The sequence below is a fragment of the Alligator mississippiensis genome, chromosome 8, assembly GCF_030867095.1.
Source record: "Alligator mississippiensis isolate rAllMis1 chromosome 8, rAllMis1, whole genome shotgun sequence".
Lineage (NCBI taxonomy): Eukaryota > Metazoa > Chordata > Crocodylia > Alligatoridae > Alligator > Alligator mississippiensis.
The window spans coordinates 4,384,191-4,646,563 of NC_081831.1; the positions used below are offsets into that span (position 1 = coordinate 4,384,191).

Below are 262,373 nucleotides of genomic sequence, written 5' to 3' on the forward strand. Positions count from 1 at the left end.
CCGTGCAATTCATAGATTCATAGACATCAGGGCTGGAAGGGACCTCGGAAGATCATCGAGTCCAGCCCCTGCCCAAAGGGCAGGAAGTCAGCTGGGGTCACAGGATCCCAGCAAGATAAGCATCCAATGGATGTGGCCTGATGATCGCCCAGCTGCCATTTTGCAGGAAGACTGTGACATGCTGCCTTATTTAAAAAATGAGATTGCTAAATGCAAATCCAAGACTACTCCCCATCCAAACTGCTCCCTGTTCCTTAATTCAGAGTGAATGTTAGTCTAATTACCTGCAGTTCAAATCTTCTTGTCCGTGCCACCATGATACAGCCACCGTAAGAAGACTGGAGGTGGACAGATCTAAACATGTGAGAGAGATCATAGCTAATTCTTTCCAAATAGGCACAACTCATTTAGCTATAAATGGGACAGACCTCGGCGTTAGAATTTAAAGCAATTATGCTTAATTACATATAAGGCAGGGGAAAACTGCAAAAGTATGTTTAGTGGATCAGGCTTCTCTGAAACGGCCTAACCACAACCTCCCCCAGCTACTGATGCTGATGACACACCGTAGACAAGCAAAGCGGTGGAGGAAGCACAGCCCTGCAGAGAAGAAACATTTTAGAAAGACGAAGCTCCTATAAATGAGCCCGCGAGACCTTGCTGCAAACAGCAGCCATTTCATTGACCTAGCAAGTCATTCAGAGTTTCATAACATTTAAGCAGGCTCTGTGGATCAGTCACTGAAGATGGCTGGTAGTTTTGTTGTGTGGTCCTAAAAACCTGCGTCTAAAGGAGAACTGAGAAATTTCTGAAAGCTGGGTAGGTCCGCGAACAAGAAGTACAAGTGGGAAAAAAAGCCAAAATTAGCCATTTCAATGTACTGCCCTCCTGCACAACCCTGGATCCAGAAAGGAGAAAGAGACAGCTTTGTATCTCATGGTCCCCAGCCCTGTGGAGCTGAAAGGCAGGGAAACTTTCCCCCTTAGCAGTGCAGAGCCACATACATAGATCTGGAGTCCTGCGTCCAGTTTTGGGGCCCCCACTACAGAAAAGATATAGACAGATTGGAGGGCAATTAAATGGTTTGGGGGCTGGGGCACAGGACTTGTGAGGACAGGCTAAGGGAACTGGGTTTATTCAGTCTGCAGAAGAGAAGACTGAGAGGGGATTGAATAGCAGCCTTCAACTCCCCGTAGCGGGGTTGCAAAGAGGATGGAGCTGGGCTGTCCTCAGCGATGGTGGATGGCAGAACAAGGAGCAACGGGCTCCAGTTGCAGCACAGGAAGCTGAGGTTGGATGTTAGGAAAAACTTTCTCACGAGCAGGGTAATAAAGCAGTGGACTAGGTTACTCAGAGAGGTGGTGACATCTCCATACTTGGAGGTTTCTGAGACCTGACTACACAAAGCCTTGACTGGGATGATGGAGTTGGGTCTGGTCCTGCTTTGAGCAAGGTGTTGGACTAGATGTGACCTCCTAAGCTCCCTTCAACCTTTATTTTCTATGATCCTATATGCATTTATAGGACAGACATGCACCGAGCTCCACCTGGGCCAGCTGGAATCAGAAGAAGTGAACCCCACTACACTGCAAATGTTTGCATCTCCAGGCAAGCTCTGGCATTACAGCCATGCAAGGCAGACTGCTCTGCAAAGTCAAGCAGAAGACCGTGGGACTGCATGCATGTCGGTCAGGGAAAGATTAAGAGGGAGTCGGTTGCTGAAGGGACCAGAGAGCTCTCCACCGAAATAATTCTCAGAAGTGCTGCACTTCAGAAAATGATTGGAATTTATCACTTATTGTTCGTGCACTATTTTTTCCCTGTGTTTGAAGGTTACCTTGACTATTACGTACCGGCTCTGGAAGCCAGAAAAGATTGTTGAATCAGCAGGGGATTTCTAACCGGAGAAGTACGGTTAGTTAATAAAAACAGGCAATTTACACAATTTGCAGAAACAGCTGGGGCTTATCGGGATGCCAATTAAACTGGTTCCCAGACCAATTTTCATAAAAAGATTAGACATTTATATGAATATGAAAAGCTTCTGCAGTTACACTAGCTAGGACACCAATTACAAGGCCCCAAAGCCTCCCGCTTCAGAGCACCGTTGAAGACCCCGAGGTCACGAAGCAATGTTCCCTGCGTGTGCTATTGCACAAGCCCTTTCAGATGCTCTTATCTACACAGGTGAAATGGAGGCAGGTGTGTGAAATCAAGGGTAGCTATAAAGCATCCCCAGCAAAATGCAGTGTGATAGAGTGAGAGGTCATCAGGGAAGCGTGGAGATATGGAATGACATGGGATCCAGATGTAATAATGCCTGAGCATGAATTAACAGCAATAATTCATTGCACATTGACTTTCACCACAGGACCCACCGTCCCAGATTCAAACCCAGTGTCTTCCAAAAGTAGGTTGAAAATTACTGTAATTTGAATTCTCTCCTGTGTGGATGTGCTTAGCTTTACTGAAACTACCACATGGAAATTCAATGAATGCCTTTGCCTGAAATACATCACTGAAATTTCAGTAAATTGTATACCTGGGAAGACCTATTTCTGTTGCAGCAGCTCATGTTGAACTTGCCGTTATTTCTCTGCTTACCTCCAGAGCTGATCTCACTAACGCAGGAAACTTGACTTCTGGGCCCAAAGATTGCAAGTGCCGTGACTTGAGAATAGGGATGCAGCGAGGGTGGAGAACTTTTCAAAACGCTCGGGGATCACTGGTGAAGCTCCCCCGTCCTGCGGCATCCTTAAGGCTTGAAAGGACTATTTGGTCAATGCACAATGAATTATTGCACTTAACCAGCCAAGACCTTAATCTCCTGTGCACCAGAAAGCTCACAAGCAAACTGCTGAGATATCTGAACCTGGAATGATGACAAACTTACTTGACTTTGCATTTACACATTCAGTTCCCCCTGAGATACGTGAGAGGGAAACAAATAAAGTATCTGGGACCTCCAAAAAAGGCTTGGAGTTGAAAGCTCATATGGTTTTTTGTTGGGTCCTGTTGCCTCGGGAATTATCTCTGTTACTTGCAAAATATTTTTGCTGCTTTTCTTGTATCTGTCATGCCATCCTGTCTGCTCGCTGCTCCCCCTTTTCCAGAGAGGGAGGGAGGGAATGATGCAAGAACAGCCTTGAAAGTAAAGCCTGCAAACGAGCACGGGATCCATTCACCACTTGACCACAGATTCCCATTGAGACCTTGTGTAAGTCCTCTAGCGTCTCTGTGTTTCCGTTCCCATCTGAATAGCAGGGATGATAATACCCACTCCCCGTCCTTCCAGAAGTGATGAAAGCTTCAGCTGGCATCAGAGAAAAGCAGATGCAGTTCAGGAACTGGAATTTAGGAGCCCTGGGCTTGATTTCCAGCTGCGCCACACACTTCCTTTGGGATTTTGGGCAAGTCACTCGGGGACAGAGGCAACGAACGTCTGTATTTGTTCCGGTCCCAAATCCCAGCACTGTATATTTTGTCCGACTGTTGAATGAACATAACCTAACGGGCTTGTCGTAGAGAATGAGCGCCCAAATCTCTGCCCTCCCAGGTGGGTGCCCGAGCCGCTTGGATACAGAAAGCCACACGGTTTTCTCTGTGGCTCGACGGATCGTGAACTCTGCTCTGCAAGCTGGCCCAGCTTTGAACCTGGAGGAGAGCGACCCATGCCTAGAAAAGCCTGTAGCCAGGTGGGTCGGGCACTGCCCAACATGAGGGAGGTGCACGTGAATCCCCCCGGATCAAACCTGGGCCTCCCCATCCCGCATTCGTGCTCTGTACGAAGGAAGACCTGCCTTCTGGACCCTTTTGGACTGAGAAGAGATGCACATTGATTGCTCAGCACCGTCGAGGTACCGTGCCTTTTGGCCCGAGCTCTGGGGTCAGAAACGAAGGCGCTCTGGAGCGTGGGCACTTCCAGGGCCAGGGAGCAGCTAAGAGAGGTCACTTAGGAGCACAGGTTTGCAGTTAGACACCTAAAGCACCCGAGTCTCTTTTTGGATCCGTCTTTTCCAGCGTCCCAGCCGAAGCAATACAACTTCCCTCTCTCAGGCTTTCCTGCCTTGCCTAATTGACATTGCCAGGACTCGCTCTGGCTGCAGGTTTGTACAGCACCGAGCAAAATAAAGCCCTGAGCTTAGCTGGGCCCTCGGAGTGCTTTTGCAATACAGACAATAAGCAAGGCAGCTCCGCAGGAGCAGGTCGGCGCAGGGCAAAGCGCAGGCTGCCTGGCCGTGCGCAAGCTCCTTGCCATTTCACTGCCGTAAAACAACCCCGAGTGAATCATGTCACGAGAGGAGGCTCCTGAACAGCAGAAGCCACATCCGTTTGCCGACGTACTTAGCTTTGTTTTGTTTCATTTTATCTCCAGCTGGACGGTGACCTCGTTGCAACCACAAAACCAGAGCTCTCCCCAGGAAAGCAGAGAGAAGGCGGCACGGCACGTAAGCCATAGCCCTGCTTTTTCCCTGCCCTGAAGAGCGGGGGTTTCTTCTCCTGCCCTGCTGATGTGCCTCTGGCTCAGCCCTCAGGGGGATATAGGCTGTTCAACACACTTGCTTTCAGCAGAAAACTAAAAGAAATCACCACTGTCATGTATAGGAGCTGGTAATAATCGCTGCAAGGCTGGTGTTCGTTCCAGACCTGTCCGAAAGGTCGGTGGCCATTCACAGTAAACCTGGCCGTGGCATATATTTGTGTTGCCTGGTGTGCTTTACTTTCCAGGGGACCTTTTGGACCTTAGCTGTTCATTAGTCCTGCAGTCCAACCCAGCGCTAGGCTTTAAACTACTTTTTCCTTCCATGCGTCAAGGAAGCTTGTTACTCCTCTCTGCCGCAGCCTGAAACTCAGTGCAGCTGTGAGAGGTTCGCACGCTTTAGCTTGCCATGCTCTTGCTCCATGGAAACAAATGAATAATTATTTCCTTCAGCTGAAACTTGGTTTCCATTGTACACCGCATCCACTGACCCCTGTGCTCGCACCTCGCTGCCAAACATAGATTAATAGTTCATAAATAAGTCCACAGAGGGCTTGGTAGAATAGCAGCTGAATGTATTAAGGACCAGGGACTACTCCGTCTGTGTCTCATTGCAAATAAGATGAGGCCACCCTGATTTTGTCTGGTTCCCATCCACCCACCTCGGCCGTGCGTTGGGATATCAAGTTTACCAACATTATATAAACCCAGTATCCTCTTCTGTACAGCGGCACCTCTTCATGGGTTTTGTCTCAGCTGCTCTTACCATGATGACTTCCACAATCCGAACTAGAAGAATCAACCCATTGATAGTCATGGACAGTGATATGGGGAGGGATGAGGTTTTGTTTTCGACTCAAAGGTCCTCTCTCAGCTAAACATCTCGAGAAGCATGGATGATTTCTTTAGGGGTGGGGACTTCAACCCCTACAAAAGCTAGAACCATATTTCTTCTTAAATCGTCCCCTCCTCACTTGAGCTGAAACCATGCTTGTTCCTAAGGATTTTAGGAAATGATAAAGCACACACCTCCCAAACTAATACCATGGGGGGAAAGATCCCACTGCTGAAAGGCGGAGGGCTCACAGTCAGTTGGTACAATAATATCTTTGCTGTACCTCTTGACCTGTTGCTTTGCGTCCGGGTGATGCTATGAACAATCGGCAGCCTTTACCTGTCCTTTCGCTCAGTGGGTGTGTTACTGCAGGTGTTGACACATAAGCCATTTGGCTTCAGATGAGATTTATGCTCCTAGCAATCCGGCTATCACAGATGGACCAGCTCAGACATCCCCCGCAGGCTAGTTACTGACAGCTCTGCTTGCCAAAGGAAGAAAAAGCAACTCAACATCCAGCAAAGGGAAAAAACAGACTGCAAAGCTGATGGGGAAAGGTCTGCAGGCTGTTTTTGAAGGAACATAGCGAGAGGTAAGAGATTTTGATTGCACAGATAGGACTGGTCTACATGAGGACACGGGCTGGGATATTTATTGCCGAAGAAACTATGCTGCAATCTGCTCCCTTTGGGGACATGCTGTTCACTCTGATTCTGGGACAGAGCGTCCACACGGAGAGCGCTGCTGGAGCAGCTCCTGTGAAACCCTGCACACGTGTTAAGGGTGGCTCAGTTTCCCCACGTAGATGGTCAAGTCAATTAAGCCCGCAGAGGAGCTTGTTGCTGTTATCAGTTTTCCAAATGAGGTTGAGGTGACCCTGTCTTTCCGGTGACCAGGGCTGCTCAGCAGAGAGAGAGCATGAGACGGAGAGTGTGCATGAGAGCTAAGGTGTCGGCAAAGAACAAATCAAAGGTTTTGAAATCGTGGAGAAGTGGAGCATGAAATGGGATTTAGCAAACATTTCCAAGGGAAAGGTGGGGAGGGGGCATTTAATCTAGCATGAGAAGTCTTGCTTATGCCCCCACTGATCTAGAGCTGTAACAGGTATTGATCTTCTCATCGGAGACCTGGGAGTCGGTGCCTGGATTCTCTCTTTCTGCCATTGACAGAAGTCAAGGCAGTCTTTCATTTTCTCTAAATAGTCTTTGTTCTTTTAGGCAAGTGCTTCTGGTCTCCAAGTAGAAAACCCAGTTCTGGCTCTCAGCATTATTATTAAGGAAATGATTGACACACAAGTTGCTCTTAGAAGATGCAAAGCACTGCAGATTCACAGTGATTTTCCATATGAGCTTCAAAAGTGTAGACGTACGCTTTGCAAAGGTATTGAGATGCCTGACTCTTGATTCAATGGGAGGTAGGTACCAAAAGACCCCTCAGTATCTGCCTTTCATTGTCAAGTCTTTATGTCGGTGATATTTCCTGTTTCTTTTTACTAGACTGTCCCATAATGACATAAAAATATAATTAAGTCCAGTTTCTTTTACTTTACAACAGTCATTAATTTTTTAATTAAGTCTTTAAGCAATTAGCAGTTAATCTTGTTAATGATTCTAAACCCTTCCACTTGCATCCAAAAATAATTGTGCTTAGCAAGGGTGGAAGAATATATATATATATATATATATATATATATATATATATATATATGTGTGTGTGTGTGTGTGTGTGTAATATAAATATATATATGAATATAGCTCATATTTTTCTAATCATGAAACAGATGTTCCACTGGGACCTCTAAATAGTTAACCACCGATAAAAGTACTTTAACAAACTAAATGCCGCTTCAGGAATTCACATGCCCAAGCCAACACCATCCAGGAGCTTCCATTATTTAACATTTAAGAACTCAAATAATACATTTCTCTTCCTCCTTGACAAGTGCAGCGCTAACAAAAGATTAATGTTTCTTGCTATCTTGTTAATCAGGTTTTTATAAATGACGTACGTGCTGAACCAGTCTCCAGTAAGCTAAGGAATTTAACTTTAGCGGTGAATGTTGTTTTCCAATCCAAACCAAATAATCCAAGTTAAACAGATCTCCCCGTCCCTATCGCAGGGGTGTGTACACAGCAGACAGAGAACAATAAGTTCTAGCCCCAGCTGTGAGTATTTGATCATCATCCTCATTTAAAACCCTTGATAGTCATAGTCTAAAATGACACATCAACTCATTAGTGGTTTCTCTTATAATACCAGGGCCCAGATGCCTGTCATGTAAAGTCTAAGGGCTCTGCTATTGCTGATGGAAATCACGACAAGTGGGTTGATATTAAGCACACAAACTCACCTAACATTTGGAATGAAAGACTGGGTGCATCGATGGATCGAGCAAATAATAGACCATGCTTCCTCCAACAAGGGGAATGAACAACTTCATGGACTTTTGTCCAGTCTTCCCGTGATTCAAGTGTTGGGCGTGGATTTCAGACGTGGTCGGTCAGTCGTGCGCTTCACGCTGCCTGCAGACTCTGCAAAAACTCAGTGAAATCAAGCTGACTGGTTTTTGAGCTCAGTCTGGAAGAACCAGGTCATTAGATAGCTAAGCCTACAGCAAATATGGACACAGGTACATTATGGAAATGTTTTGAGCAGTGGTTTTTAACCATTTTTTACCTGAAACACCCCTTGACAGAGCAAGGCACCCCTTGATAGACTTGAGACTTCTTAGTTTTTACTCTTTCATGACTACAGGGGGGCAAAAAAACAGCAATTTTCTGTTGCAAAGAACTCAGAGGCTAGGGACAGGAAGTTACACATAAACTGGTTTAAGTGATCAGAAACCGGTTTAAAAGTGTAACGGAACAGAAGGGCAGTGCACAGAAACCAGCTTCAAAATGGCTGAAAATGGTTTAAGATAAACCTGGTTGAATGTCATATCAGAAGTACCTGATTTAGGTCAAACTGGTTTATAAAACTTCTGTCCCAGACCCCTTCCTGGTTCAAGTTAAATCAGAGTCCCCTAGCATCCCAGCATGCTTTGCAGCCCTGGGCTGAGCTGTGCTGCCTGCTCCAGAGAGCAGGGCTGGCCCTGCCCCTCTGCTCCCTAGCTGGAGCAGTGAGGGGTGGTTCACTGTTCCCCCCGGCAAACCCTGGCTGGGATCTGGGGCCAGGGAGAGGGGTTAAACTCATCTTCCCCCAAGCACAGAGCTGCCCTGCCCTGCCCTGCCCTGCTGGCTTACTCAGTGCTGGCTGCAACTGTGGACTACAAATCCCAGAGGAACCTGGAAACAGGAAGAGGAAGTGATGAGCAACCCTGCAGAGTCCTGCTGCTATGATTGTGGACTGCAAATCCGAGAGACCTCAGGGGCAGCAGGAAGAGGAAATGAACACACAGCCCATGCTGGCTACATGCCAGAGAGCCATGTTCTAGCGCCCCTCAGCCTCTTGCTTGAGCCACTGCAGGCATTTGGCTGCATTTCCTGAATCACAAGAGAAAGTCTGTTCACTTGCTTATTGGTTCAAACTTTGCAGCTTAGATTAACCTGCAAAGACTGAATTAGTTCAGCCTCGGGCTTTTTGACTGTCTATACTTACCCAGAAAGACCATGGCAGGGTGGAATATTTTTGACACTATGGACTCCTGTGTGACAACTGGGTTTATCGTGTGAATCCTGTTTGCAAACCGTACAGTGCCGGCATTGTGCAGCAGCACCCTTGAAAGAATCTTAAGGTATCCCAATGTCCCACCGCACCCCTGTTTGAGAATCACTGGGCTAGATCCAAACCTGAATGCTCATGACTGGATCCCCCTGGGCTCCCAGAGATGATGTGCCACACATTACTGCTAAGAATCTTCCTTTTGTTTTCCATGCAAGCCACCTACATCCACCGGAGAAAGAGGCAGACTGCACCAGGGCAACCTTGCTCCTTGGAGCCTTGCAAAGAAACCTCAGTCAACCCTAAAGGGCCTGCTGAATCTATAAGAGCAGGCATAAAGATGGGATAGCTGACAGCAGGTCAGAGCCAGCTGGGGAAGGTTGGAGCCAGCTTTGGGGCAGGGCAAGGCCAAGAGGCAAGTGAGTAGGTCCTAAATAAAGGGACTGGAAGGAAATCCAGGGAAATGAAAGCTTTGTGCCTCTCCCAAACTGGAGCCAGGATCTGGGCTTTCCTTCCAGGTTGTGGACACATGCACTTGGAGCCCTTTCAAGAGGGGACGGTCTCAAAAGTGTGTACAAGCTGCAAATGATTGAAATGTCATCCAATGTTACCTCCTGAAAGAGCTCCAAGCGCTCCTGTGTCCATACTTTACCATGCCACCCTGCCTTGCCTCCTGCCTCACCTTGCTATACAGCTGATTGTCTTAAGGCCTAATCTCCAGGGTTGCTGCTGTTATTGTTATTATTTAACATAGGGTTTTTTTCATTTAAATACTTTTTCAAATGTATTTTGAATGTAGTGACTATGAAAAGTGTTAGATAGACAGGACCAGAGAGTATCTGCTGTTTCTCCAACAAGATGAGTGCTGCATGAACAATAAAGAAGGCTAACATGGCAGAAGAGATAGCACCGAATGGGACTTGAATGGGCATAAGTAGATCTAGTCTCAGCCCTGCTGTTGTCCTCCATGGCTTTGTGCCTCGGTTTCCCCATTTATGAAATGATAATAAAGACCCATGTAGGTTTGTAAAGCCTTTGAAATCTATGGGTAGAAATTGCTGTTAGAGCTCGGTGGTACCCATATTGCATGTATAGTATAGTATATATATGTGTGTGTGTGTGTGTGTGTGTGTGTAGTGCCCATATTTTGACAAAATATGCAGATATGCCCCTGCTGTCTCTGGGCTAAGAGCATAGTTTTGTCTTCATGGGCTAGTAAATCTCTTGCCTCTACCCTGAGACAGCCAGTGAGAGCAACCAATTGGGTTGGACATCGATGCTTATGTGGAAAGCCGTGTGAGTTGCTCTTGTCCCCTAGGAGCCACGTTGAGAACAGCATGGGATTTCAAGCCATGCGACTGATTCATTTGAAAAGCTGCCATGTCGTTTGTGTTATTTTGGATGCACCATCTTTGCATGTGTTTGTACAGCACCTAGCACAGGACAGGCCTTGTCCATGACTCGGGCTCCTAGGCTTTATTGCAATACAGTTAATAACAACGAATGATCTTTTCTCATGCGCACATGCTGCGGTGTGTTTTATGTAAATGCCATCTTTGCTACAGCACAGCATCCCTTACTAAAGCTTTGCAGAGACCCTCAGTTTTGCGTGTGAACTACAATGTGCATGGATTAGTGAGCTTCTACCGCAATCGGGTCCCACTGGGAAAGGATGGTTGATAAAGGTAGTGGGATCAATATCTATCCCACAGCATAATTTTTCAAGGTTGTTGGCTGGATGAAATAGTTGTCAGAATTCACTTTCTGATTAAGGAGCAACCAAATGACAGGGCTTGCCATGGGGGCAGGAGGCCAATGAGGTATTTTAAAAGAGGCGTGAGCTGCTATTTTCTTTATAAATTGCCATTTTGATGTGCTGGTACATTTTGTTTTCCCTTTGAAGGTTAGTTTCATTATAAAGATTTTACTGCTTGTTTCAGCAAAAGCTGGTGTGCAGCCAATGATGTAAAAAAAAAAAATGGGCTGTAGATATATCAATTTGTACGAAACTTGGTTGGATGCAAAGACCAGCTCTGCTCAAATGAGTCGAATGCCTTTTTAAAATATTGCTTAACTGCAAGAGGAGAAAGCTCCTGCCCAGGCGCAGTCTAGCTTGCTTAACCCGCAGGAAAAGCCTGGATGAAGTCTCCCTGCGAGACACCCCCTCCCCTAACCTATGTCAGGTCATTTGAACCTACAAAATGTGTGCCCACAATTTTGTATGCCCAGAAAGGATGCCTGGCTTGCTGTCCTTTCTCCTGTCACTCCGGCTGCATTCAAAGCCCCGGCACGAGTCCTGAGCGAGCGGCTGAGCCCAAACCAGACGGGTTTCGTGTGTTGCTGCAGTCTTTTAGCACACAGCCCCGTCTGCAGCCTTGGCTCGTGCTTGCCTGTTCCCACGCCACATTCCCGCTCCAGTTGGAGGGAGGGTCGGCAGGGTCCAGAAATGAAATCAGCAGCTCCTTCCCTCAGAGGGGAAGCATGCAGGGCTCCTCTTCCTGGAAGATTTTAACCTCTCCTCTTCAAACTCGGTTACCGTGGCTCAGGAGCCCAGGATCTGAACGAGAGAGGGAGAATGCAATCTGCTTAGCGCGCAGCCTCGGGTTGTCAGAGCTCCAAGACCATACAAACAGGGTCACTTTTTAATCGAACCAGATGTCCAGCCTAGGCCTTCTGCGCGTTTCCCTGTGGAAACATTGCTGATGAGTCAGGTTCAAATCCCAAACAAAAATCCCCTTGTTCCAAGTCCACGCGGCGGCCCGTGGGCACAGTTGGGTTGCAAAGATCCAGCGGAGAGGCTGAAGCATGCTTGGACGTTTGCCCACGGCAGGGCGGGTCACGCTCGCAGCTGCTCCTCGTTTAGAGTCCCATTGGCTGAGATACGAAGAATCCTCCCTGATTTGCCCCCTCCGAGGGAAAAATCCCAGTGCAATGAGCCCTTGGTCAGTGCTTTCTCATGAGCTTCTCCGCCAAGCAGTGTCAGTGCTAGGGAACAGGCTTGGGATGCCCAGCCAAAATCCAGTTGTAGCTGCCAGGTGAGCACTGAGCCACCACGGTCCACAACATGGACCACCTGGAGCATCTTCTGCTGCACTCATCAGAGGGGACTTCAGCCTCCATGGCACTCCTTGCTCCCTCTGATGGGACTGCCCAGTCCTGCCAGTTTGTGACATAAAAAAGAAATTTTTTTTGCAAAAATCTATTTGGTCTAATAAAAGATATCGCCTCTACCACGAGTTCTGGTTCCTTTTGCCTCTAGACCATAGTTTCTCAACCTGTGGTACGCATACCCCTGGGGGTATGCGAGTCATAGGCAGCGGGTATGTGGGTACCCCAACACTCGCTCTCTCTCGCCCTCTTTTCCTTTTAAAACTATGGCAAAAAATTTGGTGCACTGCACATTACACGGCACTTTAAATTCCCCAGTAATAATTTGGTGTTCAGCTCTCCTAGCTTTGGCCAACATCACCTCTAGCCCAGGTACATACTTGAGTTGTGCACCCCTGGTGTACAAAGTGGCAACCCTACTCACACCAGATCAGACATCTGTCATAGCATGGGCTTATATATATAGCCCTTCTTCCAACATATGGCACACATTAAGCTGTAAATATAAAATCCCCTGGAAAATTGAGTGTTGGGGTACTTATTAACATTTTCAGAAGTTAGGGGGTACTTGCTACTTAAAAGGTTGAGAAACACTGCTCGCGACCAATACGGCTACCGCCCAGATACCTGCCAGTTCGCGACATAGACGTCAGTTGTGAAGACACCCCTTCATTTTGGCCGTATGCAGTTTTTATACCTCTAAGTATGGGGCTAGGCTTGGTTTTTATCAATAGGGTGATCTGATCCAACCCTAAGGATTTTCCTTTCCATAGCTGTAATGGCACAAGCACATTTATACGGGTTTAACTAAATTGAACCAAATTACTGGACAACTGGAAATCCATGACTTCCAGCCATTTTCAGCCTCAGATGACTGGCAATAGAGCCCACAGTTTGTCCTAGTTCCCCTAATGCTTGGGGTTTGTAGAGCCTGGCTCAGGCTTTAATATTACGATTCTCAGATAATGCAGAACGATGTCCCTCTCCGTACAGGTTAAATATAGCCCACCGTAAGGTCATCTGTGAACAGCGGAAGAATGGGCAGTTCATTTCTCCTAGAGTGCACTTGCCTCCTCCAGCTTTCCAAAAATTGTCACAATATCAAAGTGCGAATCACAAGATCTAGGACTCTTGCAAATCAAAGGAGGAGCAAAGAAATCACGCGAGGGACAGGTGATCGGGAAGCGTGCATATTTATGAATTCTCCACTTCGGAGACACAGCTCTGAACACAGGCAGTCCCATCACTCTTCCTTCCCCGGCTCTGTCAGTTCGTAACTAGACCTTTGAATATTCAGCTCGGATCAGTGTAAATCATCTGTACCTGCAGGGTTAAAGTATCTAAATAAATACATTATTCCAGGCAAATTTCTCTTTGCTCAAGGTGATTGCACAGAGCAAACAAAATGAATCGCTATGTATGTATGTATGTGTGTGTATGTGTATGTATGTATGTGTGTATGTATGTGTGTGTATATATATATATATATATATATATATATATATATATGTGTGTGTGTGTGTGTGTGTGTGTGTGTGTTAATATATATAACCTTAAGTGATAAAAATTATCCTTGCCCTCCCATCTAACCCCAAAATATTAACAGCCACCTACAAGTAGAGAACCCAGATCATTAGTAGTACTATGGCAATAACCCCAAATGTTTTTCTCTGTTAGTAAAAGAGATGCTTTGTTATATTCTCAGCACGGTGGCGTGTGACTCATTGATGGTGCTCTTCTCTCCCACAACTGTCTCCTAAAATAGTCTTTCAAAGAAGGAAGAAATTGAAGAAGTTGGCGGAAGTTCTGTATGAGACAGACGGGGTATTTTTAGCCCAATTCTGTTCCCACTTTAAACAATAGCTGAATTCCTCTTGTTCAACAAGGAAAGGGCCTTTAATGTTCATGGAGGATTGTCAGCCCTTAAAAATGAACAAGAGGCATTGCCTAACATCAGTCTGTTCTGCCCCAAAATGCCTTTAGTTTGACCTGTAGCTAGAGTAGTAAAGTCTCTGGTGCCCTTCCAGTCTCTGGACTGATTCTGCCACTATAGCATCAGGTAGTGCTCGTGGTGGTGGGGTTTGTAACGTGGATATTCATCCATGAAGGACTGAAGTGAAATCCACTGACTCCTGCCACCAGTGGAGCAAATTCCTTCCCTTGCAAAGCTGGCCCAGGGTGGGCAGACTCTTCCTTTACCGGTGGTATTTATTCAGTGCAGAGCAGCACTTACATTAGCGATGTTCAACAGGAAATCTTGGCCCTGGTCTGCACATCAGGCCTGCCAGATGTTTCTGCAGTTGCAGTTGGAATACCCCACAATGCTTGCAGTAGCATGGATGGGAAATATGCAGTTTAATCCTTTACTACAGGAAACCAGGGAGAGTCCTTGTGTCAGAGAAGGGGGCCTGGTTGTCCCAGGATCGAATTCAAGAGGTGAGGCAACCTCCTAAAACAGCAGAGCCTCAAAGCACAGCTGCAAGGCCTCCTGTCCGCCTGAGAGGCTTCTGGTTTAGCTGTGCTGACAAAGTCTCCTTGTGCGCAGGCATCTTAGCCTGGCAGAGGGACTTTGTGTTGCTAGAGCTCTGCTAGTGCCAGGGTTTGGCCAGAGCGCTATTGCTGGCAGAAATCACGTCCTTTATGGATGGAGCTACTTCAGCAAAACTTTCAAGTGGAGCTCGCTGTCTGCTCGGTCTTGCTTCAGCCCCCTATAAACATTGCAATGGAAAAAACTTAGGAGTTGGGGTGGGGTAGGGATTCAGTTCTCCAAAAAAAGCAGAATGAAAAAGCACTGTTCCTCGTGGGAGGGTAGCAGGGAATTAGCACCATTTTACACCGCTCGGTGCTTTCCGTGGTAAAAGAGGCCATGCCTCTTGTCCTCTGCATTGTTGTACAGTCCCAACCCCATGTAACGGGGTACGCGGCAGACTGCACGTATAGTATATGCCTTAAGCATGGGGCTTTGGATTGGAGAGTTAGAAAGCGGCATCACAGTGATACACCGGCTCCTAGACAAGCCCTGCCCGCTACCCCGCTTCCCCGCTTGGTGGGAAACGTGCTTCCCTCCCCATCGTCCACCCCTGGAGGAGGCAGCACGAGCATCTGAGCTTTCCCCCCAAGGAGGGAAAGAAACAAGAGTGACCATTGACCAAAGCGTTAAAAAAGGAGCGGCAGACACATCTGTGCTAAATCTGGTTTTCCCCCACTTGCCAAATACCTTGGTTGGATGCAATTGTGCAGTATCTAACGTCACATGTGGAAACGGAGCCAGCAGCTTTATTTCCTGAACTCCAGTTACAGTCTGAAAGGTCACAGATGGCAGAGGAGTCCCACCCAGCACAGGAGGCAGCTATTTGGGGTCCCCTGACCCCGAGCTAAGACCCAGTCATCTGTGCTCGGCTAGGACGCTCCGGGGACCCGCACCCTTCCTTCTGTTGGCTCCGTGAAACCATGTCAGCAATATGAGGGGAGGGGCAGGAAGACTTTTGACAGCACATTAAACCTTGGCTGCAGACTGCTGCGAATGAGAAAAGCCAGAAGAGCAGCCAAAGAAATCGTCGTCATCGCTTCGGAGAGAGTGAATAATTGGAAACGTCACCGCGTTGCATCCCAGGAATGCTGAAGGACAAGCTGCTCTTTCCCAGCTGGGTTTGAAACTGCTGCTTTCACCTCTATTGCACGGTCCTTGCAGCTTTCTCCTGCTGTATCGAGGGTGGGAGACTCGTACACTTCTGTGAAAACAGCAGGATATCTCGTCAGCAGGCCTATTGCTTATTCTCTGCCAGGGGCTTTCTGCACAACTCAAGTGCCCCTGCCTCCCTGAGATGCAAAGCATAATAGGCCTGAATCTGATCCCAGGAAAATCAGCCTAAAACTCTCATTGACATCAATGGAGACAGGATGGGACTTGGTGCTTTAAAGCTGGAAGGCTCCGTGGAAACACTAAGCATCGTTCTTAGGATCTGCTGACTCTTTCCTTTACCTGAGCAGGCCCCCGGGGTTTCATCAGCATCTCACTTTGTCCACACACACCACTGCACTGGGAGGTGTTGCTAACATGCTTGGAAAGCAAAGGGAGCTCAAGGGGCAAGGGGGTCCTGGCACTGTAAGTGCAGCTTATGCAAAAGGGGAGCGCAGGGAGGATGCTGATGTTACTCATTCACTTTATAGTCTCAGATTTAGGAGCTTTGTCCATCTCCAGATTAGCACTCAAGCATGCTAAAGAAGCGCAGACAGGGTTCCTTGGGTGAATTTGATATCTTTTATTAGACCAACCCAAATAGTTGGAGAATAGTTATTAAGCAAGCTTTCGGGTTCAAAAACACGGCTACAACCTACACCCGTGCAACTAAAGAAGCGCGGCACTTGTGTCCAGTAAACAGCTTAGCCCACGAGGAAGGAGTTAAGTGATGAATGGCTTTGTCTCCTCCATTTTGCACTTGCTCCGATCTGCAATAAGAACTTTTTTGCACGCTAGCACATCCCCCGGGCATATTTGGAGTCAAGTTTATCACTGAAGTGAAGGGCAGATGCTCCAAGCTCTCCAAGCTTCACATGATCCCTCACCACCCCCATCTGTGGGGCAGTGAAGTCAAAGCCATCCCAAAGAGGTGAGGTTTTGTGCAGGAAAATGATCCAGGGGCTGGTTGTGCAGCATCTACCCCCTCAGACCGGAGACTGGATACCAAGCATGAGCCCCGATCAGGATATTTGTGCCGTGTATAGCTCGTTGGTCGTGGAGGTGTGCACTGCTCAGATAGATTACGATCGTGAAACAGCAAACGCAGAACTTTACTTCTCAATTTCACACATGTATTTTCATTGTAAAGCTGATGTGCCCACCTTGGAATTGAATCCCAGTTATTAATGATGCGGGCAGATAGGAGAGGCATAGTTATGTTCTCTCTCTCCTTTCTACAAACACAACAATCTACCGATCAGACTGTAATTTTTGTACCATTTAAAAGAAGAATAGAAGGAAAATGAATGGTGTATTTGGTGAATGTATTCCAGAAGCGTTTGCATTTTTGGCAGATATGAGCTATCTCTAAGGAAGATGATTTTTAAACCAATAGTGCATAAAAGAATAAAAATGACATATTTATATCTCCCACATATTTTGTCACATATCCGTGAAAACAAAAGGAACATTTTTTTTTTTCTTTTTTACTAACAGGATGTTACAAATGACTCACTGTTTGCTAGAATACCAAGCAAGGCCTTCTCCATTCAAGATGTTCTTTATAATGTATTTAAAGGGGTTAAAGCTGTTTAATGATATGCTTAGAAAATCATCCAGATCTAGATGTTTCCCCACTTCAATTCTTTGGAGCAGGGCAGCCCTACTCACTCCAGAAATGATGAAAAAGGCCAGTTCATTTGCGGTGTTTCCAAACGATGATCTGAATTAAAATAAATTGATCGGTTCCCCCTTTTGGAAGGCATCCAGCTATTCTGGCCTGCCAATATGAGCACCTTTAACTAGCAGGAGGGAAGATCAAATTTAACGTGGATTTAAGAGGACCTAAGAACGTGGGTAAAGGTAAGCATATGCTTAAGCACTTCCATAAAAGTATGCTTTCCTGTCTCGGGGCCTCGCTGCAAAAACATGCCATGCTGGGAGCTCTGCTTTGCAAGCATTCGAATGACTTAAGCCAATCCCCTGTTGTTTTTAGATCATTTTGACTCTAGCATGTAATGCCGACTGTGGAGATAGACAAGTTATGGGAAAGGGCGGATTCTACTTCCATGAAAACCAATGACAAAATTACCTCTGACTTTAACGGGAGGGGGACTGAAGTGAAGTCAGATGGAGTTGTGACTATGTGTATTCTGTGGGATGTGGCCCCGGCTGTTGGATATAAGTCTGGGGAAATGTTTATAGGAAAACGTGAACACAATGTTACCGTCATAAATACACTCTCCTGTAAATATTTGGGCATATGTAGGTAACTTTAAGTGCATAAATGGTTTCCAGTGAAGTGAAAGGGAATATACATATGCCTAAGAGTTTGGGGATAGGAGTTAACGGATAAGGATGGGTACAGCGCCAACGACAAACTTGGGGAAAACGAGCTGGAAAGGCACCCGCGGTTGTGCGTTGCACCGCAGAAGCAACATCTCAATAGAGCCCAGGTACGTGGGGAAAGAGCACCGGGCTCCAGGAAATTCACTTGGGACTTTGCTTCCCCCTGAACTGTGAGCTGCTGAGACACTCTGGTGATGGGGGCACCAAAAAGCTAGATAAAGTCTGTTGTCGTTATTTCCCATTCATCAGCTAAAAAAATGCATACGCAGGTAGATGCTAAAAGAATTGGACTTTATCATACCAGGAAAATAATGCTGAACAAAAGGATTTGGTTGCAAATTCAAGGGAAAGCTGGTATTCCGGGTGCGTTGTAGAAATGTTCTGAACAATCGCATGAATTAGTCGTTTTGCATGCCGGTGCAATGTCTATGTGGCAGAGGAGGCTTTGAGAAAGACAGCACTGTGCCGGTTGGCTCCAGATTAATAGGGACTGAGGGAGACTTTTAATTCATTTTTAATTGGTCTAATTAAGAAATATGATTTTCCAACACTCGGGATAAAAAAGGTGCAGCCCCAGATAATGCTCTTCTGATGCAATTGTTTAGAATTAGTGTTGCGAAAGAAGAAAGGTTTATAACAGCCCCACAGAGAGATTAGCAATGCTGCAACAGCTCTGACTGCATTAAAAGCAGTAACTCCAGTATTGAAGGGAGGGTTTGTAAAAAAGTTACTTTTTAGCTTAAAATGAGTCAATGAGTGCCTTTGAGATGCCCTAAATCCCTGGGCCACAGCTGGCTGCTAGCAATGCATTTGGGTTTGCTGGATTCCAGATTATATTAGACTCAGTTGGTTAATCCCTGCTTTCAAGACACCACATTGCTAGTCACAGATGATTACAGTGGGTTTACTGGGAAATCAGGCTGGGGTAATAAGGAACTGGCAGCGGTCTGGCCTGGAGGGTGCTAAACATCTCTAACTCCTCTTGAAGCTGGCAGGTCATCGTGTCCAGAGTAAACTGATTAGCCAGTGATGCTCAGACAGATTTGCATACAACAAAGTGCACGTATGAACCTTTTAAGCTACTGTTTGCTGTCACGGTCACGCTCTTCTAAGCATTTTCTTGCTCCCTGGGGAGCTGGAGAAGGCTCTGCAATTTACCCCGTCACCATTGACTGCCCTCATGCTTGGCATGGAGGGACGAGCGGTCCCTCTAGACCCTCTTTACTCTTGCCAGATTTCCTCCTGGTTGATATAGCGAGGACCTGCTCCAAAGCTCACTGAAGTCCATGGGCATGTGTCAGCTTTGTTGCAGACTCTGCATCATCAACTCTGAAAGCAGATCCCTGTCAATCAGTCTCTGCGGATAGCAGCCCGGCAAGGAACACGTGGCCTAGGCAGCCACGGGAGATGACTTTATTTACGAAGTAGATGAAAAGCCTTCAATTCTGGCTCTCCGTACCTAAGGTCAGACACGGTTCAGATTATAAATAAGACCAATTTTAATTATTATAGTCCCAAGAGGGCACAAAACTGTTGCAGAGCCAAGCACAGCTGTTAACCTCTGAGTAAGAGCCAGGACCCTAGCAGATCACACTCAGGTTGCTTTAACATGGCCCTTAGTAGCGGGTCCTGCTTTGGTTCTCTCTCATTAGCACAGACAATCCTTTTGCCTTTATAGTCAGCCATACTGGGTGCCCCTGATTTTCAATATTGTTCAAAAAGTGTGCAGAGTTCCCTAAAGAAAACTCGATTTTAGTGGGGAAAGGAGGAGGCCTGATGAGAAGACACTTAAAAACAAATTATCCTCAACTCTTTAGGTCGTGAATGGAAATGGAGCAGAGACAAATGATCTGAAAAGAGCAAGGGAGAAGAAATGGAAGGGTGTTGTGTGGAGTCGACATGTCACTTGTGCCGGCTTCGTGAAGAAAGACCTCTGTGCTCTGCCGAAGACGGAGGGTTGTGCCCCGGCCACAGATGAAAGACAGATGTGCCTAGTGAGTGTATGAATGGTTTTCCTCTGATGGATTAGTTAGAAAGATAGTGTCAGAATAAATCGAGGCATACGCCTTTAGTGCAAAACCTTCCCAGGTTAGGAAGGAAAACATTGAACCGAGTTCCTCCATGACCTGCCCGTGCAGCTCAGATGGAGGTATAGAAGTGCATTTTCATTGCATCCTCGGTAGGTGAGGTGGACTCAGATCATTCTTACAGTGATGTAAACCCAAAGTAAATGCTAAAGGCAGTGGCATTACACCAGCACCAGAGATCAGCATTTGCCCATTGCTCTGCTGAGTGCTTCTCAGCACACCCCGGAGTGGGATTGTTCACCATCCCCCTGCACGGGGCCCGCTTCCCATCCTCCCACAAAGGGTTGGACCCCCTCTGCCAGGCCAGGGCTGTGCGCATGAGGAAGGCAGTCTAAATCCAACCGATTGCAAAGCCTAGATTCAGAGCTGTGGTAAAATCCTTTCAAACAGTCCCACTTCTGTCTTGGGAACTGCGCCAGTCAGCCGTCACCATCCTCCTACCACGCTCTAGCACAGGGCTTCTTACACGGGGGCCCTGCTGCATAGTACATATATGACACAATCATGCAATAAATGTAGGCTGGGCACTTATGCAAAGTCAAGCTTGCCCATTAACGGGTGAATCGCGCAATAAATGTAGATGGCCACACATGCAAAATCAGGCTTGCCCGTTAAGTGGTGAGTTGCATAATAAATGTAGGTGGTCACATGCGCAAAATCAGACTTGCCCATTAAGTGGCGAATTGTGTAATCAATGTAGACTGAATGCACATGCAAAGTCCATTTTGCCCATTCACTGGAGAACCGCAGGATAAGTGCGGATGGCCCCCTGTGCAAAAAGTAAAAGTGACTCCCCGGCAATTAGAGCCGCGGAGCTACAAAGTTAGCACTGGGAAATGCACCACAACTTTGTCACTGGTTTCTCCACTCCAGCTTTTATTTGAAGGTAGAGCAGGGCCCCGAGTGCCCCCAGCTCCTTGCAAGATCGGGAGGGGACACAAACACACACATACACATGCGTAACATATATGGTGCAACACACGTGGTCACACATTTATACACACATGCACATGTTACATGTATGGTGCAAAACACGTTACATTTATACACAGTGAGCACATTACATGTATGGTGCAACACATGCACACACTTGTTACATTTATACACATGAGCACGCATGTTGCATGTATGGTGCAAAACATACACCACATTACACTGGAACATGTTACATGTATGGCACAAAATACATGCTTTCCATTTATCCACACGTGTGCACACATAACATGCATAGTGCAAAACACACATTGCTATTATACACATGTTACATGTATGGTGCAAAACACACGGTTTATCTTTATACACACATGTGCATGCACATGTTACATGTATAGTGCAGCACACATGTACACATGTTACATGCATGGTGCAAAACACATGCCACACATTACATTGACACACACGTTACATATGTAGAGCAAAATACACACGTTACATTTATACACAGATGTACACACATGTTACAGAGTGCAAAACATACACATTACATGTATGGCACAACACACGCACACCCATTACATGTATAGCACTAAACGCACATGCCTTACCTTTATACACACATGCGCGCACACATTACATATATGGTGCAACACACAGATTACAGGTATGACACAAACCACACACGCCTTCCCTTTATACACACACGTGCATGCACACATTACATGTATAGTGCAACATACACACATTACATGTATGGCACCAAACACATGCCACACACACTACATCGACACACACGTTCCATATGTAGAGCAAAATACACACGTTACATTGATACACACAAGTTACATAGTGCCAAACATACACCTTACACGTATGGCACAATACACCCCCCCTTCCCTTGATACACACATGCGCATGCACACACTGCATGTATGGCACAACACCCCCCCCTTCCCTTGATACACACATGCACATGCACACACTGCATGTATGGCACAACACCCCCCCCTTCCCTTGATACACACATGCACATGCACACACTGCATGTATGGCACAACACCCCCCCCTTCCCTTGATACACACATGCACACATTGCATGTATGGCACAACACCCCCCCCTTCCCTTGATACACACATGCACACATTGCATGTCTGGCACAACACCCCCCCTTCCCTTGATACACACATGCACATGCACACACTGCATGTATGGCACAACACCCCCCCCTTCCCTTGATACACACATGCACACATTGCATGTCTGGCACAACACCCCCCCCCCTTCCCTTGATACACACATGCACACATTGCATGTCTGGCACAACACCCCCCCTTCCCTTGATACACACATGCACATGCACACACTGCATGTATGGCACAACACCCCCCCCTTCCCTTGATACACACATGCACACATTGCATGTCTGGCACAACACCCCCCCTTCCCTTGATACACACATGCACATGCACACACTGCATGTATGGCACAACACCCCCCCCTTCCCTTGATACACACATGCACACATTGCATGTATGGCACAACACCCCCCCCCCTTCCCTTGATACACACATGCACATGCACACATTGCATGTCTGGCACAACACCCACGCACATGCACGTTACATTTACACACACACACACGTTACCTATGCAGCGCGCACACCCTTTCCATTAAGCCCCACGCGCGTTGCATGCCCGCCCCGCTGCGTGTCTAGCGCACCTCGACTGGCGCTGGGTGGAGGCGCGTTACACTTATGGCGCGGCCGGGAGGGCGGGGCGGGGCGGGGCGGGCGGTCCCGGTCCCGCTCCCGCTCCCGCCCCCGCCCCCGCGGAGCCGCACCTGCCCCGGGCTGGGGGACAGACGTGCGTGCGGCGGAGCGCGGCTCCCGCGGGCCGGCCGGCCATGCCGTGCGCCCGCCGCGACCGCCTGCCGCTGCTGCTGCTGCTGGGCGCGCTGCTGGCCGCCGACCTGCGCTTCCACCTCTGGCCCCAGGTGCGGCGGCGCCTGGCGCCCCCCGAGCCGCGCTGCGCCTGCGGCCGCGCCCCGCACCCGGCCCCGCAGCCCGGCCCCGGCCCCGGCGCCGGCTCCAAGCTGCGGCGCCTCCTGGCGCACCCGCTCTACCGCGCCCCGGAGCCCGGCCCCAGCGAGCCGCTGCTGGGTGGCCGCGACACGCTGCGCTACTACCGCAGGAAGGTGGCCCGCTGGAACAGGTGCGTCCGTCCACCCACCTCCCCGCCCAGGGGTGCGGGCACGGGGCTGGGAGAAGTTCAGTCCTGGCCCCGCTCCCTCCCGGAGGCAGCACCCCGTCTCGCGAGCGGGAGCAGGTGGCACGCGGGCAGCATCCCTGCTTTCCAGGTCGAGCCTCCGACTTCGGTCCCCGATGTCGGGAACAGGCAGAGGGGCGAGTCCCCAACCCCCGTTGCCTGTCCTGGGATTCAGTTTCGACACCAAAACGCCTGGTTTGGAGGGGGTCGGGATCTTGCAGATGGGACGTGTGTTTCGGGGCTCCCCTGGCCCGAAACCCACCTCCCAAACTTCCCGCAGAAGGTCGCAAGGGAGCCGGGAAGACCGAGCCCGTCCCTCCCCCTCGGCTCTCTCCCATCAGCAGATTCATTTATTCGCGGTCGCCAAAGTGCCTGTTTATGCCCGAAACAAAAGTGTTCTGGATGGGATTCAGGCTAGCGCTGTGAATCGCCTTTTATTTCCCTCGGACCGAGAACACGAGGAGCGGACAGCAGGTAGCTTTGCAGACAATGAGTAGAAGTAACCGAAACTTTAAAAGGAAGAAAGAGCAGACGGCTAACCCAAAAAACAAAGTGAGAGAGGGGGTCTGCGCGCCAAGTGGCGCCGGGAGCGTTCCCTTTGCAAAGGCAGCGCTTGTGCTGGATGAGCTGCTTACCGGCAGCCTGCGTCGTTTTGGTCCCCTAGAAAAGTCAAGTAGAAAGTGTTAAAATCGTGCCCCTCTCTCTATTTTGAGCACGCTCCCTAAATAGTGCAGTTTGCATGCCACCCAAAACCAAAAAAAATGAATAAGAAATGATGTTGGACCCAGTGAGCAGATCAATGCAAGCTTGTGACCCTGCCCTGGTTCGGCGCTATAAACTGTCCGTGTGCCGGTGAAACGTGTCCTTTATGTGAAGGGCCTGATCCTGCTTTGCCCTGGAGGCAGCACTGGCCCTTGTGCTGACTTCGGGAGCAGGCTCTGAGCACGCGGCGGTGGCAATAGGGTCAGCACATCTATTCGTGCCACCGCGCTCCCAGCTCCGAGCAGAGAGGTGCTTCCTCTCGCCCGTCAGAGCCATGGTTTGAACAGCGTCTGGTGAAAATAGCAGCGTGCTACACGCGCTTGACCGAAGAGACACCAAAACGAATCCGCCCTTGAGCTGAATCCTCGTTCTGGGCAGAGGAGCCCGTGTGCTTCTGCCTGGGGATCTCAAAGCACGTTTAGCTCCCAGCATCGCACACCTTTTTCGTGGTCACCCTGTTCGGTTTCCAAAGTGGGGTCCGTGAGCGAGCAGGGGCCTCGCCGCCGCGGCCACTCGGGTCTTGCTCTCCTCCGACCTGCCTCCTGTGTCCAGCTCGGCTCTTCCCAGCTCGCGCTGACCGCGTGGCTGCATGGCTGCACCTCTGCAAGACATCAGCACCGTTCTCCAAATGCAGGAGGTGCTGCCTTTGCTGCAGTGGGAGCAAAGCCTCGATGGGACCAGCGAAAAGAGAACGGGTTTGAGCAGCTGAGAAAAGTATTGAAATAAACCAGAACAAATTAGGGAGCGTTCTCCTCCCCACCAGCCCCTGCATCTTATTCTCGGAGAACCATCCTTTAATGATCCTTCCCGCTCCAACTTTTCTGCTGCCCGCAGTCGTTTTTGCTTTTTTTTTTTCCTAGACGGCCGGAAACCGCTTCCTTCCACCTACCTACTTGCCGTCCTGGCACAAAAGTTTGGCCCCGTGTCCCTTGCTGGAAAAGAATCGCTGCAGAGCATCTGGGCAGGCTTTCAAAAGTGACAGTTGTGAGGAAAGGCAGGAGCAGTGAATTGGCAGGAGCCAGACCTGCGCGGCGTGCAGGGGAGCGTCGACTAGCTGCGAGAGGAGGAAGAAGGGACATAAGCAGGAGGGAGCTGGGGGACAAGAAACGAGTAGGAAGGGGAGCAAGATCGGGGAACTGGGGCAAGCATGAGACATGGCGATCTGGAGATCTCCACTGAGCCAGTTGGATCCTTTAGCCGGTAGCTACCTAGTTGTGGGGTGGAGAGAGTTCCCCAAGGATTATTGTTTGCATCCAATTCCTTCTCCGAAATAGCCGCTATCGGCTCTGCATTAGCCCCAAGGAAGGCTTTTACGCCTAAGTAGGTTGCACGAGGAACGCTCGGTGGATTACTCTCACAAAACCAGCAAGCGGTTCGATTTAATTGGAGATTAGATTTGGAAAACCATTTTTTTTTTAAATAGGTCAATGGGAGTCGTGTGCAATTTGGCCCGATATCCATCACAGAGCATACAGCGTGCCGAGTGGCCCCTGAGCTTTATTAACGGCTGGGGAAACGGGTGGATTTTAGCTCCTGCGCAGTCTCTCACCTGATCTGACCTCTTGGGTAGGTGCTGCATGTGCGGGGTGGATATTTGCACTGCCAATGTGCCCCGAAGCTGGGGCGTGATCCCAAATGCCCACACTGCCGCACGTACAGATGCTCAGAATAGACGAGCAGCTCGGGGAGTTTCTTCTGCCCTGTTATTTCCAAGTCTACGAGCAACCTTCGGTGAAGACGCTTGGGTTGCAGGGTAAGAGATTTCTAAATGCCGAAGAGATTCCCATGTCCGAGTCCAGTTTTTGAGAACGATTTAGCCCTTGGACATCCACTTCTGAGAGGAGCCTTTTGCCCAACAGGAAGATGCGTTTGTCTCATTTGTGATGGATCAGGATATCAGTGACTTGAGAACAGCGGTTTGCATTAACAGTCCAGAACGCGTCGTCTCCCAAGCCGGCCTTGCTGTGTGCAGCGCAGCTCTGTCACGCTGGGTCTGTCTTGCTCTTTAATTGAAGCCAAAGCTGATTAGTGTGTTTCGAGGGAGAGAAAAAGCTGATGGAAACAAAGTTTCGTGGAAAACTGTTGGTATCTGTGATTTGCAACCATCTCTGTTTTCGTCTGGCTGTAAGACCGGACATTGGGGTTGACTCTGAAGTAATCTTCTGCGTGATAGATGTCCCATTGCATTGCATTCCTCTGTTACAGGGATGAGACCCATCTAATCAATCACCTGCATGGATATAGGGAATAAAATATTTCAGATGAGACAGGAGAAAGGTCCCTGCAAGGCAGCGCGGTCCGTCCTATCTTGTACCGGTAGAGAGACGACTGCGGCATTCAGGGAAAGGTGTTTTGCATCGTTCCCTCTTTGTTCAGATCTATCCGAATAACGCAGCAGCGGCTACGACGGCTGTGTTGTAAATCGGGATCCCCTGCTGTAGGGTGTCATCAGCCGGAGCAGATTCAGAGCTGGCATCTCCCTTGTGCCATGCCACTGCCTGCAACTTGTTGCGGCCATTGGCATCTTGTGTGCCATGCAGTTGGGCAGGGTTGCGAAGTCAGCATGGACCGGGATCCTCTAAGGGAAGTTCTCGTGTGAACCTCATGCCGCGGCAGTGTCTCGGGCAGTAGCGGGATGCTCTCGGTCCTTCTCAGGCCTCTCTGGGCAGTGATCTCACGACCAGCTCACAACGGGCTTCCTTCAGGCAGCGATGCCTGGTGAGCGTGAGCACTGGGGGTGTTGCACAGGGGAATCTGAGCTGCAGAAACCAGCATTAAGCTCTAGCATTGACTTGGCTCCCTCCCTTTCGCAGCTTCGTACTCTGTCTTCCAGGCATTGTATAATCTCAGCCATAGCTCCCGTTTCCACCTACGCTCATCCCAGTCACATCTCTCTCCTGATTTTTAGACTACCCCTCACCAGGCTCGGCTTCAAATCTGCTTCCATGCTGCACCCAACTCTGTCAGCCGGCTCCCCAAATCCTGTCTCCCAAACACCCTCTGTCTTCAAACCCTGACCTTCCAGAAAGCCCTCGTATCCAGATCCCCATCACTAAACCGTTGTCCCGTGTCTCATACCGCAGGTAGTGCATAGGTCTTATTTTAAGGATAGTGTCAAGCACGACACTCTTCTAATGATCCCTAAGTCCATTAAGGCCCATTAAGCCAGGTGGGGCTGCGTGGGCAGTGGAAGCAACCGAAGAGCACACTTTTCTAAGTTTGCCATCAAGTTCCTGAACCCCTGATAAAATTTTAAGAGAGTTGGAGTTCATCGCTCTTGTTCATTGATGATAAGGCGCTTGTGAACCAACATGAACAACTTGAACATCAAACACGCAAGCGGTTCTCTACAGACATTTTTTTTCCCACCGCAGTTTAGGACCAGCTGCCAGCATCCGCGATTTCACTCTCCTTGCTTGAATATCCACAACCTCCTGGATGCCGTCTTTCACAGCAACACGCTCCACAATTTGACTTTGACTTGAGTTGAAATTCAAACAAGGCCTGCGAACGGAGACTGTGCCCTCATAGAGCACAAGTATGTCTTTATAACTGTAAATTTTGGGGGGGGAAAAACTATCTTTTCTGCTGGTGACAGATGCAGGCAATGTTAATAGACTCCTCAGTGCAATCGATATGCTTGGAAACAAGGATGAAAGCTCGTTTTCTCACAGAAACTCCAATGTGGCTTTTGGGCATGTTCCAAGTTTCAGCCGCTGCCAAGAGCTTGAAGTTCATTGCAAAGACCCGGGGCGTTTCTGCCGGGAGAGGTCTCTTCCCCAGCCTGCGCATCTTCTACGGCTTTGCTTAAAACAGAGCGTTTCTCTTGTCATTCTTTGTGGGGCATCTTGAAAGTTTTAGAAATAGCATGCAAAACACGGACCAGATCAAGTGCCTATCTGACAGTATCCAAAACCCTTATGAGTCTTTGCTGGATTAATTAACAGTTCATCTCTGGCCTTGTATTCAAGCAGCCTCTTTTTTGCTTCATATTCGAAGTCGTTTTTCCTGCAGTTTCCAGTTAATCAGCCGCTTGCAGTCAAGATACTTGTACATCCCTTATCAGGATGATAATGGACAAGGAAATCCTTGGGGGTTTTCGCTGATGCATAGTTTGTTTGATATCTGTTTCAACTTCCGCACGCATTTTGCTTGCAATTTGGACTTCGTAAAGGAGGAGGTGCCAAAGTCTTCCACTGCACGAGAATTTCTACTGCAGGTTTCTCGTGAGCTTGGCAACTCAACATCTCTTCGAGTTTTGGTTCCTGTGAGTATTTTTAGGTTTGAATCATTGACAATGAAAACTAAACTCCCCAGCTCGGTAGCCACGTGCATGCATCGCAGCAATTTGGATTTCTCGGCTTGTTTCGCTGAAGGCTTTTGGAAACGTGTTGGTGCATGAATCCCTGGTGCAAAAAAATGCAACCGCTTTGAACCACATGAAAAATGCCGCCGTTCTAGTGCGACAGCTCTTGCTTGCAGGACTCAAAGGACGTGTGTCGCCTGGGCCAAAAAGGGCTCTCCTGTTAAGGTCCCTGCTAAACATTTCCTTTCATATGTGCCCCCTTATTGTGGCCTTGACCTGAAAATCCCTGAGTGTAATTCCTACTCAACTGTCCAAAAATAGTTTCTGCAATTCCAGCCCCAGACAGATCTCTCACCTGATATAATCCGGTGACATGATTTTCGATCATCACGCTGCCCGCTCCCACCTGTAGTGCTGCTTCTTCAGGAGCAAATATAACAGTCTGCTTTTGTTCAGGCATGTCTTGTGCGTAGCAGAATATGTGGTGGCTTGCAAGGTGCAAAGGATTTCCTTCTTGATCACGTTCCCAAGGATGTGAATACCTTAATTCTGAATATTTTTGCCTACTGATGATCTTTCATGGTCATTTAGGAGAGCCTTCCTTTCATTGCAAGGTGGCATTACACCCAAACTTTCAAAAAGTTCCCATTGAGGGAGGAGCAGACCTTCCCCTGACCCTTGAACAGGAACATTTTCTGCTCCTCGGCAGCGTGATCTTCCACATCAGCTCTTCAGCAAAATTAGTTTGGTGCTGGTTTCTTTATCAGCCCTCTGATGTTGCTTCAGTTTAATTTCTGAGCCTGTCCCCATCTGATAGCTCTTCTATGATCTGTCAGGTTTTCGTGCTTTGCTAGAATACTTGACATGTTTCTCCCTCCCCTCTGAAGCATTCCTTACTATTTTAGGGGAAAGCCAAACCTCTGAGGTTAAACAGCTTGCAGCAGAATCGGTTGAAGCGGATTGCAGAAGCCGAGCTCTGTACCTTCCCCGCTCTCCAATTCAAAGCTTAGTGTGAAAAAATGGAAAGCTGAAAATGTTCTTCCATTACCACCCAGTGGAAAATCCTTCTAATTCCTGTGCCCTGGCCTAGCGTCCACATGCAATCAAGGCTTGATTTCCAGCCCTTTTGGCAGGACATTTCAGAGCATCAATGCCCAGTTTCTTCCTCTTGTGGGTCTCCCAATTTTCCTTGAAGTTACTTCTGCTCACAAGCATATGAGCTGCCTGACCGAGGGCAACATTTTTTCTTGTTCTCTTCATTCAGCTCAGAGGAAACGAAGCGTTCTTCCTCACGCGGGCTGTTTGCAGAGGGAGGAACCGGTGACAATCTGGGCTAGATGAGCGCTCATGACTAGGAGGGTCCAATGCATCCGTCGGGAGCAAAGCAGTTGATTGCAGAATGCTTAAAAACACTTGACTTCGTTTTGCATGGTGGGGTCGTCTCCCTGCTGCCACGCGTCGCTCCAGAAAGCTGTCATTTTCTCTTACTGGTTTCTGCTTCCCCCGCACTGGCTGTTGACACCATCACTGAAGACCACAACCTGTCCATGAGTACAAACTAGGTGAGGAACTTCGAAACACCCGAGTACAACCTGAGTCCTCATCAGTATGGCCCCTATCTCCTGGTGTAACCCATGTGTCACTTAGGAGAAAAGGGGGCGATACCATTTTCTCGGTCTTGCGGATGTGCCGCACGTTCTCTTTTATTGTCCCCGGTTACTTTATAGGACAACTAACTCATTTTTCATCATAAAGTGCTGCTGAAGAGATTTTGGAGGAAACCTGTTGTTTTAGCAGCCGGCCAGGAATGGTGAAGGTTAGCCGACGTCCTTTGTTAACGCCCGGGCGAGGGTTGTTCTCTTGCAGACCTGAAATGCAAAGCATTCCCAGTGGTTTTAGCGAGTACGTGGGGTTCAGCACGGTAAAACTGATTATGTGGAAAAGGGGAGTGAGATTTTTCTGTGCATCCTGCTCCGCTTACATCTGCTCAGCAGAGATGTTTGTTCCCCTTGTGCGTGTAGGGGTTGCTCAGTCACAATCTCTCTTCATTGATCTGCATGCGATCCGCCTTCACGTGTTTGCACGTCCTTTGCCGTTACGTCCTTCAATTCAGCTAAGTGAGTGCATTGTTGGTATATATAGACCGCTCCCATCCGTATCCTGGTCCCAATTCTCTGCTTCGTTATTTGAACATTGCATTGAAAACAGCCTTGCGTTGCTTTGCATAGAAACGTAGACCCATTTCTTCCAGTTTTGCACAATCTGAACTCCTTCATTCCTGAGAAACAGGAGTTTAGCTTCCCTGAAGGGAGTGCACTTGCTTTGGATTTCCATTTGTATCGTGTGTTAGCAGAATACATGGGATCCCTGCCGCGGTAGGGAGGACTGGAAGCTTGCTACGTTCAGATGAGGGCAGAAATGCGTGAAAAACTCAAAGAGCAGTTGCTGGGGCTGTTGGGTGTAAACCAGAGCAATTTTTTAGAAGACAGGAAAGAAAATGGGCAATAGACGGTCGACACCGGGGCACTTGTGTGATGATGAGAAGACCTGGAATCGAGTCCCCGCTCCGCTGTTGTTCTTCTGCGTGACTTGAGCAAGTCACTTTGTCCCTGTTTCCACCTTTATATGAGGGGTAATACCGGTAGCAATTCCCTACCACAGAAGGTTATTGTGAGGATAAGGTTATTAAATGACAGTGGACTGCTTAGGTATCAACCATATAATTGCTTATGAGGGGTAATTAGGTATCAACCATATCATTACGGTGGACAGGAGAGAGTCTTGAGCTAGCGGCATTAACCGGGGTCCAGTCTAGGAAACTGCAGCGTACTAGTAAGGCCTCGTTATCCCCCAGTGCCAAACTGCATAGGACGCATCTTAGATGCATGGCTTGCAACGTGATTGTAAGGTGCTCCAGGATCACCATGATGAGCCTGGTCAAGCCTGAATAAAACAGAGCAGCGTTTCTCAAACGGGAGCTCGCCGTGACTTCTGGAGAGCGGTGTAGGAGGGCATAATGGGAAATACGAGGAAGAAAAAGGGAAACTATAAAGCGAGGGAAAGGACTGATGAAGAAAATAAGGAATGATTTTATAGTGTCGTTTGGGATGCTAGCAAGGTGACAGCGTGGCCATTGTGACTTACAGCATTATGTTCTTATTGTGTGTAATCGGGAGTTTTAGGGGCTCACAAATTTGGTATGGGACCCCAACAGTCGGAGAAGTGCTGGAATGGGAAACCAGCCTGGCACAACCTCTGACCCGACACGGGGTAGAGGAGGACGGCCCCGCAGGCACGGCGGTCGCTGGGACACGTCCTGACAAGGTAAAGTGCCAGTAGAGACTGTTTGGAGGACCTGGGCTTTTCTCCCGCTGACCTTGGACAAGTTCCTTGGCCTTTTCTATTCAAAAGGGGCCTGAGGTTTGAGTACCTGTTTCTTATTGCCTGGTTTGAGCCACCCCCAGGCTGACGTGCAACGGTGCTCGGCACCTCCAGACTCCCTGGAGGTGAACGTGAGAAGCACCTAGGATGGCTCCACTTCCACCATTTTCATTTGAGCGTAGGACTCGCACCTTGAAAAATAATCTGCAATATTACAGCTCTTTAAAAAGCAAACGAACAAAACAACTAGTGGCTGCCGGGATCAGTGTTTTCCTTTTAGCATCCTTGCATGGTTGAGTCATGTGCCTGAGCAAACCGGGAGCTCAAGGCGATGAGATTGTTGTGCTTAATCACAGAAAAAGCTGGTGAAATACAATTGAAGGTAACTAAGTGAAAGAATTTAAGCGTTGTTATCAGGTTCTGCCAAAGTTCCTGCAAATAGAATTTGCTTTGGAAATAATCTTAGCCGCGACCATAACTTGTTCTGCGAGCATCCCAACAATAGCGGTAGGCTACAAGTTAGGCGCTGCACATGAATATCAATTTAGCTGTAACGGCAGGGCCGTGCTGATAGATGTCGGGTCTATATATGACCTACATAAAATCTGCATATGTTCCAGAGCAATTTGAATCTCCGTTATGCTCAGCAGAGAGTTTACATTTTTCAAAGCCAGGCAATGCACGGGGAATGCATGAGAACTGTGCAGCGAAGATGGATGCTCCTGGAGCAAGTGCATGGTGGGAGTTTTGAACAAAGTCGGATCACGTAGCTTATTTGATGACATCCTACATCACCAGCAAAGGCCCGTAACGCTAAATGCCAAGTGCCGATAGCAACACTGGCATTACTCTGCTCCAGTCTAACCTGAGGGACTGCCCTGGCTGTCTGCTAATAAGTCCATTGCTACCCGCTTCACTCGGTTGCTTTTTCAGATTTTTTGGCGAAGAAAACATTGTCGTTTGCTTTTTGTCCTGATATTTATTTATTACCCAGCCAGCAGCGGATCTAGGCAGTCATTTGCCCTTGTTTGACTTAGCTTTGCATCTTATTCTTTTGGGGGAGAGCATATTGATTATTCCTCAGTCGCTTTGAAATAAAATATATGGTTCTCGTAAACAGAGGAAGCATTCTGGGAGCACAATCAGGCTGAATTAACTCGCAGCCATCTCGCTCCTTGGGTGCTAAATAGCAAGTGGAATATATCATGGGGAGGCAGAGCCCAAGGCTTGTCTGGGAAGGGCTTCTTTAGCTTTTTTCGGATCCACGTTGGCTCTGTGCATCAATTATGCAGTATGACTAAGGTAGAGAATTTTATCCATTTAGCTTCGGCCCCTGATAGGAACTTGGCTGAGCACAAGAATCGATCAAGCGCCGGGCCTAACTCAAGCAGATGGTGCTACAAGCATGATCCACGGAAGAGAGATTTTTGTATGTCTGTATGTGGTTTATGGAAATGGGCTCATCTGTTTGTGCCTAAGGATAGGTGGCATTGCCTCTAAGTCAGTGGGCTCGGCAAGGTCTCCAGCATACGCTGTAAACAGCCTCCAACAAGCGGGCAGTGCTTGTTGGAGGGCTACAGCCGCACTGCGGCAGTGCTGGTACAATTGAGACCCCCCACAGCCTTTCCTGCGGTGACCCCGTGACAGTCGGAGGAGTGTAGGGAAGGCATGAGATCTAAAGCTGTCCGTACCATCACAAAGCGGCTTGCAGAGCAACAGCGCAACTCCCCTGTAGCCTTTCTTGCCCTGACACATTAGGGGTTGAAGGTGCTTCCTCCACCTTTATTCAGCTCTTCTAGAGGGCAGGATCGAGGACCCTGAGGACTGTTGGCATGTCCACATAGCAAGTACGGTGTATGAACAGCGGGACTGCAAAATTGGGCCGAGGGGTGCCCCTTTCCCAGGATGTAGGGCAGGAAAGAGCCCTAATTCAGCCTCTAAGAGCACACGGTCCTTGGCTGTCCGGCTGATGCAGTGTGTGAAGGATCAGGCTAGCTAGGCACTGGGGCAGGAAGGTCCTCACACCCAGCTAACAGAGCTGCCCTTTGCTTTGTAAGTGGAAATTTTCCCTACGGGAGAGCAACTCAGCTCTTCCATTTTAACCTGGTGCCAGGTGCCCAGATCGATAGGATGCATTGATGAACGCATCAATATTACGAATGTCCCCGGTGGTGAGGCTGAGCGGGAGCAAATTTCAATAGGTTAGACACGCTGGGGACTTGCTGCCAATCCACCAAGTGCTGTTGGTGGCAGAGGACTTCTTCCCCAGCCCCAGGGGAAGGCTTCTGGGATTAAATGTCAGCACTCCGTGCAGGTCCCATCCGATCGCCTGCAGCGTGTGCAGAACGAAACCCATCTTGTTCATTTGCCTGGCACTTCAATTATGAATCAGGGGTTGATTACAGGATGTGAAGCCAGCTGGAGAGACTCATGGGGATGCAGGAAGGAAAAATCAAAAGGAGGATCCATTCCTCTTCAAATATAAAAGCCCTTTACGGCTCCAGAGCTTATTTTAATCCCCTAGTGAGCCTCTTCCCCTGCCACAGCCTCCAGCCTGTAACCTCTTTAGCACCGTGGGGATGGAGCATTTATTGTGCAAGCAGCTAATCATGATGTGTCACCCGGCACTTGTCTACGCCACATCCTGGGGAGGACGAGATTGAACGTACTACATCTGCGCCTTGTTCACCCAAATCTGCTGGCACCCGTCAAAGCTGGAAGCTTGCTTCATGGATGAACTGTCGAGTCTGTGGCGTGCCAGTGGACTTGGGAACACGGGGCATGGGAGGCATGCGGTCGGCCCCGTCTAGTCAGCCTGCCACCAATGCAGCGAAGACAAGCTCCCTCCAGTAGCGCTCAGGATGCCCTAGTCAGACTGAGTCCTATGGACCCAGGCACTATAAAAACAAAGAGGGTCCGGTTCCCTGCTGCACTGCCTTCTGCAAACCAAGTGCATGCCCTGACCATTCGGCCCTCCCGTCGGTGGTGTGCATCATGCACGCGCTTTGCACAGAGGTGAGTGCCCGCAGATGGTGCTGAGCAGGGGATCATCAGGCCCGTGGTAACTTGGCTGCTTTAAAGTCCTTGCCACCCACCAGCAGTGCTCACACGAGCCTGTGCTGGAGCCGGGCTGTGACCAGCGTAGAAAGTGACTTGCACCAATCCAGCGAATCTCCATTAAATGAGGGCACGGGCGCAGGTCACCTCTGAGGCCGGCATGCCACATCTGCAGCAGGTCCTGGCGGCGGTGCGGCTGTGTTGGATGGAGCCGCGATGTGAATGAACCATCTGAAAGACACAAGTCCCGAGCCAACTGCAGTCTCACAGAGAGCTGCAGCTCCCTCGGTGGGACCGTGCACCCACCAAAGGGGACTCTTTTGGCTTTATTCCCCAGTGTGATTTAATCGCCGGCAAGATGAAGAGGGTGGGTGGAAACACCGAGCATGCATGCCTGGGTTTATTTATAGTGAGCTATAAATAGCCCGGCGTTTTATGATTATACCTTTCCGTGGCTTTCTTTATTAAAAGTAAAATACTGCAGGGACCAGGAGCTTCAAACCAAGGATCTGGGGAAAATAGAGGCAGCTGAATCCCATCTTGAAACTGCCGGGTAGGTTGAACTGTGTGTCCTCAACCACATGCACTCACGGCCGCTGAAAAGCACTTACCTCTCAGCTGAGAGGGAGGCAGCCCGGGTGCAGAAGAGGAGACGTTTGGGGGATCTGTGCACACACGCTTATTTTGTCCAAAGGGACTGTTCGTGTGCACAGTTGTATTTGTAAAGGGGCCATCCACATTAGAGTGCATGGGGCTGTATTCTCCGGGAGAGATGGGTCAGGCCTGCCTTTGTGCACTCAAAGCTCAAGCCACTATATTAACCATGTGTCAGCATCTTCTTTCTTTATCCTCCTACTCTCATAAGTGTCTGCTGCTCCTCCCTTAGCTGATCCTTGAGCAAAGGGAACTAGTTGGATGCTTCTTCCTCTGGAAGGAGAACAAGCTGCCACCGGGGCTCTGTCTGTCTGGGGCAGGGAGCAGCGTTAAGGTGAATTGACTGAAAATGTGATGTATATGCACGTGAATATGTGCAAGCATGAGACTGCGGGTTTTCCTGTTTAGGAGTAAAACAGCCTTAGATCACTGTGTTTTCCCTGCAGAGGAGGTGCTCTACGGCCACCTCCATAGGTGCGTCCGCCTGGGAGTGTCATGCATTGCAACCGATGTGCACCGGCACCCTCCACCGTTGACTCCCCTTTAACTTTCGGAGTGTGCCTACACCACAGGCTGCTACTTCAAGCAGTTCATGCAAGAATGGCTCATCTTTTTCCATTTCCTAAGTTTCTGTCACTGGTTCACTGAAGTCTGCCCATCAGAGCCAGACCTGACTGTGTCTCTCTGTCGGTGCCTCAACTTCACTGCAACCCCAGAAACTGAGGTTGTGTGACGCAAGAGTCCCATCCAGTCCGTTGAGCGTTCAAATCAACAAATAAAAAGCCCTGCCATGCAGTTAAGGCATTTTAGTTTGTCAGTGCAGTCTCTCTGGCCAGTACGTATGCTAGTGCTACAGTTGCGCCCATCATGTCTATGGGACTCTAACAGCTAAATGCCAGCAGGTCAGATCATGCACACGGTAAACCGAGCATGGTCACAGTCGGGTTGTTGCTGCATCACCCTGACCCCCAGGAAGCTGATGTTCATGCATTACATAGTTTAGCAAACTCATGACCAGCAAGACATTTTGCTTTTGTGTCCAGGTTGAACCCAGTGGCCATTTCGAACCTTGGGGTTTGAAGGAAACACTAATCCTCATGTTCTGCCTACCTGCCCCAAGAACCTCCAAAGCATAGGAGCTAGGACACGGGCTGTGGCATGGGAGCTAGGACATGGGCTGTGGCATGGGAGCTAGGACACGTGGCTGCAGCATAAGAGCTAGGACACGTGCCTGCGGCATGGGACCTAGGATGTGTGGCTATGGCATGGGAGCTAGGACATGTGACTGTGGCATGGGAGCTAGGAAATGTGGCTGTGGCATGGGACCTAGGATGTGTGGCTATGGCATGGGAGCTAGGACATGTGACTGTGGCATGGGAGCTAGGAAATGTGGCTGTGGCATGGGACCTAGGATGTGTGGCTGTGGCATGGGAGCTAGGACACGTGACTGCGGCATGGGGGCTAGGAAATGTGGCCACGGCATAGGAGCTAGGACACGTGGCTGAGTGGCTTGTGTGTTAGAAAGCATGGCACCTTCTAGCTAACGTCTTGCCTACTAGATACAAAGAAGTTGGTGGGCCCGCTTTCACTGGATGTAAAGCAGAGAGCCCCTGTGGAGATCAGAGGTGCTCCAAGGGAGGTGAGACTTCCCTGCGTGTTAAAGCCGGTGATGCTGGACCAGGTCTTGGTGCCCGGCACAGTTCTTCCAGGGCAGAAGTTTCTGTGAAAATCACCTGCTCGCACTGAAAAGTCAGCTATTCAGGCAGTTGTGAACTGCAGCAGCATCATTTTTCTCATGGAAACCATGGCTCTGAGGACGTGAGATGCCCCCATCGGGCTAGTAGATGTTGACTCTGGACTCTAATAGTGGCAACTAGCAGCCAACTGAAAAAATGCACGCAGTGTAAAGTGAGCTAGAATAAGTTTCTACCAGAGCAAGCGGTGGGTGACTCGACTGGCTCGGTTATTCAGTTTTCTGTGCAACTCAGTTAAAAGCCCTCCGTGTTTTAAACAAGTTTGAAACTGCTGCAGAATTTTGAATCTCCACCAGATGCCCCAGGCCTCGATCAGCACGGGCAAGAAAATGCAAGACAGCACAAACCACCAACACAGAGCTGGATCCTGCTCCGGGGCATACCCAGGACACGAGTGGCAGGATGGGAAAGGAGAGGTACTTAGCTGTGTTCGTGCAAGGTGAGGCAGAACGTAGGCTAGATTTGCACCTTGTAGACTAACTAAATGAGATAAATATAGACGAGAGCGTACGTTTGCATGAACGCGAGCTGCCATCAAACGGGGGAAGGCCGGAGGATCGGTATTGCCGAGGACGCCCCGCAGCCCTGCTCAGCTCTGCTGACAAAGGAGGGTCCGGGTACTAGTATTTGATGTCACAAGGTCCTGATGTGAAGGGCTTGCACTGAGGTTTTCCTCAGATGAAGATTTCTCCCATTCAGGGGCTGAAACCCTATGAAAAATCAGTGGTGGTACATGGGAGAGAAGGCTTGATTTGTAATTAATATCAGGGGACTTTTCCCCAGAGAGTTTGGGGCTCAGCCAGGACCTGGTGCTTTCTGTCTACTCTTAACTGACCGAAGTGGAGCCTGTGCTGCCTCCTGTCCCCTACGTCCTGGTCTGGCGTCATGGAAGATGCAGCCTGCTCCATTGCAAAAATCAGCTTGTGCTGACGCCTGAATGTCTCCATCGCCCATTAAAAAAGTCTGGACTCATTCTCATCTTGAACCACAAATTCACCCTGGTGCTGAGATTTAAAAGCCGTGCCCCTGCAAACAGCCAAAACATCCAGCCTAGTGTAGGGTCCCCACACCCAGATGAGCTACATGGGACCACGGTGGCAAGCGGCAGTGGATAACAAAGGCAGCCAGAAGCCACATTCGCACGTCCCTCATCGCGAGGTAGCCAGGGTGGATTTGGCCCCCGAGGGACCTGGGTTGCTGGAAGTCGAGTTGCACTGCGATGTGCTGCCCCTCCGCGGAGCAGGACGGGCTGCTGGGGTCGCTTTCCAAGTGCTCTTCAGTAATGCAATTAGCTTCCCCTAATCCCAAAGTGCCTCTCCCTCCCTCCTTACAACAGCTCTAAATCAGCAGATTGGCCCCGGTAATGGCTTGTCCTATTCGGGTTGGCGGGGGCACAGCTAAAGACAGGCCTGATGGGCCAAGACATGACTGTGCAGGAGCAGGGTTTCGCCAAGTGCACCGCTCCCCTCCCAGGCAGCCTCGCCGGCCCCTGCAGCGACGCGGAGCTTGCTGGGGCTGGAGCGGTTCCCGCGGCTGTTGGAGCACGTCTCATTTGGGCTTCTCTGTTTCAACACACAAGCCAATGGGGTCTGTTGCATCTGATTCCAGCTGCCTGCAAAGTTACCGTCTGGCCACAGGCACGGTGTCTGGGTCCCTCCCATTTGGCCCGATGCAAGGCAGCTGCATCTAGGAGGAGCGAGTGTTTCTCCACACTGCACAGGCCACGGCCAGGCTTCTCATTTCCTCCTCTGGAGATCAGCTGAGGGCAGCGGAGCGGTCCTGACTTAGGCTGGCGCAAGAGGCAGCTCTGGCGCTCTCACCGCGCGGCACTGCCCAGACTTTCTGGAGCAGGAGCCCAATTTCTTCCAGGGGAGACTGGGAGCGTGTTATCCTGGAGGAAACTCTTCCAGACCCGACACTGCCGAAACCTCTGCACATAGGATGAGCAGGATGCTGTAAAATGAAATGAATAGCCCCCGGGTAATCTTTCCCATGCACAAGCACGTATTCATCTCTATCTTTTGGCCTCTTCCCCAGATTCTGCAGTGCCAGGACGGACTGAATCGCATGCACTCCATCTTACTAGTATTCAATTTACTCAGGAGAGGACTTTTATTAATAATCCTTGGCTGATATATGGAGTGTTTCAAGTGAGGGACCTAAAGGACTTCGCTGACCTTAAGGAATTAAGCTTGGTGATGCTCCAGCAGGCAGGAATCATTATCCTTATTTCACAGCTGGGGAAACTGAGGAACAAGTTGCTATTCAAGGGTAGGGCCAGAAGCTGAGATGCTCGGATGCTGGCTGAGAGCGGTACCCTCGGGCGGGAGAGATGAGACGGCTTTGCAGAGTCACGCAGAGGTAGAAGCCGGGTCTGGATAGGTTTGAGCTTCCTTTTCAAAACACGGGAAAGCTAAAGAAAGGTTCGCAGCACCATTACCCAGAAACAAGGCAACAGTTTCCAGGGCTTCCTTCCTCCTGCAGCCCCCGTGTGACTGTTTCCAGTGATGAGAGAAATGACACCCTGACGAGCCAGCTCCGAGGGAGAGTTTGCTGACCACTTGGAGGGGTTTTTCCAGGTTTGGGGGTTTTTTTTTTCCCCTGACCTACTTTTCCCCTTTTCTCCTCACTTGTTTGCCTAGTGAATGCTAGCTTTCCTCCTCCTCATTTTATGGCCTGGCAGAGTTTCCAGCAAACATAAGGGATGCTCATTTTTCTGCAAGAATGGAGAAAAGCAGCATTTCAGAGCGTGGCACAGAGTAGCTCTCTGGAGCTGTCAGCCTTGGTTTCTGGACAAGCTGACCCGGGTCGAAGAGACCTGGCGTCGGCAAGCTGTCACCTGCCTCCTGGGCTGATGAGTAGCATAGGCAGCGATCTGTGTTTGGCATGGGGAAAGGACCGGGGAGGAGGGACTCTCCCAAAGTAAGCTGCACTTTGTTTCTCGATGATGACCCATGCAAGCAACGCGGCCCAGCACGGCTCTCTAGGGATCTGACATCAGGGCCCCTCGCCCGCATCCTGCATCCGCAGTGCAGCAGAAAGGAAACGGAAGAGGTTTCCAGCTGCTCAGGACATGGTGCTTCGTGCTTGCAAGCAAACCTCCGGCAAAGCTCAGCCTGGAAGAGGGTCTCAGCAATACGGGGATGACAATTGGCACACCGTTCTGACCCTGCACATAGGCCGGAGCTGCCTGGTCCCAGGGTTTGGTTCATCATGTAACCAGCAGCCCGAGAGCCATTGCCCTACTCCTGCTAAATGGGTGTGTAAACTGAAAGCGTGCGAGAGAAGGATGTGGTGTGAATATCCAGAGAGCTACAGCTGAGCTAACAAAAGGGTCTTTGCAGAGCCAGCCTGCCCCTCCTCTGACATCTCCCGAGAGAGGCGTCGTTTCCCCGTCCCGTGCGTAGCCCAACAGCGCTTCTCGAAGCCTCGTTAAGTGTGCTGCGAGTTACTGTGCACGTCGTCATAAGATCTGGAGATCGTATCCCTCCTTTGTGGTCACGCAGGCAAACATTTGACATAGCGCTGTCATTTGGAAAAGCTCAGACTCGGGGATGGCAAGGAACAGGGAGATGAAATGCTATTTTCTCTTCAGACGGCACTTTCCGAAGAGCGCGTGTCTCTAGCAAGAGGCGCACGTCTCCGCTTTGTGACTGCAGCCGCCGGCGGATGGGCTTCAGCTGCCGGGTGGGAAGATCCTGTCTCCAGTTCTTCCGATGGGTCCACACCCTCCTTGCACGCTCCCCGCGGGCTTGCCTCCGTCCTGTGTGTTTGGCCCCTGGGAACTCACCTTCTGAAAGCCCGGCTGTTTAGCACCTCCCCGTCCTTTTTTGGCATGTACTCAGCCCAGGGTCACTTAACATCCGGGGAAGCGACACCCAGGCCTGTGTGCTGGGGAGTGTGTGCAAGCATTTTGGATGGTGCAGGTCTGAGCTCCCCCCTGCCCATAGGGTTAGGTTGGTTAAAGCAGGCTGATGATGATAGCCAAGGGCACGCATGGGGCGATGGGCTAGCATTGCATACAGCTGAATGAGTGGGTGTCCATGAGCCGGTGGGTAGCTGGGGTGGCCTTTGGCACAGGGCTAGAGTGGGGCTTGAACTCGGAGATCTCGGCAAGTGAGCATGGTCTGCAGAGAGCCTGCAGCAACGTGAGAGACTCCCACGGGCATGCCGGTCCCTGGTTGGAAAAGGAGGGGAGCGACAGAGCCCCCCGTGTGCGGGCGAGCGGCTGCTTCGGTGCAGAGGAGGTTTGCTGATGTCTGGAGTCCACGGGTGGGAAAGTTGTTTCGGGCAAAGCTCGGCACAGGGGACTCGCGGGTTCCCTCACAAACCCTGCCTGACTCAGCAGCTTGGAGTCTTGCCTTGACTTCGGGGTGGTTTTATTTATTTTGATTTTGATTTTAGTCACGACCACAAAGCAGAGCCAGGGAGGGGGAAGCGGGGCCGTGAAGGAGACGCGCAAAAACTCTGCGGAGAGAAACGTTCGTGCAAACCCGTGTGCCCAAACCACCTGGCATCACACGGCTCTGACTTCAGCAGGCGCCACCGAGCCTCGTCTTTCCAAACCTGGCTGAGGGCTATCCCTGCCCCTCCTGGCAGCGGGGACCCTTTTCCCATTGACTTTCTATTGCATACCACTCTCATTAAGGAGTGCCTCGCCGTTGTTAGTGGCTGTCGCCCCACAACACCCCTTATGGCAGGGAAGTCGCGTTACTCGGTTTCCCACCTGCCATTTGGATGCAGCTTCTCCGTATCCCGGGCTTTCCCATCTCTGGACGGGGTGGCAGGAGGGTTGCATTGTGCAGATGGCTGGGTAAGGGCAAAAGTCTTTGCACCATCTCCTCCTCACCCTGCTCTTCACCTCCGCTAGCAGCTTCATTCCCGAGCAGGTGAGCTCCTGGGCCCCACGAGCATCCGCCGCCTGGAGATTTGAGCAGCTGAGCAGATAACAGCCTTTTAATGGGAGACACTCTTATAGCAGCTTTGAGACTTCTGCTGTTATTGCATCCGCCGCCTTCCTTTTTGTGTGTGTTTTCCTCTCCGGAGAGTTGTCCGACGTCCTTGGTCACGAGCCCTCTGGATGCAGTGTCTGTCCGCCTGGGCCCTGATCCCGGATGGAGGTCCCTAGTGACTGCCACAGTATACGTAGTCGTAATGCAGTGATGGGTATGCGTTAGAAATAGCATTTGCACAGGGGATGTTAAGTGCCTTCTAAGCCTAGGTTGCTGTTTCTTTCCTGGGACTCCTGTCGTGTGGGTCTTGAGGTTGCGTCCTAACTTTTGGTGCAAAAAGGCCTGGGTTCAAATCCTGCCTAAGCCCTGAGGTCTGCGATTGCCAGGGGCTCCCGTAGCCCAGTGGCTCCCACATTTGCTGAGCTGTCGAAGGCTTGGTGGTTTCAAACTGTGCAGAAACATCCTATTCTTGTTCTTTTTGGCTGGCTCAAGGTAAGTTGGCCTAGTGGTGAAGGCAATGGCTGGTTCAGCTGTTGTGCCCCGTGTCAGTGGGGTTCAACTCCCATCCTCACTAGTGAGTTTTGGATCAGTCAAAATAGAGCGCCCCAAAGGAGGCTGGGGGGGGCTGGATGCAGGTAGGCTTGGAGCAGTTTCCAAAGGACGGCGGCTGCGGTGTTCCAGCTGTGACATGAGAATAATACAAAGGCAGCAAAACCGCTCCTGCTTTCACCCTGCTTCGTCCAGGGTTCAAGTGGGAGCCGTCTTGCTGCATTCGTGCGATTGCTGCTGCCTTCGGGCTTCGCCGTTAGGCAATCAAAGTGTAACCGCTGCAGCCGCTCTTTAGACGCGTTCCCCTTGTGAGACCAGATGCACACGTGTCCCTGCCCTCTGTTATTTGCTCTGCGGACCACTTTCTGGTGAGTTGGGAACAGTTCCCCCCTCCAGTCTCTCTGTGCCTCAGTTTCCCCACCTGCCCAATACTCCTTACCCACACCAGTAAGACCAGTTGATATCTCATGGAAAGCTGTGTCCGAGAGAAAGCTGCATGTTAACAGAATTTGGCCGAGTCTTTGGAAACCAGGCGATTCCCATCATGTGAATTTACCCTGCTTTTCAGGAGACACAAACTTTACCGCCAGGAGCTCAACCTCACGTCTCCTGCCGCCCTGCTGCAGCTGAAGATGGAGGCCAGTTGGCTCCAGTTCCACCTGGGCATCAACCGCTACGGGCTGTATTCACGATCCAGCCCTGCCATTAACCAGCTTCTCCGCGACATGCAGCATTTCAGCATGATCAGCGCCGGTAAGACTTTCTGTGCACTCCTGTGAGCTGAGGAGGAGGGCTGGCTGCTTGCTTGGCTCGCCGTGCAGCCGATCAAAGTTTATTTTAACTAGAAAAAGCCTTCGTTAAAAATGCCAAAACCCATCTCGGTTTTTCCATTAAACTTCCCAGGCCCTTTTGGCTATTTAAACACATCCAGTGCAGGACTGCCAGGGGGTACACTTCTAAGAAATAGGGACAACCTTGAAAGAGGCCGTCTGTTTTTAAAGCTCCAAAACGTACAGGTTTGTGCCGCAGCTAGGCTGTCGTGTCATCAGTGCTTTTGGAAATGGGACGGGCGATTCCCACGCATTTTTGGGCTCTTCTGCAACTGTAAACCACAGGCAGGTTTTGCTAGCAGGGTCTGCAAAGCCCTGGGGGGCAGGGACGGGCCTGGTGGAGGGTCCCCGAGAGGAAGGATGAGGAAAGGGGACACGTCAGTGAAGGAAAAGGAAGAGAAAGGAGCACGGAGGCAGCTGCAGGGGTTACCGCGTGGGTGAACTATTGCTTTCTTTATGATCCCATGGGAGTACGTGGCAAAGGAAGCAGACACGAGGCGTTTCTGCCCTTGGGTCCCTCTGAGCCACGTCTCCTCGGTCACGTCGGGCAGGGTGGGCTGCGACCGAGTCCGGATGGCTTTTCCTTCCTTTGCAGATTACAGCCAGGATGAGAAAGCTTTGCTGGGAGCCTGCGACTGCACCCAGAGTAAGTGTCTCGTTGGCCTTTGGCTCCTTGCGCTCGATCGCTCGGCAGACCTGACCCGGGGGGAGGGCGGAGGTCTCTCCGCATTTAGTGTGACTTGTTTTCCCTTTCTTTTGAACCCGTCTTATAAAAACCTCTGGCTTTGACTTTTCCTTGCCTGCCCCAGGAAACCCTTCTGCAGCCCCCCGGCTTGGGGCAAACCTCCGCAGGGTTAAAAAAACAAAAAGGCCGGGACGAAGGTTGCAAATCCAGACTGGGTCCATTGCAACTCGAGGCAGCCAAAGCCACTAACTCCCTGCCTGGGGGCCGAGAGCCATTTCTGGCATGTGGCCTGTGGCCACAGTTGGGACTGAGCCGGGTCCGTGCTTGCAGTCTCCATACCAGAAGCCCAGGGCTGGCACCTGGCTCCAGATGTCCTCAGTGTAATGAGAGTCTTTCCATCGATTTTAAGCAGGCATCGTGTGCTCGGAGCATGGTCCTTCCAGGTGGGAGCTGGGGCAGCTGTGCTGGGCAGGAGCTCATGCTTGTCTGTGCACAGGCTGCGTCTGCCCTGGGGAAAAGCAGGGAGCCCTCTTCTCTGCAGCTGCCCAAACCAGCCCCGTCTCTGCAAATCCTGGGCAGATGAGAGCTGCAGAAAACCCCCTGTACATTGCAACGGGTGCAGAAGCTGCACGACTGTAGTCCATGCACCCCTGCTCATTGCATGCCTTCTCAGGGCAGTATTATTTTGCACTGTGGCTCCACCGAGCATCTCTTGCACAGTGAGAAGGATGCTGCATACACCTGTTGAGCACGCTCTGTGCCCCCTGCCCACAACTGCGGGGTGTCGAAATGTATAGGACAGAGCCTGCATTGCCGTGAAGGCAGAGTCCTGGCAGCACCCCTGCATGCAGCATCTCAGGCATGTGTGCATGCACAGCTCAAACAAAAACCTCTGCTTCCCATTACTGGCCTAGAAAGGCGAGTTAGAGAAATCCAAGAGAGAAAAGTGCTTGGAAACTAGAAATCCTGCAGGGGAATAATCTTCCTGGCATAGAAGAGATGCAGAGTGAGAAAAATATTGATGTGTTAAGAAATGTAGGTGGGGAGACACAGCAGCAAAGGCACACTACAGCCGGCTGCAGGAAGATAGTTTATTAGACAGAGAGGCTAGATTTACTCATGTAGGCTTGAGAGATGGATTTCTTGCAGACAGCGAATGCAAAACGATATAAAGGCATATCGCATAAGCTCAGGGTTGATGGTTTCTGAATGTTTTATTTCCTTCCCTCTCCACCAAGTTGTGAAGCCCAGCGGCGTGCACCTGAAGCTGGTTCTCCGGTTCCAAGACTTCGGCAAGGCCATGTTCAAACCCATGAGGTAAGGCGAGGGGCTGTGGTACTTTGGCTTGCAAACTACCTGGGATCACTGTTTCCAAAACAGCCTCACCCAGCAATTAAGCAAGGTGACCTGCGCTGTAAGAAAAGAAAGAGACCTAGGGCTTCTTTGTCCAGCTGTGTGGTTCGGAGACTTTCCATAAATAAGAGCTGCCGGCCAGCAACCCGTCTTGCCAGCACGGTGGTGACCTGACCAGGAGAGGGTGAAACAATGGCATGTGGACAAGCTTTGCAGGTCGACGGAGGTTGTGGGAAGCACATCTTTTGTCTCCTTCACGCAGCAAACATTATCTAGACGGATCAAAGTCTTAATGATCCTGCACCAGAGATTTCAGCAATAGAGACAAAACTCATGGTTTAGCAAGCAGTTGTGAGCTCCACCTTACTGTATGGAGCTGAGACACGGGCAATGTACAGGAGACATGCCAAGTCATTAAAGAAATACCATCAATGCTGCCTGCAGAAGATCCTTTGAATCCAGTAGGAAGACAGACGCACTAACATGGGTGTCCTCGCACAAGCAAAAAGCACAAGCATCGAGGCGATGATCATCCAACATCAACTTTGCTGGGCCGGCCACATCATCCAGACGTCCAACTCCAGAGTCTTGAAGCAATTTTTATCCTCCCGGCTCAGTCAAGGCACGCGCCGAAGAGGGGGGTCTTCCCTTCAAGGACGTCCTCAAGGCCAACGTGACAACAATGCAGCACCGACATCTCACGGGAGACTATCACCTAGGACCAGCCCAAATGGAGGAAGAGTCTGCTGCAAGGATCTCGGTACTTGTTGCAAACCGAATCCAGGATCCAGAGCCAACACATGCCCGAGTTGCATCAGAGTCACTTGATCCTGGATCAGCCTCATCAGCCATCTTCGGGCCCACCATTAAGACATTCATGGAAGACAATCGTGCTGGACTACGAGGGATTGCCAAAGAAGAGACAAACCCAAGGCGTTTCTTCATGCGTCATTTGAATTCAGCACTTTGGAGCGAAGGAAATGTTAAATGCAAAGGACATGAGCTGGTCTTTCTCTCCACTGTGTATCAGTTGCTGAAGAATATCATTTTCTGGTGTTTCCCAATAGGATTTCTCTTTCACTTTAATTTGCTTTTCATTGACATCCCAAGCACATTTCTAAGAAATAGCTTGTCACTTTGCTACCTTTGGATAGCGGTCTGAAATGGCTTCTGCCTTTATTTATAACCCTTTTGGCCCTCTACATATATTTCCATTCGGATTGTTTTCTGCACGTTGCCTTGGTCTGGAATAGAGGCTTGTGCTACGACAAGTGCAACTCTTTGCTTGTCTTAAAAGGAGGGGATTCCTCTCTCCTTTCCCCCTAGTGCTTGGCTGTATTAATCCCAAGGGGTAAAATAAATAGGGCCCCAACGCGTTCAGCGATGGAAAGCAGTAAGGTTCGTCTCCAGGAGCTGTGGGGAGTTGGCTGGCGCACTGAATTTTTCACCTGCTTTCCCGTTCAGAGGACTGCCTAGCCCAGGGATATACTTCCACGTGTACAGTGCTGCTTCACATACTGACCAAACGGAGCTGGTAAGGATTCGGAGTTACTGGAAAACAAGCAGCTGGTTTCCACTGGACTACTGGCAAACCTCCTTTAGTTTAAGCTCGGCAGAGACCAGGGATCATCGGACGACGGAGACCTGGTCCTCTCTGCCCCTCGGGGAGGTGGTGTGGAGCGATGCACAACCAGGTTGGCTCCTGCGGTGGGCATTAATAAGGTCTCCAGGATGGTCCATTCAGGTCTGAATGCAAGCATAACCATTTAGAGGAGCCTGCCTCCTGTCTTTTCGAGGACGTGCATGCGAACTGCTCCTTCTAGCTGTTGCTTTAATAATCCATGGCCCTTTACCACTGCCTTTCAAGCAGCAGTCCTAGTTGGCGTGCTGCTAAGTGCAGCATTGTCATTAGCACCAGGGTTGCAGGGCACTGGGAGGCCTCTGCGGGTCTCCAAGACCTTTGGGAAGAGCCCCGACTGCCTCCTAATGAGCTCCCCTATCCCCCGTGTGCATCCTGTCTCAGTAACCCTCTCGCTTGCTTTCAGGCAGAAACGCGAGGAAGAGACTCCAGAAGACTTGTTCTACTTCGTTGACTTGCAGAGGCACAACGCGGAGATAGCCGCCTTCCACCTCGACAGGTACTCCTGCCCCGGCAGCACACAGGAGTAAAATGCTTTTTAGTTTCAGCTCGTAGCGCTTCAAGAGGCTAGGAAATGTCTCCTGCATAGAAAGGATGAGAAAACAAGGCAGGGCAGGATGCAGGGGAGAGACCTAGCTTCCAGCGCTCTGGTCCAGGTGGATGAGCCTCCCTCCTCCCGTTCAGCAAAGAGCTTGGCGAGGCCCTTCCTCCTTTGCAGTAGCTTGAACCCTTGGCTCTTTAAACACGATCCCTTCCCAGCGAGGCTGACCGTGATTTGGGAGCAGCGTTTGGCTGTGAAATCCTGAGCAGAACGGACCCTGTGGATGGGCTCTGCGCTGAATGCAACCTGCCTAAGGGACGTGGTTAGACTCTCCCTTAGGACTGGCTTGGGCAGGAGCAATTTGGCTCGTTTTGGGGGGTGAGGCCTGCCCTAGTCACGCTCGGTCAGACTGGCGCAGGGTTTCTCTGCTGGTGTAGCGAAGGCGCCGCAGCTTTGTGTGCGGACGTGCTCAGATGGTTTAAACCCGGCTTAAATGGGTTCAGCTCCTCTACGGTGCGCGTCCGCACTGCTGCGACTGCAGGTAGACCTGCCCAAGCCGGTGCTGAGCTCAGCAGCTCGTGTCCTGCTAGCATCTGGGCTCGGTGCAAGCAGCTGCCTGGGGCTTTGCCCAGCTCCTGGGGCAGGCTTTGCAGCTCTGGCTGAGCTCTGTATTGCTAGGCAGTAAACGGGGAAATCTGCACCCGCTGCAGTCACGACACGCCGCATCCGCCGGTTGACTAACCAGCAGGAAACTGAGCTGAGGTGTCCGCGCACCAGGCTGCCCCAGTCAGATCAACAAAGGCTTCCGGTTGATTTAAATTAAGCCAGCGCAACCTCCACATACAGACAAGCCCTCAGTGAAATGGGCTGCTACCCCGGGGAAGCTCGTCCCGCAGCAGGAAGCATTAGATAGACCTGTAGATTTAGATAAGGCATGGCATTCAGCAGCATGAAGTATAAAGTCTTGCAATTAGGAGGCAATAACAAGGGCATCGGCTGCAGGATGGGGTCACATAGACTGGAGACTGTGGGGGAAGAGCACGGGTTGCATGCATCGGTCTCAGGATGAGCATAAGCCTCCAGTGTGATGCAGCTGTGAAAAAGGGTAGTGCAATCCAAGCGTGTATTGCGTGGGGTAAATGCGGGAGAGCCAGGGGGGTTTGCATATGGCCGGGGAGACCCCCACGATCGAATGGCTACAACAAGGTGCTGAGCAGCCTAGCTCTTGGAGGAGGGAGTTTGGGATGCTCTTGCAAGCCAGAGAGCGGGAGCAAAGCATTCAAATCACATTAAGATTGAACGTGAGGTGGTGGCAGGGGGCCAGGTGGAAGGGGAGGCATCGCTGTTCAGCATTCGGCCTGCATGCCGCGTAGACGTGGGCATCTGCCGCTCCCAGGTTTGGACGCAGCCGTACCTCCTGCCGGGGAACAGGCTCTGCCAGCCCCAGGCTTCAAGGCTTTTGCTTGTCATGTGTAGGGCCAGGGAGGGATGCTTTCGTCTCATGCATGCAGCTGGCTTTGGGAATCTGCAGGTAACCGGGCGCCTGCAGAAGCTGGAGGTGGACTCGCGGGTCTGTGGTACCCCGCTTCCCATCCTTACACTCCTACTCTGGCCCCTTTCCCTGGCAGATGGTTACACAAGAAACGCCCATTGGGAAGGGCCAGCTTGTCTCCCTGCAGGCAGGCGTAGAGGTGCTGCTGTTTGCACACCCGCTTCTTCATTGCACGGGGCACATGCCCATGAAGAGGAAGGCTGGGTGGTGCAGGGGAGGGAGCCAGAGGTCTGTCTGTGCCTCTGGCATTGAATGGCCAGTGTGACCTTGGCTGCCTTATTCCACTTCTTTTCCATTTCGCTCCTCCGTGCCTCAGTTTCCCCATCTCTAAAGCAAGGCTCATGCCACCTGCTGCCCCCCTGAACCCTCTTGGAGAAGGGTAGCTGGAAAGTGCTAGAGAGGCGTAATGATTTCATGACGTGCTGCAGTAAGAGGCAGGCTGAAGCCAGTTTCAAGCTCAGGTCCCAGCCCCCAAGGGCAATTCCCAGCACCTTGCTCACAGCCGTACCCAGCCTGGCCCAGAGTGACTGACTCAGTGACCCGCAGCGGTTTTCTATGCTGGCATTCCTCCCTAAAACGCCTTTGGCCCCATGCTCTGCTTATCATGAGCAATATTTGTGAGCTGACTCACTGACGGGAAGGTAAATGCATGGGTGAAGGGGTGGGGGAGTGACCTCCTCTCCGCTTCCTGCTGCTCCGTGGTGTCCTACGAGGCTCAGGACTGCCCTGCGGGGTGGCGGTGCCACACAGGGCCACGGCGCAGAGGCCACGACAGGTGCCAGAGGTGCAGGAGCAGTGCCTGCAGGGAGTGCATCCATGTGCCATACCTGAGCTTTGGGGAGGGATTTCAGCTGTCTCCAAAACCTTGCACGGCCAAGCCCAGCACGGCCCACTTATGGCTGGGGGTGAAGAACTTATGGCAAGAGAAGAACCAGCTAAACGGAGCAGTGCTCGGCCACAAAACAAAAGGGAGGGGAATAGCAGCGTGCAAACCCTGCTCCCCCACGCCGTCGCACCTCTGGTCCAGGCCCCTTTGCCTGACGCGTTTCCTTCTGCTGCAGGATCCTGGATTTCCGGCGCGTGCCGCCCACCGTGGGCAGGCTGGTCAACGTCACCAAGGAGATCCTGGAGGTCACCAAGAACGAGATCCTGCAGAGCGTCTTCTTCGTCTCGCCAGGTAGGCGAGCCCCGTGTGCACGGAGCAAGGGGCTCGCGCTGCACGGGCGAGCTGAGCCGTGCACGTGGCAACACCTTGACCCACGGCGTGACTTGCAGGGTCCTGGCTCGCTCGCTCGCTCGCTGCAGGGGGGTAGTGAATGGCACAGGGGCAGAAAGGCTGACATTGTGCAGCCACCTGTAAAAGGGGACAGCCCTGGGGTACGGGCGGCCCTTGGGATGAGCTGTGCCCAGGGGCTGGTGATGCTGGGCACTGGCCATGTGTCCAGGGCAACCAAGCGCTGCGGCCACCCACCGGCCAAGTACGGGACGAGCAGAGGCAAGCCCGAGTTGTGCAACGTCTGCCCCCAACACCTGCAGGAGCAGCGGCAACCCCGGGCATGTAGCTGCACCCGCAGCGTGGCGGTGATGCTGGAGCTCTGTCACAGCTGCTGCTGCAAGCACGAGGGCTGGGGGCAGGGGCTGAGTGTGCCCAGCACAGCGTGTCACAGCATTACCAGGCCTGCACGTCCGTAGCTGCAAAAGCACCGGCTGCGGGGCTGCAGGTGATGCTCCATGAGCGGCCAGCAGTTCAGGCCGCCGAGCGGAGCTGCCCTGGCTGCGTTTCCCCCACCAAACCCCGTAATAAGCAGTCCGTTACAGTGGCTGCAGCTTGGTCCCCGGTCTCCCCACAGCCAGCAACGTGTGCTTCTTCGCCAAGTGCCCGTACATGTGCAAGACGGAGTATGCGGTGTGCGGGAACCCGCACCTCTTGGAGGGCTCCCTGTCAGCCTTCCTGCCCTCCCTCAACCTGGCGCCCCGGCTCTCCATCCCCAACCCCTGGATCCGCTCCTACTCGTTCGCTGGGAAAGAGGAGTAAGTGAGTGGGTAAAGGCTGCCCCGGCAGCCAGGGCACCGGGGAATGGGACAGGACCGTGGTGCAGTGCTGGGCTGGGCGGGAGCAGCATCGGGCATCACCTGTCCTCCGTCGCCTGCAGGTGGGAGGTGAACCCGCTGTACTGCAACACGGTGAAGGAGATCTACCCCTACAGCAGTGGCAGCCGGCTGCTCAACATCATCGACATGGCCGTCTTCGACTTCCTCACAGGTACGCCGCACCGCTGGCCTGGCACTGCCCTGCGGGACGCCCGCTACGGCTGGGACTCCAGACCTTTCCACGGCACTGCCAGCAGCGGGCACGGGTAACGGAGCCAGGCCTTTGGGACCTGCCCTGGCAGCACAGAGGGAGCCAGTCTTTGGCCATTAGTGGTGGAGCTGCCCTTTCCGCTCAGCCCACCCTCCTCCGTCTGCTTTGCACTCCCCAGCGCCTGCTTGCTGCATGGTTTTGCAGCTCTCCCGCCTCGTGGCCTTGCTCGGGGATTGACAGGGCAGGACCAGCCTTGGCTAAGCTGCCCCTGCTCATCTGTCTGCCCCTTAAGCAGCATGTTTTGCTGCTAATACTTTGAAGCCTAAGTTAAGGTCAAATCAGGTAGGCAAGAGGTAACATGGAGCTACTAGCCAGGCCTTTCTATGCATCTCTGTCTTCCACCAGGTCACTCCATCATCTGCTTGCCCTACCCCCGGACATGCCAGGGCCAGGAGTCAGGACCTTAGTCCCAGACCACTGAGGCCATCCAGCAAACCCCAGGCCTCAGTTTCTCCTGCCCCTTGTACACTCAGGCACCGGTGCAACGGCCAGACAGCTCTTCTGTGCTTCAGTCCAGTTGCACAGCACTTAGGGGGCTTGCAAGGAGGCAGGATTGAGACCTTGAATTCTCCTCCACCTCCGCTCCATTGAGCTCCCAGCACACTGCTCAAGCCCCCAGACCACAGGCTCGCTGCTTCCCTGGGGGTCTTCCAGCCCTCCCCTTCCAGCTGGTCCAGTCGGACATGAGTGAGAACAGGGGGGATGCATGGGGCCAGGAGGCAAAAAGCCCAGGCAAGGGGTGTGTGGCTCAGGGAAGGAGCTGCTACTTCAGCTAGAAAGAAGACCTGGGATCTAGCCTGGCCTCTGGCTTCTCAGCAGCATCCACCCTTTGCTATTGCTTGAGGGGCTGTGGAGCACCTGATCTGTGCATTCAGACACTTTGTAAAGTAGGGGTGGGTGCTAATGGGGCTCCTGCTCCCACCCCTTACGCTATTAGCGTCCCCTCCGCTCCCCACTTCCTAGTGGTTTCCGGTGGCACACGGCAAACTGCTTCCCTGGCAGTGCCACACAGTGCAGGGGCACACGTGAACGTCTCGCTGCTTTCCCCTCTGCCAGGGAACATGGACCGGCATCACTACGAGATGTTCACCAAGTTCGGGGACGACGGCTTCCTGCTGCACCTGGACAATGCCCGCGGGTAAGGCTGCGAGGTGGCAGAGGTGTTGGGGCTGCAGGTGTTGGGGCTGGTTCACAGGTAGGTCATCCATATGCAGCCCTCCCAAGCAGGGCAAGAGGCGGGGAGGGAGAGCTGGAGGTGGGGGGTGCCCAAGCTGCAGCAGGAGGCAGTCGTAGGTGGTGCTTTCACGAGCGACACCAGCGCTGGGTTTGTACCTACCTATTTTCCTCCGCTGGCTGGGCACAGGGGAGGGCCTGGCACCTCAGCCGTACCCTGGCACATGCTGTGAACTAGGAGGCCCCAGCCCCAGCCTGCTCCTGGCCTCTCTGCGCCCAGCCCTGGGCCCGGTCACTTCACCTTCTCTTTGTACCGCAGCTTCGGAAGACATTCCCACGACGAGCTCTCCATCCTGGCTCCTCTGGCCCAGTGCTGCGTGTAAGTATGCCGGCGAGCTCAACAGACAGGCTGCCGTAGGCTCCCTGCACGTCCACGTCCACGTCCGCTTGAGAGACGCGAGACGCATTGCCCTCATACACCGTGGTGCTGCAGGACCCCGACTTGCACTGCTCTGGGGTTACGCAGCAGGACGGCCTGCTCCCAGCACTGCCCCTTTCTTCAGGGCATCTGCACTCGCTTTGAAGTCTCTGCTGGACACCTAGGAGCGACACAGGGACGTGGCCAATGTGCAGTTCAGCATGCTCTCTCCCAGCCTTGCTCTGTCTCCCTGAACAGGTCTATTAGCTGGATTTTCAAGGTGCTCTTTGCACCTAAAACACTTAACTTCCAGGCACAGTGTTCCTGTAAATCCTGCCCAGGAAGTGCTGCTCTGTGAGCCTTAAATTAAGCCCCTCTCAGCCGCTGGCTAAAGTGCAATAGCCTGACAGGGCAGAGCCGACCCGTCTGCACAGGGCCAGCAGCCAGGGGCTGATTTGGTTCCTTTGCAAGAATCAGCCAGGGCAAGACGGGCTGCTTGTGGGGTAATGGTGCAAGAGCGGCTCTGGCCTTGCAAAGACGTCAGTCCAAGCCGCCGCGCAGGGGGATTGCGAGGGAAGGCATGCCCCGGGGCAGGGGGCCGAGACGTCTGTGGCCAGCAAGGCCTTTCTGATCAGCACCTGTGTCCGTCCCCCGCTTCCTAACAGTGCAAGTGCCCGTAGCCCCCCTAACCTCCACGCCCGTCTACACCAGCTGAGCACTGGACCCAGTCTCCCTACAGCAGGCATTTGCTGGCAGCTGCTCGAGCCTCTCCCAGGGCCCAATAAGGACCAATTCCCTGCACTGGGAAACCCTGGCTTATTTCCAGTCTGAACATTTCTAGCTGCAGCTGCCAGGCCCTGGCCTCTGTCACATCACATGCTACTTGGGCCAGGCAGCTGCAGTCTGGACAGATCGTGCCATGTAGAGAGGGGCCACCACCTCTGCCTGGCTCAGCCCCTCCTGTTCGCCATTAGGCTCCTTTGCCAACACTCGGCCGCCTTCCCTGGAGCGCTCTGCTGTTGTCCTAGCTCTGCACCACGGCAGAGATGTATTGCCAGGGGATCAGCACCTGACCCGGCTGCTTCTCTCCCCAGGATTAAGAGGACGACGCTGCTACGGCTGCAGCTGCTGGCGCTGCCCGAATACCAGCTCAGCGACGTCATGAGGGAGTCGCTCCTGCAGGACCGCCTGGCGCCCGTGCTGGCCGAGCCCCACCTCCTGGCTTTGGACCGGCGGCTGCAGTTGATCCTGCAGGCAGTGCGGACGTGCATAGATGCGCACGGAGAAGGCAGTGTCGTGGTCAATGACACACAGACGTGGGAGAGGCCCACAGCTGAGAGCACAGCACGGACCAGGTAGAGCTGAGACCGGGGGCAGGGGAAAGCCCCTGGGAGCCGGGTAGTGATACTTCTCCATAGACACAAGCCTGTTGGATTGAGAGGAGAGGCTCCGAGATGGACTCCCACGTTCACACCAGACCTTGGGGGCAACACTGCCCAGCTGCAGCTTGGGTGCTTGGGGTAAAACTTTTGCTAAGTCCACGTGTAGGCAAGAGCCTGACCTTGACCTGGATTCATTCCTCCACCTGCCGCCCTTCAGAGAGGCATTGGGGGCTCCATCTGCTCGGTAGCAGCTGGGCAGGCCTCTGCGGAAGAGCACGGGTATTGGTGGGCCTAGTCTCATCACTGAAGGACAAAACCAGGTCCCAGAGAGGCTTGAATAAAGAGCCGCTGAACAGGCAGCGTGTTTGGCAAGTCTGCTCTGTCAGCACCTGCGTGCGGTTGCATCAAAAACAGCCTTTAGTCCCCAGGGCCACATCTGTCGCTCTGTGACCCAGCTCATCCCGAGCCGAGCCCTGCCAGCACAGCGCATGGGCAGCCCGGCTCCTCCGTCGCCCCACACGGCATCCGTGGGTGGGAAGGGATTTGTGGTCAGGGCGATAAAGGAGGCAGGTGAGCACGGACCGTCAGGGCCCGAGGGCAGCCCTGCGAGCAACCAAGAACCCGGCTGCCAGCAAAGAGCACGGTCTCAGGCTGGCAGACATGGGAGCCACAGCTTGAAATACCAACACATGCCAGCGATTTTAAGCCACCCATGAGAACATGCAGGAAAGCAGCAGCATGTGTTGTTCCTGTTCCCTGCCCCACAGGCCCATTTCAAAAAAGGGTCTTAGGAATTGGAGAGCAAAGCACGTAGGAAGCCAGTTAGGCACAGCCTGGCAATCGGTTTGCTGGGCAAGCTTCCCCTCGCCTCCCAGGCGTTAGCACATTTTCATCACCGCGTCTCTTAATCAGCTTCTCCCCAGCAGCTTCCCATTGCTCTAAGCATGGAGCCAACCCTTCTCTTTGGCAGCCAAAGGAAAGCACGGGGGAACTTGGTGCCAGGTCTGACATTGCTTTCACCATTTCACTGCTGAAACCGAGGTCAGTGAGGATCAGGCTTTAGTTGATTTGTCCTATGGCAGCATTAGGAAATCCTCATTTTGCTACAAGCTCATTCTAACCCCATTCAAAAAAACAAACAAACCAGCTCGAGTGCGTTTGTTCAGTCTTCTGCCACCTTTCTGCCATGGGTCTGATTCTGAGAGCAGTAAGTCCTTGCAAACAGATGTGCATTTCAGCTGGAGCTTGTTCTAGTTCTCTCGCTAGCTGGAGTGCAGGTGTGCACGCTAATGCAGTCTCAGTGAGGAGGGGAGAGCAAGGCACCGACCCCTGGGGAGCTGTGATGGCCGAGGAAGTTTGAGCCACTTTGATTTTTAAAGGTGCTGTGTCTCTTGCTGACTAGCAGACACCAAAGAAAAGTGCCTACCTGGCTGGACTCTGGCTTCCACCGTGTCTCACCGCTCTGAGCTTGAGAGAGCAGGTTTTTAAGTGTAACAGGCTCAGGTCCCCACTTTCAAGCAGCATTGAGGAAAAACCGGGTTTCCACACCTCGTGCCAATTGTGGTGTAGCACAGAGTGGGAATAAATAAAAGGACATGATGGACCTTCAGCTCCCAGTGTGTGGCAGTTCTTTCAGTACACGCGCTCTTCTTGCAGGGCTGGAGCTCCCCCTCCTGGCAGCCTCTGCACCGCGAAGGAAAGAAGTCCCAGCCGGGCAGCGAAAAGGCTGGCTCTGGTGCTGGTGCACAGTCCGTGTGCTGGCACGAGCGCTCTGCCTCTGCAGGAGAGATCCCAACGAGCAGCGGTGCATCCACGCGGGCCCTAGGGCAGGCAAACTGGCATTAATGGGCAGCGATGCCAAGGCCTTGGGGGTGGTGGGGACAGGCCAAATCACCCTCCCGGGTAGCAGCTGCATTGCTTCCAGGTATAGAGGGTGGCCACCCGGAGCACAACCCATGTGAGGGCACTGCCAGCAGGAATGAGGCGAGAGGCCTCTCCCACGCTGTGCGATAAGCCCCGAACACATGCAGAAAGGGAATCGCCAGGGACACAGGTCTTCCACGCCCGTGTGCGCCCTTGTGCCTGCGGGGAGTCACCGGTCAGAGGGGAATTCTCATTTGTGGTCATAACGATGATATGAACTCATATTTCAAGAGAGACAAAAAAAACTAATCCCATAAGCTAGCTCAGCTCTACAACCCACCTTCAAAAGGCCAAGGCAAGACAGAGCACAAGGGGGGGGGAAAAAAAGAGACAGATTGCATTTAAGAATTTAAATCATTTTTATTGCTTTACCTGCCATTAGAACAATCTATAACAAAAGGAATAATATATTAGCACATACAGTAAGTCAGACTTATATTGTCAGGTAACAATACAAAAATGGTCCTCTGGTTGACTATAGCTTTCTAGGGCGGTAGACTTCATAAATTCGCTAAAGGTGGCCTAGCAAAAGGTTACTTCTAAAGCCCTGAATGTTAGCTAAGGCAAACTATGCCGATTGTGATTTCAAACATATCTGAATTGCACACAAAGGTAAAGCTATAACTGTGATTAATATTTAACTCGGACTTAGCTGGTTTATCTTAAAATCTTGTAGGTAAAACTACAAAAGGGAGTAAACAGCAAGCTAAAAAGATGCGGTCGTGAAACTTGATTAGAAAGCCTTCTAGAAAAACGGGCATTTTTGTGGCGCTCTAACTAGTTTACATTGGGGGGTTTTTTTGGTGCTTCAACAAGGATCAAATCAAGCTTCAGAGTAACTAAAAATACAAAGTAAAATAACCTGGATAGATTCAAAACTGAATAAAACAGTTTTGCAAAAAGGTAGCGTTTGCTTCCTCCCAAGGAGCACAGGTAGGAAATCCTCCACTTAGCAGCTGCTGGCCAGAGATGGTTCGCACAGCGCAAGCACTGTACAGCTAATCCTGCCGCGGGGACTTTGGGAACAATATACACACCTCCTAGAGCCTCGTGCAAAGACCTGATACCCTCAACTGTAGCCTGTGTCCGCCAAGCAGACACTTTAAATGGTCTATGAGCCTGGAAAGGAGTCTACCACGGCCGGTTCCTTCAGAAGGGGGTGGAAAAAAAATAATACTAATAAAAAGGAGGCATCGCTCATTAGAAACAGCTGCGTAACAAATGCAAAAACGCTTGCTGTCACTCCCCGATACAACTCTACTCTAGTTTTATATAAATTACAGTTTAAAGGAAACCTTAAGTCGCCTACATTATTGAACTGTGGAATTCAGTAGAAATGGTTGTGTAGTACTGGTGCACACCGAAGAATGTAACACAAAGCTGGTAAATACTGAAATACATTTAAGACTCCGCAACAGGTTGGACTGTCCAAAGGGGGGAGGGGGGTGGGAAAGGAGGGAGAGAGAATAAGAAAGATGTTGTAAGTCTGCTAGGCTAGGCAGGAGGAGAGAGAGGATGCAGCATGTGTGCTCAGAGTACACTTAAAATGAACGGTTAAAAAGTTTTAACTTCTAGTTGATTTAAAAATCTACCTACTTAAAAGAACGGTAGCAGGAAAACCGGGACATTCGCTTGTTCTGCCTGAACCAGGGCATCCCCGCTCAGCTGTGGGCCAGCTGCTCTCGGCTACGTACAAGCAAATCTCGTCTCCCTGCTACCAAGGAATTAACTGAGCAGCGACTCTTTTAAAGGACAGAATCAACTGTGGAGCATCTAGCAAGCAAGCATCAGAGAGCAAAACTAGGTGTATGCTGCCAATTCCCGCACCGCGCCCAGTGCGTGAACGCCGCAAATTTGGCATTCCTGTGGCTCTAGTCAAGGAACTAGAGACGGAAGTTCAGCATTGGCATTTAACCCGACGTTTGGCTCCTGAGGTTACAAGCAGGAACGACTGAGAAAAGCAAATCCGCAGCTGAAAACAGGAAAGGTTAAAAGATCGGCTGCGGCGTGAACCGGGGAATTCAGTAACATCTGCGAGAGTTGACCAGAACTAGAAACCTCGAAAGCTTTTTACGTGAAACTTGACAATACAGAACCAAGCAACCGTCAACTGGCAGACACGGGTACGACACTGCTAAGCTCCAACTGTGGCTTTTCCCAGCAGCCGATGCCAGGATTACAGTACCCAGGAAATTTAAAAATTGAAACTCAACTGTGTGAGGGGCAAAGTTCTCTTTCGAACAGAAATCCAGCAGGGCATGACCACAGCCTCACAGATCCTGACAGCTTGAGAAGGATCTTAACAAAAAAATCATTTCCACTGTTACCTCCTTACTCTATGGCAACTAGCTGGGACAGGAGACCTCTCCACTGCAAAGCAAGGCAGCAGCTGCCCGAGGTGGACACTACACATTGCACAGAGAGAAGCAGTAACAGCAAAGTCTCCGTAGAACTCGTTCTATTTATTTGCCAGGAGGGAGAGCACAGAACTCATGCTCCAAATTAAAAATGGGGCCAGGAAAAGCTTGGGGTCGGGGTATTTTTTTTGTTTAAACAGACAGGAAGCTGCAAATGCCAGTGGCCACGTGGCTCTGCACAGGGGTAGTCAAGCAGTCTGCATTTGTGAAGCGTGTGTTGGAGGGAGGGAGGGCTCAGACAGACAGCGATACAAAACTGTTGTACTGCTGGATGTTGCGCTTGAGAATATCCGAGCACGGACCCAGGACGCGTTCGAATCGGGGGCGGTCGAGCTTCACGCACTTCAATGGGCCACGGGCAACGACTGTGGCAGCACGAGGGCGGTTCATCAAGAGAGCTATTTCACCTGGATTGACACAAAAGGGAGCACGGGTGAGAGTCAGCTCCACGCGTCAAGGGAGTCAGGACCACGGCACGCAGTTGCGGGCTCCTAGCACTGGCCAGAAACAGGAACTCGGAACAGGCTTTTTTTTTAGTAAAAGTGGGAAAAAGCTGCGTTGACGGGACTCGAGGGAAAAAAAGGAGAACTGCGGAAAGGAACCAGGCGTGTTATTCAGCCAAGACTTGCACTCAAGCCTATGCAGGGAGACTGCACTCGGCCCAGCGTGCTGCGTCAGTCGAGCAGTGGTTCTCAGCCTCTTTGAACTAGGCCCCTCCATCACTTCTGTCAATTGAGCGGCACCCATTTCAAAAATGAACGCATGTATTACAGTGCTTACCCACCGCTCCACCGCCCAAACCCTTGGTAGAGAGATGAGGGACCGGCCAGGCAGGTGTCAGCTCTCTGGCTGAGAATCCCCGCAGCAGATGCATCAGCTTGCTGAAGTGGACCTGGCTGAATACACCGCTTTCCTAATGAACAAAAACCTAACCGATGCTTAAAACAGAGCAGGCGCACATTATGCACAGGCAGAGGAAAAGGCCATTTCAGCTACAGAGAAAGAGAAGGTCTGGAGGACTCAGTGTCACAGGCCAAGGAAGAGGAGCCCTCGGTTACAACCAAACCCCACAAACCACAGGTCCTCATATAAGACACAAAAGGTCCTTAATCAGGCATGGCTTGGGATTACGGGCAGGGCCCGCTTTCTTTAGAAGCTTATCGTTCAGCTACGCGAAAGGGCAGCTGCAAAACCAGAAGGTTCGTTCAGAACCCGTCTTGATTGCCGAGCATGGAGAAAATGGATGTGGTCAACGGGGAAACTGAATTTCCTCCCAAGTGGTCTGCACCTGTGTTGTAGCCACAGCGACTAAGCAGCTCCTAAAGGGTGCGTGCGTGCGGGGCTGGGGGGAAGACGGCATGGCTTTTTTCTCCATTCACTTTGTGACACCAAGATGTCCACCATCTTTTTAAATCAAAAAGTGCTCCTCGAGTCACAGGCTGGGCAAGAGGACCCTGTTCTCAGCTCACTTGCACTCTTCAGCCCTGCTGGAGGGTGATCGATTTGTCACAGTCCGGCAGAGCTGAAAGACTAAAGCGCACTTACTGCTTGCACGAGGCAGGACGGGGCAGGGAAAGAAGGCCCGATCACTGCGTCCTGCTCTGGGCTGGCGCCCGGGACACCTCTGTGCAGTCTCAGCAGATACTAACAACATGCACACACTGCACAGCATTTTTTTTTTTTTTAATTAAAACAAGAAAGCAACTTGGTTTAAAAAATTAAATCAGTGTCTCTTCAAAATGCAAACGAGTCTAGAGCAAAGAACACCTGATTACATCACTGCTCATAGACACTTTTTCCAACAGAACCTTAAAAAAGCCGAAATAAACGGAGACACTTTCCACAAGGGTTGGAGACACACACGAGCCCAATCGGTCTCAAGTGAAGTCTATTTGCTCACCTTTTCCATCCCACTATTTGTTATGTTATATCCTGCTACACTTTCCTTTGCTACCAGTGGATAGATAAGAATTTCCAGAACAAATCAATTTAACTAAGCCAACGCTACATGCAGTCGAGAGGCCAATGTAATGGGACAGGTTTGAGACCTTAGAACTGAGACCCTACCATCCTCCCACTGTGCACACACCACCGCCTCTTAAGAGCTGTACATGGCACTCAGAGCATCCCTGGGATAGGTACAAAATGAATAAAACTGCTATTTGCAGACTGGCAACTCAGCAGCACCACCACTGCTATCCCAACAGGCACGGAAGAAGCAGTACCCCGCCAGCCAAGCAGGGGAAGAAACAAGGGTAGCAGGGCAGCTAAACAGATGCAGCAACATAACTCACCAAAGTAATCCGAAGGTGCCAGTCTGCCCACTTCCACAAACTCCTCGTTTTCCGACCTACGCTGCAACACAGCAGCTGTGCCCTTGAACAGAAATCAGTGATCAGTAACTGGTGGTTTCCAGCATCATCAAAACATCTGAAATTCTTCAGAGAATCAACTTCTGCGAGTGCACTGCACAAGACGCATGTTACCATTAAAGGCCTCCGTTCTATGCGAGATGTACTTCTCTAGACCTTCATACCGAGGCAGCCGCCCTCCATTTCTTTCTTCTTTGAACCCCCCTGGGACGGCACTTACCTCTTTCACAGAACTCATCCTAGTTCCCAGTTTGCAATTCTATGCATGTCTCAACCTGAGTAGCGGGACATGCTTGACACTGAATGATACTGGTAGCAAGAAGCCATTACTAAACCCCTGCGCTACATTTCTACTCTTCTAGCTAGGCAGTGCTCGAGACTCCTGATCAGCAATGTTAGCAATGCTAAGAAAAGGGCTGATAAATCTTGCTATTTCTGACGTCATGAAGCTAGGGGATAATTCCTGGAGATACCAGCCCGATGAGAGACAGAGCACAGCACAGAACAGGACACAGCTAATCTGAAGGTGGTAAACACAAGCAGCCTTTCATTCCTATCAGATGAGGAGATGCACTCACAGGGGTCTGATCAGCTGGAGGGGCCTGAAACAGTGGCTTCACTCTTAGGAGCAGCAAAAGAAATGCTGGCCCCAATCACGACCAGATTTCCGATGGTGACTGGTCACCTGGACCCCCTCCCTGCCCTTCCCGCCACCCTCCAGGAGAATCGCACACAAGTCCTGGAGCCAGGGGTCAGTTTGCATAGAAGTCTGCTGCGCCCCAGCACCAGTCACTTCACTCACCTCTAAGATAATAAAGAACTCGTCACCGGGTTCTCCCTGCACCACAATCTTCTGTCCGTCCTCAAACTGCACCGGCTCCAGTGCATCAGCGACCGTGAGACGCTCCCACTTGTCCAGGGATTCTAAATGAAGGCAACAGCACTTTAACATCCTTCCCTTCCCCGGTCCCCACATGCAGAAACCGCTCTCTGGTGACAGACACCTGTCAGATCAACCCTTTATGACCAACCACCGTAGAAAGCAGCACACGCTCTGCAGGGTTCTGCACTGGGTCCTCAGACTGTCACCACGGAGGTTTCGTGGCTCCGTCTCGTTCCATGAAAGAGGAGTCAAACCTCTGCACTCACCCAGTATGGAGACTTTGCTGAGGAACTCCTCGTACATCTTTCTCTTCCTTAACGTACTTCCCTGTAAAAAAAAAGAAAAGCAGGTGAGTGCCAGGCACAGCTGTATTTTGTGCTTCACATTTCTGGTGGTTCAAGGAAAGATTCAAAACAGGTGCCAGGAGCGCACAAGCTCTGCTGGCAGGGCCAAGGTGCGAAGGGTGCAAGGCCCTTCAAATCTCACTGGCCTCAATGAGACAGGTGTGCGCAACACCTTTCATCACGCAGTCCAGCCAAGTGTTACGAGCTCTTTCTGGAAAACTTGGGGGCAGAACGAAAGGTTACACGCACATGTGCCTCGATCCACCTGGGACCAAGGTTTTGCTCGTTATTTATTTAGGTGCAGAACAAACGAGCAGGCTAAAACTGAAGGGCAGTGGGGTCAAAGCTTGGTAGGACAAGGGCTGTTACTGCAGAGCAGTTATCAGTGCATCTCTGCTCATTTACCGCTGCACGTGGAAGGCAGGAAACGTTGCATTTAGCAGGGCACTCAGAATGCCAGTCCTCCCCTGTGCCAGATCGGCCTAAGTGACGGCCAGATGACTGTCCAGGGCCCACAGAGACTCAGGGGGTACAAAGCAGAGACCAAGAGACCTGAATGAACTTGCATGATCGCTCAAGCAGTATCAAGCCCTGTGCTGGGTCCTGAACCAGCCACCCAAGCCACGCATTCAAAACAAGAACAAACAACTTGCCATGAGGATTCTCCGGTAGCTGTCTCTGTCGATGCCCCACAACTTCACGTTTGTCTTTGCTTTGACGGTTGCTGCTCGGGGCGTCCCATAGATCAGGGCAAGTTCTCCAAAGCTGCCCCCTTCCCCAACACTGGTTGCCCACTCATTGTTCACGTAAACCTGTGAAGCAAGGCGCTGCAGTGAGCCAGGGCGAAGGCCTGGGCAGAGACCAGGTGAAGTTCCCATCCCTCCACCCAGTGGTCAGAACACATGCTGAAGGGGGCCCTCAGGGAAACGCGCTCACTTAAAATGCTGGCCGGTGCTTCAGTGCCGTCCTTAGGATTTCAGCACCGCGGCAGGGCGGCACTGGCACCTGGGCACCAGCGTCAGAACTACCAGCTCACGCAGCTATTTTTACTGCATGCGCCTTCGTCCACCCAAGGACTCTCAACCCCAGTTTTACAGCTGGGGGAACAAGGAAGGCTCCAGGGTGTCATGGCTGAGACGAGGCCGGTTTAGTTGCGGCTCAGCCTCTCCCTGCTTCCTTCCTGGGCTCAGAAGGCAGGAACGCTGCTGCCAGCACCAACCCAACAGGACAGGAGCCCCTGCCAGGCTTTGCAAAAGGAGCCACGTGGATGAAGAGCAAAGAGCAGCTCTCGTGGCCCACCCCCGCCCCTCCCAGGGCAAGCCTGCCAGAAAGCCTTGTGCAACAGGGGGCAAAAAATAAACAGTCCCGCTGGCTTCCCCAGGAAGGCTCCACAGTGCCGCACTAACACCTCTGCTATGTCCCAGGGAAGGCTGCTTACATCCATTTCCCCTTGATCCACAACGTAGAAGTTGTCTCCTTCGTCACCTGGGGGGGAGACAGCGCATACAAGGGTCAGTGTCTCCACCACCCCATGTAAGGAGCCATGCAGGGCCTCACACTTTATTAAGTTCGCATGAGACCATCAAGCATTCATTTCTGCAATGCATCTATCAGCCCTTTACCCCAAGCCCATCAGGAGGGCCCTGGGTAGAGCTAAATGGCTTGCTCCCTGCTGGAGCTCCCACCCCCCATATCCAGGCCCGTTCTTTGTCCTTCCCATGCAAGATCACTCCTGCTGCTTGCTGGAAAAGAGCAGCATTTCTGAGGCTGACCCAGCCGCTCCACCCAGTACGTTCCTACACTGCACCCAGAGCCACAGGCCAGGGTTTCATGCAGATGAAGCAGAGCAGAGGTGATGGCTCTCTGCGGGTCCCCATTCCTCTGGTTCTAGCATAAACCATGCTTCAATATTAAAGAGCCAGCCAGGACTGCTGCACCTACACAACATCCCCACTGCCCTCCAGCAACCAACACTGCTTCCCCCAGCCCGCCAACAGGCTAGCAGCACAACCCCGGCACTTGCCTTGCTGTATCACAGTCTCGCCTGCGATGTAGGTGACAGGAAACATGGCATCAAAGATGTCACTGGAAGAGAGGTTTCCAAATTATGCATGCACCAGTCTGGTTCCCAGTTATATGCATAAGCAACCATAGAGCAGTAGGGCTGGAAGGGACCTCCAGAGGTCATCTAGTCCAACCCCTGTCCAAGGCAAGAGCATCCCTGTCCAAACCATCCCATACACATCCATTGTCTAATAAACACTCCATAAAACTACTGTCAATTCTGACACAACACAAGACAGACATCACCCGAACCTGCCACAGGGGAAGCAGGAGGACCATGGCAGCCAACGTCCTGTTTCTATAAAAAAGGTTCCTAATACATGCTCATGAGATCCTGAGTAGAAGCTATGCCCCCTGCCCAGTCCATACCAGTCTGACTGTAGGATAAAATACCAGATTTGGGGTCAGGAAGGAGTCGGTCTGACCCTGAGCAGAAGGGCTAGACCCTGGAGCCAGGAATTTCTGGCTTTGGTCCCAACAGGAGCATTGGCACAGCCCAGTCACAATCCCCAGCCTGGGCTGCAGCCAACACCCAGTGTCTCTGGGGAAGGCCTAAAAAACACTCTGACACATGTAGCAGAAGGCGGGGAATGGAGGGGCCACAAACCAAAGCCCCTCCACAAACCAAAGCCTGGGAAATCCTCATAGGAGAGCAAAAGCACAGCTATGCCCGTGTCACTCCTAACCAGCGGCTGTCCAACCTCTTCTTGAACACCTCCAGGGCTCACGAGCGTGGCCAGTTTGGAGATCTGTTCTCCATGACTCCTCTCCTCTTATCAAGAGAGACATGCAATGGCACTAAAAGCTGCACAGCTTTGTGTTGTGATTTGAATGTGTTCTTTAAATCCTAAAAAGCTTAAACTACAGTGTCAGCGCCCCGCTGGTGCAGCAGGAGCAGGTTACCCAATTAGCTCTTACCTCCTTTCATTATCGTCCAGGTGGGCAAACAGCACATTTTTCTCAATGGCCTTTGCCAAAGCAGCCATAGTCTTGTAATCTTTGGGAATAACCTAGAAAGCAATAAAAAGTTGTAGTCCACGTTCTCTCTCATTATGAATAACCTCTGCATGCGCTGCGCCAGTGACGCTCACCCACGCACGGCCACAAAATGTGAGTATTCGTTTTTCAGAAAAGCACACCGATGTAAGAATGAAAGCTGGGAAGTATCTTCCCTGGGAACTGGCAAAAAGAAAATGAGGTGGTAGTGCATGCAACTACTAAAACAGGATTCCTGGATGAAGTCTGCCCCTGCCTCCACACAGAGGTGGCAAGGGGCTGTTTGTGGAAAGGAGCATGTCAGGAGAGGACAGTGGGAAGCTGCTCTGCAAGACACAAACAGACAGGGCAGGGAGCCAGGGGAAGTCTCAGGCTTTGCCAAGGGAGACCAGGGTGGAAGGGGCACAACGTGTCCAGAAGCAGAAATGGCCCAGGTGGACACGAGATCCCTAGGCCAGATGCAGCCAGTTGCTCTAAGCTGAGAGAGAGAGTAACTGCCACACACATGCACCTGCTGTGTCACACAGGCTAGCAGGGCCACGCCAGCTGGGCTTTACCCTGAAATCAGGCACAAAACACCGGTTGTGATGTGTCTTCGTGCAAAGCCACTGTGGGGAGAGGGAGGGAGGAAGGAAAACCAGGAGCATGGGAGTACAGGGTCTTTATATCACCACAGCTCTGAGTCAGAGGTGGGGAGCAGTGACTAGAGCCCACCTTTCTGACATAAGACGCTGCATCCTCTTCTGTATAGACTTCTGCACTAATGGCCCCACGCCTTCGCCGACCCTTCACCACAGGGTTCATGGGAGGAGGAGGGGAGATTTCATCCTCCCGTGAGTCCGAGCGTGAACCCGATTTCTGTTGGTTCAACAGCTGCTTTGCTTCCTCCTGGACAGGAAGGAGAAGATATTTCAGTGTCACACAATCTACCCACCAGAGTCCAAGCACGGCTGCGTATCGGGTTCCAGTTCAGCGTGCCAGGGCCAGCGCGCTTCCTGCCTGCGGCTCATCTTGCATTAAGATAGATGGGAAAAGGGAGCTGTCCTGCCTGGGAAGAGAAGTGTTGCAAGGCAGCATAACAGATACGAGTGTCACATATGCAGGGCCCGTCACTGCCACTCGCACCCCTGCCAGCATGAAATAGCAGGCTCATTCTCTGAGCAGAACTGCTCTACAGGGCAGAAACCCTGCTTTACTGCTGCTCACAAGGAAGCTCATTTTTTTTAGCCAGGCAAGGCCACACCTTTGAACTCAAGGAGAGGACAAGCTGCCCAGCAAACCACATTACCAGAGGAGTTGCTGGAAACAAGATCAAGCCATTGACCGAGCAGGTCTTTAACCTCCAGGGGCTATTTTAAGAGAAAAGAACATGAATGGTGCTGGTAAGTGAGCTGCAGGAAGGATGCTAGAGTCCAAGCCACACATTTGGCAGCTATGTCAGGTTATGCGCGTCCGGCCCGTGCGCTCCTGTTGTGTACTGTCATTAGCAACACCGCAGACTCTTCCGACTGGAATCAAATTCCCTTGCTAGTCTGTCACAGGCGGGCTCCCCTCCGTACTGGAGAGCTGACTTAATGGACTAAGCACAGGTCTGATGTAGCGAGACACCTGGAGCCCAAGTGTTCAAAGCCATAACAGCTTCAGCTAAGCTCCCCGACCGCCTTGCATGCAGGCTTAAACACCCAGGAACCGGCAGCTCTGCAAGGACCCCAGAGCTGGGGTGAGGACAGCATTTCTTTTCAAATCTCAGTGCCCATTCTGCCCAGAGTCCTTGATCAAACTGCTCCTGGGCAGCAGCCTCTTTGGTGCCATCCTCTGCTCTGGAGATACAGGTAGAGCTGCTCCAGTGCTATGTATAACTGGAGAGCAGCGGGGAGAAAGCAGGCAGATAAAAATGTAAACTCCCTGTAATGTTTATCCTGCTCAGCTGGCCAACGAGCCTGCACTGGCCTCATCAGTCAAGTTTCACTTCCTGCCCCTCCTGCATTAATGGAAGTGTCACATTTCAGTGCTTGCTCTTTCCACGAGCAAGAACAGAATCAAGCCGCTACATCTAGGTTCGGTGAAAACCATCGTGACAATGAAAGCGCTAGACCGAAACCCCAGCACTGGTGACGAGGCTGCCCAGATACTCCCTCTGCCGTCACTGTCACACGGGCACTATCGCGAGAGGGGCCGTATGTAGGTAATAGCCATCATAAGGAATCCGAAGCGGATGAGGCCGACTCCCTTGGCTCAGTGCACGTAAATACGTATTAAGATCACTCGAAGCCTAATGAGTTTCAAGGGCAGCAGTGAGGTGCAGTCCCTTGCTCGCTGTCAGTTAACGTTCCCATTCTCTCTCTCAAAGAGACCCTCTCCTGTGCAAGCAGCTCGCTAAAGCAGCAGGGGAATCAACCTGCTCTACAGAGAAAGGAAGGCATCAGCCCACTCCAGATTTACTTCAGGACACAGAGGTATAAAGGACCTTCTGATTTGAGACCATGTTCCTGCCACAGCAGAAGAGGGTAATTTCAGTTGGGGCCCTTTGATCATCCCAGAGCTTACATCCTTCCTACTGCAGTAACATCAATGTCTCCCCGAGTCAGAGTCGCTGCACGAGCCGGGTAAGATACAGGCCTTCCCTAGAGGGTTTGCAATCCAATCATCTCATCCCAGATGCAAAGAATGCCGCTTTCCCCTCATGTGGAGCCCTGCCCGTCACGGGAGCACTCGTGTTTACCAATGGAGAGAGCGCGCGTCACACGTGACAAGGGGCAGTTTGTGGCATGGACCCTGACCCTCCGACAGCTTTCAGGACCAGGGCACTGGTTCAGACTCTCACGTGTCCATACAAAAGGTTCTGGGGTCAGATAAGCAAGACAAAGCAACCCAGTCATCATAACTTTTTTTTTTAGGGAATGAATTTGTTACTTGGCCGAAGACCTGGAAAACATAAGGCGACTCTGTAGCGCTGCAAACTCCAGCAGGACTGCAAACGTGTAAGGATTTGTGTGCTCTTATTTTAGGGATTCTTGTGTCCTTTGAACTGCACCGATCCTCCTCTGTCGCCTGCCGGAGGAGGTTCTTATAGGATTTCAGAACCGGTTACATTTGAGGCTGCATAAATTGAGATACTGCAAAGCCTTCTATACATGAACCCCAGCACATGGCTCTGGTGCAGCTCAGCTGCATCCCAGCTGTTTGTATTTAATTTGGGCCAGCCCAGGTCAACGTGGCTCTCTAGACACTGGGGGGGAAAACACAGAAGAAAACTAACACAAGTTCAAAGTTCTCCTTTAAGCCCAGGACAGCAAGGTAAGCCGTCCCGCGTACCCTTCCCTGCCTTTGCTTCGCAGGCAAATCACTCGCTGCGACAAGCACCTAGGTACGCAGCTCCCAAGCATGGGAGAGTGCCCAGGTGTGTACATCTGGGGAGGGCGCTGAACCCTTCCTGCATCGGACAGACTCCCGGAGAGGGCGAGATTCGGGAGACTCCAGCAGGGCACAGGTCCACACTGGTATTCCCCGAGCAGGCCTTGCCTCAGGAAAACTCAGGTAAAAATCCTGGTTTTCAGCATCTCCCCTCTGGCCTGTAAAGGGATCCACACGCCTGCTATCATGTTAGCTGACAGTGCTGCACAGCTACCAGCTTTTTATTATTCGCTAGGGCCAACACAGACATGCTGGCACCGCAGAAGGAACACAACAGGCCTCAGTCTGCCGCACACAGACTAAGAGCACAAACATCTTTATTTTAAGAGCAGGCGTTTGACTCGTGGAGCTTTCCTCACCAACAGGCAGGTAGGGGACAGAGTGGGGTTGATTCTTACAGACGGCCATAACGGTTTTATGGTTTTTAATGTCTCAGCAGAAGGCCAAAAGCAGATTTAAACAAACTGAGGTCACCTTTATGCCACAACGTAATCAGAGTAACATGCGCGCTGGGTGGGAAAGGGCATTTAAATAGCAGTAGCGCAGAGGAAGCTTTGAACGGTGACATCTACTCAGCTATTCCACTGGGACTTTACATTCCCTATTTTATTTTTTCATCAGTTTTCCCACCGGAGCCTCTGCCCTGTCAGTCTAACAGGAGGAAGTGGCCCAGCAACAGCTTTGTTCAGGCCAGCCCGCACCTTAGCCCTGGGAAGCGGTGAGGGCAGCATTCCTGTTCAAATCTCAGAGCTGGGCTGGGCTAGAGCCAGTTAATAATAGTGCCGCACAGTTGTGCTTTCCAGCCCTAGATGTCAAAGGACATCCTGTGCTGCGCTGCCTGCCCGCTGCTCTGTTATTCGATAGCCGGGTAGGTGCTGGGACACCTGGTTAGACTTCAAGGCCAAGTTTAGCATGCGCAGGCTGCAAGGGGACGCTGGTCAGCTGCAGCGACCTCCTCCTCTGTAAAGATCAAGTGAGGCATTTCCTACACATCGTGCGGGCACCTTCCGTTGGAGCGCCAGTGCCAACTGCCCAGGGCCATCTCTTTGCCACACAAGGACTTTGCATGAAATACACACAAGCCATTTTGGGGGAAACTGTAAATATGAAACTTTCAGCCCTCCCATAGACTTGAGCTCAGTGTTAACGTGGCTTGTGTGATGCTAAACTAAGGTCTCCCCTGAGTTATTCAACACTAAATAGGTGGCATGAAGTTGAGAGTTCGGCAGAGCTTTTCTTTAGTCTTTCCAAAGATGCTTTAACATTGCTTTTGTTGCGTATTGCCCACAGAGGCCAGTTTCTCTCCCTTTATTACACCAGGGGCGGGCAAAATATGGCCCATGGGCTGGATTCAGCCCACAGAGGGACCTTGTCAGGCCCAAGGGTTCCTCAGTCCTGCCTGACCTAGGCACCATCCAGCCCATGGCGCATCCCACCGCCCCCTGGGTACACAGCAGGGCTGGGGCAACTCTGTCCTTCTAGGAAGTCCAGGCAGCAGCAGCTCCTTCCAGTTGCCACCACCGCTGGTACTGGTGGGGACCCATGTGCACAGCCCCGAGCCCAGCTCACCATGCCCTGCTCCGGACTCAGCCTGGTGGAGCAGACCAGCTCCAGACCAGCCGAAACCCATGCTCAGAGCCCCGACCCTCTGCACTGCCACCGCTGCCCCGCTAAGCAGCCCAGAGGCGGCAAGGGAGAGGAACCGCTGGGGAGCCCAGGCGCAGGCAGCAGGGGCTGCAACAAGGGCCCAGCAGCGGTGAGGGAAGGGGTCACTTTTCCTCTCGCTCCCCCACGAGCAGCAGCTTCTGCCCAGGTGCTGCTCTGCGGGGTGGGCAGTGCAGAGCAGGCGCAGGGCAGGACGGGGTCAGGGCTGCGGACAGGCTCCAGCTGTTCCCCTCTGGCCAGGCCGAGTCCAGAGCAAGGCAGGCCAGGTCTGGCAGCAGAAGCAGGGAGGAGCAGCAGGGCGCGTGGGCTCCCTGCTGTTGCAGGGCAGGGGGTGCTGGCTAGCCCACGGCAGCTCCTCAGAACAGCCTACGTCTCCCAAGGGCCCAAATAATTGCCTGCTCCTGCTTTACACCTCGTCCACCACACACAGCCAGAACCCATGAGTACACCGAGGCGTGCATCCTGCAGCGTCCATGACAATTACAGCAAAAGCAGCGCACTGCAGAATTCGGGAACCTACCTGCAGTTAGAAACCACTCCAAACCCAAGCCCCCAGCCAGCGCAATTTGTAAGAGCTGGAAATCCAGCCCGGCTCACTAGAAACCCTTTATGCAGATGCTCTTTAAGATGCAACTACACATTCAGCTAAACGGAGATCTGTCTCATTCTAGTCCCAGATCATAGAATAAGGGGAACGTTCTTGAGTTTTTGGTGAAACCCCATAACTCTCCCAAGAGCCGCACAGGGGTTCCCCACCATTTCCTCTTACGCAGATCACTGCAGCAGACAAAGGAAAAGCTCCCAGCTTGAACGCGCCAGATTAAGGGAATCTAAACCCAGCACTCTTTCCTGCCTATGCAGGGGGTCGGACTCGATGATCTATTGAGGTCCCTTCCGACCCTAACATCTATGGATCTATGAAAGGCAGGAGGGAACAAAAGCAAAGTTATAGCTATGGTCTATGTGATGCAAGTAGTGACCACAGAAGCGGCTGCGTGAAAGCCATGATGGCCGTGTTATCTGCTAGCGCTTTTCATTTGGCGTGCGGCCTGTCGAAGAACAAACCTCCCTCCCCACTTCACACTTCAATCAGGTTCCTTCGGCAGCATGTTGCTGTGCGTTTGGGTGCGAGAAGCAGGTAAGTTAAGTAATAACCTAAGCGCTCCATTCGGCTGCTCTTAGCTTCCCAAGCGGACGCTGCCTCGCAAAACCCATTCAAGTAATGATTTCCATCCACAGGGACCCAGAGGACTTTACAGAGAGTGTGTGCAAGACGCACCTCGGGGACAGAACGCTCCAGCGCTACGCAGAGACACCACGTGCCAGGCAGAAAGCAAAGGGCAAGTCTAGCCATTAAAGTGCTCCAAGAGAGGCCAGGTATTAGCTCTCCGTGCCCAGATCCAGCTGGCTATTTCAAATCTGCCCTTTCTATGAGGTGTGTGGGGCAGCGTCGAAACCAGGCAGACTCGATACGAGAGAGCAGAGGGCCAACACCAACCTCCCTTAGAGCCAGGCAAAAACGGAGGCTGGAAACCGGACTGTCCCACCTCCACATCTGATCAGGTTCTTCTCTGTATGCAGCTCGATCCCATTCACATCCCCCATCGCACACGCGCGTGTTTGGCTGCGGATGCTTTCGCTAGCGACGGGCATCGGAGAGATCATTTCTTTCCCAAACAACCGCTTGGCCTCGCTCCCAAACCAGAACAAACCGATCCCAACCCCAAACAAACCGATCCCAACCCCAGCTCTTCTTCCGAGCGACTTTGAGAGGCCGCGTGAACTCAGGCGGCTGCTTTCTCCTCCCAACCCCCCCGCCTCCCTTCCTTACCTTCTCCAGCCTCTCGAAGTATTCCCTGAGGAAACCCATGGGCCTTTCGGGTCGCACGGTGCAGAGCTGGACAATGCAATCCTTCAGCAGCTGCTGGATGTTGTGTTTCTGCACGTAGAGCTCACACTCCCGGAGGCTGCGCTCCTCCTCGCTGCTGCTGCTGCTGGAGGCGGCCATTGCTGTCGGGGGAGCGAGGAGAAGGGGGCGTGAAGCTACACGGAGACGCGGCCCCAAGACACTTATTTCACATTCGTTCACGGATAGAGAGATGAAATGCACGGACGAGACACGCTCGATTCCCCGGGGAGCAGGAGGAGGAGGAACGTCCTTGGCGTCTCGGGTGCGTTACAGCAACCCCCGCGGGCCGAGGGGGGCAGACCCCCGCGCCCCAAGTGTGGCTGGAAGGGCAGGGGCGTCGTGCGTGCATGTGTGCGTGCGAGCGGGGGGAACGGCCCGAACGAAAGCGCTCCCGGCGGAGGCGGGACGGGGGTTACCTGCGCAGGACGACGGGCGACGTCTGCGGCGAGAGCGAGCGCGGCGATCCCGCTACCGGCGTCTGAGGGGGAAAGACACAACGGAGACCACGTAAGCCACTGACCGCTGGTCACGCGTGCACAGAGGGGCCACGTACATGCCTGTGCGCGTGCACACATATGTGTCCATGTGCATGTGTGCATGCGCATGTGTGTCCATGTGCATGTGTGCATGCACGCATTGTCTATGAGCATGTGTGTGTGCATGCACACATGTGTGTCCGTGTGCAGCCGCCCCGCCCCTCCCCCACCCTACCGCACCGCACCGCACCGCAGCGCAGCGCACCGCACCGCCCCCCGCGCCGAGCCCGCGGCCGCGGCCCGTCCGCTCACCCGGTCCCGGGTGGGGGTGGGGGTGGGGGTGCCGTGCCCGCTCCGCTCCCCGCGGCCTCCGGCCTGTGCCCGGCCCGCTCCCGGCCTCCGGCCTCGGCGATCGCGGCGGCGGCGGCGGCTGCACCGGAAGTCGAGCGCTCGGCCAATCACCGCCGGCGCTGACGTCAATGCGCCTCGCTCTCACTGCGGGCGTCGCCCCGGCAACCTTAAAGGGGACGCCCCCGCACCTCCCCTTTAAGCCTCGCCCTTCCCCTCCTCCCTTTAAAGGGCAACCTCCCGTGGCAAAGGGGGGAGGGGGAGGAGCGGCCTCTGTGTGACCCCGCCCAGGGGTATGCACCCATTCCCCAGATGGGAAAACCGAGGCCTGCGCATGATAACACCCCCCTCAGCGCTGGGGCTGGGTGCTGGGTGCCCCCCGGACGTCGTGTGTAGCCAAGACATGAGAAAACGCAGCCCCCAAGGGTTATTTAACGAGTTCCCCGACCCCAAATGGGCTGGAAATATGCGGGGTGGGGGGTTCGCAGGCTGTTTGCAGCCTCCGCGCCGGCACAGGACGGCGTTTCCGCCCGGATGGGCTCTGGTTTTGCCCGTGGAGCTTTAATTTTTCGGGTTCCCAGGCCAAAATTTGAGTCCAAATCCACCGGGAAACCTCCTCCGCCCCCAGCCGGGGCTTCAGATATTTGCAGACCCTTTGGGGGATATTTCGAAAGCCCGTGTAAGACAACGGCACCGATTTCACGGCTGCGTTTCAAACAACGAGGGTTTCGGATGTTGTTTCTGGCTGAAAGCGTCCGACTCTGGATCGTTAAAGCCTCCCAAAAATCACCTGGGTCCTCGAGCGAGCTGCAGCCCGGCGCTGAGACGACGCTGAGAAGAACAGACGGGGACTTTGAGCCCTCGGTCTGATGATCCCGTATCACGCGCCTGTCTCATTGCTCCCGGGAAGGTCGAAAAGAACATGTCCCCGATTTAGCCCCATTGACAAGACAAGTGTTGCGCCCGACAAATCGAAATGCCCCAAGATTCGCAGTTGCAGGAAATCCCTAATTTTTTTTTTAATGCTTTTGCTATTGCTTCTCAGACCCTGTTTCCGTGGGGCTGCTCGAGAGCACCGGTGCCGACCTGCTTCCAGGTGTTGCTGACAGGGGATAAAGAGACGCCTGGATTCAGGTCTCTGGAAGACGGGTCAAGCGCAGACCCAGGTCTCGCTCAGATCAGGTCAGTGAGACACTGTACGGAAACCGCATGACGGCTCTAGGAGCTTCAAGCATCGAGCCAAAGCTCAAGTTTGATCTTCAGAGTTCAAGTTCATTAGTTCAGAGGTGTCATTAAGGTTGGTGCCATTAGAATAGATTACAAGCAGTGGATCAATTATGCACACACCATGGAGTAGATTACAAGCAGTGGATCAACTATGCACACACCGTGGAGTAGATTACAAGCGGTGGATCAAATATGCACACACTGTGGAGTAGATTACAAGTGGTGGATCAAATATGCACACACTGTGGAGTAGATTACAAGCGGTGGATCAAATATGCACACACTGTGGAGTAGATTACAAGTGGTGGATCAAATATGCACACACCATGGAGTAGATTACAAGCAGTGGATCAAATATGCACACACCATAAAATAGGTTACAAGCGGTGGATCAGATATGCACACCGTGGAGTAGATTACAAGCGGTGGATCAGATATGCACACCGTGGAGTAGATTACAAGCGGTGGATCAACTATGCACACATCGTGGAGTAGATTACAAGCAGTGGATCAAATATGTGCACACCGTGGAGTAGATTACAAGCGGTGGATCAAATATGCACACACCGTGGAGTAGATTACAAGCGGTGGATAAAATATGCACACACCGTGGAGTAGATTACAAGCAGTGGATCAACTATGCACACACCGTGGAGTAGATTACAAGCAGTGGATCAAATATGCACACACCGTGGAGTAAATTACAAGCAGTGGATCAAATATGTGTACACCATGGAGTAGATTACAAGTGGTGGATCAACTATGCACACACCATGAAATAGGTTACAAGCAGTGGATCAAATATGTGCACACCGCAGAGTAGATTACAAGTGGTGGATCAACTATGCACACACCATGAAATAGGTTACAAGCAGTGGATCAAATATGCAAACACCATGGAGTAGATTACAAGCGGTGGATCAACTATGCACACACCGTGGAGTAGATTACAAGTGGTGGATCAACTATGCACACACCGTGGACTCTCACAGGTCATTTTGTTTTCTCATTTAACTGAAAACTCCTGCAAGTTTCCCTGCGCTGCAAATGGTTGTTTCTAAAATGGCATGTTGGTGCTATTTCACCGGCTTTTGTCACCTTCCAGCCCTGCGCGTTAGGACACATCCTTGCATAGCTTTGGGACAGATCCCATATCCTGCTATGCCTGGAACAAAGATCAAGCCTGTAAGTAAAACTTGTCCTGCCGCATTCTCTGATCAGGGAAACAGTGGCTTTATTCTACAGAAATGGTGCTAACGGCTCCGCGTCACTGCGGACGTAGACGGTAGAAGATGCTATGTCACTACGTGCAGTACTAGGCACGGGAAGCTGTGTGGTTTTTAACAGAGCCCTCCCAAAGTGAAACTGAGCTCCTCCTGGTTGCATGTTCTTGGTGCAGCTGCATCTTAATGACAAGTCAGTAGAGGCTTTTCTGTGACCACTTCTCTTCCGCACTCCTAAATGCACACTCATACATGTGGCTGTGTTGGGGCCCAGTAAGCCTCTCTTCAGTCCCTACTCCCGTAGGGCCAGCCCACACTACAACCCAAACCCACGGTGCCTCAGCTTTATTGCTAAATACTAAACATTATTAATGAACCACCTGGATACATGGGTGGTTATAGCCCTGAGCCTATAGCTTGGGGTTCAAATGATGTTATCCTATCTGCTTCCTAACCCATCCTTTGCCTGGGGCTTCTGCAGCTGGGCAGGATGGGAGAGCAGCCCAGATTTCCTGCCGACGCAAGCCCAATAGCTCTGCAGACACCAACCGAGTGCCACGTAGTTGCGGGGAGGTAATAGTGTTGTGAAGGTGTTGCCGGACCATCTTTGCTGCAGCTTTGCCAGAGCAGCGTGCTTACATTGAACACGGACCCTGGCAAATAGCTTAGCTAGCTCCATTTCACCTCCTGGCAGGGCATCCACAGCACAGCTGTACGACGTGGCTTTTGGACAGAGACACGGGGCAGCCTTACAGGACCCACGCTGCATTAGTGCAGATGTCTCAACCGTGGCCTCAGTTCGAGTATCAGCTGGGCTGCAGATCCTGCTTTCCCCACATTGGGAAATACCAGGACAGAATCTCAGCCTGGAGGACAGCACATCAATTCCCAGGGGCCATGAATCATCGTGTGCTGCACATGCTGCTAGTAAAGACCTGTGGATTTCCAAGCACTAATTATTCTAGTCTTTTTTCCGAGGGATATTGCTCCGGGGATGGAATTTCCTAGCAGTCTAATGGCCTTTTGCGGCTGAACAGACACCGCCAGGCAGGAGGGGCAGCCAAATTCAACCCTCAGGCAACTCCACCGACGTCAGCCGGGTTACCCCGAGGCTGGAGTTAGTTCTGTACTGGAGCTGGGTTTGTCTCATGCTCTCACAACACTGAAATGAAGGAAAGACCAACAGCCACAGATCTAATTGCACATCAACATAGCTAACACTTCCCCTTTGATGCTCTCATCTTCCCCTCGCCTCCCCTCTGCCCTATGAAACGGCTCTCAAACACCCGCCTGCTGCTTAGTGGAAGGGACTGGGAAGATGGGCCAGATCCTCACGAGGCAGACACAGGTAGCGCCTAGGAAAAGAGCGCATCCTGCAATGGGCAGGGCAGGGGACACGCCTCGCAATGGGGCTGCTTGTCTCCTCCGTTTGGAAAGGGCCAGCTCACAGAGGAAAGCACTGGCAAACACCCCTAGTAATGAGGGCAGACTGAGCACCAAGATACCAAAATCTGGGGTCTGGACTTCGAAGTCTTCATGCCCAAGGGTTTTGTGCTTGGCTCCATCACATGTACTGGATACATCCTTTTCTTACACTGCTGGGAATCCTCTACCCATTCCCCATCTGAATCCCTTAACATCTTGTTGGGTTTTTAAACACAGTCAAATCAAACTCCTTTGTTTTCACCTCGGCTCGTGTCCTTTTCTGCCTCTTCGTCCCTCCCGCACCCCAGTGCCACCAGGTCTCTCCTCTCCCTGACCCTTTGATCTCCATTTCCTACTGCTGGCTTTGTCCTTTCTGCTGTGACCTGTGCCTGGTTCACCCAAGACTCCCCCAGGGCCTGGCACTTCTCCTCTCCTCTCTGCTTCCTCACCCCCCTTCCTGCTTCACTTTCCTCCCAGTGATCTCTCCACACCCTCCGTTACTGTCCAGTGCTGGCACACGTACAGTGGCATAAAAATGATGATAATATCATTAGTTAACATAATCCTTTCAGGAGAGCCTTATAAGATGCTGCGTGCAGTCAGGACACTCAATGCTTCCCAAAGCCAGTATTATTTTACAGAACTCAGCAGCTGGGGGATCTCTTGGTACAGCTAAGAGTATTTTTCTGGCCCCCCCAAAACAGACATTTCAATATGGATATGACTTACTAAAAACGAAGGGGACAAAACCAACGGGGTCAGGATGGTGAGGAAAGGACAGGAGTCACTCCATGAAGGCATATGAGACGGTTAGGAAGCAGGATGGTAGCAGCTGGTCTTTTCCTTGGTGTATGTGGAATGGCAGCCAGGCTTTAACAGGAGGTGTTTATGGCAGGAAACAGCTACTACTAGGAATGCAGCCAGATTTCCACAATGCTTAAGTTCCAGCTTTTGCTGCTTTACTTACTAAGGTGCTTCTCTATAAAGCCGAGAGAGATGTCCGCTGCCTAGATATCACCAGATCAGCAGGCCAGGAACATTATTTCTTCAAGCTGCAGGATTTTGCAAGGAATGGAGGTGGAACAGTGATGTGGGTTCGGGAAGACCAGGGGATAAGGACATGGAAAAGGAGGTTTTCCATGCTCTGGATGCTCAAGAAAGAGAAAAGGGCAGACCTCAGAGATATTTTGAAGAGGAGGTAGGATTGGATATAGTTCGACAGTGCATGAAATAAAGATTGTACTTACAAGCAGCAGGAGTGTTTGTTATAAGAGCCCATGAAGTGGAGTGACCCTAATACATGACCAGCGGTGACCAAGATGACAGAGTTTTCTACATGCTGGTCCTTAACCACCTTCAGCTTCAAGGAAGAAACATGGCCAATGGATCCAACGTGCCCCAGCATGCAACACTCCTCATTTTGTCTGGATGAAGATGTGTGTGGACAGTGCAAGCAATACATGGCCCCAATAACACAACTGTTTCTTTTCCTAGCAGAAACTGTTATCAGGTCTAACACCCACCCAGTCCACATCTACCAGATAACCGAGAAAAGCCGTGAGCTCACAATACGCAGCGGCAGGGTCACAAGTAGATTTCTGGTTTTATCTTTCAATACTTTTTCATTTAATTCCATTGATTTAAAAGTATTGAAAAAGCCAAATTCACCCATCTTAAAACAGAAAATAACCATGTCTCTTGCATACTGTGTTACAAGACCTAATTTACAGGAATTGGCATCGATTTGGCTCATGCCTCAGTTTACTCATCTTCAAGAGAGATGCAGAATGATTCTTTAATTAACGGTCACAAAACACTCAAAGACTTTTGATGGAAGGCAAAGTATTACGACAACCCTTTGCACATCCATTTCCATAGGTTGGTCCATTGACGTGTCATGGAAAGGAGGTACTCTTTGAGTAATCAAATTACAATGTGAAGAATCAACATTATAAACAGGCATGTGATGTTGCAGGCATAAACTGGGCTCCCAACTCGAGCAACGTCTTGACCTCCACTATGGACCAAAATGCTTCTGTTGGGTCTCTGAGAGAGCGGGGCTAAAAGCCAACTTTGGTCCTACTTGGCATCAACCGTGTTGCCAGTTATATGCAATGGTGCCCACAGGAGAACAAGCTTGCTTTGGGTAACAGATCTAAAATCATTTCCGTATGCTTCTTTGGGAGAGAAAATGACTGGCCCAAGCCAGAGCAACCACAAGCAAGGCCCAGTCAATATTAGCCCGTTAGGTTAGGAGCCCAATCAAGGGAGTCACGTATAGCTCTCCAGGCCCTGCTGTGTATCTGCAGTGGGACAGCACCATTCTGCGATGGGAGATTTCAGACAAAGGCATACAGCGAGAAGTAACGTTAGCTGTTTTTCCGCTCTGAGCAAATACAAAGCTATTAATTCAACATAACCCTAGGGAGCGCAGTGCTGGCTTTGGCACCATGTTCTCTATGAGATGCATAACCAAACTCTCGAATGTTCATGCAGCTAAAAGGGCAGTGACACTATGAAAAAGTCACTGCAAAACTAGCTGAACTCCAACTGGAGTAATCACATGCAGCCTGCCTAGTGTTTTTCCTGCAATCTTCTTCCCTCCCTCTGCCCTAAGATGATGAGTATTGTTTCTAGGCCCCTGATATGGCTGCACTCATTAAGTTGAGCGATCCCAAAAGATAGCTCGCATATCAGCTAGTAAGAGGCACAATCCCGATGATATTTTCCTGACCTACAGAGCAGGGTTGTGCAGGACTGCAATGCCTCTCATTGTTTCTGGGTGAGAATAAGTATACATGCAGTATAACCACCTGCAGGTTCGAGCCCTGGTTAACACAGTGCCGTAAGATGGCAGGTAGACAGGACAGACTAGAAAGGCGCCGGAAAAGAAAAGACATTGCAGGGAACAAAGGCAGGAAGATGGACCAAATGAACGGGACTTTGCCCTCCATGATCCATGCATGTGGCGTTATCGTTTTTGTTATAAGAACATGTTGACCTAAAATGCACGAATCTGTTTCAACCCCTGAGCTGCCCCAACAGCGCCTATGCTGCTTGAACATCTGGAAATGTGATTCTCTGGTCTTACAAGATCACATTGACGCAAGCCAGTTTTAATAGGACACCAGATAGCATGCAGCCACTAGTCACATATTTTTTCCTGGAATAAATAAAATACAGCATCAGGGTTTGTTTTCCAGTGGATGGTAAATACTTTTGTGGAAAGGTCCTGACTTCCCTAGCAGCTGGAATGCAAGCAGTCTGGGAAGAGCTCCCTATGGCAATAGCCATAAAACAGCTTCATTGCAAAGCAGCATGCACAAACACAGCATTGCACAGAGTCCTTCTACCTCTGTGCTTGACTCTAACCATAAATGGCCAAGCAAGCATGTCAAGAAGTCAGTCAAATCCATTATACTTTGTCGAGATTGGCATCCAAATAACATCTTACTGGTTGCAGAATCAAGCGACTTCCAGCGCAGGTCAGTGCAATGTCCTTTCTGTCAACCCCTTAAACATGTACCAGGTTACCAATCCATTGAGACATTTTTGCACATCTGAAAGATACCTCATTCAGGAATCACCTGCCTCCTAGCCTGCAAGAGCCTCGTGCAAGAGCAATGAAGAATGCCTCTTTCCATCCTCACACGACTTACCTGGAGTCCTGGAGTTGTACAAACCTCAACGCAAGGCAGACCTCCTACAAAGCAATCACGTCCTATATAGTTTGAAACACACACTGGTTTCACATAGTTTCCATCCCAAGTCATTTCCCATCATGTGCCTGTTCAGCTTCTGTTTGCTTTGGATCTGTGCTGTGCAGCAATCCTAGTAATGCCCACTTGCTGTTAAAAATAGGGTTTTTTCAGCTTCTGTCAAAGAGATTGAAGACAAGCCAGGCCCAATGGGGTGGGGTTCCAAGATGCCATTTAGCAAGCTCCTGTTTGAAAAGGGAGATCCCAGAGGACGGATCCATGCAGTCTGTGTGTCTCCTACTGGGCAATACCTGCTTTGGGTCAGCCACGGCAGCACCATAACCATTGCCAATGCTGCCAAAAGCAAAGCCTAAGTGCTTCTGTTCTCTCTGTTTTTCCAATACTATTGGGTTTTTTTCTCAGGCCTGTACAGGAAGCCTCCTTTTATTCACTGAAACACTCCTCTGTCTGACTATAAACTTTCCAGCCAGAAAACAAACCAATTTTTTCTACCTTGTGCTGTCTTTTGGTAGCAGGCCAAATCCCAGAATTCATACTTAGGTTACACACAAATTGTCCCCATGAAGCAGTGTTGCTGGAGGAAGGACTGGCATTGGCTAGTGAAAATTTTAGGAGTCAGCCCCTTATTACCACCTGTCATCCAAGATGATGATGGTCTTTCATCTCAGTGGTAATAGCTGGTGTAGGATCCAAGATGATGAAGGTCTTTGCACATCATGGTACCACCCTAGAGGGCGACCCTACTTTCTACAGCCGTCTCAAATCTCGCCGTACCAAATATTCTTAGGGATACGGGCTCCTTCCATTCTCCTGACATGGCCGAGCCGTTGCAACCTCTTCTTCTTGATGGTGGTTTCCAAGCGTGTCAGTCCTGAGTGCACCTCTCCACCTCTGTTTAGCATTTTATCTTCCCACTTTATTTTCAGGATCTTGCTCAGGCATCTTTCATAGAAACTGTGCAGTCTCCTGATGCACCTGCAATATGTAGTTCATGTTTCTAAACCATAAAGCAGGGATGAGGGCAAGGCTCGTAGAGGTGCATCTGCACCTTAGTTGATAGTTTGTTGTTATTCCACACACGTTTCCGTAAGAGCCCCAAATTCTTGCCTGCTTTTCCGATTCGGTCAGTTCAGCCTGAAGGTCGAGATTCCCGCTAATCACAGAAGCCAAGCAGCAAAAGCTCTTGATGACACCAAGAGATTTACCCTCCAGAGTGATGGCAGGTGCGGGTTCTTCCCTCCCTTGGTACATGATCCCTGACTTCTTGAGATGAATTGTCAGCTGCATGCAGCTAGTAAAGATGTAACGTACTGCTTAACATGTCAAGAGGCTCTACATACTGTCAGTAGGGCAGGAGGAGATTTTCAGGAGAATTTTCTTTGGCTCTTTTTCCATCACCAAAGTGAAGCATTTGAAGAAGAGGAGTCACTTGGAGCAACACATGCCAAGAAAAGGCAGATCACTCCTGGCATCAAGCCACATGCTTCGATAACAAGAAACATAGGACCCAATTCTCCACTTCCGTGCGCCAGTCTAACCCGCTTCCTTCTATGGAGTTACTTCTGATTTACAGCCATATAAAGTATGGGGTGACTTATTAGGATGAAGTGAATCTGTAAAAAGTATGGGGTGACCTTCCATGGAGTTACTTCTGATTTACAGCCGTATAAAGTGTGGGACTTGCGTATTCCACATAGACAGTTAGACAGTTTTTCTTAAATGAATATTGTCCGAACCTGCAGTGATGCATGAAAGACACCACACGGCCTAACCATCAGACATAAAGACAAGATGGTGCATGCATTATAAAAAGTCTCTCAATTGTGTTACCCAAAGAAACAGTGGAACTGCACCCACCGCTTTCGCCATTCATTGTTAGACATACAGGACCTGATATTCAATATAACTTACGTGCAGAAAACATGCATATATATTCACACCCACCGACCTGAGAGGTATGTGAACAATGGTATGCCTCTATGGCAGCGATTCTCAACCGGGGTGCTGGGGCAGGCTCGGTGCAGACTCAGCCCTAGCTGGCTGCTGCCTTGCTCCTCTGCAAGCAAGTGAGAACTGTAATAAATAGTTTATGAAGTGGGGTGCCGCTCACTTCCCAACTTATGGATGGGTGCCTTGAGTCCGGCGATGGGTGCCTTGAGCCTAAGGTGGCTGAGAATCGCTCTACTATTTGCACACACAGATTTTGCCCAAGCAGTCAGTAACCCGACAGGTGTTGTTCCAGGGTTAATTGCTAAATCAGACCCCTGCAGTCTACCCACAGATGTACATGCTGAATTTTGTAACCCGTCCCCTGAAGCTGTACTGGAGCGTTCACTCCCTCCTCCCCAGTGGCTCTGTAAGAGAAGAGTGCTTCACTTGGCGGTGCGCCGCATGAGCCCAGTGCCGTTCCAGAGCATGGTACTGCACTTCTCCAAGCACGCGTTTCCACTGACGTTTAAGAAACGTTGAGAACAAATGTTGGTTTTACAAAGCCTCTTTGTCCTTTGTGCAGTGTTTCAGTGCCGATGCAAAAACGAGTGTGTTCCCTTCGAAAAGAAAAGACACGCAGGACTTTCCAGTGCATTTTTCAGCAGCGTTTGAGCCTACAGCAATTTCCTCAGCTGATATTTTACAGACCCGCTGGGCACCTGTTGGACTTTGCTTTTGTTTGACTCTTGTGTAATTGGCTGTCAGGTCCCCGGTATCCTTGTCTGCCACGTTTAATCATTTATATACTGACCTCTGCTGGTTAAAACCCAACTGGGTTTCATCCCCTCGCTGCTGACCGGTAGTTCCCTGATTTGCTGTAATGAAACCACAGAAGAAAATTGTATTTGGAATAACTTCATTAAAGTCAGTGATGGTACACAATGGAACAGGGGTTGGCAACTCCCAGCACACGTGCCACAGCATGGCCCCGACTCTGGGCAGCTGTTGCTGGCCATGGAGCCTGGGCTGCTGGTAGCAGGGGGCTGGGATGCTACAAGCAGCCCACATGGGCAGCAGCTGCCCAGAGCCCGGGAGGCTCCAAACAGCTGCACCAGGCTCTGGAGCCCTTGGCCAGGTTTGGCGGCGGCTGGACGCGCACCTCCAGGTAGACGGTGGAAAAAGGGCCAGGGTTGCGGTGCCCCAGACCTCCCCACCCCCACAGTCCACCTGCAGGCATGTGCACCACCACCAGCAATGAGGATTGGGCCCCTCACAGCTCCCCCACGGTCCGCCCTAGCATACCAAATCGAGGCGTGGGTCAGGGCTGGGATGTTTTTGGCAATCCAGCCAAAAACACTGCCGACCCCTTCAACAGAACTTGATTCTTTTATAATGTTTCCCCCTCAAGATGTTTTGCTGGTTCAAACAGACTTTAGGCTTGGTTTTTGGAAAGCCCAGTTGGGGCTTTCCTTTTGCGATCAGTGTGGCAAGCCAGCAGGAGGTACTAGTATGTAGCAGAAAGCCCCTTTTCCTCTTGCCTGCAGTTGCTCTCCCCTCCTTGGATATGTTTTTCCTCTTCTACCTTTTCTTCCTTCCTCTTTCTTTCACTTTAGGATAAGAAATTGTGTTTTGAAATTTGTATGCGTGCATTTTGTATCTCCCCTTGTATTTTGGTATTTTTATCTATTTGTGTGCCATGGCATTACTTCTGTAGCTTATATTTTATACTCCTCACCTTTCAACTTTCAACTAAATGTGTTTAGTTTCATAAGTAAGTTATACATTGTAACAATGTTAACAAGGGCAGGAATCAAACTGCCCTTCTCTGTATCAGGCGGGCCCCTGAAAGAGCGAGTGAATCAGTGATTGAATGTGTAACACGGTAGCAGGCAGCAATTAACACCTAAGGAAACTGCAGATCAACCAACGGAAGAATTCAATAGAAGACAATGTAACAACCGGGAAATCTCTAAATGTCACTGATCAAGGGCTAGAAGCCCTGGCCTGAGTTAATCAATGCCGGGGACCAACTTTTGGGCTGAATATCTCCAGATCGACCGCTCCCAGAACCGTATTCAAAATTCATCAACGGACTCCCAAACCTGCACGTACATGCTGACGACCCCTGGGACTGACAGATGCCATCCAGTAGCCACCGAGGGGGGGGAAGTCCCACGAGGGTCAATGACCCCTGGATTGGGCAAACCTGAAAACTGGGGAGTCACCAAAGTCTGCCAAGGACAGATAAAAAGCAGTGAAAAGTGACCCTCAGCGGCGCCCTCTTCATCTCCATCTTGACCAGCACCCGACCTGTCCAGCCAGAAGGACCAACCTGCAACCCCCTTCTGGATGATAACACCATGCTGAAAGAAGCCTCAACAGCAGACTCCAGCGCCTGTGGGATAGGTATACCTGACTCTTGTAGCTTGCTACTGTGTGTGTGCATGTGTGTGTGTGTGTAGGGACCAGCCCCAAGGTTTATGATTTAACTTCATTACAGTGCTTCAATCCGCCTAATAAACCAGAATTTTAAGGATCCCGAGTTGGACATTTGTAGCCAACAAGTACACTGACCCACCCGCCTCGCTATGCGCGACCAAAACCTCACTTCGAGTGTCTCCTCTGGGGTGCCCGCATCCAGCCGACCCCTTTTCTGGAGCACACCCACGAGCCTGGGGTAATTGCTGCCACCACCCAGGCCTTGGTCTCTGCTAGGGCTCTGTGCTACCTGGAGTACACAGACCCTGCTGACCCTGGGGGTGCTTTGCCCACTGGTAGTATTTCTGGGTGCTCCTTATAACCTGGAGCCACCCAGGAGGTTTTCAGGTCATACTTCACCAAGCTCTACTAGGAGTGTAAAGGCCTGTCCCTCCTCTCAAGCGTTCATAGCTAGGTGTGTTGTAACAGATCACTTGTACTCATCCGAGAGACGGGGAATGGGGAAGGAGTACAAGATAGAAGAGTATTAGAAAAACACCTTGAGCCAAACAAAATGGGCTTGTTGGCCCTTTGGATACGCGTCTAGTTCACTTAATCCTAAATTACTGGCTAAATTACAGGGGAGTTACTCACATTCATCCAGAGACTGATGGAGCTCTTGGAGGTCTTTTGCTTGTTTCAACATCCCAAAAATGTCTCCCTGCTCAAGAGGGAGCGATCCCCTTTTACCCCTTTTCTCACTTCATTGTTAAGCTCCAACCAAAACCAGTATTCTCAGAACAGGGCTGATGCCGGCCAGTTAGTTTGAAAAACATCAGCAACCCCGGTGAAGTGACCAGTACTTCACGGGTACTGGGGTGGGAAGCTGGAACAAGAGGAGGACCAAGTTCCCACTCCCAATGGAGTCACCTCGGTGACCAGGGGATCCAGCAACCAGAGCATGCAACCAGAGTGGGGACTGGGCAGACTCCCAGTAAGGAGGCCACCAAAAAAACCAGGGATTTCTCCACAATCAGCACATCAATTTGTCTTCTAGGTTTTTTACAGTGTTCTTCACAAAGATGACAGCGCATTGCAGAAAAAAGGCTGATCTGAATTCTGCTCTGCAGCGGTGATCTGAGCCACCTTATATGCTGTCGTGAACTGCTTCGATAGATGGTGGTTTTTCAAGAGTCAAGGTCAAGGCAAGGGTGTTACACCATGTCTTCAGAGTTAGACCAGGCATAAACCAGCCATCTTCCAGACCTGCATGTCACAATCCTAATCCACCGCTAGCTCCCTCTGCTTCCCAGGGCAAGTTACAGATTCATACCTCAGTTTCCCCATGACAAAACTTATGATATTAATTCTTTCTCACTGAAGAGCTAAACAGACATTGCCCAATTCCCAGGCTTTTGAGGAGTGGGTCTGCGCTTTGAGAGTGCACAATTACTTGTACATTTACCACGTATAGCTGCTCAAGCATAGGTTGGGGCAGATAAAACAAGCATTTCAATCAAAAAGAGAAGCGGAGCATTTACCGAGCTGCAAGCTGATCTTTGTAGCTGTTTCATATACCTGTTCCATCCCAGAGCAAGCGAAGTTAATCCATGGTAATTTGGCAGCTGTTTCATTGTAGGGAAAACTTACTGATGGATGGGAGTAGACGCATGAAACAGTTACAGCTGATCATCTGTCACTGGCTCGTGCAAAGAGAGAATTATGGCATCTGCCCAAGCCAGGAACTTATTTAATGTGTCCAGAAAGTGCAGGTGGTCTCAGGGGGGTGGGAAACAGCCCTCCTAGCGCTGCATGACTCTGAACACATCATGTAACTTCCGTATGCTCCAGTTTCTTTATGGGTCGTGGACCGCATGACCTACTCCACTGCACCAGGTCCAAGCCAGTGTAATTCATACTACTTCTACTTACAGGAGTTGGAGCAGAAATGAGGGCTAATGTCAGATCTGAATACCAGCAGCCACACATTCACAACAGGGCTCGCATGGGACTTCAGTAGTGCACGGGTCCTATGCTGGTCCCCCGCACGGGAATGAATGCCGGCCTAGAGTTAATTCCAGCATGATGTCAAGCTCACGTGAGCTGTTTTCTGGCTTCCCTTTGGACAAGACAGTGAGAAACCAATCTCAAGCCGCTCGATGACAGCAGTCCGAAGTCACTAGATGGCAGCAGTCAACCTGAGCAATATTGAGAGACAGGAAACAGGTCAACATTTTTTTAAAGACTTAATGAGTTTTCACATGACTCAGAAACCCCAAACTTAGAGTGTCACCTTCATGGAGAGCCGGGGCCCCCGGACCCCAACGGCCAGGATACAATAATACTGAAATAGGGTTAAAGACGATCTGAGAGGGAAAATGCACGTGCTTCTTCTGAGACTTGTTTAGAGGCACAAAAAGTTTGCCTCCAATAAAAGGTGTCCGTTTTCTTCCCTATCAGAAATCCAGCTCTTGCCCATCCTCCTTCCCGGGAGGCTGCAAACAAAGACTCACAAGCAGCACAAGCACCGATGGTGATAGCACGAGAACTATTCATCCCATCCAGGAAGAGCACACACCAACTCCAGAGACTTCCTCAGCCTGACGAAGGGTTTTTAAACATGAAAGCTTGCTAAAAAAAATTTTCCAACTATTTAAATTGGTCTAATAAAAGAAATCAGATTCACCCAAAGAACCTTATCTGCCTGTGTCCTTAGACCAACAAGGCTACAACCTACACCCCAAGCACCAATGGAGATTTTTCAGACAGTTTGAGAGAGAATAAACACACACGCACAGTCTTTCATAACAGCCATTTCATCCAGCTGTCTGAGAAGCCACTATGAGCACAGCTCTTTGAAATCCCCACCCCTTTGGAGAAGGGCTGAATGAGTTTAGTTTCCTGACCTCTAAATGGTGCCTTTGTTTTCTGGACAAGATGTTACTTGCTATTCCTGTAAGAGGGCTACAACAATATACAGAGCTCTGCTCCCGGAGTGGAAGGATTTACAAGCTTCATTTTCAGTCTGTGCGGAGGTGCTTTCTTTGCTGGAAGAAGGCCGCACACACCGTGTTCAGTTCCCGCTGCTCATCTCCACCTCTGCTTTCAGGCCTGATCCTGCACCGTGTAGAAGCTTTACTCTCAACACCCAAAAATACAAATTTAGGTGCATTAAAAAAAACCCCACTAGGTAAGAGTGCTAGAAGTGGCCTGAAATAATCTGCTCGCTCTCACATGCTGAGCTGCTGACTGTGATGCCAACTTGCCTGCATGCTCAGAGCTAGTTCAACGGCAGCACTGCAGGAAATACATTTGGGAAAGAGGAGCAAACGCTTGCACAATGCAAGGGTCGTGCATCTGGAGGCTCTGGTGTGGCCCTTCCTGATTTTGCCAGGTCAGGCCCCCCCCCGGAGTCACCAGAAGCAGATCCTGAAAAGGCCCTAAGAGCCTGCCGTGGGATTTCAGAGGCACCCAAATTCCAGCTGAGTCCAAACTTGCATTCCTGAACATCCCCATTCAGCTGCCCCTGGTCCTCAGGGCACCTCAATCCCATGGGCACCGGCCTATTGGGTCCCAGGGGCCTAATGCTCTGCTTCTCTGCGTGTCCAGAGGCCCCACAGTCTCATCAGTGCTGATCGGGATCCCAAAACCAGGCGTCTCCCCATCACAGTTCCCCAAGGGGCCTCTGAGCATGTCTAATACACCTCCAGGCTCCAGCTCCACTCATGGCCCAGCAGCAGCCACAGGCTTGTTTTAAAGCACAGCTGGAGGCAGAGCCCTTCCTGGCTACCCAGGATGTAGCAAGCCCAGAAATTGCTGGCCATGCATGGTCCATACACAGCGCGGCAACCCCTGGCCCTGTTTGGGCTGTGGAAGAATTGTGCAAGAAAATAAAGAGCAGGTCCAAGAGGGACCCAGGGAGAGCACAGAGGGGTTCGATGCCCAGCTAGCCCTGCCACCGTGCCATCGGAGAGGTGAGCTTTCAAACACCTGCCTCATTTCTGACTCCCCAGTGTGTGGTTCATCCCCAAGAAGAGCCACTCCCGTCATTCGCTTTGATACTGGAGCACAGGGTGAGAAGATGATGTCTTCACTGCCACCTTAAACATTAATCTGTGGGCAAGTATTTGCAAGAAGATGGATCCGTGCGGCTGTAGCAATGTCACATGGCAACGTGCCCGTGGGTGGCTTGTCCGTGCATTACACAAGTCTCAGGCTTTTGTTTTACTGGAGCTTTGTTACTCCAGGCAACGAGCTCCCAGGTGTAGCAATTGCTCTGAGACTGGCTCAAAACTAGGCATGAAGTTCCTCAGATTCCTTCCTGCTTGGGACACATCAGTATTTCATCAGCAAACATTACTTCATCTTTAAGAACAGGCCCTTGAAGACCAGCTTGAAGCTTTGTGTTTGGTTTTTAAATCAAGACATTACAAGATCCAGCATGGATTAAAGCGTTTCCCTCAAAGTCCCATCATTTTCACAGGTGATTCCCCTTCTGCAACATAGTCGCTGCAACATTGCACGGGAGAAGGGTTTGCAGGGGACTGAAAAGCACATTCAGGTTTCTAGGGGGTTAGCGGCCTTTTTAAGTCATCTGGTTTAAACAAAACCACGTTCCCCAACGGCGCTGTAGCAAGGAGGCGGGCGAGGCGCCAAAGCAAAGGGGAGCTAGCAGGTGCTGCCCAGCCAGGGCAGGGTGCAGGACCGTTTTGGTCCAGGGCTGGCTGCGCCCCCCGGATCCGCACGCGGGCTGCTGCTGCGGGCACCAAACTTGATTGTTGCGGCATCCGTTCCCCGAGTCCGTGCTATGCCCGAAACGGATCGTTTGGGCCTTTGTGGAGCCCTTGTTTTAAAACCCTGGGGGTATAATGCCCGGGATGCTGTGAAAAGGAGCCGGAGCTGGACTCCCCACCAGTTTCCATGCTATCCCATGTGGTTTCTGGTACAAGAGCAGGCCCACGTGGCAGGCGTGTCGGTGCCGGTGAGCTCAGTGCAGCACCCACACGAGCGTTACTCGTCTCATGGGGCCGAGGCCCTGCCCAGGCTTCGACACCTGCGTTCACAGAGCTGTCGGTGGTGTCCACAGACTCCCCGGCCAGCAGCTCTCCTCCTCGGCTGCTCCTAGGGCCGGTCCAGACCCCGGGCAGAGAACTGAGCCTTCACCCGGGCGGAAAGGGGAGAGAGGCAGCCGGCTGCGAGGGCGGGCAGCGCCCGGGGTCCCAGCTGGACACTCAGGGCCAAGTGGCCTCCCTCCACCTGGCAGCAAGGCCTGGGCAGCTTCCAGTGCCTGGCTGTGCCCCCACTTCCAGCTGTGCTCCCCCTCCAGTTGTACCCCCCCCTCAGCTGTGCCCTTCTAGGTGTACCCCCCTTTCCAGGTGTGCCACTTCCAGCTGTGCCCCTTCTAGGTGTACCCCAGTTCCAGGTGTGCCCCTTCTAGGGGTACCCCCCTTTCCAGCTGTGCCCCTTTTAGCTGTGCTCCCCTTCCAGCTGTGCCCTTCTAGGTGTACCCCCTTTTCCAGGTGTGCCCGCCCCGCCCCACATCTGTCCGCCGTCCAGTCTGATGCAACCACAACACCACCACGTGGCCACAACAGCTGTTCTCCGCTCCGGCCAATCACCGCCGGCCCTGCTGGCCCAGGGGGCGAGGCCTCGCCTCTCGCCCCGCCCCCGGCGGTGTGTCCGAACGCTGGCGGGCCAATGGGGCGCGGCCCCGCCCCGTGGCGACGGAGCGGGGCGGGAGGGGAGCGCGGGCGGCGCGGTGCGCGGGGGCTGCGGGCGCTCCATGGAGGCGGCAGCGGCGGCGGCGGGGCCCGAGGCGTTGCGCTGCTTCTCCTACAACCAGGACTGCACGTAAGCGGGGGCCGCTCGCGTTTGCAGCCGCGATGGGCGCTGCCAGGCCGGGGGAGGCTTGCCCTTGCTTGGGGAGGACGGGCCGGTGCTTGGCCTGCGCGCTGCCGCGGCTCGGCGGGCACCGATGGGTTGACCTGGTGCAGTCCCGCGTCGGGACTCATCCGTGCGTGGTCTCTCCTGCACAGCTCCCTGGCGATCGGCACCGACACTGGCTACCGGCTTTTCTCCCTGAACTCCGTGGAGCAGCTGGACCAGGTCCACGAGAGCAGTGAGTCTTGTTTCTGTGCAGCGGCAGGGACGACGGGGTTGCATTACCGCATGGCTCGAGCCGGTCCGCTCGGCTAGGCTCGAGCCTCAAACGCCGAGTAGGTGTGAACGCAGCGTTTACGTCGGTTTCGGTGCAATTTGGACGTGAGATTCGAATCCCACCGAAACGACGCCAGTGCGTGTTGCACAGCTAGCTGGCTTTCCCTGCGAGCGCCCGTTTGCAACGACCGTTATCTCTGCTGCAACGCTGGACTGCCTGGCGTGCGCTTTTATTAGACAAGCATGCTGAAGAGCGCGCTCACCTCGACCTAGGCGCACGCGGTTCGTGTTGGGATGCATAGTTTCATAGTAGGTCGGGTTGGAAGCGGATCATCAAGTCCGACCCCTGCCATGGCAGGAAGAGCACTGGGGTCAAACGACCCCGGCAAGGTGTTCGTCTAACCTCCTCTTAAAGACCCCAGGGTAGGAGCCGGCACCACTTCTCTTGGAAGTTGGTTTCAAGTCCTAGCCGCCCTGACAGTGAAGTAGCGCTTCCTGATGTCTAGCCTGAATCTACCCTCTGCCAGCTTGTGACCGGTATTTCTTGTCACTCCTGGTAGTGCTCGGGGGAACAGGGACTCCCCCAATGCCTGCTGCTCCCCCCTGACCAGTTCATAACAGGCCACTAGATCCCCCTCAGCCTTCTCTTGTGGAGGCTGAACAGGTCCAGGTCCCATCACCTCTCCTCGTAGGGCCTGCCTTGCTGCCCAGATCATGCGGGTGGTCTCCTCTGGACCCTCTCCATGTTGTCCACATCCCTCCTGAAGTGCGGCGCCCAGAACTGGACGCAGTACTCCAGCTGAGGCCTGACCAGTGTCGCATAGAGGGGGAGGATCACCTCCTTGGACCTGCTCGAGATGCATCTGTGGACGCACGACAAGGTGCGGTTGGCCTTCCTGACCGCATCCCCACGCTGTTGGCCTGTGTTCATTTTGGCGTCAGTAATGACTCCAAGATCCTTTTCGGCCTCTGCGCTGACGAGAAGGGAGTTCCCCAGCCTGTAGGTCTGCTGCTGGTTCTTCCTCCCCAGGTGCAGCACCTTGCACTTGTCAGTGTTGAAACACATCCTGTTCTCATCCGCCCACCCCTGTAACCTGTCCAGGTCCGATTGCAGCCTGTCCCTCCCTTCTAGCGTGCCCACTTCCCCCCACATCTTAATGTTGTCTGCGACTTTGAACAGGGTGCTTTTTACCCCTCGTCCAAGTCGCTGATGAAGATGTTGAACGGCGCGGGCCCGAGGACCAAGCCCTGGGGGACCCCACTGCAGTTTAGTCCAGGGCGTCCTGACCTGCCTCACGGCTTGGATCCATAGCTAAGTTTTAAAAAGCCCTAGAAGCTTTTAGATGCAAACTAAGAGCCTGTGTGCAATGATGCTGTGCGGCCAGCCAGTCTGGCGGGCACGAGGCACGTGCTAACCCCCGCGGGTTACGGTGGAGTTGGGTCTCGCAGTACAGCGAACGCCGTGCAAGCCAGAACTACGGACTCCCCCAGCTCCAGGGGCACGGACTGGTTTCGGCTGTCCAGAGCATTTCCCTTGCGTCTGGTGTGTTGGAACTGGTTTGTGACAGTGAGAGGGATGCATAGCACGTGCTGGCCGGATGCTTCCTGGCCTAGACCTTATCTGCAGTGGTCAGAAGGGTTGACTGGAGCCCTCCAGCTACAGAGGGCAAAGCCAAGCATTTTGGCCCAAGGAAGGGGGAGAAGCCTTTATCTAGTTCATGTGTAGGACTTCCGTTTCCTTGGGGAAACAGGGGTCCTTGGCAGCCAGAGAGCCTGTACTCGGAGGTCACGGCTGACCCGGCACAGCCTGTTCCTTACCTTGGGAAGTCCCAGTCGCTGTGTTCCTGCTTGTCCCCGCTCTGTCCCTGCCCTAAGCCAGCTGTAGCACCCTGACTATCAAGGACACGCATCCTCTGATTAGGTCGTGCACCCCCAAGGTAGGTCTCCTTCCCATTATCCTGTTCCTCCTGATTCACTGCAGCTGGAGGGACAACTGCCAGGCTAGACTCGTGACAGGCGCTGCAGGATAGGGCTGATTTACGTATCCTGCCTTCAGAAGAGAAACCACTAACCCCTTCCTGCTTTGGCCTAGCTGACATTATCCATCGTGCAAACAGACTCCCGTGACTCAGCACCGGACCAAGGCACAAGGGATTTCTCTCTTAAAGGGAAACCCCAAGACCAAGCTGCCACGCTGACAGCATCCCTTTCTCTCTCTCTTGGTGCCCAGATGAAACCCCAGATGTTTACATCGTGGAGCGCCTCTTCTCCAGCAGCCTGGTGGTGGTGGTTAGTCAAGCCAAGCCGCAGCAAATGAACGTCTATCACTTCAAGAAAGGGACGGAGATCTGCAATTATAGCTATTCCAGCAGCATCCTGTCCATCCGGCTGAACCGGCAGGTAAAGGGCGGGGCCTTGTTCACTCAGACCTTAATAGGCAGCAAGCCTGGTTCTCCCTTCCTGGCTGGTTTTACACCATTCTCACTCCATGGACTTCTGTGGAACGACTCCTCATCCGCATCCGTGCAGGATCAGAGTCGCAAGGTGTAACTCAGGCCGAGCGGTGCTGGAAAGTGCTTTGAACAGCATCCCTTAGCAGCTCTCTGCTCGTTTAGGATTTCCAGTCTTTCTCCCGTGTCCCTCCACGTAATCTTCCGTCAAATATAGGTCGTAGGGAAGAGGGAGTATATTGCACTACAGAAATAGCCTGTCCAACTGTCTAATTAACCACTCCGAGGTTAGCAGGAGCGAGACCGGCAGTCAGGATCTCCAGTAGACAAGCTCTGCCTTGAGCTTCCAGCAAAGCTTTGTTTGTAAGCTCCCTGGAGGACCATGGGATGTACTGCCATGAAATTTGTCCTAAACTGAACTTTTCCTTTAAACAAACCTTATAGTGATAACTTAAAGCAATGGCAGTTCACGACGTCTCTGGATTGCAGACTGGTACGTTGGAAATTTCAGTTCAGCAGTTCTGGAAGACCTGTGCTCACGGTGGTGGCACTAATGCCCCTGGGCACTGTGCCACGCCGTGGAGGATGCCACAGCTGGTGTGGTGGGGTCACTAGCTTGGGGCCCAAGAAGCCCTTTGCGATTCCTGTGGGAGGCAAATTGTCTCTCTGCCTGGGTCCCCTGTCTATGCAGAGGTGATCAGAGCACTTCAGAGGAAAAGTACATTACAGACTGCAAAGCACTGGCACTCTGACAATGGGAGCCAGATAAAAACCAGGTGATAGATTATGTTAGGCATCAAGCAGCAGCCTGAGGGGGCAGCTGCATTGCTCCGTCCTGTTAAGTATGCACAACACTTGGAAAACACACATGGTAAGACCTGGGTCTTTAATGCTATTCTGTATTCAAAGTCATGCAAAAATTATTATAGTCCTGCCCGCAGGGGAGCAAGTGGCGTCCAATCGGCCTGGAATAGGAAAAGAAGGTACCTGAAAGCACCAAAGGGCACTTGACATATGGGGAAAGAGTGCTCTTACTAGCATGTACCTTCTTACACCTGCCACTGTACACGCAAATTCATTGCACATCAGCTCTCCCCGAAGCGTGACACCGACTTCAGCCAGCAGCATGCATGTAGGGCTCCCAATGACAAAACTTGGTTTACCCTGGTATCTGTGCCAGTATGGAAGAATTAGCAGAAATCCTTGGCTTGCTACAGGGGCTTAATCTGGCCCCTCCTATTCAAGAGTTAATCTGGTAGCAGTTAAGTTTGCCAGGTGACTTGGAAAAGCCTGGGTTTAGATTTCTGCGTGGAAACCACACTGCGTTGTCAAAACCATCACATCATTCAATAGCTGTGGAAGGTTAGATGAGAAGAGATCTGCTCTTTGATTTAATTTGCCAGTGGAAAATCATTGTTATGCAAACTCGCAAATCCCCTTTGCCTGCTACTCAGTCATGGAAACTCTGTACCCAGCCGCATTATTACTTACATATGGTGGAAACCTAGATGTTTCTGTTCAGCTGGGGATGGGAGGGAGGGTTGCGCTTTGACTCACGAGAAGCAGCACTGATATTTTAATGTGACCTCCTTGTGTTTTCCTTGGGTTTGCTGAGCTCAAGTCCGACTGCTGAAGCCTTTTGATCTATTCTATGACTGCTTTTCTTTCACATACCTACACACTGAGGAATAGGGGGTGTAGGTGAAGATGACTAATTTGCTGTCCCTAATTCAGATCATATAACAAATTCTATGGAGCAGTAAGCAAGAGAAATGATCCAGACCATTTAACGTGTGATAGCAGATCTGGAGTGCTGGCCCCATCTTGTTAAACAAGAAATAAAGATGTCTTTGCTAGGTCCCAGCCATTTCAGAAGCTCGATCCTTCTCGGATTAAGTTTGCATTGCTCTGCGCTGGTGCAGTCTCTCCTGCCGGTGCAAAATGAGGGTACAACCGAGGGTACACACTGTGGTTCTCATATGATCAGGTTTATTCTGTAAAGCACTGCACAGGATGGGGGGAGAAGGGAAATGGAGAGCTAGGCTTTGAAACTCCCTGCAGACTTGTTCAGCCAGCCATGTCAATCTTCTCTCCTTTCAGCTGTCTGTTCCCAACATCCATCTACCATCTCCCTCCTGCCTGTTCCCTCCCCGCATCTTTCTTCTTTGGGACAAGGAATTTCTCCTCTGCAGCATGCCTCCCATGACTCTCCATCTCGCATCTGAATGCATATTAGCATCCTGGCCTTCCAGGTTAATGCCATTGCGGTGCTGAATTCTGCAAAGCCTTGTGAGACCTTTGAAGGAAATCTGCTGAGTAAATATTAGTTTGACAGTCTTGGTTCTGCAGCTGACAGCTGCGACTCCAGAAAGCACCACTGAAATTATGCTACGTTTCAGCCTCCTCGGAGATCCGTGGCGGCTCTCTGAAACAAAGCCTTGGATGCTGTGGTTAGCAGGAATAGAAATGCCCCTTATGCAAAGGGCTGGATTTCAAGTGGCAGTGGTCAAGCCTGCAGTCATGTGCTAAGGCGGAGGTTTTCAAGTGGCAGGTGGCTAAACTAAGTAGCTAGAATCCAGATTTAGACTTTAAATAAGTGGTCTGATTTCTAGCAGGGCAGAAGCTTCCCAAGTGTGGACCCTGCATGCCTCGGCTTCAGGCACATATGTTCTGGCCTCACCTTCCACTCCCAGGTTTTCAAAGGTGCCACTTCCACCACCTCAACGGGAACTGTGCATGCTCTCGATGAGGTCCGGAGCTTGTTCTCTTGTTAGCATCGGCACAAAGTATGCTGGCAGCAACGCAAGGAGAATACAGCTCTCGCTGCTGTGAGGTACCAAGCGAGCACCCGGGGAAGTGGTGCCTTAATGTTAATGTTGTAGGAACGCTCAGTGCAGTTTTGTGTGTTATTTTCCTGTTTCCTCCTCTTAGTTTAGCAGCCCTTGCCTCGGCAGTCGGCACTACAGAGGTGAATGAAGTGGAGCACGCAGTCCCTTTCACACCCACTGTCTCCACTGAGAAAAACATCCGTGCTGCCACACAGATGTCTCCCATCCCTCACTTGAATGCAGTCTCTTTGCGCAGCCCCCCTGAGTCATCCATGCCTCCAGAGGAGGAAGCAAAAGATAGATTCATGCCATGGAGGCCAAGTGAAAAATAAAAGGGTGGGAGGCTTTTGTTTCACTAAGCTGGTCCCTTAGGCCCTGGAGTGGAGAGTACTGGAAGCCCCATCACTTGGGTGCTTTCATGCCATCCCAGGCAATGTTCTGGCAAGTGTCCTGTAGGGGCTGGCTTGTTACTCAGGAAACCACAATGAGAAAATGTTAAAATGAAAAGCAGAGGTGCTAGTCGGAGCTGAAACTGTTGGGTATCAAGGCATTGCAGTTGTGGGCCAAATAAGCCTTAGCGTTCACCTGCCCTGCATCTCTTCATGTAATCTGTTGCATTGGCTCTTTGCAGGAGAATGCAAGAGAGACAGATGTTTCATCTAATTTCCAAAGTAAGGCCAATGTGGCAGCCCTGTGTAGGGCAAAGTGCAGGGCTTCTCGGCCACAAAAGAATCGGGAGCAAGAGCATCACGTTTCTTTTCCACATGGGAGTTTACCAGATGCCTGGTGGCTTCCTGATTGCCAGGGCTTCAGTGAGCAAACTGTGCTGAGAACGACGAATACAACTGGTGCCTGCTGATACGTCCATGATGTATGTATGCGTGTGACAGCCAGGTTAACTAGCTGTGGTTCTGTCTGCTGGGTTTTTGCAGAGGCTGATCGTTTGCCTGGAGGAGTCTATTTATATTCATAACATTAAGGACATGAAGCTTTTGAAGACTATCCTAGATACACCTGCAAATGCAACAGGTAAGCCAATGAGCCTGGATCAAAGAGGGAAAAAACAACTGGCCAGGCATGCTGCAGACAGCAGCAGAGATCAGAGCCTTACCGCGTGCAGCTGAGCCAACCCACTGTTTATGCTAGCAGCGAGACTCCAGAAGTGCAAGGAAGGTAGGAAATATCACCAGTGGCCTGACCTTGGCCCAGTATCCGCTGGGATTACACAGTTGAGTGGCTATATTATGACTGCATCAAGTTGCAAGGAAACTGTTTAATTGAAGGGCCAAGCCAGCATGCAAAAATGCTGTTCCACTGACTCCTCCTCCCATTCAAGAGTTGAAGATACAGGTCTGCCCAAGTTGATCCGTGCCGCGTGACTAAAACGGGCCGGCTTCTGTAGCCAGTGGTGTGCAAGGGAGTGACGTGGCCACCCTTGACTCCCCAGGTGCCCATAACAGCCGGGTGGGCTCAGGGCAGGCAGCAGCATGGTGCTTTGCTCCTGCTTTCTGGATGCTGTAACTGCATGCAGCCCCCTCCCTGGGTTTTCACAATACAAGGGAGCGAGTCTGCCTTGAAATTCCCAAACCTGTTGGCTCTGACTGACCTCGACACCGTAGTTATGGGAAGAGGAAGGACTTCCCCTCCCTGAGCATAAGGGTTTGAGCTGGGCCCTGCAGCCTCCAGGGTGCATGGTGTCCGGGTGCTTGGACCCCAGGATTCAGACTGCCCCAACCCCTGACAGGCAGTGCTGTATCCTGAGCACCCACTTCCCATTTCCCCCATACTGCATTCATCCTTACTACCCCTGCCCCCACCTCATGCCATCCTAATTCGGGGCATGTGTAATGGAGAGCTCGCACCCTACCCCAGAGCTTGCCTTCGCTCTTAGCTCAAGCAGCACAGTTTGGGGGCAGAACCACAGCAGCTTAACCACATGCACTGGCTACCTCCTAGGTAGGCAGATTAGCGTTTCCCCATTCAGGACTTCCTGCCCTTTCTCAGCGTCTTGCTTCAGAGATGTCCTCAGCCTGTGCAAATGAGACCCACCTTCTTGATTGCAGGCAGGGTAAGTCAGCAAGACAGCTCTGCACCTCCACAGCGTCTTGGCAGCTTGACACCCAGTACCAGACCTGTGCTCAGACAGTGCCCTGGATTCTTTCTAGGCCAGCGCAGGTCCTAAGAGAGGCTCTCAGCTGATTACCGAGGCAGATGCTCCCTTGTCGGGGGCTTGCCAGGGGCAGCCTGCTGATTAGTATGCTGTGCAGGGGCCAGGGGACAGTCAGCATGGCCAGGGAAAGCACAAGTTCAGTGATTTTCAACTTGAGCACTATGAAACACTGGGGCACTGCAAGATCCTTTTAAGGGTGCTGCAGAGTGCCATGCAGTGTTCGCACTGTTAGGTGTGAAAACGCCTACACGTGATTCACAAGAGAAACCCAGAGACTTCCAGTAGAAGTGTCAAAGCCGTTCTGTCCCGCTGTGGTCTCTTTGCAAGAGAAGAGTTGCTCTGTTATTTTTCTGCGGTCAAAAAATGAGCGAAAGCCAAGAGCTGGCACTTTGAGGGGGAGTGTCTTGAGTTTAAAAAGGGTGAGAACCACCGCGCTAATTCAGCACGTGTCTAAGCAGCGTCTGCTGGAGGAGGTCCTGTGGAGACTGGGCCATGGTACATCTTGGGGACTGACCTCAAGGGAGGGCCTGGGGCTTTAAAATCTCTCATTCCTTGGGTGACTCCAGCTCTCCTGCTAGACCACGAGCTGTTGCTGCAACGGGAGGGCAGTGCTGGGCATTTGGGCCAGGATCCACGACACACGGCAGCAGGTTGCAGCATCCCCCGGGGCACCTTTTGCTGTAGTCACAGACACGATTCCCCACCTGGAACAAATGTTGGGCTCCTCAGCTTCCAAGAGACGCAGCTCCAGGCATCCATATTGCCCTACTTCAGCCCCTGGACAGATGGCCCTGTGCTGCGGATTAAACACTAATGCTTCAAATGTCGCTGAATGATCCCCATACAGAGGATGCAAGCTGCCAGGCTTGAGGCTGCTCTTAAGGATCATAATATGATGTGATAACTTTGCTTCTGAAGCCATGGCCCGTGATGCTGATGGCAGTAAGCTGAGGTGCCCAGAGGGGTCGTGCAACCTAGTGCAAGCCAGGTAGAGCTGTTCCAGCAGGAGTGGGCAAGCACCCTTCATAACACCCCCCCGCCATGAGCCGGGGTTGGCACAAACGCATTTCCTGCCCTGGTTGCACATGGTGCCTTTCCAGGAAAGCTGCATGGCCCTTTCGGCAAGGGTTTGACAGCAACTTCCTCAGCGTGGGGCAGTTGTGAAACACCCCAAGTGGGTGAGCTGATAAGTGTTACTGGCAGGTCCCCGGCAGGAGTTGGTTGCATAGTGCTCCTCTGGGAGGGAGCTGCCCACGGAGATTTGCAAACCGCTCGGAGGGACAGAAGGAAGCCCAGCCTTGTGCTACAGCCATGGGAGATGAAAGAAAGGCCCCTATTAAGTGCTTCAAAGGCATACAGCAAGGCTGGTCTCAGGCAGGATAGAGGCTCCTCAATCGACAACACACAAGCCCAGGTTCACACTGGCTACAGGACGAACAACTGTGTCCTCAGGACAGTGCCTGCCGCTCCGCTATAGGATGGTGGTGGTGTGTTGAATTAGGTGGACGCATTGCTGTGCCTCTCCCTGGACCCTTCTGCCCAACAGGCTCTGTGGGCCAGAAGGGCCTTGTTGCTCTGTGTCTCGAAACTGCTGCTTCCCTCGTCTCCGTTTTGGGGGCAGTGGAACTTAGCTAATCTGGCATTGGGCCTTGCTGCTGCCTCAGTTTGCCCTCTCTGAGTGTCTAGGACCCACTCATAGGCTCTCCTCGTATGAGATGACACCACCGGATGATCTTCCAGATGATGTCCAGTCCAAGGCAAACCTAGTCTCCGCTGTCTCCGCAGCTCTGGCAGACGGTTGCTGGTCCAGGCAGCCCTCAGTCTGCCAGCAGTCCTTGGGGTGGCATGCAGCCAGCCACCTTTGCATCCAGCACCGGGAACTGGGCCCATGTCAGCATGGCCTGGGAGCCCTCCGCCGCGCAGCACTGTGAGATAAGCCTACCCCACACCCTTGGAAAATTGCTGATCCATGCATGTCCTCTGCAATCCCTTCCTTTGTGCATCTTTGAGGTCAGCTCAGGGCATTCATATCCTTATTTTTTCCCGGCTTGGTTTCCTGTTTGAGTCTCCCAGACAGGCTCCTTGCAGGACACTGCTGACTCCAATTGCAGCTGGCTTAGACTTGCTTGCACCTTCTCTAGCCCCAGAGTTTCAAGGTAACGGCTTCACTGTGTGTTCTCTGTCTGTAAATAGGGAAGGCGGAGGGCAAGGCCTTCATCTGGAGAAGCCTCTTCCCTTTGCAGCTCTTCTCTGCGGTTCCCTCCCATCTCAGCCAGGTCAGGGTTTATCTGCTGCTCTGCGTTGTTTTTAAATGCAGTTCCCCAAGGCTGGCAGATCATAGCCTAGCACAGCACGATCAGCGGCACCGTGCAAACACCCTAGTCTGAGGAGTGGTCTCTTAGGCGCCGGGATGCTGCTGCGGTTCCCCTTCCCCACCGACGGTCTTTTGTTCTTTCTACACAAGGATCTAGAACAGCACTTCTCATCCGTGTTAGACTCACAGCTGCCCTCAGAAAATGCCAGCTCTTTGCTTTCCCCTGTTTTTCGACCGTTGAAAAATAACTGAGCAATTCTTGTGTTGCAAAGAACCCAGGCAAGGCAGAATAGTTTGGACACTGGAAACCTGGGTTTATCTTGTGAGCCATGTTTGCACACCTAAGTGCTGCTGTTGCACGGCAGTCTGCAGCACCCTTACAAGGATCTTGTGGCACCCCAGGGCGGTCTAAAACAACAGCTTTGGCTGGGCACTTGCCAAGGCAGCATCCTGGCATGATGATGTGTGCCTAGGCATTTTGTGTTTGGGGAGCAGAGCATGATGGACCATGTCATACATTGACACACGTTTGGGGAGCCAAGCACAAAGTCTATCAGGAGTGGTGATAGCCTTCGACCCCGCAGCTCAGCCGCACGTGACATCTTCCACACTGTGCTCTTTGTCCAGGCTGCCTGGGAAATCCCGGTGCTGACAGGGTCATGGTGCCTGCAAGTTGTAATAGCAGTGGTTGCAGGAAGGGCATCAGGTCGTCACTTATAAGCTGGGGAAGCACTGCCCTGCCTCGCTGGGGTGTTGGCAGAACAAAAGCATTACAGACTGGGTAGCGCAGGAGCTGCAATAGTGAGGGCTGTGTAAGTAAGATAGATAACACTGAAAGCCTCCTTCCCAATTAACAAGCACCCAGATTCCCCTCCTTTTTAGCCAGATACTGCCAGAAGTTGGCACGTGAAATACTGATGGAGATAGGCTGGCTCGGCCTGTGGGTTGCTTTGTGCAAGCCCTGACAACAGTATCAAAGGAGCCCTAAATAGAAAATACAATGTGTGATACTTAGAGGATGGTGGGAAGGACCGTCCAGGGCACTGGACCGGGACTCGAGAGCTTTGGGGTCCCTTCCCAGTTCTGCCACCACCTCTCTGCATAACCTGTGGCAAGTCACTTAACATACCCCGTGCCTTCATTCCCCTCTGGAAAATGGGGATAATGCTCCTGTACCATATGGTGGCATGGGAACATAAATGCCATCGTGGCTTGCAGCACACCCCAGGGCTAGTGTGCAGGCTGTGCAAGGGTCTAGGCAGGGGGAACTCAGACGCGTTTAAAGGGACGAGCTTCTTTCCAAGGCAGAGCCGTATCCCCACGTGCCAGCAGGTGTCGGCAGAGGCCAGAAGTTTCCTGTGGGTTTTCCATGCAGCGAGCGGCCGGTTGCCCGTCCTTGGAAATGATGCCACTTCACACATCCAGCACGTCTCCAGCCGGTCAGACCCCTTTTCTTGTTGTTCCTGTACCCGGCCGTGTCCTCAGCTGTGTTTTCTTTGGCTTGCTAGGTTTATGTGCGCTTTCTATCAACCATTCCAACTCCTACTTGGCGTACCCTGGCAGCACGACGACTGGGGAAATCGTGCTTTATGACGGAAATCATTTGGTAGGTGTGAACCGACGAGAGGATTCCCGGGCTTGCACACACAGACACGGCCGTGCACTGAAAACAATCTGTCCTGGATAAACAAGCTTAGGCTCAGAAAAGCCCAGCAAATCCACACAGCTGCACCGCATGGGAATCTAGCCCCAGACTGGAGCTGGGGTGGGGGGGGTCTACACTTCTGCTCGCTCAGACCCCAGACACAGCTCATCTGGTCCTGAGAGCAATGCAACTGGATTCAGGGTCCGAATCCTGCTGAGCTCCTCTGGACTTCATATAAGGAAGGAAAGCAGCATTCCTGCCCTGCACGCAGAAAGGGGCAGCTTGGGAGAAATGCATGGTTGAAAGGCCCAGGGTAGAACAAGGAGAGGCAGTGAGCAAGCGTGAGAAGTGTGCAACTAGGAGTGCTCACAGCCCCTCACTCAGCCCTCACTACTGTCTCTCGGGGTGAAGTCCCATGAGTGAATATTACCTCGAAGGTGAGCTAGACCTGGAACTCGGCTCTGCCCGGGCATGAAAATGTACCAGGCATCAGAGGAGAAAGGGACCAGGGCATTGGCTACACTATGCTCTGATCCAGAACTGCTAAAGGACTTGTGCGTGCTGGGTATTTCTTGGGATCAAGCCCAAGAAATGCTGATGCTGCCCAGTGGCTGTAGGAGGTGGGCTGGAGGGAGAGAAATGAGTGAATGCCTGAATTTAGAGGTGAGCAGAGGTGGCATGAGTGCAAGCGCAGAGGAGAGAGCACAGTCCCACTCGTGCTCTGGAAAGGACAGCCTGAACGGCAGGCGAGCTTGGGTCTGGAGGGTGGAAGAAGCTAAAACAGGGCAGGAGACAGTACTGCTGTTCGGGTTCACGTTCCCTTTCCGTCCACAGAAACCTGTCTGCACAATCCCTGCCCACGACGGGCCCCTGGCTGCACTTACCTTCAACTCAGCTGGATCGAAGCTGGCGAGCGCTTCAGAGAAAGTGAGTGAGAGGTCTGCTGCAGACATGCCCAGCGTGCCGGCCAGGCTCAAGCAGCACGTCTGCAGAGACGGGTGGGCAAGGCCAGATCCTTTCCGGGCTGGTTCAATGTGGTTCTGTTTTAGAAAGGTCTAGCTCCGGTCTTGATCGAGGGGAGAGGCAGGGACAGGTGTGATGGCCTTGTCAAGCCAGAGAGCTGATGTTGCTTTGGGTGGGAAGATGGAGATGGCTTCTGCGTGTTGGACTTTCCCCAGGAAAGCTACGGGGAGAAGGCCTTTTCTGCTTGCTGTGTGACCTCCCCTCTGCACTTTTGCAGGGCACCGTCATCCGTGTGTTCTCCGTGCCTGAAGGGCAAAAGCTCTATGAATTCAGGAGAGGAATGAAGAGGTCAGTTTTGCTCCTTTGCCTTGGTGACAAACTCGGATCAAGTAGCTGTCTTACCCACCTTCTGTGCCGGGGCAGTCCTCACCATCTACACTGTGGCAGCCTTCCCCTTTCCTGCCAGCCGGTGAAATATCTCTGTGCTTCAGTCCCCTGAATGCTGCCTTTTGCCCAGCACTGGCAGGTGCTTGCTTCCTAGGCATGGCATCGCTGGCAGGCTGTCCCCTCAGTTGTGGGAGGAAGCCGGATCCAGGTAGCACCGGAAGGTCACACATCCATGGAGAGGGCCTTGCGAAGCATCCCGGTGCCATGAAGCCGTTTTGCTTCGGCTGTGTGTAGTGATTCCCACCTGCCCCTTGCAGAAGAGGGTGATTGCGGAGGATAGGCGCGCGTTCAGTGCCCCGACTCCATGTTCTTTCCTGCTTAAAGTAGTGAAGTCAAGATAGCCAGCGGCCTGATTGTGGTGTTAAATGCTGCTGTTGTGATTCAGTTTGGGGTTTACCTCCATTTTGCCCAAGTATAAACACCTGCAAAGCAGGGGCCTCCGACTGGCGGGGGAAGAGAGGCGTATCTGAATTGTCCCATGCCTTGCAGCATGGAAGAAGTTTTGGGTCATCGCATCGAGCTCTTCATCAACACTGTAGCCCTGCCATGCTGGAAAACTACTGCTTCAGCTATTATTAGTAACCCATTGTATTTGCTATGTGAAGGGGATCAAGCACCATCAGGATAAGGCCCCTTTAAACTCTCATACCTGCGTATACACAAAGGACTGTGCCTGCCTGTCGGTTCTCCTGACCATCCCGACACATCCCAGTACAAAGGGAGAGTATAGGCCTGGCCTCAGCAGCACCAGCAAGCAGCAGCCCTCCCTGCTGATGAGCAAACTCTGATCTGAGCATGGTGCCTCTCCGTGCCCGCTACTCCCATTTTCCATGGCACCAGCTCCTGCCCTTTGGTTTGCCCCTTGCTGGGTGGCTGGGGGATGCTGACAGCCATGTCACATCTGGCAGGTTCCCCTGATGCACTGTGCCTCTGATCTGGCATCCTTGCTGGAGCGGGGGAAATAGGGCTGCAGCTCCATTTTCAGGCAGACCTCTCGGGTGGGGCTTAGTGTGACCAGCAGCACCCCCGTCCAAGCTAATGATGTGCAGCCCCAGCTTTCCTGTCAGTGTGGCAGCACCTGAGTGGGCAGGAGGTTTGGCTAGTCTCTGCCTCCTCCTCATCCCCTGCCAGCAGGGAGGATCTGTAGTTGTCTGCATGTGGCCATTGCAGCGTGCTATGAAATAACCAGCCCCCTTGCTTTCCTGGCCGTAGGTACGTGAACATCAGCTCTCTCGTGTTCAGCATGGACTCGCAGTTCCTCTGTGCTTCGAGCAACACTGAGACTGTGCACATCTTTAAACTGGAACATCTCACAGACAGGTGAGACACACTGCATAACCCAGGGACTCTCTTTTCCTCTGCAAAACATAGTCACATACTCCTGCTACCATGTAATCAGGCCTCAGACTTTGCCCTCAGTGACACCAGCAGCAAACTGCCTCAGTGGCTTAATACTCTCAAGGATTTGCTGCTTTGGAAACATGGCCTGTACCCCTGCTGCTAGCTGTCACCGCCTGAGGCACATTGCGGGCTTGCCTTTCTTTGGCTTTGCCCACCTCCTGCTTCCATGGCTCCCTGCCAGGGCTCGACATTGTTGAGCAAGGCTCCCCCTCTCAGCAGGATGCTGCTGATGTCAGAGTTGCTATAGCAAATGTAGGCAGCGTTGCTAAGAAGCCGCTGGGTGCATGCCACTGGAAGCAGGGGAAGGGTCTTGCTGCAGGCGGTCAAGTGCTTAGCTGGCCACCAGGTTCAGGCAGTTCACCTACTGGGAGCTTTTCCACCACCTGCGGGAACTTGTCACAACTTGCTGCACTGAACTGGATCCACGGCAGGTCTGGGACCGCAGTGCAAGCCTGCCTTGGACAACATTGCTACTCCGATTCCTTCATTCAGCTGCTGCTCTGAGGTGGCTTCAGCTGGGGAGGTGCAAATGAGGGATTTGGGAAACATTTCCTGTAGTGCCTGTCTGTCCAGGCCAGCTCTTCACTGCAGCATGAGAGGTCTGTGCATTGCTGCAAGTGGGGAGCCTATCCCCCCTCACAGCCCAAAGTGCTCTGCAGGAGGCCCAGTACCACTGTCAGAGATATGCTGTCTTCAAGGATCAGGTGGGGGCGAGAGGGACTGTTTTAAAGCAAGACCAGGGCAGCTTCCAAATCCAGTAGCACGGAGCAGCCTGTATTTCAGGCTAGTGTGATAAACAGGTGCACTGCTCCTGAAGTCACCCCCACTTCCATCCTCTGACCACAGGCCAGAGTTAGTCTGCCCGGGCAACCTGGCCCATCTGCATGCTCGTAAAGCCTCAAGAGTTGCAGGCTAAATGCCTGGTCTTAGGTCTCTTCTGGCCAAATCCTTCCCATCCTGGCAGACCAGCCACTTGTGGAATAACACGTTACTTTCCCCCCTCACAGTTGACCTCCTGGCAAAGGTGACGGCACAGACTATGCCTGAGCTGGCATATTTTAACATGAAAGCAGGGTCTGCATGACTGGCCATATCCAGCAAACCAGCTTGCAAAAGTCTCCATGAGAGAGGGGGAATGTGCAGAAGTCCCCAGCAGGGCACTGCTCTTGCCTAGTCAGCAAACCATGTTGATAGGGCTAAGAAGTTATGCAAAAGTGGTTCAGGAAACTCTTGCGTGCAGTTGCACCAGCTGGCCAAGGGCAACTCGATTAATAGCTATTTCAATCTAGATGTACTTGCTAAGTAGCTGCAGCCCGTGTGGTTTTGCTGATGGTAGTGGCGGTAGGCACCGCACACAGCCCAAGTGACAAGTGTTCTCTTGCCCCCCAGCCGGCCAGAAGAGCCTCCAACTTGGAGCGGTTACATGGGGAAGATGTTCATGGCAGCTACCAACTACCTCCCTGCTCAAGTGTCAGGCATGATGAGCCAGGACCGAGCCTTTGCCACCGTGCGTTTGAACTTCTCTGGACAAAGGAACATCTGTGTGCTCTCCACGTATGTAAGAGCATCTGCATGCTCATGCCCCAGTGGCTTGCAGAGGGCACCCTGCACACATAGCTTTTGTTTCCTGATACAGCACCTTCACTGTTGTGGGCCAGCAGAGAAGGGGGCAGCATCTCCTGGGGCTGGATTGCCTTCTCCAAACCTCAGCATGTGGTGCCTGTGGGTGGAGGTACAGACCAGGCCTTGCCCTCCCCACTGGCACGTAGGCTTGGTCAATGCACAAACTTGCACCAGCTTAATTAATCCAAAGCAAAGACCCATGTGCATACGCCAACTGCAGAAGGCTAGCCATTACACAGGAGTATTGCAAGCTTCTTCCTCATGAGCTGAACCGAAATAGATCTGATTTAAACTGAAATAAGAGTGTTTCCACGGACTTTTGCACTGGTTTAACTACATCTGTTGCAAATGACGCTTTAGCTGGAGGTGCCATTTACTCCCAAACTCTGATCCTTCCTGAGCCCAGATGAAAAGTGTCACCCCAAACTTGAGGGGGTGGGGTAATTCCTGCCACCCCACCCCCAGTTCCTGGCCTGGCCTTGACAGATTTAACCCCTTGGCTCCCTGCTGGGGCCACCTTCCTATGTTGATGTTAGCATGTAGGTCCACGAGTTCATTTTTCATTAGGATCCAGAAGCTGCCTCGACTGTTGGTTACCACATCAGATGGACACCTTTATATCTACAATCTGGACCCTCAAGACGGAGGAGAGTGCATCTTAATTAAGAAACACAGGTAACTGCATCCCAGATGCTCAGATATACCAGACATGTTCCATGTATGGCCTGTATCTTTAAAGCACAGAAAAAAGGGAAACCTCGTCTAATAGTGAGTCTGCAGGGGCCAGGATTGCAGATTTGCACTTTAGCTGTCCAGCTGGAGAACAACCTGGCTGACAGCTGATTTCTATTTTGGATGAGGAAAGTAAGCAGCCTGTCCCTCAGGAGAGGCTTTATCCAGCTTTTAAATCCTCTGGTTTTCATTGCACCATGCCACAGACATGTGTGATAGCAAAAGGAAAGGACCCCTGTATGGCAGGGGCAGGAGCACTAGATTTACTGCCATCTCCGTGCTACAGAACGACGGGACAGGGATGATTGTGCCGAGCTGGCAGGCAACCTCTGTAAATAAATGCACACAAGCAAGCAACTGCAAAGTCAGCCCTTCTGGGCAGTTGTGTAATTTGTATGCAAATGTGAATGACATAACCCAGCGGTGCTACCCTGCGGGTTGGGTGCGAGATAGGATGTATTCTGAGCACTGGCTGGGCTGGCTGGTAGGTACATGCCGGCAGTCTGCTCGGTCCAAAAAACAAATGCACTTGAAAGCTGAGCAGCCCAGAGTACAGCGTACTCCATCCTGCCTGGCTCATTCAGACACCCATGACACCTGCATGGTCTTGCCATGTACCTACTACCCAGAGCTGGCACCAGAGTGGGTGCTTCGACTTAACTTCTAGTCTCCTTATTTAGGAAGATTGGCCTGGCAAGGACCTCCTGGGTCATCGAGTGCATTTGCCAGCCACTGCAGCTCGCCAGGCCCTGTATTCCTCCCATGGCACTGCTGGAAGACTGTTCCCAAACCCCTCTAAAACTTGCTCCTAGTTTCCAACCTAATTCATTCACAGCCAGTTCATACCTGTCTTCTTGTTCTTGCATTGTTGGCTTCCCTAGTTCTTGTCCCCACCCATGTACTTACAGCAGAGCCCTTTTGTGGGCTCCTGATGTTGTTGGCATTGTTGGCATGCGGAGGGGCCTTCAGAGGAATGGGTTACCTTGACCCTGCACCCCCATTGCTGTGTGATGGGCTTAGGGGTGGTCAGGATTATTGCAGGGGGGAGTGCAGTTTCCAAACTAATTCTTTCCCCCTTGGTTGCTTCCATGCAATTAGTCTGCTCGGGCCAAGGAAGATGGAAGAGAACAAAGAAAACGACCTCCGGCCTCCATTACCTCAGTCCTACGCAGCAACAGTAGCCAGACAGAGTACGACGCCTTCGACCTCGTCCATGCCAGGTGAGAGCGAGCTGGGTGTGCCTGCTGGGGGCTGAGTGCTGACAGGCTCCCGCGGTGAATTCGTCCGCTACTGAGCAGGGGGTTCCCTTGCATCTGCATCAGCAGTTTCCACAAGCGCAGGCTGTGCAGCAGGTCGAGGAGTTTTGTTCTGGTTTGTTACCAAGGGCATAGTCCTGATTTCTGCTATGGGCTCAAACCAAAGTAGTTCTTATGCCTCCCAGGGGTCTGTCAGGACCCTCTGGCACCCAGCTGATTGCAGGATGTAGCTTCGCTGCAAATGAAAGCCCGTTCCACTGTGCTGGCCTCCTCCCACCCCTACTCCATGGTAGCGTGACCGATTCTAATAGCGCAGGAGGATGCCATCACGATCAGAGTGCATATCCGCACATCCTCCCTCAGATCCTCGTCTCCAATACCCTTCGTTACTCCGGGCAAGTCACTTAACCCTTGTGCCTTGAATGAAAATGCAGATCCGTACGCTGAATCTGGCTCAGGAGAGTTGTGAGGTTAGATATTAATAATAGCTGAACACTTTGCAGCACTGAAGTGCATTTTGAAGAGCTCCCACTCACGGAAGCACTCCATAAAGGCTTAGTGGTGCTCCTATTCCCCCTGCTCCTTTGTAGCAGGGAGTCCTAGGGCAGGACCCAGGGCTGTAAGTCCAGGTGTCTCTGCCTTTCCTTCTTGCTAACAGCCACCGCACCCCGCAGCAGACTCTCCTGGCTCCAAGCTTTTACTCCCTGGTGTTGATCTCAAGGTTTGCCCTCACATGCAGTGCCTGGGATCTGTTTTACATGCCCAAGCACACTGAAAGGAGTAAATAATTTACACATCAAGGGCAAAATACTTCCATTTCTGACGAGTCCGGGCCACTGAATTTTGCCTTTCCTGAGCAAACCAATTACAACTGGTTACTGCAAAGTAGCACTTTGTTTTCCTACTTCACTGGAGTTCCCCGGGGATCAATTAGCTCATGCTTATTTAACCATCTGGAATCCAAATGATACAATGCTTTGACAATATGAAGCACTATCAGTGCTAAGCATGCTTAATAATGGTCACGACCATGCTACATCTCCACTGGAAACAGCACTAAGTGCATCATTGCTTGCATTACAGTGTTAGACAGCAGGTCAGAAGACTTGATTGAAACTGTGGCTATAAGAAACGTCAGATCTCCATGCTCCTGTGCCACAAGCACAAGAGCCTGCTGAACCCACTGTGCCTTTTGGTACAGTAGCAAGCTCCAAACAAACACGTGATACTCCTCAGTCTTCGGGCTTGCTTACACTCCAGCAGGTCTAGCATGCAGACTAGGGCTTGCTCCGGGGTGGCTACAACACCACAGGGACAGAAGTCCTGCTGGATATTTTACCTAGCATGACTGGAAATATCCATAATTAAAAGCACAAAGGAAGCCTCGAGTTTCAGCTACTTGGAGTAAGTCAGCCGTGCCCAAACCTGTACTTGGGCGCAACGTGTGTGACCCACCTGTGCTTGTGCAGATCAGAAACAGATGCCCTGCCAAGGTACTTCTGCAGGAATCGGTCTCTTGTTAGAGAAATCCCTCAGGAGCAGCTCGCTGCCAGGAGCCACAAGAGCGTTTTAAAGGCGATCGCTTGGTCATGGGGATATTAACCCAAGGAATTAAAAGAGTAATGTGAAATAGTATGAAGCATTAATAGGATTTCAGCTTGGAACTGCAAGCGGGTGATCATTCCTCAAAGTATTAATTGGCATAGTGGAATACCTGCCCCTCTATTCATGCAGATCTCTTGTAAGCTGCTTTCCCTCTTGCATCCCATAGAAAGGAGCGCTGCCGCTTTCTGTTCTTCCAGCCCTTCTTCGCTCTTCTGCTAAAGCTAAGTAGCCATTAAAATAACTGCATCAAATTAGCCAGGCCCTCTGTAGTGGGAAGCAGCAGGCTAATGCTGCTAAAGCTAGTACATTAATCCATTCCCTAGCTTACAATGTTGGCTAAGATGCTTTCCCCTATTGCCACTTCTGTTCTGCCGAGCAGATGGGGAATCCAGCTCCGTGCTCCAGCGCAGTGAACGCTGCCTGCCCACTTCTAGCCTCCTTTGATTCCTCTGTCCCAAGTGTTTTGCTTCTCTCTGTTTTTGCAGGTTACTCGGAAGATGGGGGTGCCCTGAGAGGAGAGGTTATCCCAGAGCATGAGTTTGCAACAGGACCCGTGTGCCTTGACGATGAGAATGAGTTCCCTCCTGTGAGCATTAGAAGTCTCTAAAACAGCAATACAGTTGAGAAGAAAGTATTAACCTCTTACAGCAGAGATGTGTTTCTTCTCTCCCTGTTCTGCCCTAGTCTCTTATTATCACTAATTCTGTATGAGGACACTGCCAGGAAGCTGCTACCCACCCAGATGAGGGGAGATGGAGGAGAGGTCTGCAAGACCTAATGCTGATTAGAGATGGGCTCAAACACCCCCCACAAAATCTGCACGCCTGCGGACCTGGGAGAAGGTCTGAACTGGGCGCATCTCTAATACAGAGAGAGAGCAGAAGCTTTTATTGCAACCATAGAAAAGCATTTTTAAAAGGAAATAAATCCGGCCCTATAGGATTTTTCAGTCCACTGGGCTACAGCACTTACAAGCCATCAGGGCAAATACAAAACTGCTGATCCATCCTTTAATTTCCAAACTGAGTGAAATGCAACATGTTCCCCCCTATCCCAGCATAAGCAGTGAAAAACATATCACAATTGGCAATTTCTAGTATTTTAACAGGGCATTAGTCACTGGGTGGCAACATCTTGGCTTTTTAAAACTGACTGTGCGCCTGGCTGTGTCTTTCCAATCCTTATCCAAGTATTTTACTATGTTATGCAATTATTGTTTTAGTGGGCATCTAGATATTGGTTACCTGTGATGATTGCTGAGAGTAGTTAGGCAGCATCTTAGTAATCATAACACCTTAATACAGCAGAGCATTTTGAGTAGACCAAATTGCTGAGGCATTTTAAAACAGGCAACGCTTGAGTTTTTCCACCCGTCCTACGACAGGAGCTTTGCCAGGGTGAGGAGGGAGTAGAAATCACATGAAGGACTCAGAACTGGGCCCCCAACCTGTGGCTGAAGCTTTCAGATCTGCCTAGGGGATCAAGGACACTGACCTCCTTTGTAAAGCACTTTGAAATCAGGTCTACGTGAGACCTGACTTGCCAGCATCCCCATTAAACTCTGCTGCAATTCAGACCTCGCAGTGCTCTCACCCTGCACAATACACTTCCCTGGTGTTGTCTGTGCCGTGCTTGACTCCAAACCTGGAATGAACGTTTTCTCCAATTGTTCTTCCTAATCAGGGTACTTAGTTTTGCAGTTTGGAGGAGTAGAAAGTGCCTCTCTGCTGAGGTTTAGGCCCTGAGGGTAGTAAAATGAATGTCCTCTTGAGAGGGAGCAAGGACCAGGAAGAATTGCTGTGCTTGTTTCCAAGGAGCCTGCCCTTGGAGGTATGGTCTAGGGACAAACATGTGCCAACAAGCAGGAGCTGAGCTAGGCTCGAGTGAGTCTGCATGCTGTGCGCGGATTGAATAGAAGCAGCCCGATCCCCCCGCTGTACAACAGCAGGCTCTTTATTTAATGAACTTTGATCTGTCAGAGCCCGGTGCTGTAATTAACTCGAGGGAACAATTTATGCGTGTGACTCAGGAAGCGGGAGGGGACTTTCCAAAAATATTCCTCGGTGGAGAGACGGAGCAGTAGGAGCTCAGATACGGCATCTGTCGCTGGGGCTGTGCTTCCCCTGCACGGGCTGGAAGTCACGGACCCTGTGGCCAATTCACTTGCTAGTTTGGGAGCTCACTTGAGCCACGCTCGCTGGGTGGAGGCGGTCAGAGCAATTTTGACAAATGCCTTTTTACTGAGACATGCTGCTTTGTTGAAGCCGCTGCATTTCTCTTTCCACAAAATATTCAGGGAGAGATTCCCGGGGTCCAAGGTGGTCTCCCTTGTCACCTCCGACTAGAAAGAGAGAGAAGAGAGAAGCAAATTGACAAAGAGGTTTGGGCACAATCCCAGGTCAGAGCAGCAGGGGGGAGGTTTGGTCCCTGTCCGAGGTGCAACAAAAAGTTTCCCAAACCTCTTCTGAGTTGTCACAAGCAGAGCAGCCGTCCCTCCATCCAGCTCTACTCATTGGCTTATGCTACGACAGGCCCTTGTGGCAAGAGCAACATGCCGTAGTCCTTTCCTGCAGTTCTTGTCTTGAAATGCTCTGCCTTCTCCTGCCCTGGGTCACTGGTGAACTAAACATGAGCGAGCAAGGCTTCGGAGAGATCTTGGGCCGGATTCAAAATCTATTGCTAGCTATAGAAGGAGGCTGCTTAATTTGAAAAGGGAAGGGCCAGACCTGAGATCTCAAAGAGAAAAGATGAAATGCCCAAGCGCATGATTTAAAAACAGACTTGAACGAAAAGTTGTCTGGATGTCGTTACTCACGATACCGACTGCTGCGTGCTGTGGAAAGCGTAGTGATGAGGAAGACGAGATCAATCGCTTGCATTGCTTGCGGCGAGAGGAACAGATTGGCTTCCAGGAGGTCCCCCAGGACCTGCTGTTTGTTTTATGCGGCTGGCACTCGGATGCGACAGTCCGGGGCAACAGCGCAAACCCGATGAAAGACATCGTAGTTTTGGTCCCCTTCAGAAAGCTGACTCGGTGGGAGGGCTTAGCAGTGCATGGGATTATACAGCTCCCTTCTCACTAATAAGAAATCCTTGTAGGGAGAAGCAAGCCCACTTCTGCTTAGTGAGTGCACGGTTCTGGTTTTAAATGCCGCTCTATAGGGCACGACCGCAGGGATAGCATTCATACCTCAGTTCAGCTGGATTTTTGTTAAGCATCAAGAGCCAAAGAATCTCATTCAGGAGCATTATGTGGAGCCTAAAAGCAGGAGAGGTTTTTATTGCTCTTACTCCTAACTAGAAACTGCATGGCAGGCCAGTATTAGGAGCCAATGGCTGGTGCCTGAAATGCAAAAGTAGCTCTTCTATGCTCGGTGCCCTTTGGGTACCTCAAAAGGGCAGGCAGCTGAAGGACACTGCTGCCACTACAGACACATAGCACCCACTGACAATATAAGTATCAATGAGAAAATGGGCCCCAAAGACGGGACAGTTTACCCGTACCCTCTTTAGGTTGCAGACTGGATTGCTAAGTGGCCAGTTGATTCTTGCGGCTTGAGCGACGGTACCCTCGCACTGCAGTATATAACCTAGTGTTCCTGTTTGGCCAGATGGGAAAAGCTGTTTAGAGAGCCCGTTGAAGTGGTTGTTCTGTTAAGTGCCAGCTTTCTTTACTAACTTTGTATTGCACTCAGCATACATTAGCTGCAGGATTAGAAGAATGCTCATTGCATCCGGCATGCCATACTTAGCGGATGGTCTAATCGTGATGATCAGAGAGTTAACAAGCCTGGCTTTGCACAAAGCAGCTTAGTCCCTAAGGCAGGCTAAAGGTGACATTGTGACCTCGTTACACAGCCAAGGTCCTACAACAAGCACAGGTAAGAGCTTTGCACTAGATATGCTTGCAGCAACACAGCTGCCTGTCCAGCAGCAGGTGTCCACATGGCACAGAACTGAACAGGGCTTTCCCATAGCTTTGCAAAGGTGGGCAGAAAAGCTTCCCAAAGATCAGTACTAAAAGTTTCATTTCCCACCAGGACCAAATTCTTAGCATGCCCAAGGTGACACTGTCAGCATGCCCAAGGGGGAACTACTTGGGGTACATATTGCCAACACTTGCCTGCTCATTTCCGATGTCTTCCTCATGCCATTTGTATCATCGTCACTTGGCTACATAGACATTTGACACTCAGATGAATTTTTAGCTGTTTCTTTAGAGTCATCTCTTAAGATAACAAAGAGTCAAAGCGCCTCTGTGGAACTCTGTTGTCTATTAACAGTGCTCCAGGATGCTTCACCGAGGGCAGCCTTAGTGGAAGTATAGCTATCATTTGCTTCCTTAAGGCAACTCCTGACTCAGTGGCTTGGAAGGGAGTTTGGCCTGATTAAGCCTTGCAGGCAGAAGGACACCCACAACACACCCAGGTATGATGACTGTAGCTTGATCAGCTTGGTGATGGTTAATCCAGTGCCACTGCACAAAAAGATTTGGTCATTTGTGTTTCTGAAAGTCCTTAAGTTAAGCCATGGCCCCTAGTTCAGCTACCAGCCTCCTGAGAGCAAAATCTCTTGGGGAAAATGTCTGAAAAAAATACACCGCTGTAAGAGAGAGTACTGAACGCATCTCTATCAGGAGAAAAACCCGCCTGGGGATGGCAGGCCCCACTGGAGACCACGTGGCCATTTGTGTTTGGTGGGGAGGCTGAACCCTTCTGGGCGCAGGGCGGGTGGGAGAGTGAGCACCGCAGCTCTGCCAAGGTACTTTCCAGGAGAGGGTGCAGATAGCCACCAAATATCTCCACTGCCTTGCTGTGGCTTGTGCTGGGCTGCTTGACTAGCTGGTATGAAGTTGCTGTTGAAAGTTCTTGCTCTTGCATATCTCATGGCTGCGTGCAGAGGAAGCTGCGATACTAGTTGCAGGGGTTAAGAGCTGAAACGTTGCAATCAAGCTTGGTCTAATTCGCTAGTGTGTGTGTCCTGGATGAGACGCTGGCTGGATCAAGGCTCTGTGCATCACCCAGCCAGACTGTTCCTGTTCCCACTGCTGTAAATTTAGGGCAAAAAAATAAATGAGCTACAACTCCCCACGCCTCCCGCAGAACGGAAGGTCAAGCACTGCATGGTGCCTTCCCTCCTCTCCCCTGCAAGCACAGTACTAATTTGAACACACCCTGCTTAACAGCCTGTTGCTGCGGAAAGTAAGGCAGTTCTGTTTTGATTTTGGTAGATAAACTTGTGCCGTGGAAGTCAGTCGGGCAAAGTGAAGAGGTCATGATGAGAAGCACGCGTCAGCATTCGGGACAGCGCTGGGAGGTGGTTTGGAAAAGCCAGGAATGTGGAAGAACGCATTTGTGAGTGCCCCCGGGGGGAACGGTCCGAGCTGCTCTGTTCCCTTTACTACGGTCCAATCGAGTGATTATTACCTGCCCCCGCTGGCCCTTTGTGCGAAGTGGTATATGGGTGTGGTATAAACGTACTGTATGCACATTGCTATATTTAACAAATGATATCTTAGAACCACAGTGTAAATGCTAACTTAACTAGATTTCTATGTAACCTGAATTTTATATACATGGATTTCCTCTTTTCTAATTTAAGCTGTTTCATGTGTATAAATGTACCGATAGGAAAGTCTATTAAACTATATCTTTGTACAGTATATGCATAGTATTCTACCCGTGCAAAATATTTTTGCAGTGGTATTGGGGAAGTCACAACTTACTCCATTTGAATTCTACTGGAAGACTAGTAATAAAGTTGTCATGTGTCAGCCGCTCCCTGAGTTCTTGCTGTTCTTTGCAGGGCCCTAAAGATGTCAGTCTTGATTTAGTTTTATTAACAGAACCACAGCTCGTCTTGGTTTGCAGTGTCAGTGTGCGAACAGCTTTCCACTTCCCTCGGCCGGGCCCAGGTCTGTTGTTTTCTAAGCGAAGGACATTACCTAGCGGGAACTGAGACTCAAGGCTGCCGCCGCCTCTGAACCAGCTTACAAACCCTACACAGCCCCTCTGAGCTGCAGCGGGGTGGTTTGGGAGGTGTGATGCCGGCTGCTTGTTGCAACTGAGACGCTGGTCTGCTGTAGCCTTAGACAGGTCACTTAGATAACCAAGTTCCAGCCAAGGTTGTTTTTTGTTTGGATCGTCCCTCGAGCCAACAGCTGCTGTATAAAAGCCCTGCTGAGCTGCCACCTAACCCTGGCAATGCTTGAACTCTACAGACATCTTTGGGATTTTTTGCTTTTTAAAAGTTCCTCTGCCTTTGCCCAGAATTGTCACAGTCTCAGCAGCAAAATGCCTCGCTCACCCCGAGCCTGATCACAGCCCAGGCACTAGGTGTTTCTCTAACCAAGTCTCCAAAGAGCCCAGCCTGGCAGTGTTTTCAAAGGATGCCTGGTGCCTGCGACCAAGCTGGGGCTCCCTACAACAGCCCAGTGTGACTGCCATTTCCCTGGGTGGAGTTGGAGGAGAGGCCCACCTTTCATTTTGATGCATGGGGGCGGTGGGAGACCTGGGTCAATCCCACCGTAGCCTCGGAGTCCAAACCCACATCTCTCACAGGAGTTTCCTAATCAACATGCCAGCAGTTGCTGGGGAGAGGTGGGAATCCTCATTCTCACCTTCCTAGAGACACACACTTGGCAGAAAAATCCAGGATCAATGCCACCCCTTCCCTGCAACACTAACCCTTGGAGGCAACATCAGCCAATCTACCGGCACCATTAGAAAAGGGACAGATTGAACTAATACCTGATTAAGCCTGAGAGTGTGTTGACTGCGTAGTCCCGCTGTGGTCTGGGTTGCGGCAAGGTTGGCATCGGCAGACTACATGCTGTGGATTGCAGCAGGGCGTCGCAGCCGGGTTGCGGGAGTAATCGGCCGTAGACACGTTGTCTGTTGCAATATCCTGCAGAATGTCGGCGAAAGCCCTGTTTACTGCAGGAAACACAGCCTGGTACTCGCTGGACTTCGTATCCAAAGGCTCCTGCTCCTGGGCGTCGCGCTCCAGATTAAACATGAGTGGTGGGTCATGATGCTCCTCCAGCCCAATGCTCCCATCACAAGCTTTTGCTCCCCCTGAAACAAAACCACAACAACATGTTCCAGGGGCCATGGGACCCTGCTGCAGGGTCATTCCTCGCCAGCTGTGCTAGACTCGCAAGGGGATGTCACAAGTGGCAGGTAGCTCTCCAAGGAAGGGTCCTGGATGAGACAGAACTACAGCAAACAAGCTGATCGGAGGCAAGGAACTAAGTAGGACACACCTCTCATCCCTAGCCCAGTTCCCACACTGCTGGGCTTTGTGTAACCAGCTGGAAGCAGAAAGCAAACCCCTTTTCATGTGGAGCTAGGCTAGGAAACGCAGACGTTTCCTAGGGTACAGCTGCACCATGGCAGAAGCTGCCATAAGAGCCTCTCCAGCTCTCTGGGGACGGTGCTAGCACAAGCAATCCATGAAGTGACTTGCTCCATGATTTAGCAAAGGCCTTGCCTGAAAGGCTTCAGTAAGTACAGCTCTGAAACTCAGTGGTGGGTCAGAAACTCCAGCTGGGCTTCAAATCCTTCAATGCAGTGGCCTTCGGGTTTGCAGGGGCGGACCCCAGGATGATGTGGTGGTGAAACGATGGTTTTGGAAAGCTCTACGCACAAGGGAAACATAGCAAGGTGTCCTGGGGGCTGGAGTCTGGGTTGCTGTAAAAAGGAAGAGCAAAGCAAAAAGGGAAAATACGAGGTACACCAGCATAGCCATGAGGCTGCTCAGGTTAAACATCAATGCGGGGAGGCCAGATACTGGCTCTGACCGGAGAAGCTGTCACCCACCAGGTGCTGTGGATGGAGGCAGGCCCAGCAGGTCTGAGGCTGAGTGAGGGACCCACTTCGGTCAGCCACCCTCTGAGGGGAAATGGATGTGAGCTCCCACCAAGCACCGAGGGAAACAGCACTCCCTAGACTGCTGGGGTTTCTCATCAACAGCCTTCATCTTCACCTATTTTTGAAATGCCTCTGGCTGTCCCCTTCCCATAGCTTCATTTCCAGACATCGCCAGGACTGGCAATAGCGACCAGTGGAGCAATGGCACCAGCAACAGCACTGTGGCAAAAAGTCAGCAGGATACTCAAGCACCTGTCTGCCTTTGAGCATGTCTGTCGAAGTCAGGGGTCTGCGTGCCTTGCTGAGTCTGCGCGGGAGCTGCCCGTGCTCTGCAAGGCGTCCGTAGCTCTGGAGCCTGCATCCCACTTTCACTGCAAAACTGTTTCAAAGGCCACCTTTGCGGTGCACAGCCTACCTCCTTTGCTCAGCCATCAGCAAATGCAGGAGAGATGCTTCTGGGAGGCGGCAGCTCATTGTCTGGATCTGTTCTTGTACTGGGTTTTTAACCTTCTCCAAAGAAGCTGGGACTCTGGCTATGGGCCTGTCTAAATGTGGACCAGACACTCTACCTGTCGTGTAGAAAGCCTTGTACTGAGCCAGCCGTAGTGCTTTTATCTCTCCGTCCTTTCCAGCCGCTCCGCTGTTGGGGTGGAACAATGTCTAAAGGGAAACGAGAAGGCAGCAGGTGAGCGAGGACCAAACTGATCTTCCCCTGACCTGAGCTCTGACCCATTCCCCCCTACAAACCCGTGCAGAGACACCCATTCTGCTTCCCCCACAACAGCCAGTCTTGCGGACCAAGCCTCTTGTAGAAGAAAAGCTCTGCCAAAAGACCCCTAGGCATTAAGGCTGGGGGAAAGGAAGAGCCATTGATGCTCCTCAGCTGTGACCCCCCCGGACCTCAGAGCACGGTGTGGTTACTATTGGGCCGTAGCAAATCTGCCTGTTGGCTTTGTTGTTACCATACTCTTCCCTCTTGCTTTTGAGCCTCCTCTCCTTGAACATCATCCTGTTCCTCGAGGCAGAGCCCAATTCCCTCCCCAAGATACACTGGGGAAATGTGATCATCCGGGTCACCTGTTCATAATGATCCCTCTTGTTTTTCCAGCTCATTGTTAAGCAGCAGTGAGTACCCTTCTTAAAAGCTGCTTCGAATGAGGGAGTTCCCTGCCATGGGTGGCAATGCCCTTCTATTGCTCTAAGCAATGATTTCGTAGACATTAGGGCTGGAAGGGACCCCGCGAGATAATGAGGAAGCACAAAGGTGTGACACAGTCAGTGGGTTTCATAGACATATGGGGCTGGAAGGGACCTCGTGACACAATGAGGTGTGACACAGTCAGCGAGAGCAAAGTCTGCACTGTGCCTGAGCACTGCGGGTGCACAGCATTATTTCTGCTTGCCTGAAACACGGCGAGTGCTAACAGAAACCCTGCTCTGTCCCTTCCTCAACCCGGCCGCGCCAGTTTCCGCACACCGCTGCGCAACCCAGCTTGGCTCTGCCCTATAAGGCCAACCACATTGCATTTTCCCATCAGATGCCAGCTCTGCTGCAAGGATCTGGAGTGAAAACAGTGGCTGGACTGAGAGTTAGGAGCCTTGTTAAGGGCTCAGGCTTTTCAGCAGGGAGCGGGCAGTGCCTTTTGGGAGCTGGCAAACACACTGTGATTTGCACGGAGGTGCCTATATTCCCCTGCTATCATTTCCCCCCCACCGGAGAAAGCCAGACAGTGCAGCAGCATGCCAGCAAGACTTGCAGGTCACTCCTCTCCTGCTATTATTACAGCTGAGTTAGTGGCAGGGACATCTGAGAGATCCTGACGGTTATCCGAGGCCAGCAAGCAGGCCACGAGTTCACAATGACTTCATGTCTCTTGTCAAGCGGAGGTTGTGCTCGGCGTTTGGGCAGTGCAACAGCACAGTTCATCTCCTCTGACTCACCCGCTTTGTCCTAAGGACTCTCCCTTCGTGAGCAGTGAGAGCCCTGCGGAGGGGAGCTAGGACGACGGGGTGGGGTTGATTATGTCTCAGCCAAAATCTGACACCCTCCGTCTGTACAAGACGATCCCCCGGGGCCCAAGATAGAGTTGCAGAGAAAGTGAACCCGTGCTTCTGGGGGCTTGTCTCTCCATGAATATCTCCTTGGATCACCGCTGCTCCATATGAGGCTGAATCACAAGAGGTTCCCTCCCTGGGAAGCAGTTAAAATGATTCATAAAGTTTCCACTGGGCTAAAAATGAGAAACATCTGCTGAGGTGGTAGACAGCTGCCTGGTCAAGTTTAGCAACAGCATTCACAGCTGATCAGCGATACGGTTACTTAGCAGGTGTCCCAGCCTGCAGCCTCTGGACCATACAGGCTAGCACGCCCAGGCAAATATTATCTGTGCCTTCAACTACATCCAAGTGCAAACCCCACCCAAGAACAGCTTTGCCTTTCATTTTTCCCCTGCGGAGGAAAGACTAGGGCCGTCTTTACTCATTAGTGGGCAGTGGAAAATAAAGCAGAGGCTCGGTCAGACTGTGCAGCATCCAGCCAGCGTGTCGACATCCGTTCATCCCTTTGCAAAGGCCCTTGTGTCCCAGCCAGAGCGTCTTTGATGGAGCTAGCAACCATCCCAAAGGTCAACAGGGCTATAATAGTTCAACAGGGCATCTCTCCTCTTGCATCCCAAAATAGCAGGAGGAGCCAACACTGCAGTGCCTTAGAAAGGCATTAGCACCAGGGACCTTCCTCTGAGCGCGTGCTGTACTGCACACATGGCGTTTTCCTGACGGGACACACAAAGTTCTTTGGGTAAATGTGATATCTTTTATTAGACCAACTAAATAGTTGGAAAATATTGTTCCAACAATTGCAAGCTGTTGGGCACAAGCGCCCTTCTTCAGGCATATCGAGAGTCTGCTGGGGAAATGCGAGCTCTCCTGGGTAGAACAGAAAACCCTCGGAGAAGTGACCTCTCTGTTGGAGAAGCTTCCAAATAAAGCTCAAAGGCCTGATAAGCAGGGATCCTGGTTTTCTCTGATAAAAAAAATCCCCAACTTTCAATTAAAAAAAAAAAAATTAAGCCAAAATCCACATTTTTCTATGATCAAAATGACATGCCACTAATATATAGATATATATATAGTAGTGTTGCATTTCGATCATAGAAAAATATAGATTTTGGCTTACTTTTTTTTTAACTGAACATTGTTTTTTTGGTTTTTATCAGAGAAAACCAGGATCCCTCCATACACAAATCGACCGCACAATTTCCAGCAGCGTTCATCCATACATCTCAAGCACTAGACTGGGTACTCGCGCTGCCCCGTGAAGTGAGGAAGTGTCCAGATGCCATTTTACACGTGAGACTCGAGCCCAGAGACCGAAGCAGTGTTACAGAGATGCGGCTAAGTTCTGCTCTCCGTTACTGCAACTCGAACCTGTGGGGTTTGCACAGCTGAGAGTGAGAGCAGATACTTCATTTCCGTGGTTGTAAAACGCTCCGGTGATTTATGGCCGCTGGAGTGCATGGGGTGACGCAGAGAACACATAAAAAGATTTTTAAAAAGAGAAGCCAAGCAAACCAGAGGACTTCTGACCCACATCTGCATCCTCTTCGATGTGGGAACAAAATAGAGGGTGAGAGCAAGGAGACAGCATGAGAAGTCAAAATCCCCTGCTCAGCAGCTCTCCAGAAAGGATCGATGGGGAGGGGGAGATCCAGACTCTCCATCCAGCTGTCTTCGGCTTTCGGTCAGGGGTTGCAATAAATCCAGCCGGGAGCAGCCTCGCTGCATTTCGGGTTGGTTGCAGGATGAATGCACCCCATGCCCTACGGGTTGGCCTTCTCCCCTGTGCAGTTCCCCAAAGTTCAAGAAGGCTGAGTTTGCATGGACGCTGCGGGAGCAGACGGTCTGCCGGTTGTACCCCTTCCAGGTAGCACTTGATATTACTGCACGTGCCAATGCAAAGCCCCTCCACCAGCTGTTAATGAGGTTCACCAGCTGGTGGAGGGGGCTTTGAGCGGGGACGATGAATAGAGACCCTTGCTTCTCCATTTGGACTCAGGCCTCTCCCCCTCTCTGCACCTCTTGGATGTGTCTGAGCCACCTTAGCTCCTAGCGAAAGGCCCGCAGCCCATTGCTCAATTGGGACCCTCTCTGGCTGCCTCAGTTGCAGCCATTTGGGCCCCAACCTTATTATTACATAGAGATGTCAGTCCTCATTCAATCCCACGGTGCAAAACAGTTCACCAGGGCGTCGGAGGGGGTTGCATGCAGCGCGGTGTCACCAACATCCCTCCCAGGCTCCTGCTGTCCTGAGAGCTCGGTCAGGCAATGCAATGCTCCTGCAATACCCCTCCCTGCTTGCTTGCCTACCGCACCCAGAGACACGGGGGGCCTGTGGGTTGCTCCCGAGAGCTGGCAGCCCCCCAGCGCAGGGCTGGCTGAGCCATCACCAGCACTGGGGTTACCCGGTGTCCCTCTAGGTATGTCTCTGGTCCTTGTCACCATAGCATCCCGCCTGGCCAGGTCCCATCTGCAGAGCCTTCCAGCTCAACCGCTCCGGGGCAGAACAATTCCTCGCATTCAGCCCTCCTGGCCGAGGCAGCTCACGATTCGGCTAAGCTGTGCGAGGAATGCTGTTACCAGGAGAGCCGGGGAGCTCGGGCGCTGGAATGCCGATTAGTCCTGGCCTTTCACAGGCCCGAGCCTGTTTGGAGAAAAGGGGCTGGAAGCAGGGGGAGAGATGGGGGAGAAGCAGAAAAATATGTTGTTGATGAGTTGCTGCTTTTCTAGAAAACAGTGGAAGCACAGACGGACCCTCCGAAGGGTCCCGACAGCGCTCCGAGCTGTTTCCTCGGGGCAGCACAGCTCACGGAAACCCTTGTTTCCCAACTCACTCTGCCTTCCTCCGTTCCCGAACTCCAGCAGAGAGAGGGAGGGTCCTCAGCCCTTTGGAGAGGCCCCCAGAAGTATGTTGGCCACCAGACAGCGGTACGTAGGGAGAAGAAGACGATCAGATGGTTAGATGAGGCCCGTTATATCCCGGGAACATGTCACATCATCTAAAAATTCCCCCTGAGACTAGATTAGAGACTAGATTTACTGCTCCTGGTTCCTCTGAAAGCTTCTCGCCCAACTACAGACAAGAGATGCGGCGAGGAGAACATATCAAACGAAAGGGTAGCAATATCAAACATATCAAAGGGAAGGGTAACAAAACCAAGGAATCTTGTCTGCAAAATAAAAGACACATTTTTGTGCTTTACTACGTAAGGAGCCTGCAGAATTTGCTGTCATAAAGAGGGGTCAAAAAAGATGAGATGTTTGAATCAAATAAGCAGTCAGAGTAACGTGATCTTAGGTACGGTACAGATCTATAAGGGATATAAACCCTCCTGCTTTCAGCTATCAGTTAACACCAATGGCCTGAGGCCAGACTGAGAGTCCTCCTAGTAGAATGGCATTGTACAATTGTTTTCATACAATCATAGAAAATGAGGGGTGGAAGGACGTTGGGAGGTCACATCTAGTCCAACCCCCTGCTCAAAGCAGGACCAGCCCCAACTCCATCATCCCAACCAAGGCTTTGTCTACCTGGGTCTTAAAATCCTCCAAGGATGGAGAGTCCACCACCGCTCTGGGTCACCTGTTCCAGTGTATCGCTACTCTCCTAGTGAGAAAATTTTTCCTAACATCCAACCTGAACTTCCCTTGCTGCAACCTGAGCCCATTGCTCCTTGTTCTGTCACCTGCCCCCACTGAGATCAGTCCAGCTCCATGCTCTTTGCAACCCCCCTACAGATAGTTCAAAGTTGCTATTAAATCCCCCCTCAGTCTTCTCTCCTCTAGAATAAATAAGCCCAGTTCCCTCTGCCTCTCTTGCAACACCTTCCTGCTAGGACTGGACACTGCCAGAGACTAGATACTGGATGAGACGGACCACTGGCCCTGCACAGCTAGGCAAAAGTTAGGCAAGTTTGCTCCTAGCATTTGTCTGCCTTTAATTCAAAGAATGCTCCCTATGTGAATAACACTAACAAATAGCTGTAACCTTCACAAACTAGTCTCTGCTCTCAAGATGCCAGCCACTACAGTGGCTTTCTTGCATTCGAAGTTTCTAAGGCTCACCGTGGAAAGTGCCCCCTATTTAAACCAAGACTGAAGCCGCTGCCCTGATCATATCCGAGAAGGGTCCCCCGTGTATGATGGTAGCTTAATACAGAAAGCCAGAACCGCCAGGCAAATATTTAACTAATTATAAGGATAGCAAAGCACTGGCACAAACCACCTCCCGATGTTGGGAAATCTCCTTTGCTGAAGGCTTATAAGAACAGGTTAGACAAACAAGGTATACTTGAGCCTGCTTCAGGTCGCCTTCCTGCTGTACAGTGCTCTTACTGTAAATTCAGATACAACTATCTAATTTAATTCTCCTCCATAACACTTCCCGGTGGTGTCTGTTCATTTTTAAGTCTTGTTTACTGAATTCCCTTTGATGCCTCTTGAATTTCTAAACAGCTATTCCTACTTGATGCACTGGCATCTTTTTGATATCCCAAGACTCTCCGTCTGTGTTATCTGCCAAGACAAGAGCCAATTAAAAATCCAAACATTCATGAAGCAGGCTGAGCATGGCATATACAGTACTAGGTTAGAAAAAGCGGATAGTTCTCTTAGAAATTTGAAACGCTTTTGGTTTTCTTCCATTTCCCATTTATTTTTGCAGCTTTGCCATTCAATAATGGAACTAAACAAATTGAGCTTTTGAAAACTTTCCAGTGAAAAGTTGGGTTTTGATAAAATACATGGTTGTTTTTTTAATCCTGTTGGGGGTTCTTTAGGGGGGGAATTAAAAAAAAAAGAAAGAAAAAATTAATTAAAAATATTTTTTTTCCTGTAAAATGTTCATGTGCACTAAGGCCACTTTCCACGGCCACATCCACGGGGAGTCTTGAACTGAAAATCAATATTACATTTATGCTCCCTTTAAGGTCCCTGTAAACTAAACTACTATTTTAGTGGCCTTAGTATAAGCAATTATCATAGTCAGTGGGTCTAATGCCCTGTTTAAAGTTTGACCTGGCAGGCGCCTATACATGAGCACAGAGGCCCAATCCATCGAGTCTGCTGGAGCATGGCAATCGCCGCACTCCAGCAGCCTCCTGCGTCATGTGTATCAGCGCCCCCATGCTTGAAAATGGCAGCAGAGGCACTTTAACTAAAACTCGTTGAACGAGCATTACTTCAAGCACCCCGCTGCCATTTCCAAGCGCAGGGACGCTGATACAGGACACGCCGTGGCACTTTAATTAGAGCAACTCTCTGAGCCGCGCTGAAGTGCCACTCCTCCTCGCCAGTCCCCTGAAGCATGTGTCAAAGTGCCCTACCTGTCCCTGAGGTCGTGCTGTTTTATCTACAGCAGTATGAAGCAAGTGGCACAGCTAGGGCACTGCTATGTCAGTATAAAGGCAGTATGGTTTTAATCCTGCACTGGAAGAAGATAAACTTTACCAGTAGGCAACCTCCTAAGCGTTGTGCCTTAATGCAATCCTTACTGCATAAGTGACTCCATTGTATTGAGGCCTGCCTGTGAAAGGTGCCAGAGAACTGCAAAGTCTCTGCCATGCATGTTGCCTGCCACCTGTCTGCTGGTGGGTGACTTTGCTATTTAAAAAAGGGAGCTGCTTCCTTTTCGTTTGGGATAAAGGTGCCTACTACACTTGTATACCTGAGCAAGCAAGCTGGCATTAGGAACACACTCCTCCGACGTGCAACTAATGACACGGGCGTGTTTGTCTGACACTTTCACTATGGTTTATTTTCACTGTAAGCAGTCCAGGCCCTAGCACCATCACAGGTTGTACCAGACAGCAGTGAGTAGGGCTGGACCTGAAAGCAAGGTTACCTAAGTGATATAATGCACGGAGATCTACAGGTCTTGCAACCAGCCTCCTGAAGGGAAATAAAACAAAACCAAAAAAAACCCCAACCCCAGCTGTCAAAGCTATGCATAAATCAGATGGTGCAAATAAAGGGATTGCTTTAGAGAAGATCTGTGTCAAGGCAAACCCTGCAACATCAAAGGGAGGTTTTGCTATTACCAGCTCACAAGCACCTGATTAAAGGGAGCGCATTCCCATAGCCAAGTACAGTGTGCGGCTGTCTGCTTCCAAGCAGGGAGGTGCTGAAGAACGAGCTATCAGCTGTCCAGCACGGGAGTGTTGGGAAACACAAGGCCAAGTGATTGCTGACATGCACAAGTGCTCTCATTAGAATATAACGCAATGACTTTAAGGTGTGGTGCTACTTTCACAGAGGAAGTTATTTTTTCCCCTCTGCAGGGTGTAGCACACAGCAGACCAGTTGTATCCAGCTGGCCAGGAAAACTCAGGTCCCTGCTGGATTGAGTGCAAGAAGCCAGACAACTTCAAACACATCTGATGGGCTGCCTGCTGTTCTGTGGTTCGGTCCAGGAAGCACCAGCAACATCCTGGAGGCAGAAAGTGCGCTCAGTCAGACACCACCGCTTGCCGGTTCCCGGGGCAAGGAGCTGAACCCCAAAGCAGCTGAGAGGCTGACCTTATTGTGGCTAGAAGCAGCAAGGAAGAATTGCCCAAACCTAGGGAAAAGCTAGCCTTCCTGGGCTTCATTTACTCCCAAGGATACTTCGGGAGCGAGTGTTCACAACACCCATTTGAGCCATCAGAAAGACAACGTGACCACTGCATCCCCAACTCCACGGGGGGAGAAACAGTCTCGCTAGGACAGTGCTGGGAACCCCTCTCACTGACATATGGCCAGGAGAAAGCGCTGGGGAAAACCTCGCGCAGGCAAGGAAGACAGGAGAGGAGACCCAACAGGGCTTTTTCTCTCCCAAATACTTTGAACCCTGGAAGATCTCTCAGGAACACAAGTGGTTTTCAACCACTTAAAGAGTGGGTGATTGCAGGCAGGGCAGATGCGAGCTCTGGTGGGGTGAATAGAAGACGGTCGAACTACATCAGGACCTGAGGCAGGTGCACAGGACTTGCAGCTGTTATGAAAATCTAGCATTTAAAGTCAATGTGCAACATGCTTCTTTGAATGCCAGCACTCCAGGAAGCCCACGACTGCCCGGTGCCCACACATCGCGGTGCCCGGTATTGTCTCTGGCCCCTGGTGCCTTTGTGGGTGGCCCATCTTCTGTTTCTTCTTTGCAATGTGCAGCCTGTTCTTTCCTTTCCTTATATATCGGGCATGCACTGTGGGAAGACACCACAATAAGGCTAGGAAGTTCTGCTAGCCAAGCCCTCGCCCATGCCTGCCTCTCATGGCTACTACAATTCTTGGGAAGGGGGTTGGGAAGATCAGTCGTGAGAACCACCACTACAGATGGGTAGCGCTCCTGAGATAATGGTGTCAACAGTGACCATGCCTGGCCGACCTTTTATTTCATTGTCATGAACTGATTATACCTTGCTCTCTAGCAAGGATCATGGCTCACTTCCTTGGATCACCTGGCAAGGACAGCACACAAGGCAATGGGGGTGTCCTTGGTTTCTCCTGCACCTTTCCTGTGGCATGCTGCAGCCTTTGAGGCTTTCAGTCTTTTGCCCCAGAGATCTGAGGTTTGTTATAGGGTTTTTTTTGGGGGGTGTATGGGGAGAGAGGGATGGAAAACACATTTTTGTAGACTCTTCTGCACTGAGTGCCTATTACATGGCTGCTTGCGACTGCAGGGGATTTGACTCAGTGATCCAAATAGCCTGTTCCAGTCCTACGCTCCCATAACAGGGTTAATCAGAAAGCATGAAGCCACATGAGCTTTCGCCTGTCCTCTCCACTCCTACTGTTTACCTACGGGCTCATAAAAGGGCTCCATAAACAGAATTCAATACCAACAAAGCTCCAACAGGCTCCGAAAGCAAATGAGAAATCCCCACGGGCCGGGTTGAGATGAGCGCAGGAGGGTGGACTTTTAAACCTTGTCGGTGGGATTCCCATGAATGGCTATAAGAGCTGTGTGCCAAACTCCTGAGCAATGCTAAAAAAATGCGTTCCTGCAATGACTGTCTTACAAACTACACGAGGAGCTGCTAGCCATTCAGGCAGACCGCAAACTGCAGCCAGGGGCCTTGACATGTTGAGCACGAACATGTTTGAGGCCCAGCTCAGCCAGAAAGCGGGGTGAATCATATCCCTGTGTGTCCAGACAAGCAAGGCTTGCGCAGCCCGCTCCAAGTGCATGGGAATCTTTTAACACTGAGACGAGCGCCCAGTGGGTGATGAGCATGGGGAAAATTGCAACCACTGAGGCAGGGGGCTCATCACTAGGCCTCTGCTGCGGAAGGTGCAGGGAGACAGATCTGACAGGTGAATTGCCATGCAAAGCCCAAGAGCGAACTGTGCCGAGTCCTGATCCTCAGACTCTCTCGGGCAGCGCCGATCAACTCCAGCCACGCACAGAGCCAAGGACAGGCCCACCACCCCCCGGAGCAAGGTGGAATTTGTTCTGCAATCCCAGATTTACAGGGTGCATGCACGTGTTCACCAGGTGGCTTGGCACCCGGGCCCTGAGTGTGCAAAACGGCTTCTTGCCCTGCCCCACCTACACACTCCTTCTGTGATACAATGGTCAAGTGAGGAAATAGCAGAGGAGGTCACAGAGATCCCAATCGTGGTACAGATCATTTGCAACAGTCCCCTCGCTGACTATGAAGCATGGTCCAATGGTCAAGACAACTGCATCAGAATTCAAAGCCTCTGCGTCAGATCCAACTGACTTAAAACCAAAGCTGGATCCTGGCGAAGCTCAGAGCTGGATGGTGAAAGCGGATCCTTTAAGCCAAGCAGTGATGCAAACCCCTTGCCAGCCACACACACACTATCATTTCCCACTAGTAACCAGGCAATGGTTGAGCACAGATACTGGGATTGTAACCTGCTAAGTCTATGTAAGGTCTCAATCAGCATTTCGCAACCCGTGGGTCACAACCCAAAAGAGGGTCGCAAGCATATATGAAAGGGTCTTAAACAAACTTTAAAGATGGATCAATAAACTTAAACAATGGATTATCCTTTAAAGGAGAAAAATACTGGAAACCATGGCTTTTCCCTTGGAGGCTGGCAGAGTTGCAGCCTGCAAAGGGCTGCTTGGGGCCACCCATGCCCCACACGCCCCCTGCCCCACACACCCACCCCTCGCCCCACACACTGGAGGTCGGGGGCAGTGGGTTGGGAGTGAGGGGCACTGAGTCAGGACTGGCCATTGATTTTTACTAATGGGTTCTGGTACAAAAAAGGTTGAGAACCACTGGTTTAAGTAATGTCCCAGTTTAAGCACCAGCAACCTGTCTGTAGCAATGCCTATCATGAGTGCCCCCAGGGTGAAACTAGAAGAAGGGAAGATGCAAGCAGCTACCTCTGCGAGGGTATCAGGATTCATCTAAATGGGGAAAGGGGGCTGCTACCTACTTTGTGTCCATTGTGCGATTGCCCAAAGAGGACGTCAGACACATCCAGGCCATCGAAGCGTCTGTGGGGAGGGAGGGCTGCATTTGCCAGGGACACTACGGTGGGGAAAATGTCCAACGTGCTAGAAGAAAGAGGTTGGTTTCATTAGAAAAATGGACACAACTGTCTGGATAAGTCCCCTCCACACCCCCAACTTGAAGCCTGCTCCTCAGACAGCCCAGTCCTCACATGCCAGCCAGTGCAGCCTGGGCTGGGGTGTGCTGGGAACCTGGACTGCCCGATGCACTACGTTTGCTAGCACACTTTTGGGATGGTATCAACACCATGTGCATGAGACATTTGTAATGATGACCCTCCCTCCAGAAGGAAAAGAACTGGCTCCCTGGACTCTGCCTCCAGAGACAGGGGGACTCATCCACCTTTCCTACACAGATGCACTGAGACAGCAGGCATCAAAACAGGCCAGAGCTCCTGAGAAACCTGGAGTCTATCTTCAGGACATATTCAGCCTCCCCATCAGCAGCACATCCAAGCACCTTGCTGCCATCTATGAATCTATCTATGCACAACTTGAGAAAGAGTTGGGGAAACATAGGCAGGAACCAGGGGCTGGACTCACCCAAGGTCTGAGGTGAAGACCCTGCTTGGTTTTGTGTTTCTACAATGCCCAGCAGAGCAGGACCTGGTCCTACTACTGTATTCAAAGCCACCCTAGCACCAGTGCCCGGCCCACAGCTCCCCTCCCAGCCTGTATAGGTGGGCAGCTCCTGCTAAGAAAGGATGGAGCAGCACTGCAGGTGCAGAGCTGTCTTGCATGCTCCAGGGTCCCCACAGAAGACAACACTGGCCAGGGATCCTGCACTGCAGGTTGGCCTCAGGAGCCTGCCCAAAGTCCCCATAGAAAGCAATGGGTCACCCTCTAAGGAGACCATTACTTTTTCCATTCAGCCATAGCAGAGCTTATACTCCTGGGAAAATGTGCTCTAGCTACTGCATCACGCAGCAGATGTGAAGCCAGAATGGAAAATGCTCAGTGCACTTATCCCAAAGAGCCTGTCAGCATTTCCACCATAATCCTGTCCTTTCAGGGGCTTACAGCTGCACCACAAAAATTGCTGCAGGCTCATTCTGGGTTACTCCACGAACGCTGAGGCTGTGCTACAGGCATGACAACCCGAGCAGAGTGCATGACCCTGCTTCCTGCCTCTCAGGCTTTGCAGCAGAGTGACACGACGGGCCCAGAATGGAAGGGGGGAGTTTCTGCCTCGAGGCTTCGGCACTGTCCACTTGCCATGGCTTACAGACCAACCACAACCAGGATGCTCCTGCATGAACACATAGCAAGCAGCGACCCCGGGAAGTCTTCCCGGCTCCAGGAGGCCACAAACCCGAACAGACGGATCGAGGAACTGGGAATCAGAAACTGACTTCCTTTGCCACTGATTTACAGTGCAGTCTTGGTGAAGTCACTTTAACTTTCTGGGCCAAATTCCCCAACATGGGCAGGCACAACCCCAGGGAGATGAGCAGCATCCCTGTTTCCCGTTATCTAGCCCTCCCTTTAGCATCTGCATTCCCCACTTTAATCCTGCTCCACCACACAAGCATGAATGGACTCCAGTGAGTGCCAAGTAGGATTCCCACATCCCCTATGGCGGAGCAGCACAGTGCCCTGCTCCTGTGTGCACAAGGTGATTCGAGGCTGCCACAACAAGCTATGTCCCAGATTTGGTGACAGGTATGCCCACCTGCAAAGCCCCCTCCCCTGCACACAAGAAACAGAGCATCGGCCCGGGTATGTGACATTTCCCAGAGCACACCATCCCACATGGACCATGTGCACGGACAGAGGAGAAACATTCCCGGTGGAAGGGCACTGAGACGGCTGGGCTGGGCTGGCCTGGCCAAACACAGGCTGCGAGGGGACACGGTGGCCCTCTGGGAGTAAACACCAGCAAGAGAGAATGAGCACCGAGCTATTTAAACTAGAGGGCAATGCTGGCGCAAGGACAAATGGGGATCAACTGCTCTGGGTAAATTTAGTTTGGAAATGCAAAGAAGGTTTGTAAACATCAGGGTCATGAAGTTCTGGAATAGCCTCCCCCAGGAAGAGGAGGGGGAGATGGGCCAAAAGCCCTGGCTGGTGTTAGGATGGAGCCTGAGTCGAGAAGGGGGAACCTATGCCCTGGTACCTACAACAGCAGAGCACGGGACACTGACCCACCAAGTGCCCTCAAAGCACTTGGAGAGTTGTGGATAAGGGCTCAGCAGATCCTCTGGATCTGGTTCAACATCTGCACCGGGGTTTTTAAGGCAGCCCAGGGGGCTCAGGGACAGCTGAAGGGCCCAGCCACCACTCTGCGAACTGCAGCACCTCCAGCAAGCGGGCTGGGGAACGCAGCTGGCAGTGGGCTCCCAGCAGCGGTACCAGCAGGTGCCATGTACAGGTGCCAGGCTGGCCGCCAGCGTGGCTCAGCAGAGAGGACACACCTCCTCCGGTAGCAGCCTCCTCCTCACCGGCTGTAAAGGTCACTAATAACAATAGGAAAGTATAAGAGAGAGCCCCGCCTGCGGTGCGTGCTGCCCTGGCCATGGTCCCAATGTGCCAAGGCTCTCTCTGCAGGCCCTTTGCACACCCTCATCCCCAGCCCTGCCGTTCAGCATCAGTTCTCTACTACTGGAAAAGCAGGTAAAGTCTCTGCCTCAGCCAGAGTTCACAAGCACACAGTGGAGCCTCTCAAGGGAGAGACTTCCTCTTGTCTTGCAAACCCTCAGGCATGGTGACAGAGAGGAATCCCCCTGCTTTAGGAAGTAAAGCTTAGATACGAGCACAGAGGGAAGCAAGGGGGCATGTTATGCTGCAATACAAGCCCCCGTGGCAGGAGCTCCGAGTTCCTCCTGTGGGGACTGGTTTAGCATGTGCCTTTGCGACCCCATCCTGACACGCTACCGCTCACCTGCTGCAGGGGAGGGCTGAGTTTGCAGCCCACAGCTACAAAACTCATCTGAGAAACAGGGCAAGGACAGGGCAGTTTGCTCAGGCCAAGCTCTGTGCTGCCACAGCTACACGATTAGCTTAATGCAGCTGGCTGGTTTAAACCCATCTCGGGTGCCACCACCCAAGCCGCAGTTTCCGCACTGTAGAGATGCCAACAAAGCCGGTGCTTCAAGGTGCAAGGTGCCAGCAGACCACCTAGCCCTGCACTCCTGACTTAGTCACCTTCCCTGCTAACGCTGACGAGCAAAACTGGAAGTCAATGGGAGTTTTTCCTGAGAAAATGCTTCTGGCCCAAACCCACGGTTATTACCCTGCATACAGTGCATGTTGCATCAGCTGGAAGAGGAAAAACATGAAGGTTCCTGCTTCAATCCGTTTGGGGTTAGCTGCTAAGAGACTGAGAAATCAAACAACAAACAACGGCGAGAAGGGCTGCAAGGCAGGCTCGTTGGAAGGTCGCCCTCATGGAGACAGGCCGGTCGGTTAGGCAAGCAGGGAGATTGCTAAGCTGGCTCCAAACCGGCAGCGATCCTGTTCGATTCCCCCCAGGCGACGGTGCTCCGGTCCGCCTCTCTGCTTTGAGGCACGCTTGAGGAAGTCCATATGCTCAGCAGAGAGCATTTGCTAATCCGCACCCCAGTCCCCTAGGGACTGAAACACCCAGGCAGCTGCAGGGACTCAGAGCAATCTCAAACCACTGTATGAAAGCCAGTTTGAAGCAGCTGCCAAGGCCACTGGATGCAGAGACACAGGAAAGGACCCCAGGGAAGTGAGAGAGAGGTGTGCATTGGACCCTGCGGCAGTGTTTGTGGTGTTTTGAAAGCTCAAAGCAAAAGGTCAGTGAAACAACCATAGGTCGCGTGTCCTGGTCGTGGCCCCAGTTTTGCAAAGGGACCTTCAGAGCCTCACAGGCAGGTCCTTGTGCAAAATTAGACCCCTCCCTGAAGAGCGTAGCATCCAAGACAAGGGTCCAGGAGGCTTGTCTGGAAACCGCACCCCTCAGGGCTACTCCCCAACCCAACACACTGGTTTGTGATGCTCACACAGAAGCCAAGCCTTGGGTTTATAACTCTCCTGCCTATGTACGATCTTGTGGTCCCAGCTGCTGCTGTCCGTCTCTTTCCCCACCCACTCTGCAAGTAGTGTCCTCTACAACTGGCTCTGGATCAAGAAGACCCATCTGAAAACTGTCCAGGAGATCACGTTCCAGCATCCCTTGCAGCTATGAAACCCTGATGTCTCACGCTGTGATATAACCTTTGATGACAAGTCATCCTTCCTGTCAAGGTTCCAGATCTTCCGTCCTAAACACAAGAGCTCTTTCTCCGTTGGTGTCTCGGGGTCAAGACCAAGGCAATAAGGATATGTTCTCTCCCCTGCTTGTCAAAGGGAGGAAAGACCAAAGACTATCGTCAAATGTTACACAGCTATGCTGGCTAGGTCACCGTTGTTAAAAAATGGATGCACTGTAGAGTAAAAGATTTGCATTTAATACTACAGCTCTTCCACTGAGTTCTCTTTGTCAGATTGACAGTGTTTATTCTCAAGCATTCCCCATAAAGATAAAAGACAGTTCCTCGTCCCTGGGACAGGAATGTCCAAAGCACACAACCCACTTCCTTGTGTTACGATCGAACGCAAAAGTTCCTGACCATGTAATGCAGTGGTGGCAAAAATCTCCATGGGGTAACACGCATTGGCCCTGTGGAAAAATACATAAAACATCTGGCTTCTTAAAATCCACCCTTCCAAAAAACATGTGAAGGCAGATATGATGCAAGAACATGGGAGTCAGATGGAAATCTAATGTTGAAAGGAGAAGTAGCTTTGGCTACACAGCAAAAAGCAGCAAGAGAACTGCTGGTAAAAAAAGTCGCTCCAACTTCCTGTTGAGAAACAGTCACCATTCTGACTACAGACACTTCTCCCAGCTTGTTGGAAGACAAGCCGTGGGATGAATGCTTCATAAGATCAAAGCAGCAAAGCCAGAAGAAACTGGCAAGTGCCGTAGAGGATGCTCTGACCAAGTCTTTCTAAGAGTCTACCTTCAACCACATTTTGCTGAGTATGGTACAACACACAGACTCTGTAACACTGAAGAACTATTAAGCAAGACATGCCCTTGCCTTCAAAAAAATCCCAGAGGAGCTTTACTCAGCACACATCACTTTGCCATGCAGTGTTGACAGAAAAGGGGAAGGCAGATACACTGAGCTGTCAGTGCTCCCCAGCCTCCTCTGCCTCCTGCCTCTCGCCTGCCATGACTTGATGTTGATATATATATGTTTAGGGGAGATTCCCTCCACAGGCCAGGATAGCCTCTTCTTTGGTGCTTTAGGGCTATAATTGTGGCCTCCTGCTGCCCCCGTAGCCAAGCCCATGTCTCGCAGGTGGCCCAATTGCCCACTGTGGGGGATCTCTCAGTTCCAAATCAACTCTGGGTCCCTCAGACCCAAACCCTTGTCCAGACTTCAGCTTTCTCATTTCATCCTGCGGCACAGGAATGAGCATCAGCCTTTTTATTTGGCTAAGCCCCCTCAGCCCAGGTCCACTGCCACGGACCCTGGGTTCCTGGGCCCCAGCTCCACACATCTCTTAACCAAAGCTGATCTCACAAATTTGGAGCATCCCTGGCACCCTGCTCCATGGCCTCCAGACCTCCCCTACAGCCACAGCCTGGGCCTCTGGTCTTACACTTGAATGCGTAGAAGAAAACCAGGACACAACAGATTAACCATCTGGTTATAACTCATCTACAAGCCCCTAAGGACTCTAATGACTGTCAACCTCATAAGAAGCTGCCTTGATTCCTCCTCTGCCCAGGATACCGCCTTTTCCCTGTCACTCAGCTCTGCCTTCCACTCCTTTCCCTATTACCTGCAGGCATGAACTGCCAGTCCAGCTCAAAGACTGGGCTTATTTATAGCCCAGCCCTGCCCCTTCTGGTCAACTGGCCACTGCCTCTGAAGATGGGACCAGGTGTTCCTGCTCAAACTGTTTGGCTCTTCTTACCCCACAGCCCTCCTCAGCTTCTTAGCAGTTCCAGGGCTTGGAGCTTGAGTCTGTGATGGTGCCATTTGCTGCAGCTGTCTGTTCCCACAAGCTACAGCAGTCTGGTTTACCTGGGGACCCCTCCACCCTTTCCTATTCCTCTGTGGGTGCATCTACATGTGCACATTTACTGCACAGTAACTGAGAATTACCGCGCAGTATGGGCGTGCGTCTACACATGCACGCCTGTACTGCACAGTAAATATGGCGACTTATGCTGCCTTGATGCAGGTATCAAATTTATGCCCAGTTACTGCACAGTAATGCACGTGTAGACACCTTACTGCATAGCAACACTGTGTGTGTAGCCCAACTTGGGACTAACCTGCGCTTGTAGATGTTGGCCTAAACCCACTTACTGCACAGTAAATTGGATATAAATTCATGTATAGACGTGTCCTGTGTGTAGTTAAAGGGGTTGAGGTTCCTTTTCAGAGCATGCTCTTCTTCAGCCACCTATTTCAGTGCTCTATTTTTTTTTTATCAGTGAGATCGGTCAAGACACTGAAGCAGGACTGAATCATTACATCTGTTAAGCAGAGCAGTCCCCATAGTTCCAGTAGATGCAAGTCTGCACTGGCACAAGGGAGGCACGAGTATGTGCAAAATGTCTACAAGATACAGCATTTCCCAGTTAGGTGCTGACCTGCTTTCCAGGACTGTGCACCCATTCACTATAGTCCTCCATCAACCCTAAGTCAGCAGGGCTGTCCCAAACATGATTACACAGAGGAAAATCAGGGTTAACCTTTATGAACCAGGCCCATGGAGTCAATATTGGAGAAGAAGCTGGAGGAACTGCACTGAGCAGACATCTTAGGGCTGGCCTCAGGGCCTTTATATATTCTGGAAACCTCCTGCTCCTGGGGGATGAGCCAATCATGTTTGTGCCCCTTGTTATACAATCTCAGCGTGTGTGTGACCTGATTGGCTTCTGAGTCACTCGGCTGCTCCAGGTGAGTCATCCTAGAGGGCGCTTCAACAGCAGAAGGCATCACCCAGGAAGGGCCCGACCCCACAGGGTTTATGCAAACAAAGATCCTGCACCACTGTGAATGACAGATATACAGAAACTGTAGGATCAGCTCCTTAAGAGATTACACTCCACATCATCTTCTAAATGTCACCCGTGCGCCCAAGCCTTTCCATCTCATCACTGAGCTGGGAGAAGTGGGGGCAACCATCCTCAACAAGGATTCCCAGTTGCGCACAACTGATTTCTTTCTCAGTCCCCACCCTAGGCTCCTGGGAACACTAGAGCCTAGGCAGTCATGACTGCAATGTCTTTAACCTGGCTGCTTTATGTAGAGGTGGACATTTTGCCTTTTCACACCCTCTGCCTTGCAGAGAGCACTTGAATCCACTGCTCACATTTCCACAGCCAGCGTGTCCCAACCAGGATGCAGATTCCTCCCCAGCGCTGTGCAGTGCTTGCTCTGTTGGCAGCGTGCAGACAGGTAGCTGGAGCACAGCCAGGTGATCACATATGCCATGCCCCTACCACAATGTCACCAGCCGTTCACACCTCCTGAGGTAGATATCCTGCCGTTTCCCTTCCTCCACGGCAATGATTACAGCAGAGGCCTCCAGCTCCTGCCTCTCTCCAGGTCCTACTGAAATCACAGCCAGCTGTGGGTGGGATGCTGCATCCCTCTCTCACCCTTATGCAATGGGCTCACTTACTGTCTTCACAGGAAAGAGGGAATCTGGACCAGGCAACAGCTGACATTTTCCAATGCATCTGTGTACTCCAAGTGCCCAAATCAAGTGAGCCACTTTATCACCAGCTTGGGATACCTGGATCTGGTCTTCAGACGTCCTTCTGAGTTCCCACTACTTCCCTCAAAATAAACCCTGTTGTGGTTCTGAGTAAGTGGTTTGTTCCTATCACCTTTTTCCTGATTTTCCCCCTTAAAAAGGCCCCTTCTCTCCTCCTCCTTCCTTTCTGCTGTGCTTGCTCCAGTCCTCGGTGGTGGTGGTTCACTGCAAACTCACCGCAGTCCCGTGTATCCCATTGCTTGCACCTTTGACGCCTCCCAAGCCTCCCTCCATGGGCAATCTGCTACACCTGTTCTGGGGGCTACAGTGTCCCAGGCTCCCAGGCTCCCAGCCTTGAACTGGCACTGACCGCGGATATCGAGTCCCACGACCCTGTGCCCAGTGCATTAGATGGGGCAACTACAAATGAGAAAGGCCCTGCTTTGCTGCACATTTCCTCACTGCTCCTGCTACCCCCACGCCTGCCCCTGCCCTTGGCCACCAGAGCACATCAGTGATGCTCACCAGAGTTGCACTACCATTTCCATTGCTCCAGGTTTGGCCCAGAGCAAAGCTGGTTAAAGATGACAGGCTGCCAACCCATCCCTTGTAATTTCCTGCCTCTGGTTGGCTTGTCACATGTTTGATCTTTATTAAATCTCCCTGGGGCTTGATCACTTGGAATTTCCTTGTCCGAGACAGACTCCACCTCGGCAGTTCTGGGTAAGCATCCAAAGTGCATTTGAGGCCACTTATGCTTTGTTCACCGCAGGCACCACGCAGGTAGGATCAACACCAGCTCCAGATACGTCAGAGAGCAGGAGATTACTGGATGCAGGCCAGGCTCTGCGCTCCCGTCAGTCCAGGAAGAGGGGACCCTCACATACGGCTGCAAAACTCGCACCGGACTGAAGGAGCTGCTCTGTGATCCTCCTTGCTGCCCCCAAGAAGGACAGTGGCTGTCACAGAGCAGTGCACAAAGCCGGACTCCTCTGGTGCTGTTTGCACCTGGGGGATTTCACCTTTACCTTATGATGGAGAGTCTGCAAGCACCTTCTGCTCCCTGTTCCTGCACCCGGCCTGTCTGCTCCACAACGCAGTACACCCTGGGACTCTGGCAGCCTCCTCAATGTGCTGCTGGCAAACCTGCTGGCCTGGACCCAGGCCAAGTCAAAGCAGCAGTGCGCTCTCTCCAGGTCACTGCAATGCACTGGATAATCACACCGTCAGCCAGCAGTAGGGGTTTTACACCGTTCCTGACTCAGGCTAGCCCTGGAGGATACTAAGTTCACATCAGACATAGCAGAACCTTTCTTTTACAACCACAAATGTCTTTCTCTAAAAAGCGGATTGCGACGGGTTATATAAGCCCCCAACAAAGAGTTCACGAGAGCAAATAGCTTCCCCAGCTGTGACTGAAGAATGAGCTGGAACCAGCTGTTCCAAAAGGCTGCAGGCAGGCAGCAGCAGGTGGGGAGGATACCAGAAGAAGTGCCACAGCTGCAGGCTGGGAGGAGGACTGAGGCCAGAGATGCCATCACATAGCAATTGCCAGGGATTATTACAGTGGTTCTCAATCTTGTTGGACTCAGGGCAACCTTCGTTACACTCAAAGCGCCCCTTGGAAAATGCCAGCTCTTAGTTTTCACTCGGTTTTTGACTATGGAAAAATAATCGTGCAATTTTGGGGAGTTAACACATCAAAATGATTTTAACACAATGGATTTCTATTTGAAATCTCTAGGTATATCTTGTGGATCAGATCTTGTGGATTCATGGTTGGGTCTGCTATCATCCTGTCTCTCCCGGGGACATGCTGCTGTGGAAATTGGGAAGTCTCTCCGGGAGTGTCTGCACTGCTTATGCAATGCTCTGGAGAGCACAACCTAATAGTGTTAACATTGCACGGCACCTTGCGGCACCATTGAAAGGATCCCAAGGTACCCCATGGTGCTGCCACACCCTGGCCGAGGATCACTGGATTATAAGAACAGCCCTTAACTGGCTATGGCAGGGCCCCAGAGTCAAAAGCCAGAGCAAAGAGCAGGCCTGGGTTCTCCTTCCCCCTTTCTGTCGCCTTTCAGCGACAGCCCTGAAACTATGGGCCAAGAAGGAAAGAGCTTCCTATCAAAGGAAGGGACCAGAGATCAGACATGCAGCCTCCTGGGGTTTGATTTGATCTTTCTGGTGCTCCCTAAGCAGCCAGACCTAGATGGTGCTGAAAGGAAGGGACAGAGGTGGCGATTCTGTTTCAAACCAGAACGGAGACAGCCATAGACATTGACTGTGGCCTCTAGCAAGGATCAACCCCAGGGATGCTGTGTCTCAGGGGTGCCCTGACAAGGTTCCCTTGCTGGGCCTCAGCAGAAGGACAAATGCCAGGGCTGCCCCTGCATTGCAGGAGATGAATGACCTAACCTTGTTTCTTTCTAGGACTAGGTCACAAAATGCTTAGATGCAGGAGTTAAGGTGGATGTCATCGACTTGGATTTTAAAAAGGCCTTTGATACAGCATTGCATCCCATTCTTATAAACCAATTAGGCGATTGTGGTGTAGATTTGCCACCCACGGTCAGGTGGGTGGAGAACTGGCTTATGGGGCGCGTGCAGGGGGAGGGTCGTTTTCGACCTGGAAACTGGAGTTCCCCAGGAGATTGGTCCTTGGCCCACTGCTGTTCAATATCTTCAGCAGTGACTTGGATGAAGGCATGTAAAGCTCACTGTCCATATTTGCAGACGACACCAAATTATGGGGCAAAGTAAACACCCTGGAAGGTAGGGAGCGGATTCAGGTGGATTTGGACAGGTTGGAAAAGTGGGCAGAACAGAACAGGATGCAGTTTAACAAAGATGAGTGCAAAGTGTTACATCTAGGGAGGAGGAATCACCAACATGCTTATAGGCTGGGAGGTGACCTTCTCAGCAGCACAGCAGCAGAAAGGGATCTCGGAGTCAGAGTTGACTCCAAAATGAACACGAGTCGTCAGTGTGACGAAGGGATGAGCAAAGCCAACCTCACTCTTTCATGCATTACCAGGTGCATCACGAGCAGGTGCAGGGAGGTGATGCTCCCCCTCTATGCGACACTGGTCAGGCTGCAGTTGGAGTACTGCATCCAGTTCTGGGCGCCGCACTTCAGAAGGGATGTGGATAACCTTGAGAGGGTCCAGAGGAAGGCTACTTGTAGGGTTATGGGCCTACAGGTAAGATCCTACAAGGAGAGATTGAAGGACCTGAATCTCTTCAGCCTCCACAATATAAGGCTGAGAGGGGATCTTGTACCTGTCTACAAATTCATCGGGGGGGCAGCAAGGAATAGGGGACACTCTGTTTACCAGGGTGCCCCTTGGGGTTACTAGGAACAATGGCCATAAACTGACGGAAAACAGATTTAGGTTGGACATTAGGACAAATGTCTTTATGGTGAGGGTTGCCAGAATCTGGAATGGGCTTCCAAGGGAGGTGATGCTCTCCTCTACCTTGGGGGTCTTCAAGAAGAGGCTGGACAAGCACCTGGCTGGGATCATCTGACCCCAGCGCTCTTTCCTGCCCAGGCCAGGGGGTTGAACTCGATGACCTACTGAGGTCCCTTCCAACCCTACCAACCATGACATCTATGACCTGCAGCCCTTCACCGTGTGTCATTCAGGATCTAACTGAGTGTCCAGCATGGGGCCAGACAGAAGTGTCTGCCCAAATGCACCCTGGCATGGAGCCTGCCTTCTCCTTCCTCCAAGCAAAAAAGTTATCTGTCAGGACCGTGCAGAGGCAGGGGAGGGCTGTGCTTCTTGGGGGATGCTCTGCAGAGCATTGCAGAGGCAGGGCAGACACTCCCTGAGAGACCCCAGTGTGGAGAGACCCCCCAGTCTGCACAGCAGCATGTCCCCAGGAGAGGCATGGTGACAGCAGGCAGCCAGGAAACTGCGAGCATGGACCTCTCTTCTAGGAGAAATTGGAGACGTTCCAGCTGAGCCTCCTTGCAAACCAAAAGCAGAACCCACCATTTGAACCAGGCTTTCCCACAGCCGCTGCACCCGCTCTGCACAGTCATTCACAAACCACAAGCCCTGCACTTGGAGACGGAACATCGTCATCTCTTAATTAATGGGAAGCACTCAGACATTGTGAGGAGAGATAAATGTTCCTAGAGCCCTTCAAGCATATCCACCCGGTGCACAAAAAAGGCTTTCAAACACTTATTTGCTGAATCATTAAATCCCACAGGACTGAGCAGGCTAAAGTACAGAGTCTTGCAACAAGGCTTTAGATAACCAACAAGAGTCATTAGTGCTTAAATTAAGATAATCCTCTTATTTGCAAAGTTGCATTTATCACTTGTAAAGTGGCAGGGTGTCCTTTAAACCTGCCCAGGAACACACCTGCTTCTTGACTAAATTACTTAAAAGCATACCGGCCACAAAAGCAGCTCTGAGGTTAGTGGGGGCGAGGGTGGGGGGTGCAATTCCAACTGAGTGGTGTGATTACGTGCATCTGTTCCCTGAGTCCAGTGCTTGAATGGGGTCATTAAATCTTGGCCTGCAGAACAAGGCACTGCCAAAGGTCAACACTCAGGCTCTCCTACCTCAACAGAGCAGCACTTGTCACATTTGCAGGGATCTTGCCAGGCCAGTATGCCAGTGCTGGAACGCGATGTCCCCCTTCCCAAGTGGTTTGCTTTGCTGAGCTCCCACCTGTAAGAGAGAAAGCATGTGTTCAGCATCCTGCTGCAAAGGAGCTTTTCATTAACAGGGAGAAAGAACAATCTTATGATCCAAGCATTTCCGAAACAAAGGAGCTATTCAGAGCTCCAGAGACGCAATACATTAGTCTATAAACAAAGGAGGAAGATTTAATTAGAAAGCCAATGCTGGGTCAGAAAAAAACAAAGGGATTTTTTTAAATGGGTGAGGCATGGGTTAGCTGTATTTCCCATGTCAAGCCTTTTTAACAAAAATGTTGGCGTTGGGCTGATGCCTTTCATTTCTCCCCTACACTGATGCTGTGCTGCTTTCAAAGCCAGGTTGCTGGAGTTACTCTGTGTCCATGAACCTTTGATGTTGTGTGAGAAGAACACACACAGGAAATATTTTAATTGATTTTGAACAGCTCACTGTAAATGCAAATTCTGTTTTGTTCCACGCTGAGGCCTTCAGGGCTGGCTCTGGGTGTGTGTGTACAATGCATGTAGATATGGTACCAGCTGGAAACAACTTTAAGTACATGAAAGCTGTTGCCTTCCAACTGCTGAAGCTTTTATAACAGCACAAACCTGCCGGGACTGCTTCCTTAAGAAAGAACAGCTGATAATATCAACCACTCCCCTGGTGCCACTGTAACTTGATTAGCCCCTAATTTATTTCCTAAGAAACCTAGGAGAATTGCTCCCGTATCTAGAAGGGAAGAGTGAGTCAGTGCTTACAACCCGGGGATCTGCAAAAGCCCATTTCAGTTCCCTGGGTCACCCGAGGCAACTCACCCAGGCTCTCTGCTTCAGCTCCCAGGCTACAGAATGACCTGGTGCAAAATGCAGATATGTGTGAGATGCTCATCCAACATAACAGGGGCCAAAGGCACCATGGGGGGAAGGGAGGAGGAGAAACACAGATCATTTGCAGAGGCACAAAACAATCCAAAGACACTTCCCAGGTAAGATGTATCCTGTTGCTTGCACAGCTTTCGGGCACACACACAGCAACACGCTAGTCCGGCACATTTTCCCGGGCAAAGGCAAAGCAGAGATGCTCACTCTGACACAAAAAGGGCCTGTGCTCCAAGACAAATTCACCCTGCTGCAGCTTTCTTGAGGGTTGAGGACATTGGGAACCTTGCAGAAGTCATGGTGCCCAGGCAACACCAGGGGTCATTTTTCACCACTTCGGGATGATCCCAAGTAACTCGCTGTTCCCAGTGCAGATCACCCTCCCAAAAGTATGCTGCGCACGGTGCTGGACAGCGACTCAGACAAAAAGCCTACTCCCAGCATTGCTGACCTGCTGTGTGACCTCTGGCAAGCCACTTCCCTTCGCTGTTTCCTCTTCCACGCTTTGTCTGTCTCTGTTTGTCCATCTTTTATGAAGTGTCTGTACAGTGGCTGGTACAGCGGGGGCCCAAGCTCGGTAGGAACCTCTAACGATTATTGTAATTTTACACACACGCACATACGTCATTAAATCACATGCACATACATATCAAATACTAATAGTTGTACCCTATTTGATTCTAGTTTGGCTCCATCTACACTGTAAAAGCACCTTGACTACATTTAGACACCATAAAAAACAGAACACCACGGCCAATAATTATTGCAAAGTCACATCAACATGCAGGTACAGATTATAGTAAGCACCGCTCCTGGGACATTTTGTATTTATTCTTCACAGTCCAACCAAAACAAGGCCCTGCTGGCACTAAGCTTATAGCTGGGTTAATCTAGGCACAGTGAGGCCCTGCCTGCACTCAGTTTATAGCTGGGTTAATCTAGGCACAGAGAGCCAGCAAGTTGTGTGCGAGCCCACGATGAGTCAAGAGCAGGGAACCAAAGCAACGCTCACCTACTTTGCAAAGTGTGGTCTCTTTAGATACACAGGAAGCTGCAGCTGCCTTCTGCCAGGCTAACTGTGACTTGCTCAGAAGTAAACACCAGTGAAACGCATGAAAAATAAGCCAGGGATTTCTCTCCATAAAGATTATGCAATTGCATTACTGCATCAAATGACAAAGGTCAAGGATTCCTGGGAAAACCAGGGAGCGGTGGGAACTGAATGTTCGATTTCAAGGAAGAAAACAGCACATCCATCCCTTCGATAGGTTAAACATGGGGCTTTTCCAGCTGGAAGACAGCCCTGCTCTACACGCTGGGTGTTCACTCGAAACGAAGCGTGAAGGACACCAGAAAACAACTCTGAGAGTCCCTTAGAGGGAAGAAAATGACTCCAGTGCTTCCTGTCCTACCTGGTACTGCACGTACACTTGACGTGTCAGCTACAAAACCACAGACGTGTCAATGCTCCACGGCAGCACTAGCCGTTCCAGAGACACAGATGCAATAGATACCATGGCCAGAGAGCCTGAGAGGGGCAGAGTTCACAGGTTTGCTGCTCTCCTTCAGCAAGAGCCTAACCCACAGCCCATCAGAGTCAGCCAAAATCCAGATCAGGATCTAAGCCAGGGAGTGTGAAATAATCCAGGCTATTTTGTCACCTGGTCTCCTCCAGGCCTCACTCAAGCCTCCTTACCAATAAGAACAATACTCACAAAACTGACAAGCCCGCCAACTAAGAAACAGCTTCCCAAACAGACTCCAGGATAGTCCTAAAGCAGGGTCTTTGCTCCTGCCATTCATTTTGTGTCAAGGTGCTCGGATACTACATTGATGGGCAATAGAGGAGAGAGAGAAAGAGAGTCTGCTGGACTGCAGTAGAGGTCAGTGTCCAAAGGGGGGAAGTGTTATATAATAAAAATACAGGTATTACAGTAAAAAAAATACATGTTTCTCCCTTTGAAATGCATGCACATATTCCTATGTTTTGCATCAAGTTTAAGGAGGGACATTAAAAACTGGTTGCTCCTACCGAGGTTTATAGACACCTCTAGAAACCTAAACATCAAATGCATTTCCTTACCGTATTTCCTTCCCAGATGCTTACAGCCTGGTTAGTTATTGTAGGGGTGTTTACAAGCAGTAGCCTGTTGGCACTGGCTTGCTAGTGTAGGGTTATTTGTAGATACTGAACTGCTTGTACCAATTTGTTAATGGAGTTGCTCAAGAGCTGGCCATGGTTTTGCTAAGATTTATTGTTTACTAGGTAACAAAAGCATCAAAATCCCACTTTCCTTATTGGAGGATGAGGGCTAGAGGATGATTTTTTAAAGAACCAAAATACTCCAAACCAAAACTGCATGGGTTTTACAGAGACCAGGAAGAGGAGAGCAGATTATTTGGCCCGCCAGTCCCAGGACAGGCTTTTCTCAGCGTCCCTAAGTCAATCTCTTCCAGGCCCTTACTATAGCTGGAAGGTGTCTGGTAGCAGAGGAGGAAAGAGATGCTGTCTTGGCTCAGCTCAACCCGCTCTTCCCTCTCTGGCCTAGAGCAAATGGGGAAACATGACCCATTGCACACACGGAGCGTGCAAGACAAGCAGAAGTGGAAAAAGTCTGATTCATGCACGCTTCTGGCTGCTTGCACTTAAATAACCAAACCACCATGCAGACGGCATGGCCAGAAAAAGCAAAAAAGCCCCCCACAGATTTAGATTTGGGGTCTCCCAACATATCTTTAAAGTCCTTAAATTTACCAAAGTCTTTCAAGGCTCTTTGATTCTCACAGGAAGACTTGGAGCTCACAACCATGAGGATAGTAAACCCAAGTTACTCTGAGCAGAGTCATAAAAGAGATCTTATTTATAGATCTTGGAGCATTGTCTTGTCTGTCAGGGCCCGGCTGAGGTATGAGCGCTACCCAGCCCAAGCCTAAGCCCCCAGCCCCTGCAGTCATGCAAGATCAGACTCTTGTTTTTTAGTTACATGCATGGGAAAAGCCTGAAAACATGAGTTGCGTGCCTGAGTCTGCACACCCCTGACACACTACCTCTAAGAGGTACAAGCAGCTCTGTGTGAGTGAGGCCACAACCTGGGAGAAGCCCCTGCAGGAGATGTCCACAGACTATTTTAATGCAGCCCCAGGGTGTTTTTAGGAAAATACCCGCCATTGAACAGGTGCTGGTCTCCCCTAAAGGCAAGGAAACAGATGTGTTTGGAGGCCTGGGGGTAAATCATTTGTGGCAGCTCTGAACACGTACCCCAGCATTTATGCCATGGCAGGATACCTCCCTTCCCTGCTCTCAGTATGTTGTGTAAAATGGCCACAAAGGCAGGAGCCACGTGAGCTGCAGCAGCCCTCACCTCGCTGTCGCTGCCACGTGCCGATGAATGGGCCGACACTCCCTGCAAGCTCGCACTTCTGCGCCCACGGACCGTTATCTCCTGGGAAAGAAAGACAAACAACCCCGTGAGAAACAGACAGGCAGCGGCTGAAACCTGAGAAACAGGTCTGATCTCAAAGACAGAGGAAAAGGCCAGTCTCTAACCCCTGGCATCTATCTGGACCAGCTCCATCAAGACCTACTCCGTATTTTCACCCAAATTGGACCCAGACTCACGAGCTTTTATTGAGCAGATTGTCTGGTGGCCTCTCCCCATCCCAGGGTGCAGGAGAAGACTTTACTGAAGTTTGTGGAAGAGAGGGAGGGTTTCTGGGCCTGCTCTTTGGGAGCCTCACACATCCCTTCTCCTCTCTATCACGCAAAGAGATCTTCTTTCATCAGATGCTCCGGCCAGCAGAGTTGGGGGGCAGACCAAGTTTTCAATCCCAGAGGTTATTTTCAAATGACAAGGCCATGGAGAGGGCCGAACTTTCACATAAGCAAATGAAGCTCAGGCAGGGAGCGGAAGGCAAAAACAGATCAGCTGTTTGGCTTTAATGAGCCGCAGAGCAGTTCCTGTCCTCTGGACGACGGCGGAGCAAGATGTCCTCATTAGGGAGGCTTCTCAGCAGGAGTGGCATTGGGCTTTTTAATTGATGAGGATTTTGAGGTTTCATTTGTGACGCCCAGGTTCATTCACCCTGTCTAATGCCGGCGACTTGGTGAATTGGGGTGGAAAACAAGCTGCCTGATGGAGGGGATGCTTTCAGGACCTGACAGAAGAGAACAGCCCTGCTGTTCTGTCCCAGGGCCTGAGGATGATGTGTGAAGGGAATTCAAGCCTCTCTGAGACCATGCCAAGGTGGGTGAATCTGACCTATGTAGGCATCGCCATGCTCTCGAATAGCAGACTGCCCAATGGGTGGGGATGCCCGGCAGGACCTGCTCCAAAAAGAGCATGTGGAGGAAAATGTGTGACGACCCTGGCCTCTGTTTCATCCCTTGCAATACGCACACACATATATATAAGAAAACCCCTAAATTCAGGATGAGACCAGGGGGAAAAAGCCTTCCAAGGTTTAGCTTGGGAGCCAGTTCTTCAGGGGCATCAGTCTCAGTGGATTCTCATGCATCTAACCCACGGCCAGAAATATTCAGCCTTTTCATCAATCTGGTTCTGGGTGTATAGCCAACCGGGCCTCTTTGGTCTATATTGTGCTTACTGCCCTTCTTGCCCTTGTGCATCGCTCCCTGGCTGCCTGCAACCCCATTCAGCCGGGTGGGCTTTATTGCCGATCCCATGCTGTCTCTCTCATACTGGGGATGACACAAGATTGTCCTGCCTCGGACCTCCTTGTCGATGTCTTTGCCAGGTCTACAGAAGAGTAAGGCAAAGGGACTTACTAAAGATTGTGAGGGGACCAAAAGGGCTATTTGGAGCTGAGGAACCGCTGCTTTTAGGCATGAAGTACCTAAGTGGCACCTAAGTGTTCACATCCTCTGCACAGGGCGAATCCCATCCTTCAAGACACTACTTCTCTGTTTCCCGTAGAAACAGTGTGAAAGCAATAGGCCAAGCCTTGCCCCTCAAATATGTTGACCTGCTCTGGGGGTGAAGCCTCTCCAACACCATGGCTGAAACCCCAGAGCAGATCAGCACATTTGAGGGCAGGGCTTGGCCTCTTGCTTTAGCGCTGTTTCTACAGGAAACAGAAGTAGCGTCCTGGAGGATGCAATTCACCCTTTGCAGAGGATGTGATCGAGGCCACCAAGACCAATTAGGTGTCATTTAGGTACTTAATGCCTAAGAGCAGTGCCCAAACTTTCCTGCTGGTGACCCCACTTCTATTTCTAGGCCCCACCCTTCAATTGAGTGTCCTTTGGGCTCACAGTCCCCCTCAGGGTTATGATCCCTAAGCTAGGAAATGCTGCCCCAAAGCTTTAAAAAAAAAAAGGCAGATGCCATCTGACTGCTCCTTTTTTTCTGCCTGGGTGAATCTCTGTTATCTAGCTGATCTGCCATCAGAGCAAGTGGTTTTATGGCTTCACCTGTGAACCAAAGAAGTGTGTTTTCCTCCTGGGAGCTGTCGATCTCCTCTTTCAGCCGTCCCACGAAAGCATCCATCTCCCTCAAGCTGGCTCTGTATACCTCCCTGACTGACGAGCAGGATGGTGGCTGAGCAATTACCAAGGGCACGTGCATATGAGCAAGAGCCAGGTACAGGAAGAACGGGCGTTCGCTTTTCCTAAATGGGAAAGACAGGAAGTGTGTTTAGCCTGCTGGTTTGGAGGAAGGGGGATCGCATGGGCAGACACAGGAAAGCAAGACTGGAGGGGAAGTGGAGTGGTGATGGAAAACAAAGGCCTTTCCTAATGTCTACTGCAGGGAGAAGAATCACAGAAGGTCACCAGTGGATAGATAGGGCACTGGGCTGGGTCCAAGAGACCTGGGCTTGACTCCCAGCTCTGCTGAAGATCAGCACGCTGATGGCAGAGAGGCAACCAAGCAAGGTGCTCTCTATCCTCTATCATTCACAGCCCCCTTGACATGGGGCTGAGATCTCTCCTGCACAAAACTTTCAGCACCTGCAGCTTGGGAAGCCACAGCTGGGGACTGCGACTCAGGGCATGGTATACCTGCCAGGGAAAAAGGCCCTCGGTCTGGAGAACAGGCTTCCCTACCCAAAGTCTGCTCCTGAAACAAGAGCTGTGCAACGCAGAGGCCTGGCTCTCCCCTTGCCTCTGGAGCCCTTTGCTCTGGAAGCCACCTTCAGCAAGTTGCAAGAAGTCCAAAGTTGCTCAGTTGTTACCGATAACCTGGCCCATAAACATGTCTGCCCTCCTACGGTCAGCAATCAGAGCAGGTTCAAGATATATCGTGCAGCAAACAAAGTGATGGGTTCAGTCACACAGCTCTTATGGAGAGGAAGAGGAGACTGCAAGCAGCCTTCCTCCCACAGGCCACTCCCCAGCTAAGTGACCTCTGACACGGGAGCTTCCCAGAGGTACCGTCACGCAGGGGCAGGACACGGGTCAGGCACTACCTGCACATCTGTACTGGCCTGCAGAGCACGACCCAGCTGCTCAGAGCAGCCACACTCCTGAGCTGCTTCAGCTGGACTGCAAATCAATGTGCTTGAGAAGCAAAGGATAAGGGGGAGACCAGCAAACCTGCCTCACAGGTGGTCTCAATCAGCCACGGCACCTGCCCTTGAATCAAGTGGCCGCAAGGCAGTTCCAGGCACAGGCTCCTTCCTTTCTGTCAATGAATGAGTCAGTTTTTCCCTGGTTCTGCTTAAACATCCTAGATTTTTTATTTGCTTTCCCACCCTGTTGCTAAGCATGAGCCTGGAGCTGCATCTACTATTGCTCCTCTTTCCTGTCCTGGATGCTTGAGGAGCTCGCAGGATGGGAGCGCACCAGGGCTGTTTCCTCTCTTATTTTGGTTCCCAATCTCATTTCTCAGCAGTCAAGCGCACATGCTGTTTGGCCACACACCACTTCAACTCCCTCTTTCCTGGCAGCCCAGTCCTCCAGCAAGCCGCAGAACAGGCACTGCACATTGCAAACACGGCAAGCTTCCTCTTCAGGCTCCCTGCTGCTGTGCCACGACCCTGACCCTGACAGCAATTCGTGCCTCCTAATTGCTGAAGATGCTCGGTGGTGGGGCAAAGCCATGCAAGCCTTCCCCGCAGCATGACATCCTGTGGGTTTTCCCCAAACGCAGTGACAAGACACAACAGGCTACAGCTACTAGATGCCAAACCCACAGAGCAAACAGTGAGGAGGTGGCCTCTGACATTCATCTCTAGTGCCCGTCGAGAGATTTGGGGGCTGTTTTCACGTGCTCCCCTTTGCTTACATTCCCGTCCCCGCAGTAAGATCTTGGATGCCCCTCTGCTTTCAGAAGTAAGGTTTAATTGATTTAGACAGCAGGATGGAGCGGTTATCTCCGAGCCCGGTGGGAAGCGATGCACATGATACTCCAGAAGGGAAGCAAAGCATGTTCGCAACAGAGTCCGGCCGACCGGGACGGCGGAGAATTGCTGTCCCTGCCTGTTTGTTTTTAAATCGCTGGCGGACGCATCCTGTTTTCTTGTTTACGGCTATATTTATCTCCTCAAAGGAGGCCTGCTCTTCCTCAGAGACCTCCGAGGGGAAGGGTGGGATGACAAATGATCGGGGGAACCGGATCACAGTGATGTGTGCATGTGTGTGCGCCTGCGTGTGTACATGCACATGCCTCGATGAAGGCCTGGTTGTGTCTGAGCGTGCTGGCTGCTCCAACTCCTGCCCCTGGAGCTCAGATCTTAGCAGCTACCGCTGCCGTGTCACAGCCTTGCCATCACCGCCTGATTGCATTTTAAAAGACTGAAGATGCTTCCACAATTTCAACAAAGCGTGTTTATGCCCTGAGGCCTGCATTTCCTTCCTTTGCCTAGCGGATTTCACACACGTTGAGAGCAGGAAAATTAGTGAGTCCTACAGCTCCCTGAATAGACTCTTTCTTCCATAACCTAGCTGGAGCCAGGCAGTGTTACACTCTTTTCAGCACTATGCAGGACCCTGCAAAAAAAAAAAAAAGAAAAGAAAAGGAAAAAGAGTGTTTCTAGATGTTCCTGCTGTGGAGCAAAGCCCTTGTATAGCCCTGGTCTATCGCAGCACTTTTTTCCTGCAAAGAGCCTGAAAACCATTGCTCCAAGTGCTAAACCTTGATGCCTGATACCAGTTTCAGCCTCTGCATTGCTAACTACTTCATTGCCAGTTAATCTGGCAGCAAAAGTAAAGCCAGTTTGAGGAGGATACCATCGTTTGCACAGCCCTACTCTACACAGTAGCACATCACTTTGCAGAATCTGTGAGATTGTGCTGAGGTCTGTCTTCGGGCAACCTCTGCAAGAACAAGAGACCATCTCCCAGCAACATTTCAGTGCAAAAGTATGTCCCAGTCCCATCAACTCTGTGTCTATGAAGTACCTATGCAATAAAGTACTTGTGGGGAATAAATTAAACTTGTAAACATAAGCTTTTTGGGAGTAGGGAGCACCACTTTGTTCTGTGCTTTTGCAGCACCCAGTGACTCTTGCCCTACCACAACACCAGGTAACAGCAATAAGTAATCATTTGGCCAGTCAGTATCAATTAGCGTTCTGCCTGGGGAAACACGTTAGGATCCTCCTCCAGGAGGAGGTGTTGGCAGGGGAAGAGCCCAGAAATAACCTGCTTCGTCTCCACTCCATTCAGCTATACATTTTGCTTGACTTTTGCCCCATCACTTAATAATTTAGCCACAAAAAAAACCCTGTAATCATTTAATCAATAACTCAAGAAGGGGGCTCTTAGAATCACAGTCCTGGACTTTGTACCTCATGTTCACAGCATTTCCTTGGATGGAGCCAAAACTCGCTGCCACGAGCTACTCAACCCTGACTCATCTAGTTGAAAAACAGAGAGATGATGGATTCCAAGTTTTCTCATTGCTGAACTATGATGGTTATTGGACAAAGGTAAAGCAGAGTAAACTGAGCCATTTAAAAGTTAGATAAGCAACCACTCAGACTGCTTTGTGAAACAGCAACCTGTTTTATCCAGTTCTCAGCAAACACAATAGAAATGCCCTCCAAAGACCTAACAATTTGTTAAGAAGCTTTTCCATTAACACTGAGGAGGGACACCTGGTTGAGAAGTTTTGCTGAACTCGCCCAGCCCAGCACTGCAGAGCCCATCCTAGGGTGGCTGTGTGGGAACAGGGTGCCGATTCTCAGCCATTCGAGTCCCTGGTGCATTGGGCAGTTTGTAGGAAAGGCTGCAGCAACCAGCAGCTCCATAGCTTGAGGATTCAAGTTCAGCTTTTCCCTACTGCCCCAGCAGGATTCAGAGGGACTCCCACTAATATGTGATGATCCTGCTCCAAAAGCAGATGGTAAAGTTTGTGTGGTGCAGACCTAAGCAGTTAGCCAAAATTCAAGGTGTAGCATGTTATTCTCACTTGGAGGAGAAAGGGGCTTTCTTGGTATAACCCTGTTTGCTTGCAAAGAATATGCCAAGTCCAGTGTCCTTGTACACAAGGGTGAATCAAAGCTCTCTGGGCTCTTTCAACTAGTGCTTAGCCAGTGTGTTCACACTCCACCTAAATGTGAATTAACCACCACATCTAGACGAGCCCTCCCCAACCTCCCATCAGGCAGAAGCAGGTTCTGTAAAAGCAGAAGATCGATAGCAGGGTTTGGGAGTCCAGAGCCCACAACTCAATGACCTAACCCTACGTCCTGGGTCAACAACAGGATTAGCATCTCACAAGCCTCTGTGCCTAGAATAAAATGCTGTAGACCCTGTGACTATTATGAGGATCAGGTCAGGACAACCTCGACCTTGAAGTCACAACACTCGGCGTGCTAGGCAGCTGGATTTTTCCCTGCCTGGGTTCCAGTTATGACTTTAGCAGCCATGGTTTCAAGAGCTGCCAGGACCAGAAGCCAATATTTTATTCCACTTCAAAAACCTGTGCTTGCATTGCCTGCCAAGTACACAATCATTTACAGCTGTGACTAGCAGGGTTGATCACACTATTTTAGCAGCTTTTACACTCACCTGAGGTAAATAATTGCTCCAAGTAGAGGGCAATGGAGAATCTCCCATCTCGGCACCTGTCTGATGGGTCAGAGCAATATGTCAGCACTTCCCATTGTTTCAGACACAAGTGGTCTCTTTCCTGCCCTGCCTCAAGGGTTTTGTGTTTTATGAATGAATCTATGAGACTGGGCACATAGTCATGGAAACCCTTAGAAAAGAAGTGGATTTTGCATTTGTCTCAGAGTTCGGTGAGGTTTGCCGTCATTCCTACTTCTTCTGGCAGCAACTCTGACTAAGTAGCTTGTGAACTCAGTTGTGAGAGGATCTTAGCAACTGAAGAAACGGAGCAATAAACCCAGATAGTAGATCAGGAAAATGTGGTTTACAACACCTCCAAGCTTATGAGGTACCAGGACAAGGAAGGATTACCAGCCCTGGGCAATGCATCAGAAAGAAGAGTCTAAGCCCTATATTCCCATCTCAACCCTATGTAGGGTGGCCATCAGAGAGGACAGTCCAGTTCTCCTCTGTCCTCTATTGATATGAAACCCAGTGCCTTTATGTCCTCTATTTTTTTTCTTCAAGAGAACTGATCAAGAGAAAAATAAAGGCGTTGGGTTTCGTATCAATAGAGTAGCAGAAAACTGGACTGTCCTCTATGATGGCCACCCTACCCTCTGGGTTTTGCAAGATCCTTGCCCAACGAGAATGCCTGTGCATCTGCTAACTTGATTAACTAGACAATAGGCTGCTAAAAATATCTGTTCCAGCAGCCATGGGTATCTTTTTCATCTGGATCATCAATCTTCCCTGTCCCACTAAGCTGTCCCGGATGAATGGAGGAGGTTGTCAGCTCGAAAGCAAACAAGTGTCTCAAGGACAACCCAGGAACAGCTCTCAAAGGCCCCCAGACACAGCAATGAACCCCTGACGAACTGGCTTTTGCTGCAGGTACTCTCGTGCTTCCCCCAGACTCCCTCACACCATACTAACAATGGGAAATGCTCCGCTCAACTTTCTAAGCTTGGGAACTAAAGCTGGATGCCCTTTCCAAGACCCGTTTTGCTTCCTCTCTTCTGAATTTCAAAGGATCTAAAATCCCATCGCTATTTCCCGGAAACCCTTTGGGCCTGATCCTCAACTACTCTGTTCATGGGCTTGAGTCAGAGAGTGACAAGGGAAAGGCACTTGCGTGTGCCTTGGCAGGACCTCTCGGCAGAGGAACACGCCTCCCGTCCAGACGGAGCCCTGCAGGGGCTGCTCAGCTCAGCTGGGATCACACTAGGCCTTGACCTCTCAAAAGGAAACCTCCTTCTTCAGAGACAAGGTTTTTATTTGAGTGGTTTGGCCCCAGACCTGCACAAAGGCAAAAAGCCACAAGCAGCAATCATGCCCAGCACAAACATATAGCAACAGACTGCTCACCTGGGAGCCACACCAGTGGTCTCCATCCTTGTCTTGCCCCCAGCTCCTTCGTCGGGGGAATAGGACACACCTGTTCTCCACCAGCAGGTCCCTAACACCTCCAGATGCCTTCCTCCTCCCCGCTGCATGTGGCTAACTCCTGCTGGTGGTCCTGTGCCCCGGAGCAGGACAATGTAACCGGGTCTCAGAACAAAGCTTCTCACAAGCATAGTCTAGGGGACATCTTCACCAGTGCACATTAGCTGCTTGGCACCTCCGCGCTGACTCAATGCAACCAGGAATCCATCTGCCCTTGCTGGGTAAGTCAGGCTTGGGGTTGCTTTGCATTACAGGAGTGGCACAAAGCAATCAGAGTGTACAGTTAACTCCAGCCAACGGTCTCTGCAGGACGACCTGGGAGATGGACCCAAGACTGAAGGGAAAGGAACAGGGTTGAGAAAAGGAAACTAATTCGTGCTGGGCCACGAGTCCTAGTGAGGAGATTCAGCTGAAGTGGGATGGGAAGGGACATGATGCAAGTACCATGCAAAGGCCTGCCTGCCCTTGTCTCTCGGTGCAGTGCAAGGGGAATGCACTAGCCCTTACAGCTGGTCTGACCAAAGCACCGAATGGGCTGAGAAGCAGTCGGCACAGACTGCTGTGCAACGCACCTGCTGCAGCCTAGAAAGGTCTGCTCCATCCCTAATTTCCTTGCCCCCGATGTCAGTGGTTCAGCTCACGTAGGAACATAGGTGGGGCCCTGTGTCCTCGACTGCTAGGAACTTTGTGATTGGAGTAAAACCAATGCCTAAAAGCATCAGTATTTGATCTGACAGCAATGTTTCCTTTCCTTTCCCCACCCAGTGAATGCTAATTTAATTGCACGTCTTACTAATTTCTTCCTTGTTCCGAGAACAAAATGAGGCCTTCAGTATGCTTGTTACATAACTATTGATTACATGCCTTGACCTTTCCAGAACATTTTATTTGTAAGCACATATGACTACTTCAAAGGAGAGACGCTGAAAACAGCAGTATTTCTTCAGCACGTCCAGAAGACCTCATTTACTGACCACCAGGCTTCTCCCTCTCAAAGTGATTCTCTAGAAACGCCCTACTCCACAACCCCATGCCCTGCAAGTGCTCAGATCCACTAAAACACCAGCTAGGGCAGTAACTCTTGCTCTGTTAGCTCTGCAGCCTCTACATCATGGGGAGCTCCTATCAACTTCTCTAGCACCTGGGGTAAACCAAAAGAGCAAAAAGGAGCAGGGTTGGAAGTGTCAAAGGCCAAAAGAGCTGTGCCTGCTAAACACCCTTCCCAAAACAACCTGGAACTGAACCAAGGATTCCTGAATTTCACCTCCTTTTTGGTCAGCTCAGTGTAAGTCTCATTCTCTTCTAGCAGCTGGTGCCGCAAAGAGGATGACAACCTACTGCTGCTGCTAGTGACTCCAGAAGTCTGCACGATGATAGCCACCTTGCTGATTGACCGTGACCGGTGACAGGGTCAGTGTGATTTCACGTGCTGGGATTTCTGACTTCTCTGCTTGTTCTTTAGAAACCTAGGAGCCCAGTGTTAAAAACCGGGATATGATTGTGTTACTAAAAACTGTTTCCTACAGCACTTGCATGAGGGAGCTCAAGTCTGGGATTCCCCAGCTCTTCAGCAGTTAACTTTGCAACCAGAATGTGCATTTAAGGTAGTTTATTGTATATGTGTCAGTTCCTAATCTTTAAAAAAGCAAACTAGGGAAGAAACCCTACACGCTGATCCTCTGCAATTGTATTGACCTCCATCGGGGTCATCAGGAGGACTGGGACCATTACATCCACCACTCAGACCTCAGGGCATGGGGATTGTCACTGATGTTTGCTATTGAAATTAAGCTCCTCAAAGGCAGCACTGCAAAGCGGTGTCACCAAGGCTGATGCTTCACCCGCTTACCTGGCACACCGAATGAACCGAGTTGCTTTTTCTGCATACTCTGCAGCCAAGCTGGTCAAGTTGACAGGCTGTTGGACAATACTGATGTTTTCAAAGAGAGGAAGTGCCACCTCGGTGTAGCAGTCCTTCCCAGAGCTGCTAACAAGAAACCAAAAACTTTCCATTACTCAGAAACTCATGGTTATGAATAAACAGAGGGGGCTTGGTGGGGCCCAGACTTTGGGACATTAGGTCAATAGTGCTGTTATGACAAAAACCAAGTCTCAACCCTCTTGTCTCAGCTGCATGTGTAGTGTAGATCTCTGCAGGAGATGAATTCAGTCCCTACTTACCAGGCCCCCGGTGGGAAGTGGAGCATGTTATTGTTGTTCTAGGAGAGCTTAGTGCCTCCAGCAGAGAGGCAATAAGGCCTGCCCTACATTACAAACTTTTGTCAACAGCAGCTGGCTTTTGTTGCCCCGGGTTTGCATGGGTTCACACACAAATCTGAGATAAGTCAGCAAATCTGTCTTTTCTTGGCCGAATGACACCATCGCCTCCCTGCACAACCCAAGCCCCCCGCTGGCATGCAGCCCTTGGCTTAGGGGGTTCAGCATTACCCGTGTTGGTTCCTCATGTCTGCCAGCCACAATCCCACTGTGGCCATTCTGGACACAGTTTTGAACCTCACTGCCCAGAGGTCACAGGGACTGAAAACCCTCCCTGATCTTGCTACTATCTTTTAGGAAGGTTTATTTCTTTACTAGCCCACCTTTGCAGGCTGACACGGATGGACGGCACCTAAACCTCATGCTTCTGCCTGGACCAGAATCCTGCATCTCCTCAGCTCATGTGGGCAATAGGCAGGACAAGCCCAGCTCCAGGGTGCTGCCGGCATAGAGGTGCTTATGCAGGCTTCCCGTAAGGGATGCAAGCCCGTGATTGCACACAGGATTCAACGAGCGAGCTCTGCCCTACGGAGCTCCCAGACTGAACTGACACTCTGCATGTGGAGAAATGAGGCAGAGAAAACCTGAATGCCAGGCCCCAGGTGGCCCAGGGCATCTGTGGCAATGGCAGGAAAGGAGCCCAGATGGACTGAGTCCTAGGCAAGCATCTGAATCACATTCTGCCCTTGGATGTAGTTTTGCCACGTGTCTCAGTGGGCCTCCCCTGCGATTCCTCTCTGTCGGATGCAGAATGTAGCGTAGGCTGGTTTCCCAGGGTTTCCTACACGGGTTTTCTCCTGGACAAGAGGCAGCAACACCAAGGAAGAACAGTATAGAGGACATATGTAAACAATTTAGAGACCACCCGATTGCTCCAATCCAGCCACCCCGTCCTGGTTTTATCAGAGGGATGTTGCCTCTAGGGGAAAGCAGAAGAAAGGATCCAGATCTTGAGATCCACCCATTCAGCAATAACATGTCGAGAGAGAGAGAGAGAGATGCTTTGACCCTTGCTCCCATCAGCCCACTGACTCCTCTTCTCGTGGCGGGAGAAGCTGTACCTTGTCGATGCAGAGTGCCAAGGGCAGGCGGGACACGGAGGGAGATTGTAGCCTGGGGTGTCAGTACAGCCCATGTCGTGACTGTAGGGGATCCCGAAGTAATAGTCGAAACCTGGGATCCAAAGGAACGTGTTAGTGTGTACACAACTGCCTGCTGTCCGCGGGTGTGGTTTGGCTGTTACACACTGTTGACACAGTTGGTGTTGCTGGATTGACAAGAACAAGGTCTATCCTGCAGTCAGAGCCATGCAGCAACTGCAAGAACCCGCAGGGCTCCTGGCTTTGCCTGCACAGCCCTAGGGACCCAATTCATGTTGGAGCTGAATGCAAACCTAGTGATACGTCACTGTTTGCATTGCCCTGCATTTCTTTCCCAGCCCGGTGCACTTTTGGAACCAAACTTCCCAGGGAATTTGGGAGGGCACATACAGGTGATATGAGGTGACACAAGGAAGTGCAAACTAAAACCAACATTGGACTTCACTGCCCACGTGAAGATGGACTTTTAAGGTCAAATCCACCCCAGGGAACAAGCCCCAGCTGCAACAACCAAAAGAGGCCCTGGGTATAACCTTAAATGCAAAGGGAGATCCACAGATGAAATAGCTGCTTCAGCAGCTGGGTGCCAAAAGGCAAGGCCACCTCGTATGTGCATCCTGCTCTGCACAGCACCCCCAGCACTGCTGTAAGGGAGCTGGGCAACAAGTGCTCCAATGGAGGGATGGGAGGAAGGCTACTGAAATGCACACAGTAGGAGCAGGGGTCACCATCACCCCTTACACCCACACACCACCACCCCTGGGCTCTTTTGGTGGTAAGCAAGGGCTTGTCCCACTTTCCTGCAGTCTGCACACATGGGAGTCATTATGATTCCTACCAAGGGGTCAAAGGGGAAGAGTAGACTGCAGCCCCTTCACCTCTGGCAGGATCCCTGCTAAATAATATAAAAACATAAGAACATAACAAGTGCCTTACTGGGTCAGGCACTGGTCCATCTAGCCCAGTATCCCACCTCCAACAGGAGGGAATGCTGAACCAGGTATATCTAGAGTGATCTATCCCCTATTCATTAACCTCCCTTGACTGAGTTCCTGACAGGTTGCCTGCTCCCCCCTCTCACAGGGCAGCCATTGAAAAAGAGGAGAATGGCTTTTAAAAGAGAAGGGGTAAGCGTGAAATAGAAACACTGGCTGATCTCTACCACAGAAGAAAGGGAGAACCCCAAAAGTCCTTACCGCGGAAGTTGGGATGATAGAGGCCATTGTGCCCAAGGTGCCACTTGCCTGAAAGAAAGCAGCAGACAGATAATCCTGCTTCACCTGCTGCATTTACAAGCGAGCACATGCAATGTGCAGAACACGGTATTTGAGCCCGGCGCCTGACACCGCTAACTATTTCTGTACATATGGCCTGCCCGTAATGCCCAGCCTTTCTCTGGGACCAGAAGAAATGTCTGTGGCTGCATAGCTCCTGCCTGTCCAAAGCCCTAAGGATGCTTTGGAAGACGAGGCATTCTGTGAGAATCTAAACCATCTGTTCCTGGCTTCGGCCTCTGAACTGCAGGGCATGTCGTGTTCTCGTCTGCTCTTAATAGGGTTTGCCGGTGTAGCCGTTCCAGTACAGCTCCAATTGCAAAAACAGTGCCAGGCAATGAAGATTCGTTGCTCTGCCCCAGCTCTGGACCGTGCTGTCACCGTCACAAGATCCCAGCCCTGGAGCAGCTCCATGCCCAGCTGCAAGCCCTGCCAGCACTGCTGGGGCTGGTCTCCATGGAAACCCTGGCCCCGGGCTGGCACTGGGGTCTCCATGGAAACCAGCCACAGCAACGCGGGCAGGGGCGGCAGGGGCCCAATCCAGCCCGCAGCCTGGATTTTGCCTGCCCCTGGCCGAGAGGTAAATAGGCACTTGGGAAGTCAAAGGGGCCTGAGTCACATCGCTCCCTTGTGTGCTGCTGGCTACAACAACCAGCATGTACTAGCCAGAAAGGCCCAATGGGCCGCTGGGCCTTGGGAGATCTTTGACCTATTCAAAGTGCGGATGCAGCTTATACCCGACCCAGAATAAACTATATCAGCAAAATAACTTTTTCTTAGTATGACTGCATCTGCCGGGAGGTTAGAAGCAAGATATTTTTTAGGCTCCAGCAAGCATAACTATGCCAGCAAAACTTTTAAGTGTAGACCAAGCGTAAAATCATGCACTGTTCTCAGGTTCTGCCAAAATTTGGCACAACATGACCTAAGGATTAATTAAGGAGCTTTTAGCATCAGCTTCCTCGGCTATTTACCCACATCGGTCTGCATGCAAAGCGACCCTTGAAATCAAGGAATAGCTTTGCATTGTAAATCAATGGCCAGCTCTACATTTAACTAACTGAATTTCCTGTGACTTTCTTGCATTGCAATTTGAATGAGAGTCTATGTTTCCCCCTCATTATCCACAGATGACTGATATGATACACTAGAACAACTCCATTGGAAGCTGGTACGGTATCCCATGCACCTACAACAGAGAGTCTGAAGCTCCCAAAGTACTGACATATTTTATCCTACGTGCCAATACCAGACAGTATGCCAATGTAAACTCAGAGCTTGTGGATACGGAGACATCATATGTGTATTCATGTTTAGATGAAAAGTTACTATCTGTAGAAGCAGCAGCTTTTCTGAAGTTGAGTGACTCGCTAATTTAAAAATTTGATCAGGCCAAAATATCAGCTGAACTAAGCATCTCCAAACTGTACAACCCAGGCAGGGGTTTTAAAGTTACAGAACTGCGAAAAGAGAGGGAGGAGAATGAAGAATATCTGTCTTCATTCTCTTTAATGAATGCCTGGATTTCCCTCCGGGTTGGGAAGTGGTGCCCAGGGAACAAAATTGACGCCAACAGGTATTTTAATAAATTTGATTAAATAAGCTAGAAGTGTGCAGGGCAGACAGCCCCTGGACTGAGTAACCAGTGCACCGCAACTCTGCCCCTGAAGTACCCGCATAAGGGAGTGTCAGCCTTCACGGAGTAGTTCAGGATCCGAACCACACATAGTCACTGCCAGCCATGGAGTCGGTCAGCCAGTGCCAAATAAAACAGAGTTTCCTACCATAATCCCTGCATTGGAAGGGGATTATTCATTATTTGTGTTACAGCAGTACCTACCAGCTCCAATCCAGATTGTAATCTGCATTACAGCAGTACCTACCAGCCCCAATCCAGTTTGAAGCCCCATTGCACTGGACGCTACAGACAACACCGCGGGCAGACATATCATAGTCTCTGCTTCCAAGAAACTACGGTCTACACAGTAATGATGTTGGCAGCTAATCCCACCCTGGGCTAGATTTAAATCATGAATTAGCTCCATGAACCACCAAAAAATTCCCCCGAGCTACTGGCCCACCTCTACTTTGCTAGAGGCAATGGTATGTCTACAGGGCAGCCCAGACACAGAACAAGGCGAGGCAGGTGTTTGCAATGCACTGCTTTGATTACCGATCACGGCAGTGAGGTATCCGGCGTCCTGCAGAACCTCAGCCAACGTGGTTTCGTTCAGGGGGAGGCCACCAACTGAAGTCACAGCAAAATTGTGGGTCACGCCATTGCGAGTGCCAAGCCGTCCCGTGAGGAGCGAGGCGCGAGACGGGGAGCAAGTGGATGCTGCCGAGTGGAAATCCACCAACCTGGAAGACAAGGAGGCAACAACATGGCTGAGGATTTTTAACTGCAACGTTTGAGACAGGCAGGCTGTGGTTGTCTGGCCAAGCGTAACAGATTCACACACTTTGGGGCTGGTTTGACAGGAGACCAGGGTCACACATGAGCGCACAACTAACGGTAGCATGTATTACACTGCGATTTGAAACGCAAATGACCCTATCGCACGTGGCAGTGGCCACAACATGCCTTGCAAGTCATCTGGGCTGCAGGGAGCTCACTGTGGCCGGTACCAAAACTTCCCGAGCGCGGCTCAACAACCCCACAGCAGGCAGATGGAAGATAATGTATTTCTCATGATGAGCACCCTGCCCTAGACCCCATCCATGAGACAGTGATGTAAGCTGTAAAACCCAAGCTTGAATACCACTTTTGTTCCTCACTTCACCTTGAAGACATACGATTTGAAGAACGTAATGGACAGAATCAACTCTGTGTTCTTGTATTGAAAGCTTGTGACATATTAAACAGTTAATGATTGCGTACAGCCTTGATAATGCAGACTCTACATTCATACTTAGGGTTATTGTTACCATGCACTGTGCACCCCAGCAATCAGACATGACAATCATTTTTCACGTGAGATGTCTCTGTGGCTTCTACACAAACAGACGTGGTAGGATTTCCTCTACAACTCTTATTGATTGCGGTCTATAAAGATAAGATCCATTTTTTTTAATTATTTGAACAAGAACCTGCCTCTAAATAGTTGCTGAGTTCCTTCCTTTCCTTTTCCATGTCCTTGGGACAGGGTATTTAGCAAAATTTGCAGATATGTTGGAATCTGACAGGGCCACGCCGTGAGCGCTTCTGCTGCGGCCTCAAACTTGTGACTTTGGTAACTGCCCATTGCGACTTGTGACAGAAAATGGAAATACTTACTTATCAGCTATTTCTAGGTTGTCCAAGCCCAGGTTCCCTGTCACTGTCTCATGTTGGCTGCAATTACTGGTGAACAAGTTAAGAGGCTGTGATGTGGATGACTGCACAGTCCGGTGGGTGGCGAATTGGCTAGAGGGTTGCACCCAGAGAGTCGTGGTAGATGGGTCGGTCTTGACCTGGAAGGGTGTGGGCAGTGGGGTCCTGCAGGGCTCGGTCCTTGGACCGATACTCTTTAATGTCTTCATCAGCGACTTGGATGAGGAAGTCAAATGTACTCTGTCCAAGTTTGCGGATGACACAAAGCTATGGGGAGAAGTGGACACGCCGGAGGGCAGGGAACAGCTGCAGGCAGACCTGGACAGGTTGGACAAATGGGCAGAAAACAACAGGATGCAGTTCAACAAGGAGAAATGCAAAGTGCTGCACCTAGGGAGGAAAAATGTCCAGCACACCTACAGCCTAGGGAATGACCTGCTGGGTGGCACAGAGGTGGAAAGGGATCTTGGAGTCCTAGTGGACTCCAAGATGAACATGAGTCGGCAGTGTGACGAAGCCATCAGAAAAGCCAATGGCACTTTATCGTGCATCAGCAGATGCATGACGAACAGATCCAAGGAGGTGATACTTCCCCTCTATCGGGCGCTGGTCAGACCGCAGTTGGAGTACTGCGTGCAATTCTGGGCGCCGCAAATCAAGAAGGATGCAGATAACCTGGAGAGGGTCCAGAGAAGGGCCACTCGTATGGTCAAGGGCCTGCAGACCAAGCCCTACGAGGAGAGACTGGGGCACCTGGACCTCTTCAGCCTCCGCAAGAGAAGGTTGAGAGGCGACCTTGTGGCTGCCTATAAGTTCATCACGGGGGCACAGAAGGGAATTGGTGAGGTTTTATTCACCAAGGCGCCCCTGGGGGTTACAAGAAACAATGGCCACAAGCTAGCAGAGAGCAGATTTAGATTGGACATTAGGAAGAACTTCTTCACAGTTCGAGTGGCCAAGGTCTGGAACGGGCTCCCAAGGGAGGTGGTGCTCTCCCCTACCCTGGGGGTCTTCAAGAGGAGGTTAGATGAGCATCTAGCTGGGGTCATCTAGACCCAGCACTCTTTCCTGCTTATGCAGGGGGTCGGACTCGATGATCTATTGAGGTCCCTTCCGACCCTAACATCTATGAATCTATGAATCTATGAATCACGATGGACGCCATGAAAAACAAATATGTTGCAACCCACGTCCTAACCACTGTCCTGACATAATCTAGACCACGCTTGGCTCCATCAAAACACCGACTCAAAGGACTCCAGGGGCACTGCCCAGCAGAAAAATGAAGATTTCCTGAGGCCACTTGCTAATAATCATTGCCACCGAAACCCAAGGATCCTCAACCAAGTTCCTACTTTCAGACACAGAGAAAACTACTTGCTATGGTATCTGCAAACGCTCAAAGGAGAATGGAAACACACATCCTTTCCCCCACATCTGTGATACAAAGAGTGGCTGCAAACACAATAGAAAGCAAGGCCACAACAGCCACGATTCACCTGACTATCACGACAGGAGTCCAGTCCCGTGTACACAGGCTGACTCCTCTCTGCCAGCATTAATAGGACACCGGAGTGAAGCTGAATATCAGAGTGGGAGGATCAGGTACAAGGACTCCTGCCCAGATGCAGAGAAGCATTAAAGACCCATCTTATGTTAAATCTAAATGGGCAGACCTCGAGGAGAGGTCTCAGTGCAATTACCTGAGAACTGCATGGATAATTTGCAGGGGCAGAGAAAGGCAAAGGCTGAGAGTTTGACCCCTGGTTTCTTGCAGAAGTGCTCAGTCTGCCAGGAGAGTCTGAATTTGATTTGGAAAGGGCGCATGAGGTCTCTGGCTCTTAAGCCAGTCTCAGCCCATTGGCATCACTTGCTAAACTTCTCAAATTCCCTGGAAAAGTAAAAGTAATGCGGCTCAATCATGATGAAAAAGGAATGGCTTCAGGGGACTCTTGTATAATAACAGACCGATTCTTTATGGTTTAGCAGAGACTTGCCTTTCGGAAAGCTAAGGTACCAGCCAGGGAAAGTGGACTCCAATATGTGATGCAGTCTCCAGCCCAGTCCCCAGGTGTCATGGTTGTTCGGGGCTGGAAGGGACCTTACAGATCACCAGGTCCAGCCCTTTTGCACTTGGACAGGAAAGACCTCTGGGATCAGATGACTCCAGCAAGATGGGCATCAAGACTTCTTCGAAGATCGCCAGGGTGGATGACTGCACCACCTCTGGGGGAGCCTGTTCCAAACCCTCCGCACGTGACTTGTAAAGAAGTTTTTTCTTATGTCTAGCCTGAAGCGATCCTCAATCAGCTTGTGCCCATTATTTCTTGCCCACCCCTGGGGGGCCTTGGTGAATAGACGCTCCCCCAAGCTCTGATGTACGCCCTGATATACTTATTGGGTGCCACCAAGCCCCCCCTTCTTCTCCAGGCTGAACAGTCCCAAGTCTTTTGGCCTCTCCTCGTATGACCTGATCTCTAGGCCTCTAATCATGGCCCTCCTTTGGACTCTCTCGAGCTTTTCCACATCCTTCCTGAAGTGCAGCGCCCAGAACTGGATACAGTCTCACCAGCAGAGCGGGAGGATGGCATCTTTAGTTTTGCTTGAGATGCCTCGGCAGATGCATGCCAGTGTCTGATTAGTTCTGCCAGCTATGGCATTGCATTGGTGGCTCATGTTCATTTTGTTGTCAATCATGACACCCAGGTCTTGTTCAGGTTCCTGGCTGGCAAGGCAATGTACCCATCCCAACGGCAAAATGATCTTCTAAAGAGCCCAGGGTAAATGAAGTGTCACAGGAAACCTATTTCTCAGGTGTTCAACCTGCCCCACTGGCGCAGGGGAATGGGGCCAGCAACCACAGAGGATTTTCTGCTCTCCAGTCAGCTGTACACTGCTGCTCTGTTACCATGTGGGACACAAACAGCAATTCTCATCAATACCCAAGCGGCAAGCAGCCACATGAAGGCGGCAGAGGGGCCCCAAATCCCAACCTGTCCCCCAGACAGCAATCCATCTGCAAAATGGAAGTATTTAAACTGCTTATCAGCGGTAGCAGCGAGTACCTTCGCTGCCCCGTTCCTGTTGGGAAGTTAGTGAAATGTCTGATGTGACACTCTGGCTGCACAAATCAACACATCTTTCATTCGGGGATTGTGCAAAGCTTGTGTTCGCTCTGCATGGGAACACACCCTTTCCCTCTACCCTCCTTGCCCATTTCTCCACCTCCATTGCCTTCCTCCTCTCACACCTTCCTATGAACCTCTCCCACCCCCCACACTGTCTCCCTCTTTCCCCATCTCCTTGCCCGCTCCTCCCTTAGACTCCCCTCCAAAAGTCTTTCGGAAGCAGAAGCTACATCTCTAGGAATACACGTCGGATATAAGTGATGCACATGATTTTCGGCCAATTTGAGCACGGAGAGTGCAGAGCACGGCTCTAGTGTGGATCTCAGACCAGGTACAATGGGACTAGTTATCGTAACGAAGTCTCAGTGCAAACCTGTGTTGTTTTACTCTTGGGTATCTGCCAAGTAAATGGAAGCCCCAAAGCAGACGAGGAGGTTGAAGGTTTACCTCATTCCTTCAGAAGCCAGCTTATCCAAGTGAGGAGTATCCTCTGTTTCAGCCCAGTTGGCTCCAAGGTCCCCCCATCCAATATCATCTGCCAAAATGATTACAAAATTCGGTTTTTCATAACCTGTTCTCTTTTCTTCCAGAAAAGGATTGGAGAGATGATAGACAAGCCCAGTCAAGCAGCCAGCCAAAAGCAGCAGCGCTTTGAGGAACAGAGGGTCCATCATGCTTCTAGGAAAATGCCTCTTAAAATACTCGCATATGAATTAGTATTCCTGCTCGATGCTTGTTAAGAGCTCCTTCATTGTGATTCACATATTTAGCGCCACTCATGACATCTCTGCTATTCTGCAAAGAAGTACGTTTTGCCTCTTCAGATAGTGCTCAAGAGATATAACACATCAGCCAGCATTAATTTGGGATCGTTGGGCTACCAGCTGTGCCATAATCTGTCCTTTCTTTTCCAGTTGCAAACAGATGGCATGCTTCACCTCCACCCAGCTGAAGGATGAAACAGCAGTCTCCCAAACACTGATGCCTAGTGATTGCTGTTCTTTGCACATTTGCAGTTAACAGGATAACATTGTCTCAATGAGAAGATTACTTGATTTTCCCAAGTGTTTCTACAGCTTCTTTATCCTGGCTATGAGCTGTCAGAATCGAATCCGCACTTTAGAAACTGCATAGGACCCAATCCCGGACGCCTGGAATTTAAGAGTTCGTATGTTCACAATGGAAATTTCTCCTTGGCTACCCAAATGTTGTCCATGTCTTTAAAGAAGAAACACGGGTTGTAGTCGAGTCAGCAAACATTGGGCGGCTCCTTGAATTCCACACGAGGGAAAACCTTCATATTACAGCACATTGTCCTCTGCAAGAAAAAACAAGAGACAATTAAAACCAGAAAGAGCTTTCTTAGCCCCTACCCTGGTGAGCATAGGAACTGGTTTTCTATGCACGTTTCCTTTGTGTTGCATACAAAACTCATCAAATTGAAAGTTGCTCTAACTCACCAAATGGAAATAAAAGCCGTGCTTACTTCCCCTAACCGCCACATACCAAACATAGGAATTCTGATTATATATACAGCCAAGGATGACTTCCTTCTTTGCACTTAAAAGCTGAAGGTCATGCTAAATGACACTAGAAAGGTAATTTTGCCTAGATTTGCAATGTGATCTTAGCTCTGACCTATCAACACTAGATCACGAGATGTTACTGATCTCCACTGAGGACAACACACAAGAATACACACAAGGATTTGTGTGTCAACTTGCTTACAAACATTAAGCTACATTACTGAAATGAAGTTTGTAAATTTAACTTTATTCTCATTGACCCATTCCTCAGTGTAGGCCCCACGGTGACACGTTTACTCAGGCAAAACAACATTTTACAACATGAACAGTCTTGTGAAAAATCAAAGGAACTACCCATGAAGTCCACTTCTAATAAGGGAATCAGAAACTGGACCCCAGAAACCATCACTAAGCACAGCCCACAACAACTGTGCTGGTCAGGCTAGGGCAAAGCGATTTTGCTCAAATATTCTCGTTGGAGTCAAATGCACTTGCCTAGTTGTAGCGGAGGACAGGATTCCTATAACCATGTGGCTAAGAAAGCAAGTAAGGAAGAACTAAGACAATACATGCCCACAGGTCTGACAACAAGAGCTGATCTGAGAGGCATTCAGAAGAATAATATCTTCACTAGAAAGTTAAGAATTAACTAAGATTAATGAACCAAGATTCATACACACAAAAAAGAAGCTTGAATAATAGCTTGAATGTTGTGAGACAGGAAGAACCAACGTTGATGAGTGTAGAAGGAAGCGGATACAATTTACAGGGCGTTGGTCTATTTATACAATGCCATCAGCAGGAGCCTAATCTACAAGGACAACAAGAATCATATCAGAGGGTACGGCACATGAGTGGGCAAAGACCTGCCTTGAATATTGAACAGGCTAACTATTGTGAGTATGAGCAGCTTGGAGCGGAGGGCACAGGCTAGCTGAGTCCAGCTAGGACCAGTATTGTAACAGATGTTTCCAGTTGTGTATCAATGACCTTGAGAAAAGAATGTGCAGCTGATGATACAAAGCTTGCGGGTCAGTCAACCCAATTGAGGAGAGCAGGAGCATTCGGCATGACCCAGATAAACTGAGAAGATGAGTAAGTAAAGGAATAATCAAAAACAAAGGAGACAGTGAGGTGCGGGGAGAAAGAAGAGAAAACACAACGAGCACCATCTGTAGGCCAAGCACTTGGCAACTGCCATAGGCCATAATTCATAATCTCCCATTCAAATCCATTATTAAATTAAAAAACCTTAGGGTTTCAGAGCTGCAGCTCCTTTTAAGGATCCTAACCGAGCACAATAATAATTCATAAAAAATACATAACACTTAATAATTAACAACCTGGAGCCATTATTTAAAAGCTTTTGCCTGAGGATTTCAAAACTTCCTCAAAAGAGCCCAAATCAGCTAGATAAAAAAACCATTCCCATCCAATCTATTTCCTAACATCATTCCCATTGGGAAGAGGCTGCCTCGTGAGGCTGAACTCCTTCAGAGCTGCAACAGTAGCAGTAATAGTTTAAAATGACTAAGGCCTGGGCATGTCATGTTCATTAATGCACCGTAATGATGGCACATTAAGTTTAATATCTGCACATTACTGCAAATTAATGGTTTTTAGGTGACGCTAATGCACAGTAGATTAATTCTGCGCATTAGCACGGTTTTGGCCAGCCACACTAATGCGCAGTAGAATTAGTCCGCTGCGACGTTAGTGTCCCGTGTAGACGCGCCCCCTGGGGGCTGCTTTGGGTCCACATGGAGTGAGCTGGCGATTCCCTCCCAGTCACTAATGACAGGTTGGAGTCCACCATGCAAAGAACAAGTGATGCCCTCCTCCAGATCCTGACCTCATTTGCACTGGTGTAAACGCAGCGTAAATCCACTCGCTTGGGTAGAGTGGCCCTGGGCTGCCGTCAGTGTAACAGAGACCACAGTTCTGCCTCTTAACTCATCTGAAGGGCTAAAGATCACATAGGCAAAGAGACTCAGCTCCCCTAGCACCTGTGGGCCTTCCTGAAGGTGTTACCAGCGGTAGCACATTGGCAGGATAACGCTGAGGGAAGTTAGCATCCATGCTGCCCATGATACACCTGATCTGTGGGTAGGAGGCCCTGGTTTACACCTTCAGGTGGCTTAAAGCGCTCATTATGCAGCTCCAAATTACGCGACTCCAGGGCAGGATTCCCCCTTGATCTGCACAACCCAGCTCCTGTCCCATTAACTCCCTGCAGATGTGCCACTCACATTGAAAGTGTGACCGCTCCAAAGCACTAAGCCGATCAACTTCTGTGCTGCTCATAGCGTTAGGTGTAACCAGGCCCTGAGATCCCAGTATTTCCAAGGCCGCAGTCTGGGGTATGCAGAGAAGTATCTTAGGAGATGACTCTGGAAGGGGAAAGGGCCAGGAAGACTCACAGAGGAGTACTTTGAAGAATAAGCAAGGTAAGGAGGTGTCAAAGGCATGCGCAGGATGCAAAGGATCAGGGAGAGAGAAGCGTATGTGGATTTAGGGCAGGGAAGCAGGCAAAGATCAGCAGGGCCCCTGAATCAACCACAGCATCTCATCTCTACCCACTCTAAACTGCTGCAGCCAGGCAACGCTCTCCCACTCCACAAAGCAGGACCGCATATTTCCACCATCAGACACCTTTACTGGCTTCTGAACAACTCCTGCCTCCCAGCCTTCTGCATGCCATAGGGTCTACCAAGTACCAGTTCAGTACGGTTATATCCTCTCTCATGGCACGAGCTCTTACCTGATGCACTGGGTAGTTTGGATGGTATTTTCCATCCGGGTCCTGATCCTGATGCTCACTCTCTGCAAAAGGACCCCAGTTGCCCACACAGGTCATATTCACTTCAATGAGCACACAGGTCTGCCCTCAGGGGGGCAATGGGGTTCCAGTGTCTACCTACCTAAAGTGCCTTGTGGGATTGGGATCCTAGTGTCCTCCTGCTTTGCAGATCTCTGTGCACAGAGCCTCTGGGGCAAACACGCTCCTGTCTTCTCACACAAAGAGGGCAGCAGTTTGCAAGCAAAGTGGCATTTAGTGTCAGGAAATGGAGCCTAAGCCATGGTTCAGAGCAATAACCAGCAAAAATGTTCCCCTTCTGTGCTCCAAAGGTGCAAAACAGGTGGCTGCACTCTCCGCTTGCAGTGCCCAAGCAAGATATCACTTTTTAAATGTAAATATGAAAAATAAACCCTGCTGCTTGGATACTGTCTGCTAATAAAGGACTCGTGTATTTGCCTGGCAAGTCTGATCTGGCACCAGTGATGTACCATAATAACATGCTGCCACACCTCTGCCATGCCAAACTAACCAATCAATCGGATATCAGAGAGTCAGCCTGGATGTTTGGCAGAGTTTCTATTCATTTTGTGGAGGCAAGCGGGTAGAACATGACTAACAGAAACAATCCACACCATCTTCAAAGGACATTGTCTTCCCTTGAATTTGAAAAAGGGGAAGTCATTTGAGGCCTACGTTTGTGCGGTGGGGTCTGACAAAATGTCTCGATTCTCAGAGCCCTCAAAAGCCAAAATGCAGAATAAGGTCCCCAGAAACCTCCCCAAGACAACACAGCAGATCACTTATGCCAAGTTCTCCTTTCCCAGTCTGTGACAGTCATCCTGAACAAGTCCTCTAGATCCAAACTTAGCAAAGCACTTAAGCCCATGCACTTTGCATTGTCTTTAGTGGGACACAAGCAGAGAAACCTAAGACACAGAAGTGGAAGGGGTCTCTTCAGTCACTGAGTCTAGTTCCCTGCAATTGCAGCAACTACGTCATATCATCTCCTTGATAAATGTGTCAAAGCAATTTGCATGTGCTTAAGATCCTTTAATATGAGTGGCCTTAAGCCAGGCGTTGCTGATTGGGGCCTCAGCTGCAAAAACAGTTCTTCAGGATCAGAGGGACGAGTCATCCATTCACAAAGCTTTGCTGCACTCAGCTTATGGTGGCAACGGTACAACTGCAACCTGGGAAAGCCACCTGGAAAAACTCCTTCAAATATTTCAGTCTCTGAGGAATGAAACTTAGCTCCTTTCAACCAAGGCCAGGGCAGAAAGGAAACAGTTTGCATTTCAATGAGCCTGCTGCCAGAAACACAACGGGCAGATCAGACCCATGGGCCTATGTCCAATTAAAGCCACATCCCTCATGTAGGGTATTTCCAGCGCACAGAAAATGCTGTTTCAGGGCGTCTCAAAAACAGTGGACTTTACATATCATCACATAAATGGGTCCAAGACAGCTCTCAGAGTACCACGGTCACAATGGGTTATGGTTGGCATCCTCCCTCTTGCTAGAGCTAGACTGTGCCTTTATCCTGAAACCTTAGCCTGGACTCCCTGCTCAGCCACCCGCTCTTACAGCTTCACCTGCAGAATATCCGTTCCAATCCTTTGGCTCTCTTTCCTCAGGAAGTCTTGGCTTTTTAGGTTCCTGATAACTGATAAAAAACAACCTGGCTCGATGCCGGCTTCAGTCAACAAACTAGCCCTGCTTTTCCATTCAGGTTTCCCCTACTTTTGCATTCTTCTTAAAATTACTTGCCACTCTAATGACACCAGGAAGTAAAAGATGTGGTCACTAAAACATCAGGGGCTGGGCTGTACCCTCGGTACTGCCAGTGACACTGCACTGATGCTACTACACTAGCAAGAAAGATACTTATTCATGCAAATGTTACCATAGGGTCCTAAAATCTGGTATTCATTTAGCTCAGTGTCACTGCAATCTGCAACCGCAACTTCATTGAATTCTGGGTGTGACAGCTGGCAGAATCAAGACAGGGCTCTCTTCATATATGCTTAATGTGATACAACTGATATGCTTCATATGCTTAATGTGATACAACTGATACAACAGCATACCATCCTGTGCAGGTTTGCATAATATCCAAAAGCTGGGTATTGTCACACAAGGGAAGTGACTGGGCAGCTGCCATCCGAACAAGCTGAGTGTATGCCTTAAGCAGCTGCTGAGCTTGGGTGCTACCGCACAATTCAGTGACAGGGCAGGGGGCCTTAAGGTGGGAATTATGAGCACACCTCTATCCAGCATCCTACAGCTTCTGTTAGGAGAGACCAACACTATTCATAAAGCAGTCATCTGCACACTTCTACTTGCTGGTAAATCAGTGGTTCTCAACCCGTGACCTGCATGAGGCACAATCAGCACATTGCTACGGCTCATGTGGCATCCTGTTAAAAAAAAAAAAAAGTAAAGACATTTGACAGTGTAGAAATGAGAGGTACTACAGAATATTGATCTGTCTTGCATTACTGTCAGATAATGGATACAAAGCATTTTTAAATGGATATGCAGGTAGTTGTGTGGGTGCGGCCCACATAACACATTGGGAGCTGCAAGCGTAGTCCACTGTGGCAAAGAGGTTGAAAACCGCTGCACTAAATGAACACTTGGCTGCTACAAAATCATATTCTCCCCCTTACCGATGGAGGCTTTTTTGTGATGTGACTAATTAATGGGCATGGTAAAGCAAATCTAGGCAAGACGGGGATGGAGGGAGGGGAAAGCAGTAAAATGTGTGCTTTATCTTTTCCTTGCACTGTACCTCAAAGACACTTGCAGTAGTTTACTGCGGGGAGTCTGAGTCTTTGGGCTGCTATGAGCTCATGTCTTCACACTTCCAGGCTGGCCTTGAGAGAGGGGCCAGCCGCCAGAACCGTCACCGGCAAGGTCACCCCTTTGAAGTTTTTCCCTCCTCCGTCAGCCAGAGAAGAATGTGCCCATTTCTTAGCACATGGAGGGTCTTACTCAGCAAGTCCCTGATGTCACCCCTGAAAACCTAAACGATGCCACATCCCCACTGCTGAAACCCTGAGCAGCATCCGTGGCTGCAGAGCACATGAAGCAGCAGCCGCAGAGAGGGCTGGAACCAGCGGCGTCCGGGGTACCCCCATCAACTGCAAACTCCCATCATAAATGAAGCAAAGCCTCTCTAGATGCCCTGATTGCAGGGAAAGCCTCTAACGTGCGTAGAAGGTAACTCATGCTAAAGCCGCAAACAATAGTGTAAACCGCGCTGTCCAGCCCAATGAGGTGGTAATTGAGATGGTGAGTTATGATAACTTAATTTTTAACGCCGCTAATTATTTCACTGCTGATCAAAGCGTGTAAGAAAGGGAGGGTGGGTCATATGTCAATCTGCACCAGCTTCTGGGAGTGGCAGCTCCTGGGGTGTGCCAGGACCTGCTGATAACCAGCCGTTTTTATTTTCAAATTGACCTTGCACCATTTCGTGTTGTGCTTTGATGAAGCCATTGCAAAGGGCAGTTGACGCCTGGTGGAAAAATCTGTGTCGGTGCTAATTTACGTCCTGTCCCTGTCTGGGCCTTGCCTGCCCTTGACTGGCAGAGCTACAAGTCAACACGGCTCCCAGTAGGGAGACAGCTAATTCCAGCACACGAGTTTTCCTGCCAGTGTTGCTTCAACTTTCTCCATGCAAAATAAATCACGCCAATAAATGAGTTGTTTTTTTTTACCCATATAAATGTCTCTACCCTGGGGCTCTTGCCAGCATAGCATAGCTTTATCAGTGAAGGGATATGGTTTTTTCCACCTTCCTAAATGACGTATCTGGGACAGCCAACTGTTCGAGGGTCAGAAGAACAGGCCTAACATCTGATGTCTGAAGCACCAAAGTAGGGCATGAAGTACCGATCTGAAACACCACTAGGAAAACTAGTGTTCCTAGTGACTAGGAAGAAGTGGTCCCCCCTGTGGGGTTACAACCAGCGGTCCCCGACAAGAGCATTGAGGCACGGGGCAGGGTGGGATGAGTCAGTGAAGCTGCTCTACCATAAAAACCATTTCCAGTCAACCCTCCTTTCCTTCCAACTCCATCCCACGATATAGCGGGTGCAGGAGCCTGCTCCCTCCGAGGCTCCTGCAGAACCACCTTCTTCCTCGCCCACTCTGCAGCTACAAATACCGTTTCCCATCCCTGGGGATGTTTCTTTACTCCATGAAGTGTGGCCAGTTTGCATGCACAGTGCCACACAACATTTAAAAAGCCTTATCTGCAAGAGAACTGTCAGAAAAAGCAACTGGTGAGCCAGAAAGAGGGGGGCAGATGTGCAAGGGACAAGAGAGAAGGAGAAATGGGCAAGCAAGGAAAAGAAAGGCACAACCACCCAGGACTCTTAATATGCCCAAAGGAAAAGTTTCAATCCTATATTCTTCCTTTTTTCTTTTATACAAAGGACATGTGCCGTCTCCTTTCTCCATGATCTATTTATGCCATAAATCTCTTCTGAGCCCTCATAACCATTTGCATTGCAACCAATAGGGAGCATGGCAATTTCAGGGAGAGGATGGGGCAAGAATTATGTAAAGGGGCCAGTGTGACCCATTAAGGCCAGAGAAGACGGTGTGCCAGGCTGTTTACCCCATGCCATGTGCCCAAGGAGGCAGATTGCTTGAAATAGGACAACCGCTAGGAGAACAAAAGGAGGATTCCCAGGAGGAGTTTGTCTCAGACCAAGAAGAGATGAAGACCACTGCTCTGGGAGCCTTGTAGAGAGAGAACGATAAAGCTCCCTTCTCTTCCATCTGGTTCAGGTAGATATTTGGGGTGATTAGACTCACTTGAAGAAGGGATAAAAGCAACTGGGCAGGTGACCTGAAAAGAAGTGACCTGGTGTCCTTGCCTTTATACAAGAGGACTGGCCATTGCAGGCTCCTAAGCCGAGGAGCAGAGGCAGCAGTGTGGGGTGAGGGAGTCCTGGGCTGGGGAAGTCAGGGGAGAAAACAACCAGTCCTAGAAAAGGAGGGAGCTTGCTTGACCTGTGCCCCCGGACCCTTAGGGAAAGGGACAAGCGGGTGCGGGTAGAAGAGCTTTTCTTGGAGAAACAGACTGAGGACAGTAGGCCCTGAAGAGGGGAGAAGGCTGGTTTCAAACTCTGAAGTGGGAGTGTGCATCCTCCGAGAGCCAGGAGACAAACTGCAGCATGTGACCTCCCGAACTCGGGAGGTTGTCCAGTGAACTCGGGAATATGCCCCGAGATGTCGAGTGAAACGAATAGCTCTGCCTGGCGACATCCAACAGGAGTCTTGCCTCACCTGTCAGCTGGAAGTTTACAGGAGTTTCATTAGAGGCGCCCACAAGTGTCAAAGTAAATTCAGGCAGAAATGGTCTTCCAGGAGTTTGTGGCCATTACTCCTGGTTTTCCCTACGGGTGCCCTGGGGAACAGTTGCTCACCGAGCCCCTGACATACTCCCCTCGTGTAGCGGTAAGCTGCTACCAGGTCCCCTCTCAGCCTTCTTTTCCCCAGGCTGAAGAGTCCCAGATCCCTCAGCCTTTCCTTGTATGGCTTGCCGTGCAAATCATCTGATCATCTGGGACTCTCTCAAGCTTTTCCACGTCCTTGTTAAAGTGCAACACCCAGAACTGGACACAGTTCTCCAGCTGCGGTCTCACCAATGTAGAGCTATAAACAAGAAATCCCTTTAAAATCTGCTGACTCCCATTCAAATTAAGGGAGTTATTTTTGCATTTGTGCGTTTTATCAGCAGGCAGCGTGGCAAGTGTCCCAAGTCCAGCAGAGCAAAGCAGAGCGGGTTTTAGGCACAGGCTGAATCAGGTGTAAGTGTCCACAGTGCACAAGCACAGGAGGGCAAAGACAACAGGGGTCCAGGCACCCTGTAAAATCTGTCGAGTCCCATTCAAATTAAGGCACCTATTTCTGCACTCAGGCTTTTTCATCAGCACGGCAATGTGGCAAGCGCCGAGAGTGCACAAGCACAGGAGGGCAAAGAAAACAGGCTTTTAGACACCCTTTAAAACCTGCTGACTCCCATTTAAATGAAGGCACCTATTTTTGCATTCGGGCTTTCTTATCAGCAGGCAGCGTGGCAAGTGTCCCAAGTCCAGGAGAGCAAAGCAGAGCAGGTTTTAGGCACAGGCTGAACCAGGTGCAAGTGTCCACAGTGCACAAGCACAGGAGGGCAAAGACAACAGGGGTTCAGGCACCCTGTAAAATCTGTTGATTCTCATTCAAATTAAGTTAACTATTTCTGCACTTGGACTTTTTATCAGCATGGCAATGTGGCAAGTGTCCACAGCGCACAAGTCCGGATGGCAAAGGAAACAGGGTTTTAGGCACCCTTTAAAATCTGTCAAGTCACATTCAAATGAAGGCAGCTATTTCTGTGTTCGGGCTTTTTATCAGCACGGCAGCGTGGCAAGTGTCGAGAGTGCACAAGTCCAGGAAGGCAAAGGAAACAGGGTTTTTTAGATGCCTTTTAAAATCTGTTGGCACTTTCAAATTAATGCAACTATTTCTGCGCTCAGGCTTTTTTTCAGCATGGCAACGTGGCAAGTGTCCACAGCGCACAAGTCCAGGATGGCAAAGGAAACAGGATTTTAGACCCCCTTTTACTCTCATTCACATTAAGGCAACTATTTCCGCACTGGGGTTTTTTATGAGCATGGCAATGTGGCAAGTGTCCACAGCGCACAAATCCAGGAAGGCAAAGGAAACAGGGTTTTAGATGCCTTTTAAAATCTGTCGACACTTTCAAATGAAGGCAACTATTTCTGCGCTCAGGCTTTTTTATCAGCATGGCTGATGAAGTCCAGGAAGGCAAAGCAAACAGGGTTTTAGACCCCCTTTTACTCTCATTCAAATTAAGGCAACTATTTCCGCGCCGGGGTTTTTTATGAGGAGGCAGCGTGGCAAGTGTGGAGGGTGCGCCCGCCCGGGAGGGCGAAGAAGACGGGGGTGCAGGCGCCGGTACGATGTCGAGCCCCCCTGGCGCGCTGCAGCCGGGGCGGGAGCGGCCGGGCGTGCACACGTGCGGCGCGGGCCCCGCTCCTCCCCCGGCGGGCGGTCCCCGCGCACATGGCGCTGCGGCGCGCGCCGGCGGAGACCGGCTGGAGCCGGTACATAAGGGGCTGAGCGAGCCGCAGCCGCCGGCAGCAGCAGCGCCGCCGCGGAGCAGGGACCGGCAGCTGCACCGGGACCGGGGGGCTCGGGGCGGCCCCCGCTGCCGGCTCCCGCGTGCCTGCGCCCGCCCCGGTAAGTGCAAGCCGCTCCCGGAGCCGGGGCTCTCAAGTTCAAAACAACCCCCACCTCCCCTAAAAAAAAACAAGAAGGAGAAATGCTGCAAACGGGGCAGCCCCGCAGCCCGTTGCCGCAGCGCCGGGCGGCGCGGAAGCGAGCTGAACTGTATACAATGTATCCGCGCGGGCCGGATACAATGTATCCAGGCGGGCAGGGAGCCCCGCATCCTCCGCCCGGCCGAGATGCTGGGCTGCGCCCTTCCCGGACAGCGCTCAGGTGCGGCTCCTCGCCCAGACCCGCCCTCCAGCTTCACCCCCGGCAGGTAGGCAGTCACCAACCCTTGGGTGAACTTAATGGAGGCTGAAGGGACCGGAGTACAAAATGGAGGCAGGGAAAGGTTTGGGGGACAAGAAGAGCAGAGCAAAGATGGGGGGAGGATAACAAACTCACCGTTCAGGGGTTTGGTTGGTTGGGTGGTTTTGGTGGGTTATACTTGGTGCAAGGAAGCAGAGGCTTCTGCTGTGTATGTGAAGGAGATGCCTTAAGTCCTGGGGTCCAAAGGTCAGTGGTGTTCCTAGGGGAAGAGGGTTTTTTTGGAGGAGAGTCGAAAGTGAACCTTCATATATTGAAATGAAGAGCAAATGGAGCCTTGAGCCTAGTGCAGACGGGTGCCCGCGGGGACTGGGTGCAAAGGCCCCAAGGTCGGGCATCCAGGACCCTCCCACGAGGGGCAGCAAGAGGATGGAAGCCAGCAGCTGCAGAGAAATCCTTGCACTTGCGTCCCTGAGCCCGGCTCCGGGGAGGTCAGCAGTGTAGAGTAACCGGATTAGCAGTGGGTGAGTTGTAACTCCAGCTGCTTGATTCCCCCGGGGAGGAGGAATCGGGCATAGGCGGTAAAGCTGCGTGCAGGGTGAAAGCTTCGGCACTACACGCCGCCAGGAATCACTGGAGGGCAACGAGGGAGAACGTGTGCGCGTGGCTGCATCCGTGTTAACCCGGGGGACTGGGTGGGGAGGTGGAGGAGCTGAAAGTTGCTCCAAAGAGGCCGTTGGGATGAGCCCCGCCGCTCCAAAGAATCGCTTTGCCTCTCTTCTGTAATCTGAACAGAAATGGTGAATGCTCAAGAAAACATTTCATGGCTTGAAGCAGCTCAAGAGAGATCTGGGGGGTGGCAGGCGTAGGTGATTCTTCAGCCTTGAAGGTCTGACCCGCAGTCTGGGGCTCAGCGGTTGCCCTTCTGGAAGTGTGGGGTGGAAAAGTCTTGCATCTTCCCTCTGCATCTGGTTTTCTCTCTGCTAAATATGATGGCCGCGGCCCGGCTCTGAAGTTTGTGACCTTTCACGAGCCTCGGGGTTCTGCTGCAGGTTGTTCAAGAATTGCATCCCTCCTGCATTTCACTCGGATGCGTTTCGTTGCTGGTTTTGCTGATCAGAACAGCTTATCCCGATGCCGAGTGGCCTGTTTCTGGTTCTTGATTCAAACGGCGTACAAATGAGCCGTATCCCGTCATAAAAAAAGAGAAACTTCTGCCTGCGTGCTCTCACCGCAGCAGGGAAAAAGACTCTTCTTGCTTCTATTTACCGATGTTAAAGTTATTAGGCCGCATATTTGTGTAAGCAAAATTAACTTAAAAAGATGCCTTGCTTTTTTTCCTCCTTCCAGCCCTCCATTCTAAATTCAAAATGACTGTCAAAGCTGTAAAGATGTCGTGCACCACTCCAAACGTTTATACTAAAGTGCCTGACGGAGGATGGGGTTGGACTGTTGCTTTTGCTTTCTTCTTCGTGGAAGCACTTACATATGGCATCTTAAAATCATTTGGAGTCTTCTTTAATGACCTGATGGAAAGTTTTGATGAAACCAACAGCAGAATATCCTGGATAATCTCCATATGCGTATTTGTGCAAACCTTTACAGGTAAGCCCACCAGTCCGAGCTGAGCTCCTAAAGACGCAGGGTTTCCGTTCTTGTCCTTGATGCACCCATATAGCTATTGAGGGTTTCCACGGGGTACACATATATTCCTCCTCTCTGGTTCCCCAACTCCAGCCCCCATCTGAAAACCTTTGAAGACTGACAAACTGCTTACCATGCAAGAGCAAGGAGATGACCAGTAAGATCACTAACCGTGCCCACCGTTTCCCTCGTGGAGCCTTTGCAATGTCCAGATCTCTGCGCTGCATCCTCGTTCTGAACGGCCAGTGGGGAGCTCTCGGTCACAGACTCGTTCTACGAGTGTGGGCCGGTCCTCTTAACTTCCCGCGTCGTTAGCACGAGATGGGACTTGTTGCCTTCCTTTAAAAAGTGATGGGGGTATAAGAATGGGAAATACTGAGGGGAACCAACCCTGGCCCTGCTCAACTTGGGGAGGATTTTGCCAAGATTTGTAGTCCTGGTCTAATACAGTATGCTCTCTCTTTCCCCCTCCGCCAATGCAGCTCCCTTGTCAACAATACTAAGCAATCGCTTTGGTCACCGTCTGGTGGTGATGGCTGGAGGGATACTGGTCAGTGCCGGAATGATCACCGCCTCCTTCGCACACTCGGTTGTTGAAATGTATATCACCATTGGCGTCATCTCTGGTAAGTTAGCTCCACTGGCCAAAGCTTCCAGCAAATGCAATTTTAATAAAAGTTGTTTTTCCTTATCCTAAACCAACCTTAAAAAGAGAGGCCCCTTCCCTTTTACTCCATGTATAATAGCTTCCTTGCCATTGTCCCCCCACCCTCCTCTTCAAGCTTGCTGCCTGGCATTGGGAAGTCTCCTACCCCTTGCTGACCAAACATTTTTCTTCTCGCTCCTCCCTAAAATCCACTTCTTTCACAGTCTTCTTAAGTAGGTTGGTGCTTCAAAACGGATTTCTTCTCATCCCCCCCGCCACTTCTGCCTGAGTCCTGTGTTTAATTGCATACCATCGATGCCTTGGGTATTTTAGTTTTTGGCTTGTTTTTCCTTGAGGGGGAAGGCGATTCTGTATTCTAAAATCTTGTGGGAAACGGACTGCTTCATCTGCGTCCCTCAAACATGCACGCACTCCTCATTTTATCCAACTTGCATATCCAGGGGAAGGGTGTACACCGGGGCAGGCAATTATTCCGGACAGAGGACTGCATGGCTAGCCCCGTGCCTTGACCAGTGCCATGCCCCCAGTTGCCATCTTGTGACGAAGTCCCGCCCCTTGACCTTTGCCACCAAAAGTCCCTCCCCTTGCCCCTGGAAGTACTCTTTTCAGTAAGGGGTTTTGCCATCTCTGAACCAGACAAATACCAAATTATATTCTAAAATGCAAACATCTAAAACATTAATTCATTTGATTTCAGTAAATTATTTTTGTCCTGGTTTAATGTGTTTGTGTAATGTGTATAGACGTGATTGTATATAATAGCGTAACATGAAGCCTTACTCTCGTATATGGCAGGAGGGTGCGGGGGTGGATAGGTATGGGTTTGCAAGAGGGGGGTGGCAGGGGTGTGGGCGTGGGGGTCTGCATGTATGGCAATGCAAGGAGGGGTATGGGTGTATGTGTATGGTGGGGTATGCATGTGGGACTTGCCCTACAAACAAATACACACACTGTACTGGCATGGCCCTGTGCTCCCTGGTCCAGCAATGCAGCTGGGAGCCACATGGTGCTGGGGCAGTGCGAGGCAACGACATGACTGGGGGTGCATCCTCCTGCTGAGGCTCCTCCTGGGTCTTACTGCCTCTGGCTCCTGTCATCTTTGACAGGCAGCCAGGAGCAGATAAATATTAACTTTATAAACTTTTTAGGGGCCCCACAGGCTAGATAAAATGGCCTGGTGGGCTAGATCTGACCCATGGGCAATGTTTTGCCCACCCCTGGTGTGCACACTTTATCTACATTTTGTGAGTATTGCAATCCCCTCAACCCCTTGCCTTCCTGTGAAGAGTCCACGCTCTCTTAAAACAATCTCTCTGTCCAAAAGGAAGGATAACCTTGTGGTTAAGCCACTGGAGAGATGTGGGCTTCCCCCTCCCCACATCTCCCTCATGCTTCCTTGGTGACCAAAGAGAGGTCATTTAAGAGACTATCTTGGAAGCTTCCAAGCACTCCTACGGACATGCTGACCACTCATGAGTCAGTCACTTACATGGGAGATGAAGTCACTCGGCCTTCAGGGCCAAGTCCTCTGATCCCTCCACAGCTCAACTTCCCACTTGCTCAGTGGGAATAACAATGATTGCCAAACCAGCACGGGCATTCAAAGGGTAAACAGGCAGTAAGTTTGCCTTCACACTGGGGGGACGTCAACTGATTGTCTGGCTTGAAGTGCGAAGTATTTGCATATTCTCAACTCCGTAGGGTTAAGCAGCAGCAGGTAATGGGTTGTCTTTCTGGACAAAAAATTAACATTCTGGTTTCCTCCGTGATTCTTTTCTAGGCTGAATGGCTGAGTTGGCAGAACTGATACTGCAATCTCACCACCAAGAACACTGGCTTTAACGTGTTATAACGTCGGTGTCCCTTTCCTTCTTAGTTGTTGTCATGGCAATTTTTGGCATTTGTTCACAGGCTTGGGATACTGCCTCTCCTTTCTCCCGACTGTCACCATTTTGTCACAGTATTTTGAAAAAAGACGTTCACTGGTCACTGCGGTGGCATCTACAGGAGAATGTTTTGCTGTCTTCTCTTTTGCACCAGGTACGCTGACTCGCACATTTTTAAACGTACATGTTCTATGGTCTTCTTCCTTTCAGCCAATTCAGGTGACGCTTGCTGTGTAGTGTAGCAGATAGTACCCCGGTACTCCGGGTCTTTGAGGCAAAATAGACGGTCAAGACTTACTTTTTTGGAGGAATGCCTTAAGCAGGTAAACTGTCCATGTTCTGACTAGCAGTCCATTCATATTCTTACTTCTTTGGAGGACAAGACAGTGGTTTGACTTCCTGCAGAAGTAAAATGGTCACTGAAATGAGTGCTCTTCAACCGGAGCAGAGTGGGGCTAGTAGAGGTTTAATGACAACCTAGTCTACTTCATCTCGTGCACAGATCTCCCTTTCATCAGGGGTCAGCCACCTCCATGGCAACATCCCCAAACACACCAACAAACACAGCCCTAGCCTTCCAGTGCCTCCCCCTGCCCTTGGAGCAGGGTTCCTCTGGAAACTTCTCCTAATGGTGTCAGTCTGTAAGAAGACATCTGTTCCTCTGCTACTGAAATGAGTCATTCGGTCTCAGGGAAGAGTGGGGCTGCTGCTGGCGTAGCAAGCTGAATTACACTGATAACCAACCTAGTAGTTCCCTGAATAGATCTTGTAGTCTAAAAATAAGATGGGGTAGTAACTGCAGCTGTTTAAATATGGGCTGTAAAAGGAATTCACCCTGAAAGGTTGGTGGACTTGCAGCTTGAGGGTATGTCTTGTATGAAATCCAAGACCTCATTCCTGGGGAAACCAAATTTTACAGACCAATCCTTCAGACCTAGCACGCTTCAGAGTAGCTAATAAAAGAAGCCTTTCCCTTGCTGTTTAGAGAGTGTTTTAATGTGGTGATCTGCCTTCAACTAATGCAAACTACCAATTTTCAATTCAAGAAACCTTTCTTTTGCAAGGAAAAGTTTGTATCCAAGCAGCAGTAGTACACCACTAATTGAAGAAACCAGACTTCCTCTCTTAGCTGGCTTCAAAGTGGGGTCAGGTAGGAAAGGAAATGAAAACTGAGTTTGCGCATATGCTCACTATAAAAAAACACCTACTCATTCCTTGCAAATCTGTCTGTAGGAAACTGAAACAGTTCCTTGCCCAAGAAGAGAGGAAGGGCAGGGGGGGACTAGCAGGCTGACCACTGCTGGCCAGCCCCTAGATAGTGAAGTATTAGGCAACATAGTACTAGCATAAGTCTTTGAATCCCGAAGTCAAATATTGGCTGACTTGGGAAACTTGTCTTGTGCTTCTTTTGGGAGTTGGGGGAATCTGAGATACCACAATACCTAGAACCGTGTCGACTCCAGTTTAGAGCAGAATCTGACCCAGAAGCTTTTAAGTTTGGAATTTTTTCTTTTTACATAATTACATATTAATATTCCCAGTCAGGATCGGAGGCTTATATAATGTGTTTTTCCCCCCCCCCTCAATTTTTTTTGTTCCCCAGCTATTACTGCCTTGAAAGAGCAGATTGGTTGGAGGTACAGTCTCCTATTTGTTGGTATGCTACAGTTAAACATTGTCATCTGTGGATCGCTGCTGCGACCTATTATAATCAAAGTGCAAGAAGTAGCAAAAGTATTGCCAGTAGAAGAGCATACAGAAACAAAGTACATGCTTGAAAACGAGCAAACGTGCACCTCAATAGAGTCCTTCGACTCAGGAGTAGAAGTAACTACCTCACCTCGCAACGTGCCTGGAAATGCCAAAACGGAGCTGAAAAGTGAAGAACCAAAGGAAACGGCCCAGATGCTTGTCGACACTAGCAGCTCCCCTGAAGAACCAAAAACCAAACTACAGCTACTGGACTTTTCCGTGATGAAAGACTGTAGCTTTATTTGTTACGCACTCTTCGGTCTCTTTGCCACTCTGGGCTTCTTTGCCCCCTCGCTGTACATCATTCCTCTCGGTCTCAGCCTTGGCATCGACAAGGACCATTCAGCCTATATATTATCTGCCATGGCCATTGCTGAAGTCTTTGGAAGAATTGGTGCTGGCTGGGTCCTCAACAAAAAGCCTATCCGCAAGATTTACATTGAACTCATCTGTGTCATTCTGCTGTCCATTGCTCTGTTGGCATTCCCGTTTGCCTATGAATTCTGGGGACTGATGACGTGTAGCATTTTTTTCGGGTTCATGCTTGGGACCGTAGCAGGCACACACATTCCTCTGTTAGCCGAAGATGATGTAGCTGGCATTGAGAAAATGTCTTCTGCAGCAGGAGTGTATGTGTTTATTCAGAGCTTATCTGGGTTGGCTGGACCACCCCTGGCAGGTAACTTTTTTTTTTTTTTTCTTTTGGTAGCTATAATAGCAATTACTATTATTGATGCCTTTTTTACTTCGTTAACTGTGCTGTAGTGAGTTCAGTGTGGTCGGGGCTCTGTGTCAGCCCGCGGAGCGGGCTGATGCTAAGTGGCATCCCGAGCAGCCCTCCCAAGCTGGAAAGGAAAGTTGCTGCAATGCAGGGATCTAGCTTTCAGTGTCCTGGAAATGAGGCAGCTTCTACAGAGGAGCCTCAGAGGAAAGCAGAAATACTGCAGTGCTACCCTGCTCCAGTTAGATGCCTAAAATTGGCATCCTTTCAGGCTTCAGCGAAATGACTCGCTTGTGCCTACTAGCACTATACATCTTGCAAAATAAGCGAGTCTTATACTGGCAGATGTCAGTGAAACATGTAATACGTTGATACTTGATATGGTTTTAAAGGGAAAAAACCATCTAAATAGTAACTGAAGGAAAGAACAGGAAGACAAGTAAACCCTCTGTGGGGAGACGCTGTCTAGTCCCCTCCAAGTTACGTTTAACTTCTTTTCCTGACTAAAAGCATTGCAAACTGGAGTTTGTCATGCAAAAACACTGATACAGAAGTACCTGCACTGAAACATTTTGAAGAGGAAGATGGAGGGAGGGAGGGAAAGGGGTTAACAGAGGAGAGGAACAGGAAAAGAGATACCTCTTGCACTTACGTTTTAATTCATGTAAAATGTTCCCTTCCTAGGTGTACTAGTGGACACGACGCAGAACTACAGGTCAGCTTTCTATTCCTGCGCTGCTGGCATGATCCTCGGTAGTGTGTTCCTGGCCTTTGTCAGACCATGCAAAACAGGACTGTGTCAAAATCAGAAGCTGAACTTGGAGGAAAACACGTCAGAAGCTCCAGTAAATTTACCAGATGACTTTATTGAAACAGATATTGGGAAAGTAGATGATTCAGGAAAAGGCTCTGAAAGCATGGCCTAAAAAAAAAAAAAAAAAAAAAAAAGCTGTCCTCCTTTAACCTCCTAGATGCTGTGTAAGACTGGGAAGGGAAATGGAGTCAGCTCCACTCCATATTTTAAATTCCACTCTAAAGGGAATGCAAAGTTTTAAGTGTGAACAGTTGCTACCAACACTTTCTTTATACCACCCCTCCCTTTTTTTTTAAATTGCTTTTGATATATTTTTTTAATATCTAGCAGTGGCAGATTCCATTTGAAATATGGCCATGTGCCGCAAGCTATGGAAGAATATTTCTGTCCAGCGTGAAGATAAGTCACATTCCTGCTTTCTTAATAGTACCTAACGGTTCTATTGATCAAGTAAAAGACTTTCATTAAGGACCTTATGAAAGTCAAAAATGGCTCATACAACTCTATTAACTAGCTCACAGTCTTTGTTTGCCTGCAAGCATCTTGAATGGCAATCCCAATTCAATCAACAGAGTAGATATGCTGAAGTAGAGACAGTAACTAAACACAACTTGAACTTTTGGGGTTTTCTACCTAAAAAATATGGATTCTAGTTTTTAGATTTCTGTTTTTGGATGGTTCAAGGGGTGGGGAAGGGGATAGACTGAATAGCTGATTTATGACATAGTTAATGGTGGGGTTCTGGGTCTTTTTTTTTTTTAATTAACTTGAACTCCATCAATGCTGGGAAGTTGGAGATTATCACTTTTTTTTTTTTTTTAAATGGCCAGTTATTGCTGCAGAGAGAGAGTTGGAGGGGGATTTTTTTTCTCCATACAAGCATCCTTGAAATGTTTCCTGTTTGATCAGATATATTGTCTTTTAATTTAAACTAGTATTTATTTTAAATTATTTGGAGGTTGTTAAAAGCTGTCAAATAATTTTGTATTGGAGAGGAAAAATAATCCTGTGGCTTAGCAAAAAAGCCATTTTACCTCTTCGTACCAATTCTTTCAATGCCTATCACAAACTTAATTTCTTTCCATCTTTCTTTTTTGTTTTAAGCCTAGGTTGTAGTGACTGCTGTCTGTTTTTAATAGATAAGTCTTACACAACCCATGCTCTTTGAGAGAGGGGAAAAAAAAAGAGAGAACAAACTGCTGGATAGCAACTTGCATATTCAGTGCATCTTTCCATAGGTTGTGGGTTTCAGGTCCTCAGGTACTGTAAACTGACAGCTCTGACCTAGGTAGAATTACAATAGCTGAGGATCTGGTCCTGTATGTTTAGTATCTAAACCTATTTGCAAATTTTTCAATTACTACTGGACACACATCCCTGCAGCACTACTGAATTCACACCAATAAAAATCGCTGCAGCTAACATGAGGCAGCAAAGGCACTTGTCCTCACAGGTTGCAAATAACAGCTTACATCCTTTATAATATGAAGGATGTTTTCTTAAGCTACTATAGGCATCGAATAACTGGTCTTAAATGCAAAGACAATTGTCAGTCTCTTATTCCTACTGAACTCATTGAGTATTTTACTATTTAGTTTTGTGAGCACAAAGTTGGGCCCTTTGTGCATTTCCCAACTTAGCCTGATTTACGTGTAAAGAAGGGAACTGTAAAAGACAGCATACTGGCTGTTCATTCACTTTATTTTTAGTTGATTCCTACTCCAGGGGCGCATCAACAGGTCACCCTATGACAACGTAGTGATGTGCCATGTTGCTGTGTGCTGCGCTACAGCAACGTAGCAACCACGCGATTGCCAGCTATGTCACCGTAGCGGCACACTTCCCGGATACAGTGTACCCCTATAGTGACGTAGCGGGAAAATCTAAGCATGCGCCACCCGTACCACGCCATGCTTTAGTATGAAGCAACGTCGCTGTACAGTGATGTGTAGATGCGCCCATGGTGACAAGCTTTCTTGCCCCATTTTTATGCATCTGTATGCCACTAAGCAACTCAGGGGGACAAAAAAAAGTCTGTTTTGGTTGTGAGTACACACACCTTGAAAAATATTTCTGTGTTTTAAATGGAAGTGGCATTGTCCATTAACTGCTATGTTACCATGTCTGTGTATTTTACCAGCCATAGAAGTGTGGGACAATCTGTAAATTCTCTTTTTGGGAAGGTGCTTTTGGGTTTTTTTAAATTGTCTTAGATGTCCAAAAAGAAACAGGCACTCCTGCAACAAGTGGCTATTGCAATTCCTTGTCACTGCCTGAGAACTATCATGATCATGCTGCAGCTCTGTGTCCTTTATATGCCTTCAGCACTTTATCATACACAGCAGAACCTCGCTAAGTTGCACCAATGACTGGAAGACCCATTGTAGGTTGCTAGACTTTTTTTGTGAATAACTAAAGAACAAATATGGCAACAAACATGTACTTATTTATTTTTTTAAGTGTAGCTAATTTTAAATTATGATACTTCAAGCATGCTGGTCAGTGTTCTGTAGAATAACTGTAAAAATTAATGAAGTCTTAATAATAAGAGACCTCACTACAGCACTTTGCTTAGAAGTGGACAAGGCTGCAGGTTCTCTGGATGAGTGTGTGTACGTTACCTGTTCTGCAGATTAACGAGGTTCTACTGTCTCTTTTTACGAGGATTTCCAATACAGATTAAATGTGTGCGACTGACTGCACAGGGAGGTTCCAGTTTCTGTACATACAGTAATAGCAAGAGCAGGCGAGCGTATGAGTATGTGTGCACGCACAAAAGACCCAGAAGCAGGCTTTAATGTGTTCAAAACAGGATTTGCTAGTTTGTTCTGTAATATATTTAGTGAACTCCTGGAAGTGTCACAAAACACTGAGTTTTGCAATAAATTTTTTTTCATAAAAAACTTCTCAGATCTCTTGCGTGATTCCCCCCCACACCAAACCAGTGTGGCATCTAGTTGGCAAAAAAACCAAAACCATGATACACCTTTTAGTTATGACTGAAAGCCTTGATTGTCAGAACTCCCTTTTCAGAAGGGCTTTTAGTGATCGATCTTCCTTGCACACCGCTTTCCTACACTCAAGTATCATGTTGCCATTCCTGGAATGAGCAACCATGAACTCTCTTACAGCAACTACCTGCGTGCTGGCGGATTAACACTGCCCATAAATGAACACTGGTAGCCTGAGGAAACTCTTACCAGCATAGTTCTTGGCATAAGTCAATCCTCATTCTGATAGATAACTGTACTAGCAATGTGTTTTTAGGCACCACTGTAGAGAGTCTATAACTTTTGTGAACAGCAGGACCATCATTTTAGACATCAAAGCTGCTGCTCGGTGCATTCCCAACCATTTTACTCTTAGTTACACAGGGCAATATCCATTGAGCCACCCTAACTCTTCTTCATTCCTGTTCTATTAACAAAAAAATAAGTCTTCTATTTTGCTATCCAGGCAATAGCTTGTTACCATTACAGAGGCTATCAGGAAATGTTACTGTCACTTTATTCAAAGTACCACTGCTCTTCTGCTGGGCAGCTGTCAGTTTGTTAAGAGAAGAAACTATTTATCTGTATGTTAGGGTGTGACTTGGTTTCTTTACCATCCTGGAACAGAAGTGGTTACCAACAGCTGCTGTCTCCTCCTGCGAGGCATTCCCCTCAACACCAGTACTTCATCCCTTCAAATCAGGGCACTTCTGCAATTACTTCTTTTAACTATGATGGTATAAAGTAAGTTCTCTCAAACTTATCTAGTCAATCAGGCTCATGTCTGCCAAATACAGATGAAGGCAGTTGCATAGGGCAACTTTTAAGAACCTTTCTGTATGATGCATCTTTACTGCCTTCTTCATGTACATAGGTCTTCCAATTTTTTTTAAGCTGTCTATTGTTGGACGAGTTGGAAGGAAGTAGTTGAAAGGTTTGGGAGGTTTTCAACAAAGAACTTATTTCCAAAGTATCTTAGCTAAATGGGCATTCATAAGTCAGTAACAACTTCCTATTAGATGTTACCTTGTTGGTATTTGATGTCTTGATCTACCAGGGATCAAGTTGGTCAAAATAGGCAAAACCTGAACTTCAAAAATTCCCACCTTTTAATTATTTGTTTTGGCTTGCAGAGACTGGAAAGGAAGAGAGCTTTCAGGCCTTATTTTTCCCGTCTGAAAAGAAAATCCAAGGCCAATTTTTCCCCTTTGAAAATTTACCAACATAGGAACTTAAGACAATTCTAACTTAATTTTAGCTTGTTCATTAAAAGAGAAAAAAACCCAACAAATTATAGTAATAACCTACATGGGGAAAAGTCTGGGAGGACAGATACTAATCTGTGGCTTCTTGCAGCACAGCTAAAGGATGCCACATCTCAACCATCCATCCCTTATTTTACAGAGTAATTAATTATTCATTTCTTCTCCAGCACCACAAGATAGTGCCCCTGGTTTTTACTGAAATGCTGCATTAAAAACAAGTGCATTCTATTCTTTTAATAAGGTTTTGCCTGCAATAATTACTTAGGGCAAATCATGGCCCATCTGTACTTTCAGTGCAGAAACTGAAGACATCGGGGTTTGGGAAGCTTCCAGTACGGGATAAAGTGGGGAAGAGTTCCCTCTAGTGTGCTATGCCCATAGGAGGCACAGGAAAGATTCACAAAACTTGGATGCTGTCAATTTGAACATCCACCTGCATCCAAAAATGTTGAAACTACTATTGTTTTTGAGTGCTCTCTACGATTACTATGGCAAAATAAATTCCCCTCCTGTTTCGCTGCTTTATTCACAACCTAAACACGGTATTTAAAGAGTCTGGCTGCCAGGTCATACAGATTTTTAGGGTTTGCTCTCAGAAAACTGCTTCTCAGATTTCCTTAAGTCAGCTTGAATAAAATCAGTTATGAAATCTAACACTGGAGCTAGCAAGTTGCATTTGTAACAAGTCATTATAGTGAGCAAAACTGAGTGACAGTCCAGGACTTTCTTACAGGGAAACATGTTATTCTAAATCATTGGTTTTGGCACAGAAGCCACAGCCATAAACACCAGGTTTATTACACACGCACATCTCCAGAGGACAGATCCAAAGAGGATGATTTTCTTTACTTTCACCTCCATCAAAATGCAGCTGACACCACTGCCCTTCGTCGTTGCACCCTGCCCAACCGCTGCCGCTTGCCGCGGTCCCATCAGACAGCGTAGTTGAGAGACAAAACCACCTTGAGGATGGACGTGAGTCCGGAAACAAATCATCTGAACATTTTCTGGACATTTAGAGAAGCTGTGCTTCCCCAGCAATTCCCCATACACAGCTTCTGCAGTCATTTTCTTGCCCCTCTGCTTCTCATCCCCCAAACTGAACAGTGCAGAGGAGCACCTGCCTTTTATATTTTTTAACATATTCTTGCCAGCTCAAGGTCATCAAAACAAAGCCTTTGAACCGCTGTAAAGGAAATCAATGTTTCACTTTTCATCATTAAGGTTGTTGGTTCCTTTTTTGTACCACGCTTAGAGCCAGGTTTTACTGGGTCCCAAAATGGCTCCAGGAGGGCTAAGATCCTTCCGATTTCGCAGAAGCATAGATCGTAGAAGATGAGGGTTGGAAGGGACCTCAGGAGGTCACATCTAGTCCCTGCTCAAAGCAGGGTCATCCCCAACTACATCATCCCAGACAAGGCTTTGTCTAGCCAGGTCTTAACCCCCAGGGATGATGCTACCACCACCTCTCTGGGTAACTTGTTCCAGTGTTTTACTACCTTCCTAGTGAAAAAATTCTTCCTAACATCTATCCTAAACTTCCTTTGCTGCAACTTGAGATCATTGCTTCTAGTTCTGTCAACTTATATAACTGTAGCTGCATTTCCTGTATTGCAGCTCTCCTAGCCAGGAAAAAGTGGATGAGGACGGCCGGGGGCCCTGGTTCCACACTAGCAACCCACAGAGTTGGCTAGGCATACACGCAGAGTCTAGTTTAATTGCATTACGCATAGAGAAATGCCTTAATTTCTTAACACCTTCTAGATAGCAATGGGCAGGATGCTGATATGGGAAAACCTGCAACAGGTACACTGAGGACAAGTGGAGCCCCTTGCATCTGGTTAGCACACTCAATAGCTTTGGCCACCTCTGTAAGAGCTGATAAGGTGAACAACCAGCTGACAGGAGCTTCAGCACGGCACCCCTATCGCAGTTCTGCACCTGGTCCCAACACCACTGAAAATGCTGCTCCCTCGGATGACCGACCTTTCAGGCAGAAGGAAAAGAAAGAAGAAGAGTGGGGAGGTCAGTGGAGCGAGGACACAGAAAACACCTGGCAGGGCAGGAGAGTATGGCAGAGCTGCCAATTTAAGGGGTAAGAGGGGATGGGACCCCTGGTAATAGCAAATGAGCCATTGGGAGAAACAGGAAACAGAGAGGTGCACATCCCCGGGCAGTGAGGACAACAGCATAGGCAGGAGGGAAATGGAAGGCATATGGAGCTCTGGCAGGGGGTAACCTGGGACCCATGATGGGGAGAGGGAGGGATACCCATAGAGGCACTGGCAGATGCAGATGGGGGAGCTGGAAATACAGTCAGTTCCTGAAACTGTGGAGAGAGAAGTTGGCACAAAAGGGAACTTTGGGTACAGCACGGAGGACTCTGCAGCCTGGCGTGTCCAGTGAGCTCGGCCTGGGGAGCAGTAAAAGCTGCAACCCTCTAGCATAGTAACCCTTAGGACTCTCTCAGGCAATATTTTGGGACTAGCCTACACAAGCATCTATTCTGACTTTTCCCTGAGGTCTGACTTTTGGTATGAAGCCAAATCCCATTCGCCTTACTCAGATACAGCTCCCTTTGAAGTCACTGTGAATGCTACAGGCAGGACTTGGTGCTTAGGGTGCTTGCACATAGCATGGGGGCCTTCCTGCTCTCTCTGCCAGCTCCCTTGGTCATGGCTGACACCAACTGACTGGGGATAGTGTTATCAATGGAAAATTTCTTCTTACTATGTATTTAGAGGAAGCTTTTCCATGAGACATCAGTTGATCTCTGGATTCCCAGAGTTTTCAGCACGACCATCCTCTCCGGCTTCAACCGTTTTGCAAAAAGAGAAAGCTCTCTCATGGGAGATGGAGAGGTAGCAGAGTCTGGAAGGTAGGGATTGCCCCTGGTTGAAAGAGATGGTCTGTCAATGGAAACCCACAGTAGGCATCCCTATATCTATGAATCCCTTCCAACTGCAAAGAGACTCAAGCCGCAAGACACCTCCGCTCCTCATTCGACTTCACAGGCCTGAGATTACTGAGTGTATCAGTGCCCTCTGGCAGGAAAGGGTTGTTCTCACGGTGGGCCATACCGCTGGTTCTGGCTGGCTTCTGTGGACAATTTCACATGATGCTCGATCTTCGTTTTAAACAAGCACCCAGATGGCACAGTAAAGGGCACACAGTTTACCTACAGAATAAATAACAGGGCAATTCCTGCAGCGTATCATAAAGGTTTGCTTCTGGCATTCTCACTCGAGCAAAACTCCCACTGAAGTCTATTAAAGTTGCCTGGGTAAAGCTTGCAGAGTGCGAAATGTCACAGAAATCCTTCCCTTAGGATGCTCCTGTCACTAGGTTCTTTTCCTGTGCTGGTCATGCAATTTTTTGTGACGTCCTGCATGGCATCAGCAACTGGCCACAAGCCCAAGGGTTACCAGTAAGGGCTCGTTTGCCTAGATGGAGAAATCACCCAGCAGAGCCTGTGCAATAGCTATTGCACCTCCTCATGTGGGAACACGGACACTCCAGCACCAGTGTCCTCAAAGATGGGTACTGACAGTTATTGTGCTTTACACTCACCTGTTTTAGAAATGCCCCCCTAGTCAGATGAGCCACAAAACCAAACCCTGCCCTCACCATCCCCAGCTGTGTGCCAAGGTGGAGGGAGGAGCAATGCAAGTCTCACATGGAGCTCCTGTCACCCCGGCAATGCAGGGCAGGCAGGCTCAGGAAGTTTCGGGGAGAAGGCAGAGGAGGGTGTATTTTACTGCTCCTCTGCAAAGCAGTAAGATGCTGCCCAGGCCGGTATCTGCCCTGCACTGCAGCGCATGCACTAGGAGTTGGCAATACATGCTGATCGGCATGCCATCCCCTGCTTAACAGAGAGGTGGCCAGGATGGTACAAGAGCCGGGCCTACCTCTTGAGAGCTATGTAGGTTTTGTGCCTGACTGCTAGGCTACTCCCCGCTGGCCTCTCCCCACACAAGGGCAACCACGTCAGATCGAGCAGGATCTAAATTCTAAGTTATACATATAGCAGCAAACTAGATCCCCATGACCGCCCCACACACTTGGATTTGTGTTTCTCTCATGCATAAGCGTCCTACAAACATTTTGTCATTAATTTATCTGCTGCAACCAAGCCTGTAGTTCTGACTTGCCCCTGCATTTACTTTCTCAGACTCCGTAAGCCATACAGGGCCTCAGACAATCACACGCAACTTTCAGAAACAAAGGACGAAAATGTTCACGGCTAGCTCATGCAAGCGAACTCCATTATTGCAAACGTGGTAAGCCAAGCTGTCACGCTATTGCACAGCCTTAGATCAAACACACCATGCAGTCAAAATAAAGGTGGGTGCACTCACGGTGCATCGAACTGCCTGCTGCTGCCGCCTGCCATGTTTTAATCCTCCCTGCCGTACAGTGAGACGAGTGCGTGCGAGTGAGAGCGAGGCCCTGCTCCTCCCACAAGCTTGTTGCACACGAATGGATGGAGCAGAGGTTTGTGACCACATGGTCTTTCACAGCCTGTGCTATTGCAGGACAGAACAACTCGTCTGCTAAGGCAGCGCGCCAGCCTCAGGATTCACGTGGGTACAAGCAGCCACGACAAAGGGGAGCAGTGTTTGCTGCAGCTTCCGAGAGCCCCTGAAGGCGAGCCCCAAAACCTCCTGCCTGCACATGAGCTCTGAAGAAATCTTTCCCCCTGCTCCTCCAGCAGACCTGCAAAGTCTTACACATCTGGAGAGGACGTTTGTGTAGCCCAAGCCTGAAGACACTACCAAACAAATATTGCTTTTCACACATCTGGAGAGTCCTTCAAAAGCACAGTGTTTGCTGTTTTCCAAGCACATCCCTTTTGTGAGGAAGTACATTCCCATGTGTGTTTAAGGCATCTTATCTCCCAAACCACCTCTGCCTGAAAATACTGACTATATACGGCTATATAAATAGTACGCTATGAAGACTGGCATCAGCAAATTTCCTATACACAGTCACCAATGCACAAGCTGCTTCACCCTGGCAAGGTTTCCCTTCATTCACTTGCACTCATGCATTTTTACTCATTCCCTTCCCTTTCCCAGAAATGCAATGAATTGAACAAACTGCCTCTGAAAGGGAATAGGCTGCGCGTGCTGCAAGAGAGAGGAAGAAGAAACTGGGCCACTTCTCAACTATTTTCCCTCTATTCCATGCCTCTCCCGTCACGTTCCCCCGTTATCATTACAAACCAGCTTTCTTCTTACGGACCTGAAGAGACTGCAATGCCCGTGAGCAACCTGAGCGTGCACATTAAAAATATACATTAAACATTTATTTTTTAAAATATTTTAATTCCAACAAATCCCTTTTTCACATGAGATCTAGCACGCAAGCCAGACCCAAATGAATTCTTCAGATATTTTGGTTCAATGGGACCACGTTTCCATCCCAAAATATTTTTTTCCATTGAATACATTTCAAATTGTAAAAACATGAAGAGGATGCAGTACTGGATATCCTGTGGAGTTTGGTTTTTGGGAGCAACCAAAACCTACTGTTAACACAACAGTTTAGCTACTGTTAACTCTTGATTCAGCAAAATTAGGGTCCAATTCTGCAAACTCCTAAGTACCCGGATAACTTCATTCATACGGGTAGCTAGACTGACAGCAAAGAGATTTCTCCTGTGAGCAAAAAGCGCCTGTAGCACTTAAGTGCTTGTAAATATTTGCTCCTGAACAGTGAGGATCTCTCCATTGATGAGATTACAAAATTAGAGCCTTAGGACAAAAGCAGGATCAGAAACAAATGGTGCTCTTTCATTTACCTGGCAGGCATCATTCCCACAAACATGGCACTTTGGTAATCCTCATGTTATAACCACAGCTATTAGAACATATTTTTGCCTGATTAAGGGTCTAAAATCATATAAAAGATACTTTGTGTATATTTTTCACCATTTTAGGAATGGCAGATTTTTAAACTGAAATCAAAAGTGAACTCCTTCCAGCAGGTCTGGGCCAGGAAGGGAGAACAATGCACCTTCACAGATAAGAGTACAGAAATAATCCTGAAAATAATGCACAGCGTGAAATCTGTCCCATCACCTTGCTTTGGGTGATGATGAGAGCAGGTCAATTTAGCAGCTGCAGACTTAGGAAGGATCCTAACATGATTATATAAAGCAAAACGGAAGCGCAACTGAGTCTTGGTAACAGTAATTAAAAACAATATCCTGCTATGGGAAATTAAACCCATCACACAGCTCAGCAATTAAATCTTTCCAGCTTTGTTTCTTTTATCCAGGTTCTTTTCACTCTGCCCCTAAAGTTAAGTGCCTAGGGACCTTTTCCTGATTTCCTAGGCAAACACCAAGTAAAAACTGACTTGGGTCCTCCCCCTAAATGGCTCTGTGTGGACATATCTCTGCTATCACATAGGAGGAACCTTCTTGTAAGGTTTTCTAGGAGAACAGGAATCTTCTCACTGAGTTTTTGACAGTGCCCAGAGACCTAGCACAACCAGGCCACAGTTGCTGCGCTGTTCTTGGAACGACCAAACTTTTCCATTAGGGCTCTGCCCACTGGATGTTCATCACCATGGACTCAACAGTGCTACAGGACTAAATGAAAAAAAAGCACCACAATGCTCCACAAGCATTTATAAAGCATATTCTAGGTCTATTTACAAATGCTAAATATGTTTTGCTGCATATCAAAGCAATAATGGTTAGACTGTATCTTGCTCGCTGATAGAAGTATTGCAGAGACTAAATATTTTAGGGTCACATGGAAATCGTTACCATCTGGGAGAGGATGGTTTCAATGAAGTGTCAAAAGGGATGGAGCTTTATTTAAAGAGATGCTTACAATGCACTGGACGACCCTTATCAAATGACAGATTTTAGAAGTAGTCAGCTTGGAAGTAATCTGTTAAATAAAGGATCATTTCCTTTTGATGCTACCTACTTTCCAATGCTTTACTTCTGCAGCACATCCAGACATTTTACTACCCACTCTCGGCACTCCTTAAATGCTTCCACTGGTTTCGGCAAACCCACCTCTGCTGCATGCCCAAACTCAGCTTCCGTTCCACTTCCAACGTCGTCCATCCACCTCAGCAACGCCTAGAAGAAATGCACACGTTGAACCAGCAGTCTAGTTTCAAATAAGCACCAAAGAAGAACTGAATTAAAATAACGACCAACTCCAGAACTGTTCTCTCTCTCCGCTGTATTCCGCTTCTTGTACTGTGAACAACAAAACCCCATTTGTACAGGCTAGGAGCCTTTCAACATGTGAACTGTGTTCACAACAAGGCATTCTTGCAACTTAAAGGCATCTTAAAGGCACTGCATCTCTGTGTAAATAGCTGCTTCTATTACCCACTACTTAGCAGCACAAGCAAACATTTAGCTTCCAACAAACCACAGGGCTAGTATTCTGCATCACCACTGATAGTCTGTTGCAAGTTTCAGACCACAATTTCCTGCACAGACCATGAACTTATATGATCCTTTATTTTTTTAGTCTTGTAAGTAACACCGGAGAGAATCAGAAAAGCAGCAAGAGAACAGAGATATAAGCCATTGCACCACAGCAATGTTTCTACCACTAAACTGCACAAACCCAAGAGAATACGTCTTCCTACCGAGTGTGGCTGTGGGATTCACGCCTGCAAGAACCATCGTTAAAAGGTAAAAAAAAAAAAAAAGCAGCATTAGCTGGGGCTGCATAATGTATGCTGACTATGTGGTATTCAAATGTCAAGCTCTAGGGCATGGGCTGACAGCTACAGCGCTCTGTAAGGAGTTCCCGGTCATATAGTATTGCACAAGTCACCAGGTGTGCCTGACAGCAGGAAGACAATTTCCATTTTCTCCAACGCACTCCACACTGGCAGGATGTTGGACCCAGACAGCCACTGGTCCAAGGCCGAGCACAAACCCTTCCATTACCAACCTCTTGGTGTACCTTATATCTTTCTGCAATGTTGAAGCGGATGGCAGACTGCAGCTTGCGCAGACAAATGGGACACAGGTCCAGTGGCCGTCGGTCCGATTCCTCCAGGTGATTTGAACCCTGCATTACACACTGCAGCCACTGGCAGTGACGGAGTCCAAAGATGTGCCCAATCTCATGGGTCAGGGTCTGAAACACAGGTTTGCCTCAACAATTCATTTTATCCGTATTTTCCCCTGTTCTTTCCTACACCCTCTACACTCCAGTACAAAATGGGCTCAATCCACAAAGGTTTCATTTGCAATACAGGGCACAGACACGGTACTGGACAGCTACCACTTCTAAGCAGAGGAAGATGGAGATGCTTAAGGTACAGTTCCCACCATGGCCACTGATTTCCTGTGCAAGTCATAATATCTCTGTGGCTCAATTCCCCAGGTGTCAAATGGAGATTATACCACCTCCCTTCTTCTGCCTTTATCTTGGCTTGTGTAGTTAGGCTGTAAGCATTTTGGCACATGGGCAGTCCCATTTACATGCTTGTACAGTTCCTAATATGGCAAGACCTGACTTCAGCAAGGATATCTCAGCACTAGGGTAGTAGTAGCAATACTAATAAATAGTAATACCTCTCAAGTGCAGGGCTGGAGGATACAGACAGGTTCCCAGGATTTCCACTGGGTCAGTTCCAGTGACTTCACTAGTTGCTCCTACTTTACATAACTGGGAGGAGAATTAGGCCCTTAGAAACTAAGTTATTTTAAGGCTTTCAGTGAATCACAAGAGCTCACCAGGCACTCACCTTGCAGGATCTCAGAAGCAGCAAACTCGTAATTGCAGGAGTATAATAGCCGCTGAAAACTGAATAGTCTGCTACAGGATACTTCTTGCCACTCTTCAGTCTGCCCTTGTAGCTTGCACTATAAAAATCACTGTCATATCTGGCAAAGCTGAAGATCCCCATCCCTTTAGGAGAGAGAAATCAAAAAATTATTCTACTAGAGAAGATGCCACAAAAATAAGTGCAGTGAAACGTATTCAGGTCAGACTCCCAAAATTTCTATACTGTTAATGTCGAAACAGCACTACTATGGGGCGTGAAGGATTGTTTCAACGTCCTTGTAGCATGCCTAGCTCACCAATGGCATAAAGCATTGGTGTCTCTACAGCAGATTGTGAGAATCCAGACATTATTTTGAGTGAGGAAGAATAATGTGACGTTCATTCTCACGTGACTTTAGCAGCTGCCATGGGGTAATCAAAAAAGACATGATTACACTCCAGTGTCTCAGGACCAGTACAAATACATTTGGTGCCACAACCCACTTATAGTTACACATCTCATTGCTAAATCTCAGTCCTTTGAATTAAAGAGCTGCTAGTAACCAGAGAACCCAATGGCCAGTTTCGAGCAAAATTCATCAGGTTTTGTCCAAACAACTGAACTATATACCCTCTATAATATAACTGTAGTTCAATGAATATTTGAATGCAAAAACCACGTATCGACAATCTCGGCCAGCGGAGTTACAAGCTTCCACAAAAAAATAAACCAAGCCTGCGGGTCATTTCTCTTGCCATGATGTTTTTGGTTTTGTGTATACTGTGTTAGATATACTGAGGTCTTTGAGTAAAACGAACCTCAGAATCAACAGCATCTTGGGTTTGAAAAAAATCACTCCTTTGCTTTCCACATCTTCCAGTTAATTTACTATTCAATTCATTGCTCAGGAAGGAGGAAGAGCTGTAGGTCCACCCTCATCTATTTTGAGCCAGCTTGCCACTGTTTAAACAGTGGACTGCCTTACTGCCCTGGAAAGCACAGCAAAGAGCAGGGCTCTCAGCAGCCTGTAAAAAGTGTTTTGCATGAGCTACTAGCGACCTCTTCTGCTCAAAGGAGCTCGGGCATCCCTTACGCTACGGATCTGAAAAATAAAACAGAACAGCCATACAGCCACCTTCCCAGCCGGCTCAAAACCCAACTTAAACATACTTGCTACATGAAGTAAAATCTCATTTACAATGTGAAGTAATGTCATGTGATATTTGCTGGCTTACTTAAAGCCACCGATTTTGTTGGGACTGCTTCTACAATCTAAATCGGGGGTCGGCGGCAACCCCCAGCACGCGTGCCAGTGCATGACGCATGAGGACATTTTGCTAGGCACCAGCCAGCCCAGGCTCTGGACAAGTGCCACCAGCCACAGAGCCTAGGCTGCTCCTATCAGGGAGGCTGCAAGCCCTGATGGAAGTGGCCTGGGCTCAGGGGCAGGCAGCAGAGGCCTGCCCAGAGCCCAGCTGGGCTATGGCAGGCAGCTGGGAGGCTTCTTCCCTGCCTTGTGCCCAGAGGTGCATGTGCAGCTGCAATCACAGAGTCTGGGCTGCTCGCAGCAGGCGGCAGGAGGCTGCAAGCCCTCCTGCGGGTAGCCGGGGCTCCATGGCAGGTGGCAGGAGCTTGCCCAGGGCCTGGGGTGGTCACAGCAGGCAGCCGTGAGGCTGCAACCGGTGCACTGGGGTCCAGAGCCCCAGCCCGGCTCACTGCAGACAGGGGCTGCATGTGTGCCCCAGGGTGCATGGCAGGGAAGGGGCCAGGGCTGCACTGCCACAACAAGGATCGGGCCCCTCGCGGTTCCCCAGCCATCCATCCTGGCATGCCAACATCTTCCAAGTCAAGGTTGCAGGGCTTTTTAGCACTCGCACCAAAAATGCTGCCGATCCCCAAACGAAATAACTGCCATTGACTTGATTACCTGATACAATCTTATATGAGAAAGGGGATGTCATAAAACATCGCATTCTGCATAGGCAAATAGGACTTGTAGTGCTAATACTATACTGAACTTGTACAGTGCCTTTCATTCAAAGAGCTTGCTTTTGCTTCTCAGACATTATTTACAACTTCCCCAAGGTTATTACGTACAACAGTCCACATTTTACATGGGGATAAACTAAGGCACATAAAGTTTAAATAACTTGCCCAAGGCTACAGGTAAAGTCAGCAGCAAAGCAGGTACATAGATTTCATAGACATTGGGGCTGGAAGGGACCTCGGAAGATCATCGAGTCCAGCCCCCTGCCCCAGGGGCAGGAAGTCAGCAGGGGTCACAGGATCCCAGCCACATAAGCATCCAAATTTCTCTTGAAGGCGTTCAATGTGGGTGCTTGAACCACCTCCGGTGGCAGGCTGTTCCAGACCTTGGGGGCTTGGACAGTGAAGAAATTCTTCCTTATGTCCAGCCTGACATTCTTCCTTATGTCAGGTCCTGACTGTCGGTCTTCTGCCTTAACTGTAAGACTATAATGACTGAATTGCATTACAAGATCTGAATTCAAGATCTGGGTCACAGATATTGTAAAATCCCTTTTCACATGATGAGCTTGGATATGGAGCTAGTAAATGCAATATATGCCTTTGGTGCTGATTGGGCTGAATGGTTCAATCAAAACTGCTACAGAAATCAAGATGGAGCAATCTGCTATGAATGGCTCTGGTAGAGCAGATCCCTCTAAAAGACAACCTAGGGGGGCACTGAACATACCTAGGTTGTATTTGTCCTTCTGGGTCTTTTAAGTAACGGACATGGCACTGCCCTAGTCTCCACAGAGGATGGGACATGACTTATGTGGCACAGCTGATTCATACTAACCGAGGAAAGGCTGGGATGACTCAGGTCTGCCAAACAGTTTACACGCTCCCTTCCTCACATTCATGTTTGCAATTACTAGTGGAATTTTGATGCCTCATTTGAATTAATCACCCTGCAATGTTGTGAAAAGAAAAGAAAAAAGAAAAGAAAAAACCACAACTGTCCATCTGAAAATCTTCTTCTGTGGCCTGAACTCCTAGAATAATCAACAGGAATCATGCATGTAATATGCTATTACAGCCAGATTCAGTGGTTTTACAGCAAAATACTATGGATTAATACTCTAGAGAAAAGTGTTTTGTAGTGGGGGGGGGAGAGAGAGAGAAAAAATAATATACACATTTAAGACTGCTCTGGGACTTAAGTCTGACGGCAGCATGAGGTCCTGTGTCCCACCCTTCCTTTATTCTCATAAGGTTATTTTTAAGCAAAATACAGTATTTCATAAGTAGGTCATGAAAAAAAAATGTTTTGAAAACATATCTTGAAAAATATCTTGAAAACATAAGCTTGGGGTTTTTGATATTTCTGTAACTCATAGGTAAGTTTATGAAAAAATAAAACCCTTTAGGGCAGTTTATTTACTAAGCAGCACTCGGCACAGAAGTGAAAATAAGTATTTTAAGTTATGAATAATGTCTTAACAGCAGTTTAATCAAAACTATTGATTTTTTCACTGCTTGACTGCCTAAAACATACTGATCTTTGACTTAAAGAGTTAGCACTGTATCATTCACTTAAAAAATACATGCCTATAGAATGTACAGCAACTCCACTGAATACCTCTCCATATATTTTCCATACAAATTTGCATTTGATGTGCATTATTACTGTGCTGCTAACTGATCTTTTGGAAGTCATTTTAGGTTTTCTTATTACATATATAATCTTGATGTAAAATTGAAATACCTTCTGTCAAAGAAGCCTGTCCAAAGACAAAGTTCCAAGACTCCTTTGGATAAAGATCTATCATGGTTATTCCCACAATACAGAAAGCATCCCTGGGTTTCCTCTTCTTCAGGAATTGCAGGAGATCCCCTATATAAAACAGGAGAAAGCATTAAACACCATGCAGGAAAGCAGTAATAAGTCTAGCACAGAGGAGTCAAGCCACACTATTGAACAGGAGGATCTAATGCAGCTAAAGCAGTCAAGTCCTTCAAGCCTTTCACGTGCATGAAATTATTCAAAGAGTTCTGCTTGCAAGACTGGATCCATAAGAAATTAGGCTACTTCAGAGTAGTGAGGTTTTTTTCTGATGATAACAATAGATGCTTGAATCTACTACAAATTGTAAGTAGCAAAAAGTTGTCAGAGCCAGAAAGACCTTTAGGAGGGCGAGGGTCTCAGGAAATCCCCACTGAACCAATAGTCACACGACAGAGATCACCACCACAAGTCACATCCTCTGGGTCAAGAAGCATTTCAAAGCCATATGCAAATAAAATGCATTTTGGTTTAACATCATTTTGATCTCTAGAATCACCGAGTAAACTTGTTAGTTTTAAATAGCCAGTCGTCCACAGAAGACAACGTGACCATTTCTTTGACGTGGGGAGTTTGGTTGCCAAAGGCCCCATGTTATGTGGGTAAGTCAGCTGCTTTTCAAAGTATGATCTGGTTGCCTTCTTTTATGTAAGTAAACCCTCCAACAGCAGTGAAATTGTTCATAGGAATAAAGGCTGAAGATTTAGGTCAGCTCGGAGCGCTGAGAGTTGGACACTGGTTCACCGAGTCTTAGACCTGTGCTCACATGTCCAAGCCAAACCTCTTCCCTCGATACCTAACCAGGGACGGCCTTTTATGAGCCACGTTTGTTCTGCAGATCTACTTCCAAAGACTGTGAAGTTGCCAATCTGTCTTTTGGCCGACACTACAATGCCTATTACTGCGGAAGTTGAGCACCATATCATGTTAAAATGTTTTCTTCTTGTACCTCTAATATTTACCATGAATGAACACTGTTTGCTTGGTTTTTTTGCTAACCTAGCACTTTTGCAATTTCCCAACCTCACATCGCTGGTTCCCTCCTCACATACCTGCATGAATCTGTAGATTATGCGTGTACTCATTTACCCGAAAAGCACAAGCTGTCTGTGAAACAGGAACTGGGTCCAGGATTTTTACCATCAGGCCATAATAAAAGGCTTCGCAGTAATCCTTCAGCCATTTCAGATAATTCTCTGGACTAACTTTGGAATCACCAAAAGAACCTATACAATTCAGCCAAAATGACGCTGGGTTACAAATATGCTTTAGTAGGTCAAGTAATCAAATCACATACAAAAATATCCCCCACAAGAATACTAATCATAACACTTCATTAGCAAATTTCACACTGACACCAAATCCTCAAAAGAAAATAGGAGCAACGCTATAAAAACACAGTGCAATTAGACCCGTCAAGTTTTTCTGTCGCCACACAATGCCAAGACTCGCTTAATTAACTTCTGGCTTTGACCAACACAAAGCAGTACTAAGATTACTCTACGGTAACAGGACACGACACTATCACATAATAACAGTAGTCACAGTTGAAATAATTATTGTATTGTGATGAGGTGGTAATTTAGGGGGGCGGTTATTTTAAAAGTAAAAAGTATTGCTCACTGTCAAATGTTGTGACCAATATCAAATATCCACTATCAAAAACATACAATAAACAGTGCTATTCACAATAGGTATCACAGACTTTTACATCAGATCTGTAAACTCCAATAGAGAACCTCGTGCTCATAACTGTAATTAAAACTTCAGCTAGGAGGGGAACAGCAGATCTCTTTCTTAACCAGATGATTAAATAAGGCTGGAGTACAGAAACTGAAGTTTAACATATCACATTTGTTGCTGACCTGTTTTCTCCTGCAGTATGTTTTGTTTTCCAGGACTGTGATTATTCCTATTTTTTTTTAACTTCCAGATTTGTTTTTTTCTCAAAATTATACATATATATTTTAGAACAAATCAGAAAAGCAGAAAAGTTGAAATCTTTCACAGGTTATTTACTGCCACCATTATTGACATGCCTGCACCCAACATACTACCAAAAAATATATTAAAATAACAGCAGTAATTTGCTTTTTTCCAATCACCCAGAAGCCCGAAGTACTTTGTGAATATTCATGAAGCTTCACAGTACTCCCACAAAGCTTGTGCTTTCACCAGTCTAAGCATAGGTGAACTGAGGCCCAAATCAAGGTCCTAATTCCACAAGCATTTATAGGTGTACTTGCATTTATTCACATGAATAATCCCTTTAACTATAATGGGGACAGCTCACATGGGCAAAGCTAAAAACGTCCCTAAGCACAGGGATCTAGGGGAATTATTCCAAGCTGTGCATTTGAACAGATGCAACAGGAGCGGGTCCCAGAAAATGCGATTCCCGCACCTCCTGTGCTACGCACTAGACGGTTTGCCCGGGAGCTAAGGTAGCGTATTCTTGTTTGAAACCTGGAACACACAACTTAACTAGGGCATTACAACTAACACATAAAGCAATAGTTTGTTTTATGGGAATGGCATATTAGGACCCTGGATATCTTGGGTCTGTTTCAGAGATCGCAGTTCGGCATTACCGATGGGCTGTACGTAAATGGCACTTTTCTGGGATGTTGGCGTGCTTCTGTAACGGTCGTGGTAAAACTGCTCGAAGTCCTGCGTGGGCTCTGGATGCGAGGAGATCCAGTCCGACTCTGAATGCAGCGTGATCGGTGCAAAGAGACCGCTGTGTGGCCGAAATGCCTCCTCCAGCAAGCGCTTCTCCCCGGGCTCAAACTTCTCGTACAGCCTCGTGAGCTGCGTGTTTTTGGAGATGAGCGCTGCTTTCAGGACCTCCTCCGAATGTTTAATTACCTTCATCTGACCAAAGGGAAAGACCCGAAAGATTTAGAAAACCCAGGCTTCGTTCCCAGTGCTAAGCTCCCTCTTTCTTTTTGACCACCACTCCACATTCCCAGCCTCCTATTCCTTTCTGATCTTGCTGGTAAGCTGGCATATGCTTTCTACTCCCTGCTTGATAGTTAGCCTGCCAGGGTAGCTGGATTCCTCTTCTCCCTGCAATTTCCATACCCAGCCCCCAATGCATGAGTAGCTTCTGCTTTCAGTGGTGGGCGGGAGAAAGAAGGACCAACATGGGAAGATCCTGCTGCAAAATCCCCAGTTGCAAGTGTAGGTATTACATCATTCTCCTGTTTCAGCCTCCACTTACAGTAGCAAGAGGGATTTTGGTGTATTAGTCTGGCAGCAAGCTCTTTAGACCCGACTGCAATCTCTTTTACGCTGTTTTGTGGCACGGGGGCGTATCTCCCTCGGCTGACCCCAGCAGCTGGCGATGAGGAGTCAATGCCAGGGAACTGAACGCTGCCTTCCACGCTCTTAGGCAAGTCTAACGATAATTTACGGACTGAAATGTGCTGCAACAACAACAAAAAAAGCCAACTCGTTATGCAGTGGTTGAAGCATTTCTTGGTATAATGTGAGCAGATGCCAGTTTCTTTTTCCCCTCATTAGGCCACTTTTGTAAATCACCCATTTCTTAAGACAGTATCTCAGCATCTCATCGCTTGCCTCTCTCCCCACCTTCATCAGCAATTAGTGCATACGATCGGCGATCAAGATAGCTGTGATAACAGTCGCGTACACCAGTGTGCATCAGCAAACCAAAAGCAGAAGCACCCATGAGGAATATGATGACATTAATTAAAAGAGGAGATTTTTATGGAGGGCCTTGGACAGCTGAGCCACAGATTTCTGGATTTAGCAACTCTAACCAGGGATATTTTTGAGGAAATACAGGCAACGTGGGCACGATCCTGATCGCGGACCACTCGCAGACGCCGCCGGCGGTATCAGTGGCCGGGGGGGAGGGCAAGCAGCGACTGCTCACAGATGCTGCCATCAGTGTCAGCGGTGCCTTTTCATAGGGGGTGCACTGCCATGCTCAGGGGGTGCATGTGCACCTATGCGCATCACCAATGACTGCAGGCATACTAGCCCCTGCGGAGGCCATCATGCCTGCCAGCTTTCAAGGAAATAGGTGCAGGGGTTTCTGGAGAACTGCACCTCAAGCTGCTGACAAGCAAACCTTGTGACATGTGTGGCTGTGTGTGTTAAAGCGCGCCCTCACTGGCGCTGGGGCATCTACACAACATGGTAGTGTGCCCCAATGAGGCCTCCTCCTCCCCTACAGCCTCATCCCGATCCACCACTTTAAATGGCAACAGGTAATAACTTAGTGAGCAGCACAGGAGCACCAGCAGCATCTCAGGCAGCCAAAATGTCACAGTCAATGTCAGAGAAGTCCTTCCTCCCCTCTTCCCTCTCCCTCTCCTTACTTTGCTTCTCTGCAGGCAAGCCCAGCTTCAAAACTTGAAACGTTTCAAAACATTTCAACTGCCCTCGTTTCATTTTGATTTCACTGTTTCGAGCTCGAAACCATTCAAAACAGAATCGGAACGAAACAGCCGGCGAAATTTTACCAAGCCCCACCTGGCTTACTCTAAGCCAGGCCACATCAGTCCCAGGTGAGTTGCCAAAGTCACCTCCATTGCCATAAATGTCCTGGACACCTGTACAGGAGAGGAGAGCTGCACAAGGGAAGAGGCTGGCAGTCAGGACTCCAGGTGTCCGTTTCCAGCTAAGACGGCCTCAGCGATAGACTAGATGTGTTATCAGAATGCCTGTGTGTGTCGACACACTCAGGAAGGGCTGCTGGAGCATCCCACATGGGATTTGCAAAACCCAAATTATTCTAGGGAGAGCCGGCCTGGTTGCTTAGGGCACTGTATTTGTCCTGATTAACCACAAGAGTTTTTTGTTCTGTTTTGTTTTTAAATTCCCAGCCAAATTGGCCAAATCAATTCCAAATCCATGAGTCAGCCCAGAGCCATAAGTGGCTACTACCGGCAAACATCCTCCACCCCCATCTGGGGCTTCAGATGTTCCCAAAACCTTTGGCGGGCATCCTACTTGCAGGCCCACACCCAGAGGCTTGGGGTTCAGATGCCCCCTAGTTTTGCTTGCCCTCAACCGTACAACCGCAGAACCAAGTTAGGGAGGAGCCTCCCGTTTCCCTAAAGTGGGCATAAAGCCACGGTTAACTACGCATCACCTATGTGGGTACTATCCCATGCCAGCAGAGCGGTCTTCCCCAGGAGCAACTAGATAGCTACTATGGTGATCACGGTATTTCCCCCGCCAGGTAAGCATAGGCGATGCTTGATCTGAGCCTTCAAGCCCAAGATTAACCACAAGAGATTTTTTTAAATTAAATTTATCCACGTTCCAAGCCAAAATAGCCAAATCCAACTCCAAACCTGTGAGGCAGTCCAGAACCATAAGGGGTCCTACTATCCGCAAACATCTTCCACCCACACCTGGGACTTCATGTTTCCAAAATCCTTTGGTGGGCATCCTACTTGCAGGCCCAAGCCCAGAGGCTTGGTGTTCAGGTGCCTCCAAGTTTTGCCTGCCCTTAGCCATACGGCCCTTGGAGCAAGCTGGGGAGGAGCCTCCCATTTCCATAAAGTGGGCTTAAAGCCGCTACACCTTGGCAGGTACTGAACCACACCAGAAGAGCAGTTCTCCCCCGGTACGCTTTAGGAAAACTGCCTTCGTGGACACAGATGCATGGTATTTCCCCTGCCAGGTTAAGAACAGGCACTACGCTTGACCTGAGCCTTCAAGAAGCTGATTATAACCACAAGAAATCCACTGTGAAAAGTGCATTTTAGCTTTACAAAAGCCTTAGACCCTATTACTATTCCTGTCCCTATTCCATCTCCTCCCACACAGCTGGCTCGAGTCTCTCCACCATGGTAGGGAAGCTGGAGAGGAGCACAGCTACAGAAACAAATATCCAGGCCCACTTGAAACCACGCAGCACTTTATGCATCTGCCTGCGGGCTGAAAACAGCTGTCATTGCTCCTGTGGACCTGGCGCCACTCTTTAGCACTTCTTCATGGACTTCCCAACACTCAGAAACTGCACCAACCGAACTCAATCTCAACTTTAAGTCGGTGAAACCCTTGTGTGTGGACACACTTGAATTGGCTAAAGAGCAGCAAATATTGATTTAACTAAATACCCTGAATTATACAAGGTCAGCGTAATTTCTGTAAAATCTCTGGGATTCTCAGAAATCAACCCCCCTTCTACACTGCGCATCGGGCTCACTTATCTTGCCTGCTACAGATTGTGAACAAACAGCTGCTGTTTCCTGTTATCCCAGCTGCACGCCACAGCATAAGATTTGGGGAAATGCCCCAAGAAAGACTCTGCCGCTCTGTCTGTGGTATTTACAGGAATTCGCTAGCACCGACTCTCGGTCGGTTTTTAGGAAGAATGCAGTTTCTCTCGACTGCCACTCTACAAAGCAAAAACCCCCTACAAATTCAGAAGTCATTTCCTGTCATTTCGGCTGCGTAACATAGCATCCTGAGAACTGCGGAAGTGTCTTCTGACAGATGCTGTGTTGGGCTTTAGGATGCCAGTCCATCCGTCTGTGCCGGCCTGCAGCTTCTTGGTTTGCCATTTATTGCTCCGCTTGTACACACGGCATGGTGCTAAGCTACTCTCCAAGACATTTTGGACAAATTCATCCTGCAGGTAGAAAGAGAAGCAAACATGAAACACCATCTTTGAGACGGTGATAATGACAATGATCATAAGGATTTAAATGTTGCTAGCCCGAGAAAGTGAATGCCGTCCATGTAAACGTAACTGCAGTCGCAGATGCTAGTGCTTCAGTAGGATTTTTACTTTTGATTGCCCCCCACACTGTCAATTTTCTTGCATGGTATTTTGGAGGCAGTGTTGTATCTCGTGTGGTGGAAAGGCCTTTCTGAAGCAGATTTTGCAGCATTTTCTTAAGGCTTTCTGACGCTGGCTGTGCCCAACTGCATTGCAGCTTGTGCAAAGCTATGTCTCCTTGACTGAAATAGCCCAGATTAAAAGTGCAAATCTAGCCCACGCCAGGACTGAGCGCTGTTCAGCAGCCTCTGTCCAATTCACAGTGAACGAACAGCCATATAACACTCAAATGCCCAAACCCAATTGACAGGAACTGGACAAAGTCAGCAGAGGGCTGGGCCATGGAAACTCAGCCTCTCCCTGAGCTGCAATCCCTTCTGACTTCTGTCTGCAAGCAGCCACAAGCAATTTCAGCTGTAGAAACCAAAACCCAGTAAGAGTTATGTTTTGGGTGCCCCCTGCCCGCCCCAGATGTGAACCCTCTGTCATCCTGCCAGGAGCAATGTTTCCCCATGATGCTTTACAGGTCCTGGAATTTATAGCAGCAAATCAGTGCTGCTCTGATATTTAACGTGCGTCTGATGCCTGTAATCTGTCACAGCCTTATGAATCTTGCTGGGAAGTACCATTACACTCAGATGGGAAAACAGAAGACTTGTCTAATAGGAAAATTATATCAATCATACCGATATAACTCCCCATGGGGATATTATTATCCAGGAATAGCAGCGATTCTTGAGCTCGCTTAGAATAACTTCAAAAGCAGCTTAAACTAAACCAGTAAAAGGCAAACTTACACTCAAGTCCACAGGGAGAGATGCACTGACATGACTATAGTGACCCATAGTCACGCTTTACCTCATACCAGTATAAAACTTGCCTCTGCAGACATGCCCTCAGACAGGGGTACCAAGTACTTCACCCAAGCCAGAGGGACAGTCCGCATGAACAGCAGGGGCAGAGTCCAGGTGCTCCTGCATTCACAATCCAGCGCTCCAGTCGCATCAGGTCTCCTGCTGTGGCTAGGAAGAGATGCTGCATTTGTCCCTGAAAAAGTTGTACCCATGTTTGTCCAAGAAAACAAATGTCCTGGGATTGGCCCGTACACACAACACCCCAATTAGAAAAAAATCCAGGTTCAGAGAGCTTTTCTGCCATTGATTCAATGATGATAACTGTTCAAAAACACTTTGCCATGTTCCACAGATAATGCTTCTTATACCATGAACCTTTTTAGGATTTATCCCGGGACAACAGACATGCGTGTCTGAACAACTGCACTTTGTTCTGGGAATAAAACTGTGCATCTTGGGACAAATGTGACATATCTGTAGCCTGTGCATCTAAAACTGAGCAATGTCCAATTTAAAATAAACAGAGAGGGCTACACTTTTCTGATCCCTCTGGCATCCCTGCCCTCATCTTTAGTTCATGTTGATGGCACAACCCAGCAGGTAGCTATAATACTGTCACTCTGCTGTAAATATGACAGTTCAGCACAGCTGCTTTAAAATGTTACAGGACCTTTAGGGGATTACTGTTCTGCAATCACCAATATAGATTTCAAACTAGCTGTGCCTTTTACTGCTTGCTTTTATAACCATTTGTCCTATTTTTCACGATCAGGCTCAGCTCTTCTCTGACAGTCTGGTTCTACCCCACGCCGGCTGAGCCAGAGATGGAGTGACATCTAGATTTGTCACGTCTGGCAAAGAGAAATCCTTCCTGAGAGAAACTCAGGGGGTAACACAGACTGAAAACTGCATAAAAAAATATGTACTCTAAGCAGTTCTTCTGTCTTCAAGAAATTGTTAAACATATGGGGGTTATTTCCCACAGCACAGTGCCAAAATCTGAAGTCATTTAATTGAAATTGCTTGCAAGAGCAAATACAAGATACTACAAGAGCAAATATCTGGAAAACAGGAGGGTCTGAACCCATGATCTTCCCCCATTAAGACACTCTGCAGGATCCTCTATCAGTAGTAAATAATAGTGAGTGTAAACAGTGGGTCTGTCCCATAAAAAAAAAAGCTCAAAGTGCTATTTATAAAGCCTACACAACCCATGGGACTAACTAGTTAGGTAGATACCATCACCCCCAAATGACAGGAGGGTAAGAGCAGGGTGGAGGGAGAGATGGGGTGAAAATAAAACTACAGACGTTGGGTCATTTGCCCAACCCCACCCAAGGTTGGAACCAAACTCAGAAGTCCAGGTTTCTGGTTCCCCCGAGCAAGACACCAGGCAATCAGCACCTCTACCAGAGGCAAGCCATTTAGACTAAATTCATCCCTTGCTACTCCAACTGACTCCAGCAGAGCAACACCAAGGATTCATTTAGCCTGCTATAAACAAGAGATGTATAAAGCTAGGATCCGGTTGAATAGCTGGTTGTCATCTTGCCACTTCATGCCAGCTCTCTGCTTCAACGAACAGGAAAGAACAAAAGCAATTTACCTTGCTGCAGTCTTAGATGACTGCTATTTTGGGGAATTAATTAGCATATTAAATTTTCTAAGTACCATTTATGCATGTATTCCTGCTGATTTGGGTAGGTGGGGAGTTTTTCAGTTAAGGAAAAAAATCTTTCAGCAACCTCAACATGGAGCAGGAACTGCTCCATTCAGGATGGCTTGTCACTGACATTTGTACATGGAGGCTCTTTTGCACTGATTTATCACCAGTTTAGGATAACATGCAGCAACATTTTCCATAAAAACAATTTTAAAAAAATAGGGGAGATGAAGACTTCACTGCATCCTGCAGGGTAACCAGCAGGGCGATTTATTGGCGAAATCCCTGGTGGGGGAGAGGCTGAGCAGAACAAAGGTCTGGAAGCACGAGTAGGGTGTGACGAGAGAAAGGGAACACAAGAATGCAATCCGCAGAAAGATACAGTCCCAAGGAAAAAGAACTTGCTTTCCTTTGGCTGGAAATTCAGGGTGGATTTCCCCTTCCAGATGCAACATTCGCGCTGAAGCTTGATTTGTGGAGGACTGGGTTAATATTTTAGCTTCCTGATTTTAAAACGTCCTGATGGTCTGGCTGTGCTGCCCACTGGACAGTCACTCACACCAAAAAAAATCACCACCCACCATGGAAGATCCTGCTCGGGTAGCCTCAGACCGAGATAGCTGGGTCAGGAGAGTGCAGCAGAGAGCTGTGCGGTGCAGAGATCTCAGGGCAGAAGTAGGGGGATCCGTAGGTCAAGACCTACATAAGTCACCGCACACAGAGACAGGAAAGTTTGCACAGAACCTGCACACGGCTGCATCCACCTCCACCCCGAAATCACCACCTCTCCCCTGGATAAACAACAAATTCACACTTTTTTTTGCATCAATAGCGCTCAGTCCTTTAAAGAGCTTCACATCCATCACACACAGTGTTCAGTGTTATGAGGACACAGCAAACATGGTGGACCCAAGTAACTTGGGACTTGATTACTTTGGCACCCCTGGGTCCGAGTCCATGAGCAGTTCTTCCCCTCTGCTCAGCATACAGGGCATGTGAATACTGGGACAAATCCTGCACAGTTACAACTGTACAGCCACATTGCAGGGCCATAACTGAGACGAGACGGATCTACCTGCTGCTCTTTGGTGCACAAGGTTGTGCTGAAACTCACTGCCTCTTCCTCCCAAACACACGTTGCTTGGTGTCTTTAGGAGAGGGGGCAAAATCTACTCAATTCGCACATACAAATGAAAAAGGAAACTCCCTCTTCATTCTGTGCCAGACTTTACGAACACCAGATATGACATAATAGGGACGTCACTGCGGAAATCATGATCTGAGGTTCTTCTGAAAGATCCTTAACGATAGCTCTTTTCTAACGTTGATTCGCACAGAAATAGTCTTCTCTTTTTTCACACTTGTGGAGGGAGAGAACGAAAGGGGCAGGAAACACAAAAGGAAATGGCTCTATTCTGTCAAATTCTTAGTCAGTAGATAGAGAAAGCTTTCGAGCTTGGTTTAATGCTTGTGCAGCTAGTTTGAAGTGCTAGGACAACACCCCAAGATCTGGACCCTTTGTAACCCTTTTCCATACAGAAAGGGTAAAAAGCAAACCAACCCAAACTGTAGGGTGCTGGGCTATCTGACAGACAGACTTCCCCATTGTGGCAGCACTGCTGATCCCACCTTCTAATTATGGAAGTGCTTGCTGACATAAAGGCCTGACAGGGTGAGTCACTGGAGATTGACTGTACAAACTTGGGGCCATCCCACAAACAACATTAGGGTGGCACACGTTCAGTGCACAAACAGTAAGTCATTGTCCTCCGTCAGGGCAACGCTGGGAAGCAGCTTTCAAAGCGAGTCATCCTAAAACACATGCCACCCAAAGTCATTTTTCCACTACTGCTTCCTCTTGTGGATACTGCATACAGACGGTTTTCTTTTACATAAGCTGGCTGCCTCCCAAACTGCAGCCCTATAAGAAAGGCCACACAGTACAGACTCTAACACGGGCAAAACACCCACGAGGCTTGGCCTTGCCCTGTCCTGGGTGGGGAGCTGAGAGCAGAAGCACGCAGCTGGAAGTGGTGCATCACACTGACGAGCCTCTAGCTCCAGGCCAGAGAGGAGAACAGAGTCCACCATGTTGGGGAAGAAGGAACAAGTGAGTTTTGGAGACTCGTGTTTGTTTCTGAGGCTGCTGAATAGGACACCAGAGTTTCTCATGGCCCTTAGCTCTTTCACTAAATCAAACTTGCGGGTGCTAGCTAACCTCCCCATACAGAATCGCACAAAATCACAGCAGGACCACATTACAGCCACGGCCTGTGGGTGCTGATGATTGTTTTCCCTCCTGCTCTACAATCTGCAAAACGTTCGGTGTCTGCCCATGCCTTGATCCCTTTACTATGCCTGCTCGCTTGCCTTTACCCACAGCCTCTGCTTGCGACAGTAGAGCTTTGCTTACCTCAGATCACCCAACTGCAGGATCAGGTCCTCAATAAGATTTAATCAAAACAGCTTCATTTCCTCCCAAAAGCAAAACACTTGGCAGGACCATGTATTACTGTGTGAGTGGGCGGGAAGCATTTCTTTTGCCTCCCATTTGGTGCGCTTCTCGTTTCTTCTGGATGTTTTGATTCCTTATCTTGGATCTTCTGCATCTTGTTTGCTGACCTCAAGTGTAAGGATTCTCTCTCTGATTCTGCCACTGGCGTCTGCTTGCCAGAGGGTGGGGCAGCTAATGTGCTCACAGCTGCTCTCGGTAGGGCCAAGGTGCCCCGATCGCACACAGCACAGAGGGCAAGAAAACTGCTTGCCACGGAGGTTACCCGGCAGATAAGTTCTTCATGCACTCAGCATGCCCACATGGGGCGGGAAGGGGGAAGAAAAGAGGGCAGAATCAAAACCTTTCTTACACACATTAGGCACAGAAACATTAAAAGCAGTGTCATATATAACCAAGGAGCCATAAAGGACTGATTTCTGTTATTCTGAACCCCGCCTGATCATGTAATTGGTATTCAGGATTAGCATAAAAACAGCTTGTGGGGGAGGAAGGAGAAAGCAGAGCAGCACAGCAGAGGCCAGCCTGAAAACGGCAGATGTTCTTACAAGGCTCCAGAAGTTGTTCATTCAGGTCCCTGGCATGGGTGGTGGACACTGCTCCCAGAGAGTGGATAAACGGCTCTCTGTCCAGTTTGATGCACTGACCAGCATGACATGCACTTTAGAAAGCCCTCCACCCCAGCCTCCAGATTCCCTTCTTGCATATTAATGCATTTTAAAAAAGGAGCAGGATGCACAAATTTATGACACTAGTCCTACTGTCACACCACAGGAAGGTGAAAAAAGTGCCCCAAGTCTAAATTAGGCTATTTACTTGTGCTAGCGTTAGCACATTTCTCGCCAGCATCAGCAACCCGTGCTAGCAGACGGATCTGAAGGTGTTTGCAACAAGGATGCACAGGAGTCAGGAACACAAATCATCCTGCAGACCTGGGCTCTATCCACTGGACCACCTTATAATGGACAAACCCACGGCATTATTTGTAACACACTTGTTTCAAAGGAAAAATAAATCGGGGCTTCTAAGCTTTTATTGCTTTAAAACAAGATGCCAGGGACAAAAGGACAGGCCTTCACAACCACTTGCAAAAAGTACTGTAAGATCCAATGGCCACTAGTTTGAGTTCTTCAAAGACCCCATGAAATGAACTGTGCACTTCAACTCTTGAACTGTAAACTCTTGCTTCTCCCCCGAAGAGCCGATGGCGCTAAGATGTGAACTTGTTTTTAAAGAAATGCAAGGGGAGGGGGAAAAAAAAGCAAACCACTACATAAATACGTACACCCATATCTGCATCTTTGCAATATGCTCATCACTGCAGTATCGAGGACTGAATGTTTCTAATGCTTACCCAACCTGTCCGGACTGTTAAAGGTAGACCATCAGCTTTAATTATTTAAACTGATTGAAGTGCAAAGGCTAAAGCACACATCCTCCCATTTTCTTCTCTCCTCCCATCTGGTGGTTTTCCTGGCTCATGTTTATCAAGCACTTTACAGGACAAATACACAAAGCACTAGCAGAGACCGACACAAAGAAAAATACGTTTCCCCATTAAATTCTGCAGCCGTGTAGAAAAATTGGTGTTACACGTGGCTTTAGAGAAAACATGCTTTTTCCAGGTACATGTGACTTGTTAGGCTGCTGAGCCTAAATATATTGAGGGAGAAAGGGAAAGAGGAGACTATCCCTTGACAGCATGGACCGTTTGTGAGGACAAGCTTTCGCTATCTTGGGAGCTTCTTGATATCAAGAGAGCGGCTGAATCCCCCTGCAAGGTGCAGGCAACAGAATGCCCCGGCCTTGCTAGGATCCGCAACACTAAGCAGACATCCTTGCTCTCCCCAACACCTTTGCTACTGAACAGAGGCAGGCACCAAGCCAGCTTCTTCCCATTTACACATCTGCCCCCCTGGACAGACTCTCTCAGTAGTTGCTCCTGTAGCACTTTGCCCTCAAGCTGGTATTGAGGAACTAACCATCAGCACGGGAACAAAAACCTGAAGGCAGCTCTGAATTTCAGTGTCTCCTGCATGATATGCTACTGGCCCTGCAATGGCTCAGCAAGGTCAGCAAAGGAAGGACTCGCTCTTCATTGGGACTTCATGCGAGTTTGCTCCCTTGTGTCAGCTTCCTTGTTGTGTAATCAGAGCTTCTCGTGCAGGAAGGAAGCAGCTTTAAAAAGTATCCGCCCAATACTGCCTGCAGAACCCCTGTTCCCCGCCAAGAGAAAGTGCACAAACCTCGAGCTACAGTCGCACACAATTCCAGGAGATGGCTTTGAGGTCAGGGAGCTCTTCGCTGACTTGCTGTCCCAGCTGGCCTCACGTCCAACGAGCAGGGCCCAAGATGTTCTGCGTCCTCGACACCTTCTATGAGATGAGAGGAGCTCCACAGCTGTGCCAGGCACAGCACCAAGAACAGGGAAGAAGGGTTCAGGGCAGGGTTTGCTGTAAAGAGTTTGAAGTTGTAGCACTACACAGATTTCATTGCTACAGCCGGATCTGAGGATACACAAAAACTGGCTGATTCAAAACAATTATATGGAAGTTCAAATGCATAAATTTACAGTGATTTGCCATCTAATCCCATTAAAAAAAAATGGGAACACCATCCAAATGAAGAAATGATGTAGCAGAGAGAGAAAGCCCTGACGCTCTGATCCATTTTTCATTTGTTGATACTCGAAGACAGAGGGGGGGCGGGGGACACCAGTTAGCCTGTAGTGACTGTAACAAAAGAAAGTCAAAATCAAAGTATCTTAATAGTAATAAAGGAAATTTCAAACTGGGCAAAAGTTGAACTCTGCTGCTTTTAAGCAGAAGACTAAAAACAAGTCGTCTCCCTACACACAATTATGTCCACAACAAAACAACCGCACAGGACCAATTCGAGGCTGTATACGTTTATTTATCGTCAGTAATTTTTAAAATTTTTTTTTAACACAAGGCAAATATTAATAGCTGTAAGGCAACATTTTGGCAGAGTATGTACAGAGCAATGTACAAATGAATGCAAGAAGGCTTTAAACCATTAGTAATTTAACCATTTTATAAAAGGAAGTGATACTTTTTTCCTTTACGACCTCCTTCAGAAATAATTTATTGCTAATCCTGAACTAAAGCAAGGAGAGATAAATTTACAATATAGAGGCTCTTAGTCCCTGGAAAGTTATAAAAGTTAAACATATAAAAATTATAAGCCACAAACATTTATACAAAGCTAATATAAATCTTGGTTTTGTTAGATAAAGGATCTATGAGGTTGTTACAAAATATATTTTTACAGAAGGCTTCACATAAGGTAAGCTCTCACTGCTACTGAAAGGGCAGGAAAGCAATTTTAAATAGTTTGCAATTCAATTTTGTTTTCAAGTAAAAGGAAAAGAAATTACAAATGGCACTATTGCAATACGGTGATTTTTTTTTTTTTTAAACTCGTGGTACCATCAAATAAAGAAAGCCCTGTGAAGTTAAGTTGTGAACAAATTTAGCGTGGCATCAAATATCCTGATCGTTCTGAAACCAGAAACGTGCTGTTGGAAAGTGTATTTCTGCAATGACCCCTCTAAAGAGAAATGTCTAAGGAATCCTTAACTGGGCAACCACCTGGCGAGATATATGGGTGTCCAACCATCATTTTTTGCAATAACTTAGAAACCTTGGGCTGAATCCTGCCATAGAGCTGTGTTTAGATATACAGAATTTTTACTAAACAAATAAATGGCAGGATAGAGAAGTCCCATTAGTTCCAGAGCTTTTGATGAAGTTATCTGGGAGCTCACTATACTCTGTATTGCAAAACTCTAAAGAGCCCGAAGTATTTTAGCAATTTGGTTGAAGAATCCTGATTAGATTTAAAAATAATTTACCTATTAGCCAAAGGCCTAAGCCTACTAGCTGACACCTGCAGAAGAGATGAGAGGAAGGCTCATCTGTAAGAGCTGGGGTTTTCAGTGAATGTTGTTAGTGATGGCTTTGGCTCCCATATACTCCAGATGGAAAAGGTGGATTGTTTCCAGCACTGGTGAATAGCCACAGTCTTCAAACAATTAGATTTAAAAAAAAAAAATGCAGCAGGAAGCAAATGCTAAAATGCCACATTCACCTTCAAGTACAGGAGGACTGTACAAGCTAGTGGTATTTCTCACTCACATCTCAATGTGGTCAATGATCGTTCAGTGCAGCAGAAACTAGCCAATGATCTTTGGAAGTTAGCCCTAGTAAGAAGTAAACCTGAAGAAGCCTCAGGAGTTTTCCTGTATCCCCACTTTTTACAATATACATGTCCTGACCTCGTACCATAACTTACTGGCTTACGTTAACAGTCTTCACTTTCATTACTTGATATAGAGCAATCCATCTACTTTTACTTCAGCACGTGCATGGACAGCCTGTTCAACAAAGTTAAAATACTAGATTTTGCACCAAAATTATATTCTGCCACAAAGCAACATTTAGTAGCAAGTCTCAAAAGAAATAAACATAGCACAAGATGTGCTGCTTCTCAGCTAGTTGGCAAGTATAAAGGAGATGGAAAAAAAACAGTGTTGATTCAATTTAAGGCAACGTCTAACATCGGAATTGCATAAACAGTGCTTCAAGATTAGTTTTCGAAAAACAAAAGTAGAGGGAAAAATGCCAAGTGCCAAAACTTCATATAATTCTGTTTGAACATAGTTACTTTAGCCTGAGATCCCCTTAGTGCTTACAGTGCGAGTCCTACTCTGTAGAAAACAAGTGATTTGGGGTCTCTAATTTAAGACAAATCTGTTGGAGTGATGTAGCCACGGTGGTCCAGGAAATGGATGAGAGGCAAGAGAAGGGCACTTTGTGCCTGAAAGCTTCTCCAACATCTCTCGCAAGTATAGAGAAGGTTCAATAAAGGCCATCCCCAAAACTAAAACATAAAAACACCTTGCTGCTTGCCATAAAACAGTCCAATACTCAGAGAGCTGGGCCAGGAGGTCTGTTGAGCAGGCATTAAGCTGGGCATCTCAAATTAAAAAAACAAAACAAAACACTAAACACTTCTGAAAATTTAGGGACTTCCCTTAGTGTGAAATAGAAAACTAAAATGATCAGCGATTGCCAATGCTCCATACTTCTCTTCAGCAACCCCAAGGCACAAGATTGAAGATGCATCACTTGCCGAATTTCCTAACCTGTCTGAACTAAGGTTGTAACAAGCGCCTGCAGCGTCCAACAAGCAGTTGGAACTTTTTATTATTTAATAATAAAAGATTTTTTGGAAAGAGCAGGCATGACACTTGCCAAAAAATATTAGCTAACAACATATTTGCACAAGTCCCACATTTTGGAAAACATTCTGAAAAGGCTTATTAACTGAGATTACCAGGGCTTCTTGATAATGTAAAGACCAAGGATTTAATTCAGAGCTTTATATTCTACTGCAGTCATCTGGGAATTGCAGGTCCTCAAAACTTCAGAGACAGGGCCCTGTTCCTGTATTAGCATCAATGTTGGTAACTTCCAACACAGACAGGTCCTGTGATGTGATATGTCTTTCCAGTTTAAGTGAATTTGAGCTGACAACTATTTTGGCATGAGACCCAACAACCATCATGATCATCTGTTCCAGTGGGGCATGGGGAGGGCTACCCTTTGGGCCGGCCACAATTAGCCCTACACCCTCCCCAAGTGCCACTCTAATCCTTTTTCCCTTGCCTGCTGCTTTCTGCTTCCTGCCCTATGCTCCCTGCCTGCTCTGCTTTCTGCTCCATACCCCCACCTGCTTATCTTCTCACCTCCTGCTATGTGCCACCCACAGAGACTGCCTGTGCCACTTGTGGCATGCGTGCTGCAGGTTGGCCACCTCTGATCTAGCCTAATCTGTGTAACAAAGGCCACAGGGACCTTCTTTGAATAATTCTTTGGATGCCCCCCTCACGGCTAAAAATTCACTTGCAAGTTTGTTTAACTTCAGTGTCCTATCATTGGGCCTTACAGTACTAAAGTCCATAATTCAGACTTCATTGCCCCTGCAGATACTTACTGCATCATCAAGCAAGCCCTCCTTAACCCTTTGGGAATGAAAGACAAAACTCCTGTGTCCTCAGTAACAAATGTCACCTACATCATGCTGAATCAAACGGTAGGGAAAGAAAAATTACAAGATAAATTTAGTGCAGTAATATTTCCGTACAAACAGTTGAGCCAAAAGGATATCCTGGGTTTTGAGTATCAAATATCCAAAACGTTATACAACAAATCAATCTAGAAACTATCGTGAAGCATTTTAATATGGGTCACCTTGACTGACATGCTTGGCTATGGAAGGGGCTGGAGAAAACTGGTAAAATACAGAAAAACTAGTCTTCTCATAGAAGGAGATGGAAAGGCCGTGTGTATGCTCATGGATCGAAAAAATAAGCAACTAAAGAAACTGAGTGCTGGCATCAAGACAGCTGCTCCACTGGTGGCTGCAAGGACTTACTCATATAACCCACCAGGCTCAACCCTCTACCACACCCGAGCCTAAAAATAAAAGTGATGGCTCCTCTAGGAGGGCCATCAAGGAGGGGATTGTTGGCAAATGTATGGCATAGTCCCAACGGTTTGGGGCCCTTTAATTCTGTAGCCAACGTGGAAAAAAAAAAGATGTTGAATGGATAACCTATGTGACCTAAGAAAGCTATTCTTGGTCAAGCCATTTTCAAGACTTCAGTGCCACCACTTATGTTCTAATATTAAGTTTAGGTAACAACAGGGATCTTAATAATTTTCTGGATTCCCCCCCTCACTGATAGAAGATCACATACAAGTCGGTTTAGCTTCAGCGTCCTAATCAATGGATTTTGCCGTACTGAAGAGTCCACAGTTGACACTTCGGTGCCCTTGTAGGTACTTACAGCAGGGGTAGGCAACGTTTTTTGCCAGTGTGACAAACCACCTGCAACCTCAACTTGTAAGATGCTGGTGTGCCAGGGGTGGACGGTGTGGGAACCGCGAGGGGGTCCGATTCTTGTTGTGGCAGCACAGACCTTCCCTGCTGTCCGCCCAGAAACACACGAGCCAAGCAAAATGCCTTTGCATGCCCCACACTGGCACCCTTGCCGGGGTTAGACCATCATCAAGCAAAACTCCTTAACCCTTTACTTAGAAAATGAAAAATAGAGAACTCCTGGTGTCTCGTATCAAGATGTAGTTTTCCAACCTTTGAATCACTCTCATGACTCTTCTCTAAACCCTCTCCATATTTATCAATGTCCTTTATGAGTTGTTGATACCCAACCTGGATCCGACACTCCATGAGCAGCCACATCAGGACCCAATACGGGCAAAACAATCTCCCAACTTCAGGTTCCTCTATCCATGTATCCAAGGATCACCGTTAGCCCTTTTGTCCACCCAACGAGTAAACATTCAGCAGCTTATCCACCAGAACGTCCCATGCCCTCTTCAGATTGACTGCTTTCTAGAAAAAGTGCTCTGTCTACGTCTGGAGCACATTCTTGGTTCTTATATTTATGACTTTTCTTTTGAACATGTTAAAATTCCATGATTGATTTCAAAGCACTGCTACCCGAGCACCCATCCCACTTTGCTGAAGGGACCAAGGTACACGGGTGTTTTTATGACTTCTCACAGGAAGTCAGAGGCAGTGTTGAGAAAAGAGTCCACATTTCCCGACTCCTAACAACATCACACAATCATGTGGACAGTTTTAAGGGATCAGACCAGTATGCCAAACCACTTGCCACACATGAAGCACAGCAGGGCTGAAACCCATCTTAAAAAAGTGCTTTGGCCACTCTTTCCCTCCACAAGAATTAGTCAATTCTGTAAGGCAAGTAAGCAAACAAAAGACTGGTTAAAATAAAAGCACTGTGAATGGAGTAAGTGCAGTGGTGGTACTGAGGGGTTTTTTTTCTTTTTAAAAGCACAAATTAGCCACGTTTAATTCTATTTGGTAACAAACCCTGGCAGGCAGAGCTTCAGCTGAAAGCACCTGCCCCACAGCCACAATAAAGGCCTGTGAAAGGATATGAAACGGGACTTTTGGCAGAATATAACTGGTGACAAATGGCATCTTACAGCACTGTGTAGTAAGTTTGGCTCAAGCGCACACAGGATTGGTAGACACGACTGACAGATTTCTTGGATGTTTTCACGCACGAGCATTTACTACTGAGACACGTTATGCTTATTCTTCTGTGCAGACATTCATCACAGTGGTGTTTGGGTTACTTACCCTTACCTACACACGGCCACTGTCTGGGGCACGTATTCATATAAGGCCACTGAAAATACTGCAAGAGGACAGAATAGGGGAGGCACTTAAATTTGAAAATAGTTCCATGCATCTGACTACTGATGTAGCGCAAGGCAGGCTGCGAGACCAAAGGGGAAAGGTACAAAACCCAAACGTACAAAAGCACACTTCAAATTGACAAACACTGGGGCTAGGTACTTAGGTGTAACATCTGGCAATGCAAAAATGAATACCAATTTTTAGCTTGTTTCCACTTCCCACCTGCAAGACATTCAGAAGAACCGAGTCATAGTGCTTTGTGCTTTGTTATGGCTCTAAAAAAAAAAACTTAAATGATGCAACAGCATGAAATTTAGGGAGAACTCCGCAACTTACAGTCACATTAGACATTTCGGGCCGAAAGCGTTAATGTAGACAAGAGTTCCCAGCTTCTTCCTGAAAAGCAAACCTAATCATAAAAATCCATTCAAAGCTGTACACAAACTAGGGAGAGCATTATGCTATACATCCAAGCTTCAGAAAGACTCCAGCAAGAGATTTATGGAATTTCTAAATAAAAGACCTGAGAAATCAAAGTCAACTATGGTATCACAGTCTCATCGTTGTTTTAAGGAAGAAGAAAAGTTTTTTTAAATTACTGCCTTGAGTCTAATATATTCCCAATGAATGCACGCTGAAGGCTGGATGTGGAATTAGCGGCAGAATGAATTTTCTAGCTCTATTCTTTGCAACATGCAAGTGTTTGGAGATCAAATTTAGTCACTTTACAGGCAACCTGTGTCTGCTATAAAATTACAATTTGAGCCAACTTGAAGCTACCGTGGAAAAAGATTAAAGCCTGGATTTCGGCAGAAATTAGCAACCATGTGTTCAGCTGTATGCCACACATCAAGAAGTCCGACAGGACCTGGATTTTTTCTGCTCCTGTTGTAAACTTCTATTTGAGAACACAAAAAAAAAATCATCAAAATAAAAACGTCTTTCTGCACCTCACTGTAGCATAAGCTGCTTGAGGTTGTCATGGAGGATGGTATCCTTGACGTCACGGAAAACCAGCCGGATGTTTTCTGTGTTAATAGCAGTGGTGAAATGGTGGTATAGGGGTTTCTGCTGTTGGTCCCGGCGTTTGGTACGAAAACAATCCACCAGGAATTTTTGGACGTCTGTTAAGCAGTGGGGATCCCCTTCGAATTCTGGGAAATAGTCTTTGATGCTGACTTTTTGTACTTTCTCCTCAAGCAAGTCTGTCTTATTTAGGAAGAGGATGATGGAGACGTTGCTGAAAACCCGGTTGTTGACTATCGTTTCAAAAATGTTCAGAGATTCAGTAAGGCGATTTGTTAGCCGATCCTCCATGAGCACTTGGTCGAATTCGCTGGAAGAGACGAGGAAGAGTATTGATGTGACACTGTCGAAGCACTCAAACCAACGCTTCCGCTCAGACCTCTGGCCACCTACATCCACCATCTTGAAGGGAACATTTTTAATTTCAAAGTCATACTCGTGAATCCCTTTAGTGGGTCTTCTTGCCAGCAGAATATCTTGCTGTGATGGAAGATAATCCTAAAATAAAATAAAATAAAATAAAAAATAAAGCAAAGTTCACTGGTTAGGCTACACTTGCAGGTACAGCAGCTTCTGCAGACTTCTGATATAAAAGACTTCAAAATTCTCTCCTTCCTTCACAGCCTTCATTAATTATTACTGCTTTTTAAAGTAATGTCTTATGTTCCAAAGTGGAAAATATGCCCAGTACCAAAAATATGACACTCTCTGTAGAGAAATGAAACTGTTCTTAGTCGTATCAAATGTCCTTCTATAATGGAGAGTTATCTGTCATACCACCAGCTTCCTTCAGCTCCTCACTCTGGATTCTTTATGAAAAGCCACCCTTCTTCCCCTGCAAAGGGTACTAGATGCACAGATCCTTCCTCCCTCACTTGGTGTAACATCCAACCTTAACAGCTAGCACTCAATCCTTCCCCCTCATATGCAAGTTCCTAAATTACTCAGATCAAACATAAGCAACAGAGCTAACACGTTCCAAAAAGTTGTTGAAAGATTGCGGTCTTTATTTTAATCAGCTGAGGCCAGAGGAGTCAACTCCAAATAACATGTAAATGCCTATACAGCAACCTGTTGCCTTCCACGCAGGTACACATGAGAACATTTCCACGTTCTTCCTACATGAGAAGCCACATCCAGTTTAATGAAAACACTAAGTGCAAGTAGGAGCTGGTTTTCCAAAGCACGAGACTTTCAAATGGCACAAACCCAGACGGCCAACATTGTACGGCTTAGCGCCTAAAGAAGATGAATCCATCTCTGGCATCTCTGTCTTACAGGAGTCGTTTTGCTCTTTAGGGCCTTTATCTATGATCAACCAGTTGGCTGATAATTGTATTTACAGCTCCGTTTTGCAAGTGTATCTATATCCTCTGTTATACTTGGTTCTGATGTATCAGACTCCACCGTTCATTGCAGTTTTGGACCATGATTGTTTAAAACTTGGGCTCGATGTCTCTCTCTACTCAAACTACTGTTGATCTTTTCTAGACTATCCCACACAAAGGAATGCTTAACCTGAGGCCTTTGGAAATCTTGTGAAGCACAGACAGGAATAAACACATGCCTACCTAACGCAGAGCTTGGCAGCACTGTTCCCGTTTTGAAATACTTGAATATTGCCTGTCTTGCATTACGCTTTATTTAAAACGATACAAAAACTGAACAGTCAAAAAAATCCTGTCTCACAAGGACTAGCTAAACTTCAGGATGAATTATTTCAATGAATCTGACTAACAAGAGGTCAATATCATAGCAAAACTTTCTTGCGCAGGCAGTTAGAGGCTTCAACCCTTTGTCAAGGCAGTGCATCCTCTAGGCCAGGGCTGTCCAACTGGCAGCCTGCGAAGGGTTAATGTGTGGCCCCCAGGGTCTTACCTGGCCACTGCTCCCTCATCGCTCCAGTCTCCACAGCCTGCCCGGTGCGGCTCACGTGGGGTGCAGCCCCCATGAACTCAGCTGGATAGCCCTGCTTTAAACAGACACGCTCTGCCCTCTTTTAAGAGACCCAAGTTTAACTCGAACAAAAAAGTGTTACAAATCAACGGGTTAAATGTTCCCAAGATTTCAAGGAGCACTTTGTTCTGCTCCCTCCCCCTCCTCCCCGAATGAGAAGAAGTGAAACAACCAGCGAAGAGGGACTGTTTTGTCCAAACTCCTGTTTCTTTATTCAAGCTGGCTGCGATGAAGGCATTGATTTTATCACAAACACCCGGTCACAAAGGAGCTTTCTGTACCACAAGGCTCCCCTCCCTCCTCTTTTTCAAGATACTGATGCACACTGCGAACAGCATCGCCCTGTTCTTCAGGTAGAAAAGCTGAATCCCTTAGACTCTACTGTAACGTTTTAGATGCACGCCCTGTGTAAAAAAATAGTTGGGCCTGTGCCTTCTACTCCGCCCTGCTTCTTTCTGATGGAAAAAGGCTTCCTGGAAGGATGACTAGTTTGTCTGTTCGCTTTGCTCCGTTTGATTCCAGTCTACTAAAAAGACTAGGACAGCGGGAAAAAGAGGGATCCCAGGGACTGAAAGCTAAGAGTGCAAGAAAAGCCTTTTCATAGTCAGACAAGCTGTCTGTGCTGATTTTTAGCTGCAGGGCCTAATGTACATGTACAGGAAAGGATGTCTGCACTGAAGATTCAAGGCCCCCCCCCCCCTTTCTGTTGAACACATTCCTGAGACCAACTCCCTCTCACAAAGGTCCTCAGCAAACTAGGGAAGGGCAGACACTCCTGATATTTGAGGCAGCAAGAGACAGACTTGTTTAGGAAGCATTTGGGGCCTTTTCATGTATTAATATTCACAGCAGGACACAAAGTGCAAGGCTCTGACCGCCTCTGAGCTGTCAAGGTCCTTGTGCAAGAGCACAGCTATGAAGCCCCAAGTCCAGATCACCCTCCCAGCCAGGCACTCACTTTTGGCATATTCCTTCTGCAACTTCAACAGAAATGAGTTTCACTTCCTCTCCTGAAGGCTGATTAGCATTACTAGCATACAAGCTACCATGCCTTTGGCCAGCCAGGATGCACTTATGGGACAGTACACAGCCCATGAAGTGCAATGAACAGTCTTCTGTACACAGACAGAGAAGACAAAATTTGGCTGACAGACGGGAACTGAGACCAGTCTGGACTCGTCTCTAATGGATTTCCTAAAGCTTACATGCAGGAAGCAATTTCATCTCCGTCCAATCCCCCCACCCCCACTTGAGATGGATCCACTCTTCCTCCATCGGGCATGAATATACATCTTAGACATCTGCTCCTAACTTTTCTCCACCCAGGATCTGTCAGGTTGCCTCGTCTCTACCATTTTAGAAGGGAGCCAACCTCACTGCCAACACTGCAGCACTTGCTGTTTTTCTCTCTAGCTGGTACACCTGAAATCTCCACCGCTGGCAGCCTGAACAGTTCCAATGTTCAGCAGCGAGTCACTTCCTCTTGCCATTACTGCGTCACTCACCGATTCTTTGCTACCTCCCCACCTACCTGAACGCATATATATCCCTGCCCTGTGCCCTCAATCCTGCCCCTTGAACTTTGCTCACTTTTCCTGCTCCTTTCTTCCTCTCCTCCTCCACGTGTCCCCTTTTGTTGCTCCCTTTGCCTATGAAACCTTACCCCTTCCTGGAAGCCAAGTTGTCAAATGGCTCTTTAAAACACACGACTTTGGCTTTACTTTCCATCTCCATTCACACCTCAACCATCTACTCTCCCAGTCCACCTGCAGTCTCCTCTTAAAAAGTATCAAAATGGCTCATTTGCCTGGGCAACTCATTTGCTTATTTTCAAATTCTATTTGTCCAATTAATTCACAATCACTGCAAGCAGGGGTCATGTCTAACCATCCTGTGCGCTAGCAGATAATATTCTAACTCACCAGTGTGAGAAATACTGTAAGTTAGAGACATTTACAACACTGCAATTCTGCTTTGAAACGAGCCCATCTGGTTCTGATTACATGCACAAAAAGATTATCCTTCCTCCACTGTGCTGTCAAGCCATCTGAACAGCAAGTGGGTTTGTTTTGTTTTTTTACATATGCTGGACAACACGCTTTCCTTTTATGTTATAGGTAACAGGATCACAATCAGGTCTGGTCATTACCCTAATTTCAAGGCTGCTTGCGGACAGTTTCTTGGTATAAAGATCCCCAACACAAAGTGTGCTACAATACAAAAATAACAAGTCTAACCATCAACACTCCAACTGTCTGGATGGGAAAGAATAAGGAGTCTACCAAGTTTCTCCCTTACAAAACTACCCAGTGTTTTTCTGCAAGAGTCTGAACTGGCTTTTCTTAAAAAGCCAACCTGTTCTGTAGGAAAATTCTTTGCATCTTAACTGCATTCCTGATTTATAGTTAGACCAAATACACTTAGCCAATTTAAAATATTTAAAGTCAGTGTCTTCTGACAACGACTAAGACACTGTGGTTCAAGATGTGCCTGGTAAAAAAAAACCACACTCATTTACTACAGTTTGATGACATAAGCACAATTAAAAGGAGAGTTAAAATCTTCACCAAGGTATTCACAAGTTCTCCATCACAACTACAGAAGGAGGCTGGGAAAAGCAGTTTTCATAAGGAAGCAAATTTTACATTTGAAAATAATGTTGGAAAAAAATCTGGAAAATAAAAATATTCTGAGCCATTCTAATGTCACTTTTAAGGGACTTAATTGACACCGGAGTAAGTTCATTCACTGGAATGCTAATTGTGGAGCTGTTAGTGCTTCATACCGGCAGAAACAGTCAATACACAAAACAAGCAATATTAGTGCTGTATGAATGAATGAAAACTAACAGGTGGCTACCCCAGTAGGTACTAAAAGCTACAAATCTTATTAGGAAAGATTTTGTTTGGGATTTACATGTCATTTTCTGAAGGCTCTGGGCGAGCTGGGTCCAGCTCACAGTTTAGACTCTTCCTTCTTGGTTTCAGTCTCTGTGAATAAATCTGATGTTATTAGGGTACCATTTAAGTGGGTTAGATCCTTTATAACAATTTGTTAGCCATTAGCTAGAGATGCAATATAAAAGCTCTCTGTTTGGTCTTGCAACTTCTACTCTATTACAGTACAATGCCAATTTTCATAGACAAATTCTGCAAAACAAAACTAACAGACATTAGTATACACACTGAATACACAAGCGTATGAGAAAAAATGGCAACCAAATTTCCTGTCCCCACCCATGCAAAAAGATTCCACTGAAAGTTTTATTTTTTTTCCTAAAGACAACTAGATTCTATTCAATATTTATATGTATTGTTATATATTTGTATAAGGGCATACCTGATCTTCAAACAGAAGAATAACTATGAAAATCAATACTGCTTTTACAGCTATTTTCAGCATACAATAACGCTGTACTTGTTATGGAAAAAATTACTGATTTTTGGGTATTCTGTAAATATTCATGGCAAGTGATTAAAGAATAAATTTCCACAAAAGTTAGGTATTTAGAGATTTAACTTGACCCCTTTTATCTTTGGCTTAGTAGAGTTTTATCATATAGAACAAACACCAGTATTTTATCTTCTGTCGCCAACAACACATTTTAAGATTTTACCCGTTCACCCGTGGACTATGGAAGCAACTAAAACAAGATCCAGTTATCAGAGCCAAGTTACAAAAAAGTTTTAACGCATTAAATTGAATAAGCAAAATTTCTACTGATATCCTTAGATAATCTGATATTAAAAATGCACAACTAAATTAAAACTTACTGATTCGCCAAGTTTATCCAAGTTGTCCAGGAAATATTTTACAGATTCCCCCTGAAAAGCAAAGTGAACAGATTAGTGTTTTTTCCTCCAAAAGTGTCAGAATTGCTCATAATAGCCTACATCGTGATGTCCAGTTAACTCACTTTAACCAAGCAAAACTGGGATAAAAGCCTTAGTCATCAGCACTTACAAATTCTGCACATATGGCAGCAAACCCATGAGAAGAAATTTAGCAGCCTAATATTCACAGGGGTTAAACATATAACCTTAAAAACATGGAGAAAAATGTATAATGGTTAACGTATTTTTAAAGTTTAGGACTTCCAGATACACTGTATTGGTGCTATTCATTTGGGCCCTCTGTACAAGAACCACCCCAGAGTCAACCAGCTTCAGCACAAAATATTTTCAGTTAGTACTTCATCTGTTTCAGTAATCCATATAAAGAAAAAGTGTGTGGAGATGCATGTCAACTGTGATAAACTCATGTGAAATGCACACTGAAGTCAGCACCCACAGTTCTGAGCTGAGCTCCACGCTGCACTCTGCATCATCTTGCTTCTGCTGAACAAGCTTGCAAAGCAATACTGCACCTAAAATTCAGAATTACCTCCAACATGTAGAAGCTGCGTACGATTTAGAGAAACTTGAAATTTTGCACGATCCTAAGTGATGGTGATATCTGTCGTTGCAACCGAAGGAAGTGTGCTTTTGAGATTACCAATATTGTAATACAAGTGGTGGAAGGTGACCTTCTTAACTACCAAGCAGCTCAAACATGGCTTGCTTAGTAGTAGAAACACCAAGTAGCGCGTGTTCCTGCTTTTAAATCTTGGCTTCTACTCTATTAGTTGAGGTAAAGTTAACTAAAATTCTTCATCTAGAATGAAGGTTTTCCATTCCATAAAATAGCACAGATGAGGAAGGATTCCCTTACAAGTTATAGCAGTGAAAAAGGAGCAGAGCTGCACGCTGGCAATGAATTCCCTTCATGTGGCTATCTACCAAGTAACGGAGGAAGTCTTCTAGTCCATTCCAGAGAAGCAGTAACTTGTTCTCAGCATTGAGACATCCGATTAAGTAACCAAACCACCAAAAAGATTTCTGGTTAATTCCAAAGGCATATATATACACATTTCTGCCACTCTCCCAATTACTAATTAGAAACCTAGTGACGCATACACCACACTCAGGTTTTAAACAGGAGCCTTTGATCAGGCAACATTTGGATGTTAGGGACACTGCATGCCCATGTACTTGAGGCACTTGCAAAGAGTCAGAAATAGGTAAAAAAGCTACCACATTGCAATCTACTTGCTTTAATGTTGCTTACTTTACTTAAACCGACAATCCACAGCAATGGAAACACTGAGTCAGTACCGTTTTCAAGTTTGGAGGATGGCTGCTTGCTATGACTAAACCAGGGATAAACATTTCACACATGCACCTTCTGCTCTAGAAGCCCTTAGTGCTTCATCAACTGCAACTTTAAGGCCACCCTTTGGAGGGAAGGAGCTGGCATTCCTTCTACGCTGGAGGAAGCTGCAAAGATCTGCTCAGGGTTACACAGGAAGTTTGCAGCACAGCAAGGGTGGGGGGAGAAGTGTCCTGACTAGGCCTCCTCCTATTCCTACAGACACTCTCTCCAACCAAGGCTAAAGCCAAGTGCACTCACAGTTCAGCTGCTAAATCTTTATTAGACTGCAAGAGGCACCATCCTAACTATAAGCAACCATTCTTAATCATCTTGGTACCAGCCTCTGCAGCGCTGCTTCTACTTTTAATGGCCCTGGGATCTGTGCCATTTAAAGCAATGGCAATGCCTTCATGAGGCCTTTGCTCTTCAGCTGGCTACTACGTCTTCATGGCTACAGTAATGACTGAGCTGTTAACAACACCAAAGCAGACCACCGCCTGCAGGAGGTCAAAGCCACATTAGAAAAGCATCTTTCCAAGAGGGGATTTCCTGGCAACGTAAAAGCAAAGTACATTAGCTCACAGTAATGGAAGTACTAGGGTTTCACATATTTGACACAATGTACAAACCACTGATCAAAAGCTGCACTGAGACAGTGCCTTGGTTTCAGCTTGTTTGCTACTGTGTGCATTAGATATCAGATGGCCATTTAAAAAAAAAATCATAAAGGGCTATGGATGAGGAACGTTATTATGACAAGCAAAATTTAGCTTGCACGGGGTTACATTATCTATATTTTCTTCTCCCACATCCAAGTCTATTTGTTGGCAAACTACTTATTAAAGTCCATTCAGGTCCTACAGACATTCCTCTGCTTTGTTATCCCTCAGTATAAAAGCTGTTCAATCCTTGGGCCTCTACCATCTAATATCACCATGGACTTGCATGGCTTGAATCCACTATCGTCTCACCCTTGCCTTTTGGTTTTTCTTCCTTATCCTGGTCATGTTTGCACATTCACTTGTAAGTGAGCCTTGTCTGCTATTACTTTCCACTCAACTTGGACCCTCTTCAAATGTTATTCTACTAAGTACTTAGTGACTACAGTGCAACTCTCAATTACTAAATTATCCTGGTAAATGAATCTAACAGCATGATACTCAAAGATAAGGGAGAGTTTCACCTGGGTGATAAATTCCCTTGACTTACTGTAAATATTTATAAAATGATCAAGGAAATCTGCTGGTCTCCTCCAGAGCTGTAGTAAACTCGTTCTCTGTAAGAATAACTGCAGTTACATTTAAGCACTGAATAAAACACTACACCGAACCAGGAAAGGCTGGTATTCAAACTATTGCAGGGTAAAATGTAAATATATAGCTTTCATGACAGAAAGCATCTTCACTCCTACTAATTCAGTCAAAGAGTGCTTGGAATATACAAGTAAAATTGTGACATAGGTCCTGTTAGGCAGATTTGCAGAACAGTTTCAAAACTTCCCTCGACTACATAACCTTTGACTGGCTGCCAGACCTGTCATGGTAAGACAAAACCTACTGAAGCCAAAACTGCTTCTGTATTAGACCTAATTTCAAAAGAGAATATATAGAATTAAGAATTACATACTTGATGACTTAAACTGTGCCATATCTGAGCACCCCGCATCACATATTTGTAACCAGGCTGCGTAAAGGGAGATGTGAAATATTTCTGTTTTGGGACTTCTTGGGATTTTTTGGAGTTCTGGTTTGTTTGTTTTTTACAATACCCAAGACAGCTTAACCCCCAAAAAGCATTTACGTGCAACTGACAGTTTAAGGCTTCATTTTTCATGATTAAACTCCAAAGTATAACATGCGAACAGCAGACCAGAAGTCTTTAATAAAAATTTGAAGTCTTCACCTTTTCAATGCCAATGAAAGCTCACAATGTGCACCCAACATCCTAAGCAGCAGCTTAACTTGGAACCATGATCAAAATGTCTTATTACACAATTAAGACAGAGATGTGTTGTTAAATGGGAGACTCGATCTGGCTGCAAACAAACGGCAGGTAGAATCTTAGGCTTTGATCTGACTTATTTAACCATGACACTTCCAAGTTGCAAGCTCCTAAGAGTGTGGTCTACATAAAAATCACTGCTCAGCTTAGTGACAGATATACTGCTTAAAATGTATAAGCTTAATAAAGCTCTTGAGCTTTATTGAACGTGTGCTCTTGAGCTTTATTTTCACTAAAATAAACTAGCACAGGGAGGTCTAGTTAAATATAAAAAAGTGATCTGTGAAGAGAGAAAAAGTGGAACTGAGAACAACTGCGTATGGGTCATAATTCACGTGCGGGACTATGTAATAAGCAGGCGTCAAGATACCGATACAGGGAGATGCATGGCTTTCCAGAGAATAAGTCTTCCCCTTTTAAGAAGGTCTGTTAGCCCTTGCACTTTGATGTACAAGTGAAACAGGCCTTCTCTTGGACTGCTCATACAAGTTTCTCACTTTTGTTCAACTGAAGTCAAGGCTGTGTACAGCTCAGTTACAGGCCCCTAGCCTTCCTCCGATTGAGAAATCTATGTAAACCACAGGAAGTTCGCTGTTAAATAACTTGATTCATAACTGTCAAGTATTCCATTTTCAGCAAAGATTGATTCAGCTGGCTGGTGTGCATTCTGTATCTTGTGATCCCCTGCTGAAGAAAATCAAACCAAACTATTTTTGGTGTGATTACACAAATGATTCATACAACAAATTAAGAGGAAAACGGCTCACCTATATTCTTATCAAGACAAAGCTTTCCTTTCAATGATGCACTACATTTTAGGGGTGTAGGTTGTAGCCGTGTTCATCTAAGGATATAGGCGGACCAAGTTATTTGGGAAAATCTGGTATGTTTTATTAGACCAACTAAAATAGTTGAAAAAATTCTTCTTCGCAAGCTTTTGGATACAAACACCCTTCTTCAGGCTGAAGAAGCATCTGCAGCTCATTTCTATCCATGACAAATATGTCTAAATTAGTAAAAAAGAAGCTAGGCTGTGCATTTAACACAGCAGCACTGACAAATAAGCACTATAAAGTCCTCTTCGTGCAAGAGAGATTAGTGGGTTATAAAAACTCTTGCATGTGGTTTTCCAAAGTCCAACAACCTAGTTTTAGTTTCTAAGAATAGTTGCCTTAAACAATAAGCAAGGTACCCAAGCCTCACACAACGTGTACCATTAGCATTTTAAGCACTAGAGATTTAAGGAAAAAAGACCAACCCAAATGCCCAACAAGTAAATGAATGAGTGAATGAATGAGTGACTGCTCCTTTTAAACCAAAGGCGGTAGCATCTATTTACTGATAAAGACACACGGTTAATCTGCATGCATACCAAGTAATCAACACTAAAACACTGGCCAAACTGGCTTCGCAATTAAGTTTTAAAGGATTTCAACACAATATGCATCTCTAATTGTTTGTTAGGCATAGCATTTAATTCAGAGTCTGAATTAAAGATTATTTAACACAACTATTATATGGAGTTGAACAATTCCCTCCCACCCCCACCCCCATCTCAGTCTGACTGCAGATTCAATGGATCACCAACAAGTGGATAAAGTTACCCTGAACATCTGGGAAAGTAAATCTGAAGGTACCTACAAGATCTAGAAATCCTTGTCCTGACAAGAGGACAACAGATCAGGGCATCGTCTGCCATTTCTAGGTTTCCAGTGTTTGGAATCCCAGGAACCCACACAACACTAAGATACTTTTCCCTTTCAAAAGTACAAATGAAGGCAAGGAACCTGAAAAGCTTTGTACTTTTCTTAAGAAAGGAGTGCGGAAAAGATGAGCCCAAGTCAGCACTAAAAGCCACAGGTGAGCTGGGAACTCTGGAGCGAGTACATCTGCGACGGGCAGGGAGGGCACAATACACGGCACCAAGGAAGGGAAAAAACCTAAATAAACTAGCTGCAAAAACAGGATTTGGGAGAAAGTTAAACAGGGTCCTAAAATTCTGCAGCATGCCAAGACCTTCATAATCCTCAGCGCTCTGGTTTAATTATACATGCTTTTGGTTACTGGATGTTTGTTCAGCTAAAGCCATAGGTGTGGGTTTTGTAAGCCAAGGAGCCTTTAACTTTCATTTCCCTAAACACACACAAGTCGTTTCACAGCAGAACGATTGTGAAGCAACACAGCTGCTGCAAGAGGAACAGCTGGAGCGCTCTGGAGCCTCGACAAGCAAACTGGGCCAGCTCAGACTATTCGGAGTCAAGATGAACATCTCAAGTACCAGACTGAAGTCAAGAATTGTGGCTTGGCGTTGCCTTGGCTAACTTCCCCCTTGCATCCTTCTCCCAGTTGAGTTACCCTTTGAACGCTGGCCCTGAATCCCCAGCAGCTATGTTTGTACAGTACCCTGACTCTGGAAATTGCATTTTTGTGGCATTCCTGAACCCATAAACTTTAGAGGGGCTGGTGAGACAGTGGCCCTAACACTTGTTCACTGGCTTCATGTTTCAGCCAGAAATCCATCTTGGAAGTCCTTATCTGGTTGCCAGGGATTTATTAGCTATTGATTCATGCCTCCCAACTCTCTATAGGGGAGGATTCCTCCAGCACGCATATACCACCTGCACATTTTTATTACCCTTTTCCAGATGTAACCGTCAGCAGAACAAAACTGTACACTCATTTCACCGGAGGAGCTCTGAGCATATCGGAGACTGGTATTTGTCTGGGGAACTGAGACAGGTTAAGTAACTTGCCCAACGTCACACAGGTCTGTGACAAAAGACTTCTTCCAACTCCAAGTCTTCTGTTCCAGCCGGTGTTTAAGCAAAGAACAGGATCTCCAAGGATCTTATCACCAGAATCTCAGATACATACATAAAGGGTCTTTCTTCACCATGCCACAGCACTCAAGAAAATACCAGCACCATAACTCTTACACAATCAGCAGAAATGTTAAACTCATTCAAGAATCTCTCAAAACAGGGGTGAAACCGTGGTAGTGGTAGCCAAAATGTCTTTTATCCAATGTGACTTAGAAGCATCTCAAACCTTCATGCTGTGCATCAAGTTTGGATATAAAAACTCAATCCATCATTCTTGCACCGTTTTGTTAAGATGATAGGAAAGTAAGGCTAGTCCAGCCCCCTGCTCAAGGCAGGATTTGCTCACCTACACCAAACCATGTCCAATCTGCTCTTGAAAACATCCAGAGATAGAGAGTCCACATCATCACTAGGTAGCCTGTTCCAATGCCTGACCACCGTCAGAGTCAGAAATTTCCTCCTGATATCCCACCTAAAATTTCATCTGCTGCAGCTTGAAGCCATTGACCCTCACCCTGTCCCTAACAGCAAGAGAGACATGTCCATCTCCATCCTCTCTGTTATCACCCTTCAGGTACTTGAAGGCTTAGCAAATCTGCCTCCAGGCCCCCTGACTTCTCTTCTCCAGACTAAATAAGCCTAGTCTACCCAGCCTTTCCTCATTAGTCACACTCCCCAGCCCTCTAATCATTTTTGTCTCTGCACTGAACTCTTTCCAATCTGTCCATATCCTCCTCAAAGCGTAGGGCCCAAAACCGGACGCAGCACTCCAGACGAGGCCCCACCAGCGCTTTCGTCCGACCAGCGTCAGTCTATTGCATCAGCTGTTTCAGGCAAATTTTAACTTGCAAGACTGGCGATAGCTTTCTAGCCGACAGGAGAACAACAGTTACACACTATGTCTGTTTACATACATGAGGGTGCAAAACACTTTTCCTCTGTTAAGTATGTCACAGAGAAATGCGTCACACCTCATCCTACTTCTTCTCAAAACGTTATCCTATTTCCTCTTTTTAGCACTTCCTGTGCGCAGCTCAAGAGGCTTTGAAAAGAGCCAAACCCAATCAGAGCTGCCTCATGCAGGGATAGATTTCACTTCTAGCCTCTCCACGGAAATTTGACAAAACTCCCATCTTAATGTCTCCCCTTGAAACAAAGATAAGCTTTAGACTTAGCACGTCTTTCACTACAAAACAGTTGGGTAGTTACAGTTTACAGTCCGCTTAAGAGAAAGGAGTCCCTACATGATTAGTTAAAGCAATACGATCACATAGATTAGGCTCAACATTTGGTACCTGCTAAAGCAGTGATTCTCACACCTAGTATGCCATGAGATCCTTTTAAGGGTGCCAGGAGATGCCATACCATATTGGCACTGTTCGGCATGCAAACAGGATACATAAGATAAACCCAGAGATTTTGTAGGAATCGCTGAGTTCTAGTGATCTATTCTAATAGAGCAGAATAGTTACTCTATTATTTTTCTGTGGTAAATAATATGAATGAAAACTAAGAGCTGCCATTTTCAGAGGCATATCCCGAGTCTAAAAAGGATGAGAAGCACCATGCTACAGAAACCATACAGAAACTAGCTGGTGCTGTTGTACTGGTTCTCAGAATTCAAATAGAGTCATTTGGACTTAAAACCACACACAGGGCATGCAATTAAACCACTCCACTAATTTGCTATTAAAAAACAAGTAATTTTTTTTGCTGCTGCTTACCAGTACAGCTGACAAAGGAAAGGAGTCAAGCATGACGTGTATATTTAACATTTGCATAACAGCACTAAGAACCAAAGGAAGAAGTTCATGGAGGGGGTTAAACTCCTCCTATCACATTAGCTTTTCATTCCCCATTTGCTACAGCAGGGTGGCCAACCTGTAGCACGCATGCCACAAGTGACACAGGCAGCCTCCTGGCGTGGCACAAGGCGTCTGGGGACGGGGGCAGGCAGCAGCGAGACAGGGCAGGGAACAGAAAGGCCAAGAGAAGGGGATCAGAGTGGCATTTGGCACGAGTGCGGGGCTAATCTGTGGCACACCGGGAAAAAAAAAAGTTGGCCCCCACTGAGCTGGAGCATCTGATTAATCCACAGGACAAATGCAGGAGGATAAATGATGCATTTTCCACCCTTGCCTGTTTCAAGTGGTTCCACTGAAAATATCCAGCAAGGAGTCCATGTATTGCTTTTCTACAGAGCCATCTACTGTGGTTGCCATGAAGAAGTCCAAACAATTGTAAACGGGAGGCGGTGGCAGGCCACACAAGCGATGCTAAACTAAACACTTTCTGAAGAAAGCACTGGATTTCTCCTAGGAACGTCAAACTGTTATTTACACCTTAAAGCTGATTTTGCACTGCCCTTTCAAATCAGTAACTTGTTTTAAATTTGGTAAACCTCTCAAACGGCTTCAAATCTGCTCCAGTTAACCCCACAGCATAGTACTATGATCAAGAAATAGAAGCAGGTTCAGTATTAGGCAGGATTCAAATCCATGGACTCACCCGTCTAAAACACAGCAAGATTTTCCAGTTTTGACTTATTCTCCTAATAAAAGGCAAGAAATGCATAGATGTATGTTGTCTCCAGTTTTCCTCAGTCTTAACTATTTGTCAGGCCCGGTACAAATTGTTTAGAATCACTGCTATCAAAAAGGGAAGACTGAAAACTCCCCACTGCTACAGGGCGCAGACAGGCACAGTTCTCCCATGAACAGGACACTTCTCTCACAAACACCACACCTCTTCATCATTAGCAACTAGAGATGCTCACCAATGTGTGACCCAAACTCAGGATACACCATCCAGGGTGTTGAAGATTAAACAGTGCAGCTCTCGAGTTGTGCAGATCTGCACTTGCCTAACAAAGGTGGCTGAGCATGCAAACAGCTAATAAGTCTACTGAGCCTAAAGAAAACAGTTCAGCTGAACTAAAAATAAGGATTTTACAACACCACCACAGCCCCATCAGATTTGTAACACAGCACTGCTTCCAATGGCAAGGCAGACTCTGACTGTTCCAGGCTCTTCCAAGAGTTTAAAGTCAGCCCAGGAAATGCAGAAAGCAGGGAACATTGTGTGCACAGGCCCTGCAACGCCAGAGTATGCAATATTCATGAGTTCATGATAAGAGATGCATCTTCTTACTGCAGAGGTTTCTTCAATCTTCTCTCTCAGAAAATATTTGCCCCTAGATCCCACCTGGAGAAGCACTGGGTGCTTACAAGTAGCCAGGACTTCTGCTCGAGGACAGGACCAGTATTATTACAGAAAAAACTTGGGACCATATACCAACCAGGGAGCATGTACTGACCAAAACCAAACAGCACCCTCCCAGTTAGTATTTACTCTGGGAGCATCTCTAAACTTCAGAAGTTTTATGTGCAAAACAGACTGGAACCAGTGGACTGTAAACATTTGCTCTTCTCTTAGTGCCCTGACCCGCTGGCTCCATGACTTCATGTGTTTGCAGCTCAAACCACACTGAATCTAAATGAAACAGCAAATCTGCAAGTCCATCATTCCTCATTTGGAACTATGACTGCCTCCAAATGTAGCCGGTTCATGCAGAGCCTAGCTGTCTCTCTCAAGTGCCCTGAAAGCAGGGCAAGTGCTCATGTGAAATATGGAACTGGCTGCACCAGAAGTGCAGCAGTTAAGTACTAGCTAGAAAGGTTGCAAAAAGCAGTAAAAAACTTCCAAAGCTGGCCCATTACCTTAGAAACAGTGAACCAAATCAAGTGCAAAAATTAACAAGTGTAATGTAGTATGCTATGCAGCAAACCACCACACAAATAAAGGACTATTTCATAAATTTAGGGCCCCACTACTAATATATACCATATGGGATACTTGCAAAGTTGCTTATTCCGATCATAACTTTAACCCCTCATGAGAAACCCTAAAGGCCAAATATTTTGAGGGGGGAGGGATTCCTTTTTAAACTCCTCCTAGACACTGTTTGTGCTTAGCAGGGGCCTGCTGAACTTACGCAGGGCAAGTTACAAATGCTTTTGTTCATAATATTTAATGTAACTAAACAAGCATTTATTGCATAGGCCAAGTGCTGGCTACTTAATAAAACATTTATTCATAGATTGTTAGGGGCTGGAAGGGACCTTGCAGATCACTGGGTCCAGCCCCCCAGCTCTAGGCAGGAAGACAACTGGGCTTAGGCGACCCCAGGGAGGTAACTGTCTAGTCTCCTCTTGAAAACCTCCAGGGTAGGTGACTGCACAGCCTCTGGAGGGAGTTTATTCCACTGCCTGGACACCTTGACTGTGAAGGAGTTTTTCCTGGTATTAAGCCTGAAGTGGCCTCCCAGGAGTTTGTATCCACTGGTCCTGGTCTTCCCCAGGGGTGCCCTAGTGAACAGTTGTTCACCGAACTCCTGATGTGCACTCCTCTGATATAGTGGTAAGCCGCTACCGAGTCCCCTCTCAACCTTCTCTTCTTTAGGCTAAAGAGGCCCAGATCCATCAGCCTTTCCTTGTATGGCTTGCCTTGCAAGTCCCAGATCATACGGGTCGCTCTTTTTTGAACCCTTTCAAGGTTTTCCGCATCCTTATTGAAGTGTGGTGGCCAGAACTGGACACAGTACTCCAACTGCGGTCTCACCAGTGCCGAGTACAGCAGGAGTATCACTTCCTTAGTTTTACACGAGATGCATGCCAGCGTGTTGATTGCCCTGCTGACCACCGCCTCACATTCATATGATGGTCAATCATTACCCATTACCCTTTCAGCCGTGGTGCGAGTCAAGCTGTCACCACCAAGCCTGAATGTATGTTGAGGGTTGTTTGCCCCCAGATGGAGCACCGTACACTTGGAAGTGTTAAACTTCATCTGGTTCTGGTCTGCCCAACTCTTGAGCCTGCATCTGCAACCTATCTTCTGATGTCCATGAACTTGGCCAGCGAGCTTTTCACTCCCCCACCCAAATCACTGATAAAGATGTTGAAACGGACCGGTCCAAGCACGGACACCACTGGCCACTTCGCACCAGGATGACACAGATCCATTCATGAGAACTCTCTGGGTCCTACCCTGTAGCCAGTTTCCCACCCACTGAACTGTCGAGCAGCTGAGCCCACAATCTTTTTTCCCACAAGGATATTGTGGGATACTAGATCAAAAGCCTTTTAGAAGTCTAGGCCAGGGATCAGAGTGAAGGTTTGATTTCTTAGCATTTAGTACATTTAGTTAAGAAGCACAAACACTCTAAATTCCTGACTTCAACTCTTTGCTAATAATGAGTTTTGGTTCAAGTACATATTAAAACTGTTTGCATTTATGGTAACAGGATGCATTCCACAGATCCTCTCCCCAGCCCTCCTTTCCAATACCAGTGGGGAGCACACTCCAGCTGAAGACCAAGGACTAACATTAAAGGGTACCATACAAGATATCACCTGTTAACTTCTGAGCAGGACAGTGCTGCCAACAATAAAAGCACAAGTGTTGGATCATCACCTTCATCTCCAGCCCGACACCCAGACACTTTCACAACCTACCAGTCAAAAGATGAGCAAATGGAAACTATAATTATCACAGACATCTTGCTGGAGGAAACCTGACTATTCAGCAACACAGCAGGTCCTATACCATCACAGACAAGAACAGCACTTCCACTGCCGTATCTCTCTGTCGACAATGCAGTAAGTTCGCTTACTGCAGCTGTGCTTACAGTTTCTCCCGCTAGCTTTGGAGGCTGAGGAAGTTGCTTGGTAGAGCTTCCTACTGTTCTGCTGGTTCTAGTCAAGCATTACAGAGCAAACATGGAACAGTTTAAATAAAACTGGGCACAATGCTCGAGTTTGGGTCTGCAAACGGTATTCAAAAATACATGCAGCTAGCTGTAGCCTGGGGACCCCACAGTTTCTCAGAGAACAAGAGAGCAAGTGTACACTTAACAGCCCCCAAATCATTTATCCATGTGGCAGGTTCAGAAGTCAGCCGCAAGACAAGCTTTCCCTAACCACTCAGCACTGTCCTGTTGGCCCCATCATAGATGAAACCACTATACAAACGTGACTGGTGCTCACTCCCTATTGGTCCAGTCCAATGCATCTCCTGAAACCAGTATCAGCTGGGACTATCTACCAGGAACTGGACAGAAGCCAAAGCCTTTCACATACACACCCAAAGAGTAATGGCTGTTGCTAGCATGTCTGGGTCATCATTTCAAAGCTGGCGATGAATGCAAGGCTTTCTTTTAGACTGGGAACAGCTAGACTCAAGAGCCCCATGAAGTCTTTTAATACTGAAAAAAAAAACATCCTACAAGACAGCAACAAACATGAACAAGTGCAGCCTTCAATATTAATAATGAACAAGTTAATGATTTCTTTCTGGATTTTGCCAAAATCTTACACGGTACATGGCAAGTGGCAGATGGGGAAGGCCACTCCAATACGTGAATCATTATCAACAGTGGATGCAGCCGTCACAGCTCATGGCATAGGTTATCTAGGAATTCTGGAAAATGCCTACTTACATCTTTAACTAACAAAGACTCTGAAGAAGCTCTTTTTTAATAAGGAAAGTTCCAATAATATTGCACAGGTGTATTTTGGTATATTCAGCAGGACAGCTGCACTTCATCTGCTGTCAGATTTGACAAGACTTACTTACAAGAGCCAAGCCTTTGAATAATACTTGGCACTTCTCATTCTTTCATATTAAAATATTAAGAAAGCTAAATACCACATGCTGATCAAGTGACTTCCTCAACAGCTCACTGCTTATCAAAAACAGAATCATGATTAGAAAATCTGTCTTAATTTGCAAAATGCAGTATCACTGGACACTAGTACCATGTATCTGAGAGTTTATTCGCTCTGTAGCACGCAGGTGGGTTCTATTTCAGATATTCTTTGCTTAAAAGTTGCACAAATCTACCACGTGCGCACATGTGGAAGTAAATGCATGAAGTTGAATGATCCTGGCTGGAAAGAATGCAGGCCACCAAGTGCAGGAACACCACCCCATAGTACTTATCCACAAAATACTGACTATGAAATCTAGGAACAATTGCACCTGAACCATTTTATCAGATGTTCTTTAAAGTAGGTTCACCTCTATGCATCAAAAGGAAACCTAGCAACAAGTTGTAGATACACAAAACACCAAACTTCACACCATTGGTGAGGCAACCACAAGACACGATGGAAACACAGAAGGCCGAGATCACACTTCAACTGTCTGCAGAGAATACTAACCTCACTTGCACCATAAAGCAAGTGAGGGAAAACCCTTTTTGGTAGCCCTGTGACCTCCCTAAGCACCACTTCAATTCCCATCCCCTGCCTGATCTGCCATTGTGCTGCCTGTCTCCTTCCCGAGATCACCCACATGGTCAAACACCCAGACTGCCCCTGCCACTTGACACCCGTGCTGCAGGTTGGCCACCCTGGTTTCCATCATTGGGGAAAAAAATAGCTCAAAACAGCACTCTACAATCCAACCAAAAGCAATTGGCACTAGGAGATCAATGGGCAATGACATATTACAAGGAGACTCAAGCAACAAGGCAGGAAGAAAGAATATTGTATAAGGAAGGAGTATAGTCCCAAGAAGTAGTTACTAAACAACTCAAGAGTGAGGAGAGATGAAAGAGGAGCTAGGCCCTGCTCTAGAAAAGGATCAAGTTGGCTCTTATATTAAACTACTGTAAAGGCTTGTATGAATGAAGAGGTGAAATGGCTATAATCAGAGGAACCCACAATCACTTCTGTGCATCTTAAAATGAGGACTAGCAGAATTGGGAATATTTTTTGGCAAGAGGCCAATAATTTGGGAATTCAGGCTTCTTCACATTACTTAACACTTAGTTCAAGTACTACAAATATTTAATTTCATCTTGAGTCACTATGATTTTGTTTCTGGGTGACAAAGATGTGTGCAAATTCTCAAGATCTTTGAGTCCCTTCAAACTCCAAAACATACCACATTACTTCTCCACCCCAAAAATATGGGAGCATGATCACTGACAGCCCCCTTTCTCCTGGGCACAGGGATGAGACAGCGGGTGACATGGAGGGTGAGTCATGCTCTCTGCACACGTGAGACCATCACTCAAGGTCTGGCAGAGCTCCTTGGCTGGAGCACGACAGAAAAAAAACATTTTGTTTCACCATAAGCCAGGAAGTGTCTGGTTTTTTTTTAATATAGGAATCTCATGCAATATCCAAAATAGCTAATCTTAAATATGGCAACTGTTCAAATGTAGCAGAGAACACAGAATCATTAACTGTCAGCCCAAATGACAACTGCTTGCATTTACTGGTAGCCTAAAGATCTGACTGGATGTTCTCAATATAGAAAAAAATAACATTCTTAATCATGTGCATCTGTGAAAAGTTTCCCAGAGCTGCTGTACACATTCAAACAGCCCCTAGCAGAAAAGCAGCTCAGCTCCAGCAAAAGAACAGAATATTCAACCCTGCAAATCAGGATGAGGAGGTAGCATGGGACACCCCAATGCCTAGAAGCCACTTTTGGGGAACAAAGAAACCTCACTGTCCTTAATTAAGTTTTCAGTAATCATGAGAGCCACACAAGAGCCTACAGAAGGAAGTAACAGCTCTTGGGTGGGGGCTTCATAGTCCTACTGCAGAGATGTGCCACTGGCTCCAAATCAGCAGTGTTACAGTGACCCCAGCATGCAGTCCCAACAGGCACCGCCGCCCTAGACTGTTCCCGAGGTTCAGCTGTCACAGGAGGTGCTACCACACGTTCTTGCTTATGGAACACCTCCGACAAGGCACAGACAAGATAGCAACACTCTCCTCACACTTGCTCAAGCCTCCACTTCTCTTCTCAAAGCCATAAACTTTGTATATTGTTTTCAAATGTGGGCAACCCCTAGAAGTCTTCTCTGGTCAGTTCCTGGGTTTTTGGTTGGTCTGACATCAGACCAGTACCTTGGAGCCAGTAGGTTATTTCACTACAAATCCCCAGATCAAACCTGACCCTCAAAAACCAGCTACTAACAGTTATTATGAACACTCTGGTGGCTCCTCTTAATAGCTGTTATGGGGATCACTCCTTCCTGAGACAAACATCAGTAAATCTGAATCACTATTCAGGCAACTCCCGCTTAACATGGTTTTGCTTACTGTAGTTTTGCTATAGCACTGATTTAAAATATGTATCTGGTTTCATTTAGCACGCAGAGCATTGTGTTATAACGCTCAGTGCAGGGCTGGGGAGAAGCAGCAGTGGCAGTGAGTAAAGAGGCGAGCGACAGCCAGCAGGGCCCCAGGGCAGGGCAGCAGGAGAGTGGGGTTTGCTCCTGCACGTGGTGCTGAAGCCAGCAGGGAGGAGCAGCGGTGGTGAGAAAAGGGGAGGGAGGGAAGGTGGCATGACCACAGAGCCAGGGCTGGCAGGAGCCCGTGGCCGGTGGGCAGGGGGCGTGAGCATAGGGCCCAGGCTGGGTGGGTGGTGGGAGCGCGAAGACAAGGCTGGCAGGACACATGCGCATTGTCCCCTGCCCTAGGCCACAGTGGGGCCGAGCCTGAAGAACCCCTCCCCCCAGTCCCCGGGCTGCAGCCCGTGCCCCGTTGCGGTCACACACTCACCCGCAGGGCATGGACACCGTCCTGAGCCTGCAGCAATCCGGCAGCAGCAGATAGTCCCAGTGTTGGGTGCCCTGGAGGAAACATCTGCTGGGTGGAGCGGGGCACGGGTGGCCCCACTGCTTCCCTTGTGCCAGCTGGAGCCCTGCTGCGTGGGGTCTGGGCCGGCAGGTTGTGCAGAACCAATTATATTTATTTACATTAAATCCTATGGGGAAATGGGTTTCACTTAATGCTGTTTTGCTCAGCGCTCATTTTTTCCAGAACCAATTAAGAGCGCTAAGTGGAGGTTGCCCGTACTGAGCTGAAGAAGTCAATTCAGATAGGCTGAACAGTGGTCTAGGACTACTGGTGAGAAGGTGAAGCATTACTGCAAGCGGAATCATGCAAATATGAGGACGCTAGTCCACATAAACTCCTCTTCACAACATGGAGAGACAGAAAAACTGCAGCAAAGCCATCAGTAAAGAATCTTACTGAACACGCCTTTTCCTGTCTTCTATAATCTGATCTAGCACTGGCAAACACTGTTTCACGAGTACTCAGGAATCCAGAAGCAAAATGTACGTCCAGCAGTTTCCATTCTGACTGCAGTCTTCTGGAACTAGTGACCCCACAGAGAAAAGGAGGGGGGTGGCGGGAGTTTACTGGGTCCATGCATTTGTAGCTGATTAGTCCTCAACATGTTTGAAGTCTGTAACTCAACAACAGCAAAAGTAGGCTAGCTCCAGATTTCTGGGTTGATAAACTGATAACTAGATATGGTGAGTACATTGGTGAGAACCGCACACTGTGCCAAGGCTTGGAACCAAATGTTTAGATCCATTCAAAACAGTTTCTTTAGCTCTTCCAACCCCTTTAACACAAACATGTAGCCATCAGAAAAATGAGAAATTTAGTTCTCAGCTTGCTCCCACTTCTCTTTCAGAAGAGTGGAAGACTCCTACAAGCATACCTGCATCAAAAGCTTGCTTCAAAAACATGTCTCCACTGGCTGTGCTGGAGGCAAGCTCTCCCCCAGCCTCCTACTTGCTGAAATGCAGAGGCTTGCTCTCACCTCTCCCTCCGCCTAATGCCCTACTCTCTGGCACTAGATATTTCCTCTTCAGCTGCCAGTACCTTGAAATAAGCCCCAAAGAAAACAGCAAACAGTGAAAATGGTACCAGTGACTGTTCCACCAACGCAAACATAAAAGCCAGGAAATCCCTAGTTAAACTGTCAGCCCTCCCTTATGGGCTACCGCTATGATTTTGCCTTCTCCACATTACCTCACCCACAAAACACACACACTTCCTCCCTTCCCCTTCACACAAGACAGGGCAAATTTCACTCCAGCACGTGGAGTGGTTTCAAGCAGAGGTTTTTCTGCTGGACTGGAATGTCGGGTCACCCCTGCGCTGCGTTAAAGCTGATGGTTGGCGTGTCTGGCACAGGTTCTCAGCTGATCGCATGGTTAACTGAGCTGGGCTGAAGGAAGGACTGCTGGGCTGACGGTTTGCAGAATCTGTTATGCAATGGAACAAGATGGGAAAGGGTGGGTTTTCTTCCTAACTCATGCTGTTGTCAGTCAATGAGTTGAGAAGAGGCAGATGGCCATAGGACAGCTGTAGAGATAGGAAACTTGACGTGATGACGAAAAAGCCATGGTGGTGAACTCTTCAGCTATTCCTTGCAGCTAACTAGAGCTTCTCTGGCTTCAGAGCTTTGTTAGTAGGATTAAGGCTTGAACAGTCTTAATTGGTTTGTAATAACATTTGTTTGAAGGATTATAATATTAGGCAGTAGAAAAAGTATCAAATGCCAAATATTGTATTAGCTTTGTACAGCTCTTTCAATCTTCAAAGAACTGCTTATGTGTTAACTAACGAATCTCCATACACATCATCACAAGGCAGACAAGTAACGCCCTTATTTTACAGCTGGAGACACAGAGCTCATTGACTTCACAAATTCATAATAGAATAAGAATTACCAGTCAGCAGTTCTTTGCTCAGTTCAATGCAGTAACCCTGCCTCCAAGAGCCACCAGTCCTTGCTACAAAGCCACCAAGCCACAGCATCTTATTAGAGCACTGGTAAAATTAATATTAAGTTGATTCCTCACTCCCTCAGTACCAACCTCAGTTCACACAGTTGTGCCTAAAATTCAGAGGCAGCTTTAATGACATCTCACCATCCATCTTTTCTGTGACCAAACCCAACCATTCTGTCCCTCTTAGCTTTCAGGAATGCATTTCATTCTTTCAGTAGGAAACTGCTTTTCCTTGCACATATGCTGCAAATTCTTCCATTCCCAACCTGCTCCCTTCTGCCACCGTACATAAACTTCACCCACTCATGTGGCTTACAGTTTACAACGGAGCATCAGCACGTGGTATTTATGCATCTAACCCTTCTTCTAGCCGATCTCTCAACCCCCTACACTTGCCATCTTTCCACCTGGATATTATTCCTCCACCCCCTCAAACTAAGGCGCAGCTTTCATTTGACCACAACACGGTTGCAATGTTTTTTCTACCAGGCTCAACCTCAGTGTTTATTTCCCTTCTTCTGCTTCCAAGCTCCTTTCCCTCCAGACTTTCACCAAGTACAGTCACTGCCTCAACACCAAACACCATCTCTTCCAACACTGCCACCCTGCCCTCCAATACAGCTGTCACCATATCTAATTCAGCTTCCAACCTGACACCACATTTTTCTTGCACTCACTCCTTGATTTCAAGTTTCTAGTCCTTATACAAAGAAATCCTTGATAACTAATTTCCTCTTACTCTTCCTCCTACTGACTTAGCTACTCCCAAGACTCCCTCCTATACAACCTGCCTTTTTCCCCTCCCATTGACTCTATGCCACATGTTCAACCCATCTCTTCTACTAGTCAAGCCTATCTGAAAATATATTTTCACAATTTAAAAAAAAATTTTTTTTAGTAACAACAGCAAAACTACTGCTGTATCAGGGGCATCCTTTCATCCATCCGCCTGACCTAGACTGGAAGCTCACGGAGGCAAGAACCATGTCTCATCTATTGGTCGTACTGACTACGCTGTCTGCCCTCAGTATGATGATATCATCTGACAAGGTTTTCACATGTTTACAACTTGGCATAAATAATTTGTGCTGAGATTTTGCAAGGACTCTGGCAAAAAGCAATTCAAGTATAAACAAAAATTTAAACTCTCTTAAGTCAAAGCAGTTGCTATAACTTATTTGCAGATACAGTTTGATAGTTAGATGAGTAACAGTTGAAAGTATCTTTGCAAATATTTTGATTTCTGCCAAAGTTGGTCTCTTAGACAGATGGTCATTTGCATGGAGCGTGGAAGGGATTCTAGTGCAGGGACAGTTAAAACAGTCTTGCTGCTGAAGCTGAACACATGGACTCTGGCTCCTATTCAAAACGAAACGGCAAATGTGCCACACCCACCATCAGACCATGCTTGTCAATGGCCCAAGCAAGACACAGGGGTAATGGAGAAAGAAAGTGCTAGACAGCATCTAGAGTAATACCCAAATGCACTCCCGCAGCTTACTAACATACAGGGCAAAAGGTTTTAGTCTTATGTAGGAATTAGTCTTGCCAGGAATTAGTTTTGTGTAGAACTGCTAGAGGGCTGGTCAGTCCACAGCCTGCCCAAATACTTACTTGATTTACATTCTCTGGAAGTCATTTGAGCCTACAGCCAAATACATAATTTATAAAGAGTATTTACACAAATTAGTTTAAGTCAGTGTATATTTGCACACTAGTCCACAACAGCCCAAGAGGAGGCACTGTGGTCTATTGTTTAGATCTCCTACTAACACAAATGCTATTTTTAAGTCTTACAATACAATCCAAATTAACAAAAACTTGCAGAGATTACCTGCAAGCAGAAGTCAATTTAAGAACAGAACACTGAGCTTGGCCTACTACAGAGTGTCAAAAAAGCAGAGTCTTTGCTACTCCTGTACATTGCAACAAGTCAATGTGACAGCCTAGTCGAACAGTGGCAGATTTAACAGTATGTTGCACGACAGATACCATCACAGGAGCAGAGCTGTGCAACTTAACCACAGTCAAAGGTCAGAGAGCTCCAACATCCAAAACTGGAGTAGCTTAATTTTATGCACCAATGCATACAAAAAAAGCAACTAATTTAAAAATAAAGAGAGAAGGAAAAGTCACACCAGAAACTTAGTACAAAACCACAAACTGTCAGATTTACATATGTTCTTGTCTCTAAATCCACTCCAGTAAAAGAAGCCAAAATTAGACTGCTTGCAGTAAGGAGTATTCTAGATTCTTAATTTTCCCTTCTAAAAGCACACAGTATCATTACGTCGAGGAAAGTTCCATCTAGTCACTTCATGTGCTAGTGCCAATAGGGAAGTCTAGAGTCCAGAACCGTAGAAATCTGCACTTGTGTCCCTCCCTCTGCTTGTGTCAAAGACAGAAAAGGTCAAATATGGCTCATACTTAATGCATTAAAAAAAAAACAAACCAGCAGCAGCTATCGTTAAAATCCCCCTCACCCTCTAGTAACATGACAACGTACAGGTAGCCTACATAAATGTTTCTAGAATAGAAAAGTCCAAATATCTGAAATTCAATAAAGGAACAAAACAAACCAAAAGTTCTTGTAGAATTACATTATGATACACTGCAATCTCAAATATATAGGTCTTTGCAAATGAAGACCTAAAGTCCACAGCTGCACTAGCCATGAAACACTGAGGGAAGCAACTCACACAATAAAAGCCATTCTAGAAAGAAAGAAAGGCGTTCGGGAAACTATATGTAAAACTGATATTTAGCTGCAACTCCCAGTTTCTAGGATGCCAACTTAATATTATTCTACTCATGTTTTTGTTTTCAACTCGGATAAGGGTTTTAGGCACTCTGAGGCACAGCTTGATCACCTCTATAGCTTCTGCATCTCAGTTACATTAATATGAAATTTTCAAGGGACTATCACCTGGTGCTTCCTTTCACCTATAACACAAAGCACCTACCCACTAGAATCAAACTACTGAACCACAGTTCACATCTACCACTGAAAGCTTCACCAGAAAAAGATACCTGCTTGCATGAAAATGAATGCACTCGCATGAAATTGAAACAGGAAGTATATGCAGGGAATGACTACAAGACTGCACAAATGGGAATAGAAAAGAATGGTTTTAAGACCTGGTAAACTAAAGAAAACTGTCTCAGAGGAAAAAAAAAACCCAATTAGTATGCATTCCTCCTTTTCTCTTCTGCAAAATGACAAAAGTATTTTTATAAGTTTCAGTGAACCAGCAGCAAAGAATGAGATCACATTTCTAGTTAATACACTAGAAAGAGCCATCTAGAATCAAATCACAGGTCTGCTACAGAAAACTCATTAAAATGGGCATACAACCTGTCTGCACCTCAGTGCCCTTGCTGGTAAAACAGAAATAATATTTCCTTTATGGGTGAGCTAATTTTGATTTACTCTTCTTGTTAACAGCATTAAAATGAAAACTTACGTCAGGCTGCAATTCCACGAGCTAAAAACGTTAAGATATGTCTAAGTGTCCTCAGAAAGAGACAGAGTCTATTTCACTGGAAAATGAAACACTGTTTTACAATCTTGAACAACAATACTGAGAAAACTGTCTTACCAGCTGGAATTCTCTGCGTCTGTCATAGGCGTTCTGGATACCACTGTCTGCCCACAGTGCTCGTATTGCTGGAAGGTACTGTAAAAAAACCCGAGTCTCCACCATCCCTTGTGCCACCATGGCTGACCGAGTATCAAAAGCCATCATCATATCCCCATTACTCTGGTTGGCAGGAACTCCCCAGGGAATGTGAAGTTTCTCTCTGGCATCTACCAGGACTCTCACACCTTTAATAAAAAGGAAGAGCCATAATTAGTGTTCTCCCAAATCTGCCATGTCTACTTATCACACTAGACCTTAGACAGACTTAAACACACATGTACTTTTGACTTATTGTGTAGTCCCAGTAAAGCTAATGGGACTACTTGCACAACAGGAAGTTAGCATATATGATGCCTTCACAGAGCTGAAATTCTAGCTTTAGAGCTCCGTTTCAAGGTAACATGGAAATTACAGTTATTTGTAGTGAGAAAATTAGTTATATACTTCTGAGATTGTTAATGCCAGTTTCTGGAAAAACATCTAGTTTGTGACAAGGGCAAGAAAAGAAGAAAAATAATGTCCTCATCGAGAATTAAAACAGTGGTTTTGTGAAGTGCACTTCACAAGCGTTATCCGTTTACCTTTAACGATGTATACTGAAGTTAGTAAACGAAACTCATCTACAGAATAAACAATCGATACTAGCAAATAGTCTATGCTTTTGTTTGAACTCAAGAACGAGTTTATGGCAGTTTAGTTCACCTAGCAAGAATACAAGATTTCAAGCATATAAATTAACTATGCTAAGCACTATTTAGGAATCCAGTGAACTGTTTACCACCTTACTTAAAGGCATTTCCTTCTCTTCACCCATTGTAATAAACTTGGTAGTTTTGCCAAAAGACAACGGCAATGTTCGTTTTCAGAAACAAAGGTAAACTGTATCGCATACAACTCATAAGGTGTTAAATGCTTTCTAAAAGGTACCTCAATTTGCCGAAATCCACACAACAGTTACTTGTGGAAAGAGTTCTGCTACAAGCACAGAACTTCCTAAGTCTTTCCTCCAAATACCAAGAAAAAAGCAACACCTCTTTAACGCTCAACCTTGGGCTTTAAGAGAAAATCTGTGCTTTTTTTCCCCCCCTGTACCTGTACTGCCTACCTGAGAACGGTGAGCTAATACTACCATTACAGTCTCTTAAAGCCCAAATAGGGGGAGGAAAACCAGCATGAAGAATCAAGGCCGGGGCTAGGTATATGGGAACAAAGTCTCTTCATCAAAGAAGCGTTCAACACACATGGCTACACCCTACACGGCTGCAACCTGCACCCCTAACACACGTGCTACTTTCGGTATCAAAGAGCGTACGACGCACTTTGGTTTTCGGAAACCGGTCGTCAGCCCTGGGGTAAAACTTTTCTGCCTGTCAAATGGCAAGGCAAAATTTGATGGTGATGTCTAAATATCTCATCGTTTCATTAACTACCTCATAGCCGAACTCTTCCCGGCCGCCTCCCCCACAGAGAGGCGGGCAGACAGCCCTAACCCTCCTCGGGAGGCAGCCCACATGAGCGCTCCCAAGGGCCATTTAGGAGTGATTTAGGAGCCCGAGTCCCACTCCCACTCCTCCGTGACTCGACCCCAGCGAGATGTCCCCCCCCACAGGGCACTGCTGGATGGATGGATGGATGGATGGATGGACGGACACCGCCCATCTCAGGTGCCTCGGGGATTTCCAAATCAGCAATTGACGGCCGGCCACGAGGGTGTGGGGCCGAGCAGGAGGCAGGCAGGAAGACCCTCCCGCACCTCCACAACGAAGGCTACGCACACCTTACTCGAGGAGGCGCGGGTGTAAGGCAGGAGTGCACACCCCTGCCCTGGTTGCTCAGGGAGGCGTGCGGGGAGGGCGTACGTCTACACGGACGCACACACGCACGCCTGCCTTACACCCTCACCTCCCAGATTCAGGTAAAAAGGGGCACGCGTGTACATATACGTGTGGGGCTCCCCACACGCCTCCTGCTGTATAGGTACAGGCTCTGAGAGGGGCTATGGTAGGTGTGCGTGTGCAAATACACACACACGCGCGCGCGGGGTGGAGGGGGGGGGGCCGGTCCGCACCTTTGATGACGTTGCTGTAGATGGTGGCGCGGAACTCCTCGCGGGCGGCGCGGTCCCAGTCCTGCCCGTGGATGATGCGCATCTGCTTGAGGAAGGTGGATTTGCCGCTCTCGCCGGCGCCCAGCAGCAGGATCTTGACGAGACGCTTCACGTACGTCTTCTCCTTGCTGAGGCACTTGTCGATCTCCTTGGACTTGCGCTGCTGCTCGGCCTCGCCGCTGCTCAGCAGGCAGCCGGGGAAGCAGCCCGACAGCGCGGAGCGCGTCGGCAGGAAGTCCGCCATCTTGGCCAGCACTGCCAGCGAGGGAGGGAGCGGCCGCCGCCGCCCGCCACCTGCGCATGCGCCGCGCGACCGGCTGGACCACGTGACCGCGCCGCCCCCGCGTCACGTGAGCCGCGCCAGCACCTGACCGCCCTCCCTGCCGCGCCCCGGCACCCGTCACGTGACAGCATCCTGGCTCCTTCCGCACCACGTGACGCCGCGCGGGGCAAACGGGCGCCGCATCGTTAGGGAAAGGCGGCTCTTTACCGCATTGCTCCGAGTAGCCGCACCCTAGTGCCATGTACCGTAGTACCACGCGCTCCAAAGCGCAGTGCTCTTGCTGCAGACAGGATCCCTTCTTAAGTGGATCTCGTAATAATAAATATTAAATTTATTAATATAAATAGATTATATATTTATATATATCATATTATATAAATATATTTGTATAATATAAATATATATTATATATTTATATATCATATTATATAAATATATTTGTATAATATAAATATAGATTATATATTTATATATTATATTATATAAATATATTTGTATAATATAAATATATGTTTATATAAATGTATTAATATAAATAAAGTAATATTAAATAATATTGTATATTAATATAAAAAGTATACATATTATATATTTAAATATGTTATATCTTTATATAAATATATTAATATAAATATAAATATTATATAAATATAATGGTCTAGATAAAAGTGATTGCTCAGTTCTAGAGTTGGGCATCCTTTTTTGGCCCCATCCCCCCCATGGGTCCTCGGCGGATCTTTGATCAAACCTGGAAAACATTGTTCTGTGTAACGTGCGCCCCTGCAAAACGTGTCCTGGCTTTCGCGGCAGCCCGTGCAAAACAAATGGCGCTCCGAGCATCTGGACCAAGGCTGGGGTCGACCGTCGGCACTTCCCGATGGCTGAAATAAAAACCGTGCTTCCACCCGGATGACCCAGGTCTCACCCCCTGCACGCCTACAGTGAGCAATATCAAATAAATCACTTATTGGCATCTTTTTGCAGCAGATACAATCCTTTCAACCATCCAATATTACATTTTTTTCATATTTAAGACCTGGCAGCGCTGGTCCTACCCTGGCACCGCGACGTCCCACTGCAAGCAGGAGGGATGAGGTGTTTACACAGGGCTGGGGATTGAACCCAGGTCCATCCAGCCCGTGGGGAGAAAGTGCTGCAAAGCAGCAGGGTCCAGATGGGTGAAAGCCGCGACTGGGGTAAATGAGGTTCTTTGGGTGAATTTGATATCTTTTATTAGACCAACTTTAATACCAGATTTACCCCAAGAACCTTGCCTGTCTATGTGCTGTGACCACCATGGCTGCAACCGATACCCCAGCGGGGGTAAAGCACAGTCTGCAGCCCCCTGCTCCAGCCCTCCCAGGTGCCCATCAGCTGTGGATGGGGGAAGGGGGTGAAGGAGCCATTGCTGCAAGGTGCCAGAGGTTTCTGCAAGGCTGGCGGTGCTGCCGGGGCTGCAAACCAGGCGCATTGGGTCCCATGAGGGACGGCACAGCAGCAGCACGTCGGTGAAAGCAAACCTCTTCCTGCCCAGTTCCTCGGCCGCAGCTTGAAGGAGGTGGATTTGCAAATGCACTGGACCCCGCGTGGTCTTGTTGCCGTCCTAGCTCCAGGAGGCTTTCTGGAGAACCGCGCCGGCCTAGCTAGGACTGCACTGGAGATCTGGCTGGCAAAACACGCTGCCCCTTCATCCCAGCTGGGAGAAATGCTCTAAAAATGGCCTGAGCTTAGTGCAAAATTAGTTTCCGCATGTGTGTCTATGTGTAATACTGGGAGTACTAGACTTACAATGGGATACATGGGAAAACTATATTGTGAGGACAAAGCTATTAGAGGTTTTCTTACAAGGAAACAAAAATTGAACTTCCCCATCAGCTTCTTTGCGTGTCCAAGCACAATAGGAAAAAAACAACAGTCAAGTTGTAGCAGAAGAAAAGCCCTGACATGCCTCTAGCCTTCTCTTCCCTAAGAAGAGCAGCAAGCGCTTCCAGGATTTGTTGGGATGAACGCAGCCAGGCTATAGAATTGCCTTGTGCTCAGGTCTCCAGGCACTGGGATGGTTAAACAGAGGTGGGGAGAGGAGGTAATGGGCACTGACCTCCAGGATTTCACTACTAGCTCACAGTACAGAACCACACTTCGCTGAAGACTGAAAGCTTAGACCCATGCAAGGTTGAAATTGCACGTTTGACTGGAAACAGCTCTAATCCCGGTTATTCTTACTCATCATCTGCCTATCACCATGGAAATTTAGGCTAATTGCAGCCAGATCTTGAGATGATATAAGTGGCTACAACTCCATTTCCGTTTGTGCAGGTATTCAGATTTGCTCTAGTTGAAGATCTGGCCTATAAGTGTAGAGACCAAAAAAACTGTCTCCTTTTTTGTATTATTCCACTGATGGCTCAAAAGAGATGGGTTGCGTTGGTCAAGCACATACAGAAAAGCCGTATTTCGCATGCTTGCACACAGGCATGTGCATTCACGCACATACACAATCTCAGTCAATCGGGTATTATCAGTGATATTCCTTAAACACCAACCCACATCAAACACTCATGACTCTTAAAAACAAGCAGACAAGGTTCTTTGGGTGAATCTGATCTCTTTTATTAGACCAACTTAAATAGTTGGAAAAACATTTTTAGCAAGCACGTACTTGGGTCACATGACTCAAAAACATGCAGCGAATACTCATACGCACTTCACATCATTCAAACCTGGCACTGTTTAAGCCATCCTACAGAAAATCTGTGTATACATATGCACACACATGTATGTACACACACCCACTGATTATATCAAATGTTCCCTTTCTCTTCCCCCAAACCCTAACTTTGGCACCCAGTACTTTCCTCTTTGCATACTTTTTTTTTTGCCTTCTGATCTCTTGATAGTATCATAGAGTTTTAAAAAGCTGAAGAAGAAAAATGGCTGTGGAAAACATGACACTGGCTTAGTGTTGGGAAACTCTGCTTTAATGAATGGAAAAACTCTTCCCCTGAAGTCAATAATAAAAAGTAACCAAGTTTCTATCCTAGCATGGTGAGCGTGCTCTCTCCCACAAGGCTCTGTGACAGTCAGCGTGTTAGATTTATTTTAGATGGTGCTTATAAAATCATCTATCGGTAGACAGCAGTACCCACCTTTATAAAATCCCTATAATCACCTGCTAGCCTGTGTGCAGCAATGGGGGGTCAGAAGCTCTTGAGTTCTGGTCCAAGACCTGGCACTGACTTCCTTTTCTGGCTGGACACAGCTCAGAGCATGATTTTAATTACTGTCAAGGTGTTTCCAACTCCCAGGGGTTTCATGTGGAGTTGTGGATGCTCAGTGACTCTGAGCCTTTGCCCTTTCTCTTTGGCTCTTTCTCCATCTGTACATCTCAGCACTCTGCCAAAGCGAGGACATGTTCCTGCCCCAGTTTACTGACAGGAGCAGCAAGCAACACGCAAGTCAAGGCTAAAACTGCTCTGAATTTTGGCTTCCTCCATTGCATGAGTGCGTACCCTGAGCCTGCTGGTAAGAAAGTGCTGCAGAGACGAGGAAGGGGCAGACCCAGGTGAAGAAAATCCTTGTGACCCCAGCAGAAGAAGGTAACTAAGCTCCCAGCCAGAGAAGGGGGCTGCACCACCCACCATGCCACATACCGACATGCGCTTGGGACCATTTAAAACCAGGATGGCTGAGCCAGAGTTCCCCATTGCAGGAGGCATAACTGTGCTCCCGTGATGCCTCCCGGCCATGTAACACAGCAGCATCCTCCCGCTCCCATCACCAGAGCCAGCTGCTCTCTGCAGACAAGGATGGATTCAGGGGAGAAACAGAAATAGCTATTTTATTATAACACAGGCTGTTCAACCCCACGCCCGGTTCAGTCAGGCAGGAGCACCCTGGCAGCCGGCGCTCTTGCCCAACGGGATCTTGGTTTTGCTGTCTGCGCACTTTTCCCTGCTTCGCAGTTTCATTGTTTGCCTTCCTCTTTGCCCTTTGTCCCCTCCTGCTCCTATCCTGCCCTGCTTTTCTCCTACAGCTCATCCTGCCGCCCATGCACCTTTCCTCTCTGCCAGGCCTGGGACTGCTTCCCCTGCCCACACTCCACTTTTGGGGGTCTTTTCTCCCCAACTGTCACTCCTCCCAGCAGCTCTAACCATCACTCTCCCGCTGTCCTTGCTCCTTCCCCACTCCTAACTGCTGTCGCACCCATTGCATCCTGCCACTCCGCTCCCCAGCCAGCTGTCACTGCCGCTCCATCTACACAGCCTCTGACCCAGTTGTCACTCCTGTCGGTCCACATTCCCAGCCCATGGCCGCCCCCCATCCCAACTCTCATCCTTGCTCCTATTTGGGAAACCCTCCCAAGCCTTGTCTCTCTCGCACGGCCGTCCTCCACCTGCCTCTGAGCTGAGGCTCAGGGGAGGAAATGGAAAAGAGAAGAGAGGTGGGTGGAAAGGCAGGCTCAGTAAGGAAAGCAAGAGAGCTCAGCATTGCTCCATCTCCCAGTAATACTCCAGTTACCCCCAACAACCTGCCACAGCCTGCAAGGGAGTGTGGCTGAGGCCCTTCTCTCAGTTTTTGTCCTTTTCTTTCCCCAGAAAGTGGAAACACACCTTCTGCCCTTCCACAGACATGATAGTGCTGCTAGAGCAACACCGGAGCGATACTGGGGGATCGATCATCTTCCAAGGGGTTGTCTGCTGCATAGAGCGCTGGACTGGGACTCCAGAGCTGTGTCCTATTCCTGAGCTCGGCCTCAACTGGCTTCGTGTTGTTGGGCAAGTCCTGGCCCTCTCCCTGCCTCAGCTTCCCCACCTTCTTTGCAAAGTGCTTTGAGATTTCCTGATAGCAAACAGATAATGAATTTCCATCTAAGATGCATGCTTTACATGCTTGCAAGGCAATCCTAATGGGCTTCCTGATGTTCCCCCCAGCTGCTCAGACAGGGAGGCAGTCACACATCACATGCCTGCGGTGTTGCAAGTTGCAGCTTGTGATTTTTGAACAAAAAACAATCAAAGCAATCATCTGTCCTTTAAAAAACGGAATTAAAAAAAGTTCCCCAACTAGCCAGAGTGTGTTTTTTTTCTACTGGAGACAGTTGGCTTACTGGGGTGGGAACAGACTCAACAGATTTGTCAAGATTGATCTGGGAAGGGAGTCTTGCATGGTTCCTACCTGCACGGGGCCTGGCTCCTAGCCCATTGCTTTCATGTCTGATACTGATATGCAAAACCACATGCAAAACTAAGTCAGGGAATCTGCTTGGCCTTGAGTCTGGGAGTTGCTGATTTGGTGCTTAGCACTCATTACCATTTGGCTTCCCTTTCCTTGCTGCTTTGTACCTCCGCTGATAAGACAAGACAGTCACCTCTTTTCCTCTGGGAACAATCCCACCTGGCCAGCAAGGAGGGCTGGGTTTTGCTGCTAAGCCAGGACCTTTCTGGCTCACAACTTGAAGCTCTGCATACGTCTCAGCCTCTTTGGATGCTCCAGCCCTTCTGGGGCTTATTTCCTGGTCAGATGAATCTGATGCTTGGCTAATTTGCTGTCATATAGCAGGAAATACGATCTGTTGATGGCTGTTCCAGAAGACAGTTCGGTGTCTGTGCCATGTATTTCCTCTCCTCCGCTTTCACCCTTCACATGTCAATTAGTTTTTAAACCAGTGATGAGCATAAAGACCCTGCTCGCCCACTCCGCCCAGCACCACCAGCAATGGGTGCAGGGTGGATGGGCCAGGGTGCCCAAGCAGCAGGGCCAGGTCTGGCGGTGGTGGAACTAGCTCCTTCCACTAGCAGCAGCAGTGGAAGGAGCTACCACTGCAAAGGCTGCAGGGAAGTGAGTCCGGCCGCCACACCACCCCAGCCCCGCTGCACACCCGAGGGCACTGGGACTGGCTGCACATGCCATGGCCTGGGCTGCTCTCCATGCCTGGGCCAGGCAGGGCTGAGGGACCTGCCACAGACCAGACAAGGACCAGCCCGCAAGCTGTATTTGGCTCACCCCTGCTTTAAACAGAAGTTGCATCCTTAGGTGTGAAGTCCCTGGGCCTCCTCCATAATTCATACCACATCTCTTCATGTTGCCAGCAGCCTCCAGGGCTCCAGGCTCAATGCATCAACTCCCAGGCCAGCTCTGATCTCTGCTGGCTTACTCTCCCCCTTATTCTGGTGCCATTTACCAATCTGATCAGAGCTGAAACGAAGCCAGACCAATGAAGACAGGAAGCAGCCATGCAGTGGGCAGAGGGATGCTTGTAGGTCCACTTTGAGAACCCGCACAAGGTGCCAGGGCTGGTGTCGGTAACATGGGTGTCTGTGCCAGAGCTTAGTGCTGTTTCTTCAGCATCAGGGCAGGGCGGACTCTGGCTCGGGAAATCTTGAGAATTCCTGCTGACAAGTTCTGAACAGACTGGGAAGCAGGGTCAGCTCACCTCCCCGTAGCTAGGCTGTATCTGCTACCTGCAAGCAGGTTTTCTTCCTGCAGAACCTGGCGCCTGCTACACCACAAAGCCTCTGCTGCCATCACTAGACTGGCAGCACTATGTCAGCAGAGCGCCCAGCAAAGCAGCGACATGTGCCAGCACACGGGCTTTCTGCTGGTGCAGCTGAACCTCCTGGACTAGCATCTGCTGGCTGTGTCAAACCATCACGGTGTGCTCTACGGCCCTTCTGGAGTTAGCCCAGGCAGGATGTGGGTGCCTTGTAAAAGCCAACTGCTGCATACTAGCCTCACTCATTGCATTTGCACTGACCCTTTCTTCTCTGCCTCCATATCGCTCAGGGCTGATAAGCAGGGCAGCACAGAGGAAATGTTTAGCAGTGCACAGCAACAAGGTTTACTGTTTCCACAAAACCCAGAACTATGCTCCTATTTTTGAGTGCCGGCTACCCCCATATTATCTAATATTAACTAATTATTTACATATAAAAGCCAAGCAGTTTCCTGTACCACCTCTGTTTCTCTAAATGAAACCAAATAATTTCCATTAACCCTGAGCTGCCTAGGCACTTCACCCTATTTCTACTCCAAGTCCCTTCCTTTTCCTGCCACTTGCCTTCAAGAAATGTCTGTGCTGTTACATTCCCTGTCAACCCCTTCACCAGCTCCAGAGGGTCGCCTATGAGGAGTTTCATTTCAAAGCGGCAAACAACAATGGAACAATTCAGCTCTGAGATGCTGAAAATGAGTGAAGAACCTCCCTCCTGATCCTTTCGGCAATCAGCTGATGCCCTGAAGCATGAGATCTGATTACCCTGATAGTACCCTGCAGGACTACAATCGTTATTAATCGTCATTAAATCATGTAGCAGAGAGAAGCAGAGATTTCCAGGAAAACCTTCTGTAAAGCGAGTGTGATGTCAGTCATCTGACTACTGTTGGGAGAGCCACGGGAGGGAAGCAGTTCACATGGGAATCTTTATGAGTGGAGACTTTCAAAGCACCCGCAGCGCTGGCTCATTCAGACACTTAAGAGCCAAGATCAAGATAAAGCCCTTTCATGAAGGCAGCAATGGAGGCAATCTGCACTTTCGGCTGTTATTGTGAAGGGGAAAAGAACATTTTGACGAGATCAGGGCCAACGTACCTTACTGCAGTGCGTGAACTCTGAACTGGGACGCCAGCCGAGCTGCAGGAGAGCAGAGTGCTGGGCCGGGCACGCAAATACAGCTCCATTTGTGCACATAGTATGCACACAGTATGCACAAATGGGGCTGGAATATATATAGTATGCACAAATGGGGCTTGCACGTGGGCACCCACACCTGTCATATGTGCGTTATGCGCACATTTAGCGTGACTGTGCAATTGGTGTGCATACACATACGTGTACAGTATGCGCACATTTAGCATCGTGGTGGGTGTATGCGTGTGTGTGGCACACACACCTGCAAGCACGATGTGTGTACACCCATATTGTACAGGAGCCAGTGCATAAAAACATACACTTTAAGTGGATGCAAGCTGTGTTTTAGAATATCTGATGTATATGTGTTACGTGTATGCAGTTGTATGCACCCACGTTGAGGTGTCCACGAAGTGTGCACACACGTGCTGCGTACAATTTGTGCGATGCATAAGGGTGAATACATATACAGTAAGTGTGTGCATATACAGTTAGTGTGTGCACACACCTGGTTCACAGTGTATGTATATGTGTATGTGTAGCATGTAGAGGGGGCTCAGGCCCACCTGGGTGGTGTGTGCTTTTGTGAAGTCCATATTCATATCTTGTGCATACTAGCTCTCTTGAATGTGAGACTTGGCACATGGATTTCTCCCCGGTAGCATCGAGGTCTCACCTCTCCCTGTTCCCAAGGGCCACCACCACAGTTCAGGCCCAGAGTGTCTCACCTGATGAAGCTTGTGTGCTCTCGATCCTTTTTGGATAAAATGACAGATATTAGTTTCCAGTATTGTCAAGCCAAAGCCCGTCACCCTCCCAGCTGCCCGGGATAGGGTGCTTCAGGTGTGAAGAGGCTTTCAGGGGTGGAGGCCCTTCCTTTGAGTGCTTATTCAAGCACACACAACTCATCTGGATGACACACCTGGACACCCTCCCGGAGAGGGGGCATGTCCTGCTTCATTTTGCCCCAATACTGTGACTCCTATCGCTGCACGTTTCCTTTCATGCCAAGTGCTCGGTTGGCCGCCCTCCACCTCGGTCAGCTCTCCCCCTCCTCTCAGGAATGTGGGTTTTGTGGGAGGGCCCTGCCAGGGTCCCTCCTCCCTGGTACTGAGGTTAGGGATCCATACTACGTGAGGGGTCAAGATCACCTCCTGCCAGGCCCTGACCAGTCATCTCCTGCAAACATCACGGAATACTCCCCACCTTGCAGGACCCAGCTGATTTCACCACTCGCGTCCTCTCACCCCAGTCTGGCAACCTCTTATGTACTTATGGAGATGTATTTCTGACGACTCACCTGATTACTTTGCTCATAGGCAAAGAAAAGTGTTCTCTAGGCCGGCCCCGAAGAACCTGCCGCCCCTGCACTCGCCGTCCCACTGAACTCGGGGAATTTGCTGGACTGGGCCCAGCAGTGTCTACATGGACGACTTCGGCGAGTCACAGCCTGCCTGCATCTGAGCAATAAAGCATGTTAGGGGGGTGCAGAAGGAAGAGCAGCTGGTGATCTCTTTCCTACACGCAGAGGGACCCT

At 49.0% G+C, this 262,373-nt stretch overlaps 7 protein-coding genes and 2 long non-coding RNA genes across 22 annotated transcripts; 3 read left to right on the forward strand and 6 right to left on the reverse strand.

Annotated features, from left to right (window-relative positions):
• Positions 1–10,425: 10,425 nt before the first annotated feature.
• Positions 10,426–15,875, reverse strand: LOC132252078 (uncharacterized). The gene is made up of 2 exons (XR_009463783.1): positions 15,301–15,875; positions 10,426–14,791 (listed from the first exon to the last, which is right to left on the reverse strand). It is a non-coding gene; the product is annotated as an uncharacterized LOC132252078 (long non-coding RNA).
• A 7,118-nt stretch (positions 15,876–22,993) lies between these two features.
• On the forward strand, positions 22,994–56,359 carry FAM20A (FAM20A golgi associated secretory pathway pseudokinase). The gene is made up of 11 exons (XM_014601768.2): positions 22,994–23,346; positions 43,384–43,568; positions 44,241–44,291; positions 45,569–45,647; positions 47,729–47,821; positions 50,477–50,592; positions 51,266–51,446; positions 51,569–51,678; positions 52,834–52,915; positions 53,270–53,329; positions 54,463–56,359. Exons 1-11 carry the CDS (start codon positions 23,039–23,041, stop codon positions 54,725–54,727), a joined length of 1,530 nt encoding a protein of 509 aa, XP_014457254.2. The 5' UTR covers positions 22,994–23,038; the 3' UTR covers positions 54,728–56,359.
• Positions 56,360–57,013: 654 nt separating this feature from the next.
• PRKAR1A (protein kinase cAMP-dependent type I regulatory subunit alpha) lies at positions 57,014–73,655 on the reverse strand. Of its 2 annotated transcripts, none has more exons than XM_059732035.1 (12): positions 73,526–73,655; positions 73,154–73,215; positions 72,660–72,838; positions 66,464–66,637; positions 65,672–65,763; positions 64,713–64,774; positions 64,098–64,174; positions 63,343–63,501; positions 62,612–62,672; positions 62,265–62,386; positions 61,385–61,466; positions 57,014–59,497 (listed from the first exon to the last, which is right to left on the reverse strand). In XM_059732035.1, the coding sequence occupies exons 3-12, from the start codon at positions 72,834–72,836 to the stop codon at positions 59,325–59,327; spliced, it is 1,179 nt and encodes a 392-aa protein (XP_059588018.1). In that variant the 5' UTR covers positions 72,837–72,838; positions 73,154–73,215; positions 73,526–73,655; the 3' UTR covers positions 57,014–59,324. The 2 variants fall into 2 exon arrangements, with proteins under 2 accessions (XP_059588018.1, XP_006273057.1); XM_006272995.4 differs by having other exon boundaries at positions 64,128–64,174; positions 73,526–73,654.
• A 1,152-nt stretch (positions 73,656–74,807) lies between these two features.
• On the reverse strand, positions 74,808–166,980 carry ARSG (arylsulfatase G). 9 transcript variants are annotated; one of them, XR_009463786.1, is made up of 14 exons: positions 166,752–166,980; positions 162,037–162,224; positions 159,786–159,833; positions 158,551–158,662; positions 157,062–157,199; positions 153,728–153,787; positions 149,186–149,382; positions 147,117–147,197; positions 142,798–142,906; positions 130,409–130,529; positions 119,533–119,623; positions 117,842–118,168; positions 109,389–111,695; positions 74,808–87,700 (listed from the first exon to the last, which is right to left on the reverse strand). XR_009463786.1 is itself a non-coding variant. In XM_059732034.1 (13 exons), exons 1-12 carry the CDS (start codon positions 163,383–163,385, stop codon positions 117,846–117,848), a joined length of 1,713 nt encoding a protein of 570 aa, XP_059588017.1. In that variant the 5' UTR covers positions 163,386–163,480; the 3' UTR covers positions 108,590–111,695; positions 117,842–117,845. The 9 variants fall into 9 exon arrangements, 2 of the variants coding, with proteins under 2 accessions (XP_059588017.1, XP_059588016.1); XR_009463784.1 differs by lacking the exon at positions 166,752–166,980 and adding an exon at positions 163,141–163,480; XR_009463785.1 differs by lacking the exon at positions 166,752–166,980 and adding an exon at positions 163,141–163,479 and having other exon boundaries at positions 157,062–157,196.
• WIPI1 (WD repeat domain, phosphoinositide interacting 1) lies at positions 91,246–116,870 on the forward strand. Of its 3 annotated transcripts, XR_002092363.2 has the most exons (14): positions 91,246–91,352; positions 91,538–91,620; positions 93,889–94,058; positions 97,869–97,965; positions 102,929–103,026; positions 103,900–103,992; positions 104,306–104,376; positions 105,688–105,795; positions 107,266–107,430; positions 108,067–108,174; positions 109,330–109,451; positions 111,578–111,678; positions 115,376–115,520; positions 116,323–116,870. XR_002092363.2 is itself a non-coding variant. In XM_014601830.3 (13 exons), the coding sequence occupies exons 1-13, from the start codon at positions 91,285–91,287 to the stop codon at positions 115,406–115,408; spliced, it is 1,317 nt and encodes a 438-aa protein (XP_014457316.1). In that variant the 5' UTR covers positions 91,246–91,284; the 3' UTR covers positions 115,409–116,870. The 3 variants fall into 3 exon arrangements, 2 of the variants coding, with proteins under 2 accessions (XP_014457316.1, XP_006273069.1); XM_014601830.3 differs by having other exon boundaries at positions 115,376–116,870; XM_006273007.4 differs by lacking the exon at positions 115,376–115,520.
• A 556-nt stretch (positions 166,981–167,536) lies between the features above and the next one.
• Positions 167,537–206,709, reverse strand: AMZ2 (archaelysin family metallopeptidase 2). Of its 2 annotated transcripts, XM_014601834.3 has the most exons (8): positions 205,721–206,709; positions 205,089–205,371; positions 203,550–203,723; positions 202,420–202,548; positions 198,666–198,829; positions 197,876–198,052; positions 196,963–197,028; positions 167,537–167,622 (listed from the first exon to the last, which is right to left on the reverse strand). In XM_014601834.3, the coding sequence occupies exons 2-8, from the start codon at positions 205,369–205,371 to the stop codon at positions 167,554–167,556; spliced, it is 1,062 nt and encodes a 353-aa protein (XP_014457320.1). In that variant the 5' UTR covers positions 205,721–206,709; the 3' UTR covers positions 167,537–167,553. The 2 variants fall into 2 exon arrangements, with proteins under 2 accessions (XP_014457320.1, XP_006273060.2); XM_006272998.4 differs by lacking the exon at positions 167,537–167,622 and having other exon boundaries at positions 195,233–197,028; positions 205,721–206,708.
• SLC16A6 (solute carrier family 16 member 6) lies at positions 177,780–190,580 on the forward strand. Of its 2 annotated transcripts, none has more exons than XM_059732031.1 (6): positions 177,780–177,890; positions 179,538–179,792; positions 180,314–180,457; positions 182,410–182,538; positions 183,988–184,815; positions 185,542–190,580. In XM_059732031.1, the coding sequence occupies exons 2-6, from the start codon at positions 179,558–179,560 to the stop codon at positions 185,781–185,783; spliced, it is 1,578 nt and encodes a 525-aa protein (XP_059588014.1). In that variant the 5' UTR covers positions 177,780–177,890; positions 179,538–179,557; the 3' UTR covers positions 185,784–190,580. The 2 variants fall into 2 exon arrangements, with proteins under 2 accessions (XP_059588014.1, XP_059588015.1); XM_059732032.1 differs by lacking the exon at positions 177,780–177,890 and adding an exon at positions 178,085–178,197.
• Positions 187,803–194,389, reverse strand: LOC109284786 (uncharacterized). The gene is made up of 2 exons (XR_002092364.2): positions 194,285–194,389; positions 187,803–193,104 (listed from the first exon to the last, which is right to left on the reverse strand). It is a non-coding gene; the product is annotated as an uncharacterized LOC109284786 (long non-coding RNA).
• A 10,475-nt stretch (positions 206,710–217,184) lies between the features above and the next one.
• Positions 217,185–253,200, reverse strand: GNA13 (G protein subunit alpha 13). The gene is made up of 4 exons (XM_019494389.2): positions 252,888–253,200; positions 250,778–251,004; positions 229,325–229,375; positions 217,185–224,093 (listed from the first exon to the last, which is right to left on the reverse strand). The coding sequence occupies exons 1-4, from the start codon at positions 253,168–253,170 to the stop codon at positions 223,521–223,523; spliced, it is 1,134 nt and encodes a 377-aa protein (XP_019349934.1). The 5' UTR covers positions 253,171–253,200; the 3' UTR covers positions 217,185–223,520.
• Positions 253,201–262,373: the final 9,173 nt, after the last annotated feature.

Bases quoted from the DNA above. Each gene is read 5' to 3' on its own strand.
- WIPI1 (XM_006273007.4), top strand. From the start codon at position 91,285: ATGGAGGCGGCAGCGGCGGCGGCGGGGCCCGAGGCGTTGCGCTGCTTC. The intron at 97,966-102,928 runs GTAAGCCAATGA...TTGGCTTGCTAG, and splicing joins TACACCTGCAAATGCAACAG to GTTTATGTGCGCTTTCTATC. The intron at 103,993-104,305 runs GTGAGTGAGAGG...GCACTTTTGCAG, and splicing joins TGGCGAGCGCTTCAGAGAAA to GGCACCGTCATCCGTGTGTT.
- AMZ2 (XM_006272998.4), bottom strand. From the start codon at position 205,371: ATGAAGGTAATTAAACATTCGGAGGAGGTCCTGAAAGCAGCGCTCATC. The intron at 203,724-205,088 runs GTAATGCCGAAC...TGAATTGTATAG, and splicing joins CATTTACGTACAGCCCATCG to GTTCTTTTGGTGATTCCAAA. The intron at 202,549-203,549 runs GTATGTGAGGAG...TGTTTTATATAG, and splicing joins TAATCTACAGATTCATGCAG to GGGATCTCCTGCAATTCCTG.
- FAM20A (XM_014601768.2), top strand. From the start codon at position 23,039: ATGCCGTGCGCCCGCCGCGACCGCCTGCCGCTGCTGCTGCTGCTGGGC. The intron at 23,347-43,383 runs GTGCGTCCGTCC...CCTGCTTTTCAG, and splicing joins AAGGTGGCCCGCTGGAACAG to GAGACACAAACTTTACCGCC. The intron at 53,330-54,462 runs GTAAGTATGCCG...TTCTCTCCCCAG, and splicing joins CCTCTGGCCCAGTGCTGCGT to GATTAAGAGGACGACGCTGC.
- GNA13 (XM_019494389.2), bottom strand. From the start codon at position 253,170: ATGGCGGACTTCCTGCCGACGCGCTCCGCGCTGTCGGGCTGCTTCCCC. The intron at 229,376-250,777 runs GTAAGACAGTTT...TTTGCTTTTCAG, and splicing joins GACGCAGAGAATTCCAGCTG to GGGGAATCTGTAAAATATTT. The intron at 224,094-229,324 runs GTAAGTTTTAAT...ATTTTATTTTAG, and splicing joins TGGATAAACTTGGCGAATCA to GATTATCTTCCATCACAGCA.
- ARSG (XM_059732034.1), bottom strand. From the start codon at position 163,385: ATGAAGACATTAAAGAGTATCGGTCCAAGGACCGAGCCCTGCAGGACC. The intron at 147,198-149,185 runs GTGAAGCCATAA...TTTCTTTCCCAG, and splicing joins CACACTTCTTTGGTTCACAG to GAGATAACGGTCCGTGGGCG. The intron at 130,530-142,797 runs GTAGGAGAGCCT...TCTTTCTTCTAG, and splicing joins ACAAGTGCTGCTCTGTTGAG to CACGTTGGACATTTTCCCCA.
- PRKAR1A (XM_059732035.1), bottom strand. From the start codon at position 72,836: ATGGCCGCCTCCAGCAGCAGCAGCAGCGAGGAGGAGCGCAGCCTCCGG. The intron at 61,467-62,264 runs GTGAGTGAAGTG...TTTCTGTTCAAG, and splicing joins AGTTCTTTATTATCTTAGAG to GGCACAGCTGCTGTGTTGCA. The intron at 59,498-61,384 runs GTGAGTTATGTT...GTGTCAATCCAG, and splicing joins GGCACCTTCGGATTACTTTG to GTGAAATAGCTCTCTTGATG.
- SLC16A6 (XM_059732031.1), top strand. From the start codon at position 179,558: ATGACTGTCAAAGCTGTAAAGATGTCGTGCACCACTCCAAACGTTTAT. The intron at 179,793-180,313 runs GTAAGCCCACCA...CCGCCAATGCAG, and splicing joins ATTTGTGCAAACCTTTACAG to CTCCCTTGTCAACAATACTA. The intron at 180,458-182,409 runs GTAAGTTAGCTC...ATTTGTTCACAG, and splicing joins CACCATTGGCGTCATCTCTG to GCTTGGGATACTGCCTCTCC.